At 39.9% G+C, this 252,916-nt stretch overlaps 18 protein-coding genes across 49 annotated transcripts; 9 read left to right on the top strand and 9 right to left on the bottom strand.

Annotated features, from left to right (window-relative positions):
- Nucleotides 1–22,457: 22,457 nt before the first annotated feature.
- Vha100-5 (Vacuolar H[+] ATPase 100kD subunit 5) lies at nucleotides 22,458–28,322 on the top strand. The gene is made up of 4 exons (XM_017090432.4): nucleotides 22,458–22,599; nucleotides 25,207–27,406; nucleotides 27,870–28,041; nucleotides 28,103–28,322. Exons 2-4 carry the CDS (start codon nucleotides 25,228–25,230, stop codon nucleotides 28,194–28,196), a joined length of 2,445 nt encoding a protein of 814 aa, XP_016945921.2. The 5' UTR covers nucleotides 22,458–22,599; nucleotides 25,207–25,227; the 3' UTR covers nucleotides 28,197–28,322.
- A 10,987-nt stretch (nucleotides 28,323–39,309) lies between these two features.
- LOC108010772 (uncharacterized) lies at nucleotides 39,310–39,948 on the bottom strand. 2 transcript variants are annotated; one of them, XM_070994424.1, is made up of 3 exons: nucleotides 39,823–39,948; nucleotides 39,572–39,770; nucleotides 39,310–39,430 (listed from the first exon to the last, which is right to left on the bottom strand). In XM_070994424.1, exons 1-2 carry the CDS (start codon nucleotides 39,905–39,907, stop codon nucleotides 39,604–39,606), a joined length of 252 nt encoding a protein of 83 aa, XP_070850525.1. In that variant the 5' UTR covers nucleotides 39,908–39,948; the 3' UTR covers nucleotides 39,310–39,430; nucleotides 39,572–39,603. The 2 variants fall into 2 exon arrangements, with proteins under 2 accessions (XP_070850525.1, XP_065723454.1); XM_065867382.2 differs by having other exon boundaries at nucleotides 39,310–39,770.
- Nucleotides 39,949–39,975: 27 nt separating this feature from the next.
- On the bottom strand, nucleotides 39,976–40,331 carry Sfp33A1 (Seminal fluid protein 33A1). The gene is made up of 2 exons (XM_017075720.4): nucleotides 40,256–40,331; nucleotides 39,976–40,200 (listed from the first exon to the last, which is right to left on the bottom strand). The coding sequence occupies exons 1-2, from the start codon at nucleotides 40,329–40,331 to the stop codon at nucleotides 39,995–39,997; spliced, it is 282 nt and encodes a 93-aa protein (XP_016931209.3). The 3' UTR covers nucleotides 39,976–39,994.
- A 54,033-nt stretch (nucleotides 40,332–94,364) lies between these two features.
- LOC108010073 (uncharacterized) lies at nucleotides 94,365–95,376 on the top strand. Its single transcript, XM_017074890.4, has 3 exons — nucleotides 94,365–94,522; nucleotides 94,576–94,691; nucleotides 94,755–95,376. Exons 1-3 carry the CDS (start codon nucleotides 94,474–94,476, stop codon nucleotides 95,259–95,261), a joined length of 672 nt encoding a protein of 223 aa, XP_016930379.2. The 5' UTR covers nucleotides 94,365–94,473; the 3' UTR covers nucleotides 95,262–95,376.
- A 213-nt stretch (nucleotides 95,377–95,589) lies between these two features.
- Nucleotides 95,590–96,970, top strand: LOC108012065 (uncharacterized). 2 transcript variants are annotated; one of them, XM_065868487.2, is made up of 6 exons: nucleotides 95,590–95,696; nucleotides 95,759–95,815; nucleotides 96,048–96,104; nucleotides 96,194–96,238; nucleotides 96,300–96,383; nucleotides 96,444–96,970. In XM_065868487.2, the coding sequence occupies exons 1-6, from the start codon at nucleotides 95,605–95,607 to the stop codon at nucleotides 96,838–96,840; spliced, it is 732 nt and encodes a 243-aa protein (XP_065724559.2). In that variant the 5' UTR covers nucleotides 95,590–95,604; the 3' UTR covers nucleotides 96,841–96,970. The 2 variants fall into 2 exon arrangements, with proteins under 2 accessions (XP_065724559.2, XP_036678710.3); XM_036822815.3 differs by lacking the exons at nucleotides 95,590–95,696; nucleotides 95,759–95,815 and adding an exon at nucleotides 95,865–95,986.
- Nucleotides 96,971–97,194: 224 nt separating this feature from the next.
- Nucleotides 97,195–98,995, bottom strand: Tsp33B (Tetraspanin 33B). 2 transcript variants are annotated; one of them, XM_070999077.1, is made up of 3 exons: nucleotides 98,102–98,995; nucleotides 97,408–97,473; nucleotides 97,195–97,350 (listed from the first exon to the last, which is right to left on the bottom strand). In XM_070999077.1, exons 1-3 carry the CDS (start codon nucleotides 98,852–98,854, stop codon nucleotides 97,231–97,233), a joined length of 939 nt encoding a protein of 312 aa, XP_070855178.1. In that variant the 5' UTR covers nucleotides 98,855–98,995; the 3' UTR covers nucleotides 97,195–97,230. The 2 variants fall into 2 exon arrangements, with proteins under 2 accessions (XP_070855178.1, XP_016931576.2); XM_017076087.4 differs by having other exon boundaries at nucleotides 97,408–97,515; nucleotides 98,102–98,994.
- A 275-nt stretch (nucleotides 98,996–99,270) lies between these two features.
- LOC108008733 (uncharacterized) lies at nucleotides 99,271–102,227 on the bottom strand. Its single transcript, XM_017072634.4, has 2 exons — nucleotides 100,823–102,227; nucleotides 99,271–100,764 (listed from the first exon to the last, which is right to left on the bottom strand). The coding sequence occupies exons 1-2, from the start codon at nucleotides 100,842–100,844 to the stop codon at nucleotides 99,461–99,463; spliced, it is 1,326 nt and encodes a 441-aa protein (XP_016928123.3). The 5' UTR covers nucleotides 100,845–102,227; the 3' UTR covers nucleotides 99,271–99,460.
- A 169-nt stretch (nucleotides 102,228–102,396) lies between these two features.
- On the bottom strand, nucleotides 102,397–118,589 carry crol (crooked legs). 18 transcript variants are annotated; one of them, XM_070999093.1, is made up of 9 exons: nucleotides 116,503–116,658; nucleotides 114,616–114,717; nucleotides 111,361–111,461; nucleotides 109,969–111,251; nucleotides 107,756–107,923; nucleotides 106,589–106,759; nucleotides 106,019–106,504; nucleotides 105,141–105,353; nucleotides 102,397–105,053 (listed from the first exon to the last, which is right to left on the bottom strand). In XM_070999093.1, exons 4-9 carry the CDS (start codon nucleotides 111,035–111,037, stop codon nucleotides 104,446–104,448), a joined length of 2,715 nt encoding a protein of 904 aa, XP_070855194.1. In that variant the 5' UTR covers nucleotides 111,038–111,251; nucleotides 111,361–111,461; nucleotides 114,616–114,717; nucleotides 116,503–116,658; the 3' UTR covers nucleotides 102,397–104,445. The 18 variants fall into 18 exon arrangements, with proteins under 18 accessions (XP_070855194.1, XP_070855193.1, XP_016940167.1 ...); XM_070999092.1 differs by having other exon boundaries at nucleotides 109,885–111,251; XM_017084678.4 differs by lacking the exon at nucleotides 116,503–116,658 and adding an exon at nucleotides 118,305–118,589 and having other exon boundaries at nucleotides 106,019–106,759; nucleotides 109,885–111,251.
- A 917-nt stretch (nucleotides 118,590–119,506) lies between these two features.
- CycY (cyclin Y) lies at nucleotides 119,507–123,768 on the bottom strand. The gene is made up of 3 exons (XM_017090147.4): nucleotides 123,654–123,768; nucleotides 121,322–122,360; nucleotides 119,507–120,809 (listed from the first exon to the last, which is right to left on the bottom strand). The coding sequence occupies exons 2-3, from the start codon at nucleotides 122,136–122,138 to the stop codon at nucleotides 120,427–120,429; spliced, it is 1,200 nt and encodes a 399-aa protein (XP_016945636.2). The 5' UTR covers nucleotides 122,139–122,360; nucleotides 123,654–123,768; the 3' UTR covers nucleotides 119,507–120,426.
- A 2,214-nt stretch (nucleotides 123,769–125,982) lies between these two features.
- Pde1c (Phosphodiesterase 1c) lies at nucleotides 125,983–243,581 on the bottom strand. 10 transcript variants are annotated; one of them, XR_010654835.2, is made up of 11 exons: nucleotides 199,815–200,011; nucleotides 183,357–184,050; nucleotides 159,221–159,472; nucleotides 155,610–156,177; nucleotides 150,129–150,242; nucleotides 149,639–149,701; nucleotides 147,252–147,767; nucleotides 131,732–131,981; nucleotides 128,379–129,498; nucleotides 127,499–127,594; nucleotides 126,566–126,703 (listed from the first exon to the last, which is right to left on the bottom strand). XR_010654835.2 is itself a non-coding variant. In XM_065867937.2 (10 exons), the coding sequence occupies exons 2-10, from the start codon at nucleotides 183,835–183,837 to the stop codon at nucleotides 126,546–126,548; spliced, it is 3,522 nt and encodes a 1,173-aa protein (XP_065724009.2). In that variant the 5' UTR covers nucleotides 183,838–184,050; nucleotides 199,815–200,005; the 3' UTR covers nucleotides 125,983–126,545. The 10 variants fall into 10 exon arrangements, 9 of the variants coding, with proteins under 9 accessions (XP_065724009.2, XP_065724037.2, XP_016932082.3 ...); XM_065867937.2 differs by lacking the exon at nucleotides 127,499–127,594 and having other exon boundaries at nucleotides 125,983–126,703; nucleotides 199,815–200,005; XM_065867965.2 differs by lacking the exons at nucleotides 127,499–127,594; nucleotides 183,357–184,050; nucleotides 199,815–200,011 and adding an exon at nucleotides 243,564–243,581 and having other exon boundaries at nucleotides 125,983–126,703.
- esc (extra sexcombs) lies at nucleotides 143,630–146,282 on the bottom strand. The gene is made up of 4 exons (XM_017076643.4): nucleotides 146,058–146,282; nucleotides 145,853–145,986; nucleotides 145,601–145,772; nucleotides 143,630–144,700 (listed from the first exon to the last, which is right to left on the bottom strand). Exons 1-4 carry the CDS (start codon nucleotides 146,115–146,117, stop codon nucleotides 143,789–143,791), a joined length of 1,278 nt encoding a protein of 425 aa, XP_016932132.1. The 5' UTR covers nucleotides 146,118–146,282; the 3' UTR covers nucleotides 143,630–143,788.
- LOC108011525 (PI-actitoxin-Avd5a) lies at nucleotides 161,445–161,829 on the top strand. The gene has a single exon (XM_017076692.4). It carries the CDS (start codon nucleotides 161,489–161,491, stop codon nucleotides 161,696–161,698), a length of 210 nt encoding a protein of 69 aa, XP_016932181.2. The 5' UTR covers nucleotides 161,445–161,488; the 3' UTR covers nucleotides 161,699–161,829.
- On the bottom strand, nucleotides 163,895–164,328 carry LOC108011501 (trypsin inhibitor ClTI-1). The gene has a single exon (XM_017076655.4). It carries the CDS (start codon nucleotides 164,281–164,283, stop codon nucleotides 164,044–164,046), a length of 240 nt encoding a protein of 79 aa, XP_016932144.1. The 5' UTR covers nucleotides 164,284–164,328; the 3' UTR covers nucleotides 163,895–164,043.
- Nucleotides 164,686–165,206, top strand: LOC118876912 (uncharacterized). The gene has a single exon (XM_036813104.3). The coding sequence runs from the start codon at nucleotides 164,917–164,919 to the stop codon at nucleotides 165,049–165,051; it is 135 nt and encodes a 44-aa protein (XP_036668999.3). The 5' UTR covers nucleotides 164,686–164,916; the 3' UTR covers nucleotides 165,052–165,206.
- LOC108011519 (uncharacterized) lies at nucleotides 165,095–165,693 on the top strand. Its single transcript, XM_017076679.4, has one exon. It carries the CDS (start codon nucleotides 165,291–165,293, stop codon nucleotides 165,513–165,515), a length of 225 nt encoding a protein of 74 aa, XP_016932168.2. The 5' UTR covers nucleotides 165,095–165,290; the 3' UTR covers nucleotides 165,516–165,693.
- Nucleotides 165,768–166,332, top strand: LOC108011510 (agrin). The gene has a single exon (XM_017076667.4). The coding sequence runs from the start codon at nucleotides 165,775–165,777 to the stop codon at nucleotides 166,006–166,008; it is 234 nt and encodes a 77-aa protein (XP_016932156.3). The 5' UTR covers nucleotides 165,768–165,774; the 3' UTR covers nucleotides 166,009–166,332.
- On the top strand, nucleotides 169,336–171,450 carry Mal-B1 (Maltase B1). The gene is made up of 3 exons (XM_017076632.4): nucleotides 169,336–170,559; nucleotides 170,635–170,981; nucleotides 171,179–171,450. The coding sequence occupies exons 1-3, from the start codon at nucleotides 169,363–169,365 to the stop codon at nucleotides 171,393–171,395; spliced, it is 1,761 nt and encodes a 586-aa protein (XP_016932121.3). The 5' UTR covers nucleotides 169,336–169,362; the 3' UTR covers nucleotides 171,396–171,450.
- Nucleotides 173,305–178,025, top strand: LOC108011456 (maltase 2). 3 transcript variants are annotated; one of them, XM_036813084.3, is made up of 7 exons: nucleotides 173,305–174,557; nucleotides 174,612–174,762; nucleotides 175,301–175,496; nucleotides 175,555–175,695; nucleotides 177,360–177,446; nucleotides 177,522–177,682; nucleotides 177,741–178,025. In XM_036813084.3, the coding sequence occupies exons 1-6, from the start codon at nucleotides 173,361–173,363 to the stop codon at nucleotides 177,646–177,648; spliced, it is 1,899 nt and encodes a 632-aa protein (XP_036668979.3). In that variant the 5' UTR covers nucleotides 173,305–173,360; the 3' UTR covers nucleotides 177,649–177,682; nucleotides 177,741–178,025. The 3 variants fall into 3 exon arrangements, with proteins under 3 accessions (XP_036668979.3, XP_070855268.1, XP_016932109.3); XM_070999167.1 differs by having other exon boundaries at nucleotides 177,522–178,025; XM_017076620.4 differs by lacking the exons at nucleotides 177,360–177,446; nucleotides 177,522–177,682; nucleotides 177,741–178,025 and adding an exon at nucleotides 176,134–176,320 and having other exon boundaries at nucleotides 173,312–174,557.
- Nucleotides 243,582–252,916: the final 9,335 nt, after the last annotated feature.

The raw sequence follows: 252,916 nt of genomic DNA on the forward strand, positions 1-252,916 counted from the left end.
AAAGTCGAGCTCCTTGGCCAAGGACATGTGCGATGGCAGCTTAATTTCATTTATTTACCTGAAAGCTGTTTATGTGCTTGCGAAATTACGAATTAAATTTTTAATTTGTCAAAAAGAACAACAGCTCGGCAGCAGGAAACGATGAGCACGTGTGTGCGTGTGTGTCCGTGCTGTGCTCGCATGTGTATGTGAACGAGCATCCTGTTTCCGTGACGTTTGTCGTTCCATTTCTAGATGATTAACTGCATCCAGCGCACTGATATCGCACAAAAGCTAGCCAATTTAATGAGGTGGATTTAAGACAATTTATGGGCATGTGGTTTAATCGGCTTTAATCCATCAAATAGTTTAAATAGTTCCTTTATACCCATAAATAAGCACAATATTGCTCACCAAAAGATGACCCACATTTTAATGAAAGTTAAATATAGTAAAAGTAGTTCTTATTCATGAATACACAGTTTAATTATTCTTAAATTAAATACATTATGTATATATAATAATAAATTTCATAAATTGGTTTGGCTACAACTAAGTATTTTGTGACGTTTTCAACTTAATCAAAAGGTTATCGTTAGCAGACTAGTCAAATTTGAGATTTGAGATATCATATTATTTATGAAAATATAATTTAATTATTCTTAAATCTAATATGTGCAGTGTTTTGTTCATACGATTTTTGATACCCTTGCAGATTTTGTACATATCTAATTTATATTGCAGGTAGTATATAAGTCGGATCGGACAACTATATTCTATAGCTCCCATAGGAATGATAAAAAAAAATGTATAACAAACAATTTTAAAATTATAACTTTCCTGTTTTATGACATATTAACATCTACTCTTAAAAATTTCATTCTTTTAATGTTTCAGAACTTGGAATAAAAATTAAAAATAACCGAAAGACTTTATCATATAGCTGCCATAGGAACGATCGGATAATTAATGTCAAAACAATACAACGACCGTTGATTTCGTTTTCGGTAGACATATACGGTAGCAAATTGAAATTGAACACTATTTTAAAATTATTATAGTTAGTTCTTAGTTTTCTAATAATCGGAATGGAAAGGGAACGACCTGCAAGGGTATAAAAACTTCGGCATGCTGAAGCTAGCTTACTTTCTTGTTGTATAATTAATTACAGAAATTGGTTTGGCTTTAATTATTTATTTTGTGACGTTTTTAACTTAATCAAAAGGTTATCCTAGACTAGTAAAATTTCAAAGATATCACTTTGAAGACCAGCACGCAAGCGAGAATTAATCACAACCTGAAAAACGTGAGCAATAAATAACAGCGTTGAAAATAGTACTTATAGATTATAAGTACCTACACCTCGAAGGGAAAGTTATGATCGGATAAGCCATTCTCTACAGGGTTATTTCTTGAAGGCTTCTGCATCATTAATTTTTCGTTCAGTCCCAATTCCGTTTGTGTAGGTGCCACTCGGCAAAGAATGGAGGACACGGCCTCATCGCCAGGATCTTCGATGTATAAGTATTTGTAGCCTTGGCTCCTGGGAGCCGCTGGACCATAAGAAATAATGTTGTTTATGTTGTGCAAACATAAAATTCCTTCTTACTCCGCGTTTACTCGCCTCCAAGAACATATTCATATAGACAGAGACATATATATATGTATATGCTTATATACATTGGCAATTTTTGTCCTTTTCCCCGTGCGGGTCGTAATATTTTCTTACTTTTTTTGCCGGCCTGGGCTGGGCAATAAAGTTGTTGGAATTTAGCTGAACAGAAAATAGTTTATGGCGGAAGTCATTAAGTGGCTCGGTTTACAGCAGCCGCAACATGAAAAACAGAAGTGCCCGCCCCTGGGCTCGGAGCCAGGATCAGGATGCCGTCCCCCGAATCCCACTCCCATTTTCTGGCCTCCTTTTTTACGAGATTTTTATAGACGAATTATGGTTTTTATTTGCCGCTCTACATGTGACCCTTTATGCAGCATTTCTTTTCGCCATTTCACCCAGTTATCCACATATGCACACATATACCTCCTTTTTGTGGGCAAATTTAATTATTTTAAAATGATTTGCGCACATATAAATAAAAAATAAATGCTAGCCGAAATGCGCAGTGCAAGCAAATTGCTTTTTTATTGGGTTAGGGGCCCGCTGCAATGGCATTCAATTAGGACTTCTTTATGGCCCCGTAATTGCGTTAGCCTTCATAATTCCGGGGTGGATGACTAACCGCAGGCTTGCGACGCGTCGGCCAAGTTTTGTCACACTTTAAATTCTAATTTCATGCATTTTGCACATCAATAAAATGTCCTGGCTTTTGCCTAGTCAAAGACTTCTCCGGACATGATTTGCTTTTATGGCTTGGCCGTGCAAAACGTGAGGAAACTTTCGAAATTTGGGAGTTTCGGCTGGGTTCGGGGCTTCTTATTCGGTAATAGGTACGGTGAGCCGGGCTTTTGAGGTATTTATTCGGGCTTGAGTGGCTGGCGGTTAGGGAAGCCGGAAAAAACTTAATTTATAGCTGCCAGGAACGGAGCGATTCGTGTTATAATTTGTTTGTTGGATCCAAAAGTTCCTGTGATGCGCCATAAAATGTGTGAGCATAGTTCAACACGTCCTTAATTCGGTTTTATTGCAATGTTTTGAAATGCTTTCATGAGGTCAGTGAACCACAAAATAGGTTTTTTGTTGTAAATCATTGGCTAAGACTTTGAAACACAAATTGCTTGTGTCAAAATTAGGCTGTGCCTACAGTTTTTAAAAATATATCTGTGCTTATGGAAACGGCTTGATTTGCATGCTCTGAAGTTTTCAACTTTATTTAAATAATTGAAACTTGTAAACTATAACCGCAAACTTACATTTATGGATACAATTGTTTTCGTAAAAACTTTAAGCTTCTTAGGAGCAACCTTACTCCACTTATAGCCACACTAATAATAAGCACATTAAGCTGCTTCAACACAAGCAAGTTAATTTTGTTAAATAACCAGCAGAAGCCATAAAATCGTTAAAGTTCTCGGTAGGAAAATTTCCAGTGAAGCAGAAATTATAGAGGTTATTTGGCCCGGCTGCTCCCGACTGCAAAAACTGATTGATAGCTCTAATTAAATCTGCTGCAGCAGCATAAAAACTTTTATTGGGAGCCGTAAAAGTTGTGGCCAGGGCGAATGAATGCCCGAGCATTCGGCAATTGTTTGTTTAAAGTTTTGCCAACCGCAAAATGGCTTTAAACGGGGTCCAAGGACTCGGATCGGATCGGATCCGTGTTGGGTTGTTGTCGCCTTATCTGCGAGTGGGCGACGATTTATGATTGCACACTCAGCATAATCAATTCTTATAAGTTATTGTTATCGTTGGAGGTTAGCCAGAAGGATAGCCCCGCCACTCCTGCGGGCAGCTGCTGACAACATTAAACAAGGTCCGTGAGTTATGGGCTCGATGAACCTCCTTCGCAAATTTATATGGTGCCGGCTACGAATTAAATGCGGGTTTTAAAGCGGGCTAACAGGCGGGCAAATGGGGTTGAACAGTCGCCGCAAACAAAGTCTGGCCCAAAAGATCAATGACTCCATTGAAGTTCAATAAAATCGTCCTCGGACGGTAGACTTCCCCAAAAAATGAAGGTGCAGCCGGCATACACAGGTACAAATTGGATGTATTTTTACGGGAATGACCTGCCAATGAATATGTTGGCTTATTAAATGTCGAATATGGCTAACTCTTTTTTAAACCAGATTCGTTGGGCTATATAAAAGTGATTAAATCATGCTAGCCTCCCAATTTTTTTCCTGTGTACACACCGAAAGGATGCAAAAATTCTCGTTGGCTTATTAAATGTCGAATATGGTTAACTCTTTCTTAAACCAGATTCGTTGGGCTATATAAAAGTGATTAAATCATGCTAGCCTCCCAATTTTTTTCCTGTGTACACACCGAAAGGATGCAAAAATTCTCGGAAAAAATTGGCGCTCGCCAATAACTGCGGCAGACTCAAAGAGCATTGTATGCATAAATAATGCGCCCAACTGCCCGAGCTGGCATGACGTCTCTTTCACCATTGCCTTTCATACGATATCTCTTGTCCCTTTGAATTTTCCCAAAATAGGATGGTAAACTTTAGAAAATTTGAAGTCAATATTGGGGAATTCTCTATTCTCTTACACTATTGATAAGAGTGAGAGCTCTAAATTATTTCATTTTCCAAGGAACATAAACGCTTAAAAAACCAAATATCACATATTTCCTTATACATGCATACAAATCGTATGAAAATAAATGCCACAAAACTCCATTTAAATTAAAAATAATCCTTTCAAGTCTTTTCGACTCTACTCTTTTCCCCAGGGTATCCCGTAGATTTGGTAGGAACCACTGCCACCAACAGGCGATAAGAAGGATGACGACAACGACAATGCAAATAAAACATGTCGCAGAGAACTGCAGGCTCTTTTTTCCTGCGGCCATTTTCAAAAGGTAATTTTTTAGCCACTGCAGGTGGCAGTTGAAAAGAAGTTCGAACACTAGTGAGCTTAGTTTCCTGATATTGATTTCCCAGCTGTGCCTTTTTATGTGTATTTAAGACGATGTGGGTGGCCATCGTGAAGGGTGAACTCTGGCGAAATTGATAATTGAATCAACCACAGAAAACGTCAATTGTTTGCACCTGCTGACAGTTTTAATTGAATTTATTTAAGCTTACGGCCACGGGGTTTTTGTGAGAATTCCAATTCCATTTCCGATTGACCGCGGACGAAAGTCAAAACAAACTTTCATCGAGAAAGGATTCCGAACAATTAAATCAGAAAAACCATTTATTGATTAATTTAAGTTGGTCAGAGAATTAAAGAAAATGCCTTTTATTTTGAAAACTCTTTTCACATGACGAAATGAAATATCCAAATCGATGTAATTTCAACACAAATAAAACCTAATGATTAAAGAACTTTTTTAATTAAAATTCTTTAAGTGGCTTAGATTTATTAACCCATTACTCGTAGAGTAAAATTGTATATTATATTTGTTGGAAAGTATGTAAGAGGTAGAAGGACCTTATAAATTATACATATTCTTAATCAGAATCACTAGCTGAGCAAATATATAAGCTAGAATGTTAGGATTAATCATGCAAATTCTTGGGAAATTTGTTTCATCGGAGTGCCACGCCCACTCTAACGCTTAAACGCTCAAACGGTTAAGTCTGTCTAGCGCCCAATTTATTTAAGATTTTCTTTTGGCGTTAATTAGTCCCCAAAAGATTTAAAAACTATACAAAACTATAAAATAGAGCAATAAATAGTAATAATTGAAAATTATGTCGCATACATTAATTTGCCTATCAAGTAAATAAAAATTCTAGTTTTCCAAGTTTTCTAGTTTTTTCAATCAATAGAAATGTAAAATCAGCTAGACAATCTTTTATTAAACAAATAGGTAATTAAGACCACGTCTCCCCATAATATTGTTGTAAGTTTTCTCTGTACAACTTAAAGTATCAAACCAAATGGGATTGGTATGAAACCATGTTAAGCTGATACTAAAGTAGTCCAAATATTTACCTTAAAATCAATAAACACGTTAGTACTGAGAAAATCCAAATAATGTTCTAACTAATACCGACGCCTAAGACAACCAAATTCCAAAGGGTGGCCAATCGTGCCACACACATTTAAAAATCCTGGCCCCCAAGTAGAAACCACCAGGTAACGCCCACAATGATATATGATTGCCGCCGCCCGGTGGCAAAAGTGCAAATTCAAAATCAGCAACAATGAATGCAGGATTCCGCTGCGGTGGCCAAACACGCAGCAAATCAGCTAAGGAGGTCTGATCGGGCTAAGGGAGTGGCGTTGGATTGGCCGAGTACTTGGCAAGTGCCAAGGCGCTGTCAGCATAAAGTTAAGCCGGGGCTAAGCAGATGCCGGTTTGCGGAGTTGGCCACTGCGAGTTACCAGTTACCAGTTACCAGTTCCCAGCACCAGTTCCCAGGACCCGGCTCTAAGCTTCGAGCTCACATCTCCACTTGCAGCACCTCTGCGGCTGCACATCATCAATCTTCTTAGACAGCCACACGCTCCCCTTCGCCCGTCCAGGCGGCCATTCCGCAGCTCCGCTCCCCTGCAACTGCATCAGTCTTGTGTACCGAACGTGCTGCCATTTCCTGCAGGAAGAGCAGAGAACTAGGTGGCAGAAGGGGGAAAGGGGCTGCACTCGGAAAAATGCTTTGACTTTTAGAAAGGGCAATTCAATGTTTTTATCAATAAATAAAAATAATAAATACAAATACTTTGTATTTAAGTAATATTAAAAAAGTGATTGAACAATTTCTAAATATAAAAAAAATCATAAGTGCTCCCCTTTTATAATGTGCTTGTTTAAATACTTTTGTAATATAAAATAAAAAAATAAATTATTTAATATTTAGGGTTCTCTTGACAACTATATTTTTTCACTGTGTATAGATATTAACCATTAAACATGTTTAAGAAAATTAGTAATAATTTTTTTTTGGTAATAAGCTTTTTACATTTTTTGGAAAGATTATTGGACATTTAAAAGTTGCAATTTATGATTTTTTAAAAATGGTGTAAATATATAAAAAAAACCAAATCTTTGACATATTGATGTTATTTTCATTAAAAAAGTCTTTGTGATTGTACGCTTTGTAAGTATAAAATAATATGGATATGATATAAAAATTTTTTTAAATATTAGTTTTATGTAGAAATAATGTAATAAAATAACTGTATTTGTTCACTGTGGGAAATATATTAACAATTTAGCATGGTTTAGAATAATTCAAAATTTATTTTCTATCAAAATAGATTTCTTGGCAACAAAGCTGTGTAAAGATACTTCGATTTTGTACTCTTTCTAAAATGTTCGATACGAAATTATAGTTTAACTTAACAACTTCGACATATAATCATCAAATGGTATTTTTGTGTAGTGTCCCTAGTCCTCACAATTTTTGTCATCGCCGGCTTGTCTAACCTTTTTGAGTTATGCTCCCCCGGCAACCCCGAGACAACTTCTAGCTCCGGAGTCCCGGACTGCCGGACCCCCTCCTTTCTGTTGTGGCTGCTGAGTCGTTGACTTCACCTCCTGGCACTGGGCTGCATCTATTTTGCAAGTATTTTATTGCCGGGCTCTCCTTGAACAACTAGCAGCACTCCAGCCCCAGAACGGTCTGCACTTTGTTATTAATGCGCATTTAAGTTTTTTCTTTCCTTTGCCTTCCCTTTGGCCAGAGTCAATTTTTATGCTTTTTCCGACTGTTGTCGGAGGGCAGGGCGACACGACTTCACCTTTTTGGCTGGCGCTTTTGTGTGCCTTCTAATTGAGGAAACATTAAAAGTCAAGTTCTGCTTGCCGCATTGTTATAACCCAGAAAAACACGAGTGCACTGCAGTCTTCTGCTCCTGTCGGGCTTCCTTTTGTCTGCCCCGGTCCTTTTTTAATGAAGTTTCGGCTGCCATTTGTTGAGTTTGACTTTTTGACATGCAGTTGGGTTCGTTTTTTAGTTGTGTTGCCACCGCCACTGCAATTGAAAGCCATTGAAAGGGCGTTCTCGCAAAAATGGGCGAAAGCACTGCCGAGCGCATCAAGCGCTCAATTAACTGGCTACAAGTTGGCACCCCCAAAGGAGTACGACCCTCGGATGTCTGGGTCTCTCGGTCTTGGATTGTCTGGGGCACATTAATCATCTTTTGCATACAATGAAATCTGCCAAGCAGTCGGGACCAAACAGTGAGAGAAAAGTTTTGGGGAAAGCAACCAAACAGGAGCTTAGCTCTAGACTTTGAGGGGGACAGAGCCCCTTAAGTGCTTTCAGCGTATATTTAAAAGTATAATGGATCTTGGAGAAATTAAGAATAAATTACTCTTGATAATAAACAAGGTTACTTAATCTTTCTTAAGTGACTTTGGAAGTCTAGACGAATGCTACATTCTTTTCCAGTGCCTCGAACTATCCGCTAACGAGTCGTCTAAGCAACTCCTGACAAGTTCAATGGGGGTTGGCTAAAGAAAAGCGCTTCGACCCAGAGCCAAATGCTCGGCGATTATGCGAGTTTATAATAAAGCCGTCGAGGCGCATGCAAACTGGGTCCTGCCATTACGAAAGGGATGCACAGGAGCATCCTTGCCAGGGACCCATTTGTCAAAGTAGTTTGCCGCCGTAACCTCGTCACTATCTCTAACTCAGGGCCGCAATCATTTATCATTTAAGCGCTGCATATCGCACGATGTATATGGGCGTGGTAAGAGGAGTGAGTTTGACTGAAGAGTCATTTTCAGGCCTGACACTTATTTGAACAGCGGTCCCGGGCTCAAAGCCGCAGTTGATTTGCAAAGCCCGGGGCACTCGACCGTTTGATGTTTTAGTTATTTGACATTTGAGACTTTGAAGGACACCAAACCACCCGCACAAAACTCTGTCAAAAACCACACGCAACCACTGGGGGAAGATGAGTGAAAGGAACCCTTTGCATTCACACATTTCACGCGGATTTCACGCATGTCACACAGAACTCTATCAGGATAACAAAGAAAGCTCGGACTCACAAAACGAATATTTAAATGCCCTTGGGCGTTAATTTACTGCGAACCAACTTAAGACATTTCTATTATAAGTGTTGTAATGAAAAGCAAAACAAATTACATTATAAAACAGCTGTGATTAAAACAATAATAGACAGAGGTTTTTCATACAGTGTTCTTGAATTGAGAAAAATCGTTCTTAAAAACCGTGTGTGTATCTCGCGTGTGAAAAAATAGAAACCATGCCTGTATCGTCATTTTTTTAAATGCTCGTGTTTTTTTTAGATAATTGTTTTCTACTTTTTATAAAATAAGCAATTTTTAATAATCAAATAAACTCTCTAACTAAAAAAAAATTTAGTGCGAATTGAACTCCCCTACTAGGGACTGTGAAAAATTCAAAAAAGCTTCTACCTGCTTCGTTCTTTATTCTTCCATTCCCCTCTCCAGACTTGGTAAAAAAAAGCACATTGAGAACTTTTTGATCTCAAAAATGTAGTTATATTTTTAAGAACACTTTTACCTTGTATCAGAACGTCAAAATTCTGTCTGCGTACATTTAAAAAATACTGAATACTGAAGGATCAAGAAATCATATACTAAATGGGGAATTCAAGAAGAAAGCTTTTCAATTTTGTTTAAAATTAAAAGAAAGAATTTTTTTTTAAATTAAAAAGAAAGAACCATAAAACAATGATCTTTTCTGAGAAGGGCAAGCTTCTCTACATAACTGAAATACCCTTAGCATATACTTAACAACTTTCTTTCTTTCGGCGAAGATGAAAGATGGCCCACTCTTAATAAGCACACTCAGCTTTGAAGGAACTGAAGACGAGCGGGTGAATCGATGGTCATGCATGTCTATTAGTTGCCGAGCTGCCGGCTTGGGAAAGAGACGGCTGTGGGTGGCTTGATTGATAGCCCGGGAAAGTTGATTTTTCATATTTCCCGACCCCACCCCACCATTAGTTTTGCTAATATTGTTGTCGCCGGGCACTTGGCACGTGTAACCGATACGCACACAGATACCCATTTTGACACACACGTGGCAAAAGCCAATGTGTGGCAGGCACACAATTATTCTCCCAAATGAGCATGAACTGATTGCATTGGTATTGGTTGTGCAACTAAGACATTTGCCAAATTAATTTTCATCTGTAATATCAGAAGCCCCAAAACAGGGCCAATGGAAAATGGCATCGACGGGGAAATGCCTTGATATTCAAATTGTAATCCAGTAATTATCGAATGGCAAACATTTCAAAAGCAGCATCAGTTCGAAGCAAATTCGGCATTGGGCATTCGCATGTACTATGTTCAGACCAAAGCCAAGTTTACGGACCGGAAGTCGGTTTACGGTGTTTGTATACATGGCCAAACGACTGGCCACGTTGTTATGGCATTAAGTATTTGCTTGTAAAATGTGTTAATAGATTTGCCCAGCTGCTGTGTTTAAGGCCCATATACCACACATGAGCAGCAATCCTGGCAGCTGCTCGGACATTAAAATACCTTTAACAAATTATGTCGCATTACATGTACATTACTACCCGCAAACAATATGCAGGGGCTTTGTGGATGCTGGATGGCTAGGAGTGCCCTAAATATTCCGAGCCTTGCGTGTCTTTGTCTGGACTTAGTAATCTGCTAAAAAAAAGGTTTCTGTGTACGAGTTCTTATGATTTTGATTCTTCTAGGAACTGTAATTCTTTTAAACTCAACGTAATCTCTAAAAGTTCATTTTTTGATTTTTATTTATCTGCGCAAAGTAACGCTTGTGGAAAGACTAACTTTACGTAAACGACAAATTAGTTAAAACGCATATGACAAAAACTAAAAAGAAACTGAATAGGAACTTCTCCCATGATGAAGGGTTTAGTCCAACTTAATTCTTGGAGGTTTGATAAGCAGATGAGATTCAGCAGAATGATTGGTCATCTTTACCTAAATAATTGGCTGCTTTGTTCATTATTTGGGCGGTGAACAAATAAATAAAAACTTTTGATTACGTTTAAAGTATGGGAACTCGCGAGTTGTTCATATGTGACCCATTATGGAACGAAACAGCTAATCGATAACACAATGATACACAAAAGAGTGACTTTTTATATCAATACAGATTCAAATCAGATTTATAAGTCGATTGAAACCAAATGGGACTTCGGTGTTCTCTATCAGAAATTACATTACTCCCAAAATAAACACAACATTCGATTATATTACTCTCCAAATGAACATGGATTGTCCATTTTGATGGCGAAATTATGAAACATCCAAAAACGAACTAATATCTGAAGCAGCATAACATAAAACCGACACATTTACAGGAAGCCTCAGGCAGAACGATGAGCAGTAAATATTAAGTACTTTCTAAACACAAAACGTCAAAAGAACCGATACCCAAGGAATTTAAAGCTACTGTAGGTAACTCAAGTGGAAGTTCCTGCACCATTTTCCTGTGTATTCAAACTCCTACCAAATTGGCAATTACTTCTGGTCATTGTTTCGATTGGAAGCCGGGACAAGTGTAAAAGTTGCAGCTTTGCATGGGATATGGATGGACTTGGCCAAGCGGGATTTCCCTGCCGGCAGAAATCTATTTTCCGCACAACTTCAGAACCGAATGCGGCCAATGTGTGAAACATGAGCAATTTCCAAAAGTTGCAACTCAAAAGCATAAATCGAAGCCGACGCCAGCCCGTTCCCCAGGCAGTTATCCTCTCCTCGAGGATTCCCCAGCCGAAAACTAAACTTGAAAAGCCAAGGAAAGCCGGTTCAGAACTTGCTGAAAATCGTAAACGGAATAGCAAAATCTGTGCGCCGGCGGGGCAGTGTTGCAATGAGCTTATGTTGCTGGCCACTTGCAATGCGAATATCTTTTTAGAGACCCCCTGCCCTTAGCCAGTTGCATTTACAGAAAACCAATAAACTTAAATGGAAAATCCGTAGACTATAAATCATGGCTTAAGTCCATTTCCTTCGTTGTCAATACGTTTCCGCTTTGTTGTGGGTTTGAAAATGAACACACTCGCACTGGAAACCCAAAAAAAAACAAGCTGTAACCAGGCCTCCCAGCCCCGGAACCCTTCCCAAAATTTGTTAACGAAAGGGGAAAAGTGCAACAAGAGTCGAGGCGAACCGAGTTGAGTTGAGAAATGGTCATGATTGGACGACGGACTGCCCTCCATCCAGAACGAGAACGGCACAGGCTCCTGCTGCTTTACATTTTTTTGGCATGTCCATTTGCAAAGTCATTTACCCACTCTCCCCAACACACACGGCACTCACTCAATTTCCAAGTCAACGTTCAAAAGTCGCCTTGTGTCCTCGTCGTCGTCCTTTCACTGGTCCTGGTTGGATTTGACAGTCCTGCCTGTCAGTCAATATATTTGCTGCGAGCTTGTTGTGCAGCGTTTTCGACAACTCATTTTATTAGACCACACAGACAGCTGCGGTCGAACCGGTAGGATATGTTGCGATCTGTACGTCTGGTAAACCAGTTTGCAACGTTTGGCTCTTAGAAAAATGGGGTTTCCACAAGAACATGAGCTTAAACGAAAAAAGAGTTACAATTTGTTTTTAAAAATTAATGGACGATAGGGGTTAGGAACGATAAACAAGTAAACAATATTTTTTTTTTTATTTAAAATGTATTCAAACATTAAATTATTGAATAAGTTCAGACCCCTTTGGTTCAAATAATTATCTTAAAAAAAATTATTTCATTTTCAATCATGGAATGGTATATTTTGTAAGAACTTTCCAATTTTTACTTTGTAATATAAATCTATGACTTTACTTAATTTGCATTTTTGTTTAAGATTCTTAAAACCAATAAGCAATATAATGCATTTTTAGTAAGATTTTATACACTCAGGGAAAAGCAGCGTGCTAAGATCAAGTACAAACGATTTCATGCTTACAATTTTGAGACCGTTCGAACTGAAAATGTAAGAACATTAAGCACATTTTGGATTTAAAAATCTGTCAACTCTAAAAATTCCCAACTGTTTTATTTGAAAGTGCTCGGTATATAGGCGCATAAAATACAGACTGTTAATGCCCGTGAGCGGCAAGTCTAAAGTAAACTTATAAGATTAATGTAATTTGTATATCTTCTTTATTTCATTTTCAGTTATCAAACTTTTTTCTCACACCAGCATATAAATAAAACCCAATTCAAATTTACAATATATGTATACAGAAATAAAAATTATTCCTCCTTAAATCATGCCTGTTACTTTCTTACTTTATAAATAAATCGTACATGTTTCTAGTACAAATATGACTAGATTTAAAAATTATTCATACTTGATTATAGACAAAAAGGTTCTAAAAGCGTACTGGAATCAGTATTTTCTGTAAAAAATCGTACTTGAAAGCTGTACCTCTTTCTCGAGATTGGGATGTTCCATGCTTGGCGAAGTTTTGACTCTGAAAATACATGATTCAAACACGAAATTCTTGATATCTTCTCTAATATCTATATTTGGTTTTGAAAATGACAATTGCACTTTTAAAAAATAAAATAAAAAAATATTTAATTCTTTCCAATTAAAGCAAGTAAATCAAAATGTAAATTTCAATGTGTTTTATCCTAGAATATTTATTTCTTTGACCTTGGGTGTAATAGTACTATTGCTCGCTCGCTTGCTCCCACTGATGGACTGATTCACTCTGAGTCCTCGCACGTTTGCGGTCAGCCCTAGAAAATTGATGTGACTTTTTATCACCAAGGGTCGGGGCAGTCGATGAACTATGTTTCTCGATTTCGGGTTTCATCTGTTTCATCTGTGGCCGTTGACATTGCTGCCATTGTTGAGCTCAAGCAAACCGACAAAACAAGCAAAACGAATCAAAACGAATCTACGAAAATGTGGGCTAGGTTTCTTCCTAAAAAGAGAAAAATGTTTGCTAACAGGAAATGTTCCTTTGAGGAGTGGGTAACCAAAAAATATACCATACATTTTAATCAACTAATTCACTTCCGTGCTCACATGCCCCCATTAAATTATGAATGGCACTAAGAAGAAACTAAATTAAATTAAAAGGAAATCATGCAAACAACGTATAAATTATGAATTCCTAATCAGAATCAAGGCATGACGTGTCCGTGCTCCAATTCCAATCAGAAGCCGCCCAACGCCAACAGAGTCATAACTCAGGCAATAATAATAATGCCAAACAAATTGTTGACAGCCGAAGGCAAATTCGTGATACATAAATTATCTGGCAGCATTTTTTATGACTGTCACTGTGTCAGCGGATAAAACACGCAGCTACACGAGAACTAAACATTAAAGATTTACAGAGAGTAGATTAACCGAATTGGGATTGGTATTGGAATGGCCAAAAAGCTTTTCCCGGGCCCACCCAAGTAATCTGTATAATAAAAATGCCCAATGTTATTAATAACACTCCTCGGGAGCTTGGGTCCCCGAAACCGCTAAGTAGTTGGCCATTTCAATACCTTGTGCATAAGCCGACCGACCGGGCAACCTTAACCCCTCAGTGCCCCACCCAACAGGAGCGTGTATAAATACCACAAAGCAAATAAACACGCGCAGCTCACGGCCAAACAATATGAGATATATTGAAAACGTGCATAGAGACCCGGCCACTTAAGGCGACCCGGCGACAACTCGAAATGAAAGGCAAACTTTACACGCTAATAAAATCTGTGCGGTTAAGTCCTAGCTTATAGAACCGAGAGTACCCTTTTCAGAAACATTAAGACAGCATGTAGTGTTCCACATTATACTAAGTAACAAAATTTCACGTACGAATCGATTAGTCATTCACAGATTTCTTATTAAAACAAAAACTGGTTTAATTTTGTATGAGTTCCTAACATTATTTTACTTAAATGATATATAATAATATTTAAATGTAATATTCATTCTACTCCCTTAAGCTAAAATAAACCAATACTCGAATGACATCTTAAATACCTCCAATTGACCAACATCCTTGTTGATTTGCCCAAAACACCCACTGCAACGTTTTCGCCTACACCGTAAGAAAAAGGACAGCTACAGATTGAGAACAGGGGCGGCGCAGCTGGAAGCTTTGGCATTTTATGTGGCAATGGGAGGCGCAGCACAAAGGCTTGGCCAAATATGGGTTTATGGCTTGTAAAAATCCATGTTAATAACATCAACAAAGGCCGGGCAGCGGAAAAGGGTAACTAGAGAACAGGAGCCAGTCAATGTCCTATCCAATGCCCAAGGCTGTACGGCAACTTAAAACTCGGTCGAGGCATCCTTTTCTTATGACTTTCTGCACATTCCTGGCCAAGCACACACAAAGGCGATGGAAAATGGAGAAAAGCCAGGCTTTCAGCTGGATCCCCAAAAAAAAAGAAATAAAAGGTAAAGCGTCAAAGCTGGCGCCGCATCATTAGTGTCATATGTGAGAAAGGTGGTGAGCTATTTATATTATTCACAGGGCATAATAAATCAAAAATTGTTGCCAATAAATTTATTATTGTAGATTATCTGCACCACCTTCGCACAAAGGTGGTCGTTTGCCCACCTTGACAAAAGCTAAAAACTGCCTGCCGGATGCCGAGTTAACCCTTGGCATCCAACAATTTATCAAATTCAACACAAGAGCAGCTACTATAAATTACCAACGAAAAATGAGTGTTAATATGGGCGAGGGGAAGATAAATTTGCGGAGCTGGTGTTTGTGTGAGATTTTGAAAGTGAAGTATATGCTTAAGGCAATGATCGAATCTTACCTTTAAACGTATTATTATACAAAGACTTTCTTTCAGTCTTCGATTTAAGTTTAACAAATCACAACTTCTCCAGAAAATAGTTTTCTTTATTTGCTTTTCATTAAGAATTAGTTTTGACTTGTGTTGTTTTTAAATTTAATATTAAATCTTTAATTATGCAAAGCGCACAATGACTATAATTGAAACAGAAAATCTTTGTTGATTTTAGCACATTCAAATATCTTGATCAAACAATTAATAAGCATTTCCTCAGAAAAAATGGAAAATAATTGTATGCCTTGTTTAAATATGCCTGCATGCGTTTTTGTTTTCCTTTTTTCGTTTCTAATTGAAGAATCACTCTCTTTCAAAAGCTTTTCCCCATTGATTTCCATTTGCCAACTTTTGTTTGCGCTGCTCTCGCATTGCCATTACATAATCAAAGGCAAATTAACGTTCCCAACTCCCAGTCTCCCTCGTTCCCATCCTTTTTTATCTGGCCTGGTTTAGTTTCGGTCTTTTTTGCTCCTGACTGGGCCACAACCCGCACTGCCACGCCCCCTCCGCATTGCAACTGTTGACAAATCTCTTTTTAAGGGCGCGCTTAAAACGTCATTTGAGCGGGGTCTTGTGTTTTTCCTATTTCTTTGCTGCCCGCATCGTTGTGTAGGTTGTGTAGGGGCTCACATCGACGGCTAAACCAATCAATATTTAACACATTTAACCCTTTGACGACACCCAACAACGCCACGCCTGCGACTCGCTGATCGTCCTGCGTGAAATTAGCATAAAATTTGAATTTTACAGCCAAGTGAAGCGTATGCAGCGCGTGATTGACAGCAGTCAAATTCAATTGAAGCGGAGAGCGCGGTTCCCGTCCCCCAACTGCGAAGAATGAATTGAAATAAAATAAAATTTAATTCGAATAAAACCAATTTTGAAGCGTTCCCAGAACCCTCAACCCCGAATAGGTATATAGGCTAACCTTTTGCCTCTGGGGCGGGCGACCTTGTGGCGAAACTTTCCGCAGGGCGTCAAGTCTTTTTTTCCCACTTTCCCCGAGTTTTCTTTCGGCTGTTGGTGTTGTTGTTGTGGTGCCAAAAGGATGCACAGCGAATTGGCAATGTATCGTCGGCGGCTCCAGGATATTTTGGCAGGGCTCGAGGATGCCAAGCGCGTGTCCTGGCGGAAAGTTGGCATGGGTGGGGGGAAAATCCATGATTCGGCTGGGGCAGAGGACCTGGCGGAAATCAATGACGCTTGCCTTTGAAGATTTTTCCTAAGGAAATTCAATTTTATCAAGGCAATTGCAATCTTATCGAGCTGAATTCCAATTAGACAATATTGTTATTTGTTATAACTTTGTCCTTGGCTATATATCATTGAATTCGCTTGACTAATCCTTTGGGTACGATTAAAAAACCAATGAAACAATTTATTATTGGGTTAGCTATAGTTTTATAAAGAAAATATAATGCTAAAAAATAATAAAATAAATGGCATTCGGTTTTAAATACTACAAAATATATGACAATTATTTTATTTGGTCTATACAAAGATCTAAAGCATTTAAGCTTTTCATAAAAATTTAGTTTCATTTGTAAAAGCAGTATGAGGTCCATCTTTCCGATCCGTTTTATAATTCAATTTAGACGAGTACATGGCATACATGAGCAACAGGCTGGTCCCATAACGCTTCGGCCATAACAATGAGAATGAAAATAAAAAATAATCATATAATATAGTTGAGCACACGCAGCACCGAGCAAATTGAGGCAAGCACGGCAGACTCGCAGGAGCCACTGCGATGATATTTCTGCCATTGTTTGAGGCCAGCCGAGGGGCGACTGAGGGGGCAGAGGAGGGGCGACGCAACAGTTGACTTTTATGCACGACATGTCGCAGCGCGGCTTTGTGCCCCACTCGGCTTACTCCTCCACTGCTGCATAGTTGCAACCTGATATGGAATTTGCATTGCAGTTGAGCTGGCGCACAACGCGGCGTATGAGTAATGCCCGTAACAATGCCCATAATTGTCACTGTTTGGGAAAGGTGGTGGCAGGTGAGCGAGTTGGCACTGCGGTTGCACTTGCCGCAGCCCTGGTAAAAATGTAACAAGTACTCGAAGAACGGACTCATTAAAATTTGTATCACTCTGTAAGCTAACACATTTGACATTCAACGAGTTTAAATACATAAATTATACTTTAATTGCTTTCGGAGCCTATTATCTTCGTTTGATCCCTTACCAAAACCAAATGTTGTTTTGCAACGAGCCCCGCAATTTATTCAAAACTTTTTCCGCTATCCAAATAAACACACAAACAACAAATAAATTCATTGTCTAGACTGGCCGCAATTGTTGTGTAACCCTTAACATTGTTTTAGCCACAACCATATATCATTCCGCATGTGGCATGGCATATTAGCGCTGGTTTTTCCAACATTTTCACACATTTTCGTTTCTGTACAAATTACGTGCATTATTACATTATTGCGGAACAAAAGTGAAAGGCAACAATGGCTGAACCCTTTTCGCTGGGGGATTTTCGAGATGGGGGTGTTTTTCGGGGCTTTGGCATTATGAAAACGCTTTAAGCAGAAAATTGGATTTTTTCATCTTGAATGGAAAACAAAACAACAACAAAAAACGAGGCGGGGCAATAACAGTAAAGCCCCCGGTAGCTACAAAAAATAATAAGTATTAAACATCGCCCGAAAGAGTGGCGAAACAAAAAATAAATGTTAGATATGCTGACAAAGGTAATACAATAAATACGAAATGACGTTGTTGCCACGGCTGCTGTTAATGTTAAATTTTACGTAGCATACTTTCCGGCACCATCGAGGTGGGCCAAGGGCTGTGGGCGTGGTCGGGGGCGGTAGTGGGAGTGGCAGGCAGGTCGAGGTGAGTCCTCTTTTTTGGTAGTTCGTAATCGTGCTGATTGTTCTTTTCTGTTTGGGTTCTTTAATTTCATTCGAGGCCATTCTTATTTATTTAACATTAGTTTTTATTTTACGAGCCATAAAGAGGCAACACTTATGTACTATGTACACTTGCCAGCAGAAACGAGAACAATGCAAAAATCGTCGAGCATAAGCAAACAAAATTAAAACGATCTTAAACTGTAAATTGGATTTTCTTCTGGTTTATAGTTAGGCATAAATCAAGGGCACACAGGCCTAATTGTTTAATCAAGAGTGTAAACGGCGATAAACCTGGGCCATAAAAGATAACCCACTGATAAGCCACCGTCTTACGAGAACTCTGACTCACTTGCCCCAGGAATACACACGAAATTCCATTCCGGGCATGTGTTTGCCCACAATAAAACCCCACCGAAAAATCACTAAAGATAACGAGTTGGCGAGTGGCACTGGAACTAGAACTGCAATTGCGATGGGGAACTGCAATGGCAATCGGCACATAAAACGGGCCAGATCTGCGCATTCCGTTCGTAAACACATCAGAATCCAATTGGCTGCACGTTTGTGCGGCAGACCACGCCAAAAAGCTCTTACACCGCCGGCCATTTTGTTGCAGCTCGTACATATTGGCATTAGACTAATCCAGAGTACCGCACGCAACAACTTAGTTATTGGCCATGGCCGAAAGCAGTCGGCACAAGTCCTGGAATTGCCACTGAACTAGGGCACTGGAAAAAATTGGTTCGAATAATATGAAGCCTTGCTCTTATTTGGATTATCTTATTTAAGTATTATGAAATGTAAATGTAAGTACTATAAATAGCCCCATCAAAATTTGACTTTTGCTAAGTTAAACACTTATTTTGGTAGACATTTGCGACATTTCTTTTCATAAATCTAACAAAAGTATTTCTTAAACCGTAATAAATTCATACAAAGGCCAGTAGATTCCAAGAAAATTTAAAGTTTAAGCATACTTCTGCAAGTATGTAACAGGTAGTTGAAGTAGCCATGTCCGTCTGACCCTCCGTCCATATTATCGTTGACTACTCCGTAACTATAAAAATTAGAAAGCATGCAGATTCTAGAGGTTCTTGCGCAGTGCTCAACACTAAAAATTGTCTAGCGACCACATTTTTGAAGATTTTAAAACAAGGTAAACTGAAATCTTCTTTTTTTAACTAAATGATGACAATCGCATTGTTATTTTGAAAGTTATGACCAACTAAGTTAAACTGATGTAGTAGCACAATAGAAATTCCTTAAAGTTTTATTTTATATGAAATTTGAAATAGGCGAATCATTGGACTATGGCGTTTCTTCTTGCTTAACTCGTTGTTATTGGTTAAAACATTTGTAAACAAAGGAATGTAATTAAAATAAAAAATATTTTCTGTAGTAACATCTTAAATTATATTAATTTACATATTGTGGTAAAATGTGATACTATTAGGTTGCACTTTTAAGATAATCATTTTGTGTATGAATAACGATTTTGGCAATGAATTTTTGGTAGTGCGTTCTACTTGGGCTTTGAACCGCGTTTTTTGGCCCAGAGCAGACGGAATGGTGACGCACATTAGCCGATAGTGCGACTCCATCCATGACCCCCGGTCTCCACCCCATTTAATGTGCAACAGCGAAAAGTTGAACGTGCTGGCAGCTAAATTCCTCTTTCATCCTCTCCTTGGCAACACACACACTCGCACACACACACACACTCACTAACTGATGGCCATTATCAGCATCATTATGTGGCATTAGGAGCCGCGCCACGAGGATGATGATGTTGTTGCAGCTTAAAGTTGTATGCGATTTATTTGCGGTAACCCCTCGTTTTTCCACCCTTCCAGTACGCGAGTGTGTGTGTGAAAAAGTGCATTTAAGCTCATTTAAATAGCATAAATTAAGATGCTTAAGCTCATTAGGTGGAAATTTTTAATTAGCAAAACTGGACCGAAGCCTTGTAATGACCAACGACTGGCAGGTGGCCGCTTATCATCCGCGGACCAAAGGCAAAGGGCAGCTTATCACTCAATTGAAGGCCAAAAATTATACTAATTACGCAGCTAATGCAGTTCCTATAATCATAATGTGAAATGACGTCGGCAGATAAGCTTTATTTTCGAGGAATAGTAAATTACAACAAATACTTTTTATAAATATTTGACTTTGTTCTGCCTTGCTTCCAGTACCAACCAAAAATATTTGAGTATATAAATTATTTCGTAAAAATTTAATGGTCCGTCCTAAAAATTAATATTTATACTCGATTTAAGATAAGCATAATAATGTTAATATGGGTAATCTTATTGTAATTATCTTTAATGGGAAACGATTTCAGATAAGAAATTTATTTTCAATGCTTGAATGACTTTGAAAAGTTTAGTTCTGAGAGTAATTATCAAAGTCAGGCATTCATTTAAAAAATTTTCTATTTCCTTTACAGAATTCACTACTGCTTGGCAATAGTTTAATACCGGAAAGTTATGGGCCTTAAAATGGAGAGTGAATTTGCGAATAATTTCTAATGAATCATGTGCTCCGGTAATCAAACGTTGCCATACCAACTAGGGCACGTGACTCACGATAAGCCCGGCGTACTTAGGACGGTTTCCATAGAACGGGCCTGATAAACAAAGCACTTGACTCTCGGGTTAATACCAATTGAGTAGACATAAGGCTGCCAGGCAGCCTTCCCTTCACACGTCTTTGAGAAGTCTTTGAGTAATCCTTGCATATTACACAGGTGGGCTGGTTGTCCTTGGTGGTGCCACTCCCAGCTGGAGATAAGCAGGTTAAAGCTCGGGAATATTATTAAAGTATGGGCTGGGAGTCTTAAGTCCCTGAAAGGGATTGCATATTTGGTTTAAAAGGAAACAACAAAGAGTTTTTAATTTTTATTTACATGACTGAATACCTTACTTATACTTATATTTTTTCGATACACCCAAATTTTTTAATACCTAAACACAAAAATTAGGTCTTATTTTAAAGTTAAAGTTAAAGTTAAATAATTTTTTATTTTAGCGTTAAATATATAAAAAGTCGTATCTAATACTAAACTTGCCCCTTTAAATTCTAACAAATAAACCTTAACTGAATGAGCCTTAATAAAAGTTAAAGTTTAGTTCAGGAAAAATTACTCCTACGTTAGTTTGATTTGATCCAATTAAGCATTAACCAATTTCAAGATAAAGGCGTCATCTAAAAGGCACTGACAACATATGTTGTCAACTAATTAAAACAATACACGAAGGCGTATTTATCTCTTTTTCGCTGACGTCGTCGCACATGCTTTATTTATCAATAACTTTTTAATAAATGTTGTTATCTTTCTAAATATGTTGACAGATACTAACAGCTAATAAATTTGATTGACATTTAATTTAAATCCAATAATAAAAATCAAAAAAGAATTTCAATTATAATATTGGTTTTTTCTTTTTGTGAGAGAGAAAATCTACGTTCACACGGACGGACTGAGCCTGATACTTTATAGGCTTCATATGTAACACGATTTGTACAAATGTTAATACTAAGTGTGCCTAAACTTATTTTTTTTGAAAAAATATTTATTAAGTTTCTTTACCGGCTCAGAAGATTTAAGAATATTAATTTAGGTTTTTCCCCTTCGTTTTAAAATCGGATCAAAGTCAAATCTAGTTGGACAAAAAGTAAAATCAGAACAGATCTTATAGTCACGAAGGTTTCCTTCTACCTGTCGCATACGATTACATGCAATATCTTAAATCAGCTCATTTTCCAACAGTCAGTTCTTTAATATCTCATTCAGCCAACGGGGTTATCACCTTATGTTCGACTGCCAATACGCGATGATTGATTGAGCACTCCGTCCATCACTCGGCTGTGCCTTAATAAACTGTGCAGCAGTGGCAGCCATATCAGCGGGTGTCACATTGTTGCAACACAGGGGACCCGCTCGAATAGTGTCAATCAGGTAATGGAATTGTCGCGGGCTGGCTGGCGTGGGTTCTGGCCAACTCGTGCTTACACTCAATCATTGATAATGCGTTGGAAAATAGCCACAAGAAAAGTGACCAGCAATCGGGGAGTGGACTGCCATAATTGTGTTTCGGTTATTCGCCGATTACCGCCTCTCATCGGCGATAAGCCAGCCAGGTTACCACCATTCTATCAAAGGCTGTTGGCCACAATCGCAAAGTGGTTCCGAGCGTGTGATAAAAAATGTAGGCACAAAGATTATGGAGCTCTCTCCCGTGATATTTTGCCTCGTTTTCAGCGAGTGTATGGGTGTATTGTTTAGATTAGCCCCGGTCTAATTGGCCATAGAGCTCAACAGGTCTTAGGCGATCGCACAGTTCTTTCTGCACCTCTGAGGTGGCAGGTCGCGAAACTTTTAGTGACTCCCATTAGAAACTTTGAATTTTCCTGCTCTAGTGTAAGTGCCGCGATCCATAGCGAAAGTATCCTTGATTCACTTTCAAGGACCAAAGTGTTAATTAGCTCTGAAGTTTATTTTTTAACCACTTGTGCATAATTTAATGAATGTTTTGAGAGTCATACGCCACGTAGGCAATCTTGTTGCTAATGCTTGTGTTCTTAACTCCCGTGCCATTTCTTGGCACACACACTTATCATCAGCTCCCTTAGGGTTAACAACGCGAGGTTATCAATGTTGTCCGAGATAAGCACTAAATGGTTATAAATTAAGTGTTCCGTTCGCAAAGAAACTCTTAAAACCAACTAATTTTCACGTAATTATTCAAAATTGCATTAGCCCTAATGGTAATTTCTTAAATGATAACGTATCTTTATTAATCTCTGATAATCACTCGCCAACATGCATTAAACTTCGATTTTCATTTACCTGACACTAATATGGAACTATAAATGCTTTATTTGAGCTATATGGCGCCATTAATGCCCGTGTGACGTCAGAGCACGTGATGGATCATGTGGGGCGAACAAAATTGAACCACTCAAACGTCAAGTTGAAGATTGCCACACAACCGATTGCGGCTTCGATTATATTTTTACGGCCCACGAACGGATTTCTTAATGAGACCCGTAACTCCGCCTGCAATCCGAAGCGCAATCCCCAGTGAACCCGTAATTGCGGACATAAACCAGCGGGAAATACAACTGGCAATGGGTGTCAGGCTTTGGCCATCCGATAATCAGACATTTGCGTGAAGTTTGCCCCCGAAGATTTATGGCCAACTTAAAGGCAATTGTCTGGTCTGTGCAGATTTATGGCTAAGACTGATGAACAAAACTGAAACCGATAAGCTCGGACCTGCACTGATTTATCCGCAGATGGCCAACGGCAACGCCCAGTCAGTTGCACCCTATCAGTTCTTTGAACCGTTTGTGCCAACAATGTTGCTTAAATGTTTGTAAATATAATTTCATAAGGTTGATTCCCAATTTCATTTTACAAACACGAAAAATTTTTATTACATTTAAATAATCAACAAATTGAGAGGATGTTTGTACAATGCTCAAGGCAATAACTTATTTGCATATCCAGGAGCTATAATTTTATTGCATTTCATTATTTCCCATTAGTTTTAATAGACTTGTATAAATATTTATTTACTGAAACAATATTGTAGACATTTAAGAATATGTAAAACGAGTTATTGGCTGTCTTCTCAATCATCAACCAGTTAGTGCCAATAATCTAAAACTATTGGAAAAAGTTGCTTATCTTTCTAATTGCCTAACAATTTATGGAGCAATAAAGAAATCAACAAGGTTTCCATTCAATTCCGTTAATATGATACCCACTTCCCGTCTCTGTAAATCAAGTCTCTCGTATCTAGTCGAAACTATCAAAAAATAGGTAAAGGCCGCAGACTGCGCGTCTTTTTATCAGGCAGTCGAGAGCGAGAGTCAATCATGATTTTATGGCCAGGCAGGCGTGGCGAAATCACGGGCAGACAGTGGTCTAACCATAAATATCCACAATCTGGCCTGCCCAAAATGGTTATCAGAAGACACTGCACAGGTCCTGGGCGAGTAATAAGCGTTTAATGCAATAAAAGACTTACGGGCTTATTTATAAACCTACTGATTGCCGGTAATTGTTAATAATTTCAAATAATTAATGCGCTCAGCGGTCAACGCCCACTCCAGATAGGGCCCGAATGCCAGTAGATAACCAGCGGAACGATCTCGATAGACGAGGCAACCTCTAATCTAATCTCTTCGGTTAGGTTCTGTTCTGAATTGTTGAGTTCCACTTAGATGATTGATTGCGACATTGGCAGGGACTACATTGAAGTGGACCGCCTATAAACAATGTGCGTCAGTCGGATCAACAATGTTCAAACCCTTTGGCAGACAACAGACCCATTAAAGCTCGTCAAAACAACTCATTATCCTAGCTGATAAGTAAAGTGTGAAAAATTGGTTGGTTGATCTATTAAATTATGCATTAATAATGCAAAAATGCATTAATAATTGTAATTTCCTTGTTATTTATTTTAAACAACACTTTTTTGAGATTTATTAAATTTTTTAAAGTGCCTTAGAATTTATTTTAACTTTTCCTTATTCTTTATTGTGATCAAACAAATTATAGTTTGATAAATTCCGTTGATAAAGTCTCAGCCATGACTAAGTTTTCCTATCGTTCTGACACTTGTTATAAACAAATTTTATACGCAACGGCCCTCTTTATCATAGGAGGAAATTTCGGTGACTATTACTACGTTTGATCACATGCCTCGCTTAACAATAAAAATGATTGGTGTTGCTGAAAATACCTTCTTTTATTTCAAAATAAATTAACCATAAACACAATAATGAGTTAAATATTTATGTGCCTCATAAATTACAAAAGTACCGAGAATGTTTGGACAAACTTGAGTCTAGTTAATTATATATGTTGTATAACTTGAGTTGAATAAGATATGTGTTAAATGTCGTTATCCCTTTAAGCTCTCCATCGTAAAATCCTTATTATATTGACTAAATATAGTTAAACCTTAAGCAAAGATAATTCATCATTTAATAGATTCCTTCCCCTTATTTTTCCCAGTTATATACCCTCCACTCGAACATGGGTGATATGTTCCGTAGCGAGCAGATGGCCCTGTGCCAGCTGTTCATCCAGCCGGAGGCGGCGTACGCCTCCATTGCCGAGCTGGGCGAGAGTGGATGTGTTCAGTTCCGCGATCTGAACGACGAGGTCAGTGCCTTTCAGAGGAAGTACGTCACCGAGGTGCGGCGATGTGATGACATGGAGCGGCGCCTGCGGTTCGTGGAGTCCGAGATGAAGAAGGACGAGGTCAAGTTGCCGCTACTCAAGCCGGAGGAGGAGCCGAGTGCCCCCAATCCCCGCGAGGCCGTTGACCTCGAGGCCCAGCTGGAGAAGACCGACAACGAGCTGCGCGAAATGTCCGCCAATGGGGCCAGCCTGGATGCCAACTTCCGGCACATGCAGGAACTCAAGTACGTGCTGGAGAACACCGAGGGCTTCTTCTCGGACCAGGAAGTCATTAATCTGGACGTCAACCGAACACTCGACCCCGAGGACCCGGCGAATCTCCAGGGAGCAGCTCAAAGGGGCCAACTGGCCTTTGTGGCTGGTGTGATTAAGCTGGAGAGATTCTTCAGCTTCGAACGGATGCTGTGGCGCATTTCCAGGGGAAACATCTTCCTGCGGAGAGCCGACATCGACGGACTTGTGGACGACGAGGAGACCGGACGACCGGTGCTGAAGACCGTCTTTGTGGCCTTCTTCCAGGGAGAGCAGCTGAAGCAGAGGATCAAGAAGGTCTGCACGGGCTACCATGCCGCAGTCTACCCATGTCCCAGCTCACATGCCGAGCGAATGGATATGATCAGGGACGTGAATGTCCGTCTGGAGGACCTCAAGATGGTCCTCAGCCAGAGTGCCGATCATCGCAGCCGAGTCTTGAACTCTGCCTCCAAGCACTTGCCACGCTGGTCGATCATGGTGCGCAAAATGAAGGCCATCTACCACATCCTGAACTTCTTCAACCCCGATGTGACGGGCAAGTGCCTGATAGGCGAGGGTTGGGTGCCCACCAATGACATTACCACGGTCCAAAATGCCCTAGCTCGAGCCTCCAAAATCTCGGAGAGCTCCATTCCGGCATTCATGAATGTGATCGAGACAAACGAAATGCCTCCGACATACACGAGGACTAATAAGTTCACTAATGGATTCCAGAATCTGGTGGACTCGTATGGCATGGCTTCATATAGAGAGGTTAATCCTGCTCTGTACGCCTGCATCACATTCCCCTTTTTGTTCGCCGTGATGTTCGGAGATCTGGGACACGGCCTGATCCTCTTGCTATTCGCCTCCTGGCTGATCATCAAGGAGAAACAGCTGGCCTCGATCAAGGAGGAGATCTTCAACATATTCTTCGGCGGCCGATACATCATCTTCCTCATGGGCATCTTCTCCATTTACACTGGCTTCATATACAACGACGTGTTCTCAAAGTCCATGAATATTTTCGGGTCCGGTTGGCACATGAACTATACAAGGGCAACGGTGGAAGACGATAGTCTAAAGTACATAACTCTGAGGCCCAACGATACTGTTTACAAGACCTATCCCTTTGGCATGGATCCCATTTGGCAGCTGGCCGACAACAAGATCATCTTCCTGAACACTTTCAAGATGAAGCTGTCCATCATTGTGGGGGTTCTACACATGATCTTCGGAGTCTCCATGTCGGTGGTTAACTTTGTCTACTACAAGAAGTATGCCAGTATTTTCCTGGAGTTCCTGCCGCAAGTTCTCTTCCTTCTCCTGCTGTTCGGATACATGGTCTTCATGATGTTCTTTAAGTGGGTCGTCTACAACGACACCGTCGAAGGACCTCTTTCGCCAGCATGTGCTCCATCTATCCTGATCCTGTTTATCAACATGATTCTGCAGGGCAGCCAGGACACCCCGGAGCCCTGCGAGGAGTTCATGTTCGAGGGCCAGAAGACCCTGCAGCAGGTCATGGTCATCATAGCCGTCATCTGCATTCCCTGGATGCTTTTGGGCAAGCCCCTGTACATCATGTTCAAGCGCAGAATGAGCGGAGCGCCGCCGCCAAAGCCAGAGGGTGGAGGAGGAGAAGGTCATGGCGATGACGACGAAATGGGCGAGATCTTCATCCACCAGGCCATCCACACCATCGAGTATGTCCTGAGTACAGTCTCCCACACGGCCTCGTACCTCCGATTGTGGGCCTTGTCCCTGGCTCACGCACGTAAGTCAATTCATCATTACTCTTTAACACGCATTTATTAAATTTAGGATTTTTATTTTAACCGTTTATGTTAATGTAGTGAATGTTCCATATCCGTTTAGAAATCTTATGCAGGCTAAAAATAATTTGTTAAATTAAGCTTTTTCTGGTTCTTAAAATAGTATAATAATTTCTATCAGCAAGTTGCTGCTATAACAAAAACAGATAAGAACCTAATAACATATTTTTCTATATGGGCAATGCCCACAGATTTTATAAATAGTAATAAAGAATTTATTATTGACGATTTGATTGGATACAATTGGATAAAACTTTATTAATTGAAAATACCATATATTGTCAATTAATGAAAGTTAAGTAAAAAAATAGATATCAAACAATTTATAAAATACCTGATAAGGTTTAAAATGAAATTGCCTTAAAAATATCTTACCTAATGTATTATGACTTCCCCTTTTTGCAGAGCTCTCCGAAGTGCTGTGGAACATGGTGTTCTCCATGGGCTTCAAGTTCGATAGCTACCTCGGTGGCCTTCTCATCTTTGTGTTCTTTGGGGCCTGGGCGCTGCTCACAGTTGGTATCCTGGTGCTCATCGAAGGACTCTCGGCCTTCCTGCACACTTTGCGTTTGCATTGGTGAGACTGGATTAATGAACGATTTTTTTCAGATCCGTACTAACTGACCTCTTTTTTTCAGGGTGGAGTTCATGAGCAAGTTCTATGAGGGCGCTGGTTACGCCTTTGAGCCTTTTGCCTTTAAGACCATCCTGGATGCCAGCGAGGATGACTAGCTTGGCAGGGGTCAAAGGAGACAGACAGGGCGCAGGACGCACTTCCTTAAAGCATTTTCCGATATTTCGTTCGGTTTCCTTCGTTTTTTCACGGAAAAATAAATTTCGTTTGATATGCATACAGAACCTAGTGTTTCTCTCTTCCTGGCTCATTTCTGGTTTTGTCAGCCGACGACAAATGTTTGGCATATGCTTTTTGACAGTTTCGCTTTGGTCATCCAAGTGACAACTGCAGACATCCTCTAGTACAGACATTTCGTCTGTACATACCCATACAGACTGCACATTTTCGAAACAATCTCAAAGCAAATTGCCCGATATCCTCAAAAGAAAGTTTGCTCTGATAAGTGTGTGTGTACGATTTTTTGTCATAAGAAAAGTTGTCATATGCTGAAATTATGTTGTCAGTTCGACTGTCCATTGGGCATTGAGTTGTGAAATTGGACACTGGACAATTTAAATAATAATAGTATGACAAATCGCATCAAGCTGTTTGATTATATCTCAATGTCCTTCTGTCAATGGCTGCAAAAGAGTAAACTAAGTGAAACAGAAAATCATAGAAAATAATATCCAGTTTGTAGAAAGACAGCTATTAAAACAGCATTCATCAATTTCCTTAATATTAAGTGCCGTTACTCGTAGACCAATAGGGTATATTGTATTTCTGGCTTTATAAAGTATATATTATCTTGATCAGGATCACTAGCTGAATCGAACTATTCATGCCCTTCTGTCTGTCCGTCCGTATAAACGCTATGATCTCAGAAACTATAAATGTTTGAATTGGGGTAACGCATGCAGGTTCTAGAGATTCTTGCGCAGAGCAAGTTTATTTTTGCAAATATAGCCTCAATCAACTTGTTAAAATATTCATAAGCTTTACTAAAACATAAAATGATTTACAAAAAGTACGTAGTACATTATTATACAAATAAACCTTAAGTATATTTTTGAGAAGATCGGGCTCTCGATTCCCTGTTAAAGTCGCTGATAGCAATTTATTCGAAAGTTAAGGACTAGATATACTTTCGGTAAAAGCAAATCGTGTTCCTCGACTTATTTAACTTATTCTTACGAAATCAATGAAAAGGTGATGTTAAGGTTATAAGTAAGCTGCAAAGCTTAAAGAATGATTTAAGTAAAACGCTACCCCTTTAAAACTGTGACTCGATTTAAATAAAAGGGCAAACCCTTTTGAACTTTTGCGCCTGCGATGGAAACTTGCTTGATGTAAAACTGTTAAATGGCGCGAAATTCTTTTCAATTTCAATTTTGAGCGTTAGCCCTTGGTTCTTTGGGCCCTGGCAACCCTTTTCTGGTGTTGTTGTTGCTTCTGAGCTGCCCTTTACGCGTTTCCAAATATTTGCATTCGAACTCAATTGGTTGCTTTTTGTGTTTATTGCCTATTGCTTGCTGGCAAAATTGAACGTGTTCTCGTGTGTATCTTTTTTGGGTTTTCGTTGTCGTTTAGTTGTCGCCGCCATTGCACTCCTGCCAAAAATATTTTTGCGAACGGTGGGGTGTTGACAACTAGGCAATGGGCAATGGGCAGTGGGCAATGGCCAGGTGGATTGGAAGAGTGCAGGTGATCCAGCCAAAACACACGCAATGCAAATAGGAATTCAAACAGGCTGCCAAACGCTTTGAACCCGCATGTCAAATGCTATTTTCCCAGCAACCAAACAACAGAGGCAGCTAAAAGAACAAGAAGCATATGGCTGTTGAGATAGGACCAGAAAATACCCTCAACAACACTTTCACCAAAAAAGGTGGGTACATTCCAATTATTAAAATAAAATATTGCTTCAATAATATTTTATCTAAAAAATATATGATGCTTTGAAAAGTATTTCAGAAATGTTTAAAAATTATACAAACTTCATTATAGTTAGGGTAGTCAATAAAATGGATATCAAATTATATTTCTAGTTTGTAAGCCTGAAATATTTTCATTTTAAATTGACTTAACCTATCTAAACAGTGGACTATGAAATTCCATGTGATGCTTAACACGTGAATAGAATTTCTGTGACACTGACCGATTTTTCAGGCCAGTAGACCAAAAATATCCAGCAATTTCTGGGACAACTCAGATAGAGTATGCCGCAAAAAAGCTATCAACTATCTGCCACCCAGGGTCCATTCGGGAGTTCTGGCCAGGGGCATCATCGATGGTTTAGTCTTGTTTGTGCAGCTGACATCCTGGTCAAGTTTCGTGCTGCCGTCGCACTCGCCGCTAAAATAGAGCACTCGAATTACGTATACGTCGTCATCGGAAATAAATGCCAGAAAACAACAACGGCGGCAGTAGCCATCCAGCCGATCGGCATATAAATATGGCTGCAAAATACATTAAACAAATAAATGTTTGTGCATGCATAGACAGTTGGTCGTAAATTATGTGTGCTGGCCTAATGCATTTGGCCTCGTATTAATCAATGTTTGTGCTGGTTTCTGTGTGGCCTCCATTTTTTGTGCCGAACAACTGCGGTATTTGCCAGTGTGCATTTGTTTTAATTTATTTGCCCATCGCAATTATTTGCATTTTGTTTTACTGAAGTTCCTTTTGGCATTACTAGATTCTTTTTTTCTGGCAGTTGTCGTTTGATTTTTTGCGCCTGCTGCAACAGCATAAATATAAATCAAACTGCATTTGTTCGGTGTCGTTGATTTGCAATGGGATTTGTTTATAAATCCGCAAGCACATTCGATATCGAAATAATAGTTTGTACCTCGCCCCATAAATGCAGCCATAGATATTGCTTTTTAATTGTTCATCTCTGCATATTTTCCTTAAAATTTGTTGTGTTTTTCTTGTGGCATATGCAGCCATGGTGGCCTAATTGAATACCATAACAAAAATAAATGCTATTTTTATTGGTTCTATGCAATTTTTGTTTCCTGCCCGTGTGGACAGTGTATCTTTTATTTCGGCATTCATTTGAAGCAATTAAATAAATATGCAATTTGTTCAATTGCTTTGACATAAAATGAATGAGATATTCGGCCAATAAATCAGCTAGTTCTCTGCCGTCATTACGGATTTATTTCCCTCAAGTACTGAAGCTTTTATAACCATCGAAAATCAAGGCATGAGATCAACTTCTTGGTGTCCCGATTTTATTATCACTTGCCACAAAAGCCAGGCGAAATCACCGAATCCGAAATTGCCCGGCGTAGGCCTTACCAGATTTTACGACACCGTCCAACAAAGTCCGTAAATCAAAAGCAGATAATTTTCCAACAGCTTCACTTTCTTCCGACCTCACCTATCCCAGAATCCCAGATTCCAAAAGAACCGAACCGAACCGAACCGGACGACCAAGGAATAAAATAATTGTTCACTGAGAGAGAGCCACAAATTATAAAATTTTTACGCTTCTTTTCCCCTGCTCTGAGGCCACTAAATTTACATACTCCATGACGAGCCACCGCCCACTCAGCTGGACGCACGTTCCAAGTTTTCCTTTATTTATGCCCCGAAAAGGACGAAATCGAGGGCCGCGGGGCAGGGGCGGCGGTCCTGGGAAAGTGTGTGAGCACAATTGCGCGTCATAAATTTGAATTATTGTGCTCTTTGCATTTGACAACGACTTAAAAGCACTTGCAGCGATTTGGGCCAGCTCAGTCCAGTTCAGTTCAGCGAGAACTCCGAGGCAGTCAGCCATGAACATGTCCTTGAGACATGTTCGAGAACTGGGAAAGGCACTTAAAAAAAAATTAGAAAAGATAGACCTTTCTAAAAAATATGTGGAAAAAGTTAGTTTCAGTCGAAGATTCATAGTTCAATAATTAACTCGAATCAAAATTTCTGGAAGACCTATTTTGAAAAAACCTTGAAAACTGTTATGAAGGACTATAAAAAATTTAAGAATATGTGTTAGTTAGAACTTTTAAAATATCAATTTAAAATAATATTAAAATTGATATATAGTTAAGATTTTTGTAGTCAAAATAAAAAAGTAACCGTTAATAACATTTTTTATATAAAAGTTATAACATTTACGGTCCCTGGTTCGAACTAATTTTATTAGCAACGGATGGTAAAAATAAGTGTAAAAACAATTCTTCTTGTAAAAATCCATTTGAACGCATTCTCTTTATCATTTTTAAACAAGCCTGACAAATCCACAAATTAATTTTTGAATATGAAAACGAATTTTTTGTATAAAAACGTGATGAAAAAAAAGGTTTAAAATAGTACCTCTCATGTGAAATTTGATACTGTTGCCAAAAACGCAAATCATTTTTAACTTATTTTAATTTTTAATTTACGATACTAATATTTCCATTTTTAGTATTGGTGGTTTATTTATTTCGGGTTTCAGTGTACAAAACGCCTCTGAGCCCACACCCACCATCTTTTTGTTCGTCCTGGTTGGCCGCCCAGTGCTGCCACGCCCCCAAGGACAGCAACAACAATGCCAGGGACACTTTTAGTGGACATTTATTTTATGCTTGAAACGCATTGAGATTTTCGCCTGAGGCGCCAGCTTTGTTGTTGATGAAGTCGGTCAGCTCTGTGCGGTGGCCTGTCCTTTGTCGGACCATAAAATGTACCACCGCCCACGGTTGAAGGCCCAGCTTCCTTTTCGGCTGTCAGTGGGAGCAGTAAAGTGCATTAGCAAATTTAGCACTTGACGCACATTCATCCGCAACCGTACTGAAATATAATTCCTAATTAGCCAGCACTGCAATGCCAGCCAGCTGCACTTCGGTGGTCTTAAAGTGTTAGGGTCTTGTTCCTCCGTCGAGAGTCTCAATCTCCGTCCATCAACTGGCCCCTGACAGCCAGCTGAAAATGGATTAATTCGTCTCTGAATGCGCACTGTGCTGACAGCCCAGCCAAAGCCACAAATTGCTCAAGATATACATTCTCGAGCGGCATCAAAAGAAAGCCAAGTAATTCGATATTTTCAGAAATATATATACGGACGGAGGCCGCAGGACTAGCGAATGGGTGGCGTTGAATTGACCATGTTAACAATAAACAATTGACCACATGACATGACAACTAACGAATGTGCTAGCCAAGAATGTTTCCATCAAAATTTAGCTTGTGCTGTAAAGGGTCGTCGAAGAAATACCTCTTCTGGAGGGATTTTTTAAATGTTTTAGTTTAAATTTAATCCGTTTAGCAAGGAGTTAAGTAAAATGTTTTAATTATTTCAAATAATTTTATAGCATAATTTAATAGCCTTTGAGGGAAGAACATTTACTATGGTAGGTATTTCCATTGAAAGTTAATAAATTTATATAATTTAAATTTGTATATATTATTTCTCGATATAGATGAATATTTTTCGATTCCATTACAAATATATTGTTGCTTTGTGTGAAGCCAGAGTGTTTTTAAAACACCTGTAATATAATTAAATGTAATAATATGGATTCCGAGGGATTACATCTTTTAAAAAAATAGTTCTATATGGTTCATTAGGGCTATAATTTCCTGTTAAAACGGATCATTCGTGAGGGTCCTCGATTACTGAGTATCAAGAACGCTTGTGGCCAGCAATAAAACTATTAAACGTTCCAGCACACACACACAGGGAAGGCCTTTGTACTCGTGCAATTGTACAGCAATTTTATTTGGATTTTATTTTTTTGAGTTTTGGGATTTTTTGCGACTCTGGGCCATGTCTGCACAAATGTTGCATAGCAATTGCTTTGTGTGTTCAATTTTCGGCATAACAACAAACAGGCCCACACACACATTTGGCCAGCAACAATGGGCAGTCAAACAAATGAACAAGAGCGCACAAATTTTGCAGCTGTCAGTAGCACGAGCCTGGACACGAGGCACAACAGGAGGCACAAAGAAGAATTTTTATTTGCTAAAAAAAGGACTCAAGAAAAACGAACCCCAAAATTGTGGTTTAAAATAATTTTTTGGCTTTTTTCTGCGCTTTTTTTAGTTTTCTGAGAAATGCAATGGCCGGCAGCCAAAAGTGGGAGAAGCTGCGTGGGCGTGGCCGCAAATTGTTAAATGCTTAGATGTCTGCAAAGAATTTGTCGCCAGGAGGCGTTGGGAATGGATTTTCCATTTCCAGTTGCTGTCACGTATACGTAATATGGCCGATGGCAGCTCCCGAAAGTATGCACCGCAAGGGGAGTGGTTCGGGGGGGCCTGGATGTTGATAAATGTTTTTAGTTCGCCCACTCCATCGGTCTGCCGATGTGAAAAACGGGGTATTGATAAATGGCATATTGTTTTAGTTACCGACAAGTTTTTCCAAGTTTAGCAAACAAATTATGACGAATGTCAGGCTTTATTTAGCACAGGCGAAAGCCATTAATCTGATGCTATAACATAATGAACGAATTTAAAAGGTAAACTATGGGGTAGTTAGGAGCGGATCCACTCTGGTTAAAAATTATATATAATATGTATTGTACTCCGAATTTATGATTTTAGCTCAACAAATTTTGTTTATCCCCCACAACCACATTTTTGATACGCCTCTGGGGATACCAAATATACTAAATGTTAATTTGAAGAGGTAATTGGAAATAAATTAATTGTGATAAACTATTATTATTTTATTATAAAAGGATTGTAATGAATTTCACATTAGGTAACACCGAAAAAACATTTTCAGTGAGACTAACGAGATATATCACCCACTACATAACTACACAGAGAAAATTCTAACGTTATCATCTAAGTTGAAAATGTTCTTAAAAATAGAACGACGTTTTTAAATTAAAAATGTTTTTATTTTGCTCGAATCAATCAACAAATAAACTATTAGTCCTGTCAGTAGTGTATACTTTTCAAAAAGTTGTCAAATATACTCAGTTTAAGTTTTATCTTCTCACCATTTCGTTCTAATATTGCGAACATTGATACCAAAATGTACTTACACGGTTTTTTAGAACGAATGTTGTCAATTCAAGAACAATGCTCTTGGATATTTCTGTCTGTGAATTTTAAATTTTTAAAATATTTATTAATTTTTAGTTATTTAAAAAGTGAATTAAAACGATATTTAAATTTTCTACATTTGTGAAAAATTTATTTGAAAAGTTTATATCTTAATTACAAGGCATGGCCTGGTTTCCTGTAATGATTTTTCTTTGTTTCCCGGTTTGCCCCACAATTATGCCGCACTATTCGAGCAGCTTAGGCAGATGTAATTACACTTACAATCAGCTGCTAATAAACCTCAAAGCAGCCATTAAACGCAATGACTGCTTAAAGCGTCGGGCTCTCACACACATAGGCACCTACGAAGATATGGCCACGTTATCCTTTGTTGTTATAGCCGTTGAAGCTCCTTTGGCCAGGGTCACATTTAATTGTGCGCCATGTTCAACAGGCCATTCTACATGCGTATTAAATGTAATTAACTCATTATAAATGATAACGTGGTCGCACGGAGTCGCCTCAGGTATGTCTCAAGCCGCCGAAGAGTCCTTCCCGCAGCCAAGGACGAAGGACGAAGGATGAGGGACATTGACTTGGACATGGAGCGCCTTTTGCCACGCGGCTGTCACAGCTAATTTAGCCGGGCAGCCAGCAGAACAAACGTGTTAGGTTGCCACCGAGCTAAGGGTAAATGCGAAATTATTACCGGAAAAGGACAATGAGCCGCACTGGCTATTATTCAGGTTGGGGCCACGCAGGACTAGGATTTCCTGCTCGGGCTTCCTTCAGAGCCAGGTAATAAAAACTCTTTTATGCCCTTGAGTGTGCCTGTGATACTTGGCCCCTCGCATTCGCCCGGCACTGTTGGTTTATTTTATAGTTTGTCTCTCGCCTTATTTTCACGCTCTTGCCACCTCGAGGCAGCCCTTTAATTATGTAACACGCGCCGCCACAGGAGTGTTGCCTTACGCACTTCGGTGTCTGCGGCAAACATTTTCCATTTTCCATTTCCCACCTGCCCTCGCTGGGCATTTTCCGCACTTCCGCCGGCCAGTTGCGTGTGCTCCACGTGTGCACTTAATTCAGATAAAGCGTAAATGCTGATAAGTTTAATTGGCGGCGAGCACTGGCCTAAATGGTGACAAAGCGTTTTCATTTGTTTTCCCTGCAATTTGCATGTTTTCTTCTTTTTATGAATATGACACAATGGTCTAGTACATTGCAAAATAAATATATTAAAAAGATTTAAAGGCAATAAACACAAATAAGTCAAATCAATCTACCTCATGTTCTCTTTACAGCAGGATAAAATTCTTAAAAACTCTAAGAAACTCATTCAAACTTTAAGGCAATTACAGATAAGTTTAATTGGCGAGTGCTCTGGGTAAACGGTGACGAAGCACTTCCATTTTTCCAGGGAAAATCATCTGCGATTTCTTCTCGTTAAAGACCACAAAACTCCGGGTGTAGGTCCTTAAAGAAATCTTTGAGACTCAATTTAAATCTTGAAAACAGCGCAGAGTCGAAGGAGAAGACTAACTGCCAACATTTACCATCAATAGCCGCATTTGCTTATATCAAGTGAAAACTTTCTTATCGGCAGCACAGCGGCAACTTCAATGACAAATTGAGACAGCGATGTGGTGCTGCTGCAGCAACGGGGCGAAAAGGAGCAAAAAGTTGGCTAACACACACACACACTGACACTGAGACACCCATATAGATTGGCTCGTCGTTGTGACAACTTGCCACTTTGAGCACGTAAATTTCTGCCGTTTCTCGCCTTTTGAATTGATAAGAAAATTCATAAAATTTCTCCAATGGCAAAAAGAAAACGGAAATTGGGGGGCCAGAGGCAGAAACGCAATCCAACTCAAGTGTGTCAGCAGCCGTGAAAGTGGCATTTGAGCCGGGCTGCAAACTTTGGCTGCCAACTTGCTAATCTAATGAACAATTGTGGCTGCAGGCCACCTTTAACACCTCCGTGCCCCGAGGACGAACTCTGCGTGAGCTCTGCCACTCTGGCACCCTGGCACCCAAACTTTGCTCCTCGCGCACTGCAAATGCATGGAGATTAAACCGAAAATTAAGCCCGATCCGGAATGTCAAAAGAGTGCCTTTTTTCTTGTGCCCTGCCCGCCTAATTGAATTTGCTGTCAACGGTTTCGACAGGAATTTAATGCAATTTGGCGAGTTTTTAAATTGCAAGCAAAGTTTGCAGACGACGAGCTCAAACAAGTCAACAGTCAACTTAATTGTCATAATTTGTGTTTACAAACTTGACGAATTTGCTAAAAAAAAAATAAAGAATGTGAGTGTAAAAAACGAGCAGCCAAATGAGGATGCTGGGGCATATGTGGCCAGCTGGCTGAGCAAAGTTTTCTGCGCAAAACAAACTAACAAAAGGCCAAAGCAAATAGAACAGGAGCCAGCAACAAGGATTCTGCTGTGGCAAGCGAAAGCCGAGCACAAAAGAAACCCGGCCAGAAGAAAAAAGGAGTAGCTTAAGCCAGGACTCCGGCATCCAGCTACCCTGTTGTATACCCTATTTACGAGTTACTAGAATAAAAAATAATTTTCTTAAGCCCTAGGAATAGCAAACTACATACCTTAATTGTCAGGACTAATATTTATTTAGTTAGCAAAAATGTAAAGTACGCCCAGTGTCATAACGCCCAAGGGCGCTGAAAGTGTCATAGAGAAAAATCACAGAGCTATATAAAAGTATAGTTGTAAAATAATAGACATTTCTGATTCAAAAATCTTTTAAATGGCGAAAAATGTTTTTTTTTTAGGTTTTAGTTCTTGAAACTAAATACTATCCTTTCACTGATGAGTAACAAAATATTATCACCCGAGAAACACCCCGGTGAACTAAAATTGGACACTTAATGCTGGCAAGAAGGAAAACGACGGCAGAAGACAAATAAAGACTGAGCAAATAAAATCTAATAAAACCAAGGACACAAAAACTTGAGCCAAGCCGGCGAAAATGAGCTAAATGCTGCGAGGGGAGTGGCAGGGGTCAGTGGCAGATTGTTAGGGCGAGGCGAGAGAGCAAATGAAATAAAGTGCCAGAAGTATGTTTCATTAGCGGCGGTTGCAAACCAGACAACAAACAAAGCAAAGGACAATGGTCGGCCAAGGACACATGCTCCAGTGGAGCTGCTTGATGAACTTCATACGGCCGGCAAACAAACGAGGGAAAACCAGCAAGCTCATGCCAAGGAAAATTCCTATTCCTATTTACGCGCCAATCCGAGTAGTCTTCAACTTTTACTTGCCTATGAAAAGCGAAAAACTTGTGATATTTCCGATTTAAAACTTTATTAATACATCTGTATATGGAAATGTAAGCTTTTTCTGAGCAATGGAGTGAAATCAACTGTAAATTCAAAAATCTAAATGCCTTGGGAAATTTCTAAAAATAAATAAATTATCTTGCAATTTTAATCAATTCCACAAAATCTAAGCCGATTAGGATATTGATTTATGTATTTACACAAGGCACACGACAGAATAATAACAGAAAAAAAATAGTTTTTAAAGTTTTGTTATCTCTTTTATATTATTAAACTTAAAGGTACCCAATCCAAAATGTGGTGTACTCGAAAATATTAAAAATATGTTTTAAGAGAGAGTTTTATAAGTTTATAAGTCGACTAACTCGGATATTTCCCACAACCAAACGTTTTTTAAGGCTTTATATTTACAAAATTTGCGGTAAAAGAACTATAATCGAAGCTCGAACCAGATTAAAAATTGTTGTTTGCTTTTATTTTAAGTTAAGGGATCAGACAATCGTTTCAGTGTTCTTGGAGGAACAGATACCACTGCTGCTCGTACCACGATATTCCCTTGGTACCAAGTTGCTTTAGAGGTTCACATCTTTCAATGTTTTACTCAGTTGTTCCATCTTTTTCAGGGGGTCATCTATAACATTTTTTGACTCGTTTAAGCAGAACTCATTGCAATCCTTTTCGTTATTAAAGAACCCACAAGGTTCTTTGGTGGCAATCACAAGTTTACATGATTTCGTTTTCTGGTCAAATGCCCAAGTGTTCTTCTCCAAGCAAAAGTCTTCTACTTGACTAGGACTGCAGAACACTTTTTTTCATATATTTAAAAACCAGATGCAATGCTTTGCTTCAATATTCCACTTACTGTCTTTCAGTGAGCCAGCATTTCCGAGAATAATGTTGGATAGGCTTAATAAAATAAAGAACAGTTTGTGAAAGATATTCATCGTAACTGGTGGAGTTACAAAATAACAGTCATATCATTTTCATGGCTTTAGATAACTTTTAGGTATGGATTGGCACACATTATATGGTGTATTAGGCACGTTAAGGCCATTATTATTATATTTTATTAAATATTAGGACGTGCATTTATTTAAAGCCATTTTCATGGCCTTAGATATTTTTTAGGAATGGATTGACATACATTATATGGCGTATGAGACACGTTAAGGCCACTATTATTGTATATTAAGACAAGCATTTTTTAAAGTTTAGCACTTAACATGCTGTCTTATCCCCTAGATTTGAGGCAAAAGTCCACGCAACCTTTTTTACCATCGAAAAAGCCGCATGGTGCTGTAGCCTTTCGTACACGATAGCATTTACGAGTCTTCTCATTAAAGCCCCAAGTGTCGTCTTGATAACAAGTTATGGATCCTCCTGTTCGCCTGCATAGAGCTTAATGTGACAGTGATTTAAAACATTCCAACGGCTTGTCCAATTTACTCACTAGCATAGATTGGACTTGTATAATAAGCGGTACCAACGGATAGGTTATATAGAGACAGCACGACGAAAACGATCCAGCCCTGCATGATGACTGCTAACTGAACTGGAAATGTGGCTAGAAGCAATACTAACGAATTTGTCACGGTACTATATGACTTTTAACTCAATATATTTCAAGGCAACTTGCTAACATATTTTTCTAAATCAGGTAAAGTCCATGATTCCTTGGAGCATATTGTATTGCACGTTTCCTTTTTGTGGAAGAAGCCACATGGCTCCATTAAATAATTGGAAATTGAACAGGCCTTCTTATCTTTGTTCCAATAAAATGTTTTCATTTTCTGGCAGGCTGGTCCAGTGTACGGCTTGAAGCACAGTTCTGAAAAATTGGTTAATGAAATCATTTTTAATTTATGAAAAATCCACAAGCTAACCTGTTATTATGTTATCCTCCGTTACTTTAAGCCCACTACATGCCAATAAAAGTGAAAGACAGATAAAGAACTTCATTTCATCCGAGATGTACCAGATCTAACTGACGAACCTGACGACACTTACCGGAAAAAACCAAAAATATAAATACGTGGGCCAACCATTGTTTTTCCATTAAATTAGCGTAAAATGTATCATATTCTCTGTATCATTTGCATGAACTTTAAATTATTCATTGTCAACATTTTCTGTAATACTTCAACAAAAATAGAAAAACATTCGAGTAAGGAAGCTCGAACAGTGCGTAGGGGTAAATTTTTGCTGTTAGGGATCCGACTTTCAACTGCCTGTGTATCAACTTATTTTTACGCATTTGTCGAAGCATTGCCTAGGCAACAATGGCAATTTAATCTTATTGCCGGCACGCAAAGTTTGGAAATGGAACAATGGGAAAAGAGGCGGCGAAATAAATAAATAAAATTCAACGCGAAATGCCGCAAGTGCTGTCATAAATTTTAAGCGTTATAATGGCCTCAACGTCTAGTTTTCACATTGTGCTCGCTCTTCTGGTTCCCTGCGTTTTAATAAAATTTTATATATGAACGCAACGCCGAGTCACGATATTTCAATTATACGCTCAGTATGAATTCTGTGACGAACACCCCTATTGGGCAATGAGAAATCATTTTCGAAATTACCAACATATGAATTGTGAAGGAAATTTAACCGAGCGAAATTGTGGCACTTCTGAAATTTATGGCGGAATAAAAAGGGTTAGTTAGTTCGTTTGCATGGTCTAGCGTGCACAAATCGCCTAATTAAATCATATCACTGGCTATAAAATTTGAGAAAATCTACTCAAGCAAACAAACTGTCAAGCCCAAATCATATTCAAGGCACATCAAACTAACCTTGTACAGATCGGTAACAATTTTCCCCTTTATTAATCTTCATTAATCAAACGAACACACACGCAGCACTATAAACACTTCTTGAATGGGTGATTAAAATGAACTTTTGGGGCTTAGCCAGGATAATGGTGGGCGAGGCGGGCAAAATCCTAAACTAAAATTCTACACAATTATGCAAGAGACATTGGGGATAATTTTGACAATAACTCAAGCAAAAGAAACTTTGTGTGCGTGGGCTTATTATGCATGCTTGAGTAAATTGCTGCTTATAATTTATTCTGTGGACTCGTAATTCGAAAATTATATGTGTGGCTTTAATTGCTTAGTCATTCAGTTGGACTGAAATTTAGGCCACAAATAGAAGCCTGAAAATCAGTTAATATTTGTTGAAGGCCTTCGTTTGGTTTTCCATGTGATTAGCATTCGAGTTGACAATTAAGTTCAAACGTATTGTAAGATTGCATTACATATTTGTTTTGACATGTGCGATGGATCACTTTATTATGTGTATATTTTATTTATGTTAATGAAACACAAAAAGCGTAAAGCATATTACTCTCTAATTCCCCTACATGAAGTGAGTCATTTTGTGGCTTGTTTAGGTTAAAGTGAGACATCAAACGAACTACGTAAATCCAAAAAATATACATAAAATGAAAAGTCCAAGGAAGAATTTGTAACAAATTAAATTTTTGAATAAAAATTTCCTTAGCTATAAATTCTTGTTCGGATAGTTTATCTAAAATTGTTAACGATTTTCCTTTTGACTTAAAATAAAAAGCATTATTTTTTGAGCATTTAAATACAGAAAATTATGCATTTCATCTTCCAATAAGTAGACACAGAGATTAATATTCAAATATATTGTTCTTGAATTGATAACATTCGTTCTTAAAAATCGTGTAAGTACATTTTGATATCAATGTTCTCAGTATTAGAATGAAATGTTAAGAAGAGATTATTTAAAATTTTTTTTATAAATATACACTACTGACTAAACTAGTTATTGTTTTGTAAATACCCCCAAATCAACTTGATTCGAGTAAAATGAAAACATTTCATTAACTTCAAAAATGTCCTTGTATTTTTAAGAACATTCTCAACTTAGATGAGAACGTCAAAATTTTTTCATTGAACCTTTATATTTTTAAATCAGTATAGTTCTCCAATACAATTTCAGTTAAATCGGGCTGGATTATTTATAAAGCCCTGCGATCAGGGCAACTTACACATGCTGGCCCAAACACAAAAACGCAGCCTTCAGGACACTCACATGAACACACACTCTCACAGATGGACACATACATACGCACTCATGCTGGTTTGACATGTTTTTACAGTTACATAACAAACAACAAGAGCAGTCAGCCCAGTTAAAAACCGAGGGGTGGAGTGGGGTGGGGTGGGGCGGTCAAAGCCAAAAAGGCTGCAGGCAAATGTAGTGACAGTTAACATTAACACCAATACAATCGTAAACATATGCTTACACGGGGGTGGGGGTGGTGTGCGTTTTGGGGATTTAGTGTGTGTTCGTGTAAGTTCAATTGCATATGCAGACGTCCTAATGAGTCGCCATCGCAACTGACTGGCTGCTTGTTGTTGCTGGCCGTGTTTGGCTGCTGTAGATGCCAATTTTAATTGAATTAGAAAAACATGAAGAAGAGAGGTATCGACACTGCAACAAACGTATATAAAAACAATTTTCAAGAATATTAGACTGTTTAATAAATAAAAAAAAAATTTTGAAAATTACTTTCCTTCGTTTTTGAATCAAGAATAATTTATTTTTAGAATTACCATATCAACAATATTGTTTTATGCACAAAATTTCTAGTATTGTGACGTTCATGTGCTTAAACATAACATAAGGGAGTGTAGGGTATGGTGCCGATTAATTCGCTTTTTGAAAGACACTTTTCCAAAAATCAATATTTTTCAAAAGTCTTAAAGCAGAAAGTTGCTAAAATCTATTGAGCATATTCGTGTGAAAGTTCGATGGTAAAATTCCAGCGGAGTAAACTACTACAGCTCTTGGAGTAAACCAATTTTTTTTTTACTTTTAAAAGTTGTAGGATATGGTGACAAACTGATAAATACACACAAAAACTCTTATAAATTGAATAGAAATTCAATGCATCTTTTTAGTCGAAGTTGCAAATATATTGTCGGCTCCATAATAGAAATCGAAAACAATTATTTGGAATTTTTGACGGGATGTAACATGTGAGATTTTACGAGTTCGTCACCTTACACTCCAACACTTTCATTAACATAAAATATTTCAATTCTTTTTCTTTTGGCAATAAATAGTTTTTGTTAAGTCAATTTAAGTTAAGTTTTATGTCAATTTGTATTTATTATATTATTTACAAAGTCCATTAACAAGGCTGTTCCCTTTAAATATTAAAACATTTTTTCGTGTGCATAGGAAACATGAATAGACAGGGACAAACAGACATGCAAACCCACTTCGGCGAGCATCCTGTTTTTGGCCTACACCATCCGCACACTCGCACACACTCCAGCACACACAATGTGTGTGTCACTCAAGCAGGTACTAAAGTTAATTACTGCCATTTCCGTGGAAAATTGTTTTATGCATTGACAGCATGTGGGTTGAACCATGGAACCGTGCCACCATATGCATGTGTGTTTGTGTGGGCCCGCCACACGCTTATTTTATTAAGTGCCGCTATTTTTCGGTTACAGCTATTTTTATTGCTGCTGCACATGCGGTGGTGTGAGTGCATTCCTGGCGCCCCATCCTCCCCCCGAAAATTTTAGTGCAACATTCTGAAACACGGCGGAGCTTTCCAGTTTTAATTGTTTTTGGGGACGGGCCCTAGTTAGATCCTCATTGGGTTACAACTAAATTAGACGACGGTCTGGTGGACAACCTTTTAATTTATTAGCGTGAAACTATTTTAATAAATGTTTTTCCATTTAATTTATGACTGATTAGCTTACTAGAAACAACGTAATTTAACAATTTCTGATTTGCATGGTTTATATGTCACAGACTGTCACTAAATAGCTTAAAATTAAGTGTTCGAAATTATATTATTACTAAAGTTTGTGCTGTTAGAATTAAAAATTAATGAATATTCTTATAACTGGCATTTAAGCATACAGACAAAGATTTCTCTTGAAATTATAAATATTTTTCCAGTGTCTACTTACAATATTAAAAAAACGTGTAAAAAATAAATTCATGCACAGAGATAAGTATACAAAAACATTGTTCTTGAATTGAGAACATTTTTCTTGAATTGAGAACATTCGTTCTTAAAAACCGTGCAAGTACATTTTGGTGTCAATATAAGAACGAAATGGTGAGAACATACAATGTACTTAAATACCGCCAATTCAACTTGATTCGAGCAAAATAAAAACATTTTCAACTTTAAAATGACGTTCTATTTTTAAGAACATTTTCATCTGAAATGAGAACGTCAGTATTTCCTCTTTGTAGAATGACTTGCAATGATTTCTTACTTCATTTTTCAGGACTACATAGATAGATTATTTCGTAAGTAACTTCCTAACATCATAAAAAGATTGCAAAATAAATGTAAACTATTTTTGCTGTAAATATAATGTAGTATAAGTCCCACAGCCTTATAAGGGTATGATCGCCATATATGTTATCTTTCGAATGAATACCAAGTGCCGCCAAAGGGCATCCACCTTGCGGCTTTTTGCTCGACTGCACTCTTATGGCAGCTTTTGTTTTATTCCGTGCTGTTTAGTTAATGGTTTAGCGTGTTACCCGGCGCTCTGTGGCAACAATTCTTGTTTATGCGCCGCAAACATTTTCGCCACTCCGCTCCTTCCCACGCCTGCTGATGGCATTAAATTTTATTTGGCCCAAACCGCGCACCCATTCAATCGTGGGCGGGTGTTTTCGGCTGTTGCCATGGCCAACATTGTTAGCTTTGACGAGGGACTGGGTCCGCTGACGGCTGCACATGCCGTTGTATGTATTTAAATAAATTGCAGCCCTTCGCCATTGCAATTGTGGCGCAAATTGCGCTAATTTTGCTGATTGTGTACTTTTTCTATTCTATTTTACCCATTTTTGCCGCTGATAAGCTGCAGAGTTTTATGGCATTTTGCGCGGCCAACTTTTGATTGATATTGGCCAGACAGCTTCGGTTGCCCACCCATCACACTGGATTAGATGCGCTGGAAATACAATTAAATTGTCAGTTTTACTGTGCGCTTGAGGGACGAAAATTTAATAATATAGCCAACACTTTCGGGGCAGTTGAAAAAGCTAAATTTAATAATGCAGCCAAAGTGTTGCCATCTTTTAGCAAAATCTCGCAAGTTTGTTGCCCAAAGTTATCTGTCCATTTCGCCCTTGTCCAGCTTGTGTATTCTCACGCCTTTTAACTCAAGTTCCTCGAGTAATTGACCTTCTTGTAGATGGGAGGGGGAAAAAGTGGAGACAAGAGCTACATTTCGGGCTTAGCAACTTTCACATCACTAAACCACTGAAAGTTGTTGACTTTATGCAACTTTTTCGTGGCCACAGACAACTACGTGAGGGTCTCTGCCAACACTTCAGACCACTCTCGAACACCTCCCCGCCTCCCCTCTTTCACCGCCCACATCCACCCCCTGGAAGGTTGACAAACAAGTTTGTTGTGCCTTGCATTTTTTGCACTCCAGCGACATTTCTTCCGCACAAATATAAACTCGATAAAGTGGGCGGAGCTGTCCGGTGCCCAAAACTGCTGGCGTCAGTTGCTTTTAACATAACCACACACTCCAAGGGCTTACGCACACACAGCAAAAAAATATTGGGACCTAAGTCGTAATATAGGAAGGGAAAAGTCTGTGAAATATTTTCTAAAATGTATACAGGGTAATATTAAAGAATTCTTAGAAGTCGTTCCTGGACAGGTAACTTAAAAGAAAATATTTACAAAATATATATAAAAACCGTTTACAACCATAACTATCTGGATTCATTTAGTCATTACTAAAGAAAACATGCTCTTTTAAGGTTTACTTTATAAATGAAAATGGGTGTGACCGAATTTTAAAATTTTTATATGTACAATTTCATACCTTTATCATACATTTTCAACTGTCATTGAGTAAAATCTTGTTTTAGAAATTTCATATATGTCACATTCCATTTGAACTGTTAGGAGGCCTTTAAGCTATGTACTTACCTCAATCAAAAACAATATTAAACAATAAAATTTATAACATGAGGTTTTTCAAAAATATTTATTTGTATTAAATTTATTAGAACTCGTGTATATTTAAGCTTTGCAAAAATTAAATTTTTTCCAATATCACATTATTTTTTCTCAGCACACATCGGTGCAAAATATATATATAACAGACAAGCACTCACATATCTTTGTGTACATGGCCAAACGACACGTGCTGCAATTGAATTTGCTCGCAAAACGCAATAGAAAACACCCACAGATACCAAACGGAACGGAACAGAAAGGAACCGAGCTCGAGGACAAGAAATTATTTCCCCCGAGGAGGACACGAATTTCTGATGATCTTTAGAGGTAGTGTTGGGAAATGATATACTTATTATTTGATAGATAGGAATTTTAAAGAAAACTAAAAATTGGCTAGATATCATTTTAAAGAACCAGAAACAAGATTTCAAACATATTGATTGCAAAATCTAGCTCGATTTACTTATATTATTCAAAATAAATTTGGTCACAGAAATATTGCATTGCTGCTTCCAAGAAAATATTCAAATAGTTAAACATTTTATGCTTGTACATCCTTTTCAAGAGATTTCTGTACCACTTAGCTTCAATTAGTATTGGGCTTAGAAAATTGGAAATAAATTCTCTTTACCCATTTACTGTACTAATATTTTTTCTCAATAAATACAGAATACATAATTGAATTCCTGCACAGATGCCAACAATGTTGTTTGCATTTTTGTGCCACATGCCCCAGTTTGGCCTTGGTTTATTTACAAAACACTTTTTCTCCTTCGATTCCGGTTGAAATATTAAATGTTCCTTGCCGGTCAGCAAACGCATGGAAATATTCCGAAAATATTAAAGTCCCAATATGCCGCAGTTTTGTTTGGGGTACACGTACACAGCCGTATACACACGAGAAGGGCTGGCAAAAATACACAAACGCTGCAAATTCTTGCTGAAAAATCTAATGCCATGCCACTTGCGGGTCGGAGGTCGTGGTTCGGGGGTCAGAGGGCAAAGTGAAGCGGGGAGATGGATGGAGTGGAGTGTGCGGACACGAAACGCGCTGAAAATTTTCCAGATATTCAGTTTTCCGTCCTTGCACGCACGCATGCTTCCGCAGCATCAACATGGACTGGATGCAGGATGCAGGATGCAGGATGCTTGCGGTAAGCACTTTTCGTTTCGGTCGTGTCCTCGAGTGAAGCTGTTTCTGGCCAGGTCACCGCCTCCGCAGAATCAGCTATTAATATGCCGTGAAAACTTTCACCTGGCCGGCGAGTGCAAGTGCATTTCATTAGCGCTTTTAACAACATAAAACTATTAATATTTAGTGCACGGCTTCAGCAACTATACACAAAACATAAGCAGTCCACCAAGAGCGGACCAAGTCAACACCAACTGAGACAGAGCCGAAAACTTTTGGCTAAGCGAAAACTTTCGCCCAGCATCGTCGTCGACTGGCGAAATTATTTTGAAATTAAGTTTCTCGTTGCCGTTCGTTGCCGTTGGCATTGCTTATTTATGGCTGGCATTGCGTATCGATCGATCTTGAACCGCCGGCAGCAAACCCAGAGCCCATTCAGGCCGAGTAACTTTCCTTAAATGTAATTAAAAATGTCGTCGAACTTATTTACGAGTGTTGTTTGCATAGTTGGGCCAAGTTTTCAACAGCCAAACTAGGCCGAAGCAGCGCGTGGAGCCTTGCCTTAAAAATCGCAGGATATAAAAATGCATTTAGCACGTAGTTAAGCCGAAATCAAATTAAGTTTTTATGGTCCTCGGGTCGCTGATGGTGCAGCTGCAGTTTAAGCGGTCTCAGCTCAATGATTTGGAAGTAAACTGTTAATAAAAACTACTTTGAGTGCCCAGTAAAAATTGGGAAGAGAAAATGGGCAACATTTTCTTTGGGTGCACTCGGAAAATAACCAAAACTATTACCATTACAATTTTCTGGTTCACAAAAGGTTCATTCAAAAAAAACATTTCTTTTTATTACAGATTTCTTTCTAAATTAATGTTTAATGAATCAAGAAAAATCTGACAATTGTAAGAAACCATTTCTATAGTTTTTTCTATAAGTGTACCTATCCCCCATTTCACAATCTGAAATCCCCAATTATCTTTTGTGTGGATAAAATCCCCCAAGATGTGAATCTGCTTTGACGTCAGTTGAGTTGCAATATCGAGGAAATGTTCAAAACGAACACGCATCGCCTGACATCTGTGTGACATTAGATGTGAGGGGAAATTCACGGACAGATTCTATTTGTTCGCTTTCAATCACATTTTCAGATTTCCGACATGCGTTGACCTTGAAAGGAGGTGGGCGGCCGATGAGAAGGGGGGTTCGTCCCAAATGGAACACAAAGTTCCATCAAAGTTCTGCCAAAGCGTCCGTCATTCATGGCAACGTTCGCATTCATTGCAACTTCGGTCCGAAATTGCTTCTCAGCGTTTTACTCAACCAAAAAACCGTTTTACTTTGCGGTCAAATGTAGCATGTACATATGCACCTCTCGAAACCCCCGACCTTCTCCACGGGGTGCCACAGCCCACCCACCCAATTTCAGCGGTAGCGCAGCTCCAGTCAGAACCAGGTCACGCCCACTAAACAAACGCTCTGCGGTATGCTGTGAAAAAAAGTTGTTTGATAGTTCTTCTTGTTGTTTGAGGCTACCCAACTTCCAGCCCCCATTTGATTTCACCCACCTCCCGCCGCCCAAAAGCCACCCCGTGTAATTTATGTGTAGTAAATAACATTTTTCCGTAGTTTTTATACTCTTATCGGAGCTGCGGGTGTACTAATTCAGGGATACAGTTTGTAATTCCTCATGGTTCAGTTTTGTCGTTCTCACTAGGTAAATCCGAGCTATCCAGCCCTTACTTCTGCAGAAAACCAAGTTTAAAGATTTTTATTCAGGAAAAACATATATGGATTTTTGTGTCGCGTAAGGAAACTAACTTGGTGTCAATATAAATATCATATCTTAAATCATTTATAATAAAACAGTTATCAACACTTAATATGAGTTATGGTAAGTTATTTTATACATACTTAGGATCTTTTCAAGGATCTAAAGTTGAGAGGGTGTTTGATAAACCGGTTAAACCGAAAACATTTTCCATGATTTTTTTCCCCACTCGCTTTGCGCGAGTTTCAGTTATAGTTGTTGTAGTGGATTTTGACCTTGTGCGGAAATAAAACTGAAAATAATGGCAGTTAGCGCTAAATGGAAGCAAAGTTGCAGCAGCATTAGCGCTGAAATGCTGAAATGCGATATGATGAAATGAGGCAGAAGCCGAGAAGACCCCTAAAAATGGGAGAAGAGAGAGTTGCTCGGATAAAACGGGGCGATAAAAGTGGGGTTTATATTTGATAGTTTAATGAGTTGCGGAATGGCTTAGCTTAAATACAAAATCTATTAGGGAATGCTCATACTTTGCTTTGTGGAAAACTGAAGTTTGGTATTGGGTAACAATTGATCCTGTTTGTGCCTAACCGAAGTAGACACTTCCGGGTCACACCGCGGGACAAGGGGGTAATGAGCACTTGTCGCTGGCACGGGGACGCTATGATGGCAGGACGATCGCGTCGCGGCAATGGTAACGATGGTTACTGTGATGCCGGACCACAGGCGATGCTGGAGCTGCGCTGAGGGTGAGCTAACGTGGTTAGCTGCTAGTTGAGATAGTGTATTACGAGCCCTATTCCCAGTTGTAGGAAGTAGAACCGCGGAGTTAAGAGGTGTGTTGATAACTGATTTATTCTTCATTTGATACCTGCTTATATACTACTTGGAACACGGAAGTTTAGTGGAATGATTAGTGAAGTGCGCTATATTCTAAAGTAGGTAGGTAGGTCAGGGAGTTTTGATTATGGTAGCAGTTTGTGTGGTTAGCTCGGCAGACACTGCAAAATGTGCTGACTGCATTGGCCGGTCAGTGTGCCGTTGAGTCGGTGAGACGGTGAGTTAGTGAGACATATAATATGCTGATCAGCCATTCTCATATGCAGTGGGTGCTACTGAGCGCCTGGTACTGTTCCCAACTTGGCTACTGCTTGATTTGTTGGGTGTGGTCATGTTGAGTACCTTTGGGTACGAACATTCTCCCCCCCATTGAGGGGTACCCTCAATTAGGTCGTGATGTCGGTCAGCCCTTGACCGAATTGTATCGGAAGAACCTAACAAATCATTGACCAAGGTGGATCTTTCCTTCAACTGCGGTTTGTTATTCAGGTCCTTCACATATTCTTGATGCTGCTTAACACTCCCCTTTGCGATAAAATTGACATTACCGTGGGGACTGAAATTGTGCTCTCGTAGAACTTGATCATTTGGCACGTCTATGGTATGTGGACATTCTGCAATAAAACTAAGATATTTCTTGGTTAGGTTTGGACATGTTGAACCAAAGTCAGCCTTCTTGTCGGTTTTGAATTGATGAGAAGTCGGTTCTATATTCATCGGATTTTTATCTTTTGTTGACTCATAAGCAGCGTTCGGTCCTGCAAAATCACCTCTGCCTTCTACCAGAATAGGGTTGATTTCCGTATCAGATGAGGTTTCTTTATTGAGATAACCTGTGATTACATAACCAAGCCTAGTGCCTTGTGCCAAAGGTTTATTAGGTCCTAGTTCAAGAAGTTCACCGGTTATTACTCGAGAATACACCTCAGCCCCTAAGGTTAGGTCAATGGGTCCAGGTTGCCGAAAGTCAGGATCTGCTAATGGCAGTCCTTTGGGAATATTAAGATCGGTTGTAATCGGTACTGACGGTTGGTCTGTAATGACTGTGGGCATAATAAATACCTCTAATAGTTTTTCAAACCCTGATGTACATGATGAGAGCTTCAGTGTTGATCTAATTGCTGTTGATATCTTTCCTCCGATTCCAGATATTTCAATCGATGACCTTTCCTTAAGAGATAGCAGATCTGCCATTCTCCTTGAGATAAGATTCACCTGTGATCCACCATCTATTACAGCGCGACATGTTTGTAATTGACCGTTTGGCCCTTGTAATGAGACCTTGGCGGTCGCGAGCAGAGTATATCCTCCTCCGTCGTCGTAGCCTGCAATGGTTACTGCCCCGGCCACTGGATTGCTAGTTGGTCCTTTGTGTAACAGTGAATGATGCCGTTGCTGGCAGACTCGACAATTGGTCGGTGATCCACAGTTTTCAACCATATGAGCTGTAGACAAACAATTTGTGCATGCTCCTATTTGAATAATGGCTTGGCGCCGTGTTTTGGGGTCCATTTCCTGGAAACGGCTACATGCTCTAAGATTATGTGGTCCTAGGTGACAAATCTTACAGCTCTCTTCGTTGTGAACTGACTGATGTCGTAGTGTTGCTGTAGGTTGAGCGCTTATCGTCTCCAGCATGCAAGCGCGCCGTTCAATAAACGTCAGTACACTCCTTAACGTTGGAATTTCCGTTGGTGCATCTGCTGAATTTTCTAGAGCAGCTAGAGACTGCTGGTCTAGTTTTCTTCTGATAAGAAAACACAGGATTGGATCCCAGGATATTGTGCTGATATCGAGGTTTTGAAGAGTACTCATTGAGTTTTTTATAGTGTCATGTAAGGCCCTTAGTTGGCGCGAGGAACCGTCTATAGGCGTATGGTCAATAATTTTTGCTATGGCGGCGAATACTAGTATTTTGCCGTTCTGGTACCTGGCCTTCAACCGCAACCAGGTGTCGTCATAGCCACCCTGTGAGAAGGCTGTGTCTGTCAAGACGTTCCTCGCTTCACCACGAAGCGAACTCTGTAGAATATGTAGTTTTTGAGTGGCCGAATATGGTTTGTTATGTACCAATTCCACAAAGAGATCATGGAACCGTGGCCAGTCTAGATACTCGCCGTTGAACTCCGGAATGCTAATTGGCGGAAGTGCCAAGTTTAGGCTCATGGGCGCGTCGTTTTCTCGTAGCAGGTTCATTTCGTATTCCTCGTATAATGTGTGGAATTGGGCTAGCTCTGCTTCTGCCAGAGCTGCGGCCCCAGGTGTGCTATCCAATTCGTCGTGGGCTTGCCTCAGTAACGCCCAATGGAGATCCAGGTGCCTTTGTAAGGCTGGGGTGACAGTTGGGGCGTTCGAGGCTAATGTTAATGATGACTCCAATTCGTTGCATCTTCTCTGCAACTGTCGGATCACCGTGTCAATTGCGGAATCTCCTTTGACTTGATCTTTTGTTGTGAGCTTGATGTTGGCCGAAGTTCGTCTGGGGGCCTTCGGAAGCCCGCTTCCAGTCGGCATGTTGTCCAGAAAGATATTCTGATATTTTTCGACCAGCTCTTTAAGTGCTACTAATCGTGAAGAGTACTCACTTCCAGTGGGTAATGCCGCTTGCTGGACTTCTTCATCTAGGTCGCAAAACTGCTGCCAGAGATCGTTTAACTGATTTAGCTTACCGGAATAATAGCCGTCTCGGTGGCGTCGGTCGGCAGAATCCTTGCCATAATTCTTAATGAGCTGTTGGATTTTCCCTTGCAGCTCGTTTTGGGTGTCTAGTAATCGATTGTGTAAATCGATTCTTGTGTGACTTGTTTCCTCAATGAATGAAGTAGACATATTGTGTGTCTTGGAAACAAAGAATCTTGTGAAGCTGGATGAAGCTGAGTATCCTGTGAAGCTGGATGAAGCTGAGTATCCTGTGAAGCTGGATGAAGCTGAAGTTCCTGTGACGCTGGAAGAAGAAGCGTATCCTGTGAAGCTGGATTAAGCTGAAGTTCCTGTGACGCTGGAAGACGAAGCGTATCCTGTGAAGCTGGATTAAGCTGAAGTTCCTGTGACGCTGGAAGAAGAAGCGTATCCTGTGAAGCTGGATTAAGCTGAAGTTCCTGTGACGCTGGAAGAAGAAGCGTATCCTGTGAAGCTGGATTAAGCTGAAGTTCCTGTGACGCTGGAAGAAGAAGCGTATCCTGTGAAGCTGGATTAAGCTGAAGTTCCTGTGACGCTGGAAGACGAAGCGTATCCTGTGAAGCTGGATTAAGCTGAAGTTCCTGTGACGCTGGAAGAAGAAGCGTATCCTGTGAAGCTGGATTAAGCTGAAGTTCCTGTGGCGCTGGAAGAAGAAGCGGATCCTGTGAAGCTGGATAAAGCTGAAGTTCCTGTGACGCTGGAAGACGAAGCGTATCCTGTGAAGCTGGATTAAGCTGAAGTTCCTGTGACGCTGGAAGAAGAAGCGTATCCTGTGAAGCTGGATAAAGCTGTGAGTCCTTTAGTGGGAAGGGGGTTGCTTGAGTGTGATCCTTTGTTGTTAAAGGATCACGTCGGGGTCACCAATGTTTGTGCCTAACCGAAGTAGACACTTCCGGGTCACACCGCGGGACAAGGGGGTAATGAGCACTTGTCGCTGGCACGGGGACGCTATGATGGCAGGACGATCGCGTCGCGGCAATGGTAACGATGGTTACTGTGATGCCGGACCACAGGCGATGCTGGAGCTGCGCTGAGGGTGAGCTAACGTGGTTAGCTGCTAGTTGAGATAGTGTATTACGAGCCCTATTCCCAGTTGTAGGAAGTAGAACCGCGGAGTTAAGAGGTGTGTTGATAACTGATTTATTCTTCATTTGATACCTGCTTATATACTACTTGGAACACGGAAGTTTAGTGGAATGATTAGTGAAGTGCGCTATATTCTAAAGTAGGTAGGTAGGTCAGGGAGTTTTGATTATGGTAGCAGTTTGTGTGGTTAGCTCGGCAGACACTGCAAAATGTGCTGACTGCATTGGCCGGTCAGTGTGCCGTTGAGTCGGTGAGACGGTGAGTTAGTGAGACATATAATATGCTGATCAGCCATTCTCATATGCAGTGGGTGCTACTGAGCGCCTGGTACTGTTCCCAACTTGGCTACTGCTTGATTTGTTGGGTGTGGTCATGTTGAGTACCTTTGGGTACGAACAGATCCCATGGATCGCTGTCACTTCCACTATTTGTATTCGACATCTCAGCAATAAAAACCAATCACTTAAATGGCCATTAGTGCATAATTTATAACACCAGCATCCTGCTCACACTTTGCCGCAGCGAACCCTTTTCAAGTTCATTTGTTACTGGCAAAATAAAATGTTGTTAAAAACCGGCAAGCTGACAGCAATTAATATGCCATTTGGTATATGTTTCTTTCTCGACCTCCCACACACGAGGACACAGTGTTCTGTGGTTCCACTAATGTTGATTAAATGGCGTCGGAGTCACGCTTGCAGGCGCAGATTGCACTCGTTGCAATGGCCCTGAAAAGCCCTGGGGATACTCTACGAGGTTTAACTACATGGTGTACGCAAAATGATGGTGAGATGGGTTAGAAGCGGTGGCAACTTAAAGCTAAACTAATGGAAAGGGGGCTCAAACTCAGACTTATTAAAAATATGTAAATGCAATTCGGCATTAAAAATATAATAGTATACAACCTAATTAAACATTTGTTTTGTAAAGTAAAGTAGAGTATATGTAACATAGGTCGGTTAATTTAATAAGTCTTTGGGATAATCTGAAAAACGTAGTTAGCTCTTGTTCATTTTGCACTAACATACTTCAATAAAAATGCATTCGTTCAGTTCCTTAAATATTACCATACGCACTTACATAACTCTTTTCTGCAATCATCAAATATTTATGCTTAGGCAAATTCTTGCTGGTAATATTCTATGTTTTTGGCTCTGAAAATAAAGCCAGAAATAGATCAAAGTGCCTGCTTTATTAAATTCTTATTGTACTAGCCACATTTTCTGCACCCAAGCAGTTATTCCTCTCTTAGTCGCCTTTCCTGCTCGAAAATTACAATGAAAATGGTTGCGAAAAATGTTATAGCCAAATTCATGATATGGTTTACCTTCCCACCACCTTACTTCCCTACCAGCCCCCTCTCGCCGTCTTTCGGCTATGATATAAGCTGTCCAGGCTCAGTTGCCAGATGAGTCAGTGGCTAAGTTGGTAAGCATTTGTTATGCGCACATACACACACTCAGCAGCCCAATACCAGGCAACACCAGGTCCTGAAAAGGGAGGCGACGAGGGAAGTGAAGACACCGCGCACATTTTCTTTACAGCCATTTACCAGGCGATTTACGTAAATCTTTTATTTATACAGAGAACGTATAAGTTGCAATTTATCAAAATCTAAAATGTTTACCCGCACAAGTTATTCACTTGAAATCTCTACAGTGCAGCGGTGTATGGGTGAGTGTTGGGCATCCTCGTGGCGGTATATCCGTGTATGTATCGCAGATCCTAGACGTATTGTAGTTGGCTGCGTTACGTATACGCGATGTGTGCCAAGCCAAAGGCGGAGGAACATCGTCCCCCGAGTCTGATGCCAGGCAGCAGCTGAACAACTGTGCCATGCATATGCTTATTTGTGCGAGTGTCCCTATAAATATGTATGTGCATTGCGACACGGAGAAAAACTGCAATGAAAGGTACAAAAGATATATATATTCGTTAAAAATTTTAATAATAATAATTTTTAAGAAGCTTTAAAAACAATAAATAAATAAGTAAAATATTATTTTCTTAATATTTTTAAAGCTTATTACTCAAATACTTATAAAGTTCGTATTTTAAAATGTTATAATGGGTAGAAATTTAAAAATACGATTATCCTTTTACGTATTTTCCAAATTATATCCCTAACACTACTTATTTTTCCCTCTCTGTAAATGTATATAAATGTGTATTATTTTGTGTTTTGCGCGCACAAATTGTCTTGTGACAGACAGTGAAAACTACAGAAGCGGCGCCGAGGATGTTGCGGATGCCTCTTTGGCAAACCCGCCACCACTCCCACTTTTCCATCCGCCCCCTTTGGGCATGGTTTTAGTCAATTTGCGGTTGGTGGCGGTGCAATGTGTTTTTCATTTGCATGTGTGCCTGTGCAGGAGTGGCTCACACAGATACTACCCGCTAAAAGTAGTTTATTTTCATCTTATCTCTTAAAGCCAATAATACGTTCGCAAGCCCACTTAAATGCTCTGCCACGCTATTATTTTCCTCCTTGTCGCTCAAGGCACCTTTTGTGTTCCTATTAAATTCCTACGATATTCACCAGCAACTGATTTTTTCCTAATTTTTTGGTAGTCCCCCAGCTATATAAAGCAAGCTTATGCTAGAAATTCATTTTAAAGACTTATTGACAAAAATAAAGGTGAGGTAACACATTTAACTACCGAAATTTTGGCATGGAATGTTGGATAATTAGTATAATATGTTTAACGAAAATCCTTTCAAACCAAAATTGATGTGATGAGTGTGATATTGTAAATAAAAACAATAATAATAAATCCTTGCCATTTCTTTTTCTTCAGTACAATTACTTAGTAAATATTAAAACAAACCCGGAACACATAAACCAGTCATATGTATTCAACGGCAATAAAATAATAATCGAAAATAAAGATAAATATCATATATTTGTTTGTTTTCCCCAGTGTAACGCGTTTGTATTTTAAAGGAAAACAAAAGTCCATAGCCGAAGGCAAAAGAGCCAACGCATCCGCTTACCTATTTCCCACGGAAGTCCGAGTGTTCCCAGAATGATCTACTTTCAGAACACGTCAAATATTTATTTTGCTGCATTTAAAGCAAAAGTATGGTGAAGGAAATTTGCTACTTTTGAGAGGTTAGAAAGCCTAAGCACTCCAATTCATTTATGGGTTTGGTCAGAAATCAGCTGTTTCTGGTAAGGCAACTTCCCACACCAACGTAGTCCTTTATTCCTGCAACTTTGCTCAAGGAGCTTTTACTCCCACGTTATTGTATAATAATGATGAGAGTATTTGGCTTAATAGAGCGAGAGCTTTTAAAGGCTAAGCCCCATGAGTATAAGAGTTCATAAGTATGCGATTTTGAACTAGCATAGGGACTTTTTATAGTGGGAACAGTTTAGTTTTATGATTATACTAAGTATTTACCGGGTAGGCAAATATGAAACAGGTTAAAACAATGCATGGACTAACCTCGTTCTTAAGTAGTACACACGCTCTTTACAGATCTATAAAATATAAAACCTAAAAATTTAATGACTGAAACGAAATCAGTTTTTTTTAATAAGTTGAAAAATATGTTGGATATCTTCTTGATATGCAAGATATGTCGAGCATGCAAAAACAAAATTGGCTTAATAGTATTATAATTAACGAAAAACTAAAATTGGTTTTCACCAGCCGTTTTAAGTAAGATTTTACTTATAACCCAATGTCTAGTTGATGCTTTAAAAATGAAAAGTAACTTTTTAAAATTTAAGCATAAGTTCAATATTTTTAAATGTTTATTTTGGGGAAAAAACTATTATTTTATGAAAATATTATCTTTACAACTTACCGAATAAGAATTAAATACGTATGTATATACCTCAATAAAATATGCCATATATTAATGAAGAGAGGCACTAATTCAAATATTTTGCCACACGAATTATTATTTTCATATCATGAAACATATGTAGCACAGTTGTGCGTTCGTTTACCATTAATTTCCATAATTGCGAAATACTTCCAAAATAAATAAAAAATTATAATATTGAAAAGGGGAAAACCAATTTTGTTTTGGGGATAATAATTATACACAAGGCCGGAAGAAATGTGTTAACAAACTAAATAATATTTAAGCCCCTCTAAACTTGTACATTAGAGAATAATTTGTCATTAATTAGAGCTGGGACGACAACGCACGCATTACCATAAATGCAATAAATGCAATTTACTAATGCCAAAATCCTAAACATTTCTAATTTGAAGGCTAAATCCGAGGTATTCAGTAAATATAAATATAAATTACAAAACATATATGTCTGCCAGCGTTTACGCGAGATCAAAATTCCAGGAAAACCAATAAATACTAAATGCGTTTAGAGTTCTAAAACAGGGCAAACCGCAGCCGCAAAAATAAGCAGCTCATCGGCTGGGAACCATCGACAAACTGTGATAGTTAAAATATAATTATAAAGCTCATTTGGCTGAGAGGGGGGGGGTTCAAACAAGTAGAGAACCGTGCGCACACTGACAGGGAGAAACACACGTAATCAGCATCTAATAACTAAAATCCAAATTAGCTAATTCAGAAATCAACACGCACAATTGACAAATTATGCCGCAGCAACATTTCCGGCCAATTGGGTGCGTGAGAGCCCAGATCGATGGGTGGGCTTTTTCGGGGATGGCTGACTCGAATGTTGGGCACGTGCGGAAATATTGTCAAATTATTGCCAATACGGACGTAGTTGTTGCCCCTGTAAATTGCCTCGTCTGTCGCTGAGTTATTCATTAAGTGGCATTATTCGCAGACATTTTCCACTCATAAATAAGAACCACAAACTGCCAGCGATTTAAACTCGATGGGAGCCAGGGACCGGTGGGGCGCAGTCCTGTAGGCCCACAGGTGAGGAGCACAACGCCCTCCATCTGACATTTCCAGCTCATTTACAGTTCAAACACGTCGCATGCATTAACCCCAGGCTGCCTGGTTAAGTGCGCGACGCCGTTGATGCGACTGCTGCCGCCTCGCCTCGGCTTCTAATTATTAACTAATAACATCAAATTGATTTGCAACAACATCCAGATCGAGGCCCACATGACTCACTCACTTTAGTTACCTTACACTGATAAAAACAAAGCCAGCTGGCAAGAATAAGCCACTAAACACCTTTTCGTTAGCCTTAATTTCTACCACCTTAAAATAGATTTATCATCAATACCAAATAGAATCAGATATCTGAGCAAGATTTTTTAATTTCCTGGCTCCCAATCAATTTTTTTATCTGTTGATATATACTTTCATCATGGATTTTACAAAATGATTTTGCTGAAGTGAGGGAAACCAGGCATTTATTAATTTTATTCCAACTTTTATTTATGTTTTATTGAAGTTTCAACTTCGAAGAAATTAAATATGAGAAGCTTGTAACATATTAAATATATATATAAATAAATAATATATATATATAATTATTTAATGGTAGAACAACTGTATGTATTTCAACTGTCTCTGTAACTTTCAACTAAATAAATATTATGGTTTTTATGTGACATTTTAAAGCCAACGTTAACTAACAGAAAATACAATTTTTACTTAAAAGCATTTAGATAAAGCTAACTAATAAAAAAATTATTACATTTATTCTGTATTCTTTAATATCATATTTTCATTCCTTTGACAAGCCTGATTCAGTTTGTTTGGTTGGTTGTTATGAAAACAACTACAATGTTTTTGGTAATACGATATCAGATATCAGTAAGTGAGCCCTGCGACACATATTTTTTGCCGTGTTTCCTCGCTTCATTTCGTTTCAATTCGGTTCGGCTCGTCGATGTACTATAATTAACATGCATTCCACATGATTGCCCCGCTGGCGCATAAATCTCTAGCACTCATACAGAGCACCCCTCCCAAGCCACTTCCCGCTCAAACAAGCCCTAAGCTAACCCCACGACTAAGTGGAGGCAGCAATCAGTTTTCAGCAGAGTCTAGACCAAGGCCCAAGGAGGAAATTAACATTGTAACATAAAACGTGGCCCAAACTGGCCATTGAACGGGCACTTAACTTGCTGCCAACTAACCGAGAAAGAGAAAGCCGAGCGGACGGACAAGCGGACAGGCGGACGGGCGAACAGCCAGACGGACGTTGCTCTAATGCACGATGATAGATGGCATACGATACGTTTCAGCATTTGTCAGCTTGTCTTCGGCGAAGCGCAACACAAAGCCAACGCCCATCGCCCATCGCCCACCGCCCACAGCCCACCGCCCTGAAAATTCCGGTAAGGAAAGGGCTGGGCTCGTCGACTGGGGGCGTGGGCGACAGCGAAACGAAAAACCATTTTCACGCTCACGCGAGTGCTTGTAGCAAGTTCTCGTTATTTCCGCTTTTCTTTTTCGCAACCACTGCCACAACTATCAACTGACTCACACCTGGCAATCCACCAAGGCGCTCGACTCGACGCGACCGGCCATTTTCTTGGCCCAAGAGATAACCGTCAGCCCAACCCTTTCAAGACTTTTTCCATTTTTTCATAACTGGCTAAATTAGGGAGCAGACAGTGGAATACCCCTGATAAAGTAATATAAGAAATATGATAAAAGAATTACAAGTACACTTAATAAAAACTGTTTTTAATTAAAATAAATTCAGAACTTTCAGAATGCTTGTCATGAAAAGTTGTAGTAATATAACTTTTCTTAAATTATAAAAAGGGGGGCTTTAATCACTGTTAGACAAAGTTTAATGCATCTTCATTTCGTACTTATTTTCTTTTATTACTTGTAGCCCCTTTGGCCCTTTTATTAAAGACGTGTAAAATTAAATTGTTGTCAAGAAGGGCATAATGTTAGGGGTCTATGTTTATAGCGTAGGTGTTTTCCATCACCTACAGGTTCCGCGGTATAGCTAAAAACACAAAATATGTTTACTGACATTTTGAACTATGTGGCCCATATAACTGGACTTGTCTTAAATATTTTTCCTGTAACACACTTAACAAACATCGGTTTTTTGTATTCTTATTTTTGTCTGAGGCTTTTACTCAGAAGGACATAATTATCTTGAAAAATGGTTTCTGAAAATATCACAAAGTTCATTTTTGTGTTCCTGTGTAGTTAGTTTCTTGCAAAATATTATACTTGCACCATAAATATTCAATTGCATTTTTTGGGGGTAGTCTACATTAAATATAAATTACTTAATATTCAAATTCGTATAACAATTTCCTTAGTTCTGGCATACCCCAGCCAATCACTGATACAGGACCACCAGAAAATAACTTTCTGAGCTGAAACAACGTCAAAGCAGGAGAATGAGAACCATCTTTTCCATCACCATCAGCACCGCCTTTTTAGCCGTCTCAAATCGCACGTCGCGCGGCATAATTTATGTGGCGCTGTCTACGCCGGAAATGGGTTAATTTGCTATGATTTAAGCGTAAAATTATTGAATTATTGGCGCTCAAGATTTAGTGGCGTTTTTCGCGCTTCGTTTGAGCTTCAAACAAGGTGTAGTCGACATCGAAAAATATAGCAAAACGAAAAACACTGAAGCACTTTTCATGTTTCCTATTTCGGGGCGGATGAGTAATCCTTTCTGCATGTGACGTGCCAGAAAGTTGGCCCATTCCATAAAATGCATTTAGCAAATTGCTGATATTTTCTTTTCCCTGTCTTAGCTTTTAGCAACCCCAAAAATGGCATGTCCAGAGGAGATTAAATTTAAATCACTCAAATTTAGTTAAATAGACAGGGCACGGCCAATCTGTGGAAGGCAATGACTCAATATTCGTTTGAATTTGTTTCGAGCAGAGTTTATTTGGCTAGCAAAAAATATTTGAATCTTAATTAAAGCTTACTGTTGAGCACCAGTATAGGGTTTCTATTTAAATTCATATTTTAATCCATTATATATGAACATTAAAGTTCTATAGAATTTGCTTACAGCAAGAACTTTAGAATTGAATATAATATTTCCCAGGATTTACCTGTTTAAGGTACAATCTAACCAAAATAAGCCCGGCAAAGTATCTCATCATGGTAGATCATACTCAGGCTGTGTTTCAAAAGGAAAACCGGACAGGGACTGACAGAAAACAAATGCAACGACAGCTCAGTGTCTGCTCCTGAATATCTTTCCCACTCCGTGCTTTTGTTGATGCATTTCTCATGCAAAATATGCAAAACTCTGAAGTAAGCTTTTAGAAAATTACAAGTCCAGAGCTTGATAAGGATTTGTCTGCGCACATACACACCACTCTATAATATGCATATTTTCATGCTTTATATTTATGGGCCGTGGGCAGAATATTTGTGCTTTAGTTTTTGGCACACGCAATGAAGATAAACGACATGCACCGAAAAAATTCCGCCAAATTTAAAGTGCAATAAATCAGGCGGCCATTGGAGACATAGACGACCAGGGCCCGAAGTCTGGTCGTCTGCCGCTTTTAGTTGACAAGTCTCGGGCGGAAGTTGCGCCATTTTGCGCTGCGTGACGGTTTCCGGCATGAAATCTCAGCCTTAACTATCCAAGCAGACATATTTTGCCTATCCCTTTTTTATACTTTTTTGTCAGCTGACGCGCATTCCTTTGAAGTGCTCTAGAAGATTTACCGAGGAAGGCAGTTATCCTTGCAAAAATCAAACGAATGCTTAACTTAAAATGTTTCAGAATCCAACAATTCTTTGGGGGAGCCAACTTTGTTTAATTAAAAGATTGTCTATAAAATTAATTTACGTGGGGTAATAAGTGACATCGTTCATTTTCCATTCCGTTCATTTTATAGCTAAAATGAATTTGCTTTTATTCACATATCATTCGAATCACAAATGATAAGATAAAGATTTTCTCTTATTACAAAATTTATAAATGTACATAAGTTCATATTTCAAGGCATTGCATATTTTACAGTATGAATCAAACTTGGACAATGAATAAAGAAACACATTGAGTTTCGTTAACGCTTTTAAATTACCATTACATCATTAAAAGGTGCTCTAAATGAATATTTCTTTCTTTTGTGGTATACTTATTGATAAAGTTTTAATTTAAGTTCAAAAACCAAGATGAACCCATTTTAAGAAAATGGATGGAGAATTATTTAAGTCTGGAGTGCAACTTGATTTCCTTCTTGTCGCCATTTTACATGACTTTTTTGTACCTCTTATGGCTTTTTATGGCGGCCATCATTGGCATGTCGTAAAAAACGAGTGACGACACCCAGCACATGGCGTCAAATATTTCATAAGCTCGTGCTTGAATTTTTTACATGCCCTGCATGACGAGAAGTGGTGATGTGATGAGGGGAAATTCCAGCTGTGCGGATTGTAAACACGTGATTCGGGCCCGCAGTTGTTTATGGGGTATCCTGGCAGCTTGCCCTCCTACAAGTTAATTATTAGGTCGCCCAAAAATCTGAATTTTCCCCATCAGAAAGACAGTCAGCCTGAATTGCGTAATCGAAAATAACGCACAGACAATCGATTGACACACACCCGCTGTGATGCAAAGCGACAGGAGTGGTGGGGGAGAAATCGGAAGGGTTGAATTCGAGTTCTTATCGCCAATCATCATGTAATCGTCACGCCTATTGCATAAGTGCCCGGGAAAGTATGCTAAAAGAATGTGTGCACAGCAGGAGGCAAAATAAAAGCACACAGAAAAAAAAATTATTTTACTTTCCTGCCATAATTCACAATAAAACGTTTTAGTAGGTCAGCATTACTTAAAAGAATATATTTATAGTACCTGTAAACAGTATTAAAGCCATAATCCACTTTCTAATTTTATTTTGCTTATTTAGCTATTTATGATTTATTATTTTATTTATTATAAATGATAGTAATGATTACACAACTAATACTAACATAGAAGGTGTAGTGGGCGGGCACGTGTTGTCTGCTGTCATAAGTGTGTTTGTTAGTCCCTACATGTCTATAAAATCCCAGCATCTGCTCCAAGGATGAAATTTAAATTGAAGCCTATTTTTTAAAGTTATATTCAATACGTATGCCTTCACTTTTAATTAATTTAATTTAATTTAATTTAATTACATTTGCTTTCCTTAATTTTCTGTTTCGGTGCAGCCGTGTGGGATTTACACACAGGTCCTGTGTGTGTATGTCTGCAGTCGATGTCAGCAACAGGCTTCTTGTTTTTCAATGCAGCCAAGGCAGGAAAACAAGAACATCACAGACAAAAACAAAAACAAGAACACCAGCAGCTATTCATTATGAGTGAAACATTGGGGGAAAACCGCAAAACCCAACGAGAACTTCATCAATGCGGTTTTTCGCATCCAATGCATTCTCGATTTGATTCGCTGGCAATTTTCCTTTTCCCAATAGGAATTTGTAATCACGCACGCATATGTATGCCATAGATTTGCCATTGGCAATCCCAAAATTTATGGCCGGCTTAAACCGAAATGCCACTGCAAGTCAAATACGTTAAACTGCACAATCTATTTTTGATTTCCCACACCGCAGGACCTTAAACTAAATTCGCATTAGGCGATGACGACAGAATAGCAACGAAAAAAGAGCCCAGAATAGAGTACTACGGCAATCCGGTAGCTGCATCAACTAATCCATTTTGGCCGGCTAATGACATTACTTAAGTTATTATTTTCCATGCTGAAATGTTATGCTCCTGCCCAAGGACAACTGGCAGCAGCAGCCGCTACAGCTGCTACAGCAGCAACAAATTCGACTGAAAGAGCGAATTTTCTTTCAACTTACAGATGCAGTTGGCTCGATTTAGCAGTTGCTTGAGCTTCTCTAGGTACCCTGCGATTTTCTGTTTTGAAAGGTATATTGGGTGATGGCAAAATTAAATTTAAATTTTTAAGTTAAGAGATGAAATGGAATATATTCGCTATTTTATAAGTTCCTTAAGTTCTTAAAAATGTAAAGAATCTTTTAAATATCCTTCATATATTTTACGTAGCTCTTTAAAATCAAAAGAATTCAATGCACATTTTATAAAAATATTTGTTTATTCTGCCTTAAAAATAATAAAAATACATTTATTTTGTTTGCTTTATAACTTTCAAAATAAAGCTAATTTTAGAGTCGACTCGGGACAGCGAAACTTTATTTCGCCGATGTCTGTGTGGAAGTTTTCGTGAAGGGCATTTCGTGTAATGGACTTTAATGGAATTACAGTTTTATATACACTTCCGTAGACCTTTGTGCCCGCTTACACTTCTATATGGTATATAGACGCTTGAGTGTGTTCAAGTGCATGGCATAAGCAAGAAAAAGGGCGCTCGTATTTAGTTACAAAGTTTACTCGAGCTGGGGCTATTATATTATTTTTAAGTGCCAACCATGTGCGCACTTAACAACACCGGAAGCGACTGCCAAAGCGCTGCTTCAACCGCTTTTTCGGCTCCTTCGGCTTCGCTTTCAGCGTCTCAAGCAATTTGGCTAAAATGCAACCGAGCCAAGGGCCTAAGAATCGAGGGGTCAGGGGGTTAGGGGGTCGGTGTCGGGGTTTGGGTCAGCTGTTGACACTTTGAAGCTCCATTCGAGTGGCATAAATCAATGGCCAGCCAATGGCGAGCACGTAAAATATTTCACAACTCTCCTTGAGGTCAGCACGTGCCACTTGGCCACGCTTAATCTTCGTTAGTTTTGGCACTTTTCTCGGGCTTTGCATGCCAAGCAAACACGCTGCACCGCACTATGGGGAATTTGACCACTTTTTTTGGCCAAAACCCATTTTTTAAAAGTCGTTAAAAATAGGTTTTGTTTATCAGAATGCATCACGATAACATCAATATCTAATGTTACTAACAGAAAAGTTTAACAGTACGCACCACTGTTAAGTTATCAGCTGTTAAAGCCTGTTTTTATTTCAACGAGGTGGCAGCGCTGGTAAAGCGCCTATTATTCTTAATAGTTTAAATTGTCAAAAAGTGTAAAATTAAACATAGCTCTGAGGTTTTTGAAATACCATCCAATCAGAGGGACTTGTAACTTGTGTTTGTGACCTTAATATTGTATTTATTGATTGTGGTGCTCGTATATTCGTGTTCTAGTTCTAACCTCAAAAAAATCAAAATCTTTAAGTTAATTTGTATTTTTAAATAGAGCTACAAAGTGATTCCAGCAGTTTCCACCTCTGAAACCTTTTTTATCTTGTAGAGAATTTAATTCTCATTGAGCTCGGTTAGTATAAAAGTGCACTTTTGCGCACTTTCTCTAAAATTTAGCTTTAAAGACCTCTACCTAATATGGTATATTTTCCTCATTTTTGTCTGGTAAATGCCAGTTTCGATGTTATCTTAAGAAAAACAGTGTGCAGTTATATTTCTTATTAAATAACGATTATTTAAAAATTATTTTACAACATCATTTCACTTACTTAACGTTGATATATAGGATTTTAGTATTTTTGTTAAGAATTATAGTGATCACAATACAAAAAATTACAATTTCACTAAAAAAATGGGAAATAAAAAAAGGCAAAATTTTTTTTTTAAATCAGTTTGGTCTCTTAAAAAAAAATTCAAGAAAAAAAATTTTTTTTATTTTATTGACAAGAAAAAAAAATTTTTTTTTCTTAAAAAAAAGGCGGGACCACGCCCATCTTTTTTTAATTTACTTCCTTTAAATTTTATATACTTAATTCTAAAAACAAATCTTTTAAATGTTGCTTTGTTCTTAAGATATTAATTAATGCCACAAAAAGTGAGCAAATTCCCCATAGTGCACCGCCCACACAAACACACACACACACTGGGAGAAAGTGCATGGGGGCGGCAGGTCCCCGGGGGGCGTGGCTGCTAGCCAAACTCATCAAAAGCAGGCGACAGCTCCTGTGGGCAGCGACTTGGTCCCAGCTGAACTCATAGTGCTGCGAAAATATTTTGAGAAGGAAATGAGTTTGCGGTGCTGAATCATTTTGCCTTTTCCTCGGATAGACAGCGGAAGGTAGACCGTTCACATGTAAACGATTCAATGAATTTAAACATATTTTAATATTTGTTAGTTAAAGTTTTATATTTCTAGAGCGGGCTATTAAAATCGCTGGAAAACGTTGCCATCTAATAGGGGAAACAATAAATGGCAAAAAGGGTTTGCATTAAAACTGTAACGTTTTCATTAACTTACGAAATCTTGTACGAGTTGTATTAATGTACTTAAAATTCTGAGAAACCATGAAAGGTGATTTTGTATACAATAAATACATAGGATTAATTTGCAAAAGCTTAACTTTTTTTGCTTTTTTTATAATACACAGAGAAAACTATATAAGAACATTGTTCTTGAATTGAGAACATTTGTTCTTAAAAACCGTGCAAGTACATTTTCGTATCAATATAAGAACGAAATGGTGAGAAGAGAAAAGTTAAATTGAGTTTATTTAACAACTTTTTGATAAGGACTGAACTAATAGTTTATTTGTACATACAATGTACTTAAATACCGCCAATTCAACTTGATTCAAGCAAATTAAAAACATTTTCAACTTAAAAATGTCGATCTATTTTTAAGTACATTTTCAAATCAGATGAAAACGTCAGAATTTTCTCTGTGTTGGAAACAATAAGCAATATATAAATTATTTTAAATTTCTATATAAAAGAAAAAACACTTGTCAAAAAATTTAGAACAATAGAATTATACTTTGTTCTTTTCTAGCAGTGTAATTGGAAAATCAATCAATGAAAAATAACGTTAGGCCATTAAAAATAAAATTTTTAAGTAAGATTTTATTCTTTTGGGATGCCAGCAAAAAAGCCTTCTCCAATTTCGGTACATTTCGTATAGTTTTCCAATTCCTCATCCAATACCGAATTAAAATCCTTAACCCTAGTTAACAATAATATATGTATCCATAACTTGTCTCGCAGAATCGCGGCAGGTTTATTCATATTTTGTGGGAAAAGGCACCGATTGCGTGTGCGTAATACGAATGTGTGTAACTGCTGTCAACGCGAAAAATCCAAGCGGATTCTGTTTAAAATGCAGCTGCGGGAAAAAGTCAGTATGGCAGGAGGTGGGAGGGCGAGGTCGCTCATGTTCGGCGATGTTTGTTTGGCGTTGCAACCCGCAAAAGTTGCATGCGTGGTGCCTTCTTTGTTTTCGCTGCATGTTTGCCACATTGGCAGCATTATAAATGCAAGAGCAACAGCAACGGCAGCCGCAAACTATGCAAATCAGACAAATGCATCGCTCATACCCACTGTTGGCCCCTTTCTAGTCCCTCATGTTACTTTTCTTGTCTCGGCTTCCTTCCCCAAAGTCACCCTCACCTTGTTTGATTTTGGCCACAAGTAGGGAAAATCATGCACAATGGAAAACAGTCTTATGAATTACCAAATTGTGAATGCTCCACTTGAAAAACTGAATATTTAAAAAAATCTAAGGCTACAAAATGCGTGATGTGAATAAAAAATGTTAACTTTTAGTCATATTTCTAAAAGTTTTCAAGCCTTTATTTCAATAATTTTTTCTTATATATATTTTGAGTAAAAATCGAAACTTTACCATGAAGTAAAAAGATTTTAAACAACTTATCCTGAATATTTAATTGATTTACTACAGTTGATTGAACAAAATTCCCGAGCAACAATATTCAGAAATATTTTCTCAAGTGCATGCAACCCTTAAGAAGTTTTACAATATTCACATGATATGAAATTGGCTGGCTTTCAGCGGCGTTTGCATTGCATTTTCTTCGAAAATGTTCGCCTTGTCTCGGCGCCCACCCCCGAGTCCTGGCCACCTCCACTCGCTCCTGCATCGCTGCATATGTGGCCAAATGGGTATTATCTATAAAATGCCCGCAGGTACTTTTCCACTGTTTTGGCCATATTTCAATGCGGCCCCACTGCTGATAGCCAACTGCTGCTGCTGCCACAGCCGCTTCGCATTGTTGTAAATTTTGATAATTCAGCGGGGAACGGAGTTTTGGGTTTCGGGAAAGGGGGAAAACTTTGAAGTGGCATTAATACGCCGAAAGCAGACACACACTCAGGCCCACTTTTCGAGGACGAAGGATCGGGGGAGGTGGTCTTTATCGCCGCCTTTGCTGGGCGGCGCTTCCGTTTTTGCCACCATTGTTTTTGGGTTATGGTGCACAATGGTGCCGTTTAAATTAGTTAGCTTTTCGGGCCATGTTCGGCTGACTCTCTGTGTGTGCACTTGTATGTGGCTGACACAATTCCCGTCGCCGGTCGCCCTCCGTTGAATGGGCCTCGTTACTAGGCCTTATCCCAATCCCAATCCGCAACCCGTTCCCGGTTCCCTTCGCAGCGTGAAGTTTCAAGTCATCGTGATTGTTGTGGTTACTATTCTCCGTCGAAGTGAATTTTCCAGGGAACAAGTACCACAATTTGAGTTGCAGGTGCAGGGTAGTGATGGGTATACACCTATCTAATCTATCCATCTGATTTTATATTACTTATTTATATCTAATAATCGAAAAATGTTAATCATCTGGGATATTATTCCAGATCCCTTACATGATTAAGTAAACTCCCTTTGTTAACCCCTTTTTTAAATAGTATACTATTTATTTAACCACGAAAAAAATCAGCTATTGGTAGAGCGTCGACAAGAATCTTATCATAAGGCTATTCTTGCCGAAGCATTAAATTGAAATTAATTGGTTTAAAAATACTAACACAAATCCTAATTCTAGAATCCTGAAATAAAACTGTTAAGTGTACCCTTTTTTTTATTTAATTATGAATCTATACATTAATTTCAAAACTGCCCCTCATATGTTTTATTCTACCGGTGTTAAATCTTAAATTTCCGTTTTTATTGGGTGAAGTTTCGTTTATCTATCATATCTCCTTATTACAAGCTAATGATGATAATAAATGATTATTAACTTTTTTTCAACACCAATTATTTAAAAACATAAATAAACTGAGCAGCTTAATATTCGTTGTGAGAAGATTTTATAAGTAATATTTTCCTTTTAAATGAGATTATCACTCAGGTCGACTTCCGGGTTCATTTTAGCATGCCAATCTAACCCCTTTCCTAGCCATGTATTAGTAATATGTTGTGGCACAAGTTTGAAACCATCGAAAGTTTTTGGCCATTGTGTTTAGCTCCGCCCACCGCATGCTGTGCATTTAATAACATTTAATGTTTGGCTACCTCAGCGGTTTCCCATTGTGTTTGGCTAGAGAGGTAGCCTGCAACTACATTTTTCTTATAAATATAAATGAAGTGGATCCATTGTTGCTTTCACCGCATTGTTAGCCTTTGACTTATACTGCAGTTTGTGGAAAAAATACCTAACAAAGAATATGCATGTGGCGTTTGCATATTGATTGATTGTCAAATTGTGTTCTCAAGCTGGCTGAAAGCCCCTTGAATAAGCCGAGGATGAAGAAAGGAGGGAGAGAAGCCACAAAAACTCTAATTGGATTGGTTTGACTCAGCCAAAGAAATAGATCCCTCCCCCTAATAAGGTGGGGATAATAAAATATAATCAACTGAACATCCTATTTTAGTTGAGGACGATGAAGGAAATGGACAGAGTTTTTGCATGAGGAATCTAAAAAGGACTCTTATCCCAGCAAGAACTACAATTTAATTACTTAAGATTAAAATGTATATTTTAACACGTTCTTTGCATTATTTTTTACTGTCAAATATTTATGCTATAAGATTAAGAGCTTTTATTGTTTTTCTTTATATTTTAATATTTTTCCAAAAACATTATTTCTTATACATTTCAACGGAATATTAACAACACATGGTTTTTTTATAATGATATTAAAAAATTGTGTAAGCTGTATAGCATTTGGATTAGTTCTGTAAATAAGGCATTTAGGAAGTAATAAAACACCAGTGTTCCCGTACTTGTTTCTTTCTGTGACCAAAAAATATGGTGAATTTGTTTTTTCGATTTTCGTGGTGTCTATAAATTCATTCTAGCTGGCCAAACTTTTATAAGACCAGAATTATGGGCAATAACAACTCTTGGCTTTCGCATCACGATAATATGCCAGCTCATATTCACCTCGTTTTTCGTGAACATTTTGCCAAAAAAAATCGACATATATTGTTCCGCAACAACCGTGTGACTTCTGTCTATTCCCAACACTCCAGAGACCTCTCTGGGGAACGCGCTTAGAATTGATTGATGAGATAAAGAAACCGAAGAAGGCGCTATTCCGGGAAGGGACAATTCGGCATGTTTCGAGGATTGGAAAACACATTTCCATAAGTGTAGTTTATCGGAATGGGGCTACTTTAAGAGGAAATAAAATTGATTTAAAAGTATAAATAGATATTTTTAATTTTACAAACAAATTCACACACAATTCACAGTAGTAAGCAAGAATATATATCCTTTTAAATTCTCCACTTGAATCCTTCCTGTTCTCATCCCTCCACGTGCACAACGAGTTATTTAAGACACTAGTCATTTACCTGAGAGCGTGTTGTCCGATTCGCTAAACCAACGCATCAGAAACAGCCTGGAAATCCTCCGGAGGGCCTTTGGCCGTAACAGCCCTCCTGGAGGACCCCTCCGCGCTCCTGATCCTTTTTCCCGTCTGCCAGGGGGTTCTCCTCCTCCCTTCCTGCCCGAGATGTTGCAGCCTGGCTAGAGCAACATTTCTTGATTGCATTTTGAAAGAATAATGAAAATTAGCTGCCACAAGTACAAAACACACACATACACAGAATGGAGGGACTGCGAACGGTTACCAGTGGGTTTTCATTTTCCCTTTTTCATTTTCATGTTTTTTTTTTGTAATTTCAGAACATTTTTTTCTTGACTGGAGGGCTGTTTCGGTTGGGTGTATTGTTTTTTACGTATTCCGCGCAGCTATCAAATTGCTTTTGCCGGCGCATTTTTTAGTAGCACGCGCAGCACACAAAGCCAGGCTTCGAGCTGCAAGTTCCACTTGGCCGCCAGCTACCAGATAGTGAAATTAAATAAAAATGTAACACAAAGTTTGCCGCGCTGGGGTTTCTCATTCTTGGCTTATTTGAATTTGAATTATGCTGAATTAAGAGTGTTTTTTGTTATGTCCCTCGGCTTATTTCTGTATTTGTGTACATAGAAAAAATATATTTAATTGTTTACATTTTACTTGAAAAATAACCTAACGAACTATAAAAATTTAATTAAAAGTTTTAATAATGTATCCTTTTGATATTTTTGTAAGCCATTTTCCGTTCTTTGTTTTACTTTTTTTTTTAGCAAATACCACATAGAATTGTGACCCTTTCTTAAACCTATTTCAGTTCTTAAAAGTTTTTTTTTAACACCAAGTTTGAATTTAAAATGCTATGAAAATCTTTTAAAATATTTCCCTTTTTTTTAATATCTTTTAACACTGTAAGGTTTTCTTCTGTGCATCTGTTTTCGTATTTATTTCCTTTTTTGGACTCCATCTTCGCTCCGTTTCGATATGCAGAACTTGATTAAAGTTTGCCATAAAGACAATGGGGAATACACACTGCCGGCAAATGCATAATTCATTGCAGTTTGCCATACAATTAGCGCACGACCTAAAAAATGCATTAAACTTTCATCAACAATACAGCGCACAATGTCTGGGCCAGTTTAAGTTTAAAGAATACAAATTCCCAGCGCAGGCGTCGCTTGGCCTTCATAAATCTTCATTAGTACACTACTGCGATGGCGGCGAGGTGGAAAGCGTTGAAAAGTGAAAATTCAGCGCTCTTAATGAGCATCGTTGAGTAATTAGCCAACATTGTGGTTGCCAGACCTTATCCCTACGCCCTACCCCCTTTTCCCTATTTCTGGTCCTCCCAGTGCAGCTGCATTCGCCATCCTGGCCGCACAATTTCTTTAACTATGCTTAATCAATTATTTATTGAAGTCGCCTCGGTTTTTCTTCACATTTCTATTCAGCTCCGTCTCTGTATTTTCTGCTGGCCAAAGCGAAGCCAATTCATTGCTGCCTGGAAAATAGCTAAAGTTGTTTGGATTTGGACTCCTCTTCTGCTGGTGACCTCTGCTGCAATGGCTGCCCGGGAATATTTACTGCACCGGGGCTGCAGGATAAGTGTTCTACAAATGAGTTCATCAATTAACGCTCCACTCGGACCGCAGTCGCTGCTGTCGTGTGTTTGGGTGTGTTTATTATTAATGGAGTACTTAGAGTATTGCTTTAAATCAAATTAATAGGGTCCTGCAGCTTGTGAGTTAAAAACTAGAAACCATAATTTCATTACTTTAAAAACAATAAAATATTTGGAAAATAAGCTTATATTTTATTGAAAAACTGATCAAGTTTGCTTTAACTTGCTTCTTTTGCTTCAATTTTATTTACATTTTTAACCAGTTCATCTTTGATTTTTCTTAATGTTTCCTGATACTTGCATCAAAAGTAATTAAGCTAAGTCTTAAAATGTAGCAAAAAAACAAATTTGATTTATTTAATATATATTTCCGTTTCATTTTCCATTATTCTTATTTCACTAGTGCTATCTAACTTAATCGTAACATAAAAGGATTGTAAAAGTGTACAGAATCGAAAATGCACAATTAGATAACATTGGTATTTATAGGGGAAACACCCCCATAAATCATCAGTTGTTTCTATATTGTCAGCCAAAAATAAAAATCTTTTTTAAATGTGTCGACATTTGTTTTAAAAACAGTTTATATAGTTCAACAATTTCGTCATACCTTTTAAAGAAAAGTTTAGGAATAAGATTTTTAATACACTTTTTTATTGATCCCTATAAATTTTTATCTAAAACCTATTGAAAAGACTTTGAACTTATCTTATCCCTTTCAAACGAGCTTGACCCAGCTGAATCAGGTGATTAAAGTAGCCCACATTCTATTGGGTTCTATGGCTTTCGGTTCCTTTCCCTTTTTATGGATACCTGGGGTGTACCTCCTGCTAAAAACACAACAACGCACTTTAGTGCCCCACAAAACATTTAATTGGCCGCTCAACTGTAAATTCACTCGACTGCATCAAAGATTTACAGCTCGGTCCTGCAAGCGAGCATCGGAGGATTGGATTCAGTGGAGGGCTTGGTGGGGAATAATGGGTGCAGGATTTTCCAATTGCTTGGACCCAACGCAGACTGGCAGATGTTTTTGGTCTATGCAGGCGGTTTGCATTTGGCATTTATTGCTCCGCCAGCCTTGGTAATGGTAACTCCAAATTTAACCCCTCCCCAGACTCCAAACTCGCAATCCTGCTCCTGTTTTGCCTGAGCCAGGAGCAGCTGCACTTGGCTTCTGTGCTGTTTGTTGTTTGTCCTGGCTCGACTCTAAGTCGGCAAATTCAAATTCAAATTGTGTTGAATGTAAGCCCGTGAAGGACGACCATTCCGGCCAGGCAATAAATTGCAATTGTTAGCTGGCACTGACTTTGATTACGTTGCTATCTGTAGAATATAATAATTTAGAAGCACTTAACCCACTGTTTATGGGATTGTTTAATCATTGAAATGTACCCATTCTCCGCTTATTAAATATTCTGTAAATGCATACTTAAAAAAAGGATACATTATAAGATAAATTAATTCAGTTTTCAATACTTAATTTTTATATTCACATCAATCAATTTTAAAAGCCTAATTTTTTCTATAGGTGTCGAAGTCAATTTATCATATAATACAATAAATAGCAAAGTGAAAATAACTTAAAATTTAATTGATTAATTGATTAACTTTAATACAAGTTGAATGTTAATTGCCAATCTAAGCAACGTTTAAAGTTACTGACAATGAAATACCGTCAAAGGTACCAACGAAAATCATTAATATACTACATTGATATTAAAAATCAATTAAATAAAGCGGTGCCACAATTGACGCTTAAAATCTGGAATTCAGTGTACACATTGTTGCCAAGCAATGATTGCATCCACAGAAATGCCGACCTTTAGTAGATTTCACTCCGGACAGACAATCGTTCAGCTGTAAATTTGTATTCAATTAAAAATCATTTCTTTGTCAATTATTCATTCATTGTGCAACGAGTCCTGGCAAATAGGGCGCCGTTCTGGCTCCACCAGTCATCCAACCAGTCAGCCGTTCATTAAATTTATGAAAAATAAAAATCAATTTTTATTTATATATTTTATTCAGCCGGCCACCGTTCTGCGCATACCCACAGAACCACTTACCATCACACGCAGCCCGAAATCCCACCATATTTATTATATTGCATCTATTTTTTGCACCTCCTTCCTTCGTGTGCATGCGAATTGTGCATTTCGCATTTTTACTTTGCCGCAAGTTCCATAAATCAGAATTGTTAATCAATACACAGTGTCTATAAACAAAATCAAAGTCGCAAAAAAGGCGAACTTTATTTAAGCCTGCGTTATTTTTAATAGCAGCACATAAATACAAATATTCATTTGTCACTGGCCTAACTTTGTTTTTTCTTTTGACAAGCTGTAGGTAGATGTTTAATATACGTATAAAAGGTACGTAAAATGGAAGTGATTTTTGAGTTTAAAAATTCTAAATTAAAATCTAAAGCGACGAACAAGTTTTGGTAAATCCTTAAGCGTTTTTACCAAAACTAATCAGCTAAGTAAAACTAATAGTAAACAGTTGATAATCCCGAAAATCTGTGTAAGCTTTATGGAAGTGTTTTCCTTGGCTTCGGAGCAGGTCCTGAACCAGAGAGGTCCTCCAGTGGCCCTCCAATGGGGCACACACTGTGCCATGTGTGTAAGCCCCATAATATATATCGATAATATTTCATTACGCCCCCTCAGCCCTCTTTTCCACTCCCCCTCTGAGTGCGTCGAAGTGCGCACATAAATTTGGGAAAAGTAAATGCACTGGCATATTGGGCAAAATGTTGGCAGACTGCGGCCCCAGGTCCAAAAGATGTTTTCTGGGCAAGAGCAACGCAGTTTGCTTGTAATGGAGCTTAATGCAATTTTCAAGCACCCAACCAACCCCTCGATAAGGTAGCCCACGCCAACATGATTTCTCACAGCAAACATATTTTCACTTTGAGCTGGGACCCTTCGGTCAGTCAAAGAAGAGGGAAACCCACAGTTAAAAGGTGAAAAAATAAAATATCGAAGGATGAAAATAAGAGCAGAAGAAAGGGCAGTGGTAAATGCAATTTGTTTGGCACTTGTTACGGGGCGTATACTCGATGTCGACATTTGCCACTCCGGAGTCGCGCTAATTAGCTGCTGGCAGATTTGCAGCCCGAAGAACTGAAGCCCAAAGAAGCCACCCGGCAACATCTGAGCCAAGCTGGGACATGAATGGCATATTTTCCCAGCTCCAGCTATAGGTCCAGATCCAGCTCCTCCGAGCTGGCCGCATAAAAAATCGCTTAAGTTAAGCGAAGCGTCAAGTCGTTTGCCCGTCTGTGTCCACCACAAAGGATTTGGCCAGTTAGCCAGCCAACAGTCGAGTGGTTCCCCCGCAAGCCGTTCTAGAGATGTGCAGGACTCCCGCAGGGCTTCAAACTTTGTTGGCAGCACTTTTTGCAGATTTTACCAGCTGGTGTCAGGGGGCATGCGAAATGCAAAGTGTTTTTTTTTACATTGTAAACAGCAAAAAACGATTCGAACTGGCACTTAGCATTATACTTTACTATGGGTTCTTGACATCTCTTCCAAAAGTAAAGTAAAACTAAAGTAATTTGCTGAGCTTCTCAAACATTTGTGTTCTCAAATTCAATTGCCAAGTTCTATTGCCGAGAACAAATAAAATTTCAGAACCGCAAATGTATTTAAAATTTAGAATTTAATTATTTAAAGTTAATTAAACTTAAAAATGAAGTCAGAAAAAAAAATATATATAATTTTTTAAATGTCTTTATGAGCGGTCTGCCAATGAGCGGTATTAGGTGGGTAGGTATGGTTGGGGATTAGAAACAAGTACCCCCACTTGGGCCACAAAGGGCCCCTTGAGATAGCACATAATCTCTGTAAATATCGGTTTTCCTCTGTGGGTATTATAAATATAACAAATACGAAATTGATTATTTTGTGGTATTTTTTTTAATATGGTTTTTTAACATTTTGGAGAGTGCAACACATATCGCTAGGGTTTTGAAATAACTTTTGAATAAAATAAAATGTTTTAAATGTAAATTTTGGTACCTAAAAGTATTTAAATATTCAAAATACAGTGCATTTAATGCAATATTTAATTTATTGAAAAGAATTAATATAAAATGTATTTATCAACTATTTAATTTTTTTTAAGTCTTTAGTTTGTAGTTTCTTTTCAAAAGTTGTTTTTAAGCTTATTCCTTTAAATAATTTATTTCATAAAATATAATTTAATTGAAATATTTTTTTTTTAAATACAATATATTCTCCACATTATACAACACCTTTAAATACTTATCGGTTAGTTTTCAGAAACGTAAATATACATCTTTCACCAAGCCGAATATATTTTCCAACATATGTGAAATTTAATATAAATGTAAAATAATGAAGTAAAAGTGGAGGAGTGAGTCGAAAGCGAATGGAGTGTCTTTGTGGTATTTTTGTAACCTCATCAGTGGCTTACTCGACCATCACTAGATGCAGACCAGTGCAGAACTAACCAACTGAAATGTTGTCTTTGACATGGCTGTCGGTTTATCGCGCCGCTTGTCAGCACAGCTTTCCCGCCCCAGTTTTTCCGATTACCCCCGTTTTTTCCCAGCAGGACAGCCTTGGCTGCATGTCATTTGCCGGCAGGATGAGGAGTCAGGGGGCTAATCGAAAGGAGGGCGCGATGGGTGGATGGGTTGAGAGTGGGAAAGTAACCGGAACAGCCTCAATTTATTTGCACTTAGGTTGCGGAGGACAAGAGGTTAACAATGCAAGTGGCAGCTGCTTCGCTCCGCTCCTGTTGGCCACTGTTCTCCACTGTTCGCCACTCTGTTCTTCTGGCTTATCTCCCTAGAATGGCTGATGGGCCACACACCTGTGGCCAAGGTGCCCGGGCCCGGCACAACTTAATTGCTTAAAAATGCGAAAATAATTGCACCGAATGCGTTCGAGCCAGTTCACCAAACGGGCCGAAACGGCTGCAGCTGCACAAAGAGCCATTCAAGTGATTCCGCTGCCCGGCCGAAAAGCGTCATGCATTTTCATTACGTTAAGGGGAAAAGCAGACGGAAAATGCAATGCCATTTCGGCCAATGAGCGACAATTGCCGTCGCCCATCTCCGTTTCCAGTTGGGGTCCTTTTGGCCGCTTCCTGCCGCTTAACGCTGGCCTTAGCCTTCAGCCATGCAAATTCAATTTGGCAAGAGGACGACGAGTCAGAAGAAAACGCTCGAAAAAACATGGCGACATGCGTTAAAAGTCGCGAGTCGCAAAGTGAATGGCAGGTGAAGAGAGCGACAAAAAGTCCTGGCAAGAAATTGAATTCCCAAAGGTCGAAAATCTTCTACCCTCCCTAAAATACATGTTACAAGTAAGTGTTTCTATTGAATTGGATAGAATTATTTATATATTTAAATGCTTATAAGATAATACATTTTATATTTCATTATTTAAATGTTAAGCCTCTGATTTATTTTATTATATTTGAAAGGGTATGAATGACACTCAGATGTCTGGTCAAGGTTCCTGGCAGTTTTTCCGCCCTTCTTTTCCCAGCAATGTCGACAAAAAAGGGCCGACAAATGACGAGTGCAATTGGGGCATCTGCCAATGTAGCTACCTCCTTTCCACAGTTAAACATGCGCGGTTTTAACTTCAAGAGCAAACCATCTGCTGACTTTCCTTATCTCCGCAAAGCGATTTTGCAAAACTGCTTTCACTTTGAGTCTCATTGTGGCGGAAATCGCGTTTATCCACCGTCTTTGAGGGCGACTTTTGCGGATTTTGGCTGCATTAGCTTTCACTCTTACAAGAAAGTCGTCAGTCAAAGCAGATGAAAACTAAACATCAAATGTTGTTGCTTAAGTTAATCGTAAAATTGATAAGTATTAAAGTAGAGGCAATTTTAAACAATTGTATTTAATAATTTTAACCTTATAAAATATGACCGCGTTTATATTTATAAGAGTGCACAGAACTTTTATTTTTAAAGTTTTTCTTGATTTTTTAAACGAAATTCAAGCAGTATTAAAATTGATTTAGTGGTAATTTTCAATTAGGCTTTTTAGAAATAGCTCCTTACCCCTATTTACAATCTTTAAGGTCTCTTAAATCATAAAAAAAATAAATATGAAAAACACAATGTGTGTGCACCCATTTGCATATTTCCCTTAGCGCTTTCTCTTTCTCTCCTAAGCTCTCGCCAAATATATGTGGTATAAATTTCCTTGAACAATCCAAAAGCAAGCAGTAAAAAATCCAGGGCTGCCACCCACTTTAGTGGTAAAAATTATGCTATAATTCAAATACAGCGCCACAAACACACACTGATGTCCATGTGCCGTTCATTAGCACAAAACCCACACATTAATTTCTTTTCACTGTGTGGGTGTGTAATCTTCAGGGAGTAAAAATGCATGCTAGTGTGTGTTGCCTTTGTGGCCATAAAGGATATAAGCCGTGTTCTTAGCACGCCCTAAAATGTGCATGTGTTGGTAACTTTATGTAGCACCACGACTGCACCAGTAACATCGAAAGTGTATGACGAAAAAAAAAAAGAAATATAAAGGACACTATATAAGACTTTTAAATACCCAGTAATTATTATTAATACTATATATTCCTACGCTTCCAGAAACAAAACTTGGCCTTTAAAATATATATTATGTGTTTTATTCTAAAATAAAATCAAGAAATCCAAAATATATAACCTCCACCAAGTTAGGAACCGCTTTTCTATATGAACATTGAGCGAAATTTAAACATAAAGAACGATATTCGTTATAAATAAATTATCTCTTTATAAAACTTTTACTTAAAATTGTTGTAACACTTCTACAATTATTTTTAAAGGTACTAATACTAACTCAACACAAAAAAAACGAACATTTTTCTTTCTTATTTATCCCCAATTTTGACAGCAAACTAAATATTGCAAAGATTTTTAAATCTTCATCTGGGTGTTGGAATTTGCCCGAAAGCCCATGAAATCCTTCCAATGTTCAAGGGCTTGAGAATTCGCAGCAGAAAGAGATTTAAGAACGACACGCCAGGAGGAGAAAAAGCCAAGGGCGGGAGTCGGGACCAATTTCGGTGATAAATTCCGTATAATAAAGAAGACATTAAGCAAACGCCACGGCGAACAGCGAATGAGACTGACAAGGACGACAAGGACCTCCCGCTGCCTGGACACATTTTACACCTTGCTGGAGTAGCACTAAAATGTGTTATATTATCCTCATTTTGGCTTCTAAAAAACTGTATTTTATAGTGTAAACGTTTTAGGGTTCGCCAGTATTCTGTGCCAACTAATTGCGCTCTTAAATGCTGGCAGTGACAACCCTGGGGGAACAGAGTTGTCGCCGCTTGATAGTGTCAAATTAAATGCCAAAATATTGTATCAAGAAAAACTTTAAACGAGCGCTGAATTTGAACTCCATTTGTTGGCCTTTAGGCAATGTGCATACATATGCATTTTATATCGAATATATTTCGGCCATTGAACCGCATTCGAGGAATGCCTCACACACCCAATATCAATGGTAAAACAACATATCGCACTGTGATGAAAGGCTAAAGGCATTTAATATTTATGCAAATTCATTATTGATTATGATTATTCCGCTATTCGGGTCAGCAATAAAAATTATACACGTGTAATGCCTGGCAGCGTTTTGCTAAATTTACACAAATAACTACAGAAGCATCGGAAAAATAAAATCATTATATGCTCCAAAAATGGTTTTGTTTGTAATATTCTTGTTTGCCAATGGATTGTTGAAATGTGTGTTTGTTAAACTGTTGCCTAAAATCAAAGCGGACTCATCTTTTTACACAGCTACGGCGACAGCAGAAAAATAGAGAAAAAGGTCAATGCGTATGGTTTATAAATAATGAATTCAAATGTATTCGTATGCAATTTGTCATTTGATTCCACTACATTAAGTACTGCTAATATTTAATATAGTATTTGAATAATTTTAAACAGGGTTCTAAATTTTTGAAAAGACAAATATTTGTTTAGCTGTTGGAATTTGTTAAGCTAATTATATGTTATAACGTTAACACATTAAATACTTTTATTAACGTTAATGCAATTAATTCAAATGAGATAACAAATTATAAGTTGCATATATTCGCATTAGTTAATTATTCAATAAAATAATAATATAATTTGAGAAAATTATTGCAAAACAATTCGAAATTAATTAAAAATGTCGTTGTTAATAACTTTATTTTTCTCTTTATCATTCTATTTTGAAAACATGTGCAAAATATTCTTGATAAATTGCTTAAGGGGTGAGTACTTCATTTGAGTATAAATTTATATTAATAGTTAGGTTGATTAACTGTAGTTATACAGTTAATGTCAAATAGTAGTAATAGAGTAAACATTCAATAGTCTTTCAATTCTTAAGCTAGTCACTCAAAAATAAATCTGCTTCCGATGCAATCATCCAATTACAAATGTATTTCAGTCAATCTTAAAAACAGAGCAACAAGAAGGAGGCGAAGCACAAAGCTCCAGTTACACGTCTGATAAAACCACAGCTGGACACCAGGAAAGCCGTTTCCCACCTGAAAGCGAGCTCCTCGACTTTCCCCGGGCGACTTGCAGTTGCGTTTGACACTTGTCGCTTTCCCCAGTAACGGAAGCAGGCTGCTGGGGAACTATCAAAGTGCACCTAGACAGGGACTTGAGATTGGCACGTTAAAGGCAGCCAGCTGGTATGGGGGGGGGGGGGAATGGGGAGGGGCTGAAGGCCACAGCCGTGCAACAACCACAAGCCAAACAAGCGGCAACAGCAGAAAGAAATTACACGCAAGCAACCAGACAACAAAGTTGTCAATGTCGTTGTCGACGTTGTTGGCTAGCGAAAAATTTACATGCTCCCCACATCAGGGGCGTGGAATTGGAAAATCTCTTCTGGGGGGGGGGCTAATATTGAACAGCTATTGGAACGTTTAAAGATTAAGTCACATTTGTAATGAAAACTACAAACAATATTAAAAAATTTCCAAAAATAAAACAAAAATAAGACAAATACATAAAACTCCTTAAATTATTGTTTACGAATTAAAAATAATCCTTTATTATTATTTAATTAATTTCATTCATTTTATTATAAGGGGTTATCCTAGCGCTACAAGTGGGGAATTTATAAGTAACCTAAGTTGCTTTCAATTTTAATTTTGTTGATGAACTATTATTTTTAAGGTGTGTTATAAGCTCTATCTTGAATTGCGTGGCACTGCTAATATTCTTAAAATGGATATCTTATACAAAAATTGCTAAATCTTTAAAATTGCAATAATACTATAACCATAACAAAAACTGTTTAACATTATATTTGATTTATTGTGGTAATTAATTTATTTAAATATTTTTTAAAGGCTCCCGAATCCGCCTCTGCATATACCATATGGGACCAACATTCTAATAAAAATATTATTAAATCTTTAAAATTGTAATAATAATCGAATCATTTTTTAAGTTGGAAAAGATATTAAAAACAATCTCTGTATTATGTTATTTTTGATTTACTATGTTAATTGATTTAAATTTAAATATTTTTTATAGCCCCCCGAATCCGCCTCTGCTTGCAAAGCAAAAGATGCAGCTGAAGCCAAAGTTGCAACCAAAGCTGAGATAACAGTTATGTGGCCGCCCACAGACCGACCACCGCCCACTTTCCCCTTGGGCGCACAAATATTAGCTGTAGAACAAGCGCCTTCTTTGTTGCTTTTGTTTCAAAAATGCACAATTACATATGCAATGCCAAAATGCAAAACGAAGAAGTCGAGAATTAAGCGCCAAGAGGAAAACCCCAAAAAAATTGGCATACAATTTAACAAAAAAATGGAAATGCAACTACCAAAAAATATTTTGCTTCGTTAAGTTTTTGGTGTGCATGCGAAAACAGCAACAATAAAGTGTTAATGTGCGCAAACACACAATCACACACAGCCATACAAAAGGGAAAACAACCGCAGAAAATGCAAAACACATGCCAAGGAAAAATTCGCTTCATTCAAGGGGTGTAAAAGGATGTAAAAGAGGACACACCGGATGTGGTACTGCATCCGAAGGATGATGATGCGAGGACTTGAGGACACGAAACATTGTCAACTCCAGGCAAATGCAAATGTAATAAAATGAAATAAAATTGAATTCGAATGACGCAAAAATGGGAGGATTTGTCATTCGGATCTATTGATCAAGGATTTTAAGATTTCCATATTTAGGTGCCAGTCTTCAAAGACAAGTTTGCTAATTTTCCTTCCGCATTCCATGTATTTCAAACAAAACTTGTCCTTTTACAACCGATTACATTTTTTTTAAAGATTTTCCTTACATATTCTTACACCGAAAAGTACACAGAATAATCTAACAGACTTATATATATATTTATAGGTATTTTGTTGTCTCCGACTGAATTGTCTATAGAATATAACTTCATTATTTTAAAATAACTTTAATTAATTTATTTAGATCTAAATACAAATTTGAAATTGGTTAAATAATAGAATTGTTTTTAAAAATGCTTCTATATGACGCTTAGAAAATTATTTTTCAAGTGACCAAAAAACAGTCATTAGTTGTAGACTATTTTCCGATGGTTGAATTTATTTTCCCCGAGCAAAAGATGAAAAAAAGCGAAAATATTTTCCAATAAACATATTTTGCTTTTTGGAAAAAAGCGAAAATATTTTCCAATAAACATATTTTGCATTCACGCCCAGCTAATCAAACTCAACTCCCCGAAAGCGGAAATAAATGCGGGCGAGGAAACAAAATTTGCAACAATGAGGAGCACACAAACATGCTTATTTCGCCATGAACATGCATATTCGTACATGGGGAAAGCTGCACACAAGCATGTGCACACACACTGATGCATCCAGGACACTCACACCCGCACACACACACACACCATGACGTGCATTAGTTGTGGCCCGGCATTCATTTCATTTTTATTCCGCACTCACTTTTCACTGTTAGTTATGTCTGCTTGTGGTTTCCTTCTTTTCACGTTATTTATGTTTATTTGCATGCATTTTATTTTATTTTATTTTTCTGGGGGAAATGGGGGAGAGGAAATGCAACTAAAACACGCTCATTTATCTCGGCACACACCACGCGAAATTTGTGGCTCAGCTAAGCAAACCCTAGCATACTTCTCAGCGCCCGGGGTGTATCTGTATCTGAAAACGCATCTGCTACTGTGAGATAGGTTGCAAAATTAGTAGACAAATAGCTGTGATGGTCAGAACGTGAAAAACTTCGGGTTTTTTAAACCCTGAAAACAAAGTATCCAAAAACTGCCAACAGCAACTACCAATACAATCTCTATACAAGCTTGCAACTAAAATGCACATGTGCACTACTTAGGTATGCAAATATATCTGGTCAACAAACAAATATCCACTAAACGAAAGACAAGTGCTTAAACTGTTGGCAGGAAAGGAAATAATGAGACAGTTTAATAAAGTGCTGGCGAGTTAAATAACTTAAATGAATTCTTAAATGCCTTAAGGAATGTAAAGTAATTTAATAGCTAAGCACCAATAAATATATTTAATTGATGTAATTAGATCCAAGTTGATATCAATCTTTAAATGTAAAGCAAGTAAGCTTTGTCGATAAATTGTAATTGCCAAAGTCTAAACCTCTAATTAAATCTAATTGCCACTGAGCTTGAGTCTTGTAATTATTTCGTTTTAGTTAAAAGAAGGTGAGCATAAGACAGAGTTTTTGAGAAATATATATAAGAAAAGTGGAACCTTATTTTTTAGTTTGCCGTTAAGGATGGCAGTGCTATATCGAAAATCTGCTAGCAACAGATGTGCAACAAAAAGAACAGCCACTGGGAAATGCAACACTCCCATCTGCATCAGTAAAATATTCGAACCATTTTGTTGCTATTCGTAAACAGACCGCCCATTCCTCCCTGGCACCGAGATGCTCCCTTAGTCATGTTTGATTTGCAATTTTGCACAATCAAACCCTTCCCAAGGCTCGAACCGGCAGGAACTGGAGATTCAGGAGCAGCCAGCAGGCTAAATCCCAAAAATTGGCAATAAATTTGTGCTATTGACTGTGTCTGGCTACAAATTTGCTGCTTGCATATTTTATTTGTGTAGCGTATGTTGTGAAAATGCAAATGCAAATACAGTGCAGGAACTTGGAGCGAGCGTGTGACCAACATCAGCCCAGAGATATCCGATTTAAAGTGGCAAAAATATGGGTTAGACCATTAATGGACGATGATGGGATAAGCTTTATTTTATGATATATTGTATTTTAACAGCCAATTATAAGTAATCTTTATGAAAATTAATACAATTTATGAAAAGTACTCAAAATACCCATTACTAGTAAGAGTAAGCTGTAGATTCTAGAGATTCTTGAGCATCGCAAACAGGCCAAAGCTGTGGCGCCCATATTTTCAAAGATTAAAATTTAAAATAAATGTGTTTTTTAATTCTGCTTGTGAATACCTATTGGTACGCACAAAATTGTTAAAAACTAATGGTCAATAGTTCGTATTTTATCATTTTACGCCCGTCTCTAGCAAGAACATCGTCAGAAAGTGTAAAATGTAAGGTATGTAGATAAAATGTACAAAGTATATTTATGTAGGATCGCCGGTGATGGTTCAAAGATAATCTCAACAATTAAGTTTAATGACTTTATTTAATTGATAGACAATAAGATATTCCGTTTTACATCTTCTTCCTCGGAAAAACAGAAAGCAAAAGCGAGTACTCTATGCGACGATTCTTTTCGTGCGGTATCGAATATAATATTTTAACAGAGTTGCAAGCGATAATTTTACGTTAACAGATTTGAATATACCTTAATGTAAGTAAAGTAAAATAAGTTTAGGCAGAGCTGTTGTAGACATGACCACTCCTTGTCTTCTTTTCCTTTCCCACAATCGGCCATCCTGATTCATCATTCGGCTCGAATGATGGTTCTTCTGCTGAGTCTGACTGAGGATTCCATTTCTTCATATATTCAGCGACGGTTGACGTTTTCCCTGGACCTTCATGGTCACCAACTTTCTCCACGTCATATCGGCCATGGGGAAGAGTCCTGACTACTTTGTAAGGTCCAAAGAATTTTGGTTTTAACTTTAAGCCGGTCCCGTACTGTGTACGCTTTATGGCGACGAGTTCGTTGATTTTGTAATTCAGCTCCTTCTTACGACCCTTGTTAAAGGACCTACGATTCTCTTGCTGAATTTTGGAGATGTTACTCTTCGCTTCCATACGAACGGTCTCTCTCTCTTGGTCCAATTCTTCGATAGCGGCGTCTTCAAGGAACGTGTTGAGCTCGGATAGTTTGTTGGTCCTCATTTCAACCCCTGTTAATATCCTGAAGGGTGATAGTTTCGTGCTTCTTGGGGGTGTGCTGTTCATTACTTGCTGCACAACCTCTAGATGTTTATACCAGCTGGACGATTTCTCTTGACAAAGCTTGGCCAACATTGGGATTACGATTTTATGGATTCGCTCCACCTGACCATTCCCTCGGGGAACTCCAGTGGCTATCATTAGATGCTGTATCCCGTTCTCGTCGCAGTATTGCCTAAATGTGTTTGCAACAAACGCTGCCCCTCTATCTGATATTATGCGCTTAGGGTTTCCAAACACTGCCGCTTGACGGGTAAGTCGATCGATAACTCCTTCAGCGGTTGTATTTTTTGTCGGGTGGAGCCAGACAAACTTAGAGAACGCATCGATCACGACGAGAATGTAGTTGTAGTTCTTGCTGGTCTGCTCTATTGGTCCTACATGATCAACATGATATGTTTCCAACGGCTTGTCATCTTTGTTAATGGGTGTTAAGAAACCTTCCTTTTTGCCTGCCTTGCCTTCAGAAATAATACATTCGACGCAACTCTTGACCACTCTTATTACTTTTTTCGATAAGTTCGGTATGTAAAATGTCTTCTCGACAGCCTCTTGAGTTCTTTTTACTGAGAAATGTCCTTGCTTATGGGCCATACGAATGATTTCTTCCTCCATTAATGTCGGCACCACAATCAGTTCTTTGACAGGATCCTTGTACAATATGCCATGCTTAATAAAGAAGTCACCATATGTGCTGTTTTCGAGGGCGGCCATTACTGCCCGAACCCATTCATCCTGCGACTGTGCTTCCTGCAACTTGTGATGCAAAGTGTCTTCCAACATTAGACATGAAACACGACTTAAGGCGTCTACGTGACGCATTTTGCTGCCGCTTCGATGTTCGATGACATAGTCATAATCCTGGAGAAACAATGCCCACCGTGCCACTCTTAGAGGAACTTCTCCACGCTTTTTCATCGTTAAAGCAAATGCGTTGCAGTCGGTTATAATTTTGAACTTTATCCCAAGTAAATAGACACGCCATTTTTTTAAAGCTTCAACTATAGCCAACACTTCGAGCTCGTAAGAGTGGTATTTCTCTTCAGCTGGCTTCGTCTTTCGACTTAGGTATTGGATAGGGTGCAACTGTTGATCGTCCGGATCTTTTTGCAAAAGAACACCCCCGTAACCGTGCATAGAAGCGTCAGTGTGTATCTCCGTTTGAGCTTTAGGATTATATAAACGTAACACCGGTGCAGATATCAATGCTACTTTTAGTTGCTCAAATGCTACAAGCTGTTCTTCGGCGAATCGGAAAGGAATTTCCTTACGAAGCAAGTCGGAAAGTGGTTTGGCTTTCAACGCGTAATCTGCAATGAATCGCCTAAAATAGGATGTTAGTCCAAGGAAACGCTGAAGACTCTTTCGGTCATGTGGAATTGAAAAGTTCTTGACTGCTTGAGTTTTGGCCTCTGACGGTCTTATGGTCTCTCCTTCGACAATGTACCCCAAAAAGTCTACCTTTCCCTTGAGAAACTGGCATTTGCTCCACTTAATTTTCAAGTTAAACTCCGAAGCTCGATTTAGGACACGCTCTAACTTTTGTATTCCTTCATTTACATTCTTAGAGGGAATAATGAGATCATCCATGTATGTTACGACTGTACCATCTTGCACCATATCTAGTAGAATCGCATAAATGTATCTTGAAAATACGGCTGGTGAGTTCGAAATTCCAAAAGGGACATATAAAAACTCGAATTGCCCTGCATGTGTCACGAAAGATGTATATTTTCTCGAATTTTGCTCAACTGGTACATGGAAAAATCCATTCGCTAAGTCAAGTGTTGTGAAGAGGCTGTTTCCTTGCAGTTTTTCAATGACATCGTCTATAAGTGGCATCGGAAAGTGATCCTTGGCAATCTTAGCGTTTAGTCGTCTATAATCGCAGCAAAGGCGCTTGCTGCCATCCTTTTTCGGTACCAAGACAACCGGCGAGGCATACTCAGACGAACTTGGTTGGACAATCTTCTCTTCTAACCATTTCTCTACCTGGTTGTCGATAATTGTCTTGTCTGCAGGTGAAATGCGCCGAGGGCGTTCATAGACTGGGTATTCGTCATTTAGCAATATCTTCATCTGAATGGGACTGTCCTTTTTCTTCTCTGGCTTGTAGTTGTTGATCAAATCTCTTACAGTTTTAGCAATTGGTCTCTCCAGGTGAGCGACGTCGATCTCGGGATCCTCACCTTCAGCAAAAAGACACATCTGGGGGTATTCCTGGAATATGTGTAACTCAGACTGGACTGCTTTCTCTCCGGCAAAAGACTCCAGGATGTTGTGGTTCCCTTTTTGTTGAAATGTTACCGAATTCTCTGAGAATATCAAGTCCACCAGCTTCAGGACGCTATTCCCGATGACTGCTGAGTACTTAATATCATTTCTGCTGGTAACGTGAAAGTTTAAGTCCAAACAAGCGTTGTCTACCACAACTGTGGTTGCGAAACTGCCAAGCGTATTTAGCTCGCTGTTACAAATACCCAATAAACAGTGTTTTTCGTTTGTAAGCTCGATATTTCCTAGCTTCTCAACTACGTCATCACGGATAAGGCAAAGATCACAGCCTGTATCGATCAAAGCGGAAAATCGAACGCCATTACAGGAAATTTCCTTAAATATACATTTGCCACTGCTACTGATATGGTTCGTCATGGAGTTGGCACTTTTTCCCTCCTTCTTTTCAGCGATCCTATTGCCTGGACAATTCGATGCCTTGTGGCCAAGCTGTTCGCATCTGTAGCATTTAATGGGCTGTTTACACTCCCTGGCAAAATGCGAAGGATCACCACACTTAAAACATTTTTTGGAATGCTGTTTGATCACATCAGGTTTCTTGTCTTCATTGGTATAATGAGATTTAGCCGTATTAAGCAATTGAGGGCGACTGCAGCGAATTTTCTCATATACCTTTATTTGCTCCTTCAGTTCCTGCAGAGTCCTGGCCTGGTATAAGTTGCTTTTGTTGGCTCTCGAGTCGGGTATCCCTTCGATGAAGTACTCTATAAGGCTGGGGTCGTCCAGATTGACAGGCTTTCCTATTTCCATGAGTGAATAGAGATACTCCTTGTAATCCTCATTTGGGCCTTTTCGCCGGTTTTTTAATGTTCGGTGGACTTCAATTGCCGATACCTCTGAGCCGAACTCAGCTTCTAAAGCTCGCTTGAGAGTTGACCAGTTGGAAATACCTGGCTGACTTCGAACAAATATTTTAGCTGCTCCCTTTAACAATTGCTTCGAATATATAAACATTTGAAGACTATTCCATTGGACTGCTGCGGCATTATCTTCAAACTCTTGGATCCAGCTGTGAACAGACGGCTGGCTCGAACCATTAAACTGAGAAAGTGAGTCCTCAATGTCGCGCAGTGTAAATGAACTACGGCCTTCGTCTGATTTGGGTCTTGGGTTGTGCATTGAACTTGCATCCCCGTAGTCAGATTCCTCATCTTCGATGTCGTCAGCCGGTAAGTTGTAGTGGTCGAGAAGTCTGTCCTGCAATGTTTGCTTTCTACCACTTGTAGCTAAATTAAGCTGTGATAATTGCTCTTTTAGCTCGTTTACGTTAAGCGACAAAATTTCTTCCCTCCGCATTCTGTACTCGTTGTTACTCTCTGCTTACATATAGTAGAAATTTTCAATTATAACAAATTATTGTACTTAACTTAATGGTTAAATTTTTGTGAAATATTATAGGTTATAGGTATAAAAATACAAAAAAAAATGATCCAGATCGCTCACTGTCCTCTTCTGCGAACAGCGCAGTTCTGGTACTTGTTGGTAGTCTCAAGTCTTCCTTCTTTGGCACGACACACCCTGTGGCCAAGGTGACGCTGCTTTTCAGGCTTTTTCACCCAATTTGCGCTTTCCCAAAGCAAGATTTCGACGCCTCCTCGCTCACTTGCAGAACCTTTGCGCAGGTTGCGCACCTTACTTTACCTCTCAGGTGTATACGATCTGCCAGTGAACTGCTTTCCCTCCTTCTAGAACAATGTTGTCCGCACTCTGATTTTAATGAATCTGTGTGGCACGTCCGCTTTTCTGCCGTTTTTCCAAGTAAATCCCACTTCTGACACCAAATTTGTAGGATCGCCGGTGATGGTTCAAAGATAATCTCAACAATTAAGTTTAATGACTTTATTTAATTGATAGACAATAAGATATTCCGTTTTACATCTTCTTCCTCGGAAAAACAGAAAGCAAAAGCGAGTACTCTATGCGACGATTCTTTTCGTGCGGTATCGAATATAATATTTTAACAGAGTTGCAAGCGATAATTTTACGTTAACAGATTTGAATATACCTTAATGTAAGTAAAGTAAAATAAGTTTAGGCAGAGCTGTTGTAGACATGACCACTCCTTGTCTTCTTTTCCTTTCCCACATTTATTCTGAAGTTGGTTAGCTAAAAGCTAAGTTTAGTTAATAAAAAGTCCAAATGAACTGTATCATTTGTTTAATTATCAAAACTTTTCTTCTAGACGCTATCTTTTTATAGATAAAGATGAAGATAATTTCGACATTGTAAAGTTTTTCTTCATTTTATTAAACCTCTTTTATTAATGTCAAATCTGAGTACCCAAATTCGAATTTAAATCGCGAAAGCATTGGGAACGCCTTTAGGACTGGTTATGAGGTGATCGAAGCGTAAAATTAATGTTGTGTAAGGTATTTCCAAATCATTGATTAGGCAGCTCGAAGGCCCGGAAACGGACCGGTGGCCAACATGGCGTATGAGTGCTGCGCGAATATTTTAGCAGCAGTCACGCAGCACTTACAACTGGCCATGGCTAAGGTATTTGCGGGCATGTGTGTGCAGTCGTGTGTTATTTGGTGTAAATTATATGGCCGAAAGATGCAAAATTAGCCAAATAATGGCTGCCTAATGTGCCGGAAAGCTGGCGAGCGAAAGTTAATGGCGAAAATCCCTTAGTCCCCCATGATGAAAACATAAAACGGAGCCACTAAAAGCAAATCGAGAGCGGCACATATTTGCTAATCCAATAAGAGTTAGCTGCTTCACTGCCTACAAAACGGGCATTAAAGGGTTAGGGGAAGCATAAAATTTGTGTACATTTTCGCTGGCCAGGGAGTTTAAATTCGTTTCCTTAGCTAAACACGATTTCTTTTATTTTTGTTGCCCATGTCAAACTTGTTCCGCGGTAATTGAACGGACTTTAAATGCCAGCCAAAAATTGCACAAAATGCGGGCTAACACAAACGGCTTTGGTCCAGGTTTTTTTACCTCTTTTTCATTCTTTTTTGTATTTATTTGCGTTTGATGTGCCACAGAAGCTGAGGTTTAGACGGGACGACGAGGGTGAAGTGGGGCAAAATGCAGTTGGGACTCCGTGGCGACTCCCATGCAAAGGAAGCAATGCTCGCCAACGCGACGACATCGAAACTTTTCGTTTTTTTGGTCCATTTTATTTTTGGTGGCGCTTGTTTCAACCAGCAAGAGAGTTTGGTCATATAGAAAAATGTGTCAGGAAAAAAATTATACCGAAAATAAAAAAAAAAAGGAAAGACAAAGCTCAGCCCTAGGGGTCTGAAGAAATACTGATTCAGAATTTAAATATATAAATAAAATACTTAAAAATTAAAAAAAAAAAAAATACTTAAAAATGTTATATTAAAACATTTCTTAGAAATGCCTAGAAGCAAAAATTTAAATCTACTCAGAATTTAAAATGATCTTAAAATATGTAAGGTTCCTCGAAAATTTTTTAAAAAACCACACTAAAAATAGTAATGCTAATAAAAATAATTTTCATTCAAATCTCATAGGCATTGAAAAAAGTAATGCTACTGAAAACTATTTCATAAGATTGTCAAAAAAAGTAATTATACTAAAAATACATTTCATTAGATGTCCCAAAAGTAATGATTCTGAAAATATACTTCAATATATATTCTGGCTCTGTATTTCATCTCGAAATGTTGAGGGTATTACAACCTACCATGGAGTAAAAGTCAAACTCGAAACTGCCCCACATAAAGAACAATTTCGGGTCAAAAACGCGCTGCTTGGCAGCGAAAAAGGCAAACTGACTTCAAGTGGCATTTTGACATTTTGTTGAATTTCAACTCGGTTGTCGTTTGGGTGCAAGGACAGAGGTCAGTGGGTGGGGCTGAAAGGTATGCAAAAAGTGAAAGGGGCAGGATCAAGGGGCTATAGAACTCGCAGGTGGCTGGCCATGCAAACGAAATGCAGAGAGACGCATTTTTTTGCTTAAATTAGAAAAACAATTGCCAGCGTTGCGGGCAGCAAAAGCTGCAGCTTTGGTCAGCAGGTTGACCACACAAAAAGTTCGCCAAGCGTTTACTTTTTACACGATGCATTTCAACTTCGCAGAGCTGGTGTTAAAAGTTCTCAGTTTGGGACTCAAGCTTTTTACACATAAATGGTTTTTTAAACCCTGTTACCCCACGTTCTATGCGGATTTTATTTTGCATAATTATAACAGAAGCTGGTCCACAAAAATACTGAATTTAAGGACATACAATTTAAATACATTTTGAACGGCAGTCTGGACAGCTAGAAAGCGCTGAGATCGAAATTTGACATCTGGACTTAGACGTATGCAAGCCACAGAGATAAAAAATATTTTGTTTTTGAAGAAAAAGGTATAGTTCTTACAATTTGCTAAATTTAAGCTGGTGAGGCTGGCGGAATGCAACAAAATACACACCGAACGGCACCTCATTTACTACATCCTTTAAAAGTTATTTTATAAACTTTTATTTCCAAAAAGAAACCTCTAAATATTGTTCAAGTATTGATCATTTTAACGCGCTTTTTTGTTGCCCCTTCTAAAATATTATACACCTTTTAAAAAATTTTCACAATTTCAAAAAAAATCTTATTTAAATTTTTCTAAAATATATTTTAAAATGTGGGTGCTAGGGGGTTTTAGCGTTATGGGCTTTTGCGGGCGTTAGGGTGGGCATGGCACACTGCTAAAATAAACTTGCGCCTGGAGCTCAGGAATCTACATGCCAAATCCCAACTTTCTAGCTATTGTAGTTTCTGAGATCTCAGCGTTCATACGGACGGACACACAGACGGACATGGCTAGATCGACTCGGCTAGTAATCCTGATCAAGAATATATACACTTTATGGGGAAAAACACAATTCCTTCTACCTGTTACATACTTTCCGACGAATCTAGCATACGCTTTTACTCTACGAGTAACGGATATAAAAATAGGGACACGTTGGATATCCAACATTTAACAAACCGTGATGATTTTTAATAGTCTAGTTTTTGGAAGCATAAAGCATTTTTAAAAGTATAACAAACAAATTTAGAAATGAAAAAAACTAATTTATCAGAGTGAATAATCAACAAAAAAAACAACTAGTAAAAAATGTAAGTGTTTTCACAAAATGGGCCAATCATAAGATCCGTATTTATTTTAATGCTAATTTAGCGCGCAAAATTACTTTAAAAAAAAACTCGAATTATAGCGAATTCCCACATAGATCCATCCAACATCTACCAGAAAACTTCCCAGTTAGTTCCACGTCTAAATTGGACGGACTCTTTTATGAGATAGTGAGGCGATGTTTTTTCGGTGCAACTCTGAGTTCTTCTTCTTGACAGTGGAAATTGCTACACTCACTACGAAAACGTAAACAATGATGACAGGATCAACTGTTATCAGATGATAGATGGTAGATGTGCTCTGTGGGAATCGGAGTTTCACATTTGAAAATGGGAGGAGCAAAAGCAACAGGTTTGGTTTGATTAGCCACAGGTCTTCCCTGTGGGAATCGGACCAACCGTTTCAATCGGATGGACTTTAGGGGAGGGGGGTATTACAAAGCTATTTAAATTGGCATACAAATTCCTTATTATTCATATTTATACAAAAAAGTCTTTGTTATATTTCTAAAGCATAGCAAATTTTAGATATGAAGAAATCAATCGCTCCTTCTTAAATATATTCTTTTTAACGTATGATTTTTGGCGATAATAAGCTCTTTTAGGCAGTTTTACTCTATTGAACAATATAGGGAATACCCTACCTAATTTTGTCGTTATGAGAAAGCTTAAGTTGTACTTTGCCATCCCTAAGTGTGACCATCACCTAAGATATCACTATCGATAGTACGCTCTGATAGTCGTTTTCAGTCAGGAGAATAGTTCCGTTATGAGCAAGAACCGGAGCAACTGAAATAAAAAATTTCTCATTCACTATGGAACTGCGCAGCCGAACTACCAAGAAACTAGTGGACTTCCTCAAAAGTAAGAGCATGCATTGTAACTTCACTACAGATAGTAAAAGGTTATTTGCGCAGGCGCAGGCGTTTATGAGTCAGATATGGAAGTCGAGGAAATGCGCGAGTTGGCGAGTGTTATGGAGCAGTCGGCCAGCTGCAAGCCGGAAGATCAAGAATTGGAGAAGGCTTTGCAGGTGGGATATAAATAATACATTTTCTAATGACTACATCCAGTTAATCCCTATTAATATCCATAGGAGAGCGAGTTGGAGTTCTTGTCCTCGCAGCCGAGTGCTATGCACAACTCAACAATGATCATGTCGCCCCAAGTGCCTAGAAGGGATCCCACAGACTTGGACAGTCCGCCCAGCGAGCCCATCCGTGTGACAGTTCGCGCTTGTGTTCATCATCCCATGGATTGGAGTCCCACGGCCGAAAGGCGGATTCCTGATCGGAAGCGAGCTGCTGGTGGAAATGACAATCAGGCCACCGACCTAAATGGCAAGCGTATAAGACCGCCGCCTATCAGCAGTGCTCAGGATCAGCAAGATCAGGAGCAGCAGGCCGACAATCCCGATGCCACCCCCGTTTCCCTGGGCAACGAGGGCGATTCGGGTGTTAGTTGGGAGGAGATGTCTCTCCCCAGTGCCAGTGACAATAGTTCCTTTCCCTCCATTGGTGAAATGCCCGATCGCCACTTGATCAGCACCAGCAGCGTCGCCGTCTCCGATTTCTCAGACATCCACGAGGAAAGCCAAGATTAGGATATTTCTGTCTGTAATTTGTCTTTAATAGCTTAATCAAATATGTATGTTATGTCACAATGTCACATTAAAAGGCTGGCTTTTTGCTTGGAAGCCCAGCGGTACAGAATGCAAATTGAATCTTTTTTATTTATTTACATTGTATACATAATGTATATATTTATTTCAGTGTACAACACTGGTTAAGGTTATTCTCTTTAATGTAATTATACATGATCAGCTTCGAACGCTTAAGTGATATTCGTCAAATTCAATATGTAAGTAACTTTAAAAAAATTTAAGAAACTTAAACTAACTTTAAAATTTCAGCATGGGTTATTCCAAAACCACGTGAAGCTATCATATGGTCACACTGACAAACAGTGTATATACTAACACTATTCGCATCGCTTTTCGTATTGTCACTTCGCAGACATCAAATATTTTTTCCAAAATGTAATAAAAAAAGATCAAGTGATAAAGTTATTAATAATTAAAGTGTACTTTCTATATTGCAGGACTCCACCAAAAGTACCTCATATTGTGGGCGATGATGACGATTCCCAAGACACTTTGTAAGTCCTCTTTTGATTATGCATAACTACATACATATGTATGTATGCACATACTTCCAACACCACGTGAAGCTATCGAATGGTCACACTGACAAACAGTGTTTATACTAACACTATTCGCATCGCTTTTCGTATTGTCACTTCGCAGACATCAAATATTTTTTGCAAAATGTAATAAAAAAGATCAAGTGATAAAGATATTAATAATTAAAGTGTACTTTCTATATTGCAGGACTCCACCAAAAGTACCTCATATTGTGGGCGATGATGACGATTCCCAAGATACTTTGTAAGTCCTCTTTTGATTATGCTTAACTACATATGTATGTACATATGTATGTATGTACTTACATTTCCAATAATTTTTTTTGTAAATAGGAAAAATGGTCAAGAGAGTGACGGGAATTCAAACGACACTGTTTTGTAAGTCTTTTTTAATTGATAGTCTTAACTACTTAATATCCTTGCTAAATGTTTTGATTAGGAACAGCGGACAGGAGGACTACGAAAGTTCAAACGAAGATGGTGCGGATTGGTCTATGAATGTCATCTATTTGGCTGGAACACCGTATGTTAACTTTTCATTCTTTGGGAACTTTCTCTGATTAGTATTTTAATTTTCTGTCAGGAAACGTGCCTGCAGTCCGTTAAAGATTACCGAAATTACTGATACACCAGAACCGAACCCGACGCAGTCCACTTCGTTGAGCGTTCCGGAACGTCGTCCCTCTTCTCGGGCTGATTCTTGCGCTATGGAATCCATTGGAGAACGTGTTTCCAGACGTCTAAGACATATTCGTATCATCGAAAACGGCAACACTAGTCCGCAATCATCTTCGGACGAACTAGAATTGGGGCCCAATGCTCAGCTGGCCAGGCCCCTAGATGTCACTGGCTTCTTCCACCGGGTTTCAGCCAATCTCGTCGAGCAGCGCGTCTGCCTTAAGCCTTTTTTGGCTCTGCGCAAGCGCATCACTCGTATGGTGACCCAATCTCTGAGCGAGTCCAAGCGCATGCGCAAGTAGTACAACAGCTTATAATACATACAAATATAACCAGGTTAATCGATAGATTTATAAATTTGGGTTGATCACTCATATCGAATCTTTGGTTATATATCATTACAGTAAATAAAGTAAACATTTTACTCATAAAGAGCTATATATTCCATACAGTCATTAATATTAATATGACTCTTTTCTTGACTGACAAAACAGGCAGATTATGAGACTGCATTTCGAATATATTTTTTATTTTATATAAATTTGTGCTGAGAAGTATTTAATTACCTATAAACATTTGATTGTTGAGAGATCCCAATCTTACCTTCAATATGTAAATAGATTAAAACGAAAGGTGTATATTAAATTCAATTAATATAAAATATAAAAATAAATACGAAACAAAAGAACAGCCTAGTAACCACATTGTTCATCATCCATTTCGGTGCAATTGCAGTAGTTAGCATCAGGAACGTTGTCGGAAACCAAATCGTCCTCTCCAATAGTCACGCAACGCACATTACAGGGATATTTCTGACAGATCGCCATTATATGGAAGTTTTCGAAGTAAAATAAAGCATTTTAACCTACCACCACGACCAGCGGGTGTCCATCCTCGTCTGTGAGTCCAACATTATCGCAGCCATCGCCCTCATTCTGCCGATGAAGTATGAACTTTGTCAAACAACAGAGTACGATCTATAAATGATGTTGTTAAACTTATGGTATTTCAAGAATTTGTAGTGTCAATATAATCCTTGACTTTTGATAACTCATACTTTGCAGTTGGTAATATATATATATATTTGCATATATCTGGATGTAGGGAAGAAATAACGGAACCCGCAAATGGTAGGAAGAACCAGCGTTCAATTTGTTTTCATTAATTTAATTTATAAAATAATGAAAGCTATTTGTTACATTATTTTGACTTGCTGTGAACCAATTATGCTTAAAAAAATATAATAAAAATCCAATTAAATAAAAATAATCTTATCTTTAAATGGCTTTAATATTTTCAGCTGCATTTTAATGTCAGATGCGCCAAACACCCAATTATTTCACCAAAATAAAGCTGAGATGAAAACGTATCTCATACATAACACCATTAAATTGTGCCTGATTTTTGATAACGATTATTTAAAAGATAATACTAAAATTCTAATAGTTATCAATGTTGAAAGGTACTTCCATATTTTGCCTTCATTTGTCTTAAAATTCCTTTGGTCTCCCTCAAGAGTTGTGAGTTTAAAGCTCTAATTTTTTTAGCCTGAACCTTACTCACCAGGAACTTTAGGGCCAGGACCCACAGTGCCAGCAGGATGTAAAAGAAGTTCCACACCGCACTGACGAACAGCGGCAGACAACCATTTGCATTGATGGAGTCCACTGTGAGCGCGGGAAAGGGCTGTCGACTGCTGCCACCCATGGGCTGCCCCTCGCCGGACAGCAAGTTGTTGAAGCAACTCTCGCAGGACCGCTTGCAGCAGGCGTAGGGTGCCAGGACCATCGACGAGCAGTTGTCCTCCAGACGCGGCATCCAATCCGCACTCATCCAGTCCTTGTAGCCATGCACCCCACAGCACTCCTTGTGCCACTGCAGGCCATCCCACAGGAGCTTCCACTCCGGGCACGAGTAGTACATGTCGATGCCCCGGGACAACGAGGTATCCGCCGCATTCTCCAGGACATCGACGCCACGGTAAAGGTTCCAAACGCACCCGAACCCAGAGGCAATGATTACGCAGGAGTAGAAGGCCCACATGGAGAGCAGAAGGCGGATGTTGGGCGTGCAACGCCGCCTCCAAATTCGCCGCCACATGGCTATGCTGCAGAGGAAGGTCACCACCAGCTGGGCTCCAAACACGTAGATCCCGAACAGATAGCCGTAGATCAGGCGGCACTCGATCTCCGACAAGTAGCCGGTGAAAAGAGCGTGGTAGTAGGCGGTCACCACCAGGATTAGAAGTCCGATCACAGCCTCGGTTATCAGCAGCAGGTTGAAGTAGACGGAGGCTCGGCGGAAGGGCTGGCGCATTTGGTCATCCTCGTGATCATCGGTCAAAAGTTTGCCTTGTCGACGAGGTTTTTGCTCTGAACTCGAATTTCATTTGGATTGACGCTGCTCGCAAAGATTCCTCTTTATATTTCTCTCGACTCCGGTAACATAACCAGAAAATATCACAGATATATCGAATGACAAGTGAAGACTTAAAACCTGAACGATAGTGATAATAAAAGGGATTTTCCACCAAATTTTCAATTCAAAGTATACAGCTTTAATTTATCTTATAGAAAATAACGAGAGCCTTCAAAATTTTTAGATTTTTGAAACTGAGAACCATTTTTTACATTATCCATAAGAAAATCATAGCCGAGTGAAGATCGATATATTAAAATATAGCACCCCTTGAATCATATTCTAAGCTCCAAATATCAAAATAACCTTTGCAATTCAATTTTCATCGTTTTATTTGGATGGCATTTGATAAATGGAAATATACTTAATTAGATTTCAGTTTAAAACTTTATAATTGACTTTAAGCGGTTGGGCTTTGATCAGTTCAGCGATGCGCGGTAAACAGCAGATTCTTCAGTCTTTCATCATTTATAGGTCGATAGGTACCACTTATTTAAGATTTGATCACCGCACAAAGCTGAACTTAAGCACGCCCGAAGAATAATCCATATTGGGTCCTATCTGCTTCGTATCAATCTTTATAAGCTTTACATTGTCCAGGCAGCGTGGACTGTGAACTATCTCCGGACTAATGTCGCTAAGCCGGATCCACAGCTCCAGGGGTTGAGTGCGCCACCTTTGTTTGGCCAAAACAGCAATGCAGCTCCAAACGAAGGACTCTCCGTGGCACTTAGATCGCGTTATGTCCAGCACCCTTAGCTGCCTACAATTGATCACGAATTCCAGAAGGCCCAAAGGACTCTCCAGCTGATAGCCACACAAATGTAGGTCTGTTAAATTCCGCAGTTGACTGGCCAGTTGTCGCAGAATCTGATCCTGCAGGCATTGCAGCCTACCGCCCTCCTCCTCCTCAGCCTGGCCATGCAGCTCCAATCGCGTCAGCTGTCTAAGGTTTCCCAGCTCCCTAAAGAATCTCCCGTAATCATGCAGTATCCCGCTGAAGCGAAATGCCTCTATAAGTTTGACTGCTCCGGGAGGACTACTGGGTCGAGCTATCCGAGACAGCACATCGAAGACGAAGTTCTTGGAGTATATCGACAGCTTCTGCAGGCAAGGCAATCGTAGAAGTTGTTGGGTAATATCCGACTCCATGCACAGGTGGTAATCAGCTATCTTTATGTGCTCTAATGTGGGACACAGCTGCAGATCCGCGAGATCACAGCAGTTCACCTCATCGCAATCCTCCATGATATCAAATTTGCGAAGTTTCAGCTGCCGGAAGATATCCCTAAAGTGCTGGGATTCCAGGTATTGGCAGTCATCCAGGCAGAGTTCACTAAGGTGTTCCAGGTCGCACAGGTACTTCCCAGTGATCTGACAGCTCCTGAGTTTTAGTCTCCTTAAATGGGGGAATACGCGCCGCAGCAATCGCACATCCTCGTCTACGAATCGAACGCGTCCTCTTCGATTTCCATCGCCCAGCCACTCCACGGAGTGGATCCCCTCGAGGGTGTGACTGCTAAGGAGCCGCAGTCTCCGGACATCCAAGTGGTGGAAGCTCAGGCGCTCCATATGAGGAGCCAAGGCCAAGATGAAAGCCACAAACTGGCGGGAATTGGATCCCGATCGTCGGAACATCTCGTCCTGCAGGACAACACTGCGAACACGGGTCCTCCAGAGCATCTGCACTATGCTTTCCAAGCGCCTGTTCAACCTGCCGATCTCGAACTGCTGGTACACATTCAGCTGGCGGACAATCAATGCCAGGACATCGTCATTCAGTTCCAGCAGAGAAGTTGCAGTGGTTTCTGAAAAATCGAAAGACGATCTTAATGCGATCAAGGTTATTTTTTTGCATATTCCTACCTGTATCTGTTGCGGACGTCATTTGCGGTGTGTTCTTGATCGTGGTGTTTGGAATACTAACGAAATTACGCCGTTGCCATGGCCAGATGATGGCTACCTAGTGCGAAGGTCATTTAGGGTGGTTTTCCAGGCAAAACGGGCGCAATTCGCGGTGCGCTACCTAAATGCCTTATGTCCTTCTGGAGATGGGCAACCGAAACGATAGTTTGTGAAGCAGTAGAGCCGATCGGCTAGTTTTATCCGTGATATTGTACAAAGCGAGGCTGGAAAATGGGTAAGACTAGTATAAAATATATAATGTAATACACCTATAACACTTATATAATGTTAAAACAAAGTACTTACAAAAACGAGCAAACTTTTTCCTTCTAGAAAACAAATTTTCCAAACTAAAATAACTTTTTTTTCATATTCGAAGTTATAAATGATAAAATTGACATTACAGTGTATCCACACATAACTTTATAATTATAAAATAAAAGGTTTGAGAAGAAACATTTTGAAATGAGCGTGAGATCGCTTTAAACGATTAGAGATGGTAAAAGTTACAGGGTCTGGGGCCCATCTAAATTGAAATTTCCTCTCAAAAAGTATAAAAAATCTTAACAAAGAACCTATAAAATTAAAATACGGGAACTATTTTCCATAGTTGTCCATAGCTGAAAAAAAATGATTTTACTAAAATCCGATTTTATGCTTATGCTGCGCGTTTTTGCTGCTCTTTTATTTGTTTTGTTTAGTGCTTACTACTTCATCAATTTTAATTACATTTTACTCGTAACTTGTACAATATATACTATATATAATATATATATATATTTATATGCATTTCATTTGTTGTCCAATTTCTGTCGTATAGGCATATTTTAGGTATATATAGTGTTGTATTGTATCTGATTTATAGTACATTATTGTTTCTATTTAGTATTGTTACTGTTTGTTGCTTTAATGTTTACGTTAATTGGGGCGTTCCAAGCGTTTTCTCAGCTTCTCCTGTTAATTTCTCCACGTTTTCGCTGCTTTTAGGAAACATATTCAGCGCTGTCCCAGCATAATATTAAGGTTAATGGGTGAGTGTCTGTCTGTCAGTGAGTGTGGGTGGAGAAAGTTACTACTATTCTCACTTTATGCACTACGCAACTTACATATAAACTATTTCGTTTGTTTTAATATTGCAACACAAGTGAATTTTCTCCTTGGGGTCGTTACTTAAAATTGCCTTTCACGTACTACACATACATATCAGCTATGTGTTAGATAATAATCGTACAATAATATATATCTCTATGCATTTTATATACTGCGCTCTATACACATCACCAAAAATCCAAAAACACCGAAAACTAACACGGATAATCAACTACATAATTATAGACGTATGATAGTGTTTGAGGCTTTCAAAATCAAGAATTTTCAGTGTGTCAAAGCAAAAGACATGCACGTGTTGAATGTTTCAATGATGATTTTTTACAATTTTCAATTGTTCCCTGCATTCTTAGTGTATTTAAAACTTTCACTTTGCTGCCTATAAACGTGAATAAATTAGATAATGTTAAATAAAACCAAGTCGTGTCTTCAAATGGTCAAACAAACAGTTTTACATTTTCCGTTTATTCGTGTAAAGTTACAGTTTGTTAAATTAAATTTAAATTGTATTTTAAGCATTTAATTCTTGACAATTAAATGTGTAAAATTTTGCATTTAAAAGGAAGCATAATGTGTGTGGGTGTGTCTGTCAGTTGTGTTGTGTATTGTGATTCCTCGTAAAATTATTAAACGGTGACTCGTGTTTAATATGTTGGTTTTTTTTTCATTTTCAGTTTTATTTTTGTAAAATTTAAAGCAGATATGTTGTTGCTTGTGGCGCTTGGGCTTCCTCGTTAATTGTTTCACTTATATTTCGTTACGGCTTTCACTTGTTCTTAATGTTTGTTGTTTTCAACATAAGCACAGTTAAGGGTTATAATTAATTTTAGAGTTGTGCCTAGTCGTATATATATGTATGGGTTGTTGTTGTTGTTTGTTAACTTTAATAGTGGGGTAATAACTTGTTGTTATAGGTTTAGTATTCATATATCATAATCGTAATTGTAATTGTAATCATAATGATTGGGCGACACGCCCAACTAAAAACTACTCGCTCGCTCATGCGGGACTCCCCTTTCTCCATTCGGGCGATCCGTGTTCTCAATTATTACTTTTAGTAGTTCAACTAACATTAAATATAATAATTTGTTTGTTTAATCCCTTTTCATTATCTCGTTAGTCGTGTCTGCTGTTATGCTGCTTCATTTCCGCTGTCGTATAATAATATATATCTCATAATGATCACAGCCCCGCCTTCGGGGCTCGACATTGTAAACTGGGTTAAGGACTACACTTGGCCAATATATGTGAAAGTGTACGCGTGATTGCTCGCTATCAATTATCCTCCTTGGAAAATGCAAAAATAATACAATTGTGATAAGAATTTTCGATAGATTTCCAAGGGTCTTGTTGCGTGTTATTTACAAACTATAAGTATATATTATAACTGTATGCCTATGCATATCTGCATATGTTTATGTATGATGAGGATGCTTTCTATGAATGTCGCTCCGTATGGATATAATCGTAACTTAGTCGAAACACAATAAAAATACAAGATGGTGCGCTTTCGCTGGTTACGGCCACAAAACCCCTTCTTAAAAGTGTCTAGCGAGAAGAGTGGATAGGTCGAATGGCCATCGGGACCGACTGGTGCACTGAGCGCAGCTAAGTAGCAACCGGGTATTGCGAAAACCTATCGATCGACCCATCCAATACCACGCGCCGCCTGGCACACATTTCAGAAATGTAGAAAACACGTGAATAAAATTAGACGCTAAGCGTCTAAGCATTAAAGATACACAAAGAGAGATACCGAGAACAAACTATGAGATGATTCGTATTGCACGTTAAAGCTGGCGGCGGCAGACTAGTTAAGGAGTGTTGAGTTTGTTTGCGATAGGGAAATGAGGAAGATAGCTCGAAGTCGATTCGGTATTGCAGCTGGGAATACAGAGCACAGTCTGTAATTTACTTTCTAGGGTGTTTTGATTTTTGGTCGACAAAAGCGAATTGGCTTAATTTGTTATTCCTTCTTATAAAATATTACAAGGATAAAAAATGTAAAAATTTGAATTTACATCAAAAGGGGTTTCAGCCACAGAAATGTCCAAGATAAAATGAAGTGCATATTGTTTTAAAGTTTTGCCATTTCCACGGCATTTCAGATTAAATCTTTTTCGTTAACGCTTAAAAGGTTCTAATCCCCCACGAACATTTGCTTTAAAAATCGACACACCCTAGAACCCCTGCACACTACGTTTTCGTCTGGGGCCACAGATCAGCGTAACCAGCGCGCTGCTAAAACTATTGTACATACAACTAGCTGCTTATATGGGGTGTGCTTGTTATGGTGTGTGTCCTATATAGAGATGTCGCGTCAGCTCGGCTCACTAGCACACTGGCTCACTGGTGGCACGCAGGCCTCACCACGCCGCTTGCGTCGACGCCGTGGCCGCTGTGGCGGCTATGGAGGTGCTGGTCGTGCTGCTGGAGTGGGCTGTGGTGGGAGTGTAGCCGTGCAGGAGGGGCTACTGTTAGTAAACAACCGGGTGCTGTTCCACATTCGCCGGCAGATGCTGCAGCTGGATGGCGGCACGTGCCAGAGCACTTGGATCGCTGATCAGGGCGATGGGCGGTGGCTGTTGTTGCTGCTGTGGTGGCGGGGCCTGAGGATGACCCTGCTGTTGCTGCTGGTGATGCTGCTGCTGTTGCTGCTGCTGGTGTTGCTGCTGCTGCTGTTGGCGATGCTGCTCCTGCTGATGGTGGTGAGCCGCTTGCTGGATGGACAACTGCAGAAGTTGCTGCTGCTGCTGCAACTGCTGTTGCTGCTGCTGATGGGCGGCCACTGCGGCCTGCTGCTGATGCTGGGCGGCCACTTGCTGTTGATGCTGCTGATGTGCAGCCTGCTGGGCCGCTTGCTGTTGGGCAGCGGCGGCTGCTGCAGCCTGTTGCTGGGCAGCTGCTGCGGCGGCTGCTTGATTCTTCTGCGACTGCTGCTGGGCAGCCGCGTTATGCGAGATGAGCGTGGAGGTGACCAGGGGCACCAGGCCCGGGGTTAGCTGCACTGCTCCGGCTCCACCCGCCGCTCCCGCCGTGATCTGCTGAATGGTGTGCATCGTGGTGGTCGCCGAGTGGTGGGGAACTGAAACGGTAGGAGGGCCGGTTAAGTTGGGCAACTTGGGCACGGGGAGACTCGCTTGCGCTAGCGCAGTCGTGTTTGCCGACTCACTTATGATCGGTTTCACTTCCTGCTTGACTTGCGTCAGCACACCAGCCGGTATTTGCGGATGCGGATGCACGGGTGGTGGCGGCATCATAGCATCCGGGTGATTCATCTTCATGTGGCGCTTCAAATTGCCGCGCTCGACGAACGCCTTGCTGCACAGAGTGCACGCGTGTGGTTTCTCACCCGAATGGGAGCGCATGTGCGAGACCAAGTGACCTGCGAAACGGACAATGGAAGCGACATGAAGATCTGATCGTCGGGATCTCGAATTTCGAAAATGGTTCGGGTAAGGTTTGGGGGATTGCTCTCACAGTCGCTGTCTGCATACAAATAGGACTTCAGGGGTAAACGTCTGGTCAGGCTTAGTTGTAACAATTACTTTTCAATGATTAAGAATAAGTCACCTACGAAATACTAGTCTTTACAACTTTTGTATTAAACGATGTGAAAAACTTTTTTTTGTAATAATTTCAGATTTTTCAGGAACTTCTTTGGGTGGGTTTCACTTTTGATAATGTTTTCCTAACTGGAGATATAAGAGTTTATACGATTAATTACAAATTAAAAATAAAGTACACCAAAAGAAGTCTCCACAGACATCCTTTGTCTACAACATACAAATTTTGGTAGAAAAAAAACATGTTCTTTTGGTTTCTGACAAGACGTGACCCCCAAAATACGGCGCTTATAAGCTGTGAGAGCACTCCCCACAACAGCAACTGGAAGGCAGAACGGGAACGGGATCGGGCTCGGGGTTTTGGTTTTGGCTTGTATCTGCAGCTGCAGCTGGAGCTGGGGCTGGGACACTATGCTGACGCCACGCCACGCGTGCCTCCACTGGATGCATGCAACGCACAGCAGCAATCATAGAGCGCACTCACCTTTGCAGATGAAGTTCTTGGGGCACTTCTCGCAGGCAAAGGGTCGCTCCATCTCCTGGCCCTTGGTGTGGCTGCGCTGATGGAAGAGCAGGTTGCCCTTGAGCGGGAACGACTTGCCGCACGTCTCGCAGGTGAAGGGCCGGTCGCCGGTGTGGCACCTCGACATGTGGTTGATCAGGTGCTCCTTGCGCGTGAACGGCTTGTTGCAAACGTTGCAGCAATGCGGATTGTCGCTCGAGTGCTGGCGCATGTGATTGTTGAGGTGCTCCTTCCGCGTAAACGTCTTCTGGCAGTACTCGCATTTGTGCGGCGAGTCGCCCGTGTGCAGGCGCACATGGTTCGTCAGGTGCTCCTTCCGCGTAAACGTCTTCTTGCAGTAGGAGCATCGGTGCGGGGAGTCGCCCGTGTGCTGGCGCACATGGTTCGTCAGGTGCTCCTTGCGCGTGAACGTCTTAGTGCAGTACGTGCACTTGTGCGGCGACTCGCCTGTATGTTGCCGTACATGATTAACCATGTGATCTTTGCGCGTGAACGCTTTCGTGCAGTACGTGCACTTGAACGGTGTCTCACCCGTGTGCTGGCGTATGTGGTTGACCAGGTGCTCCTTGCGCGTGAACGTCTTCATGCAGTAGGAGCAGCGGTGCGGCGACTCTCCCGTGTGCTGGCGCACGTGGTTGAGCAAGTGCTCCTTGCGCGTAAACGTCTTGGAGCAGAAGTCGCACCGGTGCGGCGTCTCGCCTGCTTGCGTGGCAAATGTGTGTGTGTCGCGCGGATGGGACGAGAAAACATTTAGAGATTAGTAATCATCGCCTTCGAACAGGGGGGCGGTCATGGTATGGGCTAGCTGGAAGCGGGTCACTGGACACTCGGCGTTGCTTGGTTTTTTTTTGTGCATTCCCTCTAGGCGACGGGGAGAAGCTCTGCGAATTGCATACGTGTGTTCACTGTCTCCGCGATCGATATTTGAAGCAGGAATGCTAGTATCAAAAAGAGTTAAAATCGGGGTTGTACCTTTTACTTCTAAATCTTCATAATTTATATTGTCCCTGTGGTTTCTAAAGGCAATTTATATTTATAAACAAAAAAGGCAGATACTGATACTGTGCTTATGTTAGGAACCTATTTTTATAGCTTTGTTATTTCTTATCAATCTTATTTGTACAACATTACCACACAAATCTTATCTAACCATGATTCATATATAGTCACAGCTGTATTCAATCCGTATGGGATTATAAGTCAGAATCAACAACAACAATCGCAATAAATAGCTTTAGAGGATAAGAGGATAATATATCGTTTCTAAATCTATTGTAACATAAAGAACTATCCTTTTTAAATGTTATTATAAGCTTAACTTTTAGGAATACTATGAAATCTACAAAAGCTGTATTCAATTCGTATGGGACAAGTGCAATAAATAGCTTTAGAAGATAAGAGGATAATATATCGCTCCTAAGTCGATTGTAACATAAAGAACAATCATTTTTAGATGTTATTATAAGCTTAGCATATAGGAATACTATGAAATCTGCAAAAGACAGTGGACTGCAGCTAGCTTGCACCCCAATCCTAGCGAGAGTTCGTTATTGCGCCGCCAAGTGTCTGTGTAGAGAAGGTATTTCGTGTGTCGTGGACTGTGGCCGGAGGAACCATTAGCTTGGGGTCTGGATTGGGCAGGATCGATCGTGGATCGGGAACCAGGAAGCGGGCTTACGATTCGTTTTGTCTCTTTACCTGTATGCCAGAGTATGTGGTTGGTGAAGTGCTCCTTGCGGCTAAAGCTCTTGCCGCAGATCTCGCAACGGAACGGCGTCTCGTTGGTGTGCGATCGCATATGGTTGGCTAGGTGCTCCTTGCGCGTGTATTTCTTGCCGCAGACATCGCACTGGTGCGGCGTTTGACCTGGATTTGTTGGGAGAGGGTAGCAGAACAGAACGGATTGTTGTATATAGGGAATGGCGTTTGATCTCGTTCGACAAGACAAAATCGCATTCGTTAGCGCAAGCATTTTCTTTTTTCTCACTTGGCTCGGATCTGCGGCTATTTCTCCAAAGGATCGGTGGTAACCATTCGGAGAACTAGTGGCAAATCGGAGAAAAAACAAAATTTCAGATCCCCCGACCCATCCCCGCACACCGTCCAGTGTTTTCATTCTTTTTTTTTTTGGTAGTGGTTGGGTGTCTGCGTGGGTGGGTGGGTTTTTTAACTTTTTTGTATTTAAATCTTTCGTTATTTTTTCTGTTTGGTGTGAAACTGGCCGTGGCTTGCGTTGTTGTGGTTTCGAACGAACGAAGCGAACGGAGGCTGCTGGCTCGGGCATATGGACGTGGGCGTGGTGGTGTCAGATGTGGTGTGGATTGTATGTGGTGTGGATGTTCATTGGATGTGTGTTTGTTTTGTGTGTGCCTGTCAACTCTGCTTCTACTCAATGCCGGTCTTCAGGATGCTTTATTTCTGTTTTGATTTCTTTTTCTTTTTGCGTGGAACGTGCAGTCCCGAAGAAAGATTCGCCAAAGAGCTAAAGATTCAGATAGTAGATCCCTACACAGCAGATACTTATATGCAGGTGAGCTGGGATGTGTGTGAGTGTCTGGTGTGTTGTGTGTTCCAATTGCTTGTGTGTGATCGAGTGTTAAATGTCGCAGTTACACAGAGACGTTGGCAATCGACAAGCAGCAACAACGAACTTTTCTTTTCTTTCTTTACTTTCGTTACTTTCTTTGCTTTGGGCACCCTGTTCGACAGCAGAGAGAGCGTAGACAAAGTTGCACAGGCATTATATATCGAATCGAATCGGGAGTGAAGGATTGGACTGGACTTGGAGTGGTGGAGTGGAGCGAGCACTGGATGAAGTGTTTGGATTGGTGGTGCATGTGAGCATGATTAGACGTGGTGAAGCTGGGGATGTGTGATGCAGAGATCATGGTTGGGGGGAAATGGAGCGGTATGAGCGAGTGAGCGTGTTTTCTTTTAATTTTGTAGCGGGGTTAGGCGAGAAGCGTTCTCCAAATCTCTGGAGATTCCTTCGCTCGAAGCGTTAGTTGGCACAGAGAAAAAAAGCAGTACAGTACAGCATTATCTTTCTAATTCTTTTTGAAAACTCTAAAGATTTCAAAACATGAAAGGCGTCACCAAAAAGTATGCAATGAAAATTTGCTAAAAATATATCTATGCTTTAGAGTTTTCATTTTATAGTTTAAAGATAATAATTTCATAAATATGTCTGAAAGCTATAAAAAAAATGTTTTTTCTTTCTTAAAATCTTAATATTTTGTATGTTGATCTAGTGAGAACATTGTGTTTCAAAACAATGGAATTTTGATGGTATATTTTTGGAACGAAATGAAGTTTCATTGAATGTTGTTAGTGATGCAACAAATTTTTAAATTTTGAATGTCATCTAGAGTTTTATATAGAGATATTTTGACAGGAAAGGTACCAAATGAATGACCAATTTGAGTCTCTATTTTTTCTCTCTGTGTGAGTACAGTGGGCGGGACTGTGGGAGTTGGCGGGTAGAAAAAGCACAAGCGATGAGCAAGATAGAAGAGTGTGAGAGAGTGGGTGGAAGAAGACGTAGGACGCACGATGAAGTTATTATATTTTTTGCGGTGCTTGTTGTCAATTCTTTTTGATTGGTTTGGTTGGTTGGTTGAATTTTTGATTTGGTTCTTGGTTGGTTGGTTGGTTGGTGTGATGTGGTGATGGCTGTTGTTGTTCTTGTACTCTATGGATAGAATTTGGTCTGACTGGAGTTGGTCTTGGAGTTATTTTGGTTTTAAGTTCTGAGAGATTCTGATCTGGCTTTTTGTTTTGGCGCTCGCCGCTCGCATTGTCCGCCCCCACCAATCAATCACACTCACCAGTGTGCCACATGTAGTGGTTAACATAGTGTTCCTTGCGCGTAAAGGACTTCTTACAAATATCGCAACGATGTGGCGTCTCACCCGTGTGTTTGCGCACATGGTTGACCATGTGCTCCTTGCGCGTGAACGTCTTGGCGCAGTACTGGCAACGGAAGGGCGTTTCGCCCGTGTGCGAGCGGAAGTGATTGTCCAGGTGCTCTTTGCGGGCAAAGGTCTTTTGGCAAATGGTGCAGGCGAACGGTTTGTCCGTCGAGTGCCGTTTCATGTGCCGCTCCAGGCTCGTATTGTTCGCGAACACATTGAAGCACACGATGCAGGTGAACATGGGCCCGCCAATGTGGATCTTGCCGTGGCGCGTCAAATCCTGCGATGTGGTGAACCCCTGGCCGCACACCTGGCACATGAACGGCTTCCGTTCGCTGTGGTAGCGCCGGTGCACGATCAGCTGGTACCGGAACTGGAACATCTTGCCGCAGATGTCGCAGACGTGCGTCCCCGTCGCAATGGGCGTACCGTCCGGCGCCAGCGCCACGTTCTGCCCGCCGCCATTGCCGCCATTGCCGCTGCCGTCCACGCCATGAATGCCGCCCTCCATTTTAGGCATAAGCAACTCACCCGCCGTGGTCGTGGTGCCCCCACTGGTGGTGCTCCCGCCGCTGCTCGTCGAGCTGCTGGTCGTCGTCACCGTCACCTGCTGGCCCCCATTGCCGCTGGTGGCCGGCGGTAGTCCTCCCCCCGCCGATGCAGCCGCCGCCGCGGCCGCTGCTGCATTCGCCGAGGCCATTACCGCTGCCACGGCGGCATTGTTGGTAGACGCCGCTGCTGCGGCTGCCGCTGCACTCGCCGCATGGCTGGTGACCTGCGGCGGCAGCGGCGGAGGTGGTGGCAACTGACCCCCGTGGGCCGCCGCCAATTGATGATTGACCACATCGCCGTGGATCTTGCCAAAGACCTCGTGGTAGGTAAAGAGCTGCGAAATGTCCTCGATGTTCACCTTGTACATCTCGATGCCGTGCGGTGGCTTGCCATCCTCTTTGTGCTCCGATTTGGGGAGCGGCGGTGGGCCGCCCAAGGTGATCGTCGTCCCACCAGTGGTCACAACAGGGGCTACTACTGATGGCACCGAGCTAGCAGCGCTCACGTGCTGCATTCTTGTGTCCAGATCCGGGCGATCGTTGTGGCGTTGCTCGTTCCCTGGTTGCTATATCTTGATGATGTTGTGGTGTTGTTTTGGGAATTATTGGTATTTTTTCTTGTTGTTGGGGTTGGTTGCTGCTGTTCTTGCTTGTATTTCATGTGTTGCTGCTGTGGAGCGCCTACATATTGCTGTTGTTGCTGCTGTCGACTGCTTTCGCTGAGCGTGGCTACAACAAACAAAAAATGCAAGTGGAAGGTGGAGGTGGTGTCACTTAATTTCTGGCTGCTCAGGTATTTTTCTTGGTCTTTTCTGTCGTCGCTGACGGGGACAATTACCATGAAATTGCTGCTCTCGCTGCTCCTGTGGGTGTGTTGCTGCTGTAACAGCTGATCCGTGTGAGTGTGTAATTGGCGCACAGCCAATTCCTATCGTTCACCTGGAAATGGATGGAATTTATAGAAATCAAATCTATTGGATTGAGAAGGCATTTATCTATAAAGGTGTTAGGGTTAGTGAAATTATGAATGGATTGAATGGATGATAAATATCATATCAGATAACATTTCATTGTTGTATAGGCTTTAGCAAGACATTGTCATTTTATAACTGTGCCTTTTGAACTTTATTAAAAAAAAAAATAAACAAATGGGTATTGTAAAAAAAATTTATTTTTCTTATTTTTCTGAGCATTTTTTTAAAAGGCAAACATTACGTATACAGTTTTAATAGCCTTTCAGTTACAAAAAAAAAGTCATTCAAAATATATTATAAGATCGTAAGCCCTTATAAAGAATCCTAATTTCAGTTTCACTCTACAGTTTAATAATTGATTGATTAAAAAAAAACAACATTTAAAAGAATAGAGATGAGCCAGTCGGATTATCCCGCACGAGTTCTATTGGCGAAGAGTTTCCTTATGAACAGTAAAATACAATTTAAATTGGGATTCAGTATTTGCTTAAGGGTGTTACTGCACCACAGGCAATGTTACAAATGCGCTGATACATTGCCACCAAATAACGATCCCAAAAAGGAAATATATTAACATTCACTAAATAAGTTCAGGGTTGGGGATGCATCTCTAAATCTAAATAACTCCACTTAAAACTCCATATAGAACAGCTCACCATATGACTAGGTAAATCCAATGCCTCCCAGTTTTATTACCACTTTCAAAAATGCTGCATACCTTAAGGCGTTTGCCCCGCCAGCATCAAAACGTCCTCAGAAATAGCCTATCTATATGCTAAGTTCCACGATGATCGGAGGTGAAAGGTGAACTCACAGTGGGGGAGTTTCTCTTATGTTGTCAAGACCCTGCTGCTGAAGGACATAGGGATTTGCAGTGCAATGTGCGACCATTAACCCTTCAACAATGCGAATGTCATCTGCATGTGTGTACAATGTACATACATTATGCAAGTACAGTTGAGCCCTAACCCACACACAGACACACAAACACTTACAGCAAACAATCAACACCCAGGACTAATTTATGTAAAAAGATGTTGGCCAGTTTATTGATTTTGCTGCCGGGCATTAAAAGTGATATAAATTGCCCATTAGCGGACCGCAGGACTCACATTCACATTCACACCTACACCCACGCCCACACCAATACCAACACATACCCATATTGCTGTATGTCTTCATCAGCTGAAGAAGAAGAAGAAGAAGGGCCAAAAGCGGAGTGAGCACAATGAAATAACTTTATATAAATTGTAAATGGCAAAAGGCAGCAAAACGAATGACAAGGGAAACGAAAAAAGGGAGAGGAGCTGGGATTTAAGGCTGGTGAACTGCGGGAGGGGCAGGATCCAGGATTTAGATATCCAATCAGAGAATGCAAGCAGGAGAGAGTGAGAGAGCGAGCGCGCTGCGGGGCGGGGGAGAGCAAAGGGTGGGGGAGGGGGCCGATGTAAATATCAAGAAGTACAAATCGATTAAAGACAACGCGTAAGTGTGTGCGTGTTTAGGAAAAACCGAGCTGCGAATTAAAGATAGATGTAAGAGCGGGAGAGAAGAGGAAGGGGAGCAAGCAGCATAGAGAGGGAGAGCGCGCGCATGAGCGGGAGAAGAGGGGAGTGTTTGCATAGGTCCTGGTTTTGTCCCTTTTCGCTAAGCGCTTTACAGTTACAGCTTACAGCTTACAGGCTAAGCAAATGGCAGAGAGAAGGGCTCCCCCACTGATTGCTCTCTCACACTCTCTTGTTTTGCTGGAGCAAATAATTCAGCAAACATCGAGGAGAGCGCAGAACGGGAGAAAGGACACTAAAAAGGGCGCCACTTTTAATGTGGTGAGGTAGGAATGAATTCCAGTGTGTGTGTGCAAACGGGCAAATACATATATCTCCTGCACGCACATGTGTGCGAGTGCCAAGCCCGGGCAGAAAAACAAAAAAGTGGGCGGGTTTCGGTTGGGGCATGTAAAGTGCTGATGAAGCCAAGCACAAAACACAAGACGAATGGCCCAATCTCCAACGGGGTGGACCCCACGCCCTATTAAGTAACTGTAACTCAAGCATCGCTATGAAACGAATTAATCGAGTGCAAACCGCAAACGAGGGTCAAAAACCTTAGCACTTGGGTAACTGATCAAACGTAAAATATTTTAGGTAACTTCCGAGTTTCCCGGTTCGCAATAGAATTTTCTCTTAAAAAGTTGAATTTAACTTGGGGAGTGTGATCATATCTATAAGACAACTTTCAAAATCAGCCAATTATTTATCGCCAGTCACAAGATCCTAACTTAATAAGCACCCATGTATCATCTATCAGAAACAGTTGAAAAAGGATTATTCTGATGTAAGAGTATTTTCCTGGTCTTATATTTTTGGTAAGATTGAAGTAGTTTGTGGCAATCACCAGATCCTAACTTCATAAGCACCATGTACATATATTTCCTCAGAAACAGATGGATAAAGATTATCTTGTTAAAGTACGCCAATCAATTTTTAGATTTGCCACATTTTCGGGGTAATTTATTTGTAGTAAGATTGGAGTAGTATGTGGGATTGAATATTTTCCAAGATAATTGTTAAACTTTTAAAGGAAAGTAAACATTTTTGGCGGACATACTTCGCAAGCGATGACAGTCTATTCATGAAGCGTGTCATTACAAACATCCCCTTAAGGCGTAAAAATAACGCAATATTTGATCCCCAATAACCTATCCTACAGCCGAAATATAACCCCACTCTACTCTTTTAAATGTTTTCGAGAAAAGTGTGCCTAACAATATTATTTTTAAAGGAACTACGGGGTTTTAATATTTGCTTTTAAATTTTCCAGCATAACAATGTTTATGGACTAATTCGAACAAACTCTATAATTTGCATAATCGTTCAACTTAATTTTTTTTTCTTCGGGAAAACCAAACAAATATCAAAATAAAATCCGAGCGCAGTAGTTCTCCACCGAATTCTGTTTACGGAAAGGATTATAAATTACAGAAACGCAGTTTTTTATGAAAACAATGGGCCATATGGCACAACAAAATATTCCGTAATAACTGGGGTGGAATTACCCTTTGGGTGGTGAGCGGTGAAGTCACCCTGTATTCCGATGTGACAGCAATTGAAATCACTTACCTCATGTGGTTCTCTTTTTGGCCCGGTTCAGCCGACTTTTCTGGGGGCTCGCCAGGAGCGGACTTAAAGGTATATTCAGATATGGACGTTCCTTTGGGCCACCTGCGAGCAGAAACGAGAAAGGAGACATGGCAACAATAATAACCAGTGAGCAACAGTTTGTTTGCTGTGTTTATGTTTACGCGAAATATTCAAACGGCCCGCGGTACAGTCTTCCCCTTTTCCCTTTGCTTCCAGTTTCATTTTCAGTCCCACTTCCACGCAGACACACACACATGCATGGGATGGATGTGGGCAGAGCGGACAGGGGGGCGAAAGCAAATCAAGCGAAAATTTATTTGCAGCCAATATATGCAAAAGTCACAAACACAAACACATCCAAAGCAAAGCTGCGTCTGCGTGGAAAGAAGAGCAAAAATATTCTAACTCTAATTGGAAAGGGAATGGGAATTGGAATTGAAAGGGGCGGATCGGGTTGCGGGGCAGGGGAGGGGGTATTGCAAATTTTACATTCCCAACTATTCCCCATTCGGGCGAGCGAGCGGTGCTAACAAATCAAATTAATTGTATCTATATCTAGAAGAGCTGTATGTGCGTGCATCTCAGCCAGTCTCCTCTGCTTTTCTTCTAGATTCTAGACGGGGGGCCTCCTCTCCTCGCTCTCTCCCTCTCCCCACCGTGCTTTGCTTTTGGCTGCCAGCAGGGAAAAAAGTTGTATCTTTTTGCTCCTCTTCGTTCCCTTGCCCACTGCTTTTCGTGCACTTTTGCTTTGCTTTTTTTTTGTCTTGTTCTCGTTTCGCTCGCTCTTGTCTGTCCCCGTCCCTCTCCCTCTTTCGCGCTCTTTGCCTTACATTGTCTCTCATTATTCATTGAACGACAACGCCACCCCCCGATACCCCCCCTGGGCACAGCAACAACAACGTTTTGCACGAACGACGCTACGTACAATTCCCAGCCGCCTAAAGCGGAAAACCAATAAAAACGAATTGAATCGCAAAGCGTAAGTACAAAATAAAGCGAGGCGAGACAAAAAAATGAAAGCTGAGAGAGCGGAGCGGCGAGCGCGAGAGGAAGAGAGCGAGAGAGACGGCAAAGCGAGTACAGGCGGCGCGTCGATACAAGTTTTGCCTTTTGGCTCACATTCTATATGCCGAGATCCGAAACCCGAGTTATAGTTATAATTATTGCCGCCGCTGCCGCTTTTTATTTTTAATTTTGTTTGGCTGTCGCTCAAATTTCGAGCGAGAGAGCGGCTAATCGAATGGGGAGAAAGGAGAGGGAGAGCGGGAGGATCGAGTTGGAGAGTCACATTTTCATTACAGTCAATTAGTGTGCATTTCATAATTGTTAAACAAAACAGATAGGCGAACGTACGGTACCTAGGCCAGGCAATTGGAAAAGCCAAAGGAATCGGCGGAATCGGAAGTTTCGTTCCAACATATGGCGGCGAAAAGTGCCAATTTAAAGAGCGCTGCCGATCGCCTCAAGTGGCATAATGTTAATAAATTTCTGAAAAATGCAACCCTGCGTCTCCGCGCCTCTCCTTCGCCTTCTTGCAAGAATGACACGATGATGACGTTAATGGGAACTCTGTGGCTGTGGATGTGCGCAGCTCACACACAACACAGATACTCTCGCACTCTCACAGCACACCAATACACTGGCAGCAAAGTCGACCGCAAAGTCATTTGATTAATATTTCTCGCATTCTTTTTGCCTGCGAATTTCACAAATAAACACAATTGTTTCCAATCAGCCCCGTTCCTCCCTCTGCCACCCCCTCCCCCAACTACCCCCCTCCCCAACCCACCAGCGGCACTGCAGTTTTTACAAGCTTTTTAAAAGTACGGTTGTTCGTTCTTATGACGCCAGTATATGAAAATTTACTTGATATTGCGGTGGTGGTGGTGGCGGGCACACGGGCACACTCTCCGGCCGTGTGTGTGTGTGTGCAACAGTAGTGGCAATCAGAATCGAAACGCCGCGCGGGTGAGAGGCGGTGGTGAACGGCGAACAGAGCAAAGCAAACTGAAAACTGAATGAGACGCGGAGGCAGCAGAAGGCGAGCAGGCAAAGGCGAGCGATGTAAAGTTCTTCGTGCGGCGCGTTCGGGCGGCAGCCGAAAGCACAAAAGTCCGGTGGGAGAGCCAGTGCAGCCGGTTTGGCGAGAGGATCTCTCTCGGGGCTCAGTTGGAGTTTTACCTGCCGAACTTCTGAAGACAGTCGCTCTGCTTTTGTTTGATATTCTTATTTAAAGTTTTGACAATCCGCCATCCTCTCTCTTGGCACTTGTGGCCATCCTTTGTATGGCCCACGCATCACTGGTAGGAGACAGTGATGACTAAATATTTAGCTAGCACTCGCTGCTCCAGCAATAAAATAATGGATTTTCCCCTTGATTTAACAAAACGATCAGCTTAAAATTACCTCCAATTAGAATTCTCTTGATCCGCCCGTAACTTAAATATCTGTTGTCTATTTATTTTGGATCTCTAGTAACCCGGATTCAAGTTTAGCATGAGCTTAGAGAAAACTAAGTTTTCTTAAAAGGCACTTTATCTAATACTCATTTATATCGTGATATTTTTGTCCCCTGATATATCAAATATCGCTATTTTTAAAAATATATTTTTGATATTTCCTAATTGTCACACTGATCTGGAACCAAGTAGCAAAATGTACAATATGGGCGCGATGCAAGATTTTTATTCGCTAATAATAAATAATGCGGCAATCTGCACTTTGTGCATCACTTTGTGCTGAATGCGGGCTGAATTCTTACGTTCTATATTTTTGTGGCACCCCTGTATTTAAATATTTCAACTTGTAATTTTTTATGGCGGTACTTGACATACACATATTCAACTCAACTAACTGTATTGCACTAATTAACCTAGAATGGTCCGAAACAATAATAAATCTTTTTTATTATAAGTGTTTACTTAAATGTATATTAAAAAGAAAATTACTAACATAAAATTTCGTAGAAAAATTGACACACAAACACGAAATAAGCATCATGATATACAAACACGCCTCCTAAAACAAAATTTCACGTTAAATTTAACACATAAACACGGAAAGGAAATAAAGGACTCGATTTTTTATCAGAAATTTAATTTACTTAATTTTTAGTGACGTAAAGTTTATTTATTAAACAAATTAACTTTTTTAAATTTTCTTATTTTCCAAATAAAAAGATTGATTTTTTTTAAATTTTTTTTTTATCCATTTGATATTAAAAAAAAATTTCATCGATACTATAATTTTTATATATTTTCACAACCCTACTAAAATCCTTATATTCTACTAAACTAAAGATAGGTAGACAAATAAACCAGCCACCTGCAATTACAGCACTAGCCGATTCTGGCTACAAAATAGCTAAGTGTAGAGCACTAGTAAGAGGTGTGGAGGCAGCGAGAGAGCGAGAGCGAATACGAGAGACACCGCAAGATACAGATACAATGCGTGCTAGAGCCCGCATGTGTGTGCGTGTGATTGCGTTGTTCTTATTAACGATTCGCTGCCGCTGCTCTGCCTCTCCCTCCACCCCCTCGCCATACCCTATAGTGCTGCTTTTTCGGGGCTTGGGCACAAAAAGGCGGCAAAATGGTTAAGCACAAAAAGGGGACCAGGTCCAATTGGCCAATTTGAATGCAGGACTCGCCAATTCGAATAGTACTCACCAGCGTTGAGTTAGTTTTAATCCACAAAACAGACCAGCAGCTACCACTCCTTTTTCTGGTTGCAGTAGCGTCCCTCGTCGACAAACGCCGTTTCCGAATTTCTCAATGGCGATCTAGGTGTATATTCCTCGATCCCGGTTATCACTCTCATCTGGTCACTAACTGCATTGCGCGCACTATTCAGCGTAATCTTACAGCTGGCTAATTAATTAGATCGGTGTCTTTATTTTCTTAACATTTAACGCGGATCCAGAGTTTAAGTTGCGGGCGGAAGAGAGGAGACGGTACCGATAACAGCATGTTATCGAATTTTAGTCAATTTTGTCTTGCACTTTCGGTGGGATTTTTAGTATTTATATACTAATTCAATACTTCATTATTGTGATTATTCAAATTTAATTCCATTCTATATTGTGTTATATATATTAAAAACAGCAAGATAAGATGTTGCCGACCGAGGCGAGTCTGTAAAAAATAAAGTAATAAATATACCGCTTGTTTAGTCAAAGTACCGATAATATTCCGAAAGGTCACGCTGAAAAAATCGATACTATCGATAGCTTACTTCTAGTTCTTGCCCACTGTTAACTAATTCAGTTAACAGACATTTTAAATGTTAACTTTACCGTTAAAAATATTTTAAAAGTGGTTACAAAAAACTTTTATGCCACAAAAAATTAATATAAGTTTAATATTATGTTAAAAATAGATGGACTCAATAATCAGTAAAATATTTACACATCTTAAATATTTGTAGGCCAATTGCTTTCAAAATGTAAAGTTATGTGGGTACTTCTTCAAAAAAGGTTAGATTTGTTGATTTTGGGAGGTGGGGATATTACAATTATACGGATGTACTTCCAAAATGTAGCGCAAAAAATAGTAAAAATTTGTATTTTAGCCAAATCTGCATCCTTTGCTTGAATTATTTTTGATGTTTTCATTTTAGAAGATAATGAAAATAAACCAGTAAATGTGTAACAGTATCTGATTGTTTTTCCAACATCAAGTTTTTCGTCATCAAAATCCCAAATTTTAGGGTCCAAAAAATTTGAAAATTGTCATAGGCCGGGAACTTTTTTAAGTTTATCCAAAAATTCTGAAAATCATCCCAAATACAGTCTATAGTTTCATATTTTGACGTACATTCAGTACTATTTATCGGATGTATTTTATACTTGGCTCTCAAGCAATGACACAACTCCTCTTTGATTTGCTTTTATTTAGCTTTATCGTAAAATAAATTACAAAATAAAATACATTTTGCATATAATTCGTATCCTTATATGTCTAGTACATTAATTTACTCACAAATCTTTTGGGTTAATATTGCGCTGTGCTCTTCATACTCTTGCTCATATTTGTTGGTTTTCTAATGCTAAGAACCAAAAAACAAATCAACTGCCGCAGGCCGCGCCCCTTGTTTTTGTGCCTAAAGCCTGATGCGGGGAAGCCGAATATCGTTCATCGTATAAAGCTAAATGGAAACTATAAGAATCACACGAAATCATATTAAGATATTAAGAAAATGGGGCAAAGTAAACAAATTAAATTCGTAACAAATGTACAGGGAAATGTTCTGGGCGCGGACGCTAAGTAAATGACGATTTCTCAGCCGAGGCCAACCGTTGAGATTAAATTGATTAGATGCCAGCAGGGTGGCCGAGTCAATTACAATATTTAAGCCTTTTTACAAACAATTCTCTACTGTATCTGTGATTTTTCGTTTGGCAATTGGTTACGCGTTGCTGTAGTACTTCTGTGTCTCAGTTAAAATCATCCAAATCCTTGACTGCAATCGGTAGTTTCGCTTACAAGAATATACATCGTCGAATGTATATGTAAAAAGTGGTCCTTAATTCGAGACGTGTGGTTAAAACGTTTTTGTGTATATATACGAGTGTGACTCTGCACGTATTTAGGTGTGGGCGTGGATGCTCCTTTAGAGTGCTGGCTAAAAACCCTCCCGCAAAGTTTATTCAACCGGGTGGCCTACGAAATGAATCTGAATAGGGGGAGCTACGGTTCTCAAATTACGTTCGATCGGACTACGGACTACAGAATACAGATTTCTTGACTCATTGCTGCCGATGGTTGTTCTGTTTTAGTAAGCTAATATAAATCACGATAGTATGGCCACGCTACGGCGCGGCCCGCCCTGACTGATGTTGTCCATGGAGGACCACTTCTTGATCCCGTTCTTCAGCGCCTCGGCGGTGACCTTGTCCTGCATCACCCGCGACATGGCCTCCAGCTTCTGGGCCCGCTCCTTGGACAGCGGTTCCGTGGGGAAGTTTAGCTCGTTCGCCTCGGCAAGCGTCCGCAGGTCGAAGTAGTATTTGGCGTACACCGAGGACGGCACGTTGATGTTGAACTGCAGCAGCTCGAGGAACTGGCGCTCCAGCTCGTTCATGTCCTCCACGGTGATGTCTTTGAGTATCTGGCAGTAATCCACGTTCCAAACGGCCTGGTCGTCCCACACTTTCGAGGCGAGGAGAATGGCACCTGGGAAAATCAGCAATGGATAGTTAGTATTTTTGTATTAACAGGAATATAATATAAAAAAATTTGCAGAGAAATGCAGATAGATGAAACACAAGATTGATTAAAGAATGGGAAGTAGATGATTTTGGTAAAAATTATTTTAATTTAATTATATTTTATCTATCTTAAGTAATCTTTGCCACCAATTTTTAACTTTGTCCAAATTGCAAATGATTTGTGATTTTCAAGGCTCACTTCTTAATTAGTTTTTATTGGATCCGTGTTGCAAAATAATTAAAATGGAATAATTACAATTTATAGGCTGGAGCTTCTCTAACAAATGCTAACAGAAGCTTGATGAAAACCAATTTTGCAAAAATGAAATGCACAATTAATTCATTGTCTTGAATTTTCCTTATCCAGATTATCTTTCCCTGCGTTATGGATGGTATTGTAGTGCATTCCGAAAGCTAAGCCCAACAATTCAGTGGTACCACAGCTCTGTTTACAAAACAGCTCGAAACCAAACTCACCCAACACCATGCGCTTCCAGTTACATGGACCCACATCCAGCTCTGCGTAGGTGAGCAGCCGCTCCAGGTAGACTAGCGTGATGATGGCACACTCGGCCGTCAGCTGGGCGGCGTTGAAGAGCGTGCGCACGAACTTGTAGATCTGCCGGTGCTCCGGATTGTGCGTGTCGTAGTTCTCCGGCACCTGGTCGTGGGTCAAGGGATGCAGTTTCTCATCGAAGATGTCCAGCCGCCGGTCGGACTGACGGTTCTTGATGTGATAGTAAATGGCCAGCGAGACGCACTTGACCGTGTTCTTCAGATTCGGCTGCGACACAGTGCTGTCGTCCAGATAGATCGTTGAGCAGGAGGAGCTCTTCTTCATGCCGCCACCTCCGCCGCAGCTGTTGCCTCCGGGAGTGCTGCCGCCTCCTCCGCCGCCGCTTCCCGCCTGCTGGGCAATCTGCTGCTGCGAACGCTTCCTCGTCATGCCGCCGTTCTCCACCTTGGATCGCTCCAGGAACATGGTAGCTGCCGTGGGATCCACCGAGGGATCCTCCTCGCCCTCCAGCGCCTCTCGCTCGGAGATGTGCTGCAGATTCTGCTGGTTCTCGAAGTTGTCTCCGCCGCCCTGCTGATTCTGCTGCTGGTGATGGCCATGGTGGTGGTGGTGCAGGTGCACTGCCGACGTGGATCCGTGGTGGCCATCCAGCTGGTGCTGCGACGTGTGCGGCGGATGACTCAGTTGGTGGCGCTCCTCAAAGACGGGCGGCATGTCCTTGGACTTGCGGTCCGACTGCGGACTGGAGTACGCACAGCACGAGTTCTTGTTGCCCATCTCGCCGTGGATTGGGTTGGTCGGGGGCTCAAACTAAATGCAACTTGGCTTGGCACTCTCGCTCTCTTGACTAGCGGATGGACTCCGGGTACGGATCCTGCTCCTGGCAGTCGCTCACGCTCGGTTCTCGCTTTTGGCACTTGGTTGTCGTGCGTCTATGTCTATGGGCATGGCGCTGGCGTTTCTATCGCTCCACAATTACCGCTGCCGGGCAAGCGTTGGCTGCAAAGAATAGATAACGATTAGCTCCGGATTCTATGCGATCTTATCTACAAATCTGTACTCATCCCCCAACCCATTATTAATAATTGTGTTGCCCTCCGAAGGGGTATTATTGGACTTTAGAGAAGGTTTACCCATAAAGAGGGTATGTGATTCCTCTTTGTGGAGCCCGTTATTATCCTGTTCCACTACAGATATTCCGGATAAGTTACTATAACATCCATTGATATTATTGGTTTACATGGACTTACTATTTATACGATCTATTATATTACCACACTTTGTGTTCATCATTTTGTGCTATGATATATACTTTTGATCTCTTTGGGTGTTTTGATAATGAAATACAACTTTACATTGTCTTTTGATACTTCATAATTATTACTGATTAGAAAATGGCCATAAAACATTAAATTACGTCAATGACAATGTACAAAATGTTATTTCTTTGAAAACTGTCTGTTATATAAAATACAATACTAAAAGTTATGACATTTGTCTTTAATATATAGAAACATCAAGAGACACCAATATAATTTTCCTAGTTTTTAAGTAGATTGTAATTGTAGGGAAAGGTGGCTGAAGATATGATATGATGATAATAACTTTTGAGATAATGGAACAGACATCACATGACGAAATTGAAATATTTGACGGACCGTTCAAAAGGGGATAGTTGGGCCAGAGTATTTCCGAATTCGACCTGAGGGCCTTCAAATTTTTACTATCTACCGTTTATTTGCTCTGTTTATAGGCGGAATCGTTTTGGCTTAGAGGCCGGCCAGATTGTTGTGCAAAAATTAATTAACCCCAGGCACGACAGTGGGCTGCAAGTTGCCTAATTTGGCGAGGTCTTTGTTTTATTTTCTTTTTTTGTAGGGGGAGCACGACTCCGATATATTTTTTATTGGTGGGGCGGGGCGGCAGCGAAACTTGTGACTCTGTTTACGGAGGGGAACTGCGGGGTATTGGCCAAATCGTCACCGGGGTCGCAACTGATGGCCCAGTTTCAGATCGCCGTATCACTGTCAAACGTTGGAGCGTTTTTCCCCGCACATTAATCATGGAGTGAATGAATGAATTAAACGCTGGCGTCGCCGTCGACGCCGGCAGCGCTGCTCGGCCTCTGCCCGGAGAAACACCCACGAATGGCCACCAAACCGCAGTAATCCCAAATCGGGCATCTGTAACCGTTAACACCCTGATGAGGCGATGGCCGCCAGCTTGGCGCTCACTTAATCTGCCACTTTTCACACATCTTAGCCGTTTTCCTCGCGTTTTTAGTTTAATTACCTGCTCGAAAAGGAAATGTATCGTATTTTATAAATATCGATAAATAGCGGGCCGTTGATGGTTAGTGCGAATATACCATCCGGCTCGGAGAGGAATACTAGAAATGTCAAAAATACTAGTATAATACCGCAGGGATAAAGTAAAATACGGTGCTACCAGACCAATTCAAATTCTACGTCCCACATTTAACGTAAGGTAATTTGGCGCACGTATTTTACTTTACATAGATGGATAGTATGTCGACATCCAGAATTTACACTGAGCAGAACATTTATTTTTTGTAAAGCGTTGCAATAAGCAAATTAGTAGTGTCCGTCCTACTATACCAAAAATACTATAAAATATATTCATGGAATGAATAAGGACCCATAACAAATATATGCCCCGGTGCTAGAACCGGATTCCCATTATTGAATCGGTTAATATCGGTTGACGGTTCCGGTTCTGGTTTTATTCCCTGATATAAACAAATCAAATGTTTGCCCTTTAAAAAACCACCCTCGCTTAGGTTTAATAAGAATTTTTATTAGTATATTAAAAGTCATATGGTGTTATTATAATTTACTTGAAAGTATTTCGTAATAAGCATACATCTCAGCCATATTCATTTTTTTGAAATATTTTTGCATTTGGTACCATCGCCGTTAGTTTATGCATATTAAATGTTGAGTTTAACATAGTAGGAAAATTAAAAACGTTTCATTAGTAGGCTTTGTTTTGCGAAAACTTGTAAAGTACACAATTAGTTTGCTTATTCGATATATAAATAACTGGGCTAGAAATGAGTAGATGAAACAAAGTTATTTACAGATCTCAGTAATATGCGACTTCGATTTTGGTTGGGATTTCTTTGGGTGGTGTGGATTGGCTATTTAATTACCTTTAGATAGAGTGCATTTTGCTAATGTTCTATATCTTTTTGCATCCTGTGCAAGTTGTATTTACACAAAATGTATTTTTATATTTTTATTAGGGTTTTTATTTAAATATTTTATATTATTTAAATGTAATGATTGCTTTCAACTTATACATATACTGTATGCAAGTGTATTCCATATTGTTCCATCGGCTAAGGTAGGGACATAGCATCCCAAAGTTTTATTTGGTAACGACTTTGCACATCGGCTGGAACCATAATATGTCGTCTTATATGGGTGTTTATGATACCACTAGACTACTTTTGCTAATAACATTGAATCGTAAACCTCATATATATCCATATGCATACGTTCGATTAGTATTTCTGTAGTTTGCTAATTTTTCAACAGAGATAAATAACAACTTTGCTTTTGGTTGAAGAAGGTCTGCGGCCTGTGTTACAGCAACTAACGCTAGGTTATCAGGACTTTGTACAGATTTTTGAGAGAGGTCGCTATATATACGATATACATATATGCGCATCGCTTTGAGCGTTCAAGTTTGATATACATTATAACATACACTGTTTGTTCAATAATATTTACGTTCACATAATAGATATTCTGTCGCTATATTTATCCCATTAATGGTTAGGAGTAGATTAATCTGCTGTGTACGTCTGTTCTGTTTGTGTTTGTTTTTAATTTGTGGCTACTTGTAGACATGGTATGCTGCCTCCCACCGCTATACACATCTGCACCACTTTTGTTCGTACATTTATTGACTACCTTAATAAAGCTATGATCCCAATTTCAGCTGATAATTTGGTACCTTACTGCTAAGCACTTTTACCACTGCCCTTTGACGCGGTCTGTCCGGGTTTCCCAATCGCTTTCTCCAATTTCCTCTCATTTCCGGTGGTTTTTCCCCTTTTCATCCTGCTCCTGTTCGATGGTAAAGAGCAGTGGTAAATCTTAAAAGAATGGTCCCGCTATCAGACATTTTGAAAAACGTTTGAAAACATTTCAAGTTGGTTAAAGAAAAGAAAATCGAAACGAAAGGAAATCAAAACCTCCTGCGACTCAAGCCCCACTCGTCGTCCCTTCACTTTCGTCCCGCGCTCTCGTATAAAAATAAATATGTTTGTAGAAACGTGACTATTATATCCTTAACAATACATATTAAATATCCTTTCGTATAGGTAGCTATGTGCATTTGTAGAGTGGAAAGTTGTAGATCCTCTGCTTTCGTCTTGGTTTAGGGCAAAGTCTGTTAGGGGTCAGTGGAGAGAGTATGTACAAGTCATATAGCTAGTTGTCAGGTATTTTCTGGTTTAGTTTTAGTTAGGTACTTAATATCTAGACAGCTCCCGAAGAGTCTGTCGTCCCTTTGCGAAAACCACTCCTTAAATTGAGCAATTCGAATGCTTGGTAAATGCAAACACACAAAAGTAAGGGAAAAATAATAAATGGAAACGGTTACAAAAATATATGTATTTAATTAGAACGAAATCGCATACATCGAACTTATAGAAATCATACAGTAAATTCCACATTTGACTAAAACTAATAAGAGACAAGTACAACTCAATTCTAAATATAAATGCTCGCAACGAACCAACAAATTCACAACAAATTTCAGTTGAACTCTTCGCTATTTACATCTACTCGTGTTTTGTTTGTTTGTTTTGTGCTTGGCCCTAATATTTCCTTAAGTTTTCTTGTGTGTTGTATTGTTTTTCCGCTTGCAACAACAAAGTATACAGTATTTATACATATATATCGATATTAATGTTCCGCAACTAAGCCTATATAGATGATGTACTAGTCTAACTCTACCACAATTCACATAGAGAGCGCATCTGAAGCGGTTTGTTATTAATATTCTAGACTGCTTCTAAGCTTAGTAAACATAATTCTTGGAGCCCGTCGTTTCTCAGTTTCTTTCAGTGTAACCATCCGTATTCGTTCCCAAGTCTCCGTCTGTATTTTGTATTTTGCATTCTGTTGCCCGACAGGTGGCGTGGTGGCCAGTTTAGGCGGCAGCGCCATCTGCCGGCTCCGCGCTTGCCTCGCTTTGTTCGCCATCGGCCGTTTCCGCTTCCGCTTTCGGCTTGTTCTCCTCCTCTTCCGCCGCCGCTGCTGCCGCTGCGGCTTCTTCCGCTGCCGTGGCCAAAGCTCGTGCCTCAGCATCTGCAAAATAAATTTAGTTCTTTAGAATTTTACACTCTATAATTAAATAAAAATTATGTTAACACTAAGTTTTAAATTAGTGATTGGCATCTGAAATTGGTTTTAACAACCTGCATTTGTAGTCTCTAGGCTTTTATCAGACATACAAAATATTTTTGTATCCCTTCTTAAAGTGGTTTTTGCACAAAAAAAATTTAGAGTAGTACAAAAATATTATTATTTGTAAAAATATCAAAAAATTTTAAAAATCTATGTTTGGATTGCACATTTAAAATTTTTTTTAAAAAGTTAAGACTATACTCAAACATATACTTTCTAAAGTCTTCAACATAGTTCTACCCCAGCAGGAAGTCAGTTCTTAACAGAGAAATTTGAAAATACCATGCCATCTTGAAGTATCTATAAATTCATTAAGAACTACATACTTTACCTTAAATTTGATAATTATATTTAATGGGTTGATTAACTAAAAAAAATAGTTATTTAACCTCAATCCATAGTTTGGCTCCATTCTTCATTTTTTTTATAGTTACATAACTATTTTTAACGTAAAAGTAACTATTTGGTGAGTAAAATTGACAATTCGATAGTTGGGGATCGTTTTACTATTATTTTAGTCAATTTTACCAATCGATTTTTTGTGTGTGGGATCGAAAACAGATGACGATTTTGGATTAGGAAAAAATGGAGAGCAAGTTTAAATGCTTACTTTGACATTATTGAAATTTTTTTATTGTGATAGTTCAGTGTCTGTTTTTATAATAACGAGCAAAACCTTTAATTTTGAAGACTTACTTTAGTTTGTAATGGGATTGGGATTGGTCTTGGTCTTGAATGGGACGGGGTCTTGACTCGCCTAATGGCCGCTCTTTCGGCGCCTTTCCATGAGCTCTGCGTAAGAAGGTTTATGCATGAATAATAAACGCCAATGGCAGACGACAGATCAAAGCGAAGGACAGGTCAAACTCAATTAGCGCAGTTAATGTGACTACAGAAAGCGCCCAACTCGGCAGGCAATTAATATGATAATGAAAGAAGCACTGCACTCAAAGACTACATATTTAAATAATATGTTACTACATTACAAACTACCTTTAAATTGTTAAGCAACCTTTTTTGTAGAGCTTAATACGTTTCAGATTCTAGGTAATTACCATTTTATAAATTATAAGTACATAAATATATGTCATTAAACTGGGATTAGCATTTATTTTATTGATTTGCATCGAAAGCTATTAAATTTACTTGATTAAGCTATCATTTTGTGTAAATTAACTTGTTTTTAAATTTTAAAGGAATTTTGTTAATATTTGGTAACAAAACTCAATTACAGTTTGAAAGTTGAATTCCCATTTAAACAAAATAATAACATTTTGCTTTGTCAGGTATAAATTTTCTAACACAACAACTTCTAGGTCTCAAAATGAAAGTTAATATTTGAAAAACTTGCATTCCATAAAATAAATACTTTTTAAAAGAGAAGGAGAAAATGGAAGGCACTAAATTTGGAAAATGATTTCATAATCGTAGAAATATATTCTTAAATTCAGAAGTTGCATATTTTAAAAAGCACTTTCCTGGTTCTAAAACATATTCTGTAAAGCAGGATATATTTTTGTATTTTTTATAGCGGCTTTACTAAAACTACGAATTTTTCTCAGTGCAAGCAACCCACCTTTGACGGCCTGCTCCTTCCATATCCGCTTGTTCTCGACCAGGCAGGTGAGCCAGGGCTTGGGTATGTTGAACTTGGAGGTGGTGCCGGTGACGCTCTTGCGGGCGAGGCACTCGGCGGCGGTGGCCTTGACCTCGTTGGGGCCCCTTGGCTTGTCCATGCTGGGGGTGATCCCGGAGTTGGGGATCACGATCGAGGAGGACGGTGGCTCCTGCTCCACCAGGGTGGCGGGCTTGCCCTTGTTCATCGGCGCAATGGGGGCCAGGATCAGTTCCAGCATGTCGGACATGACGCCCATGCTGGGCTCCACGATGAAGTCGATGAAGCAGATCTGCGACTCGGCCACCAGGGTGTTGTTGCGGTCGCATAGCGGGCTGAAGGGCAGGCCCAGCTCCTTCTCGAGGTCGCCCTGGCGAAAGAACTCCTCCAGCAGGAGCATCGTCCAGCGGTGGTGGACGCCCCACTGCTTGGCCGGATGCGAGATGTCGCAGCAGTGGAGCACCAGGGAGAGCACCTTCTGCTTGTCGATGGTCGCCTCCTGGAGCGTCAGCAGCTGCCGCATGGCCTTCATCTGCTGGAAGTGGTTGGTCATGTCGGTGCCCAGGACCATTTCGATGACGAGGCCGCGCAGCTCGCGGAACTCCTCGCGTGACAGATGCGACAGGATGTTGAACTCGTCCTCGCGCAGCAGCCGGAAGCTGGCGCTGGCATGGTGGTTCTCCAGGACGGCCCGATCGTTGTACAGCAGGGCCGTCTCCGATCCGGACATCACGTGGAAGTTGTTGGTGGTGCCCGTGTGCTCGTAGTCGTGGAGCAGGGCCGCCAGCAGCGAGGCGAAGATCTCCAGGTCCGTCAGCCAGTTCATCAGGCCCGTGTTGCACAGGCAGTAGTGGATCGTCTGCATCACGTCCACGGCGTGCAGGTTGTTGTGGTAGGGGTTCCTGTACCGGCAGTAGCCCTCCTCCACGCGGTGCAGGAACGCCTCCAGCGTCCCGGGCGCTATCTTGAACTTGTGGATCGACCCGTAGCGGTTGAACAGCTCGTAGGCCACGTACTTCACCACCTGGCCACTGGCCGCCTCCGTCAGGGCGAACACGTCGAACGTCCAGTCGTCCAGGTTCTGAGGAAACAGGAACGATAGAGAATTAATAACTAGCTTAACGTTATTCATGTAGTGCAACTCCGGAGGACTTGCTAAAACCATGAATTTCCAGCAAAATTTTCGTGATTAATAGACAAATTTCCTTTAAGAATGTATTAATGCCTTTTACTAAGCGGACAAAGGCAAAAAGCTCTGCTCGGTGTCTGCCGCCAAAGTACAGTGTACAACAGTGGTTGCCATACACAGCGATGAGCTGCCCCGTGAAAATTACTCTCACATATGAGATACAAAATGTCAATCTCGAATATTTTATTGCTATTTATTGCTATGTTTTTTCACTAATTTATTTAGAAAATTTGTTTTGAGTTTAACATAATATGAAAAATATATTATTTTCATTTAAAGGGAGTTTCAATATTATTTTTTATAGGAAATTGGTGCAGTTTGTTATCTACACCGTGCCAAAATTTTAGGTTTTAGGTTTTAGGTTCACAAAAGTTTTTAAAATAATACTGTTTATGCAAAATGAATCTCTGAACAATTTTTGAAATCAAATATTTTTTTTTATATAGTTTTATTTATAGTTGTAAGACTGAAACATTTTACGGTTTTGGAGTGTAACTGCAGCTTAGATTTAAAATACTAAAAGTTCTTATTGAAACGATTCAGGTACATTTCGTGTTCCTCTAGATTAGCTCGCGTTTGGATATTATAGCAATGTATAAATTTCAAGTAAAAATTCGATAAATCTTTATGGATGATTGCAAGTTTCTGTTCATGTCTACAAGATTATTATAGGTTAAGGCATATAGATTTAAAAGGGAATACAAAGTTCTGTTAAAAAAGGCATCTATCGTGAAAACATATATTTCGGAAAAATACCATATTGTGTTTAGTGGATTAAAATACCAAATCCTTTATTTCCATTGCATTTTTAAATCTACATCTTTATATTCACTGTTCTGAAAGAAATTTATATTTTATATTTATATTTTCAACGTCTCTTTGATTGTAGGTACCAGATTTTGGAATGGACTTAAGAGATATTGCCCTTACACAGAGAGATTTCTGACGTTCTCGTCTGATTTAAAAATGTTCTTAGAAATAGAACGCCATTTTTATACCCGTTACTCGTAGAGTAAAAGGGTATACTAGATTCGTCGGAAAGTATGTAACAGGCAGAAGGAAGCGTTTCCGACCCCACAAAGTATATATATTCTTGATCAGGATCACTAGCCGAGTCGATCTAGCCATGTCCGTCTGTCCGTCTGTCCGTATGAACGCTGAGATCTCGGAAACTATGAGAGTTACAATACTGGGATTAGGCACGCAGATTCCTGAGATTCCTGCGCAGCGCAAGTTTGTTTCAGCACAGTGCCACGCCCACTCTAACGCCCACAAACCGCCCAAAACTGTGGCTCCTACAGTTTTGATGCTAGAATAAAAATTTTAACTGAAATGTATTGTTCTCATCAATACCTATCGATTGACCCAAAAAAAAGTTTGCCACGCCCACTTTAACGCCCACAAACCGCGAAAACCTGTGACGCCCACAATTTTCATGCTAGATAAAAAATTTTAACCTATCGATTGATCCAAAAAAAAATTTGCCACGCCCACTCTAACGCCCATAACGCTTAAATCTGTATACCGCCGGTAGGTGGCGCATTTTAATCTCGCTTTGCTGCTTGCATATCTCCATATAGCTGAGTAACGGGTATCTGATAGTCGAGGTACTCGACTATAGCGTTCTTCCTTGTTCAAGTTAAAAATGCTTGCATTGTGTTTGAACCAAGTTGAAATGGCGATATTTACATTGTAATCTCAACATCAAAACTATTAGTCCAGTCAGTAGTATTTACTTATTATAAAGATGTTAAATAAACTCAATTTGACTTTTCTCTTTTTACTATTTCGTTCTAGTATTGAGAACATTGATACCAAAATGCACATGCACGGCTTTTAAGAACGAATGTTCTCAGTTCAAGACCACATGTACTCGAATATTTCTCTCTGTACTGTACTGTACTGTTCGAGTACATGAATATTTCTCTTTATCTCTGCATGTACCCGAATATTTATCTCTGTGTATATATCGAGTTTTACACCAAATCTTTAAGTCGCTGTAATATCCAAACGGCTACTAAGCCAGAGGAACGGCAAATGAAGTCTGACTCGTTTCGATGAGTACTTTCACATTTCGAAATCCAAATTGGGTTTGGACTTGGATGTCATATTTTAACCAACTCACCTTGAGCAGCCTGACCACGTCCGGTGGGAAGGCCGTGAGGGCCGAGCTGGAGACGCGGCGGTACATGCGGTCCACGAAGATGCCCGCCCGGATGGCGTGGGCCACCGAGCGGAACTTGGGCTTCTCGTCGCTCTTGCGCCGGCTGGTGGCCATTTGGCGGGTGAAGGTCGAGGCCAGCCACTCGCGCACCTCCGGAGGCACTGCATCCGGCTGCACCTCCGACAGCTCATCGTCCTCGTCCGCCAGGCGCCTGCATTCGGAGGGGATTGGGGTGGGTGGAGAAGAAGACCATTTATTAGTTCGATTGCGCATAATTGGCTTTTTCCGGGTTAATCAGTTACCAAAACAATACTCAATAAATGTACAAAATTAAACCGAATCTCATTTATTGGTTATCTGCTTTCGAGTTCGCAAAGCTAAAGTTAAATTGAACTCAAAACAAAGGCCAAGTCTAAAACAATATCAATTTAAAAAAGAAAGGCAAGTTTTCGTGTTGATTAAAATTTTGCACAGAAAAAGGAAAGTTTTTATTGTTCGGGGTAGAAAGAAAGTTTAGTTTTCGGATAAAAGTTTAATTAGTGAGCGAGGAAAATAAGTAGTTTTTGTTGGTTAAAGTAACATTTATAGATACAGATAGGTAGCTAGGTATGTTTGCATTAGCTAGTTAACATCTCAAAAAGTTTGGAGGCGGGTGGGTGTGGTTCTGTGTGTTTTTGGGGAGCAGAGTGAGTGTGCAAAAGTTGCTACTATGCAAAAAGCTGACAAAGGCGGGCAGAGTGCAGCATGCTTCGTGTGGCATGTGGGGCGGTTGGTGTTTCTGTGTGTGTCTTATGGGGTGGTCGAGGCGACTCAACGGATTTTCTTAATTGCATGCCAAGTATCTGTGCATATTATGTGCGACATCAAAACGAGAACAGGAACAGCAAGACTTCGTGCTAGGGCGACAAGTTTCACTTGCCAAAGTCGCCAACTTGTTTACAAAGGGAACCCAGTCTTCCTAATTGGCTCCCACACTCGCACACAGTTGCCTTCCCACTCACGGTTTGCAAAATCCCCAATAATTGGCCCATTAAAGTCCCTCCTTTTGTCAGAGATCGAATCAACGCATTTCCATGACAACAGTGCATTTCCCCTCCACCTTGACCCTTCTCAAATTTCTTATGATATATGCTTAAACACTACCCACAGTTGAACAATTGTTCAAGCAGAGATAATGGAATACCTTCGGCAATCGAAGGGATAAAACCTTTAGACATAAAATAATTACTTGTTTAAAGTCTAAATGCTTAAAAATTTTATTTAGCCCTTTTTAGGAATGATAGATATGAATGTTATTTTTAAATGTTTTCTGTACAAGTTAAAATATTAATTATATTGATTCATGCATTTATGTATGTATCAAGAAATACATAATGATGCATTTTAATATGTGAAAATTCACTTTAAGGAGCAGAGAATGCCAATTTTGATCAAGGTATAAAAACTTAGAAGAGCGCCACTAGTTTTTCGTTTTTACCATCAATGTTTTTAACACTTGTCACTTCCACAAAATATCAAATTTATACCCTTAAGAAATTATTTGGGAGGGTATACATTTTCTGAAATTATATCTTTTGGTACTGAAAGAGCAACTGGTGTTATATTATATCTTAGTTGAATTTAAAGGGAAATTCTGCAACAGCAATATTAAATTTCCATACCACCAAGTCGCAATATAACCCAATTAGTTTACAGCTAAAAATATTAGATGTCAAAAATTGAGAATATTAAATTTCTAATAAAACGTTAAACAAAGTTGACATTTTTCTTGGAAATTCATTTTCCTCTCATTACTTGGTATTTTCCTCTTAGCCACACAAATTTTTTCAAAGCACTTAAGCGCTCCTTAGAAACTGAAAGTCTCAGATAGAGAGAGATAGAGAAAGGCAGACATTGAAGGCGGGAGAAAGAGACAGGAGACTGTCTGAAGCGCTTTTGACTTAAGCAAATTAGCGGAAGATTCAATTATGGTTAATTAGACAAACTTCAGAGCTCAGTGAGTGTTCTCCGTCGCTTCCTCTTCCCACAACTAATCTATGGCGCCTGCACACGGTTTCTGGCGAAGATTGTCGAGTATCTCCCGGATTAGTGGGTCGCCATGAGGGGATTTCAGCCATTGCGGTGGGTTATGTGGAACCATTGCATTAACTCAGAACCAACGGATTGCCGGTGAGTCTAAGTGGGCGCCGTGTTTTCAAGAAGTAATTTATAGTTGGCGGATTAATTGAAGTACCTATTCAAATAACTAAGGTGATATTTACATTTACCCAAGCTGGTTCTCCTTCAGAGATTGAAAAGAGGTAAATAGATTAGAGCAAATATAAGAAAAAGGTGGATGATAAGTTATTTAAAGAACTATTAAGGAGCTAGATTTCGAAACATAGGTCACCTCTCTGTTCTTTGTGAATCATCTAGACATTGGATTATACACAAACACCTATTTCACACAATTGTTTCCTAAATTCATTATTAGATCTGTGCTTGCATAAATAATTTATTTTTTATATATTTGTTATATTAACTAACTATTAAGGAGCAGATGATAAAATCGATAGCTAGATTTCGAAGCTAAGGTCATGCAATTGCTCTCTATTCTGTGTGATTAATCTAAAATCTTCGTGTTGTTATAGCTAGACATAGGATTATACGCAAAAACCTATTTCAGACAATTGTTTCCTAAATTTATTATTAGATCTGTGCTATAATAAGTTATTGTTGTTGTTCATATTTTTCTTTACAAAGTTCGCTAAGACTTAAATGTTGAGAATACAAAGAAATTCTAATAAATAAATTAAGGTCACTAAAACACACCAAAAGTGCAGGACAAATATCTATTTATAGTTAATTTTCAGCTTTTAATTTAAAAGTTCTTATCAGCATCATTATACACCCACTAATAATTCACATTGCTGTCCCTAAGTAAATAAAATTTGTTATCACAAGTTGTAAAAAATTACAGTAGCACTAGAAATCTTTAATTTTTCTTGCACACATTTTGTAGCATTCCCTTTTTGGTATCCCCTTTTCCTGGTCCAATAATTTCCCTATGAAGTTTCCCAAAAAACAAATGGGTTCCCTCCTTCCCGACACTCTTCCTGCATAGCACTCCCTATAAACTGCGGCGACAGTCTGTCATGTGGATTTATTTTCTGTGCATTTCCTACCAAGTGCTGCGGTTGGGATGTTTATTTTCCAGCAAGATAATTCACTGAGCTTTGCATTGTTCTACTGGTCTTTTGGCCGTGTTGGTTTTTGGTTTTGCAGTAGAGTTATTCCGTATTTAATACCATTCGCTCAGCATGGCATGCTCCGCTTCAGAGACACAGAACATTGGGTTTTCGAGAGGTCACTCTTTGATCTCAGGGGATCGTATCGAACACTTAGAGTCTTTCGCACCTTTTCTTCTTCTCCTGCGTCTCCTGGGCGCGGTACTGAATTATGAACTGTATCAGCTCGACGGTGATGACGCTTTGACGGCTGCTTTCACGCCTCAGACGACTCATGGTGATGACGGTCAGCCGACTGGAGCGGCTCGCCGATGGCTCCTCGGATACTTCTGCTGGCCCAGATACAACACCCTCCTCCCTCGGACATGGAGTTCAGGTGGAGGTTGACTTTGTGGCAATGTCGTGCCCGCTTTTTGGCACTTGAAATTAATACATCACTCGGAGGAACACTTGTTTTATTTCGGGGCAGGGGTTCTCAATTTGGGGTCTTTACCACCCCACCACTTCACTTTCGTAATTAGCTGGCAAAACAAAATGCGCTTTTAATGACGGGACAACAACCAATATTTGTGCAGCACTTTTTTCCCAATTTTTTTTCGTTGGTCTGCGGTACGAAATTCTTTTTTGTCGCTCGACTTTTGTGTACTTGGCCGGTCGCGAGTTAAGTTTAAACTGAATTGCGGCGAGCGCCAGCGAAAAAAACCCGCTGACGGTTGGCGAAATTTGGCCAGAAGAAGCCATTCCAGCTCCACTTGCGTGCCTCCGGGAGCCCGGGAGTCCTGGCCCAGCAGGATTGCGTGTACACAGCCACGGACGGCACACGCCAACTGCAGGAGGAGGAACATTTAAGGCCGGCAGAAAATGGAAGACTTGGAGAAAACCGTGCTAGGTGGCCCATATCAATTATGTCAGCAGTAAGACATCGCCGAGTCATGCCAAGCCCAACACAGCACTATTATGTACCAAAGACCAGTCACTGGGAGAATCGGCTATATACTTTATTCCCTCTTTAAAGATTTTCAAAGTTTTAAGATTGCCCAAAAATTGTATCTTCTGTATAATGATTCTCTAGACCGGAAAAGACCGACCTTTAAAGAAAAGTTCCTTCTATTTTGTCAAGAAAAGTTCCTGTTGTCTTATTTATAACAAATCAAATAAATCTAGTTTTACTATAGGATCATAGTTTTGGAAAAAAAACACCATAGGTCTTGGAAAAATGTTGTTGGTAAAATATTTTATTCTGTTCTTGAATAAATCAGGACTTAGCCCAAGCCAATTTTAAGCTCATAATAACTTCCTCATTTTACCTAGAGTATTTTGTTAACAATTGGATGCTGTAGATTAACTAGTTAAGGGTCTGCAATGATTCATATAGTTGAGAAAGAGTTTTATAATAGTGCTTGAACATTTACTTTAGGAAGCTTAGATTGCTAATTTGTATAAATGGTTAGACGAGTATTTCTATTTTTGCTATTTTTTTGATTTCTTGCATTAATAAAAAGCAATATGAAGCATAAAGATAGCAGAAAAAGGGGTTTTTTAGTAAATTGAAAGGAACAAAACAAGCTTATAAAACCTAACGTTGGGTATGTTTATTTTCAACCTTTTGTAGTGAGATTTACAGCCAACCCTTAATTGAATTCTAAATATGGAGAGGAGTTCTAATGGTAGTTCGATTTTTAGCTATTGGTAAACCCTTAACTTCTTTCTTTTTTCGAGACTCCCTACACATTTTTCGCCTAGTGTATTTCCAAGCTGGATCTAGTCCACTCGTGCACACACAAACCTATATATTTTTACTATTTCCCGCAAAACAATTACACAAAATGCTAAAAGGCATCCACAAAACAATACCAACAAAGTATCCCGAAGAAGAACAGCTTTGGCTGTAATAACCAGCAGAAGCAAAGGGAATAACCGGAGCCTGATAAACACGGCAACGTCACGAATTCATTTAACCAGAATTCGTAGAAAGCAGCCAAGTATCTGTGACTGAAAGTAACTTCCTTTTGGGTCCTTGGCGTTGCCTTTTGTTTAATGACTTGCCGCGACCCCTTCTTTTTTTTCTGTGGGATTATTATGGGGATGGGTTTGGGAGTAGGCCGCCATAAAACCAGGTCCAAATTCGCCACCACTTTCCCAGTTCTCTTACCAATTGCATTTTCGATTCGTGCTCGCTCTTCTTTTCTTTTGATTCAATTTTCATTTCTCGAGCGTGCGGCAAATTGCGTGCTGCGCGTTTGCTAAAATAAATTGCATCAGTTATTGGCACATTTGCATGATTTCTCCATAAGCATTCCCATCAGTTTTCCTTGGGATATGCAGTTGGCCAGCACGCGAGCTTTAATCTTGGAAACATGGCTTAAAGTCTGCAACAGGTTGCAGCTGGAGTCGAATAAGTGCAGCGCGAAGTGCTCCGAAAATGCTTGTATAGTCATCCGTTTTAATAATTAATTGCACGGATTTTTTACAAGCATTGTTGGTGAAAGTGTAACTTAACAAATGCATCTTAACTATTTTGTGAAATGGTGAAAATACTTAAGCACTTTTGGGTTGAGAAGTATATAACAATAGTTACTTTTAAGTTGGTAAGGTTTAAAAAACCACCTTAGATGTTTCAATAGAAAATAAGTTCACTACTTTTACTACTTCTTAAATATTATGTAAAACTTCATTTTTAAGCGTACTTTGCAAGGCTATTAAACTTTCCTGGGTACAACTAAGAATTCAGTTGCGCAAACCTAAAACCTGAAAGTTTCTGGAAACTGTTCTTTAATGGTTTCGGGGCGTTGGTTGATTTTAGGGGTCATTTGATGACAGGAACTGGGGCCAAAATGATGCCACTATTGCGCCGTAAAGGAGCAATGATAATGAGTTTGCCTGAGACCCGGCTTTTACCCACCCACCCACATCCCCCAATTTTCCCGGGAAGCATGCTACTTAATAGTTATGCGTGCAATTTCCTGTACTTGTGCCTCGAGCGGTTTGTCGTTGCTCCCATGACGTTCTGTGCGGCATTTCTGGCTGTCATCGCCGTTGACGGCACACGGGAAATTGCTGGCAAATTGACAGCTTTGTTTTGTGCCAATGATTTTGTGTTGTCGGCGGCTTTTTGAAAACTCACCCACGAAATCGGCTCACATGTCCCATTACCCTCTCCCCCACCCACTTTCCAACAGTTATGGAATGGGGGGGAGATTGCACAAGGACGTTTGTATAACGTAGCACAAAAGCCAAGGGAAAAACCTGGGAAGAATACTGCGAGGGCTGCCTGAAGAGTTTATATTGCTAAAGACGGTTGGCTTGAAATTCTGCTTTCGAAGTATAAAAGCTAATGCTAATCCTAGGACAATCTTCATAAATAGTAATTATGGTGAAACGATAAAATGAATATTATTTATTTTGTTTTTAGGGTTTTTCCTGGGAACAATATTGCGAGGGTTGCTTGAAGAGTTTATATTACTAACGAAGGTTGGCTTGAAATTCTGCTTTTGAAGTAAAAGAGCTTTTGCTAGTCCGAGGACAATTCTTATAAGTAGTAGGTATGGTGAAAGGAAAAAATAAGTAATATTTTTTTTATGTCTGTATATCCAATATTTAGGGAAAAACCTGGAAAGAATACTGCGAGGGTTGCTTAAAGAATTTATATTATTAAAGGTTGGCTTGAAATTCTTCTATTGAATTAAATAACCAATGCTAGTCCGAGGATAATATTCATAAATATCATCCGATATTTATTAAACCTAATAAAATAGTTTCATAAAACAAACAAATTTGAATGAAAGGGTAAGTAAATTATAATTTACATGTTATTTTAATTATAATTTTAAAAGGATCAACATTTATTAGACGGCTATTATATTACTTTATAAGGTCAGAAATAAATTTATTTGAACGAAATTGCCCAAGATGGCTGTAGCTTTTTGTAGAACATGTACAGACCATATGAAATAATAAAGTCCTTGATAATTTTGATTGAATGATTTGATTTGACTTGAGAAAACCCTTGGTATACGAAAGAATGTTATATTTATAAACTTGTACAACCCTTACTAACTTATTTACCAACTTAACCCCAAAAACATCAATAACAACCCTCGCTTATCAAAGTACGCCAACGGCTTTGTGCGATTAAAGTGCGTATTCGCTTTGTATTACCAGAAAGGCGGAAGACAAGACAGGACGTAATAGCAGGACAACAGACCGGGCCGAAGGTCCTTTCATTTGATGCGACTATTTTGGATACATTTCCCAACTCCCTCGCCCATTCCCCAGCACTTCGGCCGGCCGATGTGGCAGAAATTGGCAGTTAACATCATTTGTTATTGATTTTCGCATTGGGTAATGGTAGTATCAGCTGGGCTCCTCAAGGTGGGGTCGATGGTGCTGGGTCCCGGGGTTATTTGTTTTTTTTGGGTCACTCCCATTGTACTCGCCGGAAGATGATTGATGAGACTCGACGACGTTTAGCCACTGTTTATATATGTACCTACTAAGAGTAACCTTCAACTTGGAACGCGGGGGATGGGTTTGGAGGACTGGTGACCCAATTTCCGTGCGGTCGATGGGGGTTTGCGTCTGACTCATTTGAATATTATCCGCAATTTTAATTGGTCTCTGCTGCAGGTATGAAAACTGCTGCTAACCCATTAATTATAGCGCACATACATCACTTAACGAGACCTGACAATCCGCCACTCGTCCAATCAGAGTTAATGACTATTAATGATACAGTTCCAATTACTTGCTTGCCACGCCCTCCCGCCGATGACGCCTCCTCTGCGGCATAATTGCGAAATTTCCCTTTAATTGTGATTTATTGAATAATTCGCATTTATTTTCAGGGTTCGAAACTTTTTTACATATTTTTCACTATTCTGTCCGATCAGCGCGATGTGTGCGGGGTCCGAAAACGAAAACACATTAAATTTATTTCCACCTTATCGGCATGAATGAAGCCGCAAAATGGCATTTAATTTGTGAATTTTTCAACAATAGATATCTGCGCCGTTGATTACGACATTCACATGCGCGCATACCCATGAGCAGTTTTATATCTACCTCAAATTTTACAGAATTTGTGATTCCTGCAGTTCTTTGTTTCAGCTTTTTGAAGTTTTATTATTATTTGTATTTATCATAATTAAACAAAGCAAAATTGCGTCAGCGACGGCGGCAATGATAAGATACTTTGGGTATTGTGGGTACTTTTATGGGTCTTCAGTGTAAGCATTTATGCAAATTGAATAGGAAACTTGAAATTCGCCAAACTACAAGTACAATACAACGACTGTTTTGTTTTTTGGAACTGGTTTATATATACCTATCTTTAAATTAAATGAAGTGGTAATCACATATTTGAAAAACATAATACTTTGGGGATTTCAGAAATTCGTAACTTTATGTATATTATTATTATATGGTTAAATTAAGTAAACAAACACGTAGTCGAAGGCCTCATAGCTAACACTACACCTCGACTGTTTTGTTTTTTGGAACTGGTTTATATATACCTATCTTTAAATTAAATGAAGTGGTAATCACATATTTGAAAACATAATACTTTGGGGATTTCAGAAATTCGTAACTTTATGTATATTATTATTATATGGTTAAATTAAGTAAACAAACACGTAGTCGAAGGCCTCATAGCTAACACTACACCTCCTATGTTAGTATTGGTTTTGTAAGCTTTACTATCATCTTAAATAAATAAATACAATATTTTATGTACTTATTTACAACTGGTTTGAATTAAATTTTCTGTATTATATTCTTATAAGAAAATAGCTTCCGTTCCTAAGAACATCCAACCTTATTATAATGAAAGTAAATTCCCCAGAGTTTTTCTTATTTCTTTTATTTTAGCAGGTCTTCAGATCGAAGTAATTTGTGGGCTTTTAGGGAAATCTTTAGTACGCGCGTCTTCCTTTTGACGATTTGTCTTCATAAATCGAAAGAGGGCTGTCGAAACGCCCCCCTTTTAAGAGCTTAAAACCAAAGCCGGGGATTTTCTTGGACTGATTTGGGGGCTTTTAGTGGGACAGTACCCCGCAGACCTTCCCTAACCAACCGGCTGACTTTCGAGCTTTGCCAAAACTGACGCGCTAAACTAATTTCGGTGTCGACGGCACATGTAAACCGAATTAAAGTGACGGCCTCTTGGAGGACGCACATCCTTACTTTCCTCACCAGCGGCGCTTGGCTTGATTAATTTTGGACCGACAAGTGCGAGACGCAAATCATCATCTGAGTGGGTTCGTGGTGACGGAGTGCAGAGTGCGGGTAATTGCGTATTTTGCGAGTGAACTCACAGAAAGACAGCAGAGGCAATCACACAAATGCACTCGGAGAAAGTAGGTATATGATGGGCTATTAATGGATTATTAAAAATGTAAAAGTTGGAGGAGAAAAAATTAACTGAAATATCAAATTTTTATAGTAACTAAAAACCCGCAGATGGTGCTAGTTTATATTTTTTTTGTCTATTCGTAGTTCTAGTTAAAATAACAAATTTATTGGTTTTTAATATTTGGAAAACATTTCAAAAACTGGTATTCTATAAATTGATGGATATAAATTTTGTTGTAAGATTTTTGGGTTATCTTATGATATTTAGTGGCCGTTCCAAAGAAGATGGTGCTCTGTAGTTTCAATTTTTTATCTCTCTGCCAAAATAACCTTAGAAATTTAGTTATTCATAAAATCTTGACCTAAAATAAATAAAATTTTTACAACAAGTTGTTTCAGATTTTTCTAAAGCATATAAATATTATTTTCATACCCTGTAAGCTTTATGCCTTTGTTGCTATATATTCTACCTATAAATTACACACGTTTTAAGCAAACTTCGTAATAATAGTGCATCAGCCATAAATATTTATTATGTGTCGATTTTTATGTGTAGTTACTATAAATGCTTAACAAATTTAAAATACTAGAGGCCTTTTGGAAGTGATATTTTTTCCAGTGCAAGCGACAACATCGAAACAGAACAGACGGCGTGATGTGGAGGAGATGCTGGGGGGACAAACCGCAGGCGGATGATGCGTCGTTTATTGGAGTTGACGCCGTATTCGCGCTCGTGGATGAGACTGTGGCGACGGGCGTAGCTGAGGACGTGCGTGGAACTGGTGGCCGAGGAGCGTGCCGAGTTGCATCTGGACAGACAAACAAGTACAAATGACAAACATAATGCAGGCGCCCAGGAGGAGCACGACTCCCCCGAACAATGGAAAGTCCCCGCTTCGGTTTTCGATTTAATTTATGGCCCCACCCGGTACTCCCTCGAAAAAAGGAGAACTAGAACAATGGCTCCGGATTAGCTTGACTCTGCGTGTCAAGGCTAAACCCTCGACGAGTTCTGGGAATCGCAATTCGACAACTTAATGCCAAAGGCAAGTCGATCCGAGGCATCTCCAGCTAATTAATCACAACCACCAAATGGAGTGGAACCGGGTGTTCGGAGATGAAAGGAGTGCGGTCAACGAACGGCGGACAAAGAAGATGCAAACCCAATCAACCGAGAACGATGTGAGCAAAAATATATGCTCGCAAACCTGACAACTTTGAGATACCCTATTATCTTAACATTCCACAGTAACAAATTAAACTTAAAATATAAATATACAAATTCCTTTTCCTTAAAAAAGGGTATTGTCTATGTAGCTTAAATATCTATCCCTTCCTATACCGAAGAAAGAGATGACTTTGCTTAAGACACAACTAAAAATATGTTGTTATAAATATAAGACTGTTTTATCTTGAATAAAAATAAAGAGTTCTCACCTACTTAGCTTAAATATCTACGATTTTTGTACCCACAAAGTTGCCTCTATTTTCATCCAATGACTAGAAAAGAATGTACAGAAAGTGTAGGTAAAATAAGCGAGGCCCAACTATTTTCGCACTAAAAGAAAACACACTGAAACCTTTTTCATAAATTCCTCTTCACGTTTATGACGCAGGAATAGTTTAGGATAGCGGACTCCAAATGGAACCCCATCAAAGTTCCCATCATAATAGAACAAGCTATTTTCATAAATTTCCATTACCTACACCCGAAAAAGCCATGATAGAAATGGCCGCACTTTCATCAGACGAAAGCGTTCAATAAAAACCGAGCGAGGGTATGGCAAATCATTGTGGGACTTTGTCCGCTTAATCAGTCTGCTGGGAGCTGTTATGGTTGCCTGGAATTGCTGTCCGCCGCTTGGTTACTCACTCGCTCATCCCGATTCCGCACTCCCGTTGGCAGTTTCAATTTCGTCGCGTTTATCCCCCACATTCCCGGGCAACAGCAGCAGATTGGAGCTCCCTGCCAGTGCAGCAATGCATATAAATGACGTAGCAATTGAAAGCCATTTGTTATGCGAAGCTTTGCTTTGTTCCACAATTAGAATTGCCAACTGGGGACACTCAGCCAAGTTGAAGACGTTTACACAGCTTAAAGAGCAGCAGTTCGGATTCTATTCAAGTAGGTAATACATCTTTAGGGTAGCATATTCGGAATTAGATCAGCTCATTTGCTTTATTTTGAATAAATTAAGGAAACAGTAAGCAAACAGAACTCAAATCGGTTAAACAACTATTATTCTGACACATTTCAAGTAAATTAAACTCTTTTACATAATTATAATTGGCTCGACAACCATTCATTGGATTTATTAGGAATTGTTTGAGGCATACTGACAGTTCTAACTTAATGTTAACCAACTAGGAACTAATTTAGGGAAATGTAAAAAGATTTGGCCACGTGAGATTTGGTGTGTGGTTGCGCTTTGAAGTGCCATCAGATGGCAGCCGCCTGTCTTCGATTCCAGCGCCACACGGTGGCGTCGTCGCAGACGTAAACCAGGACGCTGGCGTCCCGGGAGAAGGCGATCTGTCGCACGGTGGCCACGCTGCGTGGGTTGTGCAGGGTGGTCATGTGGGCGCCCTCCGGATCACTGGGATCCAGCTCCCACACATACACCTTGCCCTGCTGGTTGCCCAGGGCAATCACCTTCTGCCAGGGATTGAAACCGAATCGCACGAACCAGATCTCACATTCGTCGTACTCGAATTCCGCAATGATGGTGCAGGAAGAGTCGCTCGGCTTCACCTGCTCGAAGCTCTGGTGAAGCTGTCCTGGCTTCCAGCACACGATGGCATTCTCGCAGGACTTGGAGAGCACAAAGTTGCCAAACCACTGCACACAGTCCACATAGTTCCTGTGTATATCCCGCGTTGAGAAGTCGGGAAAGTGTTTGGTAACCGTGGGAAAAGGCAGCGTGGATTTCTCCTGGCTGAAAGTATTCGATAGTTCGATCTTGTGATGGAATTCAGGCGTATTCAGACACCACAATTTCAGCGAGTGATCCATGCCGCTGGACACGATGCGATCTCCACGCATATTGAAGTCTATGGATAGCACCTCGTCGCGATGTCCTTCCACTCCGCCCAGGATGGCAATGCACACGTGACTCTGGATATTCCACAACCTTATCGCATGATCTTTGCTGCCCGAAAGTAGGAGCTGCAGCTTGTGTGGGTGGAACTTCAGCTCGTTGATGGCCTGTCCATGTCCAATGTAGTTGCCCACCGCCTCGTTTTGCTCGACGTCGATAACTCGAATGACACCGCGGTATCCTGCAGCGGCTAAGAGTGGGGCAGAGGTCTTCAGGTCATACGACCAGGCGCAGGTGTAAAATACCTCATCGGGCTGGGGAGCAATTCAAAAGTTTTCAATATTTTCTGCGATTTTCGACTCATTTTCCTGACCTACGATTTCGTACGATCTAAGATTACAAAGGGTAAAATGCTATACCTAATCTACAATAAAAGACTATCAGCAGCTTTGGATTTGAACAAATATTTAACCATTGGAATAACGATGGAATATCATCGATTTTCTAAGGAGAAGCAAATTTGACTGGTATTTGATCTTAACACCCTATTTTCAGAGTTTAAAACTTTAGATGAGTTAAGCCACCGTTAAATAATATCGATGTTGGTAATATGCTTCATCTGACTGCATTAAACATAACATGTTTATATTTTTAGAGACTACTTCGAAGTCTGGACTGCTCTAAAATAGGGTTATAGCTAAGAAAAGGGAGATTCTATCAAGTAAATGCTTATATCAAAATGTTACCCTTAATTCCATATTTTCCTCAAATTCCTATTCTATTACTTGTGCTTACATTATGACTATTAACATACCCTAACTATATAACCAACTTACTGATCCCACCCTGACGCGGAGATTCCAACTTGGACTTATAACAGGCAAATTGGATTTCATTTCCAAACAGTTTTTAGATTTTGTCAACACAATGCAAGTATAAGAAGTTTCCAACTATAAAACACTGAGAATTAAGCTTTAGAAAACGAGGCTATATCTAGGGAATTTTCATCCGGATCTGCTTGGCAGTGGAGAAGCTGTCTTCCGGCTTGCAGGATCACTCGTAGACGATCAAATGCCATTTAAATTGCAAGGGTTTCTTATTTCTCCTAGCAGGTTTTCTTGTATTTAAGATTACGACGTGAGCATTAAAAGCCCCTAACACTAATTAACCGATACGTTAGGTCTTGAAAATGAGTAGATATCTACGGAACTCACATCCGGATCTGCGTAGCAGTGAAGCAGCTGCATCCCGCCCTGCCGGGGGCACTCGTAGACCGTGACCCGGTTGCTGCCCGCGGTGGCGAAGACCTGGGGCTCCTCCTTGCCGAGCAGCGTGTTGAAGGCCACGCCGAAGATGTTGGCTCCGTGGTTCTCTTTCACGTGGGTGCTTTTGGGGGCGGGGAGTGGTGGAAAGGGGAATCAGCTCAGAATCAGATGCCAGCTCGATAGTTAATTGCTTTTCCTTACTCGTATTTGTAGGCCGCGCGGCTCTTTGGCTTCGACTTGGTGCTCCGGCGTCCGCGGCGCTTGCTCCTCGTGCTGGACGACGGCGACTTGCTCCGCGAGGTGGTGCTGTTGGTCGTATAACTGGCCGACTCATCCTGCCGACGCAGGGCCCAAAAAAGATCCATTAATTCCCATCTCGCACATCCATTTATCATTCGCTACTCACGCCACATGATTCCTCCGACTCCTCGGCCTCGTTGCCGTTCTTCACTTTATCACTGCTCATTTCGAACGCGCGGCACGTTTTCCCGGTTAACTGAACCCCAAAATATGCCCCCGATTGCAATAAACTATTAGTTTACGCCTCTAAAAATGTTTAAATTGTGAGGGAAGTAAAATGTTTTTTTTTGGCGGCAATAGTGTGACCCCAGCCACAGATCGCGAAAAATACCGAGCTATTTTGGCGAGGACGGTCTTACCATTGCGAGGAGTGGCCACCTGGTCACGATCAGCTGGCCAGTGTTGGACAACCATTAATCGATAAGGCGATAACTTAGAGACTTGGGCGCCACTTTTAAAGTTTTAAATGACAAAACACATGCGCAAGCTAGATTTATTAGTAAACAAACATAGGACAAGTAACATGCCATGGTTTCATGTGTGGTATACTGACTATGTATGTACAAAATTACACTGGTCGACGAAAATAAGTGTTTTAAATTGCGACATGTGTACAGAAACTGGAAGTTATTGTTTAGTTAACATTTTTTAAGTTTGTTTCGGAATTAACCATATATTACAAACATTGTATACAACAATTTTAAGTGCGACGTCCAACTGAAAAACAAAAATGACTTTATTTATTTTAATATTTCTTTAAGACATGGTAAGCCTAGGAATACTTTAATGAAATTTAAATTGACAGAAAAATTCGAAACCTCCAGTTTCTGCGTCTGTAAAAACAAACTACGTTTGCGAACACAATTACATTAATCTGTGATCCAACGCAGTTTTTTTTTGTAATTTGTAAAATGTTTTTTACAAAAGTCGCGGCAAGGAACATTTACAATCACGCAGAGCGCGGGTGGGGGACAAAACAAGTGTCTTCTTTTTTTTCTTATGAGTCTAGGATAAATAGTTATTTACAACAGAAGCGAGCAAAAGATTGGGGTAGGGGACAGAGGCTAGACAGAAGATTACAGCAGTGGAAATCGCAGACAGAGGTCAGCAGACAGATAGATTGGAGTTGGAAGGAGGAGAGATAGATAGACAGAGTTGTTAGATAGAGTAGTTCATTCTGGAGCGTGCTGCTGTTGTTGTTGGTAGTTAACGCAAACGTCAAACGAAAAAGAAGGCAAATCGAACGAACTGAAGAGGCGTAACGGATAATCGGTTAGCTTAGAAATGAAGTTTCAAGTACGTTTTGTTCGTCGACATGGACCTGGCCCAGGTGGGTGTCCTGAGGCGCCGTTGCCGGTGCACGGTCGCTGGGTTACTGCAGCTGCCACTGCTGCCGCCGCTGGCCCCTGAACCCTCCGCCGCCGCCTTGGCACTCGGTTCCGTGGTCGGTGGTGCTCCCTGGTCGCCTGGCTCCTTCGAAGGACCCTCCTCCATCACCGATTCCCTTACGGTCTCGAGGGCGGGCTGGAGTTTGGGAGCAGGTGGGGTGGGGGAACTGGTTTCTGGCGAGGATGGGGGCCCAGTGGGTCCGCTGTGGGTCTGCGGCGCCAGGGAGACGCCCTTGGTGCGACCCGCTATGCTGTCCTGGTTGTCACCCGCCGGCGGGGCCCCACCACCGCCTGCTCCCCCCGGAGCCACCTCCTGCAGGCTGCAGCTGCTGTTCGAGTTGTTGTTGTCCACCTGCTGCTGCCGGTCATCTCGTCCGTGGCTGTGGCGACTGCAGCTCAGGTTCTTGCAGTTCCCGTTGCAGCCCTCTCTGCGGGTTTGGGCGCCATTTTCGAGTCCAAGGCAGGCGGTCAAGTGTTTTTTCGGCGACCAGCAGTTGGCAGTGAGTAACAGCGAACCGGTGCAATGGGCAATTGTTAGATTACGAGACACCACGTTGATTTCATGTTGCATTGCATTCGGTTTGTTTGTGTAAGTTTTCATTAAGTTTTCATGTTTTTCATTTTAGATAAATAGTTTTGGCAATAGAAAGAAAGAATATATAAATAGAACATCAGTTGAGAGATTGTGGTAAAGCTTTAGGGTTTAGTAGGGGTAGGGGATCGGACTTTTCCCACGAAGAAGGCCTCACCAGCAACAAATATCTGTAAGTTAGCTCTTAAAATTCGCCCTAAAGGAATGTTGAACTATCTTTTGAAATAACACAAAAGTGAAAAAAAATATATTTGAAATAAAAATATTTTAATATTGTAATATACATAGTTTGTAACTTTTTGCCTTAATTTGATTTAACCATGAAAGTAAAATATTTCATAGCTCAAGGAATTCAATTTGTCCCTTTAGGGCGAGGTTTTAAAACGCATCAATTCCACAACAATATACAAAGCTAGCCTTAATGGCAAGCAAGGTTAACTCTGAAACTGTGAGTTTTTGACAAAACAAGGAATAAAATAAGTGGGGCAAATAGGGAAAGCCACTTTCAATCCAACCACACTTGGCTATGTAAATCGAAGAATCGTGTCATGAGTGGGTTCGGTAGGTAGGAAAACTTTAATAATTCATGTGGCCTGGCACCTGAATACAATGGATTCCATACACAGTCCATACATATGCAGATGACATTCGGGAGTGGTTCGGTGGGGGATTTAATTGAAAGTGTGGTAAATAATAAAAATGCACTGATGCATTGGGCTCGTATTGGTGGAGGGTTCCCTTCTGCGGCTGGAAAGCGAACCGAAATCGGGCTGCGAAGTGCAAAGCTTACCGGAATACATTTTAAATATTTTCAAAATAAAACAAAAAATGTTTACCGAAATAAGTAGAGTAATTAGTTTCGCTCATTTACCTCTTGACTTCGATTAAAAAATATATTTTTAAACATAAAAAGAAAATCCTATCAAACGGCTTTGCCCGACCATCCTTAAAATGCAACCCTTCAAAATTATTTATCGCTTTCTGCACATCACTAGGAGTTGAAGTTATATAGCGAATAGCTTTTCAGAGGCGAAGTTATAGCAGAAGAGTAGGAATACGGGTTAGATTCAGAGGGAGCACACAGAGAATTCGGTCTGGCGAACTGAGTAGAAATAATGCAGATACACCGAGAGAAATGACGAGCACAAAAGTAAGACACTGAGAATTGATGGCAGACAGGTGAGTTAAAGTTCTTCAATAAAATACGGTGCTGCGAATCGTTAGGGGACGGTGTTTTGGGGTCTTAACCTTAACTTAGTAATTCTCAAGAGCCGAAGAATACAGTACACAGTTATACGTTACGTAAGGCTAGGCTAGGGCTAAGAAATACTCGATCTCTGCAAACGTTATATGGTATGATGTTTAATGAGAGATAGAAGACAGAATAGATACGATTGATAATGGTGATGGACTAGTTTCTTTTTTACTGTTAGAGCAAGGCATAGAATAGATTTCGATTCTCGAAATACATGAACTGAAGAGAGCACTACAAAGAATGAGGTTAGAAATAGTCGGTAACAGAGTTAGAAAGAAGTTGGAAGAAGAAAGTTGTGAGAAAGGTGAATAATAGTGGTTACTGTGGGTTTCAGGTTTGATGTGGGCGCGAGTTCGGGTATGGTTTTATTATAGACGAGATGTTAGAGTTAAAAATCAACAGAGTTAACGACAAAACCAAAGCGACAAGTTTGACTCGATGGGAACACTTACTCTTCGCTCTCAACGGATGAGGACGCAATCTGCCCCAACTTTGTTTTACCTGTTGTGGGGCTTCTGCTCAATAACACAGACACACACACAGAGTAACAGTAACAGAACGGATATAAAAAGAAAAATATTCAGATATATGTATACATTCGGTTGGTATAAGGGTCCTCAATTAGGCTTTAAAGGTCGTTATCTCTTTAAATAGCGAAGTTAGATGATATGATGGGTAAATGGAAGCTTGCCTTGGGTGCAAATCCGAAATTTTGAAACTACGCAGCGTTAGTCGGATGGATCCTACTCCTAAAATGGGTTACAAAGCCTAAACCAATTCGATGGGAGCCCCAAGGAAGCACAAGCTGAAGCAGAGTTGTCCAAGGACCGGTTCGTCTCGACTCGCTATCCTCTTGGTTAGGTTAGCTCGCCAAGAAGCTTGCAAAATTTTCTATTTTTTGGGGCTGTCTTATGGTAAAAGATCACTTCTACCTTCACCTACCTTGATTCGTCAATGAAGACGGCTTCGAGTACACGAGCCGCATAATGTAGATTGCGCTGCATATCCTCGTAGGCAACGGTCTCATGGTCCATGCGACGGAGCAGACTGCGTATTCTGTGGAGTTTTAAACACATTTTAGTACAATATTTGAGCAGTTTCATGCTAAGTAAAAGGCATATAACTTTAAGTAACATATATGCTAGCATTGCCAAGTTCTTATACCCTTTACTTTGGAAAGTTTGAAAAAGTAAGAAAAAAGCGTTTCCAATCTTTCAACGGACATATATTCTTGATCCGGAGTACTAGCCTGTCCGGAAGCAATTAGTTTCCGCAGCGATTCACTACCGTTTGAAGATTTTCTTACAGTGTAAAATTATACTGATCTTAAGTGTCAACACCTTTCTACATGCTTGGGACCGTACAGATTTGAAAACTAAAATTTTTCATGGTCAGTCTAATACTAAAGGCATGCATTGCCTTGCTCAAGTAACAAAATTATGATTTATCGCTTTAAATACAAATTATTTCCTGGTGCATATATAAAGCTCCAGTCCCATCTGACTAGTTTAAAACTTACACCATGAATTGGACAATTTTGATCGCCCTCTGTTTAATGGCTCCTTTGGCCATGTCAGTGGCCTTTACACCTATGCCCTGCATCTGTTATCTCAGACTTGAACCGCTCTGCGGATCGGATAACATTACCTACCCCAACGAATGCGCCCTAAACTGTGCAGCATTAACTAAACCAGTTAAAGTGGTTAAAAAAGGACCTTGCTAACTCTCGGAAGTAATAATAGAAACTATATATGTAAATGAAAAAAATTAAGTCGAAATAAAATTACTCAATTCTCTACATTTCAGCAACATTGTTTTGAGATATAAAGAATTAGATTCGCAGAATTTAAAGTAAAAATTGCTCAATTCACTAAATTTGAGCAACAGGTTGTACAAGTTACTCGTAGAGTAAGACGGTATGTGACAGGTAGAAGGAAGCGTTTTCGACTCCATACGTATACATATTCTTGATCAGGATCACTAGCCGAGTCTATCAAGCCATTTCAGTTTGTCCGTCTGTCCGTATGAACGCTATGATGTCAGAATCTTTAAAAGCTGCAATACTAGGGTTAGGCGTGCGCAGCGCACAAACAGCCAAAAAGTTTGCCACGCCCACTCTAACGGCCATATTGTCTGCCGCCCACATACCCATATATTGAGATCGCGATTACAATATCGCTTTGCTGCTTGCATATCTCCATTTCCCTTTGGTCCTTTGAGCTAAGTAACGGGTATTTGATAGTCGAGGTACTCGACTATAGCGTTCTTCCTTGTTTTGAGTTTATTAGCCAAAATCTGCCTAACATAAAAATTTTTGAAGATTTTGTTTCAGTGTAAAATTATATTGGTTTTATATGTCAATAACTTAAAAGTAATAATAATTTAAAAATATCAACTCGCTGTGACTAGCGAGATAATTATAAGTGTGCACTTGTAGCGCTGGGATATAAATAAATAAATATATACCTTTCTATATGCTTGGTGCCGTACTGATTTGAAAACTGCAATTCTTCATGGTCAGTCTAATACTAAAGCCATGCATTGCCTTGCTCAAGTAATAAAATTATGATTTATCGCTTTAAATATAAATTATTTCCTGGTGCATATATAAGGCTCCAGTCCCATCTGACTAGTTTAAAACTTATACCATGAATTGGACAATTTTGATCGCTCTCTGTTTAATGGCTCCTTTGGCCATGTCAGTGGCCATAGCACCTATGCCCTGCATGTGTTATGCAAAACTTGAACAGGTCTGCGGATCGGATAACATTACCTACCCCAACGATTGCGCCCTAAACTGTGCAGCATTAACTCATCCAGTTAAAGTGGTTAAGGATGGACCTTGCTAACTCTCGGAAGTAAAAATGGAAACATTATATGTAAATGAAAAAAATTAAGTCGAAATAAAATTACTCAATTCTCTACATTTCAGCAACCTTGTTTTGAGATATAAAGAATTAGAATCGCAGAATTTAACGTAAAAATTGCTCAATTCACTACATTTGAGCAACAGGTTGTACCAGTTACTCGTAGAGTAAGACGGTAGACTAGATTCGTTGAAAAGTATGTGACGTAGAAGGAAGCGTTTTCGACCCCATAAAGTATATATATTCTTGATCAGGATCACTAGCCGAGTCGATCTAGCCATGTCCGTCTGCCTGACTGTCCGTCTGTCTGGATGAACGCTGAGATCTCGGGAACTATAAGAACTAGGCTATTGAGACTTGGAGTGCAGATTCCTGAGCTTCTTACGCAGCGCAAGTTTGTTTCAGCAGAGTGCCACGCCCACTCTTACGCCCACAAACCGCCCAAAATTGTGGCTCCACAGTTTTGAAGCTAGAATAAAAATTTTAACTGAAATGTATTGTTCTCATCAATACCTATCGATTAACCCGAAAAAAGTTCGCCACGCCCACTTTAACGCCCACAAACCGCCCAAACCTGTGACTCCCACAATTTTCATGCTAGATAACAAATTTTAACTGAAATGTATTGGTCTCGTCAATACCTATCGATTGATCCAAAAAAAATTTGCCACGCCCACTCTAACACCCATAACACTTAAATCTGTCTACCGTCGGTAGGTTTTGAGTTATAAAGAATTAGAGTCGCAAAATTAATCCACAGGAGTTTAGATAAACTCCAAACCTCTAGAGTTATGGGTTTTGGGAGTATTCTTAATCAGAAATACTAGCAAAGCCTTTCTAGCCTTGTCCATCTGTTCAAAAGCTATTTGTTTTAGCCAAAATCTGCCTAACGTAAAAATTTTGAAGATTTTGTTTCAGTGTAAAATTATATTGGTTTTATATGTCAATAATTTAAAAGTAATAATAATTTAAAAATATGAACTCAATGTGACTAGCGCGATAATTATAAGTGTGCACTTGTAGCGTTGAGATATAAATAAATAAATATATACCTTTCTATATGGTTGGTGCCGTAAGGATTTTAAAACTGCAATTCTTCATGGTCAGTCTAATACTGAAACCATGCATTGCCTTGCTCAAGTAATAAAATTATGATTTATCGCTTTAAATAGAAATTATTTCCTGGTGCATATATAAAGCTCCAGTCCCATCTGACTAGTTCAAAACTTATACCATGAATTGGACAATTTTGATCGCCGTCTGTCTGATGGCTCCTGTGGCCATGTCAATGACGATTCCTCCGGGCTGCAGGTGCGCACTTCCGATCTGCAAACCGGTTGACAAATACTCCCATTGCCCGTTGAAAGGACGATAGGAGTTTGCTAACTCTCGGAAGAAAACATAGAATCAATATATGAAATTAATAGTCGAAATACAATTACTCATTCACTACATTTCAGCAACATAGTTTTGAGTTGTAAGAATTACATTCGCAGAATTTAACTGTCTCATACAACCAAATTTAGAGTAAACGAAGTCCGTCTTCATATGCACATTCCTGCAGTTCCGGAAGTCCTTTGACACCCTCGATTGAGGCAATGCACTCAAAACTTAACAAGTTTGTTTAAATACTTTATTGCGCATATGAATTATTTTGAGCACTTCCCTTATGATTTTGTATTCAAGAACTTAATCTACCATTTTAATGGTATAAAATAACCAGTGTTACAAAACACAACATACCATTTAAGTCGTTTACGAATTAGAAATTTAAATTTATCGCTTTAAATATATAGCCCTTCCTGGTGGAAATAGAAATGAGTGTCGGTCGATTGTGATAGCTTCAGTCTTGTCTGATGAGTCTTGAACTTATACCATGCGTTGCCTCGCTTTGATGCCTTTTTGCATGCTCACAGTTGCGGTCCTGTCAGCGGCCTAAGAATTGGAAAATCCTTGTTCGTGCCCTCTCATTACTGCCAGTGTCTGTGGATCGAAGTCTAAAACCTACCTCAACCGTTGTCAACTGAATTGCTTAGGAAAAGCGGAAGGAATTACCTGGGTCAAAAACGGATATTGCTAGTAGCAGGAATATAAAGATCTTAAAAATGTATTACAAGGACAACGAAACTGTAATTCATTGTTAGGCATGTTTTGATTTTTACATTTGAGAAATTTGAATTGGAAAAACTTTTAGTCAATATAAGCCGTTATAGAAATACGACTGTTAATCAAATGTTTTTTTTTAAATAAACACCTTTAACTCGACTAAATATTAAGATGTGTGCAAATCGATTTCGAGTCCTACCTTAACGTTTAACTTTCGATTTATCGTTTGAGAAATATACGAATTTTGGGTTCATTTATAAATAAGTGTCGAAGTCTGATCACTCCAATATGTATACCCAAGCCTCAACCTCACAGCGAAAATGAAAGACAATTCCGTAGCCTAGGTGGGGACGTGCTAGGAACACGAATGTTCAGTTCCATATGGAACCGTTTTGAATTATATCAGCAAAATATTTATATTCTCTGCCGGAGATAACTTAATTAGGCTTTTGCATAATTACAATTAAGACCTAACGTTTTCAATACAGGGTGGCCTATTTAGCGGTTGCATTTTGAACTACATATTATATTTATTAATATTTTTGGGGGTTTCGAAATGGGTAAGTTTACTCTCGAAGATAGTTGAGAAATACTAAAAACATACTTCCAAAGTGGTGAGTTCTAAAAGAAACAAGGGAGAACGCTATAGTCGAGTACCTCGACTACAGATACCCGTTACTCAGCTAAAGGGACCAAAAGGGAGATGCAAGCTGCGAAACGAGATTGTAATCGCGATCTCAATATATGGGTATGGTGGCGGTAGACATTGTTTAAAATTGTATTTTGCTTTGACGGTTTGTGGGTGTTAGAGTGGGCATGGCACCCTGACGAAACAAATTTGCGCTGCGCGGGAATCTCTAGAATCTGCACGCTTAATCCCAGTACTGCAGCTAATACAGTTTACAGTTTCACGGCGTTCATACGGACAGACGGACAATGAAACCTACAACGAATGCGAACTTAAATGCAGTGGGAAATACATTAGATAATACACAAGTAGGGGACGTGCTAATACCCGGAATACAGGCATATAATCTAATCTAGGCACTGTAAGTGCCGATTTAAGCCCGTCTCTTTAAAGTAATTTATAATACCTTTGTAAATTTTAATTTATTGACAAAAATATATCATTGAACCAGCCAGTGGATTCCAAAACCTACGACAACGAATGCTTATTTAACTGCGACGCGATCTATAATAAAAAACGTATACTATTGTATTATTAAACCTTAACTTTCCTGTAGATAATGGTTCGTAAAAACAGATTATAAAGCTCGGCAAAGCTAGAAGGTAGTCCAAATTCAGGATTCCGGTAACCTACTCCGATCTGAGCAAGATTATATAGTACGTTTTCCAGTAGGAAACGCTTTCTTTGGCACAAATACCACACAGGTAACAAGAATAACATCTCAAAGCGAGTAAATAAGTTGGATTTTTTAATGGAACTTACCTCCCGGCCGCTTTGTTGAGGGCATCTGGCGTGTCGACTTGCGGCAAACTTTCCGTATCCCACTGCCCGGCGGCGAACGATATATTCGAGGGCGTTTCGAAGGAGTGTCCCGACTCCTGCGGAATATCAGTGTCCCCCCGCAGGAACGAGTTGTTGCCGGCGCCGACGTTTATCGAGTGCATGGTGGTGTAGTCCGTCGAATCGCGACCCGGGACCATTTCCGTTTGCGATAGAGTGGCCGACGAGACCTGAATGTTGTCGGCCAGATAGTTGGTGGCATTCGGCGACGATGGCTGCATTTTGGCGGCGGCGTTGGCGGATGGCCCTGAGCTGGTGGCCTGATTGCTGGATCGGCTGTCGCCGGCGGGCGTGGATGTGGATGCGGATCCGTTGCTCCCGGAACGAAAGCACAGGCGCTCCGCAAGTGGGTCACTGAGCGGCGTCTGGGCGAAGTTAATTCCCGGAACTGTGCTGCTGGAGGCGGTGGTCGAGGGCGATGCCAACTGGCCGTCGATTTGGGAGAAGTTGCGGCTGTTTGTGCGTCGGATAATCGTCAGTGAGCCGTGTCCTGCAAAATTCCGAAGGGAATCGGGGGAAGAAACTGATTTAGTTGCCGTCTGCTTACTTATGTCACTCTCACTGTTGACACATTGATTAGGGCCCTACTGGGATACTAACGAAGCAACCAAGGGCCCCGAGGAAAAGGGTTCAGATGAGGGTAGAACAGTGGACAAAGGAGTGAGTAAATAAAATATACAAAAGCAGAAAGTATGGTTTATGATATAACAATTTTGAAAAGAGATTTAGTTTTTGCTGACTTAAAATTTTACACAGAAAAAAGTCTGACGTTCTTAACTGAGTTGAAAATGTTGTTAAAAATATAACATTTCTGAAGATGAAATAGTTGTCATTTTGCTTAAATCGAGTTGAATTGGCGGTATTTTCATTGTATATCTCAACAAATAAACTATTAGTCCAGTCAGTAGTGTATAAATAAACTCAATATAACTTTTCTCTTCTCACCATCTCGTTCTAATATGAGAACATTGATACCAAAATGTACTTACACGGATTTTAAGAACCAATGATCTCAATTCAAGAATAATGTACTTGAATATTTCTTTCTGTGTTTTTTAAAGGGTGGTTGGAATAATTCTATTGATTCGTAGTTTTATTAATAAGCTTAGAGTTTAAGAACAAGCTGTATCAAGAAATTTGTTTTAATATTTTTAATAAATTTTCTAATTTTGTACTAACTTAAATAACTAAAAAGATACCAAAACATTTGTGCTAGGAATTTAAAAGCAAATACAAAAATTACTTATGAAGAATATTGCAAAGTTATTAACTTAAGAAATTAACATTTTTTAAGGTAAATCATTTGCTACAAACATTTTCTATCTATTTTTGTTCCACCGTTTGCTTTCTTCTTGGGTCAGAAATCGTTTGATACAATCGACAAGAAATCAATAATTTATTCCTATCATTTGAGGGCATTGTAGCGTAGAATTCTTTATTTAGTTTAACCCCAACTGGGGTAAGTGCTTAACGAGCAGCGAACAAAAGCCCTTGAAGAAGTTCCTCCTGCGAGGCAGGACCTGGCCCTTTTCCCTAAACTCTTGGCCCTCGAGTTGGCTGAGTGGCATCATTCCAAGTTGGCCCAAAGTTGCCTTCCCGGGCGTGTCGACAAAAAGTGCAAAGGATTTATCTGTGTGTGTTTGTCAAGTGCCAAGGAGGGTGTACACAGTACAGAGCAATCTATCTGCGAATTCCCCAACCTGTCTCCCTCCACAAAAAAAGAACTGAGTGTCTTCGTCTTGGCTGCGAGAATCTTAACTGCATTCCATTTATTTTGACAGTGCAAGCACCTCGAGAGAGAGGTGATGGGGCAGTCATAAAATCCGCTTTATGCTGCACTTAAATTTATGTTACACCCGAGATTCCTTAGCTTAACTGCTAGATACGCGGGCTCTTTATCGACCCCAGTTTTGGGATGAAATGTTTTACGCTTCTTTTACTGGCGACTCTTCACGTCCTTAATGACTCTCAACGCTTCATTTTACCCCACAATGTCGGGTAAACCGGAGAAAAACGATGAGCTGGCCCCACCTGGCATCAGCTTACGGCTAAGCCCAATTCCGCTGATTTTGACCCAAGCGAGCGAGTTGGCGAAAATCGCGGCCAATTAGGTGGAATGATGGCCACATAAAGTGTGTTTCCCAAATGGTAACATGATCGATGGTCTCCCATCAATGTTTTTTTAAGTTATGATAGTGGGTTTGTTGAGTTTTATTGCTAATTAAAAACTTAAGGACTGATTGAAAAAAACGGGAGCAAAAACGGATGTTCTTTTCAGTTATAACAAAAGTGCTCATTTAAAAAAATTGTAATTTGGAATAGTAACCTAAAACCACTTGCTTTAAAAAATAATTTGTTTGATTTAGGCTTGTGATAAAATTAAAATTTAACGCTATAAAGGGTACGACTTTGTGGTACATATTCGCGCAAAATTGAGTGCCATTGAGTGTAAACACTATAGATCAAAGGCTTGCTTTACTTTGGGTTGATTCCCCTGTTCCTATTTGCCCTAATGGATTTAACTACAGCATGTTCTTGTACCCCAAAGTATAATCCAGTTTGCGAAAGAGACACCAAACCTTATTTTTATAAATATACCATTTCCTTAAAACAAACAATTCATATGATTTTAATTAGGGATGCGTGACGATCTGTATTTCTAAAAAGTTAACAAGACGGAACGACGTAGTCGGATGCCGGTAAAACATGCCCTTAGAAGTTTTTCAAAGAAGGTATTTTTTCTCCTAATATTATCATGCCTTAAAGTCTGCTATACAATATAATTGCACAAAAGCCCAAGGGGCAACCTTTTTTCCGAGGCTCAGCACTTGTTTAAACCAATGCCTGTACGGTTAAATTAAATATGTCATTTTTTTGTATCTAATCTTGAAATTTGCAAATCTATTATGGAAATAAATTTATAATTGTAATTCTTAATTTGGAAATTAAATTAATTTGTCACATTTACCTGTATTTGGTTTTTTATTTTGAACGAAATTAATTTGTCTATTTTAATGTTTTCCATGGTATTACTTTTCCATTTGTCAATATATTTATTTGTTTAATTATAATTAACAGAGTGGTCCGTTTTTAGGCTTTGCTAATTTAAATAGGATTTAAAATTTCATTTGTGGTATGTAGCCTAGGGCGTAAAACGTAGTTCAGAAACAACTAGTTTGCTTTAGCTCGATAAAAACCAAACATTAAAACAAAAACGTAATTAGGGGAACTGCGCTGCATTGCAATTTCAATTAGCCAATCCAGTGCTTAGCCACAACTACCCATCCTAACTAAATTCCCGCAATTTCCGAGCGATGTCAGCCCGACTTAGCCACCGCAATCTCCGCAGCTGGTGCAGGATGGATTATGCGGGCGGTGTACAAGCTTTGCGGTGTCCTGTCCTCTACTCTAAATGGAAATTATAATGCGACCTCCCCCCAGTGCCCACCAGGATCGGATGATGAAATATGTAAAAATAAGGCACACAACAGCGAGGGACGGATGCAGAATGCCATGAGCTGCTCCTTACTTACTTGCCACTTGACCATTTATTGTCGCATTTGTGCCGCTGCCACTGAGCTCGGAGACCGTGGGACTGACGGCTTCTTGGGCCGGCGTGCTGACACCACCTGCTCCTCCGGCTCCAGATCCAGTCCCAGTTCCAGTTGCAGGTCCAGCCGACCCACTTGCTGCACCGCTCGCTGCACCACTGCTGCCGCCGGTGCTGCCTGCCCCACCACTTGCCTCGTCCCGCTTGTTGGGCAAACTCTCCGGCGTGCTGGCAACTGAAAATAAAGGGCAGCACTGTTAGTTTAAGCCATTTTTCTGAATTTAAAAATGTTTTAACATTTTTTTAATCTTCGTCAATAGCAAGTAGAAAATGGTTAATGATACCCATAAATGGAAAATGTTTATTATTTATATATAAAAGCTCTCCCTGGAGCCCACAGTTATTTAAATTTTAATTCAGGGTAGAATTAAATTGTTTTTATTAATCAATACTTATTACATTCCAATAATCATAGCAATCGCAATATTATTTTACAATTTATGAATTACTAAATTAGTAGGTTAAAAAGACATTGCATGGTCAGTAGTACCCCTAGTATCGTCCAATAAAAATCCTCTTATATTTGTTTTCGACGTGATCAACAGCGTTGTTTCTTATTTTAAAGTTAGTTAGTTAAGGTTAAAGTTAGCTGAGAAGAGGGTATCTGATACTCGAGCCACTCAATCACACCATTCTCCCAAGTTTAGTGTGTGTTTCAGAGTAAATTTGCTTTGATTTCGGAAAAGTTTCTGAGACACCGAAACTTGTTCTTATGGGGTAATTTTGTAGAAAGGGATTTCGGTAAATCTGCTGAAAGATTAATAACTTAAATTAGGAAAATTAAGTTAAGACACCCATGAAAGGCCAAGCTGGCACTTTCTAAATAAACCGATTACTGTTAAAATGTAATTATAATATGTATTCCATTCTTGCAGGTCATTATAATTGGTACAATTTATGCATCAATTATTAATAATTAAATAATATAATAATTTATATATATATATGAATATTTTTTATGACAACATCATCGCCGTTATCAACAGACTTTTGAATAAGAAAACAAAATGTATGCCATCGTGAGTTTTTAACTTAAAGACGATGTAATAATAAATAAAATTTTCAGAAAACTGAAAAAGGGTTTTTCTATAAGTGTATTTATAACTGCCCGACTGCTCCAATAGGTTTCTGGCATGGCAATCAGTATTCAAACTATCTGTGCTTGTCTACACATCTATGTGAGCCCTAAATCCTTTTGTTGTCTTTCACTTGCTGGAAATCCCTCCCTTCTAATGCTGTTGGGCTTAGCCAAAGTGTATTTGTGTTGTGTATTTTGTTTGCTTTTTGGCCAGAAGGGTAGGAAAACATTTTTGCGGATTTCGGTGATTGGAAAGGTGTATCTTTTACTTTAAGATACATACGAGATACAAATTTAATTTAGACGGAAATCGGGTTAATAAAGAATACATGGACAATACAAGACGAAATAAAATTAATATGACCAAATATATAAACTCAAAATAATCTGTTATATTTTCCTTGTTTTAAAATGCACAAGTACTAACAAATACTAAGATTTTTTGTATTATTTAATAAATAGAGCACTTCCAATCACCATGGCATCCACAGACCCGCAACCATTTTCCTTTCGTTTAAGATTTTCTTTAACTTCATCTTGTAATATCCTCTCCTTTGATTCGGCCAGGCTAAGCCACCCCCTCTGGCACTACAAGAATAGATTGAAATTGCTTTTGTGCCTTGAAAGGATTTTATTAGGCCAAGCTAATACCGTTTTTTGCACAAGTTGCCAAGGCCAACAGATGCTAGCAAACTAGGGGAACAATAAGTGTTTGTATATGCAAAAAAAAATTCCAGTTTCGTTCGTTCGGTTTGAATAATGCGTATAAGCCACGTACATTAAAAATATGTGGGATAAGTATTTACCAAATCTTTTATTGCATTGCAAATTGTAATAATTGCCATGTAAATCTACATTGTTTTAATATTTGATGTTTATAGTATTTATTAAGTCTCTCTGCCATGAAAACAAAATTCCCCTGAACTATTTTACCTAGAAAAGGTACTATATTGGACTTTAGGAAGTGTTGAAAGTCGCGATTCATCGCCGTTAGTGTGTAGTTTTTCCAACAAACTGCGGCTTGCGAAGGGGGCTGGTTCTGGCATAACTATAAATAAGTTCCTATCGGGTGTGAAAGCTCCAGTCTTGCTTAACCAGTCTAACAATATAGCCATGCGTTGCCTAGCTCTGATCGCACTCTGCCTGTTCGCTCTTTTGGCCCTGGCTGCGGGCCAGGAAGTCAAAGGCTTTTGCCCATGTCCTCGCAACTATGATCCTGTCTGCGGATCGGACTCCGTAACCTACAGCAACCAGTGCGATTTGAACTGCGCAGCGAAAAACCAAGGACGCTCCATTACTGTGGTCAAGGCGGGAAGGTGCTAACCACCGGAATATGGAAACCCAACTGGTTATAACCGATAGATGGAAGATGAAAAGTGAAAAATAGATACGTGTTAATTGTTAAAATAAATTGTATATATGTATGCTCCTGGCATTACTTATTTAAATTCTAACTTATTGTAGCTTTGTCATAATAATTTAAGTCAACATTTTTAAAAAGTATAATTAGTACACACATTCACACATTAATTATAAACAGAGCAATTGTCCTTGCAATAAAAAATTCTGTTATTGCTAATAAAAAAATGTTAAAATGTGTTTCGACAAGTTCAAGTGTTGTAATTTTAAGTATGACAGTAATATCACGGGCTCGGATTATTTGTTGTGCTAATGAATAATAATATCTGTTAGGGAACTGATTTATTTTAAACTTATTTTAAAATTTTGCAGTACGTTTACAACTTTAAATACACATGTTGCTGTTAATACATATTCAATCTATTTAAATCGTACAATTATTCATATTTATTCAAGTGGTGCAACAAAGCCGGAATTAAAATAATTTAGATGAAAAGCAAATATCTCTCCACAGTGAACTCAATTTCTATGTGTATACTTTTGTGGTTTCTTTTATTGACCCAATTGTTTAACGACTTTTCTCATTGACTTGGATTCTAGTTAGACATATGTATGTTGGCATAACTTTACCCAACAAGTAAAGCAACAATAATAAAATAATGCTATGCCAGGGTTGCGAAAAGAAAGTGGGTTCGCCAGGTGTTGTCATTGGCAGTAAATATGAAAAAGTTTATATAGCACAAGAACATAAAAAAGACAATGTTTTCAACTTATCTTAAAGTATGAGGGGTTTCTTCAGCTTATTATATGTTTTGCGACTAAGCGAATTACCACATACAATTTTAGGATAGCCAAAAACATGCTATGACTTCAAATAAAAATTTGTATACCCTTGGAGAGGGTATTATGATTTCAGTCAGAAGTTTGCAACGCAGTGAAGGAGACATTTCCGAACCCATAAAGTATATATATTCTTGATCAGCATCACTAGACGAGTCTATCTGGCCATGTCCGTCTGTCCGTCCGTTTCTACGCAAACTAGTCTCTCAGTTCTAAAGCTATCGGGCTGAAACTTTTCCAAAAGTTTTCTTTCTTTTGTAGGTAGTATATAATATAAGGTAGACAATAATCGGGAAAAAAAATTATAAAAAATTTAATCTTTGGTGTTTCTTAACATATAACCTCCTACGCTTGGGAACAACATTTTTTAGTTAGTTCTGAATTTTGAACTTAATTTTATCAAAATCGGACGACTATAACATACAGCTGCCATAGGAACGATCGGAAAATTGGTGTGAAAATAATATGAAACAAATTATATCTTCGGTGTTTTTTGACATATTATCTTATACAATTGGGAATATCATTTTTTGTATTTTTAAGAATTTCGTTCAAAGAAATAATGAAATAATTATTTTTAAAAAAATTTAGCTTTGTTGATTTTGATCGTATTTTATTTTACTCTGGGATATAAAATATTTTAACTTTTCAGAATCTAGAATTAAATTTTACACAAAAATCTGACGAATTAATATTTTGCTGAACGGGGTGGTGTCAGGACACGAATAAAATGGAACCGGTGTACAGGTGTTCAAATTTTAAGGTAGGCTACCTAGGTATACCCGTTTTTTCTATTTTAGATTACAGAAATAACCATGTTACTAACATTGATTATTTCTTATAACTGCAAGGGTATACAAACTTCGGCTTGCCAAGTTGTCTTCCTTTCTTGTTGTTGATTAAAGTTGTTTCCTTTATTAAAGGTATAAATATTGGTAGTTAAATATCTCAAGACTATATAAACATTTTGAAAGTGATCTTAGTTGTCTTACCGTTAACACTGACGTCAATTTAAAAATTATTTTCTCAAAATGAAAAACAAATATTTTTGCAGCTTTACAATTTGGTTGCCTTTATTAAACAGATTTTAAAAACAAATATATATAGATTTGCACACAATATACAAGATAAGATAAATAAACATGACTCATTAAAGGTTATTGTTCATTTCGTGCAGGGTTATCTTTGACAGCCAAGTACTTGAGGATCGGAACTAATAAATTCGCAAATCAATGCAGTCCTTGAAATGTGGTAAGAGTTTTTCCCAGTGTAGAGTTATATATGATACGTATCTGCGATAAGGATTTGAAACGCTATCGATTGCAGTGCCAAATGCTCTGGCTGATAAGCTGGTTTATTTCTATATTTTTCACGTTGATGATTAATACAAGGCACTTATTTTATTTGATTTTGTAATTTCTGGATGTTTCTTTGGTTTGTTTTAGGGCAATGCTAAGGGAATCCACAGATCAACAGGTGCCGGTTCTCAATACTGACATGCTGCGTCCCTGGCGTTCAAAACTGCGTCGGGCACAATCGAATTCACATCGGTTTGGGTAGGTCTGCCGGTTGGTGCCACAAACGGGGTCAAAGTTCCTGGGGCAGGGACAGAATGCTCTTCCCTCTTTTTCAACGTCTTCGCTGCGAATTGGCGATATGGCGAGGGCCAAGAAAAGGCACAGGGCCAGTAGAATGCTCAGGAATTTCATGGTTGCGGTTTTAATCGACTTGCTAGACTGATTCGATACTGCTCGACTTCTATTTTACTCACTGGAGCTTTGGTTGGCTTCGATTGGGTCCCTTATCTTATCAGTTCTTGGGTGGCTTTGGAGTTGTGAGTACTTTTTTAGAACATGACTGACATGATGACTGGGTTGCATTACAAATATGTGCCCATTTAGCCGAGTTAGGTTCCTGGAATTTACCTTGCTAAGTATGTGCATTTCAAATTATTTGAATAATTTATGGGCTCAAGCACTTCCAGTTTAATTACTTACTTTGTTTATCGCGGAACCGAACACGCAATTGTTTATAGTTAAAAAAGCTCCCACAGAAAAGCTATAAATTACTCACTTTGTTAGAGAGCTTTGCCCTCAACTCTCTCCGCCTTCTTATCAACGATCAGGTATAGTAGGGGAATTTCCCCTCTACAACAAATTTACATACACTTTGCTCCGCCTCTTACGAGCCCCAGTAATTAATGGAACGCCAGTCTTTTTGTCAGGCAATTTACACAACGCTAGCTATTCAATTTCAATTGCCATTCAATTTCAATTAGTTTAGAGGCTTACACCCAGGGGAAATTCGACTAAGTTCCACACAGTTGTGGAGTAACCACCGCCATGAGAGGTGTATTTCTGAGTCTTATACTCCTGGCTTTTGCCATAGTGACGGCCCGGGCTCTCAACTGCCAGCCGTGTAAATTACTGGAGGCCCGTAAGACACATGCGAACGAAACCCACACGCAGCCGAAGTGAGAAAAAGTGGGGGCTTGGGGGTCTGGAGGTCTGGAGGTCGGCAGAGCAGTGCAAAATAATCAGCAGCTTGTTTGGCTAATTAGCAAAACTTACGCACACAAATGGAGGCAGCAACATGTACTCATACCCAGAATAAACAACGATTACGAATCTCAGTCTTACTTGAACACTCGCAGTGAAACGACGACGAGTTCCGCTCAAAAAAAAACCAATTCAGCTGAAAGATCCACGTTGCAAATATGAAGTGCCTGGCTTTGTTGGTCCTTTTGGTCCTGTTGATCACCCTCTTTTCGGGATCCTCGGAGGGCAGCTTCTGTCCCTGCGACCTCAAGACGAAGGGAACCGAGGTGTGCGGCTCAAATGGCGTAACCTACAAGAACCGCTGCGAGTTCGAGTGCACCCAGCGGGATTATAAGAAACTGGGACGTACCCTAAACATCCAGAAAGATGGATCTTGCAATTAGCCAATATACTACAAAACTCGAATGCAGGCTTTTCGTTTCACATAAGTGCTGTGAGATAATGTTATACTCTCTTAATTCTCCTTAACAAATTTAATAATAAACAAATTCTGTTATCAGCTATGTATATTATAGCGAAGATACTCAAAATAAATATAACCGAATGTGTATTTAAACTAGACTCAGTCTTAGTTGAACGTTCGGTGGAATGAGACTACGAGTTTCCTATAAAATTCACTTTTAGTAGCATCACAAAGGCGCTATGAAGTACCTGATCTTGGTAGTTCTTCTGGGCCTTTTGGTTACTCTATTTGTGGGATCCACAGAGGCTAGTTTTTGCCCCTGCAATCTCCGGAAGGCGGAGGTGTGCGGATCTAATGGCGTCACATACAAAAATCGCTGTGAGTTCGAGTGCTCCCAGCGGGAGTACAAGAAACTCGGAAGAATCCTAAATGTCCGAAAACAGGGACCTTGTTTCCAAATTAAATGGAATTAAATATTAAGTTTAACTAAATAAAGCATTAATGATTTTGCCCCTTTTCGCTAATATTCTAAAGACTTAGAGAACTTTTTAAATTATTTAATGTTCCTTGCCAATTGCCATACTAACAGAAATGAAGTAATTATTGTCATTGTTAATTTTTGGCTGACTAATTGTTTTTTCAATTTAAAGTGTGCTTTGTGTGTCGTAATTCTAAAGAAGCTTACGTTTCTGATTAAAATCTGTTTCTCGACGAGGCGCATCGAAGTGTATTATATGCAAATAACGCCATTCAATGCTAATTAAAAGCTGCGGCAAGTGCGTCATCACCTCAGTAAATCAATCCGTCGCTTTTGGGCGGAGCTCGTTTCCATTGACACTTTGGGTGGGAGTGTAACTCGAAGGCGGTTTTGGCACCGCTTAAACAGTCGCCTCACGCACATCAATCAAATTTATGCATAACTAATCGTCCGCCAGCAGCGATTCGCTTCCCTCGGGGATTGCTGATGGTTGGGATGTGATTTATTAACTCTGCGAAGCGGCTTGACTAATTGAATCTCAATACGTGCGCCACAAACATCCAAATTGGGTGCAAACAAACCACCCACTCCGGCCGGCTAATACAATAGGCCAAGTAATAACAGGACCAAGAGCAAGTCTAATAAAGGTAGCGCCGCTTTATGGGATGAGGTCGAGCGACTACCGTTCGCTTTATGACAGGAAGCTGACAGCTGCAGCCGGAATTCGGCTCGCCAGAATGTTATTAAAAAGATAATAATAAACGGGTTGAATCAAGGCCGTAAATCGGTTTTATCTCCGGCGAGAGGGAAAGATACATGCTCAAATTAGGGGTTATATCATTCATGAGACAAACAAGATGAGCCATAAAAACTGGGCTTATCACAGATTTGGGGAGCTACTGTAAGCAAACCTTTTTTCTTAGTTGTAAGATATTCTATACTTCAAAATGTTTCTATGATATAACTACTACAGTACTTTTCTTAACCATTTGTTCAAATTTATTGTAGTTACAGTTACATTTCGTTCCAAAAATCATTATTCATTATTAAAAACATTTTTAATAAAAGGTTATCTTTTATATATTTCCTTAACCCTTTTGGGCTAACACCAATTATTACCGAATGTGAGCCTACACCAAAACTATTTTATTTTATAAGTCAGTGACTTGACTGTGGGCTTATCTAACAGACCCTAAGCAGATAATATGATAATATTCTGTCAAAAGAGGATTTCCCCGCCCAGTCATAACAATAACAGCAAGATAATAAAGGTCGGATAGGCCCCAAACGAAAAACAGCCGAATACACATGGGTAGATATGCGGAAATTTACATGTGGAACCTACTTATGACGACGGCAATCCCTACAAATGACAACGGAACGACGAACCCGTAGCGCTTCTGCCGCTGTTGTTGTAATTTCGTTTGATTTGCGATAACAAGTATTTGATAAGCGTAAACGTATTGACAACATTAAATAGCAGCCCAAAAAGGGAAAGCAAAGAGAACCCACCCAATTCAAATTTGTTGGTGCTTAAGGGCTGTCAGGGAAGAACACATCATGAAATCATGAAAAATGGTTAAATCGGAAAAGAGGAAAATGCGACTGAGGGAAAGCTGAAGCATATGTTTAGGCGCGTGTATTAAATTCGTAAATATCTGGGGCCCCTGGATTAGTGGGAGCTGATTTTTAATATGCCGAGCTCGAGCAGCACCCGAATTTTTCTGATATGATTAAATATTTACATAATAAAAAATGTAGGCCGGGTATTTATTTATTCGAGCCGGTGGAGCCCCAAAAGCCAAATTGAAAAGTGCTCCGAAAAAGAATGCCCCTCCCTCGGAGTTCTCTAACACAAAAGGCTTCTGACTGAGTCTGAAAGTCGCCCTTTTCCCGCGCAAAGGCAATTCAATCAGCGTCGCGACATGAAAGGTAAACCCTGTTGTCCTGCGAGGAACCCACAGACAGGTGAGACAGGTGAGTGAGGGCTGGCACAGTTTGGGGAGACAGGCGGCGGATTAGCCGGTGCTTCCCCTAAAACATTTCGCTTTAACTTTTCACTTTACCCGCCCCCTTTTCCCTGGAGGTGCGGCCTCAAAATTACTAGGAATTTTCCTCACTTTGATTTCACCGGCAAAGGAATCTCGATGGGAACAGCCACGCCCCCTTGTCAAACCCTTTTCATGTCGTGGTGAAAAGCGGAAAAATTATGCCGACTCTGCTCGGCTCCAAGTGAAGATTTCTACACATATTTGTGCGAAAATTTCCAATGCTCGTATACTCTTGAAGCATCTAAAGGTAAAGGGTAAGGTAAATGGCAGACCATTGTTTCTCCTGTTTTGACTTTCCTAAAAATGTTTAATTAAGCTGCCAGATTCAGTCCATTGTGGGTTTACAGGGGACTGGGTAAAATTCCATTTTGCCGCCCTGGTCACGCAACGGAAGTTCGCGGTTGGAAAGCTGAATGGCCGTATAATTAAAAGGTGGTTGTGAGCTAAACTGTTTCGACTTGGTTTGAAAATTGTTGAAAAAAAATCACATCTTGTTTCCATATTTGTTGTGGTAAGACCTAAATAAAAATGACCCTTTCTAGTTAAATTAAGAATTACATATTTATTAATATTCATATAAACAGATAATGTTTTAGTTATTAACTTTTGAATGTTTAAAAATAAAAGTTTTTTAAATATTTGTCTATTTTATCCGACTAATATCGGATTTCTGCATGTTAGTTCTTCTTACTTAGACGAGTTTACATCTATCTAAAACCAAATATTTTAAATTTAATTTGAACAATTCAAATATATTTAATTTTAAGTTCGCAGCTTTTATTTTTATAATAAACAAACAATTTGACTGTTTTGTTTTTTTAACAATATATCTGTTTACTAAATAACAATTATGTCCAAACAATGTCTTTCTAAATGAATGAAGTTTCAATAAGTAGATCCAATACTCGTTACACTGTTTTAATCATTTCATCAAGGTCTTATTACGATTATTATTATTGATTACCTGTGGACTCAATACTCTACTATTGTTAACTATGAATCGACTAACTTCCGTCCTTCCGTCCCGTCTGTTTCACTTTCCCATTGCCTTATTTAATAAGTTAGAAAATTTCCCTATGTTTGGTCAACTGGACGATGTAAAAGCCTTGTCGAACAAAAAAGTTTAAGTGCTTAATTCCATTTAAACACATTTCAAAGTGTCACGACAATTGGTCCAATATTTGAGCGATAAAATCGCCAAGTCAAATAAACAAAACCGGAATTGAAAAGCCGGCAACAGTATAAAAAGCCGGCAAAATTTGGATGATAGCGGAAAACTAGCTTGTTCGTTGACCGCGATGGGCGTAGTAAAAATAGCTTTCATTTTGAGTGTGGGTCTAGTTGCCATTTTGGCCAACAGTCGCAAGGAAAAGGAAAAGCAGCAGGACGCGAAGTACAATTGGTGGCAGCACGAGGTCTTTTACCAGATCTATCCGAGATCCTTTCAGGACAGTGACGGCGATGGAATCGGCGACCTTCAAGGTATAACTTCTAGGTTGCAGTACTTCAAGGACACAGGCATCACTGCCGTGTGGCTGAGTCCCATCTATGAGTCGCCCATGGTGGACTTTGGATACGATATATCGAACTATACGAATATTCAGCCAGAGTATGGTACCCTGGAGGACTTTGACAACCTGATAGCCAGGGCTAATGAACTGGGAGTGAAGGTCATTCTGGACTTTGTGCCCAATCACAGCTCGAACAAGCATCCCTGGTTCATAAAGTCGGTGGCCCGAGAGCCAGGATACGAGGACTTCTATGTGTGGGAGGATGGCATCCTCCTGGAGAACGGAACTAGAATTCCGCCCAACAACTGGCTGTCAGTCTTCTCGGGATCTGCCTGGATGTGGAACGAAGAGCGGCAACAGTTCTATCTGCGCCAGTTCACCTATGGACAGCCCGATCTGAACTACCGAAATCCGGCAGTAATTCAAGCCATGGACGATGTGATGCTCTTCTGGTTAAACAAGGGAATTGCCGGTTTCCGCATCGATGCCATTATCTATATTTACGAGGATGCTCAACTGAGGGATGAGCCTCTAAGTGGCACCACCAACGATGCGAACAATGAGGCCTATTTGGAACACATCTATACCAGAAACCAACCTGAAGATTACGGACTACTCCAGCACTGGCGAGAACTCCTGGACAACTACACAGCCAGCCATGAGGGACCTCTGAGGATAATGATGACCGAGGGCTATGCCTCGGTGTCCCAGCTGATGGAGTACTACGAAGACACGAATGGTGTTCAGGGTCCCGAGTTTCCCTTTAACTTTGACTTCATCACCGAGCTGAATGCTAATTCGACAGCTGCGGACTACGTCTTCTACATCTCCAGGTGGCTCATCTATATGCCACATGGCCATGTGGCCAACTGGGTGATGGGAAATCACGATAACCCCCGAGTGGCTTCGCGATTCGGCGAGAAATCTGTGGACGCCATGAATATGCTGCTAATGACGCTGCCAGGCATTGCCATTACCTACAATGTATGTATAGAAACATCTACTTTTAAGGTGTATTATAGTATATGCTTTAATTTACTTAATATTATTTAATTTTAGGGTGAAGAGTTGGGCATGACGGATTACAGAGACATCAGTTGGAGCGATACTGTGGATCAGCCTGCCTGCGATGCTGGAATCGATAACTATAAGACAGTGTCTAGAGATCCAGAGCGTACGCCCATGCAATGGAATAGTGATCTCAATGCAGGATTCTCCACAGCCAACCAAACTTGGTTGCCTGTCCATCCCAACTATAGGGAGCTCAATCTTCGTAATCAGCAGCAGGCAAGGCGTAGTCACTACAAGATCTATCAAACCCTTCTGAAGCTTAGGCAGCTGCCAGTTTTGAAGAATGGATCCTTTGTACCAGAAGTAGTGAACCGAAGGGTTTTCGCTTTCAAGCGGTGAGTAGACAAACAAATGACATTTACTATACTGTTTAGTGGTTTTTTTACAATTTTGCAAAAGTTTATAATCATCTGTAAATTTATTTGATTCTTTTTTCGATTTGCCCTTGTTTATTATCAGTAATTATAGGTTGTGCAATTTTATGACTTATGTAGTAGTTTACAATTACAGTTTATATTTATTTACTTTCTAGGGAACTGAAGGGCGAGTATACCCTGCTGACCATCGTGAACGTGAAGAACCGCACCGAAGTGGTGGATATCGGGGACTTTATAGATCAGCCCAATCGGTTGGCTGTCCTTGTGGCGGGCGTGGATTCGCAACACCGGGAGGGTGAAAGACTCAAGGCCGATGCCATTGAGCTGGCCCCCTTCGAGGGATTAGTTATTCAGCTGAACAAGCGAAAGTAACCTACACACTACTTGGTATTCAACATTAAAGTACGAGAAAACTTTCCATTCGGCAGCCGAGCTTTTCTATTTTCGCATTTAAATGTATCTCACAGGGGCCATCTGATTCGAGTTTCCATTTCATTTGACAGCAAAACACATTTCCATTTACATTAGCGCTGCGCAAACATTTTAATTGAATTGGGAGCACTTGGTGTCGGACCTTCTACTTCCCACTTTACCCTATGCCCAACTTGAACTGAAAGTCGTAATTCATAATTGTCGTCAGGTTTTGAACCTTTTTTCGGGCTTAGGGCAGCTGATAAATGGTTGCCGAATTTAATTAAATTTCCCTTAGCGAGTTGACATAAACAAATGCGGTTGCCGAAGGGTCCGACTTTGTTTTGATTTTTATTTCAATGGCATTTCCTATCAGTTGTCATGAGCCTGATGAACAAGGTGACTAGCAGGTGTTTCTAAAACAGAAAGTATTATGAAACCATTAAATTTCGTGATTTCGTGACTTCAAATTATGTTTAGTCCGTTTTAGCTGTACAAATTTCATACTCACTGCACCTAATTATAACAGTCTTTAAGCACAGTCAAAATTGTAAGCCTCACTTAATGGCAAATAATATAAATAACATCTCAATTTTATTAGAACCTATCATTATTTGCATACGAAATAAAAAATTGATGGTATTTTGGTACTCCTTTTTGGTATATTAATGGAAATTAAATGTTATATATTACGGGGAAAGAATATATTTCAAGAACTCCACTGCATTAAATTTTAGTGTGGAAGAAAGCTAACTCGGCAAGCCGAAGTTTAAATACCCTTTCAGGTTTAATGAGTTTAAAATGTGATTAAAATAAAATAAATAAAAAAAGCTAAACATTTTACATAATATAGGGAAACATCTTGAAAACCATCAAATTTGTACCTATTTTACCCTATGGCTTATATGGAAGCTATAGGATATAGTCGCCTAATCGGCAAGACTTTTTTCCTGATCAGGGTATGGATAAAATTTGCAAAGTTTTATTGCGCTAGCTTTTAAACTGCTCAAACTTTTTCAAATACTGAAAAATAGGTATTTTTCCAATCTTTCCAAAGGGAACTATAAAATAGATGTAGTAAGCATAATAAAATACAATTTGCAAAGTTTCATGTCAAAAGCTCTTACACTGCGCAAAATTCCGTGAAATAAACCGAAAGTATTCCAGCCAAGGCCGATCATTTCTATAGGAGCTTTAGGATATTGTCGACGGAAAGGGATGGTTTTCAAACTTGATAAAGTGCACATATTTCATGAGGATTGCGAAAGTTTTAGATCGTTAGCTTTTAAACTGAGCTCGACGGAAACAATAACAAGAAAATATCTGCTTTGTAAAGTCGCAAACTTGTTCATGATTGGGTACAAACCTTTGACCAATTAAACAATACCCTCTGCAAGGGTATAAAAATACATTATAGATCATACTGTTTATGCGTCATGATCTGCCTCAACTGATTGTGTACCCAAAGCTTTCGGTCAGCTGTTGGCAATCACTTCGCAAAAGCTTTCAGTTGATCGCCGGCAGCTGCTAAAAGCACTTCGAAAAGTGAAAAATAAAATTGTGTTCAGTTTACTCTGATTTCTTTGAGGTGAGCAAAGTGATTTTCGCCCAGATCGGTCGTCGACGATTTCTATAATAAGCCCCAAGTTTTTCCACCCATCACCCTCTTTAATACAAATTGGCTTGTCAAGTGCACTGTGCCGTAAAATTGGGGAAAACAATTTTGTTTACTCATTTAATTCACGCCGCAATTTGTTTTGATTTGAGCTGATAAGAATCTTCCCCTGAATTATACCCTTAATGCGACCGCTGATAATTAGACAATAGACTAATGCAAAAATTATTTTAATTGTACGGCAGAAACGCTTTAAAAGTGGCTGTCAAACTGCCCATTCTCGAACACAACGAGCCGAAAACTTGGCCGAAATGCCCGCTCCACTCATCCAAATCCTTCTTTTTAGTCTCCTGTGCTCCGGCTCCATAATGGCCGGTTTGGTGAAGAGCGATTCGGAGGACTTTATAGACTGGTGGCAGCACACGGTCTTCTACCAGATCTACCCGAGGTCCTTCAAGGACAGCAATGGCGACGGCATCGGCGACCTGCGGGGGATCACCTCAAAGTTGCCCTATTTGGCAGACACTGGCATTACGGCCACTTGGTTGAGTCCCATATTCCAGTCACCCATGGTGGACTTTGGCTACGACATATCGGACTATAAGCAGATCCAGCCGGAGTATGGAACCATGGAGGATTTCGAGGAGCTCATCGACAAGGCCTACGAACATGGCATCAGAGTTATACTGGACTTTGTCCCCAATCACAGCTCGGATCAGCATGAATGGTTCAAGAAGTCCGCGGCCAGGGAGCCGGGCTACGAGGATTTCTACGTGTGGGAAGATGGCATCCTCCTGGAGAGCGGTACTCGAGTTCCACCCAACAACTGGCCGTCGGTCTTCTACGGATCCGCCTGGGAGTGGCACGATGGCCGCCAGCAGTACTACCTACATCAGTTCACCAAGGAACAGCCGGACTTGAATTTCCGTAATCCCAAAGTGGTTCAGGCCATGGATGATGTGATACTTTTCTGGCTGAATAAGGGCGTCGCGGGCTTTCGCATTGATGCAGTGAATCATCTGTTTGAGGACGAAGCTCTTAAGGATGAGCCCTTGAGTGGCAAGACCACCGACCCACTCTCCTATGACTACACCAAGCACATTTACTCGAAGGATCTGCCAGAGGTTTTGGAAATGGTTCAGCATTGGAGGCAGCTGCTGGATGACTTCAGTTCCAAGCACCCCGAACGACCCACGCGCATCATGATGACGGAGGCGTATGCCGGACTCACCCAACTGGCGGACTACTACGAGGACTCCAACGGGGTTAGGGGCTCCCATCTGCCCTTCAACTTCCACTTTATCACGGATGTCAAAGGCGGCTCGGATGCGCGTGACTTTGTCTACAACGTGGAGAAGTGGCTGATCTACATGCCACGCGGGCATGCGGCCAACTGGGTCATGGGCAACCACGACAACCCCCGGGTCGCCTCCCGATTCGGTCCCGCCAGCGTGGACGCCATGAACATGCTGCTGCTCACCCTCCCCGGCGTCGCCGTCACTTACAACGTGAGTTTCTGGCTCTGAAGTTGCGGCCCTTTGGTCATATCCCTTTGCTTTTAGGGCGAGGAGCTGGGCATGGAGGACTACCGCGAAATAAGCTGGGAGGACACGGTGGACCCGCCGGCCAGGAATGTGGGAGAGGGTCTCTACCAGGAGGTCTCCCGGGACCCAGTGCGCACACCCTTCCAGTGGAGCAACGAAACCAATGCGGGTAAATTTCCACTAACGTTATGAAATTTAAATATACTTGGTAGAGCGTAAGTTAATGAATAATTCCCAGTTATATGACATGTTAGGCTATTCAAGTCGAAAAAGGGTATTTAATCATCACAAAATTTTAAGAATTTAAATCAAAGAGGACTGTATCTATATAGTTAAATTTGTATTTTTTTTACTTATAATTAAAAAATCTATAGAATGGAACGCAGTACAAAAAAAAAATGAGCAAGCGCTTAAAAAAATAATCTGATTTGACCAAAACTAAAATGGTTTACTATACTACAAAGATAAACAAATGATGTATCATTTCCATAGAAATTAAAACAACAGATGCAATGCGTTTATCAACAAGAAAAGCCCTATTTAGCGAAAAAAATCAACTTTAGAATTATATTCTTACAGAAAGATATAGTTGTTTTTTATTTTAGGATAGAACGATCTTTTTCATGCCCATTTATGGATATATTTGTTATTTATTATATAGAGTTATTTATTATTTACTACTGATTAATATCTTTTGATTCGCACAGGCTTTTCTAGTGCCTCAAAAACTTGGCTGCCCGTTCACCCCAACTATCTCGAACTGAACTTGGAGGCCCAGAAAGCAGCCAACAAAAGCCACTACCAGGTGTACAAGGACCTACTTGAACTGCGAAGATCTGCCATTATGCGCTTGGGTCGCTTCAACATCGAACCCATTTCGCGTTGGGTCTTTGCTTTCAAGCGGTGGGTCATCAAAATATGTCCTACGAACACATTGATTAGTTTAAAAGTTTTTTTTCAGGTCCTACCCCAATTTTGAGTCGATAATTACCATCATTAATGTGAGCGACAAGGAACAGTTGGTGAATCTCACAGAGTTCCTCAACCGACCCAAGAAACTGGTCGTTGAAGTTTCCGGAGTGGATTCCAATTATCAACCTGGGTAAGCTCGTCTGTTCAATTCCCGGTCATTCATTTCCCGCTTTACAATTACACGGAAAAAACCGAAATCTAATCTACTGTCACCCAACCATTGATCGAAAAATATCTTGTTTTTTAAGAAGAGATATAGCTCTGATTTGATTTTTATACCATTATTTTTGGATTAAATAATGAGTTCTTGATTCCCCAAGTAAATTTTAAAAGAGAAGATGAGTGTCGAAAATATTAACAAATAAACTTGTTGGTTTGTTCTAACGAAACGTATAAAACAAAGTCAGACCCTAACAAAAACCAAATATTAATTAAAAATCAACATAAAATCAGACACTCCTCTTATAATTTTCATAAGATTTTCTTTTTGATCAATGGGAAAAGTCCATAGATATTTCCTAAATCTCAATGACCCCTATATCATTTTCTCTCTGTATTCCCACTGCAGTCAATCCCTCGCCGCAAGTGCATTGTCCCTGGCCGCCCGTGAGGGTCTCGTCTGTCGGCTCGTCTAGCCGGAAACGGGATTAGAGGAATTACCAGCTGATGGCGGCAAACTTTGCTCTTTAATTGCATTTCCAGTTCAGAATGTCACGCGATTGAATACAAGATGGGGGAAAATTAATGACCATAGAGCTGGCTGGTGTGTGTGTGATTTTCGTTCGACTCGGATAGATTGAATTTAACGCTGTCCGGTGCTAATGAAGGCAAGGGCGGTGTGGGGGGTAGTGGGTCACGGGCCGGGTCGGATCCAGTCCGGAAAAAAGTGGCCACGTCGCCGCCTGCTCCTGGCAACTTGCCCGGGACTTGGTCAATGCTGATGTTTGTATTTCATTCTCGCTTGGCCACTGTAATTTTTCATGTATGGGAGGAGAACACACCCACGAACCCAACAAGATTTATGGAACTGGTGCAGATTCGTCCCACCCTTTCGGAAATGCCGCCAAGCCGGGAGTATAATATAATATAATGGGACATGCAAAAGTTTTAAATGCCCTTTAATAACGGAATTAAATGTTTGTGAATTGCAAATATGGCAAACTTGTTGGAAACTTTTGATTGCTCGATGCTTACACAAAAATGTTCCAACAAATGGCAGTTGTTTGGATAAGAAGTTAATAGTTTGTAATTGTCGGAAAAGTGGTGCATACTTTGTAAAAATTCATAAATTTTGTATGTAATTTGAAACAAGTTTTTACTTGACCAACTCCTATGAATATATAAGTATTTGAGTAAGCTCAGAAAATTAATTTGGTTGGTAAAAAAAAGTACTATAACCAATTAGGGTTTTGCATTGCACTTTAAAGCAGAAATCAAAAGGCAAAAGGATTTGAGTTTTAAATTTCATAAAATCTGAAATTCTTTTTAGCTTAAAAGTTGAATGCCGCTTAAGCTGACATTTTTCAGCACTCAGTGGAAAATTAAAAGATTTTAACGACAAGTCTACTTTCAGTTCGGCACAAGCAAATTAAAAATGGCTCGAGGCTTAACCGATTTACGAAAGTTTAAACATTTCATTGCCAATGGGGCACGTTGAGCAGAGGCTCTCATCGGATTAAGAGTATATATACTCTGCTGTCTATATGCCCAGCTGCGTTTCATCTCGTCCTCCTTTTCCCCTGCCTGCACCGGAATCGGTAGAAGTATTAAATATAAACTATTTGAATAATTCAGCGACAGCATTCTGGCCAAGGCCTTTGGACTTCGTCTGCCCCCTGGAGGCGGAATTGTTTTAAGCGAGCGCAGCTCCACGGTAATGAGGTGAGTTCCTGCCAGCAAAGGCGGGTTTAGCCAACTATTTTAGCCAGTAATGGTAATCATTGTTCCTGCTTTTAGCGAACAACGTCGCCACTTGGTTAAGCAGCTCATCAAGTCGGCCAATGTGGTTTTGGTCGCACTGCTGGTCTACAACTTGTGGCGTCACAAATGGACCAAAGTGAATTTGAATCAGCACCGGTTTTGATTGATTTTCGCTATTCCCCGGGCTCTTGCTGTTTGTATGTGTGGGCTTGCTGATTGATTGATTGATTAATTAATTAATAAAACGAACATCAGCTTAAATGTCATTAACAGTTGGCCAGGACTAACGACTCTTGAATGTGGTCGATGGGATTTGCAAATTTAATTTCCTCTACCAGTGGATCTGTCAAGTGGCGAGAAAAGTTTGGGGGCGGGGGTGATAGATGGATTTACTTTTAAAAAGGGGCTACAATGGGGAATCGATTTCCAAGTGATTGCAGCGCTTCCGATTAAGCTTGTATTATAAATATTTATAAAGAATATATGCAGGTTCAATCTTATGTACCGAAAGAAAGTCAACAAATAAATATAATTATTGTTTATATGTTGTTCCCTGTATAGTACACTTTCAGCACCAAAAAGTACAGTAAAAAGGTAACCAAGTTTTTCTTAATCTAATTGGCAAATAACTGATTTAAATTTAAAATACATTAGGCTACATTGCTTAAATAATGAATGAGAATGTCGTTTGTCTTGCCTTGTTCATCCTAATGCCCTGTTAAATATGACCTATAAATATGCGATACCACTTATCTTGTCGCTAAGCGTTTGACACTCTGCGATGGCAAAAGGCAAATAAATGTAAGTGTTATCCTGAGATGGAAACTGCATCCCTCTAGATCACTTTACAAATCCGTACCCGGTCCGGAAAAAGGAAGGGTTTTTCTGTCTTCGGCTGCACTTGAACGCTGGCAAGCTTGATAAATTATCCTTGCCTGGGAAAATTTCAAGTGGGTGAGTTCAGCAGTGAATGGAAAAGTGTCAACAATCGTTCTTATTCAAGTTGTTGCCGCTTTCGAATAGTTTCGCGATTTGCAAGGACCGCCGCAGTTGGCAGCCGTCTGTGCGAATTTAACGCATTGATGCCTCCGAACAGGAGACATCCTCCGGAGCCGGAGCCGACTAGTTGGGCCAATGACAGAAGCCTTGGCAACAGAAACAACGCAGCCAGCAACCGGATATGCCAATGAAATTACAGCAAAGTGCCTGCGACTTAACCAGAGCGAAAAGCTGTCAAGGACAACAAGGACCTCTATGAGTGAGCGATTGACTGGCGAACTAGAGCTCAGATTAGCCAGGAAGTGTGTTCTGAGATTCATGGTGTTTGGATTACCCTTCGGAAAAGGATATGTTTTGCAAGTACATTCAATGCTTCCTGAGAGCTCATATCAGATCGCCTTAAATTACTCAAATAAAATTTAAAAGTTATTTTTCCCGCCTAAAACTTCAATCAAAGGAAGCAAGCTAAAACCTTCGAAAAGTTATCTAGCGAGTGTAATTTGCAGCATGCTGAGGAGTGCATAAAAAGTTTAAATTACATTTAAGTTTACTTAGTGGAACATTTGGGCTAAACAAACTTCAAAGCGTCTAACTGGAAAGTGCCCCAAAAATCCGAGCGAAATTGAGTTGCAAATTATGGCAAGAACACCTTGTCGAATGGCCAGGACAACGACGTCGCGCTGTCTGGCTTTTGTTCTCTGACATTTGAGAAGGGGGCAAACAAGGACGGCAAACACACTGGCTGGCGAACGTGTGTCTGTGTGTGTTTAAGCCTTTGTGCTAGTTAGCCAAATTGTAGCAAACATGTTGGAAAAGCTCTGACAGGAGGCTGTGCACCTTGATGCCAGAAGTGGCATCCTTGCGGGCATCCTTTCCGCCAGATTTTCGCCAGCCTTTTTGGCGCGTGTGCTTCTGTTCCTGGCAGCAGCAGCCATTTTGCACTTGCCTTGTTTTATTTGATTTTTCTGGTTCTCGGTACTGTCGGCTACATACATTTCGCAGACAGTCGTTGGCGCCGCTTTTAACTGTTTTTAATTAAAAAATTTCCAGAGTTCGGGCCATTGGTAATCATTTTATGCCTGCCTTTGTCCGTGTGCTGGCTGCTTTTCCGAAGGGTTTAACGAAAATTGATTTTAAGCCTTTTTTCCTTTTATTGTTATGGCTGTCGCTGACACTTGAAAGAAAAAGTTGGCCCGCAGAGACTAAGGCAAATTGATTGCCAATTGAGCGGCCATTGCCATAAAAGAAAACACAGGGAGTCCAAAAGGGACACAGAAGAGTTGCATATATTATCCTTTAAAGTATGCTTTGGCAAAGGCAAAGGAAAATATTCAATGAAGCCCTCCCCCACATGACAATAAAACTTTATGTTCCTATATGTATTTTGGTCTGACTCTGCCTTTGTCGCATTCCTTAGCATTCGGAGAATTTTTGAGCGTTTTCTGTTCGAGCGGAATTTATGCAAATTTGATTAAATTTCCTTGTCGCTTTTGGCCAGAAAGGCTGGAGTACGAAGCTCCGGCAGGTCAAGGCATTCCAGCAATGCGCTCCCCCATTGCCAAGCCTGAGAGAATGCCGCGGATTCTAGCAAAGTTTCGTCCTGGGATCCTTCCCTGAAGTGGTAAGAACTTCCTTGAGCTAAGCGTTAATTTGGGTTAAATTATAAAGAGTGATTGCCTAACCAAAGTTTTCTTTTTACCCTCTCTAGCCTATCGGATCGGTAAGTCTTGAAGTCCTTAAAGTTTAAATTGGGAAAAGTTAAAAAATATTGATCCCTAAAATGCTTTGGGTGACCTTTTAAAATTATGCTTTATGCTATGCTATGCTTTAATTTATTTTTAATTATTAAATTAAAATGGTTTTCCTTTTTTGTTAAGATAAATTAATTCAAAATTAAACTGAAACGAACTTAAGGATTTAATGTTTTCCTAATAACTCGATGGGTTCTCAAAACTCAAGGTTGCTTAAACGATCTTTATAAACGACGGCCTTTTCTGCTTCCTTTGTTCTTGCTAAATTTAATTACTTAAAACGCATTTTCCAAAAATTAGCCAATTCCCAAACGAAAACCCGTTGAACCACAAACTAAATGAGCCACTTAACCCTTTTCTTCACCAGGGCAAGGGTTTTGGGCAGAGAAAAATTATAAATACGAGTGTTAGGAGTGGGACCATCTGCTGTCTGCCGGCACATCAATTAGAGTCCTGCCAATGGGTCCAACTTGTCGGCCGAACGGTTGATCAGCCAAGCGGATCCTTCAAGCAGACAACAACAGTACGAGTCCCTTCCCCAGGACCATCCATCTCCTCCTTGTCAGACACGCCCCTTTCCAAAGGAGAAACAAACAAATCGAGGGCCATAACCAGTAAAAGGGCGAAAGACAAAACAGCCACGACCGGGCCAACAACAAGTGTAATATGTCAATTGAAGGACACTTCGAGCCAAACACTCACCCAATCCGCCACACACACACTCCGGCAAACTCTTGACTATTTATTGCAATGCTGTCTGCGCTGTCGCCGCAGGATATGCTACGGATATTTGCAAAATATTGCAGCGCCCATAAATTGAAACCCAAAAGGACATGCGGCCGCCAAGCGACTTGGCTAAAAAGGCACAAAAAAGGAGGGCTCCGGATTCGGAATGGGGGGGCGTGGCTTTCGGGGCTGGGGTTGAAGCTCGACGTGGCCCGGCTTTGTCTCAAAATCGCCGCACGATTTGTGGCCGCTACGTGACCGGGCAAACGAGCCACCCCAGGACATGCCAGGACATTCAAAGGCTCAAAGGGGCTGTGCGGCACGGTCCTGACCTTGGGCCCAAAGAATTGGCAATAGTATTCTGGGCCACTGTTTAATTTTTGTCTGCCGACTATTTTGGTGAGAACGAAAATTCTATGGCTTAAAGGCAAAAAAGGTTTAAGATACAAAAGGATTTCAACGGAATTTATAGGGATTTAAATAAATTAAACAATAAATACTTATTTATTTAGAATTGTAACTTTGAATGGATAAATATTTTTAAATCCTTTAAAGCCTGGCAATATAATATAATACTGTTTAATTTTAAATGCAATGTATTTTATAGGAAATTAAGAACAGAAGAGACTTTTTCATCTTGCACTTAATCCTCTTTGCAAGCTTGGTAACTAAAATAATAACCAATCTAAAATAAAAACTGACATCAATCCAATGTTTTCGACATGCAAGCCAATTACTTTTGCATTTTAACCAGCTGTTGGAAGGAAAATTCGAAATTGCATGCGTATTTTGCGGAATATCTGATGCACTCCAACGTTAGGGGGCAAACTCGTTTCCTCCGAAATACAATCCATGAATTTTAATCTCGAATGGACACACGGGCAGCCCAGAAACAAAGCCTGACCCTCTTGAGCTTACTTTGTGGTCCCGGGCAGTTTATTAGCCAAAACACAACTGGCCGGCCAGCCATGTAAACCAAGCCAAAAGGGGAGGAAACGGAAAAACGAAAAACATCGTACATATGGCCAACAGAAGGAGGTTATCAAACTTGGCCAGAACGGCTGCCACTCAAAACAAGAATCGAGGCCCGAACCTTGTTTACCTGGCAATAGACTTTTAAATTTTCCATCCGTATGTACGCAACCTGCAACTGGGAATCTAAGCGGGGGTGGGCCAGGAAATCTGCGTGGCATATGCAGAGGGCATAAAAAGTTTCTCATAAATTTTTACCTCAACCCGGCTCTGGCCAACAGGAATCCTAAATGAATTGTTGCTACCCGGATGGGTGGCATAGAGAGCAGGGGAGATAACTTTTATAATAGCCCAACTCGTTGGAAATTCAATTTCATTTTCAATTTAATGCTGCAACGAGCCACGAAGAACGAACCTGCTCTGCAGAGAATTACCCTCAATCTGCTCCTTTCTGTGGAGCTTTTTTTGTTGCCATTTGAATTGACTTACCTGCAATGAAATGATAGAAAAATAAGTAACACACTCGCAGATACCCGTATTATTTTATGAGCTTAAAGGAGAAAAATGAGTTGCACGAAATTAAAACTGGAGCTCGAGACCCTCAGTCTTTTGTTCTCCTTATTGTTCAAGGAGTTCAGGAGAGACCAGGCCAAAGCCGGGGACAAAGGCCACCATCAAGGTGACTCTCCCTGCACATTGGTTGCGGCTCAACAGTAAAGCACACATTTTTTGAACGTAATTCAAAGTAACACCATTCATTGCATCACCAAAAAATAATTGTTTCTAAATTATTCTTAAGGTCTGTAAATTATTTACCATTTTCCCAGTAGCTTTTATTTTATTGGTACCAGTTAAAAATATTAGTATTACAATTTTTCCATTTACAATTTTAAAAATGTAAAGTTAAACATTTAGATTATAAATCATTCTAAAAAGCCTTTAAAATGATCTCTTGTATTTTTCAGCCTGAACCGGTTCATTGAATTATTTCTAAATATTTAAGAATGAATATTAAATTCTTTGACTTTTTAAAATATCTTTAATTTAAACCATCTTTCAAGTTTCAATTTTAAGAAAGAAATTTAGTTAATAATAAGAGGTCTTTTTGTTAAAGATCCTTTTTAAAATATGTTGTTGCATTTAGCTTAAAAATTATTTTAATTTCATCCATTTCTTAATAACTAAGCATTAAATAAAATAAAATATTTATTTTAAGGTATCCCACTTTTCCTAGACTAGTTAGATTCAGTGTAAAATATTTTCTTAGTTATCGTATCCTTGTTTTTTTTGAACCATGTAACCAAGCGTTTTCTCTTTTCCTTCCCTCGCCAAGGCTTTCCTTGTTTGACCTTTCATTGTACGTATGTGTGAGTACGACTTCTGGAGTTTTAATTTGCCCTAAGCCGGAGTGGCAGCCACTTACCTATGACATAGGAGTACCCGTCCAGCGTCAGGACACACTTGCGGGTGGTGGTGCCCATGAGGTTGCCCAGGACGCTGACGCCGATGCCGCCGCCGGAGCCGCTGGACGGGTACCTGGAGCTGTTGAGCCGCTGGCCCGTCTTTCCGGGACTGGAGGACAAGGCCACCGGACTGCCCGCCTCGCAACTATTCAGGCTCTCGCGACGCGGCTGGGTCTCGAGACCCATAAATTCGTCCCGCCGTTCGCCACTCGAAACCAGACCGTCGCTCGAGTGATCGCGTTTCTGATCCCGATCCGCGTGGCGCAACCGGTTGCGCGGTGTGCGGGGAGCGGGAATGGCCATGGAGGACGCCGGGGAGGTGGCAGGGGCCGGGGCGGGAGCGGTACCCATACCCACACAATCCTCCTCCTCCTGGCCAATGTTCAATGTTTGCGGCTTGTCGCGTCGCGTGGGCAGCGTCTCGTCCAAGGTATCGCCCATTTTCAACGATTCAGATCGGCACGCTCTGTGGGTAAATCGGTGGAGTTATTACTACGACTCGAAATGCATTTTACGAAACCGTGGGAAACAATTTGCCTTGTCGACGTACGCCAGTTGTATTTGTGTTGGATTAAAATTTTATATTCATTCATCACTATTAAAATTCACTTTAAATCACATTGTCCTTTCGTTATGGAATTTTATGATGTCTTTCTGGGGTAAAATTAAATTTGAATCATTGGCACAAACGAAAATTGAATGGTGAAATCAGGCAAAACAATTCCTATTCATTGAAATTGCTCATACGCAGTGTGGTGCATTCAACGGTCAAACAAAATAATGCAATTAAAGTGGAAGCACAGCAAGAATATAAAATGTGGGTTTACTTGATAAAAAAAAAGGTGGTTTTAAAATATTTTTTATGCAGGTTTGATTGACTGTTGCTCTACCTATTTATTCAGTTTGTTTTAAAATTCTTATCAAACAGTAATGAATATTTCTGATGACATTTTTTCACTTCCAGCTGTCTTGTTGTGTATTTTATGAGTTTTTCTGTCCAAAAAGTGGAAGTTTGAATGGTAGTATTTTCCTTTTTTTAGTGTACACAGCCCTGACTCTAATTGCACTTTTTTCCTGCTGCTGTCAATTATTTGGTTCGCTTGTTTGCCGCCTGTCCCCTCGATAGCCCCGCCACTCCACTTGTTTTGACTGACATTGTTTGGCGTTATTTGATTCGGATTTTTATCGCCTTTTGTATGGCTCCTCGGTTGGTCAGTTTGTCATTGGTTTTTTGCATATTTGTCATAATGCCCGTCCATTTATCAAAAATCCATCAATGCCATATGGCTGTCCGTTCTCTCTTCTCCGTGTTCTCCATTATTATTATTGCTGATGTTTCGCAAAACAATTTGTTTTTACACAGCACGGAAGTTGACGTATCAGGTTTTATTAAATTTTTATGGAGCTTCATGTGTGGCCTACCCAAAAATGTATTTATATCAAAATATATTTGTACAGATTTTAAAGATATCTATACTTTTCAAGTCGTTGGACTGTCACGTTCAGCGAATAAAGCTGAATGGCGACATGAGCCTCGGGGGAACGGAGGTGGAAAGTCTTTCTACTGTTGGCACGTGGCCTAAGCGTTTACTCTACTTGACTTGGCTAAAAAGACAGCTGCAATACGTGCCTCCTTTTGGGATTGTTGCAGGTTGGTGTGCTGCTGAAGAAGGATTATTTGCTGAATGCGAAAAGGGGCTTCTATCATCATTAGCCACCTAATTAAAACGTGGAGAAATGGGGCCACTGGGGGCTTTCAAAACTATAAAAGCCAAGGCAAGTTGACGGGGAGAAATTAAACTTATAAATTATTTCTATTCGTATCATTTCGTCTGTCTGTAGTAAGAATTCAATTTGCATAATATATACTTGTACAGACAAGTAGAGCTTTGTGTGGTTAACATAAATGTTTAACATTAAGCAGATACTTGGGATAATTAATTATCTCACTTTTGATACAATATCAGATCTGTGAGAAGAACAAATGCTGTACTCTACACACTTTAATCAGCAAACAAAACAAAATTGTTTTGAGGTTGTTTTCCCTTATTAAACCCTAACCCCTGCAAGGTAAACAGATGAATTCCAAATGATAAACATAAAATTTTAATTAAGCCTTTATGTGCATATATAAAATTCCTTTTGTTGTTGTTTGAGAACGCCCGCATTGGGCGCAAAACCCAATTGCCTGACCTTTTGTCCTTTTGTGGTTGAGGTTATTGCTGTTGCTGCTGTCGGCTTGTCCACTCGATTTAATGGTGCAAAATCGAGGGGCAAATGTCAGGAGCAGCTGACAGGACTTACATAATCTGGCAGGAACATTTTAGGCCTCCGTTCTCGGCTTTAAGAACCGTCGGCTCTTTAAGGAGTGGCATCATTGCGCATACGCCGCGTTTATCAGCCTGCCTAATGAGGTATCAATAACACCGCCTTTACGACTCAATTAACGAAAGATGTTCGCCTGAAATCAATGCCAATGCTCTGAGCAACGAACAGAAAGATATTATGACCGGGTGGAGAACATTTTGCGTTGCAATTTTCGCTTGTGGCACCATAAATCGCGAAATCCGTCTTATCTTTGCGGTCAGAGGGGGATAACCTCTGGCAACAGTAACATTTCGAGTTCAGAGAACTCCTCCTATGGAATATATTTTAAATTTATACGCATTGGACAGCGCTGTGAGCGAAGGCGAGGGTCCTGGCCATTTATCTAGACCGCCCACATTTATTATTGGTTTTTGGCAGCAGAGTCTAGCGACCCGCATAACTAATGCTGTTTATTATAGTTTTTTTCCCGTTTATCGTATATCTACTTATATGTTTCTCTGTTCGGCTTTCTCCTGATGAGCCACAAAAGTCGAAAAGTTTCAATGAACTCTCGTCCGTCCGACGTTTTAGTCAGCATCATAAACATGTCTATCCGGAGGACTCCATCCACAAGTTGTTGGCCTGCCTTTTTGGCTCACTGATCTGACAGATGAAAGCTGTCTGAGGCCCCAGCAAATGAACACACAGAGATAGTCGCTGCATAGTCAATTATTTAATTAAAAGCTGTCACTTGCCAGAGCTCAATGTAGCTGTTAATGTGGGCGTTGAAGCCAAGTTAAGGCGGGGCGTGTCCTCGCATGAGGGTTGTTGCTCGGAGGAAAACATTGCAAATAACAGGAGGATAATAAAAGTGAAGCGACAATGCCATCTCATGGCAATAATTAAAAGCGCATACACAATCCAGTTGGCAAAGGGGAGAGCAAATGCCGCATAGGAAGTCATACACGAAAACAATTGTTTTTTAGTTTTTGGTTCAGATCACAGATAAATGATGGATTTCGCTTTTCAAGCTAGCCAATTAAGACACAAAATTTCAAGAAGTTGTCAATTCTAGAATGCAATTAGTTTGTGTGCAATAAAGCTTGTTCTGTTACTGCGCCAAACAATAAATTGTAGTTAAGGAATGTTTTAAAGCCCATGTGAAATCTATTAAAAACGACCAGAATAGATCTGAATATATTCAAGAAGGACCTCGGTACCTTTACAAGAATACAATTTAATAGGAGTTTCGTTAATTATTTTAACTTAATGAAACAAATGAAAGCCACCTTTGGTCTTATAAAAGAAGCTAAAAAGATATATAAGAAATAATAGTTTACAATATTTTATATTTTATCCTAGCAAAACCGCCTGGCTTTCGATCAGTGTATATTAAATAGAGCTGCATTGTCGCTCTTGTCATTTGCACATATAAGCGGTTGTATGTACTTGGTTCCCCCTGTTTTAATTGTTGTAATTTGGTGTTGTTGTTGCCTCTTGACATGACCCGTTCATGTTGTTTGTTGGTGTAATTTTCCCCGATGTCGAGGGGCGCCAGTGCGTCGCCTTTGCCGGCTTGTCTCGGTTCTGGTGTAAATAAAAGATGAGTTAAAGTGCGATAGTTTGGGGCCAAGAATGTTGCGCAGGACGGCAGGCTGGCAGGCTAACAGGCTGGCAGGCCTGAAGAGGAGGATGTCGGCCTGTCAGGACGAAGGACTCGGCGAATCGCACCCGTTAATCACACACCACATTCTGCGTTGGATCGATGCGGGATGCAATAAAAAAGCAGAAGGAATTGCATGTAATTGAAGGGGAGCAGGAAAAACAAACTGAGCGACAGGAAGTGTGCAATAAATTTTCCAACTGCCCGAAAGGGGTGACACTTCAAAGAAAAGTCGAAGGAAAAGTCAGTAAGAGAGAGAGATAGAGTGAGAATTCCTTGACTCGGCTCATTAGCATTTTGGGGCAAAGGAAAACTTCCGAGCCATACGAGGTCAAATGTGAAAAACGGGAAGCCAGACAGGCTGACTTGACTTTGTCCACCTCATCATCATCATTACTGGCTTAGGGAACCACATTATCATCAGCATTTACATTGCAAATTGTTTCAGTGTTTTTTTGTAATCATACATACACACATACAGGACTCCCAGCTGTGGGCTAAATGCAGTTCCTGCCACAAAGTCCCATTTACATAGAAGGACAAGCGCCAGAGACGAAACGGCAAGCAAATGAGAAAAGTCGCATTATTAATTTGCCGCACCGCACGACCATAAATAAGGATGTCTGTCTTCGAATGCCCCTCCTCGACTCGCGCTTTTCGCACACACACACATACAATTCAAAGGACCTCCTCGGCATCCTTGTCCATATGTTCCGGTTTGCGGCTCGGTTTTTCTCCCGACGCTCCACGCAATTTTCTCTCGCAATTTATTACTATTTTGACTTGTAGATGTGCTGCCTCCTATCCGTGTCCTGAGTCCTTTTGCCCTTCTTTTTTCTGCCTTGCGACAATTTGTAAAGCAGGCAATTATCCTTATTAGCCGCTTATTTATTGCCATGTTTGTTTACTCGTTTTCCCATTGACGCATAAACAATGCGAAAACGATAATGGGGGAGTTGGCGTTTTCCCGGGATGAAATAATTGCCACAGATTGGTAGTCAACCATGTGAAACTCCATGCAACAGTTTGCCCTGGTCATTGGGGAAAAACTATGGACTTGTGGGTAACGAGTTGTATATGGAATCATTATTAAATTTTCATGAGCTTCAGGATAGTGATTGGAGTGCATAAGTAGGCAGCTAGGACTAATTGACTAGAGGTGGCGAACCAAACATTTGTGAGCTTATCGATACCGTATCGATATCAAATTTGTGATAAATGTTTCAATACTTTTAAGGTATTTTAAAATATACTTTGTTTTTCGGAAAGTTCAATTTGATTGAAAATCTAGTGATCCATTTGGCTTAAAAACATAAGCCCTTTGTTCTTAAATATATGCGATACTTCTCGATATTTCAACATTAACATCGATATTCAATGAAAATTTCCTGAATTTATTGGAATTTATTTTTCTCTTATTGGTTGGTATCAACGACGTCTGCCTTTTGTTTTCCTGCACATCCCGATTAATAAGTAACAAGGATTAATGGGCTGCTTTGGATGGTTTATGGTAAAGTAAATTGCCAGGCAAGCACAGATACTGCTGGGATTTGATTTCATTGCAAATGAAAAAATATTAAATATTTAATGGGGCACAAGAAGCATTTGTTAAACCCTTTAAAGCGAGGCCCAAGGATGTTTTCTCCCCTGCCAACGGCTCCAAGTCATTTTAAATTACTGCATAATGAGTCGAGCCACCTTTCACAGGCGGGTGGGAAGATCTGGGCCGTTGAAAGCTTTTCGGGGGACCTTCCGAACATAAAGAACATTGTCAAATCAGCGACATTTTTATTGCCACCAAGTTTCCCCCCTTTTCCGCCCCCTGGACACATCATACATGTAAATGCTAGTATGTATATGAGTCCTCGCTTACATGCTGATGATGTCGTTATTAAACGCATAAATAAATTGTCAAAAAATATGTGCGCAAAAAGACGTAAGGAAGTGCCGAAGCAGAAAGGCGGTGAAATGGGGGGCGTGGCAGGGGGCTTGGAACCGAGAGGAGTAACTTTCAGATGCGTTTATGGTGCTTACATTTTAGCTCTGCTTTATGTACTTGGCAGGGCGACAAATAGAAATGTTCGTGGGCGCAAGGGACCTGGTACACAAAACTTATTTCTCGAGGCTTCCCTCGTTTTTTCGTACTCGTACATTTCCTCTCCTTGGATACTTTTTCACGCTGTTGACTTTGTCAATGTTTTATGGTCTTATTCCTGTTCAGCTGCAGACAATTGTCAATTAAATGGAAGGTTGAGAGGAGCTGGCCCCAGGGCCTGGCACCGAACAAAACCACAAAGAAACCTCAGAACGCACTGCAGAAAAGTTATACTGGGGTGGCAATGTGCCACGTATTTATTATTTATGACATCCGCAGTGCAGAAAGGGGAGAATAGGGTCCCCTGAAGGGGGGGCGTCAGTTTGTAGAAGGATTGTGCCCGTCCGGAGGGAAAAGTTTAACTTGCAGGATAAGGTGCTATAAATCTTAAGTCCTCGCACCAAGTTTCTAAGGCGCTGAGTTTTGCATTAACCGTTTAAAGTTAAACAAAGAGTTTAGACCTCTGCCCCACTAAGGAGATCTCCGATGCTTTCACCTCATTGTTAAAATTAGAAAATGTTTTGTGATGAACATTTTGATGAACAGCAGTATCCATTCAGTAACACCATCTTGCTTTTTGATTACATTTTCTATTTCGAAAAGTTTTTAATACTGCTGTATCGTTTTCACCCAGTCTAACGATTGAAAACAAATCAGAATCAGTTTTTCTAAATCTATTTCTTACAATTTTTGAAAATTTTCTTGTTTTAACGTGCAATGTTATACTTAGAAATATTATGTTAGCTTTGGATCAAAATAGAACATAGGAAAATAGGTGGAATTTCCGAATGGGAACAATAATTGGCCAGTAAAATCAATAACTTTGTGAGAAGGAACACAGCATAGCGTAATAAATTGAGCATCCTATTATGTATAATTTGTATCTTTCTGTATGGTGCGCCATAATGTATGGTACAACGGGTTCTCAGAGTCCAGCGAGCAGCTTTTAAAGTCATTAATGTGGCTTCATTTGCATACGGTCCCCCTCCTCCGACCTTTCTATCCCTATCTGCCGCTCTGCAGTCGGTGATTAGTCGTCGTCCAACGTCTATCAACAGTTTACCCTAATGCCCGAGCAACATGCAACACCAGAACTGACCTCATTCTGTTTACCCTTGCAGCTGTTGCTGTGCCACCCCACCACCCACTGAACCACCGAGCCACCCACTGGGCCACCCCCCGAACAGCACCCACCGTTGATTGTCTGGAAGTTCTTGTGCAACTCATTGAATCCGAGTGTGGCCCAAAACAAATCAAGGCGGCGACGTCATTGTTGCCGTTGTTGAGGCACGTTCTCGGGTTTTCTCTTTGGAGTGCAAAACTTTTTGCAACAGTTTTTGCATAATGCCCCATCCCCACAACCCACCACCCACCACCTCCCCTCCTGCCGGCCACAATTGTTGCCTGGCCGTTAAATGCAAACACTTCATTTGGCCATCCCAAAAAGAAAGGAACTTTCGATTAGTGCCAGAATGGCCAACCAACTTGGGCAAGGAACCCCAACAAAGTCTGTTAACTGTTTTGGCCGTAAAAGTTGGTCTGTGTGCTTGCATACGCTTGTGCAAAAGTCGTATTCTTGGCCAGAAGAGTTGGCTGTATGGGAAATTTGTTTCACTCAAGCGGGAAATGGCCAGGAATCGGAGGAATGGAATGGATTTACTAGCAGTTTGAAAATGCATCTTGTATTTTATGGCTGAATGGCGACACTCGATTTAAATTGGCTTTTAGACGATGGGATTTACTACTTGATAAAGCTAAAAAAACGATAAAAAAATGTTTTTTTTTAGTGATTATCCTCCAATTTCTTGATACCTTGGCAAGTTTATATTATTTTATTGAATCATTTATGAACAGTGATTATCCTCAAATTTCCTTATACTTTTTGTAAGTTTATATTATTTCATTAAACAAATTTAATTTAAGTATTCACATCAAAGTCTTTTAAGTGCACATTCAGAGCATTTTCCTGATCGGGTTATAAAGGCTTGAGGGGGGTTCCAAATTGTCTTACATCATATACAGAAATATACTATTTCAGATGGCCTACTGCTCATTCTCCGCCCTGTGTGTATTTGTGCAATTTTCGTTTTGATGTTTGCTTATTTGTATTTGCCATACACAGCACACAAAGTTGTGACTTTTTGGGTAAACAAACATGCCCATCCTCCCCATTTTCTTATCCCTCTGCCCTGCGGATGATTTGGCGAATCACTTTGAGAGTCCTGGCACTCAGCACCACTTGGCCTGTTCCCTTCCAAATGATGCGCCATTTCTCAAATCTTTTCGGGCACGCAATAGCAACGATTTGGGCCATATTCCCACATGTAATGGTGTGAAATTCAAAATGGCGCCCGGAGGCTTTGCTTTTGGCCATTGTCATTTATCAAGTTTATTAGCGGGCCGAAAATTGCTAGGAGGTCGGGAGAGCAATCTATTCATTTGTTAAGGTATTCAAGCAATTAAATGCGATTTATGAGGTCGTGTGCTTAGCATTTCGGAAGAACACGGAGGGTGAACAAACATTAGTGACATCATCAAATGCATACTCAAGTGTTGTCATTAATTTGTGTACCTCTGGATGATGCAATGTCAGGCAAATGGGCAAAATAATGGGAAACGTTCATGTATGAATATAATAAAAATATAATGAGTTGGCTAAAAAAATGAACGAAATTCTAAACAGCAATTTTTTTTATTTGAAAAAGAAGTTTAGATCTAAGCTCAGGTAGACACAAATGTTGTCCGTACTTTTTAATTGAATTTGTTAAATACTAAAGCAACTCGGATTTGCAAAACTTTTTGGGATTAGAGCCTGCCAACCAGCAAATAGCAGAAAATTGCAACTATCTTTACCCAACTGCAGAACAAGGTATTGCAATTATGATTATGTATATCCGGGAAAATTCCGCTTGTCTTCTGCCATTCTGGCCTCCACAAATTCTTGGTATTTGCATGGTGCAACAAACTTTGGCTAAGCTCGGGAAAGTATGCAATATTTTCGCACAGCTCTTTGGCTTTCGAGAATGTTGAACGGCAAAAGGAACTTCCAAATGCCAGAAACTATATGCTGCTACCACTACCAACTTGGCGGCCCCGGCCAACCCAGATTTATACCCCTTTCGATCCCTTCGCTGAGCAACTTCCTGAGCAGTTTGTGCGCCACCGGCTTTTGACGCTTTTGGCATGTTTATCGCCTGGCCCGAACCGAGCTGAACTGGCCCAATTGGCCGAGGGCCAAGTCAGGCAAGACAGAGCCGGGCAAGTTTTCCGTGCCACTCTCAACTGCTTTGTCGGCATTAATTAAAAGCAAATTACACTTGCTCTTTGTTTTCATTGAAAACAGAAAGAACTTTGGCTGCAGCATCATTAAAAACTTCTTAGGACGATTATTTTTTCTTCTTGTTCAGCTGAGAGTTTTGCGTCACATTTCATGAATCAACAACTTGATTAGCAATTCAAATGCGCCGACTTCCTTACCACCCAGCAGTGGCTTCCACCTGCCCGAGTTCCCAGGACAACAGCTGGCCCGGGCAACCAAAGTTTTCCTAATTAAACTGGCTTTCAAAATAAACCGCAGCTGAGAATCGGTAGGAAAAAATGCCAGCCAAACTGCCAGAAAATTGTCAATGAAGAAATTACAAAGGGGCGGTACCCTGTCAGGGCAGCGGAAAAAAAATGTAAATATGTTTACCAGTCGACAAGTAAAAAGACATTTTTCAGGACCCTTTTTGCGCGGCTACAAATGACTGCGTTGTGTTCTGCGGCCTTTGCGGCTGGCAGGCAACCAAAACACACAGATACACAACGTGGCATAGTTCTAGGCGCGCTGAAATGTGAAACCATTTCTCTCCCCCCCCCACACACACACACTCACACGCGAGACTCAAACAAAGGCAATGAATGTGAATTTGTCCCAGACCTCACAAATGTTCCAAATTGTCAGCAAAAGTTTTCAGGTTCCGTATCCGCATCCACATACGTTACCCATTTTCAAGTTGTGATTTCTCTGGCAGCCGTTTTGATTCCTATACAGAAATAGTTGGAGTTTTATGGCAGTGATTTCGAGTGGCAACCAATTTAAGCCATTGAAAGTTGTCCCAAAGTTTGGGGCTTAAAGCAAAAGTCATCTTGTGGGCTCTTGATATATGTTCCACACAAATGAGGGAAATATATTGGTCCTCAGAAGTCCGTAATTATTCATGAGTGTTGTTTGCCATCGAATGATGAATGAGGCAATGTGTAGTTTAAATTTATGAAAACGTATTGTCACGATAATGTATTGCTTTTTATAATATTTAAAAAGGATTATAATTAGCTTATAAAAAGCACTTTTTGAATACATTTAAAGCGTGTCTTTTCATAGAGGATGACCCCAATTTCCGCCACTCAAAAGGCTCTTTAAGCTCTGTTGTCTCTGCCACTTTTGTGTCCTGTTTGCCCCGCTCTCTCGTCGGAATAATTAGGCTAGCCGCCATAAATTCATTATGCCATTAAGTGCAGGCCGTCAAATGGCCGCAGCGGTGGTTGGCATGGCCATATAGTATCTGCTGTATAGTATATGTGGCCTGATGGATCAAAAAATCGTTGCATATAGTTAGGCGCTGGCAGGCGGCGATTGGCACGTGTCGGTGTGTGTGTTTGTGTGTGTGCTCGGCGTCGCCAGGACCATTAAGGCAGCGCCTCGGCGGATCGAATTTCGCTGCAAGGCCGCGCTGCGAAGTATGCTACGAAAAGCGGCGGCAATGGCGGCGAAATAACTTCATCAATTTCGCCGATATTCCATTATCGTCGGCACAAGTGCGCCAGTGTGTGTGCGCACACAAGTGCCGATGGAATAATGCGAGTGTGTGCGTGGCTGTGTTGGCTTTATTAGGCCGCCCTGCAATTGTTTGCTTAAAAGTTTTTCACACACCGAAGTCAACGATGTCTGCTCTTTGGCTCTATCGTTTGATTTTCCTCGTTTTTTTTTTCAAGCACGTCCTTGCCTCGTCGATGTCCCCAACGGTTTTGCACGTTTGCTGTTCGGACATTTCTTGCGATTATTGATTAGATAAAAACACACACACCCACTCAGAAGAAAGCCCCGCAGAACCAGGGCGGCGGAAAGGAAAACAAAGGAAGCGTAAAGCCGACGCCGTAAAAGCTTAAATAAAAAAAAGAAGCAAACTTGACGGCACTTAAGTCACTTAACTTGGCCAGTGGGAGCCACTGTTATCTCCCCGATAAGTTGAGAGTGGGTGAGAATTAGACAATGACACTACACTGTGTAAATTGAGTCAGCAGTAGATCTCCTTGATTACCAAGGAAACTTTCGGGCGAAGTTGTTGATGCCAAGAAAAATGTAAGAAAGTCATCAACGTTTCAACAGTACAAAAGATTAGCCGCATTTTCGATTCCTTGTCATTCGCTGTCTGATTTAAAATGTATTTTATTGTGCTCACAATGGAATCTTATAAAATATTCACTGGAAACCTTGCTTGCTTATGTGAAATACGAAATACTACACAAAAAGATATTTTGATAGATACATATCTATAGATATGTAATTCGATAGATAGAAAAATAGATAGAAAAATAGATAGATATCTAAATATATATATATATATATATAGATAGATAGATAGATAGATAGATAGATAGATAGATAGATAGATAGATAGATGATAGATAAATAGATAGATAGATAGATAGATAGATAGATAGATAGATAGATAGATAGATAGATAGATAGATAGATAGATAAATAGATAGATAGATAGATAAATAGATAGATAGATAGATAGATAGATAGATAAATAGATAGATAGATAGATAGATAGATAGATAGATAGATAGATAGATAGATAGATAGATAGGTATGTTGATAGATAGACGGATAGATAGAAATTTAAATTTATTTAAATTGTTTTTCATTTCAGTAGTGTAGTTCCCTCTTTAAAACAAATGTGTACCACATTTGCACAAGAAAAGTTGATAATAAATTATTATCAATGTCACTAAAGTTCAGGCGGCATAAATGATTTTTATGCGATGTCTGATTTGGCTGACACCTGCCCAACATTTTCAAACTTTCTGTCAGTCAATCAAAGGCTCGAAATGGCGTTTAATTTTTATAGCAGACGCTTTTCCGCCTCACTTCTCACCAATCCGAAAAGAAAACTTAAAAAAAGCAAAACAAAGGCAGCGAAAACAAAGCCAAACAATGAGGGAAAATAACAAAACAAAAGCGTCGGCATTTCCACGCCGCCAAGCAAACACACCAAAATTTTCAAAAAAAGAGAGTGGGGAACATAGTAAGGAAAAGGCGGCAGAAAGAAAAGCCGCACATTAAATAATTTGAGAACATTTTCGGAACGCTCTTTCCCTTTTTTGTGGCGTCAGAAATTTTTGTTGTGAACTTTTCTGAGGTCGCTCGCTGACATCTAAATTTATCTATAAACAAGAGCCACAAATCTACTTTTTCATTATTTATTTTTGCTTGTTTGTTCGTTTGAAAACGAAAACATTATGACGGGCTAATTGAATTAATGTGAATTTTGTACGCGTCTTTATTTAAATACGCTGGTTTCTTGTTTTCCATTTCGAATTAACAAAATTTCCGTTTATTCCTTTGTGGTCTGGTCAAGGTCTGTCGCTTTAATTAGCACATATCTGTGGATCATTTGCGCTGCACTTAATGACACTCGATTGTCCAGATTAAATCGTATTCGTAATTAACACCCAAAGGGCATCGTTAACATCATTTAGGACAGTTAAGACAGCTCCAGAAAAGCGCACTGCGAGTGGTCCACCCATCCCTCTTGGCCAGGTTAAAACCCGTTTTTGGCCCGGACCTCTGCACTTGTGATCATCGCGAGGAATGTGAAGATGGCAAGTGGACAATGCAGATACGATGACAAAAGGCAATTGGAATATGAAGTGCCCAGTGGAATGAAAAGAGGTGGAGCGAAACTATCGACAATGGAATACCCTGTACTCTAAAAACTTTTTTTTATTTTTCCAAAGTTTTCCAAAGATTCTGATGGTATTGTGAGCAGTGTTGCCGCTAAAAAAGGACAGATGTGAAATAAAACGGAAACAAAGAACCATTTATTTAATTTTCAAACGCAAAAAGCAGGACACAGGGAGAGATTTCTTGATAATTTAATATAAGCTGAGTTTCTCTGGCAACATCTTACAAAAAAATAAAGGGTCTGTCCTGAAAAAGGCTAGATATGAAGGCCCTGATTAAGAGAGTTTCTCTGTTTTAATTTATTGTTTTTAATGGTCCCTCTAAATATTGTAGAATTCAGGGATTTTACAAAGTATAACATCATGTTCAAAAATATTTATCGACACTTAAAGGAATTAAAAAAGAACCGTAGAGTACGCATTCTATAGAGTCTTTCTCCCGCGACTTTCCCACTGCGTCTCGAATAATGCAGAAATTGAAGAGTCAACCGCAGCTGGCAGTAAAAAACATAAATGCCTTTAATTAAATTGGCTGTCTTGCTGTCCTGAATGGCCAGCTTCTGCTCCGCCTGCTCCTTCCCCGTTTGGGCCATGTAGTTTTTTGGCAACGTTGCGTGTGAGCCCGAAACAAGTTCGCCGCCTGATGGGCAGTGAAAATTGATGGGCCGCCTCAATATCTTCGGCTGTCTTGTAACATTTTGTATCGCTGTATCTGCGGCGAATGCTGCATGAAATTTAATGAGATTTTCGTCTTGCTTTTTGCTTGGCTCGGCTTTTTGTATCATAACTGTTTGTATTAATTTTTTTTTGAATGTAGGTCAAACATTTTTGGCATTTCTCGAGTGCCTGTTGCCGCTTAAAAGGGTAACCGAAATCGGGCAATGTACACGCGTTGTTTGAATTGCATTCCAATAGCGAAGTATTGGGCATTACTTTGATTTCGGTTTTTGCGACCACTTCTAGGCCTAGCCGAATCACGAGTGCACTACCTGTCTGTGGCTCTAATTGATCCCCTGGGCATGGGCGCAATTAGCTGGCCAGCTGGCAAGTTGGCCCAAAGCAAACACTCGACCAGTTGTCCACTTCAAGACACTCCGAAAGCTCGGCTAGACTTTTATTTTTCGTCTGTCGCATCTCGCAGCTGCTGGACTGGATCTTGACCATGTCTAACAATAGTCCAAATTAGAAGTAGACATCGACAATGGCAAAAGCGACGAGAATGACAACAAGCTATGACATAGCTATTCGGAGAGCGTTCTCTCATTGCAAATTTTTGCAAATGCAATAGCAGTAATTACAATTTTGGCGGCTCGCTGGAGGAGGGCAGTCTAGTTGAGTGTCCGAGGAAGTTTGTTTTTCGACATGAGCCACACTGCGAAATCAGTATTTGCTTATACTTTGTTGGTTTTTGTAAACATTAAATGCTTTCTTGGAATTTTCAGTTGTAGCTGAACTTTTCAGTAATTTACAGGTAGTAGAAACATAAAAGAATAGAAAAGAATAGTCGAAAGTATTAATAAAAGCACTATTTAAAAATTGTATTAACCTAAAGTTTCCATTTAAAGAGAGCTACAAAGAAATAATTTTACTTATTTCATGTGAAGGCTTTTAAATTTAAATGTGTCTTTCCGTAGGTGTGGAAATGAATAAACTATATAAGTTATAATTCTGAACAGGTTTTAGTAAATAACCAATAAACAATCGTTCTCATGCACTCACATGCTTTTTTAAATATTAAATTTGTAATGTTGTTATATTACAAACACTTTAAGCTTGCGAAATTCATGACTAATCCCAGAGATCATAAATAACTTCAAAACAATTTCTTCCTATTATAAAATCTTTTTTATATTAATTAGTACATTTAGCGAAATTTTTACATCAATAAAATTAAATTTGAAAGGTATTCAGAGAATTTCTTAATCGGATGACTGTAACTGAGCACATGATTTTAGATCTGATCACCGCACAGTGGGATCGATTTCATTTTTCAGTCATTGGCGACCACTGTGCCACTTTTCGGGGGCGACAATTGCTGCGGGCAATTAACAATATCTATATATACGATATTTCTGATTCGCATATATCGCTGTTTTCTGCTTTTGGCGGCGTGACGTAGGCGAAATGCTGAAAACGTGCTAGATACTTTTGTATCTCGGTATCTTTTGCTTTCGGGGCGTGCGTGTGCTGTTGATACTGCATCCGTTAGGTGTGTGTGGCTGAATGCAAACGATGTGAATTTTCGGACAACTACTATATTTTGGACGGCGCTGCCGACGCCGACGCCTCTGCCGACTTCGACGCGTGCGTCCGGTGCGCAGTTGGCTTTGATCAGCACTACGATTTGGGGGGTTTTGGGGGCGGTACGGGGCAAGAGTCTTTCAACTTTGTTTGCATTGGGGTACCTATGTTTGTGTGCCTATAAAAGCGGCAACATTATGTGGCCACAATTTCAGAGATTTGTATAAACAATTTGCGCGGAGCGGTTCATTTTGCAACATTTAGATGTGATTTTGATGATATGTCCCGTCCATTACAAATTAAAAGCGAGTTGGCTGGCTTATTGAGACTGGAATTTATAATTTTAATGTATTTTTATTACATTATGATGTCTGGTTATTGGCCCAACATTTATGTATTAGCCACAGACATAATGGTTCGGGGAGGAAGTAAAGTTTCCGTTTCTGTCAGCCCACAAATTATGCGATAAAACACACATAAATGCGGGGCCCTCGAATGCGTATTCGGTATTATTGTTGTATTTACTAGATTTTTATGATATCATAAACGAGGTCGGGCAACATATTGAGAGTCAGATTTGCGTTAATCGTTTGAGTAAATATATTTATTTCTTTTAAGTGTTTTTTAATGGAGTGGCGTGGATTGTTGTATTTATTTATGCTAATATAATGACGTCAAATCTGACAGTCTGATTTCCCCCAACCAGGCGAATCAGTAGCGCAGAAATATAAATTTGATTAGCAACAATTCTGGTTGTGCTATATTTTACACTTGGTTTGCAAAATAATTTGTTTTTATTTGCGAGGGGCAGAACCCAGTAATTGATACAAGCGATTTGCTTTGTTAGTTTGACAAATTGCATGTGGCTGATTGCATCGAACATAAATCAGGCAGACTAACTGAATATTCACCGAGGTATATATTTATCTGTTCGCTTTTTTTCGATGGGTGTGTGAGGGCGTAATAAAGTCAACACAGAGATAAAAAGTCAATTGCATAAAAAACAAATTATAGGCTAGGGCGTGGACGCTTTTGATAATGATAAACGAAAAAAAAGTTCCACAAAGCGAAATTTATAAACAAATTAGGGGAAAGACACTCGTTTGGTTATGCACTGGTTCTATAATATTTGATATATATTTTTTCGTTACTGAGTATAACAATTGATTTTCGACAAACACTGTTAGCGGATATTAATCTCGATATCTGAGTCTTCGATTTTGATCTGCGTCCGATAAACACACGATAAGCCGGTGGTGGATGCTCAGGTAGAAGGCACGCGAGCGCGATAAGAAAATGCGGCAGCAGGAGCAGCACTACGTCCGCACATGCTGCCTGCTGGGGATAAACTGGAACTGGATTTTCGGACTCGGAGTTGATAGCAGCAGAGCAGCAGAGCAGCGGAATCACAGAGACACCGAGATCCAAAACAGAGACACCTCCAACCCGTCCAGCGGCAGCAGCAACAACCACATTGGCCCACACCGAAAGCTTTCAGGCCCCGAAGAAATCTGCGCATGAAAATTGGCCAAGCGAGAGAAAATGAGAATGGCAGAGTGGTTCAACAGGAAAAGCTCGCGGAAAATTTCCCGCTGTTTTCTCGAGGAAATTGGCTAAAAGCTTGGCCAGCCAAAGAGCTTGTCGTAACAAAAGCTAAGACAAAGTTGGGAAAAGCTCCGAATAAAAATCAGAGTCAGCAATTTTTAATTTACCACTTAAAATTTATTTTCAGAGGCAAATTTTAACTAAAAGCGTTGATTAAATAAATGAAAATACATTTATTTAAACTTCATTTAATCACTACTTGTTTTGTTACCTAAACTGAAAAACGATTGGAAAATCAAAGTAAATATCTGGATATTTGGGTTAAAGTTTTGTATTAAATATTTAAATAAAACTTTTAATACAAATCATATCAAACTGCTTGATTTAAAAAATAAATATGAATATAAACAAAGCGACGGAAACCTAAACTGAATATTTTTCCCTTTGCTTTTAATACATTGCGGGTTTCATTCATTATTTAAGAATCATGGTTCATTTAAATATTAAAAAAATTAATTTGATTACAGAAAATATTTAAAGCTATCATGAATATCAATATATTAAATATATTCAGACTTGATTAAATATTTTCAAATTAAATTATACAGCTTAAAATTATTTAATTTGAATAAGTATTTCGATTTTCTGAAGTCAATGCGCAGGTATTTATTTTCATTTTTCTATCGTTTAAAATTAGAAATTGTCTGATTAGGTTCAAGGCTGGTGTTAAGATAAGATAAAATGTATTAAATATAAAATACTAAATAGTTTTTCGCCAAAAATATAAATAATTTTTGAATTTTAAAAATTATTTCAGAGCTTGAAGTTTATTACTCAAAACAACTTAATCAAGATTTTTTATTTCCTTACCCTTGACATCTAAATGTTCTATTTTTACAGTAAAATAGTTTATGTATGTTGCAGTACTTTAAATAACACCTAATGGCTTGCACATTTAATTTTTGCGAATGGAAAAACAGGAACATATAAAACAATTTCCCACTATTTTTCCGCTGGATTTCCCTCTCCCAAAATCAAGGGCTCTCTGCTCGCCTATGGCTTCGCTTTCGGAGCATTGTTTTTTGTCTCTTTTTTGTGGCTTTGTTGCTGTTTACAGAGGGGCGCCTTCAACAGGTTGCCACCCACACTCGGGGGTTTTTCCTGCTGCTGCTGCTCGGGAGTCAAAACAAAATGAAAAGCATTTTCAACAGGGCGACCCTTGGGGCCAGCATACACACACACTGGTACATATATAATCATACAGATACTTTTATAAAATAACCCCCACACACTTACGCCCCTTTTTGAGCGGCCCTCTGAATAAAAATATTCTAAAAATTTCTTGTTTTCCTTAAGTTGTACAAGTGTTTGCAACTTCCTTTCCCAGTTCCTAAAGGCCCTCCTTCTTCCCTTTCATGGACTTTTGTTTTGCATATTATTGCTGACTTACCAGGCATCAAAAATAAACAAAGCCGCTCGAAGATTTTAAGTAGCATAAAGTATCTCAGCGACTTACCTGAAAGAAAGCAGATGGAAAACAGTTAGCAAAACAGTTATAATACGAGTAATAATTGTAGCAACCTTATCGGGGATTTGAAATGGAAAGCCCTGTTGTGATGGGGTGGAATCATTAGGGATAGGGCCGAACAATAAGACATCTCATAGAAGCGGTCAGGCCATCAGCATTCATTGAGGGAAACATGAGACTGCGGCATCGCGTGAACATGTCTTATAATTAAAGGGGAGTTCTATCATCCATATAATACGTGAAATGGCACAAAGGAAAGATTAAGGAGATATTTCTTCTTCTTTCATTGCCATTGCACCAGTTAATACTAATACCTTAAAATTGTATATAAGTTTGAAAGGATTTAATATAGTATTTTCAATGTAATCCTTGGTTAAGTTAAATATGTATACCGTTGAGCTTTCATAAATCTAACTAGCGACCTTCTTTCATATAATTCTGTATTCCTATTCCGAGCTTCTATATCTCAAATGTTTTCCCTCGCTCATTTTGCCTTCTATAAGTTAAATTTGTAGATTTTATTTATTCTGTCGGTCCGTTTCTATAAGGGAATAAAATAATTATAAGTTGTACCAAAAAATAATTTTCTAACGATTGTTTTTTGAGTTATATTGGATTAATAATCCAAAAACAATGGTTAAGGTGTACTGATTCGTCGGAAAGTATGTAACAGGTAGAAGGAAGCGTTTCCGACCCCTAAAGTATTTTTGTCCTTCTGTCCGTATGTCCGTCTGTCCGTATGAACGCTGTGATGTCAGAATCTATAAAAGCTGCAACACTAGGATTAGGCATGCCGATTCTGGAGATTACTGCGCAGCGCAAGTTTGTTTTGTCAGTGTGTCACGCCCACTCTAACGCCCACAAACCGCCAAAACAAAATACAAATTTTAACTGTTCTCATCAATACTTATTGATTGAACCAAAAAGGTTGCCACACCCACTCCAGCGACCATAACAATGTCTGCCGCCCACATACCCATATATTGAGATCGCGATTACAATCTCGCTTTGCTGCTTGCATATCTCCATTTCCCTTTAGTCCTTTGAGCTAAGTCACGGGTTTTTGATAGTCGAGGTACTTGACTATAGCGTTCTTCCTTGTTTTGAGTTATACAGAATTAGAGTCGCAAAATTAATTCACAGGAGTTTAGGTAAACTCCAAACCTCTAGAGTTATGAGTTTTGGAAGTATTCATGATCAGGAATATTAGCAAAGCCGATCTAGCCTGGTCCATCTGTTCAAAGGCTACTTGTTTCAGCCAAAATCTGCCTAATTATATTGGTTTTATATGTCAATAACTTAAAAATAATAATAATTTAAAAATATGAACTCAATGTGACTAGCGCGATAATTATAAGTGTGCACTTGTAGCGCTGGGATATAAATAAATAAATAATACCTTTCTATATGCTTGGTGCCGTACTGATTTGAAAACTGCAATTCTTCATGGTCAGTCTAGTACTAAAGCCATGCACTGCCTTGCTCAAGTATTAAAATTATGATTTATCGCTTTAAATACAACTTATTTCCTGGTGCATATATAAGGCTCCAGTCCAATCTGACTATTTCAAAACTTATACCATGAATTGGACAATTTTGATCACCCTCTGTCTGATGGCTCCTTTGGCCACTGATATGGCCATAATACCTAAGGCCTGCAAGTGTTTACAAATATTAACACATCCGGCCTGCGGATCGGATAACAAAACCTATCTCTCCGAATGCGACCTAAACTGTGCAGCATTAACTAAACCAGTTAAATTGGTTAGGATAGGAATTTGCTAATCTCGGAAGAATAAACATAATCTATATATGAAATAAAAAAAATTAATAGTCGAAATACAATTACTAAATTCACTACATTTCAGCAACATTGTTTTGAGATATAAACAATTAGATTTGCAGAATTTAAAGTAAAAATTGCTCAATTCACTACATTCGAGCAACAGGTTGTACCAGTTAAGACGGTATACTAGATTCGTTGAAAAGTATGTGACAGGTAGAAGGAAGGAAGGAAGCGTTTTCGACCCCATAAAGTATATATATTCTTGATCAGGATCACTAGCCGAGTCTCTCAAGCCATGTCCGTTTGTCCGTCTGTCCGTATGAACGCTATGATGTCAGAATCTTTAAAAGCTGCAATACTAGGGTTAGGCGTGCGAAGCGCACAAACAGCCAAAAAGTTTGCCACGCCCACTCTAACGGCCATATTGTCTGCCACCCACATACCCATATATTGAGATCGTGATTACAATATCGCTTTGCTGCTTGCATATCTCCATTTCCCTTTGGTCCTTTGAGCTAAGTCACGGGTTTTTGATATATAGCGTTCTTCCTTGTTTTGAGTTATAAAGAATTAGAGTCGCAAAATTAATCCACAGGAGTTTAGATAAACTCCAAACCTCTAGAGTTATGAGTTTTGGAAATATTGTTAATCGGAAATACTAGCAAAGCCTATCTAGCCTTGTCCATCTGTTCAAAAGCTATTTGTTTTAGCCAAAATCTGCCTAACGTGCCAATTTTTGAAGATTTTGTTTCAGTGTAAAATTATATTGGTTTTATATGTTAGTAATTTTAAAGTAATAATAATTTAAAAATATCAACTCAATGTGACTAGCGCAATAATTATAAGTGTGCACTTGTAGCGCTGGGATATAAATAAATAAATATATACCTTTCTATATGGTTGGTGCCGTAAGGATTTGAAAACTCCAATTCTTCATGGTCAGTCTAATACTGAAACCATGCATTGCCTTGCTCAAGTAATAAAATTATGATTTATCGCTTTAAATAGAAATTATTTCCTGGTGCATATATAAAGCTCCAGTCCCATCTGACTAGTTCAAAACTTATACCATGAATTGGACAATTTTGATCGCCGTCTGTCTGATGGCTCCTGTGGCCATGTCAGTGATGATGCCTCCGGGCTGCAGGTGCGCACCTCCTGCCTGCAAACCGGGTGACAAATTCTTCACGTGCACGGTTCCAGCGTAAAAGTAAAGAAGTAAAAATGGAATCAATATATATATATATATATATATTTAATTATATAAATAAAAAAATTAATAGTCGAAATACAATTACTACTTCACTACATTTCAGCAACACAGTTTTAAGTTGTAAAGAATTAGATTCGCAGAATTTAACTGTCTCTTACAACCAAAATTAGAGTTAGTTCAGTGCAGTTCCGAAAGTCCTTCGTCACCCTCGATTGAGGCAAAGCACCCAATACTGAACAATTTGGTTTAAATACTTTATGACGCATATGAATTATTTTGAGCACTTCTTTTATGTTTTGTGTACAATATTTTTTTAAAAGAACTTAATCTACCATTTTAATGGTATAAAACGCCAAGTATTAATTTATTTTCTGTGTATTGGCAATTGAGGTCCTGTCTGCGGCCCAAGAATTGGAAAGTCTTGTTCTCTTATTACTGTCAGTGTCTGTGGATCGAGTTCTAAAACCTACCTCAACCGTTGCCAACTGAATTGCTTAGGAAAAACGGAAGGAATTACTTGGATTAAAAACGGATATTGCTAGTAACAGGAATATAAAAATCTTAAAAATGTATGTATGTAAATGTACAAGGACGCCGATATTGTAATTCAATTTTTTAAGGCAATTTTTTAATTTTTACAGACATGTCTGTCCGTCCGTATGAACGCAGAGATCTCGAAAAATATAGAAGCTAGAAAGTTGGGATTTGACAAGTAGATTTTTGAGCTTATTACGCAGCCTAGTTTGATTCCACAATCTCCCATTTCTGTAAAATCAACCCACATTTTTGAATATTTAAAATACACTTAAATGAGATTTTGTTTCGTTATCAATTTCCAACTACGTGCCAAAAATTCAATTCGGGCCATTCATTAAAAAGTTATAAGCAAAAAAGTGAACAATCTTGGGAACAGACGCTTTGCTTCTTGTATGAATCTATCTCCCTCGCACTTCCTAAGTGCTCCAAGTACACTAAGCTGAGTAAGGGGTATCTGATATTCGATGGCATTGAATGTAAAGTTCTCTCATGTTTATCATTAGATTCACTCCTCACCTTAAGACTAATTTTAAGCTTCAGGGCGAGTGCATATCATATGCTTTTCTACTCTCTTTCTACATGTGATTTTAATTGCATGTTATGGTTTAAGCTACAAGTTAGTTTGAAAATAATAATACATTTAATAATGATGATTTTTTAAGCAATTACAATACAACTTTGGTTGAATAAAATAAAATATTTAAAATAATTATGAATAGCATCCTTTTTAAATTTTTTACCATGATTTATATGTTCTAATATTTTATACTTTATTTATTAAAGATGATGGTGAAGTTTACCAAACTAAGACTAGCATAAGTAGTTGGTTGTGCTAGCTACAAGGCCGCTGACTACCTATTTTCATATTTAAATTCAAAATATATTTGCAATTTAAATCAAGCCGGTAAATATATTTGCATTAAATTCAAATATGAAATACGAAACTTTTAATATAATATACAGGTATTTGTTTTGGTTTTTCCATTGTTCTTTCAGTGTACTTGGAAGTCTCTGTATACCGAATTTATAACTCTTGAAGAACAGCTTTCTAAAAACTATTAAATAATATTTAATACTTAATACTAGCATAACAAATTGGTGTACCATCAATATTTAACTTTGAGATCCAATTTAACATCCGCAGGCCTATCAACCATATATTTATACCTGCATTTGTTGCAATGTATGCAAGACGTTGAAGACAAAATATATATTCCTGGTCAGGATCACAATCCGAGTCGATCTAGCTATGACCCTCTGTCCGTTTGTGTGAATGCTAAGACCTCATAAACTTTAAAAGCTAGATTCTAGGGATAGAAGTTTTTTTTCATCCAAGTGTCTTGATAAATGCCTTGAAATTTTTAATCGGTCAACAGAGTAACGAAATCTGATATTCGATGCACTCGGAACATATTCTAAGCAAGCTTATTATTTTGAAAATATACAAAATTTGTGCGCGGCTTACATAGAAAATAATCGTTCCTTTTCAGGAAATAATAGACCACCATCGTATTTGGCAGAAAATTGAATTGGCCTTGAGTGGCGCAGCCATCTGAAAACCAACCATAAGTGTTCGTAGTAATTTTGTTAAAATTTAAATTAAATATATTTTCAGTTGCACTTCCTAAACAGATGACAAATTGCGTTACACACATCATTGGACCCTGTCAAATTTGGTTGCTCTGAAATTTCATTTTGCAGAATGCACTGGATTTGAACGTCTGCATTTAGAAGACTGTGCCGGCATTCTGAAATTGAATTTAAGTTCATGATTTCATCCATTAAATATTTGCCTTCTTGGCTAACTCAATGTTTATGACTTGCGCTCGGCAAACACGTAATTAAATTTTGGATATGTGCAGAGCAGTGCAAAATGCAATTTACAGCTGCACAAATGTAAATATTGCTCATACGCAACGTTGCTCGCCTGGAATTCCATATTGGAGGGAAAGGGGCCTGGATTGGGCATTAACAATCAGGTAAAGCAATTAGTAAAGAGCATCTGAAACTCTGTCTTGGCCTGGAACAATTACCCAAATGCTAATTGCCAAATTCCAAGACATGGCGAATTGCCCAAAGTTATGTGCACCCACGATTCCCAACCAGATAACAAAAGTCAGGTGAGTCGAAGAGTAAGTTTGCTTTAGTTTGGCTTAAACTTGAACTGAGCTTTTGATTAATTACATCCACTTTGTGTTCCTGTTGGCTTAAGTTTTGTGTTGTTATTCACACCTATTGTTAACCTTTTAAAGGATGTTAGGATATATATGATGAATTGAACTAAATTGAGAAACAACCACTGCATTACTGCATTTAAGGTTTTGTCACAAAAAGATATTATGTACAGCTTTTTGCATAAGACTTTGTTGCTTTTAAGATAACTTTATGAGACTGTTAGATTTATATTTACGAAATTTACCAAAATAGAGAGCATTTTAATAAATACAATACCATATAATTTGGTTTTTATTGCTAAGCTACACTTTATTTTATATGTCTTCAAAAAAATATTTCATAAGATTGTCAGTTTCTTTCATAAAAACATTAATAACATTAAGTAACACACAGAGTTAATCCAATTGAGCCCGCACTCACCTCAGGGTTATCCAATATTTGAATCGACATAGGCTTGAGTCGGTTTCCTGATTAATTATTGTATCTAATTCGGGCTTGTTAAACTTTATCAGCGGTTTTTGTGTTGGACCGATACGCGACCGGAGCCTTGTGATCAGCTTAAGCGACGCTGGACTTCTGCAGCTGCCCGACCACCGAGTGGTGCGTGTGGTGCTGGTGGTGCTAGTGGTGCATGTTGGCCAGAAAGCTGGTTTGCGGCTTGCCCAAAACTGGACAGGCTCGGCCTGGATCGAATCGGATCTTGGCATTGCGTGCCAGGCAAATAAGCTGCGGGCGCCACAGTCTCAGTCCGGAGCCGTGCACTTAATCACTGCTATTAATAAATCAACAACTAAATCAATAACATATTCTAATTAAAATTAGAACCAGACAAGCGTCAAATGAGAGGTGCAAAGAAAAAAGAAACAAAACGACTAATTCGCCGCGCGTTGTTGCTGCCTGTTCGTTCAAATTTCACACAAATCAGCTTTAAATGTCAAAACGCATGTTGCACAAATGCGTCAAATGCCAAAAGCGGGCCACCGGCAATAAATCATCATGCACAGATTTTTGAGTCGCGTAGCGCTCGCAGTCTGGATACATTTGCCCCGTGAACCGCTCTGTTCGGGAGAGTTAAACGTCAGAAACCTGTTGACAGACTTGAAAGCAATTTCTGGTTGCAATCGACCGATTTGTTGACTGCCCTACGGAGTCGATTAGCCAGAATATCAAAATCAGTTAACACGCAAAAGGAATTTAAGGTTCCAGCTTCTAAGAAGTTTAACGATAGAATGAATGACGATAAACATGAGTGATTTAGAAGAACCAAAATATAAATATTAATAGATTAAAAGAACTTTTTCAATAGTTCACTGTCTATTCTAATTATTCCCATTTCAAAGATGAGATGAAATATATATTATCTTTATAAAACATATAATAAACTCCAGTATTTTGTATATAACCATCTACATTACATTTCGCCTTTACCCAACCGAACCAAAATGCCGCCTCAATCAGCTTTATGTAGCGTATCCGCAAACGAACAAATTTAATAAAAATAATATTTGGATTTTTTTTTCGTCGCAGCTTTGGACAGCAACAACAGGAGACACTTTGTTTTTCAGTTTTTGGTTGCATTAATTATCGCCTTGCCATGAAATATGCGCGCCACGCATGCGCAGATCGCGGGGTATCTGTTTTTTGGTCAGGGAGGGTGCGAGGAGTATCCGATCCGAAATTACCGCTTATATGGCCGGGCAGCGCGTGTTCGAGGGGGAAGGGGGGAGAAGCCTTAACTGACCGCCGGCTGTTTGACTGACTGACTGAGTGACTGTTTACCTGGGCTCCAATTAAATTTAATTCAATAAGCCAGCCGATCAGCGGGCGCTACAAATTGTGGATCGCTGCAACTTTCGATGTTTTGCCTAATGAGCAGCGGTACCAGAATAACCGCTGCGGCGTTGCCATATCGAAAATCTGGCCATCGGCCTATTATTTGACACCACTTGACAGCAGGCTAGCTGGTTTCATTTTTTCTTATCGCCGGATTGTCAACGGGCGGTTAAATGCAGTTCAAATGGGTGCGCCGTAACTCCACGCAATGACAGTGGGAGGGCTGGGCCCCGATATCAGCGCCTATTAGCCTGTATCTTAAACTGTACATGCTTCTCTGCATTCCAATGCTTTTAAACTTTTTTCTAAAACATCAAATAAGAGTGGGTTGAAAGACACTTATTACTAATATGCACTTAATGGCTTTAGCTTTTGCACAATTTACTTACTATAAGTAACTAAATTCTAAAGGTTAAAACGTGCAAATTTACAAACATTTTATCTATTGCTGTTAAAATCAATTATTGATAATAAAATATAAGTACTCCTAGTCTTTAATATGGAACTCGTCTTAATTTTAGAAAAAAAGCGAGTGCTTAAAAAAATGTCTAAGAAATTAAGAACAAATTTTTTAATTTCATTTAGTTTACTTATAATTATAAAAGGCAGTTGTAAATTACCCATAACCTATATATTTAACAGGTATAGCTACTTTGGCCTTAAGCTTCATAATACAAATTTAGATGAATACAATTTGGGAAAATATGATTATGTTTTAAAATTCACATTAAATCTAACTCTCCCTTTGATAAATAAATATGTTTTTATAAATATATAACAAAGTTAAACTTATCTAAAAATCAAGTTTTCCTAAACTTCGTCCAAAGAGATTTCTGTGACACTCCCGATAAAACTTTTTACTGTTTTAAAAAGTTATCTGGTTCTCTTTCAGTACAATAACGCCACCTTTTGACGAAAACAGTTACCAACAAACAACAAACCAGCTTTTCTGACAACTTTCAAGAAAGCGTTTAATATGGTGAAAAGCTTTGTTTAGTGAGATAAAAAGAGCCACAAAGCTGAAGCTTCTTTTGAAAGCTTTTAAGGTCAACTCTCTTACTATAAGTATTGCTCTCTCTTAGCCTTCCGCATTGATAACGATAAGGACCCCCACTCCAAAAATTTTCATAAGCCGACTATAGCACCGAAATCTCATCATCTAACCCGTCTTAATTGCAGTCATTATGTGTGTACTGACCAAAATTCATATTCTGATGTTGACGGCGATGTTTCAATTTCGTTTTTCGACTAGATTAAGCCACAAATGCGGGATAGACTGGCTGTTATGATGGGCGATAATAAGTGTATAGTAAATCATAAACGCTTGGATGGTTCGGGCTTTCGGCGCTGCCAGGAGACGCCTGAGCCACATGACGAGGGGTCTGTGGCCGTGTGGCATCATCAACACCCTTTCTGCCCCCCTGCCGTATTTCCTATCTCGTCTTTGCATTGCCATTGTGCAAATATTTGCATATTTAAGTTGTTGCTGGTCTTGTTGTTGCCGCTGTCGAGGCTGCCGCAAAAACTCATAAGCGCATTTTAGTGCCCTCCATGTCGCTGTGTGTAATGTGTGTGTTTATGTATCCCCGCCATGTTTGCCAGGACCTTGCACACAATGCCCGCAGTGTGTGCGTATCCATCTCGCCGGATTCTTGGATTCTAGGATTCTAGGATTCACTTCACGCTCCTTTGGCGAAGGTCAAGCGCTCGCACTATGAAGCCGACACCTAATCCCGGGATCCTTTGGCTGGGGAAGGGGCGTTCCTTGATTGTTTAATTATGTCAGGTGCTAAAAATGTCATTATCGCTGGTTAAGCCACACCGCATCCTCTTCGCCACATCGAACACGGTGCGTATGCTTAACCCCTCAATGAGCAGTGGTCGAATCATCGATCCGCATAGGAAAAGGCCACAGCTATGTGAACTTTCTTCTTAATTTTATTTTTTTTACTTGCAACCCATATTCTAACGCAAAATGTATGTATAAATTACTATTAGTTAACCTCTCCGTCACTTTTGAAGCCCTACATAATCGGATTGTCCTGAAAGTTAGCAGATTTGAGATTACCCCTTAACTTGTTGGAGGGACTATTTCTAAATATGAACCAGAAGTGTCTTAAAATGTTACTTATAATTTCTTTTATTAACCTGTTGAGAGAGCGATCATAAAAGGTATTCAGCTAAGCATATTTTTCCATTTGGCTTACAACGCTAATGGGTTAAGCACTGTGGCACCACAGTGCGTATGCATAATAATGGCTTGGCTTGCATTTAAAGTAGATACAATGTCTTGCCTCCTCGCACCCCAGCCGACTTAATTAATTTAAATTGTGCGGGGCTCGGAGGTGTGGAAGGAAGAGCAAGGTCCTTTGGCTGCTACAGCTGCAATCTGTTTCACTTAGTTTGTGTCTGTCGTTTTTCCCCTGTTGTGTTTTTCACCACCCACACTGCAGCTGTCGTAATGCACTTTTAATGCACCAGACCCCGAAATCCTGCCAAATCCCAGCTTTTCTGGAACCCTTTAAGAGCGCTTCTTGCCCAGGTTAATTGCGTTTTTCGGATAGCTCTTATTTACCGACACAGGCTGCCTCTTAATCTTCTTTGTTTGCCCATTGTTGTCTTAGCTCTCCGGATTGGGCTCTAATGATTTGCCTAATTGACTACGTGTAATTACACAACACTAGAGTGAGGGACAGCAATGGGACTCCGGCAAATGGGGAAGTTTTTAAGCCAAATTGGATGCTTTGTTTGCGACACTCCTATTCCGAGGCAGCAGTTGTTGCAACAAACTTGAGAAACGTGTTGAGCTGTTTTCCTATTTTTCCATTCACCCAATAAGCTCTACTATTTACCTCTTTCAGTTTTAGTGTATTTATTCTTCCTAGCTCGGAGGAATTCAAATGAGAAACGGAAGAAGAAGATTTTGCGGATAAAGGAAATGAAAATAGGAAGGGGATATAAACAGGAAGGAAGTGATGGACTGTTATATACCCCAAGGAAATAGATGGAAACAGAGTTGCTTGAAGAAATATTTAAAGCTGAAGGAACCCAAGAAGATTAAATATAATGGTTGTTCTAAAGGATTAAATGCCACATTTAACTATGTGTTGTTTTTTGGGCAAGAAATATATATGTGTATATACGAAAAAAGAGACATTTGAAGAAATATTTTAAATTTAAAAACCCAAGATGATAAAATATAAAGCTTGATCTAAAGATTAAATGCCACATATAATACTGTGTTGTTTTTGGCCAAGAAATATATATAAAAATAGAGACATTTGAAGAAATATTTTAAGTGGAAGAAACCCAAGTAGATTAAATATAATGCATGAAGATTAAATGCAAAATTTAACTGTGTTGTTTTTTGGGCATGAAGTATATCCATTTTAACTAATAACTATGTTGAAAATCAAGTATCCATTTGAAGTTCAAATAAAAAATTGTTTGGTGAATCTAAATAACTATTTAATTAGGCCGAAGAAATGTGAACTAATTAACTAATGGAAAATCCAAGTGTATTTAAGTTTTATCAGATTAAATACGCACTTCGCTCCTAGAATCTTATCTTTAAAAATCTCATAAGTTCAAGCTCCACAACCCTCTACCTGTTTATCCCACAATTTGTTTTTCCAAGAAAATCCTGCTAGCTCGAGATTATGAAGAGAAATGCAAAAATGTGGGAGCATCTTCTCAGCCAGACAAATAGGCGAAGGGCAACGACAGACAGGCACTCATTCTATTTCATTTTGATTCATTTCGCCTCACTTCAGCCTGAATCAAACAAATTGCATGCTATATAATTTAAAGCGCCCTTTACATGTTTGTGTACATTATAGTCGAGAGCCGCACAAATGCAGCTGTGTACAGCAACAAAATCCAGAGGAAAGTAATGAACGGGGGCAACAACACGCGCATCAATCACATTTACAGTTCATTAATAAATGCCGACATAATTTTGATGTACGACAAAGCATTTAACATAGGCCCAGAGCAGGCACACAGGCGCTGAAATATGGGAAAGTTGGCCCAAGGTTCTTTAAAAATATGTATACACTGATAAAAAAATCACTATTGAGAAAAATTTATGGAGGATAACAGCACAGAGTGAAATATTCAACTACATTGTTCTTGAATTGAGAACATTCGATCTTAAAAACCGTGTACTTATCAATGTTCTCAATATTAGATCGAAATGGTGAGATGAGAAAAGTTAAATTGTGTTTACTTAACAACTTTTTGATAAGAATACTTTACTGACTGGACTAATAGTTTAGTTGTTGAGATATACAATGTACAATGTAAGTACCGTTAATTTAACTTGATTCAAGAACAAAGACAGCACATCCAACTTTAAAAATTTCGTTGTATTTTTAAGATCATTTTCAACTCAGAATTCTCTCTATGAAATAACTTTTAATGTTACTTTTGTAAAATGTATTTAAATATTATAAATGTTAAATATACACCTATCAAATATTTATTATTAAGCCCAAATGAAACAATTTATAATGTATTTTATTAGAAAACCTTTACTTTAGATTAAATTCCGTATCCCAAAGTAAAATATTCTTATCATGCAACCATCTTTATGAGATCTAACACTTACGTTTAAGGCTTTCGTTAATTTTAAATCAACGTTGACAGAGATCCACTAAATGAATTATGTAGTGGATGTAGACCCACTTAGGATTAGCATTGGTTGGGTTGAATTGAAGGAAAGAAAAGCGTTGGTTGGAGATGGGGATGTGACAGCGGTGAAAGGATCCCACTCACAGCTAATTCATAATTTACAGAATAATGGGAAAACGCTGCGTAATTGTTGTTGCTGCCGCTGTGATATCAGAAGGCAAGAGGCGGAACTGCCGGAAACAGGAAATAGCATGACGATGTCGGGGAAAAGTGAGTGGGGAAAGCGGCGAAAGTGGTTAGTTTCCAGCGCCGCGGTTCCGGACTAAATGAGCCAAAGTCGACAGCCAAGGAGGATAGCGACTGAAAACAGCTGTTCCAATTTTACGCCCCGACTGCGACCACTAGACACAACACATTTTTAGGGATTTTATCATAATGGATTTCTGCTTTCACTTGTGATTCTTGAGCAATGAATGATAACAAAGGCTTGATGGAAAGTAGAGATCCCAAGAAGTAAGTAATCTTATTTTAGGAAAAAATGGTTTCTTTTTGTATTAAATGTTTTCAACTGGTAGCAGTAAACAGTTTTTTTTCCGATGAAAATATCTCTTAAATATTTGTCCTTTAGAAAACTACCTTAACACTTAATATAGCATACTTTGAAAAATTCAGGAGAAAGTTTTTGATAGTCAGCTTAGCCACAACCGCATTACAAAAGTCACAAAAAAGAAAGGAATAAGTCTTAAGATTTTATGAACTTGAAAATATGTTTTGGGTAGCACTCAATTTATTAATGTGCCATAAAACTTTATATAGTTGGTTAGAGGTTTAAAACTTTAATAATCTGTTCGGGGACAAACGGTGATACAGGATAGCCTGTTTAATTCTTTGAGCAGCTTATATTTCAACGATTTTAGGTAATACTCGTGCTTATTTAAAAATGTTTCCCATGTGAGGGCGAATTAAAATTTTCCACATTCTCGGGATTGTAAATTTCCAATCGCTTTGATTTATTGTCCCCGCCTTAGGCTGTCTCCCTCCCACTCCCCTCCCGTCTCTTTCACTCCGGGTTTCGGCCCATTGAGGCGTCATGCTAATCCATCTCAAGTGTCAATTCGTGCGTACGAACGAAGTCAGCCAGCGATTCATTCGACCTGCTGATTGAGCACTTTTTCGGCAGCCCTCGAAAGTTGCCTTTGTTCGGGCTCTAAGGTTGCTGTCTTCCTTTTTTCGCTTTGTCTTTCGAGCGGAAAACGCTAATAAATAATGCATGCGTCCTTGTGTATTTTGTCTGTCTGCGGGTTAATGTGCTGTCAATGGTTCCGGCGACTCCCCAACATCCCTTCTTGGCAACAATGCACTTGATTTTGCCACGCCCCCAGTGATGGCTCCTCCGCTATGTAAATGTCCCTGTCAACATGCAGGGCAGAGATTGTTCAGGACTGACACACATCCTCGTCCCGCTGCCGGGGTCCCTAAGTACTCCCTGCCAAGATAAACATCTGATAAGTGGCTCGGGCCTGGCCAACTCAGAGAAACGGGCCCATTCAAAGTGATTTAGTGGCTGCGGTCAAGTGGGCCATGATTGACTCGGCTGCATTAAGGGCCAAACGGAAGATATATGCTTAGGATGGGGGCAGGCCCAAAGGCAGGAATTCTGGGAATCTCGAAATGAAAACTCTCCGGGGGAGCGGACAGGATATGGTAATTCTCCTCTTTGTATCGCAAGGCGGCACATTTTACTGCCAGTGTAATTATGTTTAATTTATTTCTTATCAAGCTTTTTGTTCTGCAATATAATTTAAGTATTGGCATTCTTCTTCACCGCATTCACTTTTATATTTTTTCATTTGCACATTCTATTGACCTAAATTCAAGTTGTCCTATGATATTTTAATCTCACAACAACTTGCTTAACCTATGATTGCTTAAATTGGCTTTAAAATAAACATGTTGGTAAAGATTGCTAGAATAATCTAACAACTTATTTTTCAATTATATCAGGGCTTCTTGGTGCACTTAAAGGAATCTAGTGTACATTTGAGACAATTTATAAATATTTTAATGAAATAGATTTGCAAAGTGCATTCAATAACTTAAGACTGTTGACAGCAAGGTAAACCAATACTATTTCAAGAATCTAAAAATGCAATTTGTGTTTGTGTGGTGCCAAAATGTAGTGCCTTCAGCCGAAATAAGAAAACATTTTCAATATAAGCCCCTCCTTCCCATACTTCCTTTTCCCCTGTCACATGCCAGAGAAACGCACAGAGGCTTCAATTTCCCCACAGCAAATGGAAATATATGTAGGGCACACTCTGAAATTGGTCCTCAATGGCACATAAAAATAATTCGCGTTGCAGACGCTTTGCCAGCACATGAGCGGACCAAAAAAGGGCCGTCGGTGAAGGCAAGAAGACATCACGCATACGCACTGGTGACGGGTAGACAACCATAATGAGATGTCAGCGCTGACTATCAAGTGGCCGCAGTGGTGGGCAGAGCTGCTAGGACCCCAGCGACCGACTTCAAGTGCTGTCCAAGACAGGACGAGAATGGGGACGGGGACTAGTGGATGGAGGACCCTGGTCGGAGGAGGCTGGACGATTTCCATGCAAACAAGCGTCGACGTGCTCAACATTTTTTAAACCATAATGAGCAGCAACAACGAATGCCGGGGCGTGACTCTCGAGAGGAACTGCACACGCATAAATCGTATCCTGGACCAAGGGCTCCTCCGGCAACTGCGGACTAATTTTCAGTCCTGCAAGCCATCCCTAATGATGACAAATGCGCGAGTCGCCCCCGCCCAACCTCGTCATCGTCATCATGACAATGATGATTGCGACTTACGACAAAGGAGTTGTGCCAAAAGGATAATGCTTAAATAAATTGCTCGACATTTTCCTAGCTTAGACGCACCAGAAATGTTATTGAAATTGTAAATTATGTCAAGGACACAAGGACGAGCGAGGAAATCCCCCGGCTTAGGCATTTCCCCGGCTCTTAGCTCCATTAATGAGATGTCCTGGCTCCCGGGGGAATGCTGCCGGACAGATGACAGTTAAAGAGTAAAAGTCATTGGCGAATGGCACAGCCGGCAAAGTTGGCAGGAATTACCGAAAGTACAATAATTGACGGGCGTAAAAGTTTTGGCACCAAATAAAAGAAAAGCGAAAAGTTTTGATTGCCTTCAGCTCGGCTTAATGAGCAAGTTCGTTGACATCCTGGGCCGCGTTATAACTTGCCAGACCGCGACGTTGTTTAATAATTAAAAAATAAAGCAGCAATTTATGCGCCGCGACTGGGTCATTTGCATGCTTATCCAAGGACATAAATCAGAGGGAATGGGTACGAGTGCTGGTTAATGCACGTACTGCAGCCAGACATGCGATGGGGTCAAAGGGGAGGGTAAGTGGCTGCCTGAGTCAGAAATATTTTGGTAAATAATCCCGGCTTTTGGTGGACTTCAGTTGGCCCCAAGGAAACCAATTAAGCGGCTCTTTCAATTGCAAAGCGACGGTGACATGGGCAAACTGTCGCCACAACTCAATGGCAGTCGCATTTGCCATGGCCAGGAAACCACACTGCCACGCCCCCAGGCGCATCCTGCCGCCCACTTTCGATTGCCAGCAAACGCACAACAGTTGCCACAATGCCAGGGCTAAGCAGCAACAATTGCTGGCCAATTGTATGGCCTCGTTTGTGGAGGTGGGGGCTGGGAAAATCCTGAAAGACGTTATCCTGTCTCTCGACTCTCCCCCTTTGCAATCACAAATGTTAATCCCGTTGCAGGCTCCCCGGGCTCGGGGCACCCAAAGGATTGGAGCCTTCAGCTGCAAACGGTGAGCGGATTCTGTTCCGGATTTGGAATCTCATATTTCGAATTTAGCCAGACACGGAAGGCCTTGGCAAGAAAATGCTTACTGCACACTGCACTCACATAAATCAATATTTGCCGAGGGGAATATTTAAAGGCAATTGGCCGACACTTTGCCACTTTGTTGCACTTTCAATCGGAGCCCAGCATGAAAATTGTCTAAATTGAATTGCCGGCAGAGAGATGCCGATAGCGGAGAGGATAACGCCCCATCCCAAGTTATCGATTTTCCCTATGGAAAAAGAAACCTTTACGTGCAAGGACCTCCTATTAATTTCAGCGAGAGGCTTTTAAAGCTGACAAAAAATAACCCTGATTGCGAGGCACTTTCGTGATGAGTTATGTGCCGAAATCTAATTAATGCATAAATGTGTTAAACATTTATCCTCGTTATAAAAATGAAAAGTGAATATTTAAGTAGTGCAAATTAAATGGGTATATGTACCCTGTTATTCTGTTTACCCAAGAGGCATGCATCAATATCAAATATTTTGACAGCTTGATATATTATTATGGGTTTGTGGTTTTTATTTTGATTATTTTAACTATAAATGAGAGATATTAAATCGACAAGTCTTTCGTCCGTACATAATTATTTTCATATATATAAGATTCGCTTAGTTTCAATTAAATTCAAGTGCCTTGTTTCAAGGACCTCGTCCGACACAAAGAGCACCCCAACTTCACTCAACTTTCCGTTGCCATTCCATTCATATACTTTTTCGCATTTCTCCTGGCTCTCTCTTCCCTGAATTGGCATGCAATATAAAAGTTTTATTAAGGACCATGGCCTGTAAAGCTGCCAGCTGCAATCGGAGTGTTATTTTGATGCCCTCGACTGCGACTCGGTCACAGTGCCCAGGATGTGACAGCTCGACCCAGCTGATGCTACGTGAGAAATGCAGGGATCTGCGCCACACTCATCTCTTAAATCACAGTCAGTCCCCTTGACTTTACGAGGTGCGGATGGTGAGGGTACTGGGGAGTGGGCTGTGGGGAGTCATGGGGCGACTTTATGTATTAATGCACTTAAAAGACCTGGGCACGAGCATAAGGGCTGTAAGAGAGTGTTAAAGAGCTGCCAGGTACTTGGCAGCAATTCACCTGGCATGCAGGGTATACGTATACACGTGCTCCGCCTTTAAGCTTTATTGGGTTAATTCTAAAGCGAACGCTGTGGAACAGGAAGTAGCAAACACGCAGAGAAAAAGGACAAGCATTGCTTTAAAGGCAAAGCCTAATTTTGGATGAAAATTAAACAATAACGAAAATAAATGGAGTGTATACAGCATTAGAAAGGCGTCAACCTTTGAATTTGTTAAGTTCAGAAGCAAAAAACCGTACACTTCTGAAAAAATACTATCTAATAAATTATGACAAAGATTTGTATTTAAAAGTAGCTGGACAAAAGTCTTAAAATGGAATATTGTGACTGAGTCTTCTGTTTAATAATATTAAAAGGTGTTTTAAAATGTATTATAAATTTTTCAGTTGTCTTAAATAAATATTTTACAACGTACTATTGAAAAGTATCTTTTAAAAGTGTCGAAATACATACAGTTTTAAAATATTGCGTTGCATACTTTTAGACACCTTTGTAAGTAATTTCTGTGTCATTCTCCAATATAATATATATACCTTATGAGTTCAGATAAGGCAGGGAAATTTATCCAGCTTTTCTCTGTGTAGAAAACCGGAAAACAACTGCTGCCGGCAGCGGGTAAACATTCAGCAGCCACAGTAACAAGCTCGAGAATACTATATTCTGCTCCTAATTAGTTTGCCTCAAGTGCCCAGCCCCTTCCCTGCCCCCTCCCCCCCTCTTCGACCCACAATCCTGCCGCACACACATTTTCGGTTCTCCCCATGTCGCTGGTTATAAAATAAAAATTAATTATTTACCAGGCTGCGAAAAGTTTTCAGTTTTTCTGCGGGAATTTTCACATATTTTCCGCATGCGAAATGAGCTCAAATTTTATGATTCTATTAAGTGCATTTTCCGTACAACAGTCGCATTGTAAATTAATCAAAAATTGTTCGAGTTCAGTTGGCTTGCATTCCAAATGGGAATCGATTCAGCATTAATTTATTGACTCGCTGCGAGAGATCACGGCTTCTTTTTGATTATTTATGCGTACGATTCGATTCAGTCCGTATGTGCGGGTGAATGGCTGCACTGAGTGTGGGTGAAGGCTTCTGTAAATCCTGAATCCAGGGTCCAGATGTAATCATGGACTCGCCGAAGCGTCTCCTGGTGAGGCCGGAGTATTGGTTAGTCGCCTGCTTAAAAAGCAAACAACATTCCCATGCACTTCAGAGCACAGAAATCAATGACACAGAGGGACTAGGGGGTGCCAGAGGGAGCTGGCGAGCCGGGGGGAGGGTAAATATCCTTCCTCGGGCTTCCGCCAGGTCCTTTGCCAACCTTTGGTCCATATGCTCACTAGGCCGACAGGCGAAAAAGCCTGACTGAGTTTCTCTTCATGCATGATTTACTGCCCAAGCTTTTTGGTCAGGCAACCAGATACAGGATGTTGTTAGATAAAGTCATATTTTAATCCACAAAATTGAATTTAAACCACCTTTACTTTGCGAACTTCTCTTAAAAATGAAAAAAATATTACATTATTTATGTTAAATTATTTTGATGTTCGACTACTTATAATTAAAACGTTTTCTAAATTGGTAGCCTTACCAAAAATTAGTTTAGAAAAGTATTTAACTTATTATCACCCTAGTATCCTTATAAAAGAAAGCACCCTGTACAAGTCCCTGTCCCGTATTCATACGGCACTGAGATAACTCCAGTGCAGAGGCCTTTTGATCGAAAGTTTTTCCTTAATCGCTTCATTGGTCAGTGCTTGTCTGCCTAATAACCCACATATCGTTAAAGACACTCATCTGGCGTAACTGAACCGCAGGATAGCCATCCTTTGCTTTAACTCACCCACATATCACTCGTCCTGCTTTAAGCTAAATGAGTTTGCAAACAAATCAAATAAAAATCATTGCGCACATTTGACCAGTCGAGTTCTGGGCAAGGAAAAAATAAATAAATAAGTAATTGAGTGCAGTCAACAATAAAAATGAATTTTTGTTTATTTCGTTGTGCGAGTCTGATTACAGTTGAAACACAAACAAGTGTAGATGTGTGTAAGTGTTATCAAGAACATGGATATAGAAAAAATAGTAGAGGAAAAACATAAGATAGAGCGAGGTTAAGACCCGGGGGCAAAGCAGTTGCCACAAAACTTGCCAACGAGGAAAACGCCGAGCGGAAGAAGACAACTTTGCTGCCGTCCAGGAATCCCCAGTAAGCCACTCCACATCCCCTTTTTGGCCCGCTAAGAGCGCCGTGTGGCCCACTGGTATATAGCACTCGCCTCGTTTTGGCCATAAACTTTTTAAAGTTCGCAATTCAATTTCAATTTGCCCCGGCCAACGTGTGCATCAGGATCTGGCTCCAGCGGAAATGGGAATGGGAACCAGCAAAGGTCACATGTATACAAATCCATGGCTTTTTTTCAAGTACACATCCATACAAATATCGCTCGAATGGTAATAATAATAACAGCTACAGCAGCTGCAGTGGAATCAGCTTTCCAAACACGTAGCAAGTGTTCGGGGGGTGGGGTTTGGGCCACGTTAGTGGGGATGAAGTGCCGACTGAGGGCCATCAAAATCGTTGACCAGCGCATAAATTTGATTTGTGTTCCATAAAACAGAGGGAGCAGCAAAAATGCTACGTATACGCAGCGTGTGACAGCGAAATGAAGATTGATTCCGGATGGGTGGAGCGCGATATGAAAAGGAGCTTGTCCTTTTTATGGGTTGTTTTTGGTTTTTTATCATTTCTGCTCACTTTGTGATTAATTTTTTCAGTTAGGGGAGAACTACAATTTTAGCACAGAGTAGTAATTTGGTTTATATGACGATTCGAAGCTTTGGTTACAAAGCTATGGGGGTGTATGCAAGTTGAATTTATCTTTCAATAATTAAAACTTTAGTTTAATGGACTTCTGAAAGATAAACAGAACTTTACTTGCTTTGGAATGTCAGAGCGTAAATTGCAACCAGTTCCTTTAAGTTTAACATAATCCCTGAGCAAGCAACGAGAGCCCATAATACACACTTTTGCAATCGGAATATTTCTAGGCATTCCTCGCATGTTCCACGTTTGAACAAAAACCACCAAAACTTGCCTGCATCCCCAGCCATCCATCCATCCATCCATTCTGCCTTTCAATTACGCGGCGCCAAGTTTAGTAGATTTTTATCAGCGCCCAAGAGGAGAAAAGTAGAGCAAAACTGCGGGCAGGGCAATAAACAAGCTAAAGCCCAAGCAGCTAACACCGCACTAACTTGGCCGGCACGCCCCTAAAACACAATTCTCTAGCGTGTGCGATGGCAATGACGTCCTCCATGGGGCGACACACCCAGTAATGCCGGGCCAGAGGTCCCAGATCGCATCCCTTTTTTTCGTTTGCAGTTCGCCCACAACAAGTTGGTCGAGTTAAAATTGAAAAAAGAGGAAAGTATAAAGCAGAAAGTTTTTCTTTGTCGCGTAGATTTCCAGATAAATTGCGGGAGACTGGCAAAGCAAAACTGTCTATGGACATTTATAAACTAAACCTCGATAAGGACATCGGACGGGGCAGCAAGGACTCCGGAGCAGTCAAAAGTGGCCCGGGGCAACAAATTATGCAGAGTGCAAGCTCGGAGACGCGGCAAGGGGATAAGCTGAGGGATAAACTGGTCTTCCCATCCACCTTGCCACCAAACAATGCTCGTAGTGCTGCCTGCTTATTGGGGGACTATCCCCTTTGTCCAGGTGGTAAATTCAATAAGCACTTCGCTAAGTGCCGAGCAAGTCACGCCCCTATTGTGCGTGGAAAACTTTCTTGCTGCTCGCTGCAGTCGAGGGATTCTCCCGCATTGCATTTTCCCATCCAGAAGTTGGCCTTAAATTAAATTTACACGGCCACGAAAAGTAGCAGCCGAGCAGAAGAATGGTTAATGAATGCCCGGGCAGAACGGCAACATCGAAGTAATAATAACAAGGAGCGCCGCATCTTTGGCACGTTTCATTCAGGTTCAAGGCGCCGCAGGAGAAAGCCATAAAAAGTGCCCAAAAAGGCGACGTAGCCGTGGCCATAAAAAATATCACCTGCTGTGTTATTGTTTTTGAGTTCTTTGCGCATTTTTGCTTTTTCTTTTTACCTTTCCCACACTGGCCAGGCAATTTCCTTAGGGTTTTCCCAGCTGGCTCGGGACCTGAATAAAAGTCACCGATGATTGCCATAATAATTTATATCGAGGCTGTCGGTGCGAAGGTTGTGGATGCGGAGTGTTTCGGTAAGTTGATAAGAATATTGCTTATGCTGGCGGCTCTGGAGTGCGCATACGCTGCGTATACGCTATTCGCCGGCTATGATTGATGGTGCTACTACAATTTCAATTAGGTTGCGGTCTGCCCAGTGGAAAGATGAACTCCCGTCATGCACGATATTTTCATCCACCCATTGACGTCGGGTTATATATGGTTTTGTATTCAATATGTAAATGAATTGAAAAAAAGTATGTTGAATATTTTTGTAAAGTGCGCAGCCATTTGAGGAGGGCAAACAACCAATACAGTATGCTCTTTGAGCTTCTGAAAAGTAAAATATTCCAAAAATATTCCGGGGCAAACATTGTAAGGGCTTTGGTAAAAACGTTGTATTTAATTTAGTCAGTTTTTTCGCTTGATTAACAGCGTCAAATTAAAACAGTCCCTCCGTATTTTTAACACCACAGACAATCCATTTAAAATAGTTTTTTTTACTCGCTTTGCGAAACGTTGTCACCCGCCACGAAGGCTTTGGCGTTGTTGGCCCATGAAATGTAAACAGTTCTATTTTATTTTTCCCCTTTTTTCGGGCCACCCTTGGCCGGAGCCGGATTCACACGCCAATCGAGCTGCTTGTATTTTAAATTAAATTTCTCGTTCCTTTCTCTGCAGTTTGGGCCATGGAAATAAACAAAAAGTTCGTTATCCTCACTGGCAATTCACGTGGGTGAGTAGCGGAGTGGTTTGGTTTCCATTCGCTATTCCGGCGATAAAATAAATATGAAGCCGGCAATGGATTGGGCAAACAATAACTGCCGGAATAGATATGGCCGCAGAGAGTACACAGAGTAGAGCTGAAAGTGTATAGGATAGGATGGCATAGTACTGGTTGGCTTTCACTTTCATCACTCGCACGTTTCGATGGGGGGAAATGGATGCTCGACGTTTGCGTTTCAATTTCCGTTGATTGAAGTTGCCAAATGACTTGCCAAACACCTGGTCATGGCGACCAGGCCGAAAACAGGCCCAGATCTCATCACAGTAGTCGGCGGCTGGAAAGTGAGAGCAATCAGCTGCGGAAACGACGGCAATTAAGTTGAATGCCAGCGCCATTAAAGATGAGGTGGCGCTGGGGGTTGAGGATGGTAATGGATATTTGTTCTGGCCTGTTTTGAAGGTACTTGTCCCGTCTGGTTTTATGGGCTTCTCATCTGCAGCCGCAGGGTGTCCTGGCAAATGTTAAGCTCGAAAACTTTCGACCTAAGTAGTTTCATTCGATTAACACAGTTTTAGCCGCAGAGTTAACTTAGTCTGTGCTCCGGCTTGACTAATAAACTTTTAATTGAATTCTAAGCCTTCACTGAAACTAGAAAACCTGTAAAATTTCCCATCCCTTCTAGACCCTCTTCACCATCCTCGTAACAACCTTCCGTTATGGCAACATTTCAATTTCCCTGGTCCCGTGTGAAAAATTAATGCCAAATTCGAAACAAATTGCAAAAGGCGGTGGCATGGTGTTGAAAGTGACAACGGCAGTCAGCGACAGGGACCGGAAGTAAAGGATGCCAACGGATGTCTAACGATGGCGCAGCTCAGCTATGGGGAAACTAATGATGGTGATGCGCTGGCTAGGTACCCTGCTATATTACAACCCATCAATAGAAAACCTATTCAATTTAAATTACAGTACAAAGTTTTAAAATAAAAACTGGAACGAGCATGAGAACATTATGTAAGTTAGTACAGTGAATACAATCTATTTATTTTTACTGATTAAAGTAAACCTTTTATTCATAATAATATTGGACTATGTAAATTATAAAAATAAAATGTACTTCTTTTGTGTGAAATCCTTATTGGATTTTGGCAATTTAGCGAAAATTTAAGTGTCACAGTTTAGACAAGCTTGGAATGCCATTAAAATCTCTGACAGACAGGACCTGTTAAACCCTATATACCCCTACATCTTTCAGTTTCAGTTGGTGCAAAAACGTTTTTGCCAAAATATGCCCGCAAACCTCAACAGAATTTTCAGACAGGGGAGATGGAGTTAGTGGCGAATCCACTTGTTCACTCTCCACCCGAAAAAAAGCCAACATCCACAGCCAAATAATGTATGGCTGTGCGTGGGTCCAAAAGGCAGGGTTCCGTTCGGTTTGGTTTGGTTTTGTTAGGTTGGGTTGGGTTTTGGCAAGGGGGTTTAGCATAGTCTGCTGGTGGCACTCGGTGGCAGAACAGAAAATCAATGTAGCCGGCAACAACAGCATTGGCAGGACGCACAGGACGGGGACATCTTGTCAGGACTGTCGCCTCGATGCCTCAGGAATGTTTTTCGCCCACAAGCCGACTTGTTTCCTTGTTTTCCTACCAGGAACCGCCCTACCCGCCCTGCCCTACGAACAATTTAAATTTATAAGCGCTAATATTGTCAAAGCGTAGCGCAACAAAGAATTCCACTCGGAGTCCTTCCGCAGGATCAGCTCTTTGCATTGTTATCCTTATCCTTGTCCCCAGCCTGGCAAGCTTTCACAGCAGTCAGCTTTTGTTGAGCGAACATAAATTAAATGGCCCAAGCAATAAAAACCAAATCAATTTGAGCGTGAAATCGATTTTCATTTTTCTCCCATTCGCTTGTTGCTCGCAGCCCAGGCTGGCGGGTATGCAAGGACTGGCAGGACTGTAAGGATTGTAAGGACCTCCAGCGGCAATCGATAAATTCTCAATTGCAACAGGTACGACTGGCCGGTGGAAAGCAACTAAATCAACGACTCTGTCACGGTAATGGCGCTGGTCATGCCCGACCCAATGGCACCGTCGTTTACTGCCCTGATTAATGTCCTTCTGCGGAATGGATCGGCGGATGGAAGGTGCGGAATGCGCACTGGGATCGGGATTGGATTTGAGCCCAACTCCTTGCCCTTTTTGTTGCCATCCACTGCAATCAAGGTGCAGAAGTCCTCGATTCGATTACCCATGCGATGGCGTTGATTGTGGAATATCCTTCAGCAAAAGGGGTACCCTACGATGTTGCAATTCCTAGTTTGCCAACTTGAAAACTTGAAAAACTAGGGAAAACTTGAAAATTAGGGAGCTCCAAACTGTACACTAAATATTAATATTAATTATATTATTATTATATTAAATAGTGACACTATATGTTAGGAATATTCAAGAAATATAAAACAGAGAGGACATTGAAATCATAAAATGAATAACATACTAGGGTTTATGCACCAAAAAAGTAGACTTTGCCTTATGATATTACTTAAAAACGGAATCTTTTTATAAAAATTTCTAATGCACGCCTAGAAAAAATTTTAGCAAAATTTTAAAGTAGAGTAATACGCAATCAAGTAAAATAATCATTATTCTTTGAATTGCAAAGAAGAATGGGTGTATTTTGGGCTTGTGCGCCAAGGAGATTGTTAAAAACTCCCAGTCACCAAATACCGTTTAAATAGCTTTTAAAATAGATTGTCGTGTATTCCAGCTTATTTGATGGAAAGGAAGTTGCTACAAGCAAGAGCGACCTAAATTCGTCGTCTGACTGGGAAATCTCCGTTGTCATTATTTTTAATTTGCGCATCTATGACATCAGTCAGCCAGTGCTGCCAGGAGGGAGGCCAGCTGCAGGACCTGAACCCAAACCAACGCCAGGAGCTGCTGCTGCAGCCCGTCCTGTTTGTCCCACACTGGCAGCGTTGACAAAGCAATTTCCGCCGACTGCAAAGTACACAAGAAGACATCGACGACGAGTGAAATAGAACCAAGGGGTGCAGGGTGCAAGGACGAAGGACGAGGGGGCTTGCAAAGTTGGGCTGTGTTTCCTGTCGGTTGCAAAGGCTGCTCACTTGTGTGGCAGCTTCCGCCGCCGCCGCCGCTTGTGCATACATAATCAACAATTAAAGATTAAAACGCCACAGACAAAGTTGGGCCTGCAGGCAGGCTTATTAATAAAAGGTCCTGGAGAGTGACGCACATGTTGCCAAGTCGGCCGGACTTGGGAATTCCTTCAATTTTCTTTGGCTCTCCTGCTGGTGACACTTTTAATTGCATTACGCCCTGTGGAAATTGCAAAGGTTGCAGCCCGAGTCCCTTGCACCCCCTCCCCCCCCTCCATTTTCAAGTTTTAATTGATGGCACATAGCTGAGGCATTGTAATCAAGGACATTTCTCTTTGCAATTTCCTTTGAGAGTTGCCGTGATTGTCTGACCATAAATAACACCAGGCTGGCATGATTAAAAAATGCTAAGTGGAATGTGTGTCGTCGATACCGATGCAGCGATCCAGATACGTTTCATTATCGCGTCATGGCCGCCTCAATTAAAAAATGTTTATGTCTGTTCGCTATTTAAAATCCACTTCGCAACGCAGAGCCGAAAGATCGATATCAAACGATTTGCATATAGCCGATGATTTTGCGAGGATTTTCGGGACGAAACACCCACGCACACTCCTACAGAAAGCGAGAGAAATCCTCAGTCAGCAAAATCTGTTTACGAATTCACCTCCTGGGACTTGGCTGGATTGAAAGTTGCGTGCCGTATCAGAGTTATCTTTTTGGCATCTCACTGGGGAAAAGTGGGGCACAGGATGGGCCTGTAAGACACACTTAACACCTCGGCACGTGAGTTTCCAATTTCGGCGACAATTGCCATGCCAACACACGTCTGCCCGGGTAAGGCATCGAATTTAATTGAATAAGAAATGGCTGCGAAGGCATACGCTCAATCAATATTTGCCATCACGTATTGTTCTTGAAGCATAAGTAGGATCCTAACTTCAGTGGAAGCCCTGAAAATGTTCTTTGCCTAAAAGTCTTTTTATTTATTGTTAATCAATTAAATATATAATAGAAACATTAAAAAAGATTTATTTTATAAATATTTGAGAACCAAAAGTTTATCCAGTTACTGCACAAAGAACATGATTGAGAAGATATGATGATTTGATTTTTTTTCTCTTGTTTCGAATAGTTTCGCTCCTGACCAGTGTAATTTTTAGAATTTTTTGAGAAAGGTAAATGTTACTTAATATATTTACGCTGCGAATATCCAATCTATCCTTATGCGTAGTTTTCTTGTATGTAATACTAATCATAGAGTAAAAGATTTTCGACCCTGTAAATTCCTGATCAGAACTAAAGATTGGCAGACCAACACCCAAAAATTGGAAGTATAAACTTATAAATGCTTATTTAAAATTCACTTTTTGTCAATACCCATTGACTTGTGTAACAAAGTAACGGGTATAAGCTAGTTTTGTTTGTTTTATTTATTCTTTATATATCTTTGATGTGGAGTCAAGTTACTTGAGGGACAACATAACATTGTATAAAGGGTAAACAACATTTTTTGAAAATAAATATAAATAAGACCCCAGAGATCCATTCAAAACCGTTTTATTGCATTTTTAATATTTAAATACACAATTTTACCTGCGAAAAATTCCAAGCTGCTCATGCCAGCGGCTTTAACCAGCTTATTAAAGTGCAATCAATCTTTCCCCAGACAAAGACACAAAAGACGAAGACACGTCACCGGCAATGTGAACACATTGAATTACCAATTTTTTCTGTCACGGTGGTTGCAAATCGATAAGGAAAGCGAAAACAAAATCGCACGAGAGCGAAGGAAACACCTGGCCAATGCCAATCGATGACCTTGCACACAATGTCAGATGAGAAGGGGGGGCAAAATGGGGGTTGCACATAAAACAAAGGGAGAAATGCCGAAATAACACATTTTCTGAGCATGCTTTCTCACTCATTACAGACACTTGTTGACCTCGTAATTGCTTTTGCTATTCCACCTTTGATGCACACCGGAAAATGAAAAGGTTTAGTTAGGATTTTGCGTCAAAATTTGCCACATTTCACATTCCATTTTCGGTCACAGTCCTCTGACTGTCACTAAAAAGTTGTATCTTATTTATCACATGAAGAAAGCTGTTTTATCCTCTAACCTAAAACTTTTCAAGTTGCCTAAAAGTATGCAGCATTGCGTCCTATATGCACAAGTCTCAAAAATAAGTGCTGAGAGGAGTCGTTCTATTTTTCATAGCATACTTTTGGGCACTTTTAAAAGTGACTTCACAACCCCAGTATATTTTTAAATACTAAAATTTTACTATCCAAGGTGCTTAAAAGTTTCAAAAATAAGTGCTGAGAGGAGACGTTCTATTTTTCGTAGCATACTTTTGGACACATTAAAAAGTGATTTCACAACCCCAGTATATTTTTAAATCCTAACAATTACTATCCTAACTAACTATAACTTACCGATTGTGTAGGTGGCACCATCCACCGTGAATGTGGCCGCTTTGCACTTGTTGAAGAATCGCGAGGCGAAATCCAGCGCTGAATTTTTTAAGCTCGACGATACCCGGCGGATGGGTGAGTCCGGACAGGAAGTGGGTGGCTGACGCTCCGGCGACACCTGGTGCTGCAGCAACTGCTGCTGGCTGGCCACCCCACTGGCCACCGTGTTGTCCGAGGTCAGCCGGGCCGTGAGCACCGCGGGCACTGGGGCAGGTGCACCCGGAGTGGGTCCTGGCACAGGAACAGGAGCAGGACCTCTGCCCGTCACAGGTGTGGCCGTCCCGGGGGCCAGGCGGCGTGGCGCATTCGAAAGATTCAAATTGGACATTTTGCACTCGCGCGTCGCGTTTCCTTTTTTTGCTAGGTGAATTTTATCTCTATCGCAGGTCACTTGATAACACTCATTTTGCCGGGCACTGAACAAAGGTACGGGTTTTAATTAGCCACCTGCACATCCGAAAAAAATGTGTTGTAAGGGCGATCTGACCCTGACCAAGCCAATTTGTTGCAATTAACGTTTGGAAACTGAAAGCCAAACAAAAATTGGTTTGCCCTGGGCAAGGACTGCACGCGAACATCACGTTCGACAGCAAACTTTTACAAAATGGGTATTTCCTTTACGAGTTCTCGAACATTACTTTTTAGCAAAAGTATTGACTCTTTAGCCTTTCAACCCTTTTCTTGACTTTGTAAGAAATTTTTTACTCTGGAAAATCAGATTATGTGTGCATTTGTTAAATTGTCATTTTTATGGGAGAAGTTTGCGAACCATCTTCCACAATTCTGTTTTCACAGCAGGAAATATTTGTGGAGTCGCCGCAGGCATTCCGGCAAAACCCAATTTCAATTTGAAACATTTAATTGAGCAATAAAAAACGTCCGAATGTCTCATTACGAAAGTTAATTTAAATTTCAAAAATATTTTACCGGAACCGCAATTCAGCAGTTTGTATCTCTGTGTGGATATGCGGATTTTTGGACGCACCAATCCTGTATCTGTATCCATTTATCGGCCAACCCCATTTTCTAGTCGTTGTGTAGTTTGCAGTTTCAATTTGCTTCCACCCAAAATTTAAGCAAAACTGCAATTACAACTGTGAGTGTGCGAAAAGCAAAGTCCTGGAAAATTACTGTCCACATACAAACATGTGTCGAATGCCACCGAAAAGCAAGCAAAGCGGCAGCGATGATGTTGATGATAATGATGATGGAGATGATGATTGCAGTCAATAAAAAGGGAATTACCCAGGCTGAACCAACGTTTTGGTGGGTGGTTGGGTGGGCGTGGCGCAGGTTAACCGGATGCCGAGAGGGGTTAAGTGGGGTGAGGGGTTCCGGGGGAATTGCCGGTACTTTGGCATTGAGTTGATGACTTTGCCGCTGTCTCTGGCATATTTCTGGCCCTCTAAAATGCGACGAATTAAAGTAAATTGCTTGGAAATAATCACATCCAGTGGCGTACACACACAGGCCTAGATACACACAGGCGAAATGGGGAAAACAGGCAAAACCACCAGACAATGAGTGGCTGGCTTTCTGCGGCTAAATTGCCACCGGCTCCCGCCCTCCGCCTATCTGCCTATCAGCCAGCGTTTTGTGATAATGGCATTCAAATGTATACATTAGAGGTTTTGCTGCTTTCCCGCTTATCGCGCTGCGGAAAAGGCGCCGGGAATTGCCACATCAAATACCACAAACAAAAAACCAGGGCCAAACAATGGCTGTAAAAATAAATTCTGGCGCAGATGGGTCACTATCCATGAAATGTGCGTTGTTAATGACAGAGTGCCGGAATAATTCTCTACACTTAAGCGCCATTCAAAAGGATTTTAATCGGCGAACAGCGGTTAAACTTTCAGCAGCGCACAAATCATAATCCCCATAAAAAACCACTCAACTTCCTAATCCGATTTCATGGCTTTGTGTGACTGCCTTCAATTGCATTAATATTTTTGTTGCTCATTCATTTACCTGGGGAAATGTGGAAAAAATGGTAGTATTACTGCGCTATATAGACACCCTGGTTTTATTATCGGTATCATTCTTCTGTCTTTGTTTATGTCGTGTCAACACCCTAAAGATGGACTCAATGTCTCGATTCTGGCAGAAAAAAGCGGACCATGAGACTAGGATTATGGATTTTCATGGCCGTGGGTTTTATGTTATATTCTGGTACACAAAAAGAAAGTGAGCATACATTTCAAATGTGAAAAAATATGTTGATATTGAAAACGCTTATCGATTTTCGCCATTATATAAAAACATTTCTCCAGCTAATGCCTACACACAAAAAATCTATTGGTAAAATTGACCAATAAAATAGTAAAACGGTCCCCAACCATCGAATTTTTAATTTTACCCATCAAAGGGGTAACTTTAAAAAATAGTTATGTAACTATAAAAAAAGGTAGATGGGACTCAACCCATGAATATAGTTTTCAATTAAGGTCTTAACTTTTCAGAGTTTGGCTTGGGAGCCTAGGTGTACGAGATGCTAGACCCAGTTGGGAATTATAAACAAGTTGTTCAAAGCAAGATACTTTTTGTGGAAGATTTTACGTTAGGATAACTATTTTTAATAGTTAAATATCTACTAACTACTGCAATAACAAAATACACACATCACATGGACGGCTCTATGTTTATAGTGGCTTAATCATAAAATAGTAAACAAAGCAGAAGCAAAAACATACACAACCATTTAAAATAGTAAAGCACAATTTTGAATAGTTACTTTACTATCTGCACTGGTCAATTTTACCATCAACTTTTTATTTGTGTGTACTTTTTCTGCATTCTTCTAAAGAATTAAATGGCAGATTGTGGGCAGTCGTATTTTGTATGTCTACTAAAATGGTCAACTAGTAATACTTATTTTCTTGACGTGTATGGCCAGTTCTAGTTGTCTGCTTTCCAGCGCTTTCACTTAATTTTTTGTTCGCTGGGCCATACTAATTAATACCTTTGGGCGTTCGTCATGCATAGGTGTGCGTGCTTACGTGTGTGTGGGTGTGGGTGTGAGTGTGCGAGTGTGCCGTGTGTATGGGTGTGTGCGGCCATGTTTGCAGATAAATTGCGATGCTCAGTGGCTTGGATAAGCAGACCGGCTTTAATTTGGTAAATTAATTCTGAAATATTTAGGTCGCAAATATCCAAACCCCCGTGGACACAAGGCCCCTGCCCCCCCCCGCGAAAACCCAACCCCTCTCACAAGGTCACGGCACAAGGAAAACCCGCCGCAGATAAAAGACTGAGCTATGTATATATATCGAACAAAGAGCGCACAAAAAACGGAGCGGCAGCCAGCTCAAACTAAAGAGAATGCTGAAAATTTAAGGATTCCAGGATGTAGGGATACAAAGGGCGGCTGTTGGCATCATCCTTTGATTTGCGCCGAGTATAATCAACTCAGTTGGAAACATTTTCGCGTTGAAACTGAAAAGGAAACTGCCGGAAAAGCAGATAAACCATACCAAGCTACCAAGCTTAAAAAATACAAAAAATGAAGAATAACCCGCAATGGACAAAGGCAAATTGTTCAGGCAGGGACCAGAAATATGTGCGTACATTTGTGTGTGCGAACAGGAATAAAAATAAAGGGCCTGCAAATATAAACTTTGGGTAAATTTTGTGGCTTAAGGACCACAATTGGCTGCTCACTTCCCTGCACTGGGCAACAAAAGCCAGACGGCAGCAACTTTTGAACTTCTAATGAAAATTAATCAAAAACGTTGGGCGGCTTGTTTTGTTTAAGTGCGATTAAGGACCTATGCAAATTGGTTTAGTTTCCTGTTTTGTTTCAACACTCGCTCCGTGTTGCCCAGTGTAATTTTGGAGTTTTATTTCCACGAACCCCACGCCCCGGAAAAGTCCGCCCATCACCTGAAAAGGGTTCCTAACCCCTGTTAGATTGACTGAGCAAAAGGGTCCCGGGTCAAGCCAACGCCAGCGGATTTCGGAAGGGAGTTTTTCAGTTGTTTCAGGTCGACGGGTCATATCATGACCGTCGAGTTAAGTGTTAATCCGCTTTTGTTATTGTTTGGCACACAGCAGGAGTTAGGACGAGGATCAGGTGTCCTTGGCCGGGAGGCGACACGGTTTATCCCTCTTTGGGCTACATAATTGTTCATTTAAAGTGTGTTTAATGCAAAAACTCAGTTGTCCTTGAGCCCTAATTGCTGGGACCTTCTAGTCCTGGTCCAGTCGGGCATTAAACAGTTAATTTATCGGGGGTTGGGCAGGACAGAGCCAACAAATTGTGCAAATATTTGCTGTTAGCCAGCGATTTGTTGTGGCTTCCCTTACGGGCAGCCATCTCAGCCAGAAGGGCAACAGGTTCTGAACGGGCTCAAAGCAACAAGTTGACTTGGCCAGCCAAACCACTTCTAGCGCACTTTTCCCCTTTTTCCCCGAATATATATGTGTATTTTTTTAGCAATTTCCTGAGTAATTAAAATTGCCACTCGAATCACTTCTTTTGGCCAGGAACTTCACTGGATGGCACCCGAACTATGCATACACACTGGGCCAGGACGAACAGCCGAGGAACGAGAACTACGAGCGCGACTCGGAAGTGGCAAGTCGCGATTGGAGGCACTTCCTGTTGCTCGCGGCTGGGCGTATTACCTTCCGGCAAACGTGTTGCCAATCAACTGACTGGCTGCAAATCATGTCCTTGCCTTCAGCTGGCTGTGGCTCCTCCGGAGGAAGAGCGGCCAAGTGAAGAGCGGAAGCTCTCTCCAAGAGCGTCTATTAGCGCTGATAAAAGCTCAGAGAAAACATAAGAGAGGAAATCCGTTTAGGAAGAGAGCGTGGCAATGAAAACACAAGGCACTGGCTGATTTGTTTATCAGCCAAAATACACAATTGGCTAATTATAGAAAATATTTCTAGCATACAAATAGTTCTAGGAGGTATTTCGATTTGGGAAATATTAGTTTACTTTCTGTAAATACGTTCTAAAAGTCGGAAAGCAATGCAAATATTTTGTCTTTTCGTATTAATAAGAATGTCACTTTAAACAAAACATTAGGATAGTGAAAATAAAATGATTAACCACCTGCATATTGGCAAAAATCAAAGTATTAAGATTTAAGTTATTGAGTAGTTTTATATATTGCTAGAGTTGACGTACTTAAAGTTAGGTTTTTTGATAGATAAAATATTTTACTTTCCCATTAAGCTAAATTTAAATAATGTTAAAATGTTATTTTATTTTTAGTGTATTAATTAACTCTTTTTATTTTAAAAACATAGCTTTCTAATTTTATCGGAGTGTATTTTTAAAAAGGTTTAAATAATATTTGTTGTTAAAGGATATGAATTAAATTATTTTTCAACACAAAATGGTAACTAAAATAATATGCTTGCATAAAAACATATGTATTTCAAGCACTCTCTTTTCACATCTTATCACCCAGAATAGCCTTGAGTTTTCTATTGATTAACTACGTACGACTGTTTGCTTATCTCCTGCAACAGCTGATTAGAAGGACTCGCACTAGAGAATTTCTCTTAACTGCCAAAGCTTTTCACCACAAAAAGCTCATAGACTGCCTGATTCCGTTTTTCACTGTCTGCCGCAGGATGGCGCCATAGTTACTCCATAGGAATTTGAAGTTCTTCCCGAAAATATTTGGCGGTAAATCTGAGGCATCGTTTTGGTAAGTCCTGGCTACAAGGATATATTGACAAATGTTTGGGGTAACGCAGACATGTTGTGTGTAATTTATAACGCCGCTGCAGACACGACAAACGACCAAAGACAGCCAAGCAAAACCATATAGTATATACAAAAAAGGAAAAACCCCACAAAAAAGAACAGGAAAAGTTAAGGATTCCTTGTCTCCCTAACATTCTGCAGGTGTTTAGTTATTTATGCCTTGTCACCCGAAGTCTGCACTCCGCATGTTGAAGACAAAACAAATGCTCCGTGCTGAGTGCGCGCAGACATCATCGGAATGGGTTTTCCTCAGCTCAGCCATAAAGGATTTGACCCAATCCCATTTCTCAGATTTAAACCTCTCTGCAAACCCCGGGCTGCGAGTCCCGAAAATGCTCAAATAAAAACATTTATTGAGCGGTCGTATAAGCGAGATTTGAGCAGCTACCACAGCTAACAGTACACTTACAAGCTGATGGTTGTTTTTCGGGATATAATGTCCCTGCTAGGATATGCACAGCTCTAATTGAAAAAGTTGGGGGGGAGGGAAGTGTTTTGTGATCCATAATTAAAGGAAGGACTGTGAATATTTGAGTAGATTGCATCGGTCTGAAATCTTCAAAAACGGTCATTAAACATTGTTAATTGGAAACTCACTAAATAGCTTTTAGCACATGCTAAAATACTTTTTTATTTAATAAGTCTTAAAGTTTGTTTTGTGCAGAGGTGTTTTTCAGATGTATACATTTGGCTGGCTTTTAATATAACTTTTTCTTTATTTATTTAAATATAAACATATTTTATTTTTCTAATGAAATCTTTAATTAATTTATTTCAAACATTTTTTTTCTTAATCATTTTGATTTCCCAGAAGCCTTATATATTTAAATTAGCTTTTTGAAGAATATTCCCTCAGTTAATGATACAGAACAAACTTCATATAGTATCTGAAAATTAAACTTAAGATATTCCATATTATGACAGAGCCTTCCTGTCAAAGTTTTAAATTAAACTTTTTATCTTGCTTTTAATGCAGCTCTGTGTGCCACTCCCGAGTCTTTTAAATTGCAAATTTCACGGCAAATTAAACAATAGTTCAAATTTCTGCTGCCGAGAAGCGTCGCCCACTGCCCCGGTTGTCTTAAACATTGTGGTTGACTCCGGCCATATATCTAGCTGGTTATCAAGTCTCGCATGTTGGCCACAAGTCAGGACGAGTTGGGAAAACATGGAGTGGAGTGGCGTGGAGTGGAGTCTCCTCGGTCTCAAGCTGTGCTGTCTGCTCTGCCTCCTCTGCTTGTGTATTCCACTAGACTATCATGACATTTGAATAATGTGAGCGCATTTGGCATTTTATTTTATCATCAGGCATTTGCTGATGTGCTTACACATCTGCCCTAGCATTTTTACAACAAAGAAGCACCGTCTTCTGATGAAATTAAACTGCTGCCTGGTCCTTGACTTGAGTTGCTCAGCTTTTATTTGCCTTTACTATTAAATTCTCGTTCATTTGTCTCATCATTTTGCTCAGGCCCACAGGGCGGATGTGGAATGGGGTGGCCATTTCGCTTTACATCTTTCCCATTTTTTTGGGCCATCCCATTAAGGGGCGTGGTCTAATTACAGCTTGGCGAACTTTTTCATTGTTGCTGCCGTAAAAGTGAAGACTGCAACAATTCTTTTTTAGAGGGCCATAATTTTCGGTAAACTTTCCAATTAGAGATTAAGTATACGCAGCGTAGGCCAGACACATTTTTACCCTGCTTGGCGCAAAGTCTCCCAGCAGCTTGTTATTACTGCCGACCCTTTGCCTTGGTCCATTTTTCCATCTCGAGCTTCTCATAACAATGCATTGAAATTTTGATTGCAACCATTAAAATGCAAGCGCAACTCGACGTTTTCCGCCCACCGCCGTTTTCCGCCCACATGGCAGCGCATAATGAGCGTTTCACGCAAGTCCCGCAAAGCGCAAGGTCAGCCAAGGACGACAGCACAGTTGTTGCAGCTCCCCTCGCCGTTGTTACTGCCGCTCCTCGTGTTTTTATAATTTGCCACAATGGGGCAAGAGCAGCTGCCCAACAGCGACAGCCGCAGCAATTAGAGCTCGGAAAAACGAATGTGAAAACAAAACAATCCCGCAAGAGGCAAAAAGGCGGAAAACAAAACTAAAACACGAAAAATGTGCAAGACAAATTGCCATGCCAGCTTGAGCCGGCCAAAAATAATGCGAAAAGACAACATGCAACATAACAAGTGGCCAAAATGTTGCACAACCTCCGGAGCACTAAAAACAAAAGCGGAAGAGGCCATGAAAAATAAATGCATGTTTTTCGGAAAAGTTTAATAAGAGTTTTGATTTTTAAAATATCTGGTTTTATTTGTATTGTTCTAGGAATTTTGATAATACAAGCTTCTGATTTTATTTGTAACTTTAGGATATACTCGTGGTATATATATTTTAATGAAATGTGTTAGAACAGACTGTATTTCGCGTGTTATTTTTTCAAACAAAAACCCTTAAAGAGGTAAAGGGGTCGTGAAAATCGCACCTTCAACTAACAAAACTACTGATTTTTGTGACGAAAAAATATTGTAAAATCGACTTAATAAATACACTTCCTAAAATATAAGCTTTTACTTTGGTGTATCACTCGTTACGATCGTACCATCACAGTAGATTTGAATTTTTCGTGCTTATAAAGTAGTCGCCTTCACACAATCTCGTGGTGCGCTTCGCCACTACGTGGACTGCTGTCCACAGTGTTAATGGAATAGAATATAAATATTATTTTTTTATTTGGCAATACTTCTGTTGTCAAAACGGATTTGCACCTGTTATTTAAAAGTATAACGTATATAAATTTCCTGTATGTGTAATTTAGCATTATACTGCCCAAAGAAAACTGGTTTTGCTCTTGGTTAAATATTCTGGCTGAGTGTAACCCGTTTTTAACTACTAAAGTTTTATAGAAACAACTTGGATTATTATAATGACTCCATTAACTTTTCGTTTTATTCCCTTCAAGTTTTTTTTTGTTGAGCCAACGCAGCAGAGGGCAGGACCCAGATTATATTTCTTTTCCTCCATTTTGATCCATCCGGCAAGTACATCAAAATAGTTTCCCCGAAATAGAGGAGCGGAAAAAAGTGGACCGCAACAGGCACTTGTAATTTGTATTTGAACCAAGGCAAAGGAAATAAATCAATAAAACTAAAGCATGGTCAGGCATAAAATGTTGTCGAGGCTGCCCTGAAAAACTGTGGGCCTGAGACAGGGGTTTTGGGCCCGAGACCGTTCCTCGGTTTCGGTCTCGGTCTGGTTTCTCGAGTGTCCACTTGGATCAACCTCGAGGCTCGGACTTAGTGCTCGGTTGAGTGCACCCACCCACCGACCGCCCGCTCGAAATTGTGTTCTGGGATTTCGATGTAATGCTATGCAATCCAAATATTGATTTGCAGTAATGGCTGGCATTATTATTATGCGAGCTGATTAATGCGACAAACGACAAATAACAAGTCCCCCGGCCGGATGTGTTATGTATTCCCGGTCGAATTTCTCCAGCTCTCCCCTAGAAACCCAAGTCATTGTGCCACAGTATTAATACAACATTTATGGATCACTTATTGTGCGCTCATTATGTAAAGGGCCGGTCCGAGGAGGCGGGGTCAGCATTAACCAGCAAATGACCCGCACAGCTGGTGGCACTGACTTGGCCACCCAGAAACCACCTAACCCACCGAAACCACCCACTTTCCAGGGGTACGAGTTGACTGCATTCTGTTTGGCCCACATTTGTCGCACTTTTTGGTTTATTGGACGCACAAATTAGCGGAAATTATGCAACGATAATTTTGTTCAACCGCTGGCAAGTCGATTCGTTTTACAAATTCCTTTCCTGCGCTCCTGCGGTTGATGGGCTTTTATTATTGCTATTTTTGCAGTTACAGCGAAACCGCAAATTGTTCAACATTTGCAGGAAGCAGAAACCATTGGGCGATAACTTTTATGGCACAATGTCCCCGATAACTAATTTACAAGCATAAGAGGATTTATCAGGCGTAAGAGGATAACAAGGCTTACGCACTACACATGTTTCAAAGGGTTAACTGTGCAAATACTGTAATGAAATTTTAGTTAAACAATGAGAGATAATTGTTGCTATTTTAATTGAGAAATGCTGCTGTGCAATAATATATTCTCGTTTAAGCAAATTGTGCTTTATGGGCACACACAAAAGGTATCAAAGGACATTTGCGCATTATGGGTCATAAGCTTTTAATAATAGTTAATTCGAATTCCATTTAACTGCAATGTGGTCTGGTATACAATATATGTAGATAGATATTATAATTAGTAAAAATATATTAAATGTCATACCATCATCATATCAATTTTAAATATTTAAATATACCCAATTCCAAATAGTATTCGATTTAGTTGGTCAGATAGGCAATTTACAGCTGCACGTACATGAGAACATTTTCAAAAATTGATAAAATTAAAATTTATGCCAGTCAATGTCACACTAAATATTTGGATGTGCCCATTTTGGGTATTCATGGATGTGCGTCGCTTAAATGAGTGTCGTCCGCGGCCATCAGCCGGACAGAAAGTGACAGGGGGCGCAATGATAATGCCTTAATTATGCAACAAGGATTCCCTTTTCCGTGCCACGGACATCACATAAAATACCATAAAAGCCCCGGCAAATGCCATTGACAGCACTTTTCATGGGGCCACAGCCAGAAGGCCAGAGGACCCGAGCCGAGCGTGAGCATGCTCACACGTATTGCCGGGAATGCCCAAATATATTTCATATTTATAACATAATTCGATATAATGCCCCTGGCGGTACACCAAGTCCAGCCCCTGCGTGCCCCGTCATAAAAACCGGCAGGCCACGCAATTTTGCGGCCACATTGCAAATGCCAACACAAATGCCCAGGCTGACCACAAACATCCAATGGATGGCCGAAAGGAGCAGAAGATGGGAAATTGGTCGGAGGAACCTGGCCACAGATAGCACACAAAAGGCCAACACCAAAACGCACTTTGCCTACCGAGGCATTAACATCTGTTGTCCGTTATCTCGGAGCAGCCTGCTCCTGTATTCCCACTGTCAAGTCCTGGTAGTTGACCCAACAAACGAGGATAGTTTCTATTTATAGAGTTCCCAACGGCCTCCATAAATAATCGGCATGGCTAATGGATTTCGGATTTGGCAAATATGCCAAGACAGCCACTGACTGCCTCAGTTCGCCTCATCGATATTGCTCAGCAACTTCCTAGACCACTTCTGTGCAAATAAGACTGTTTACTGGGAGCTTAAGGAGCAAATCAGTTTGCAATTGAAGTAATCACACTTTATTTGAATATGCCTAAAGGCAGGAAATTGGCAGCAGGCCAAGGTTGATGATTATGGGATAAATATTCAAATAAACCAAAGGAAATTAATTTAAATGTAATGTGAAAGTACCTCATGGTTCAAGACTTGAAGATACCTTTAAATTGTTTTAAGAAACCCTTTGCAAAAGATATAACTATGTAAAAATTCATCCTATTCATTCCTAAAGAGAACCACATAAATCTATATTTATAAATTCAAGAAAAAACGCTTTTCTACACGCAAGATAAAAGTGCTCGACGAATGAAAGGGAAGTTGAGAGGACCGTGATATGGCTCATTATAAATGAAAACGCAATCCCCTAAAGCACCACTCTCAGCTGGAGAAGCATAAGGTGGTGTATTTAAATTAGGTTAGCTAGCTCCTGGGTGAATGATGATACTTCCCATTCATCAATTCAATTTGTTCGCATTTCCATTGCTAATCCGCTTCCCCATAGAGGAGGGGAAAGTGCAGGACATGCATATGGCTTACAGATGGCCAGGTCAGGAGGAAAACCTCCTGCCTTGGCATTCGAGCCTGGGGCTGTGCATAACTTAGGACAATTCTCGGTCGCCTCATTTTATAAACTGCTCCTCTGGTTCGCCGCCCCACATGAGCTGCAGTCGCCTAGAACTTCAGCTCGCAGCTTGATCCTGATTTTCATGTTTATGCTGAGCTCTTGGCCTTTAAATATGCTAATAATTTTCGAGGCTGCTTTATTAAATTTCTATGGCAACCGAGTAAAATAAAAAGCGCCCGAAATGACATAACTTATTTAGCTTTCGCTGGTGCCGCCCAAAATTAACACCATCGACCGAGACGGGCGGGGATTCCCGGATGTGCGCGGAAAACCAAGAGTCGACACCAACGCCTCCCCTTTTTCAGGATTTTCCCGCCACTGTCGGTTTCGTTTTATGGCCACGCCCACTAAGTGGCTTTCGCCTCCTTCCTGCCCGCCATTTTATGCCAGCTTTAAACTGGGAATTGTGTCGTTAAACCGTGAGGCACTGAAGTTTAATGCAGAAATAATTATTTTATTTAATGCTGCAGCTTTAATAAATTTGCGGACAGGAAAAATCCCTGCTGATGCTGAAATCTCTAGTTTAATGTGCTGGAAAAATGAATGCCTTTGATAATATTGATTGATAGCCTAATATGCTTTTAATTAGTATTTTATTTTTAATTTTAAATCCATGAGTCCAGATTGAGTGCTTTGGACTTTAAAATCATTTATTAATTAAAAATAAGCTTGACCATATTTATATGTTCTGATTATACTGAAACAATTGTAATCACTTTTTTAGCAAGTAAACATTTTTTAAAAAGCGTGCTCCCCTCGCCCAACAATATATAATCACAGCAATTATGGCCAATTAATAAAAAATAATGGTATAATATCAACAATAGTGCAGTGATATTTTGACCATCCTGTTTGGAATTGTAATTAATGGAATTAAGTTCACAGGAAATTCCCACGCACAAATAGGCGTCGATAGAGCTGTCAGTTGTGACAGCCAATAATAAAGGGAAAATAATGCCAACTAAATAATTAAAACCTTATTAAACCTTCTGGTAGGTTTAAATGAGAGTGATTGTGCAATTAATGGGTTGACAGCCATTGTTGCACTTTTGTTTGACCAGGCGCACGGACTTTGTTAATTACGACTCCAGGGTCAATTTGCCAATATCTGTTTGCCGAAACGGAAATCGCTTTTGGGTGGGTAGAGCCTGTTATCACCTGCCCAGGCTCATAAATCATAATTGGCTGCTTTCCGTGGGGCCTTGGTAAATATTGACACAGCGGGAACAATTAATCACACGCAACATTGTTAATGTGTCGATTTTTTCAATTATCAAAGGCAAATACGCACCAATGCTTTCACAGAATTTGCGGTTCGCAGCTAAGTAGACACATGTTTACATAAATACGTATTTTAGACATACTGGTGTATATACTTTGGCCGTGGTCGGTGTTGTTCGGTTTACATAAGGGTTCAAACCACTAATGTAAAATACACAGTATAAGCTAAATGTATAACAAAGCCATTTATGAAATAAAATTAAAACTTTGTGCATAAAAATATACTCTTATACTACTAGGCGATGCAATTGCCAGCCGTCAAAATTTATTAGTTGTGACCATTCAAAACCGTTTAATTTTTCAAGAAAATTATGCCACGAATTCTTTAGAACAAGAGGTACAAATATAGACCATTGTAATATATTTGTTTGTATAAACGCGGTTGTCTAAAAAATACAACCGTGAATTCTTTAGAACTAAAGTAAATAATAACATTTTTGCCAGGTTCCATTACTTAGGCCCAAGTATTGATTTATAGATATAATAAAATCAAAAGTTCTTTAGAATATATAATATATTTGTTTGTATAAACGCGGTTGTCTAAAAAATACAACCATGAAATCTTTAGAACTAAAGTAAATAATAACATTTTTGCCAGGTTCCATTACTTAGGCCCAAGTATTGATTTTAATAAAATCAAAAGTTCTTTAGAAGCAAAAAAATATTTTCAAAAATTTCAAGGAAATTATATAATATTTATGATATAATATTTAAATGTCAAATGTTCAATTTTTGACGATGCGGATGATCTTCATAACACAAAGTAAAGCAAATTTGATCTTCTAAAGTCTAAAGTTCTATAATAATAAAATACTTGTATGCTGGATTTAATGGCAAGTTAAATTATTGCAGCTAAAATATTTTTCATTACATTTTATAAAAATTTTTAATTAATAAGAGCAGTTCTTTCTCATTATAAGTTATTTTTAATAATTAAATTCGCAGTGACTGTCTTTCTATATCTTACAGTCACTTAACAAAATTTAAACTTACAGCTTCAGCGAATAACTTATGAACTGGCCAATCTCACAGCCAAATGCCAAATGCAGATTGACGTTGAAAAATGATTATATTCTGCGTATTTATGTATACCCATGTCGGGGCCAAAGAGTGAAACATTCGTCGGCCGTGATAAATATGCAAATTGTTTGTCTGCCTTGTTGACCCCGAAAAGGGGGATTTCACTCGATCACAATAGACATCAAATGGCCAAATGACCTACCTTTTTTCGCCTTTTCCCGTCGCCTGCAAAAAAAAGAATGGTAAAGAAGTCGATTAGGAGGGCAAAGCAGAGATTTAAACGCTGCATAAACAGGATTCACATACGGGCATGAATATCAAATTATGGAGAACTAAAAGCTTATACCAAACACAAACAGAACCCGAGATTGAGTGACCGAAAGAAGGGATCGGCTCAAGAGATGAGCCTGTTTATACTTAGGAGATGGATATCTAAGTCGGTTCCCCGGACATCTCGACTTGAAGTGCCTCCTGGGACAAGTCCCACACACACTTGACTTGCATATTTTTGCAGCTTATAAATATTATGTTACGGCTCAATAAGCTTATGGCCAAAGGAGCTTATCTTCGCCCTGATTGTCACCCATTAGTCATTAGCATCCTCCCCCGAATTCAGCAGATGAAGTGTGACTCGAGTGGCTACTGATGGATTGATGCTGGGCATCTTGGATTTATGACGGCCCAACATATGGACCATTTGAATCTGTCCGCCAGGTCGTGTCCCTAATGGTTCTTGGCCAACTCTGACAAAGATATCCAAAAAACTTGAGCCAAACAAGCTGAGTTGGCTAATGAGGAGTGGGCGGGTGGGCGGTTGGTGGCGAAGGAATCCTGCTGGGGTCAGACCGAAAAATGTTGCTGGCCGGCGTGGTAATGACACTCATTAACGCAGCCCAAAGGACGACGGTGGGGAGTCCTGGATGGAGGACTCCAGTTCTTCTTTCACTTGCTAATCGCCTTGGCTTTTGCAGCGTTTGCATAATTTCAGCCACCAGACAAAGTCTAAGTATCTATTTGTGCGAGAAATTTTATTTTTTCAGCTTCGTTCTCTTGGCCATTTTCCCCTTAGAGCAATCTAATTATGGGTCTGTGGAATTCATTAATGCCAATGCGAGAGAGGAAAAGAACAAGATGGTAAGCTGAAAATAATATTATAATTTGGAATTTTACAAAAAACATTAAAATATATACCTACAATTTATAATTATTATTATTATAATTTCTGTTTTAATTGTTGTTGATTTAAATAGTACACCTTTTTATAATTTTTATTTCATATTTACCCCTTTTTAAAGTATTCAAAAATATCTTGTAGGTTCATAAATCTGAAAAAAAATCCTGAAACCCTTACAAACAAATTTGAATAAATGTAAATTTGCATTGCTGGCGATATTTTTCCAAGTGCACTGTCATACTAAATTAATTATCCATCAGAATTAGCGGCGGATTTTGCTTTCGCTTTGTCACTTTGCATATTTTCACGCCAGTTGGTCATTCGCCCATCGGTCGGAATTCCATTAACTTTGTCACCCCGAAAGCCCCGGTCATCAATAAAAATTTAATGATTGCGTTAAGCTGCAGCTGCCGCCTACAAACACACAGATACTAACATAGGAGAAGAGGTCCTGCTATTCGATTAAGTGCTCACATGGATGTGTGCGAGAATCCCTTTTCCCTGGGGCCGAAAATTCTGCCGAGAGTGCAACATTTGCACGAGGGCAGGGCCAGACATTTTAATGAAGTTGTAATGAGTCGAGGGTTTTCGGCAGGGGAACCGTCGGGTCCTGGCAAACTGCAACTTGGCTACTCCTCTTCGTCCCGCCCACTGAGTGCCCCATTCCATTCGCCCTCATCCTGATATTGGGGCACGCAAATATTTGCCCATATAAATTACAGACATACGCGTATCTGCGCGGCAGCGACGACGCGTGGCACATTTTACGTGCTTTGAATTTCAAATTTCGTTCACTTTGTTTCTTCATTTTGTTTATCTCACCCAAAAATATGGACATGACTGCTGGGTCACTGAAGAGCAGTGCAAATATGCTAGGTTCCCGCGATATCTAAATTTGACTGGGGCCTTCCAGGCATATGAATTTTTAGAACATTATGTTGGGGCATAAAATTAATGGATCGCATGATAACAGTCCCATAATTGTTTTAAAGCAGAAGTAATTGAAATAAAATGCAAGATTGTGAGGAGCGCCTTACATAAAAGTCCACTGGAATAAATTTTATAGTGCTTATACCTTGTTTAAAAAATATTTATTTATTACATAAAAAATATCATTACAAAAGTAAAAATTATTTTATTAGCCCCACAATTATTTTAGTGATATAAAGTACATTTATTTTATGTATCGCTTGCAAGTTTTTTCCAACTAGGTCTGTTCGGAGCAGATCGCCAGCGCCTAGTCATGCGCGCATAGGTGTACGACGTCACCTGCATCGCTCTCTGCTTATCTTTCGCCTTCTTTCTTATACCCATAAAGCTGTCGCTTATCTATTCAGCAACTACTTTGTAAGCCTGCATATGTTTATATGAAGATCTTGGAGCCAAGCTTTTTACACATTCACAGTCCGTCTGCCGCTCCGAATAAACGCTATACATTTTAATATAACCTATTCGTGCGTTATTAATTATAAATATAAGGGTGGCATATTTGTTGTCTTCCCCACAAACATTTGGTGACCCCGACGTGATAGCAGTTTTAATCGGAGTCTGCAACTCGGTTTCGCGATTGTTTAATATAGTTTAAACAAACGCTTTGTTTCGCTGTCTTTATCGTGCATTCGGTCACAAACAGACAAACATACATACATATGTGCATATAAAAGTGCACAGCCGGCCGTTTGATTTTTTGTACATTTTGCGCTGTGAAAAAGCACCAAATTTGTGTTGTGCAAATAATTCTTAACAAAGTGAATCGCATTTAATCTTTGTTAATAGCGCATATTACATATATACATGTACATATAGCCATACATACATTCGTTTGCCAATTACATAATCCGCTGTTGCTAGGCAGGCAATTTATCGGCAAGAACAACAACAACAAAGTTAAAGGTTCCGTTGCATCTCGGCGACGCTTGTTAACCTTCACGTTTTCGCGGTAAAGGGTATACGGTGTTTTGTGCCTCTAACGCGGTCGGACATTTTACTTTCCTTCATTTTCATTTCATTTTTTTTCTTTCTCGTAATTGAAAAATGTCTGATACGGAAAACTCGGTTCGGGCTCAAAATGAATCCACAAGTGACGTCGACTACTACCGAGTCAAAGCCCAATCTATTTTGCGGCAAATGAGCTCGATGAAATGCTATTTAAAAGCTGATGCGGTTAATCAGTTTGACGAATCTGATTTGCTGGCGCGAATGGAATGGATCAATTCCTTAAACCAGGCATTTGATTCTGCGCAGACATCGTTGGAAAGACTGGACTTTGCAGAGATCTCGAGCGACCATCGGATTGAATTTGCTGAAGTCTTCATGGATGTGAAGGCGAAACTAAGCCGAGGCTTGGCGGCTCATCGCAAGTCACAATTGCCGGCTTCAACCGCTGCAAATTCAACATCTATTGACATAACTAATAATGCGGATCTTTCTTTTCGATCTAGAAAGCCTCGGTTGCCAAATTTGGAAATTGTTCGTTTTCATGGATCCTACTCTGAGTGGCCGGATTTTCTTGCGACTTTCACTACGGTCATCGGAAATGATGATGAGCTAAGCGACATTGAAAAATTACAATATTTGCGTTCGAGTTTGGGCGGCGTGGCTCTGGAAACCATACGATCGCTCGAACCCTCGAATGCTAATTTTAAAAAGGCTATGAATTTGCTGGTTAATCGATTTGATAATAAAGTTTTACACTTTCAGGCACATGTTCAGGCAATATTCGGTTTAAAGGGTGTCGAGAAGGGATCTTCGAAGGGTCTTCGGGAGCTGAGCGATTGCATGAATTCGCATCTGCGAGCAATTCGAACCCTGGCCAATACGCAACAAATTTTGGATGGACTTTTAATTCACATCGTCACTCGGAAACTGGATCAGAGGACGCGGGAAAAATGGGAAGAGGATTTGTCAATCACTGAGCTGTCTACCTGGGATGCTATGGAGTCGTTTTTGGAAAAGAGGTGCAGGATGATGGAAAACTTGGATCAAGCCTTGGTAACTCAAACACCAGGCCAGCAGGTGGGAAAAAACTTGCACAAATATAACCAAAATACACTTATTGCATCTGCTACTAACTCAAATCATTTGACATGCTTATTTTGCGATGCACGGGATCATTATTTGCCAAAGTGTCCTCGATTTTTAAATTTGAGTCCGAATCTTCGATATAGAGAAGCAAAGAAGTTGCACCTTTGCCTCAACTGTTTGCGCAAGGGGCATAGTTTGCAGCAATGCAAGTCGACTCACTGCAAGTATTGTCGCATGAAGCATCATTCATTATTACACATGAACCATGACCCATCCGCAACATCAACCTCATTTTCATCTCCATCATGCGATCCATCCTCGAGCTCTCAGCCATTACCATCTACTTCATCAGCATTAGTATCATGTTCGCATACATCATCGCATCCTGATCATCATTTACCAAGCCCTCCACCCAAAGCCTTAAATATTTTGCCGATCGACTACGTGTTGCTTCCAACTGCTATTATCTACGTCAGAAATAGAATTGGAGCATTTATGCCTTGCCGAGCAATTTTAGATTCGGCCTCCCAGCTAAACTTCATAACCTCTCGCTTAGCCAACCAACTAAACTTGAATCACAGAAGATCGCAAACGTCGATTTCTGGGATAGGAGAATCTTCCATGATCTCTGATAAGACTGTCGATATTCTTGTGCAATCACGGGATGCAAGCTATCGAGCGGCATTCACAGCGGTTGTGACTCACAGTATTACTGATTATCAACCCCATTTCAATATAAATGCAACATCGTGGAGGATACCGCAAAACATTTCACTCGCTGACCCTAATTTCAATCAATCACAACGAATTGACCTTTTACTCGGCGCTGGGTTGTTTTTCGAAATAATTTCTATGGGACAAATTCATTTGGATAGGGCTTTGCCAACTCTTCAGAACACCAAGCTTGGTTGGATAGTCTCTGGAGGGTTATCATCGAACATGCCAACTCATAAGTCGGTTTTACAAGCCAGCATCAAGGACCCAGCTGATTATTCCGATGACGCACTTTCCGCCATTGTAAAGCGATTTTGGGAAATTGAGGACTTCACTTCGTCTAAGCCATCTTTATTGCCGGAAGACTTTCAATGTGAGCAACTTTTTACTGAAAATTGCATTCGACTTGGAAACGGCCAATACTCTGTTCGTCTCTTGACCACTTCCGGATTCGAATCTTTAGGTGATTCTTATTGCTTGGCTCGTCGTCGTTTCAAGAGTTTGGAAGCTAAATTAGATAGAAACCCAGCCCTGAAAGCTCAGTATTCAGCATTTTTGAGGGAGTATATCGACCTAGGTCACATGTCTCTTGTAACTAAGGAACCGCCAGAAACACAATTCTTTTTGCCCCATCATTGCGTACATAAGCAGGAAAGCACGAGTACGAAGCTTCGTGTCGTTTTTGATGGATCTGCCAAAACAACTTCTGGTAGCTCTCTGAACGACTTACTTCTGGCAGGACCAACAATTCAACAAAAAATCTTCAATATACTGCTTCGCTTTCGATTTTTTAAAGTTGCCCTTTGTGGAGATATCTGCAAGATGTACCGTTGCGTGCGTGTTTCGTACCCGGATGATTTCTTGCAGTGCATCGTTTGGAGAGAGAGCTCCAGGAAAGAATTGAGTGTTTTTAAATTGAACACGGTGACTTACGGAACCAAGCCAGCTGCCTTCTTGGCTATAAGGGCCATGCATCAACTCTCTTACGATGAGGAGGAATCATTTCCTATTGGAGCAAAAATTGTTCGTAGAGATTTCTATGTGGATGATTTAATATCTGGTGGGGACTCAGTTGAGGAGGTGAGAGAAATTCGTCGTCAGGTGAAGGAATTACTGTCGCGAGGCCACTTTCCAATTCGCAAATGGTGTTCGAATGAGTCAGCAGCCCTGAAGGGAGAGTCTGAATGCGACAAGGAGCAGTTAATCAAATTTCACGATGGATCGGATGTCGCCAAGGCATTGGGACTAGTCTGGGATCCATCTTCTGATCAGCTCCTATTTTATTTTTCTCAACTGCCAATCAATCAACGACCCACTAAGCGGGTTGCATTGTCGACGATTGCCAAATTCTATGATCCACTCGGTTTAATAACTCCTATTATCACAAAATCTAAGATTTTTCTGCAATCTCTATGGAGTGCTAACGTGGATTGGGATGATGCACTGCCAGAGCCCATTCTTTCGTCATGGGGGGAGTTGACCTCACAGTTATCGGTCGTACAGAACTTAAAATTCCCACGATTCGTACTGCAACCAAGGGCTTCCGTTGAGTTGCATGGATTCTGCGATGCTAGCATGTCAGCTTATGGAGCGTGTCTATACTTGCGATCGGAGACCAATGGAGAATCGAAAGTCCATCTGCTCTGTGCCAAGTCAAGGGTAGCTCCATTGAAGGCCTTAACAATTCCAAGATTAGAACTTTCCGCAGCGCTTTTATTGGCTGAGCTAATCGTAAACGCCAAGGAAGCCATAGATTTCGATTGCACCTTTCATTGCTGGTCGGACTCGTCCATTGTGTTGGCGTGGATTCGGCAACCTCCGAGGGAGTTTAACGTTTTCGTATCAAACAGAATCGCGAAAATTCAGGAGATGACGAAAGACATGTCTTGGCATCACGTTCCTACAAACTTGAACCCGGCAGACGTCGTATCGCGAGGATGTACCCCAAGAGAATTGTTGGAACATTCCCTTTGGGCTAACGGGCCTCCATTCCTTCTGCAAGGCTCGTCAAATTGGCCGTCCCTGCTAGACTCAGTAAAGGATCTTCCAGAGCGCCGTTCTGTGGCTCTAATTGGGGCCGTTTGCATAGACAGTTCATCAAACTGCAAATTCCTCAACTCTTTCGATAAGTTGCAGCGCGTATTTGCATACATTTATCGATTCATTTCAAATTGCAGAGCCAAATCTGCGCCGTTAAAAGGTCGACTTTCGGTGGAGGAGATCAACTCTGGAACTGTACTTCTTCTGAGGAGCATCCAACAGGTTAACTTGGCGAAGGAGTATGGAGCTCTTAGCCAGGGCAAGCCGTTTCCACAGAAAAGCAAGCTGGTTTCGCTTAGACCTATACTCGGCTCCGATGGGTTACTTCGCGTGGGTGGAAGGCTTCAGAACGCAAACTTGGACTACGACACGAGGCATCCGATACTGTTGCCCAAGGATCATCCAGTCACCAAGGCGATCATCGTTTATTATCATGAGAAATATTTGCATGGAGGATCGCAGGCGCTGCTTGCCGCATTACGGCAAAGGTACTGGCCGATTGGAGGCCGCAAGTTCGTCGCCAGCGTTATCAACAAATGCGTCCGATGTTTCCGAATGAAGCCTGTTACTTGGGAGCACGTCATGGGTAGCCTTCCAGCAAATAGAGTGCAGCCTAATCCAGCTTTTCATACCACAGGAGTGGACTATTGTGGGCCATTCTATCATAAAGCAGAGGCCAGAAATAAGGCACCCCACAAGTGCTATATCGCCGTCTTTGTCTGTTTTTCCACGAAGGCTGCTCATTTGGAAGTGGTCCAGGATCTCACGACGGATTCTTTCATCGCAGCGCTGAGGAGATTCATCAGCCTTAGAGGCAGTCCGCGTACCATTTGGAGCGACAATGCTACAAACTTTGTCGGTGCAAAGAGAGAGCTTGCCGAGCTGAAAGAGCTCTTTTTGAGCGAGCAACACACAGCATCGATATCTTCCGTCTGTTTAGCTGATGGGATCGATTGGAAGTTCATCCCTCCGCGTGCCCCGCACTTCGGTGGTTTATGGGAGGCCGCTGTGAAGTCAGCTAAATTTCACTTCTACAGAGTCGTCGGTGCATCCATCTTAGCCATCGATGAATTAAGAACTCTTGCATATGAGATTTCTGCCATCCTTAACTCCCGTCCACTCTGTCCAATTTCAGAAAATGCTGAAAGCCTTGAGGTGCTAACACCGGCGCATTTCCTGAAGGGTTCCAGCTACACTAAGTTTCCTGAGCCTGGCATTACTCATCTCCGCGAAGACCGCCTCAGCAGATGGCAGCGGGTTACCCAGATGCAGCAACATTTCTGGAAAAGGTGGAGCAGCGAGTATTTGTCCCTACTTCAAGAGAGGAGCAAGTGGCGCGTCGAAACGTCTAACATCAAGGTTGGACGCATAGTTTTGCTTAAGGAGGACAACGTTCCACCCTTGAGATGGCAGCTTGGGTGCATCCAAGAAGTCATACCCGGCGGGGACGGAGTCATCAGAGTAGCTATGGTCCGTACAGCTACGGGTCTGATCAAGAGAGCCGTCGCCAAGCTAGCCGTTCTGCCCATCGATTCCGAGATAGTTGGAACCTTACCTCTTCCAACGGGGGGAGTATGTTCGGAGCAGATCGCCAGCGCCTAGTCATGCGCGCATAGGTGTACGACGTCACCTGCATCGCTCTCTGCTTATCTTTCGCCTTCTTTCTTATACCCATAAAGCTGTCGCTTATCTATTCAGCAACTACTTTGTAAGCCTGCATATGTTTATATGAAGATCTTGGAGCCAAGCTTTTTACACATTCACAGTCCGTCTGCCGCTCCGAATAAACGCTATACATTTTAATATAACCTATTCGTGCGTTATTAATTATAAATATAAGGGTGGCATATTTGTTGTCTTCCCCACAAACAAGGTCTATTAAGAATTTCGCAGCTTGAACAACTTTTAATTAACTCTAAGAAATATCTATACACCTAGAAAAAATGTAAAAAAACCGTCTTCCATGTTAAATTCAAAAATTTGTTAACGTGGTTACAGTACAACATTTTCCCAACAGAATTATGTTTATTGCGTAAGGTAACACGAAACAATTTATTAGGACGCTACAAATTCAGTGTTCTACTCCCCAAGAAACACCGTAGACTATAAATCAAATCAAAGTATTGGCAGAGGCCTTTCCCCGGGGTCTATTTTCAGCATGACTATGACAATGTTTTGCGATTTCTGCTCCGCACACTCGAGGTAAGTGAATTAAAGCGAGTCGCAAGCTGCGTACATTTTCTTGGCATACTTTGGAGGGCTAGGTAATTGAAATTTATGCATAAATTATGCGCATAAACGGACACGGCACGGCAATGAACAAAAATAAAAATGCAAAGTGGAACTTTTTGGGGAATGAAGAAACAATTTCTCGCCGCATGAAATTTTGATGAGCCCGCAAGGAGGCGTCACGACGAAAATTTACTTATCCCTTACTTCCTTTTTTAATATTTAGCTATACTCGCTTGGAAACAATTTGTTTATTTCAAATTGGCAAGGCATTTGAGAGGTTTATGCCGCAGCCAGTATGTACGATTTCATTTCGTGTTCAAGTTAAGTGCAGTGACATCGGCATCGTGAGTCAGAAATATGCAAATTTGTTT

This window comes from Drosophila suzukii, chromosome 2L, assembly GCF_043229965.1.
Source record: "Drosophila suzukii chromosome 2L, CBGP_Dsuzu_IsoJpt1.0, whole genome shotgun sequence".
NCBI classification, from domain to species: Eukaryota; Metazoa; Arthropoda; class Insecta; order Diptera; family Drosophilidae; genus Drosophila; species Drosophila suzukii.

Coding starts and splice junctions, on each gene's coding strand:
- Vha100-5 (XM_017090432.4), top strand. CDS start 25,228: ATGGGTGATATGTTCCGTAGCGAGCAGATGGCCCTGTGCCAGCTGTTC. Junction 27,407..27,869: donor CTTGTCCCTGGCTCACGCAC/GTAAGTCAATTC, acceptor CCCTTTTTGCAG/AGCTCTCCGAAGTGCTGTGG. Junction 28,042..28,102: donor CACACTTTGCGTTTGCATTG/GTGAGACTGGAT, acceptor TCTTTTTTTCAG/GGTGGAGTTCATGAGCAAGT.
- LOC108010772 (XM_070994424.1), bottom strand. CDS start 39,907: ATGCAGGGCTGGATCGTTTTCGTCGTGCTGTCTCTATATAACCTATCC. Junction 39,771..39,822: donor TACAAGTCCAATCTATGCTA/GTGAGTAAATTG, acceptor TGTCACATTAAG/CTCTATGCAGGCGAACAGGA.
- Sfp33A1 (XM_017075720.4), bottom strand. CDS start 40,331: ATGAAGTTCTTTATCTGTCTTTCACTTTTATTGGCATGTAGTGGGCTT. Junction 40,201..40,255: donor GGAGGATAACATAATAACAG/GTTAGCTTGTGG, acceptor CCAATTTTTCAG/AACTGTGCTTCAAGCCGTAC.
- LOC108010073 (XM_017074890.4), top strand. CDS start 94,474: ATGGAACTGCGCAGCCGAACTACCAAGAAACTAGTGGACTTCCTCAAA. Junction 94,523..94,575: donor ACTAGTGGACTTCCTCAAAA/GTAAGAGCATGC, acceptor TTATTTGCGCAG/GCGCAGGCGTTTATGAGTCA. Junction 94,692..94,754: donor AATTGGAGAAGGCTTTGCAG/GTGGGATATAAA, acceptor TAATATCCATAG/GAGAGCGAGTTGGAGTTCTT.
- LOC108012065 (XM_065868487.2), top strand. CDS start 95,605: ATGGTCACACTGACAAACAGTGTATATACTAACACTATTCGCATCGCT. Junction 95,697..95,758: donor TCAAATATTTTTTCCAAAAT/GTAATAAAAAAA, acceptor TCTATATTGCAG/GACTCCACCAAAAGTACCTC. Junction 96,105..96,193: donor GACGATTCCCAAGATACTTT/GTAAGTCCTCTT, acceptor TTTTGTAAATAG/GAAAAATGGTCAAGAGAGTG.
- Tsp33B (XM_017076087.4), bottom strand. CDS start 98,854: ATGCGCCAGCCCTTCCGCCGAGCCTCCGTCTACTTCAACCTGCTGCTG. Junction 97,516..98,101: donor TCCTGGCCCTAAAGTTCCTG/GTGAGTAAGGTT, acceptor CATCATTTATAG/ATCGTACTCTGTTGTTTGAC. Junction 97,351..97,407: donor GACACCCGCTGGTCGTGGTG/GTAGGTTAAAAT, acceptor GCGATCTGTCAG/AAATATCCCTGTAATGTGCG.
- LOC108008733 (XM_017072634.4), bottom strand. CDS start 100,844: ATGACGTCCGCAACAGATACAG. Junction 100,765..100,822: donor GACGTCCGCAACAGATACAG/GTAGGAATATGC, acceptor TCGATTTTTCAG/AAACCACTGCAACTTCTCTG.
- crol (XM_017084693.4), bottom strand. CDS start 111,037: ATGCAGCACGTGAGCGCTGCTAGCTCGGTGCCATCAGTAGTAGCCCCT. Junction 107,924..109,884: donor CCACTACATGTGGCACACTG/GTGAGTGTGATT, acceptor CAACAAATCCAG/GTCAAACGCCGCACCAGTGC. Junction 106,760..107,755: donor CCACATACTCTGGCATACAG/GTAAAGAGACAA, acceptor TTGCCACGCAAG/CAGGCGAGACGCCGCACCGG.
- CycY (XM_017090147.4), bottom strand. CDS start 122,138: ATGGGCAACAAGAACTCGTGCTGTGCGTACTCCAGTCCGCAGTCGGAC. Junction 120,810..121,321: donor CTGGAAGCGCATGGTGTTGG/GTGAGTTTGGTT, acceptor TGATTTTCCCAG/GTGCCATTCTCCTCGCCTCG.
- esc (XM_017076643.4), bottom strand. CDS start 146,117: ATGAGCAGTGATAAAGTGAAGAACGGCAACGAGGCCGAGGAGTCGGAG. Junction 145,987..146,057: donor AGTCGGAGGAATCATGTGGC/GTGAGTAGCGAA, acceptor CTGCGTCGGCAG/GATGAGTCGGCCAGTTATAC. Junction 144,701..145,600: donor ACTGCTACGCAGATCCGGAT/GTGAGTTCCGTA, acceptor ATTGCTCCCCAG/CCCGATGAGGTATTTTACAC.
- LOC108011525 (XM_017076692.4), top strand. CDS start 161,489: ATGCGTTGCCTAGCTCTGATCGCACTCTGCCTGTTCGCTCTTTTGGCC.
- LOC108011501 (XM_017076655.4), bottom strand. CDS start 164,283: ATGAAATTCCTGAGCATTCTACTGGCCCTGTGCCTTTTCTTGGCCCTC.
- LOC118876912 (XM_036813104.3), top strand. CDS start 164,917: ATGAGAGGTGTATTTCTGAGTCTTATACTCCTGGCTTTTGCCATAGTG.
- LOC108011519 (XM_017076679.4), top strand. CDS start 165,291: ATGAAGTGCCTGGCTTTGTTGGTCCTTTTGGTCCTGTTGATCACCCTC.
- LOC108011510 (XM_017076667.4), top strand. CDS start 165,775: ATGAAGTACCTGATCTTGGTAGTTCTTCTGGGCCTTTTGGTTACTCTA.
- Mal-B1 (XM_017076632.4), top strand. CDS start 169,363: ATGGGCGTAGTAAAAATAGCTTTCATTTTGAGTGTGGGTCTAGTTGCC. Junction 170,560..170,634: donor GCATTGCCATTACCTACAAT/GTATGTATAGAA, acceptor ATTTAATTTTAG/GGTGAAGAGTTGGGCATGAC. Junction 170,982..171,178: donor AGGGTTTTCGCTTTCAAGCG/GTGAGTAGACAA, acceptor TTTACTTTCTAG/GGAACTGAAGGGCGAGTATA.
- LOC108011456 (XM_070999167.1), top strand. CDS start 173,361: ATGCCCGCTCCACTCATCCAAATCCTTCTTTTTAGTCTCCTGTGCTCC. Junction 174,558..174,611: donor GCGTCGCCGTCACTTACAAC/GTGAGTTTCTGG, acceptor CTTTGCTTTTAG/GGCGAGGAGCTGGGCATGGA. Junction 177,447..177,521: donor CGCAGCTCCACGGTAATGAG/GTGAGTTCCTGC, acceptor TCCTGCTTTTAG/CGAACAACGTCGCCACTTGG.
- Pde1c (XM_065867937.2), bottom strand. CDS start 183,837: ATGGGCGATACCTTGGACGAGACGCTGCCCACGCGACGCGACAAGCCG. Junction 150,243..155,609: donor CTCAACAAAGCGGCCGGGAG/GTAAGTTCCATT, acceptor AAAACTCCACAG/AATACGCAGTCTGCTCCGTC. Junction 129,499..131,731: donor ACGTGGTCAGGCTGCTCAAG/GTGAGTTGGTTA, acceptor CTGTTTCCTCAG/AACCTGGACGACTGGACGTT.